At 37.5% G+C, this 227,175-nt stretch overlaps 1 protein-coding gene across 2 annotated transcripts; it reads right to left on the bottom strand.

The window, feature by feature from the left end:
* Positions 1–11,422: 11,422 nt before the first annotated feature.
* UNC79 (unc-79 homolog, NALCN channel complex subunit) lies at positions 11,423–185,381 on the bottom strand. Of its 2 annotated transcripts, XM_031679353.2 has the most exons (50): positions 185,241–185,381; positions 181,540–181,710; positions 171,993–172,085; positions 166,580–166,635; positions 165,785–165,914; positions 142,164–142,228; positions 138,366–138,454; positions 137,709–137,749; positions 135,236–135,264; positions 129,968–130,197; positions 127,746–127,917; positions 126,213–126,443; positions 114,949–115,139; positions 114,248–114,371; positions 112,166–112,306; positions 110,616–110,837; positions 108,439–108,666; positions 104,064–104,205; positions 100,779–100,858; positions 100,546–100,694; positions 97,649–97,806; positions 94,400–94,581; positions 92,471–92,672; positions 91,641–91,820; positions 90,132–90,197; positions 82,168–82,454; positions 79,887–80,069; positions 79,137–79,299; positions 76,508–76,657; positions 74,716–75,933; positions 68,523–68,630; positions 65,124–65,240; positions 62,492–62,575; positions 59,679–59,781; positions 57,406–57,546; positions 54,525–54,563; positions 52,963–53,075; positions 52,789–52,874; positions 51,810–51,983; positions 48,810–48,878; positions 45,759–45,869; positions 40,850–40,954; positions 34,829–34,906; positions 29,730–29,819; positions 27,955–28,130; positions 26,815–27,001; positions 25,153–25,350; positions 23,224–23,301; positions 13,587–13,628; positions 11,423–11,983 (listed from the first exon to the last, which is right to left on the bottom strand). In XM_031679353.2, exons 2-50 carry the CDS (start codon positions 181,625–181,627, stop codon positions 11,783–11,785), a joined length of 7,590 nt encoding a protein of 2,529 aa, XP_031535213.2. In that variant the 5' UTR covers positions 181,628–181,710; positions 185,241–185,381; the 3' UTR covers positions 11,423–11,782. The 2 variants fall into 2 exon arrangements, with proteins under 2 accessions (XP_031535213.2, XP_072820083.1); XM_072963982.1 differs by lacking the exon at positions 90,132–90,197.
* Positions 185,382–227,175: the final 41,794 nt, after the last annotated feature.

Below are 227,175 nucleotides of genomic sequence, written 5' to 3'. Positions count from 1 at the left end.
CCCTCAGGCCACCTCTCCTTCCCATCCTCTACTGGAGAGCAGCTCTCCTGATTGTGCATCCTTGGGCTCCTGACATCAGCTGTTAATCATGTGTTCGTTCATTCATTCATTCTCCAAATACTTAACAGAGCATTTCCTACATGCCAGGCAGCACACTAAACACTGGGGTTCAGCTTTCCCGACATTTGAGGTCCCAGTTCCTCCCTATCCTCAAATCTGGTGGGTCATGCCTTGGCCCTGCAATCCTCTCTCCAGTCCCGCCTCCACTCTCCCAACCTTCTGGTCTCTCTCTCCACCTCCCCTAAGCTCTCCCTCATTCCATCCAACCTCCGTCTGCCCACAGGTGCTTCCTCAATCCCACCCCATTGGTCACTATGGACCCCTCCTTGGCCACAGTCTTTCACCTGGCTACCCTCTCCCACGCCATTCCACACGGCTCCTCCCCACCCACCCCAGTGCACCCCGACTGTCCAGCAAATAGGACTGTCTGTAGGCCTCAGGCTCCCCATTCCCACCCCTTGGCTTGGCTTCTCTGTGCTCACCCGGCCTGCCTCTCCCTCCTGCTTCTACGTGGCCACATCTTATCCTCTGTGTGGATCTTTTCAGAGGCTGCCTCCTCCGTGACCACACGGACCATAATCCCAGTCGTGCACAAGCCTGGGCGACTTTCGCCTTCTCTGGATGGTGCAGACGGCTCTGCAGGGGAACTTTCATGTCTGCCCTCTCTCAGGAATACTTCGTCTCTCTTGTCTGAACCTGTTAGCCCCTGGAGAGCCTGTGTTCGCTCCTACCCTAGGTGTCGACCATGCTGTGTCCTGGGGATTCAGAGACACGGGATGGGGCCTGGCCCAAGAGTGGTTTGGCGGCAGTGATGCACAGGGATGGTGACACCAGTGTGGAGATGGAGGGATACCTGGGGTCGACTTCCCAGCACTTCACATACATTATCTCTTTCAACGCTTCCTGCAAGGCTAGGAGGCAAGAAGATCATCCCCATTTCACAGAAGAGTAAACTGAGGTTCAGAGAGGTTAAGTGGCTTACCAAGGGGTAAAAAAGTAGTAAGTGACAGAGCTGAAATTCAGACCTAGTTCTGTGTGGCTGCAAGTTCTAGGCCCTTCCAACCCAGACAGGCCCTTGGATTTCAAATGGTCCATCCCAGCTAGATTTATACCCAGTTATCTTCCCAGCCGTGGGAAGCAAACAAGACACTCAGCCTCCTCTGCCCCCAGAAGCCGGAGTCAGGGATTCGTGGATCTAACATGAATCAATTAATATGTGACTTCTGGCAAGTCCCCCTTCCTCTCAGAGCCTCAGTTTTCTCATCTGTAAAACAGGAGGAATAACCTCTGGCCAACTGCTTTCCCAGGATGCGCACACGGATGGGACTGGAACGGTCCCAGCATCACCAGATTGCGGCCAGAACACTTGGGTCCTCACACCCAGCCTGCAGGAGCCTGAAGCTCTCCTGTCTTCTCTTCACGTCCCTTGGGGGCTTACATCTGGCTCCGGACTTCAGACCCCTCAGGCTGTCCCCGCTCTGCACCAAGCCAGTCATCACAAGAATACAGCCCCTGCTTCCTGGGTCTCCCCAGAAGATCCTCCAAGTCCTATGAGACATCCTCATGTGGGACAAGTTAAGGGGAGCTTTGTGCAGGTGGGTAAGGGGGAAATTGACTTCTCATTCAACACTGGCACCTGTGTTCTGAGGCTAGTCCCAGCCCCCGGGATGGAACCAGAGATGGGCCTGAGACACAGGCGGCCCCTCTTCTCACACTTCAAGGAGGCCTCACCACGGCCATGTTGACCACAGACCCGGGGAGCCCCTCCACCCAAAGTGAGGAGCCCTCATCAGGCCCCAGAGGGGCAGTAGGGTTCCCCAAAAACAGAGGGGCCTGCAGGGCTGCCCCAGAACAATGCATGTAAGTGGGAGCCCTGGGCCTCTCGCCTCCCATTGCCCCGATGCACACGGCCTGCTCCCCCCCGGCCCCGTCCACTGCCCGTTGTTGGGCACAGTGGCCTGAAGCACCCTCGGGACCCAAGTGCCTGACTGGGGGCCTCACACTTGGTGTCTCTCTGTGGGTGGGCATGTGGCATCAAGCAAGTCTTCCTGGGATGGCTTCCTAGGGAACAGGAGGCAGAATCCTGCCCCCACAGGGCTGTGCTCTCATCATCCCAGCCCCCACATGCACATCGTTGCCACTGACTCGGCTGCAAGGCTGGCCATTCAGAGTCATTCTCTCAACACAGTCCTTGGTCTTTGGCCTCAGCCCTGTGCTCCTGGCCCCTTGCCACATCCCTATTTCTTTCAGCACGTTTTCTCAGGGGGATGGGGTTCCCTTCCTGGGGGCTAACCTCAGCCAAGAGGCATCTTGAGCAAACAGAGTTCTTCTCATGGTGAATCCAGAAGGGGTGGGGTCCAGGCTCAATCTCTCTTCTCCCAGGAGCTTCTTGAGTGAAACCACCCTCCTTTTTTTTTTTTTTTTTGCCAAGGCAAACACAAGCCACCCTTTCCCAAAGGCAGTGAGTATCTGCTGACTCCCAGTTAAGAGGGGCCCTCCCGCACTCCTCCCGGAGCAAAGGTCTGCTCTGGGGTGACTTCTGTCTCCACCAACAGAACAAGAAGCAGCCAGGAACTTCTGCTGGTTTTCCCTCACGTCCCCACCTTACTTACACCCGTTCATTTTTTTCAAATGCCCTCCTTTCCAGACTCACCGATACAGGGGGTAATGCAGTTATGCAAAGGGTGTCGTGGAGGTGCCCTGTCCTCAAGTAACAGGCGCCCTGATGATGGGCGTGCAGGTCGGGGGAAATCGGGCACCACGCCCCTGATGCGAGCCCAGCCCGAGGAAGTCCAGTCCCTGCCCGGGAAGACAGGGGGGCCCACAGGGCGGTGACAACGCAGCCAGCCAGGTGAACAGCAATCAGTGAGGCCACTCTGAACCTGTCCTGGAAGAGCAGGGCTGAGGAAGTTCTGGTAGACGGGGCCCTTGTTCTGGGGGATCCCAGGAGATGCTGACTGACTTTTACCTGGAGGTTTGCCATTAACATTTCAAATGGGACGTATTCTCAGGGGTTCGTATGTTCTCTGTGAGAACTTAATTTTCTATTTCATTTTTATGTCAAACTTAAAAAAAGAATATAATAAGGATGTCTGGATCATAGGAACACACGCTGAGATTTCACACCCGCGTTTGTGTTCACTGCCCAGGGCTGACAAACAGCACCATTTTAATCACCGTGGGTGATGCAGAAGGAAACCTGCCACCCCGCTCCCGGCATCCGTGCCCAGGTCCTGCCTTGAGCAGTCTCGCTCCTCTGTCTGCCACACTCTCCCAGGAAGCTCATCCAGTCCCAGGGTTTCTCTTCCCATCAAAGGTGCAGGACTCCCAAGTTCGTACCTCCAGTCCCAACGTCCCCGCCACCTCCGGACTTGAGTGTATCTGATGGCACACTCACTGTAAACAGGCAGGTCGTCACAGCCCAGGAAGACTCTCAGCTCTCCCCCATGCCCTCTCGTCACCCCGTCCTCCTCATCTCCACGCATGGCCTCTTCCACCACCACTGTTTCTCAGCCCAAACCCTAATAGTCATCCTTTATTTGTCTTTGTCTTTCAGGTGGGACATGTTCTCAGGAGTGAATATTTGCTGTGGCCAATAACCCAGCAAGTCCTGTCAATTCGGTCTCTAAAATACTTAAATCCATCTGCTTCACTTGGCCCCCACCCCCACCCCAGTCCCAGCCACCATCACTTCCCGCCTGTCGCGATGACAGTCCCTGCCTAGGCTCTCTGCTCCCATGTCTGCCGCCCCCATGGTTGTTCCCGCAAAAGCCAGAGGGATCTTTGTAAAACATGTCAGAACATATATGAGATAAAAACCTACCCACGACTTTTTTCAAACTTAAAATAAAAGCCACACTCCTTGCCCCTGCTCACAGAGCCCTTCTGACCTGGCCCCTGCTTCCCCCAGCACCCCCTTCCCCTGGTCTTCCTGGCCACCCCGAGCTCCTCGCATATGCAGCCCCTCCCGTGTTAGGTCTTCGCAGCCACTCTTTCCCGGGTTATCACCTGTGGCTTTCTTCAAACACCCCTAGGCATTCTCAGTCTGGTCTATTGCCTTAGGTTGATTGCAGCGCAGTATTTCTTGCCACTAAGAGCCCTTGTCAACCGTGTATGCATTTGCTGTCTTTCTCCTCCCACATCAACATACAGTGCATGAGAACAAGGGTCTCTTCCACTTTGGGTCTTACTCATTGCCAAATCTCCAGCCCCTTAACCTGACTGGGGCCAGAAATATTTGTAGAATTAATTAACTGATTAATTAATTGTGGGTTACAAACTCAACACCATACACACAGCATAAAGAAAAGGATACAGCATTTTATTTCACATACTATTCAGGGTCCCCACCTCACTGGGTGTAGAGGGTTGAGAGGGTAGAAAAACATAATTTGCAAATTGATGGGGTTTGGGCCCCTTCCATTTTCACTAGTCTCTTCTGGATGACTGTGTCTCTTGGACAGATGCTCAAGCTGTGAGCTGTCTCCCCAGGCCTGTTCCCCTCTGGGAGGCACCCAGGTGTGCCCCTGAGCAGGTGCCTGTGGTCTCTGGTGCAGGTAGAGCCAGCTGCAGACCACGTGGTGTCTTCCGGGTCCTGGCAGTTCTCGTGGCCTGCCTGGGCTGCTTCCCGGACAGGTGACTGCAGGGCTATGCCTGGGCCCTTCCAGTCCCTGAGAGTGGCCAGCTGGCCTCCATGCCTCCAGCTGCAAATGTCCTCCCTGTGGCAGTCACTGTCTGCTGACTACAGGCCCTGCTCATCTTCCTGCTCTCTCAGCACCAGCCATGGGGACTCGGGAATCTGCACACTCACGCAAGCCGGGAGAGGGCCGCTGGGGCCATGTGCAAGTTCCTATCCACAGTGCCCAGGGCTGCAGGCTTTTCTCCTGGAGGTTTGTGTGCCACGCTGTGGGGCTCCCAGGTGCGTTTCCATCTAGGCATTTCTACAGCCTTCTCACCCCCCGCCCCACCTCAAGAGAGAAGGCGCAGATATGCCCACCTGGCCTCTTGGCCCTGCTTTACATTTGTCTCTTTTTCTTTGGCCTGCAGTCCACTCGGGCCCAGAAGAGGTGGGCTCTCTGTTCCTTCGTCCTGTATGACTAGAACTTTCCCTACATCTGAACCTCCTCCTGTCCCATGCCATCCATGGACCTAGGCTGGGGAATGTGTTTTCCTGGAGAAGAACAAAAAACATATTCATTTATTATTTTCAAAATATTATCCCCGTTACAAACACAAGGATGAGTTCACACATATGAAGTCCAAATGATGACAGACGCGCCATATGGGGGAGGATTTCCCAGTTGCTCATTCAAACAGAAACGCGGGGGAGCCTTGAGTCACCACACGAAGCACAGCAGCGTAGGAACGCCGCACTCCAAAGAATGGGAGCTAGATTCCCACTGCAAGCTGTGATTTCATTTCAGCAAAACACCAGCTGTCACACAGCAGTACAGTTTGGGAAGAAATGGCTGCATGAATGTCAGGTGCTTAGCGCAGAGCCCAGCATGCCTAGGAGTAGTGAGTGCTCCTTAAAGGTTAGCTGTTAGGCCTGTTTAGGACTTTCTTTCTGTGCTAAGTACCTGACAGGTTCCATTTCATATACTCTCTGCAAAAACGTTGGGAAAGAGGAATTACTGTCTCCATTTTGCGGTTGATGAAACTGAGCCTTAGTGAGATGAGGGGACTTGCTGGTGGTCAGAGAGCAGGTGGCCAGGAGCGTCCCCAGCTGACCCGGCTGCAGAGCCTGTGTCTGTGTCCCCGCCATCTGCCCACCCCCACCACCCCAGCCCTCAGCCCAGCACTGGGCTCTCTGAGCTGAAGGCTGTGGGCACACCCTGCTGTCTGAGACTGGCCCAGTCCCGGTCTCCGGCGCCCTCCCGCCCGCCATCCCCGCCATACCCCAACCTGAGCAGCCTGATTGTCCTCACCTGGAGTGTTTCTGTCCTTCATGCTTGATTACTTGCTGGCTCTTTTCTTTTCCGAGTGGCCACTTGAAGGAGAGAAATCAGGGCGTCTGCCAGGCAGCCCCGGGAGGCTCCCCTCTCCACCGGCTGCAGGCGGGGGCCTATCTGGACTGCATGATTAAAAAGCCTGTTCTTTGTTTTGACCAAATCTATGGCTTCCGCCAATGTCCTGTGCACCCTGCAGGGAAGAGCTGCTACCAGGGGTGTACCCCCCACCTGCTCCCCTACTCACTATTTCACCAGGGGTGCCCCCCCCCACCTGCTCCCCTACTCACTATTTCCCAGAAGTAGGAGAAAGCAAGATACTGGTAGGCTGGAGAGAACAGCTCTGACCTGAAATGAGGTCAAACTGATGGGTGGGGGTGCGGAGGGACAGGGCCACTGCCCACGGCCATGCAGATGGGGGAGGAGAGACACCAGGGAGAGGTGGGCCACTCTAGGGCTGAGAGCATGGCCCCAAGTCCTGCTTGGCCGTTGACTTGCTGAGTGACACTGGGTAAATCCCACCCCGTCCCAGGCCCGTAAAAGGAGAGGGTCAGTCTAAACCTGGACAGCAAACTCACAGGCCTGCAGGGCCGGGCAGGGGAACGAGGGAAATCCCAGTCCCGAGGCATTGGGATTTCTGCCCAGAGGCTGTGGGGTTTTCCTGCTTGGGAGGCAGAGGTCAGTGGAGTGGGAACTGTACGAAACTGGAGGCTGCATGCTCTACTGGAAGTATTCAAACCAAGCAAAAGGAGAACTGAAAGTTGAAGCTCATCAAACAAATATATGCTGCGGGCCATGGTGAGCCGGCAGGCTGCCGGTTGGCGACTTCTGGTCTACATGATTCTAGGTTATCTTGTTGGCCAGGTGAGTAACAAAGGACTCCACCTATCATCCAACGACCAGAATTATGTCCTAGAAAGAGCCAAGGCTGTGGAGGCAGACATGCCTACATTCAAATTTTGCTCTGCATCTTACTGAGTGACTCCTGTAAGTATTGCCTCTCGGTGCCTGTTTCCTCATCTGCAATATGGAGTTAATAGCAGAAGTGCCTATAACTGAGGTTACTGTATCTAAAGTGCCTGGCATGCAGTAAGCCCTCACGCAGAGTAACTATGCTTATCACGAATTAGGGGTATGTCTCAATAGGTCTAAGTGAACCCTTAACAGACCCCTAATCTAATAGAGTTCAGCATCACAATCTTTAATTCATAAAATTTTATTCTTTACCATAAAACTATTAAGTGGGAAACTAAATGTGATTTAATTTGTGAGTTATAATTTTTTTTTCAAATAAATGAATTCCCAAAGTAAAGCAGAAAATGCCTTTGTCAGATAAAGTGACACTGGCTTGATGGAAATTTATTATAGATGATTAATAAACAGAGACACCAACAAGACGGAGCTGCCTCAAAAAGAGCCCTCAGGTTTTTTATCCCGTGCTCTTGGCACATTTTAGCCAAAAGAGCCCAGAGCCAAAATAGGGGGGAAGAGAAATGGACATTTACGGGGTGAAGCTCTGACTTGGAGTCAGATGGCCTTCTGCTACTACTGCTAGCTGCATGGCCTTGGATAAGTCATTTATCTTCTGGGTCTCAGCTGCCTCACCTGCCAACTGGGAACAACAATACACCTATCTCGCGGGGAAGAGAAGGCTGAGAGGAGAAAAGATGATGTATGTGAAGTGTTTAGTACCAAGTAGATGCTCAATAAACGGTGGCTCGTGTGGTTTCTCATGAATCCCCTTCACAAGAGGCTCACTGCTTGCTGCTCCCGTCAGTGGAAGGAACTGGCCAGACTCTTAGTAATAACATGTCCTCTCCCAAAGAGTTCAGCTTTCCTAAAACCATAGTTCAGTTCTATTCCATTGAGTTCCAACCACTCCCTTCATTCTTCTTAAGACCATTACTGTCAAAACACCCAATGTGCCCAAAATATGTATTTGCAAATTAATTCTATTAAAGAGGTATGTAAAATGATCTGCATTGTCCAGTTAATGCCAGAAGCCCTTGAGTCCCAGCTCACGAAAGAGTCTTGGTGGATAACCCATCTTCTCTGATCCAATCCAATCTGATCTGGCCTGCTGTAGCTTTTAATGGAGATAAAGTTGCTTCAACCACTTGGCCTCAGATGAGACTCTTAGGGAAGAGAGCTGCTGAAAGTAGTCCACTGTCAGTCAGAATGACATGCTTGTAGAAATTGCATACAATGAAGACTGGACACCCTTGGTTAATGACTGCATTTCAGCTCCCATGCGTCTTGCAAGTCTTGCTTCTGAGGGACTGGTTGAAGGAAAAACCAAGTGAGCCTGCAGCTGTGAGCTGTCCCCTCGTGCAGTCTTCATAAGGTGGCGCAGGTCTTCCTGGAGGTCTGTAGAATCTGGTACAGTCTCCCAGGCACACCTCAGTCCTCCACTCATTTGCATTTTCCATCACCCTAGGGAGATGGTAGATTGCTCCACTTTACAGATAAGGCAAAACAGAGGTCCAGAGAGGTTTAATAACTTGTCTAAGGTCATTCAACTAGTAAGAGGCAAACAATCACGGAATCTATGCATTTGCAGATTTTGGCCCTTTCCACCCTTGGGAATCTCAGAACGTTCTGTTCACACTCTGGAACCAGTAGGATTCCAAGAGAAGGAAAACTGAATCTATTCCTGGCCCTTCTCCAAGTCAATAATCAGTACTGGCCAAATGTGGGTGAGATAAAATTTGTTGCAGTCGCTCTGCCCTATGCGCCGCTGTACGAGCCATCGCCTGGGGCTGGAGTGTGGTGTGGCAAGGTCAGTGTGGGCAGTGGTTGAGGGCACAGGCCATGGGGTCAGACAATCTGGAGCCAAGTTCTCACTCTGCCTCTTACTAGCTGGAAGACCTTGGGCAAGTAGCTTTACTTCTCTAGGCTTTAACATGAGAATAAAAACAATAACCAAATATGAATGTTTACCATGTACCAGGCATTGCTCTAAGCTCCTTCCTTGCATTCCTTATTTTATCATCTCAACAACCCTATGAGGTAGAATGTGTATCACTGTCCACATTTTACAGATGAGGAAACACTAATAATGAAATTTCAAAAACCCTGAGGTGGTAGGGAAAATACACCCATGCAAGGGTTCAACTCAGTGCTCCTCAGCTGCCTTTGCCTAGGCCAGGAGTCAGCAGACTTCTGTAAAGGGCCAGGGGGTGAATATTTTAGACTTTCTGGACCATACGGTCTCTTTCACAGCTCTTCAGCTCTGCCACTGTAGCACACACACAGGTATAGACAAAACGAAAATGGTGGGCGTGGTTGTGTTCTAACAGATTTTTTACAAAAACAGGTCATGGACTGTAGCTGTCTGACCCCTGACCTAGGCAAATGTCTTCTCCTCCTGCTTGTGAGGGCCAGTCCTGCTAAACTGCCACCTGTCTCTTCTTTTCCTGGCTTTTTCCTTCTAAGTGTCCCAGCTCCGCTTGCTGGGGAGGCTAACACAAGGACGTAACAAAAGAAGATGAAGACACTGGGTAATGAAGTGGGGAGGTGGGGAGTGTAAGCCAGAAAAGCCGGCTGGTCTCTACCAGCCAGTGAAGTGGCAGGCTCCTAGCAGGGACAGTATTTGGGTCAGGCTGACAGGAAAACTGGTTAACAGTTCAGAGGGGCGAGGAAGGAGACCTGCCTGGATGGCACCAAGACCTCAGGTGGTGACTGGGATAAAGGAAACAGCTCCGGACAGCAGGAAGCATTAGACGGGTCCCAGTCAAGGGGCTGAGTTAAGGGCTCATCTCCAGCCCTTGGTGGGATGCAAATACAAATGGAAATTGAGGCAGTCCACTCAAGGAACTGGCAAAGAAGATGGCGCTGGAGAAGAAGCTGTGGATGACTCTGGACCTTGTCTCCCGGTAAAATAGAGCCACCAAGATGCTGGCCTCCTGCAGCAGGGCGGCCTCAGGACCAGTGAAGAGCTGGGCCTACAGCTGAGCCTGGATGGGGAAGTCAGTTAACCCCCCACAGGGAAAGCAGCCAGGGCCTCCTGCTCCAGCTTGTTTCTGTAACCCCTTCTAGGAATCCCTGCACAAAGAAAGAATGTCACAATTTAGCCCTTGCTGAGCCCACTGGGTAGCTCAAGGAAGCCCTGCTGCTTAATCAAATCCATTCAATTCAGTAGACATTAATTAGACATGTACTACGGGCCAGACTCTGGGGATACAGAGACAGGACATATCCTCAAAGCGGTCACGGTTTACAAGTGAGATAAATACATGCACGACTTTTTACAATACAAGACAAAATGTGCACAGAAGCATAACCAAGCACGACTGGGACAGAGGGGGACTGACTAGGGGGGGACTTTCCAAAGAGCTCGTTAGCAAAATATGAAGAATGATCATTTCTGTACCATTACTATAGGGACCTACTGGTTCCCCGCAAGTTGTCATAAGAACGGAGATCAGCCACCCTGTCTTTCTAGAATCACATGAAATACTTAAACATTGGAGGACTTTGTTTTCCCCTGAGAAGCATTAAGATATCAGACTTCCCAGAAGAAAAGAGAAGCCTCTTAATAACCAACATTAAAAAAAAAAGTCTCATGCCCTCAAAGCCCCTTCTGGGGAACGGACTTCAAATAAACCGAGTATTTCTCTCACTAAGTGATCTGAAAGAAAGCCTTTTCCTCTTAAATCTGCACTTTAGTTTTAAGAGAAGTTAGAAGTTGTAAAAGTTTAGGAGAAATGGTTGTCAGGAACTAAACTCTAGCTCTATAAACTGATTTTAAAAAACCCCAGGCTCACAAAGATAATAAAAAATGCATTTAATGGCATGTCAATATACAGCTTAAATGTATATTAAGTCTTTTTTTAGTCAGTGCATTACAGGGATAGAGAAGAGAAATACCATTTGTGAATGCACAGTCAAATGCTAGGTGTAAGTGCTGATAAATCTTGGTGCTCTTCCGCTATTAAAATTCTGTTTTATGAAACATAGCTCCAGGTGCAGTGCTCTGTGCCAGCGTGGGGAATCGTCTGGTCCAGTATGCAATCTACAGTTTTAAATTGAATTGTATACAAGTATTAACAAAAGAATAAAATTTATTATTCACAAAACTAAAGTGGTTATCATAAAGCTTACAAGAAAGTACAGCCTAGAACTGATGAGTTGAAAAACTAGTTTTAAAAATAATAAAACTTACTGGACAGTTCTGGAAAATGATACTACAAAACAAAGAAAACAATTGGCACAGTTTAACCACCTAATTTCTAAGTGCACTTTGTAATGGTCCTTGCAAGCTGCCACTTTTCCCAGGATAATGACAAAAAGCTTCAGTCAAGTGTCACTGGCTTATGGTGACGGGTTTTTTGTTTTGTTTTGTTTTTTGTTTTTTGTTTTTTATTGCATTGCCAAGAGTGGATTTTAAGAAAAAACACTACAAAGGTTTCAAAAACCCTATTTATTCTCTATCATCAAAAATAGCAACAGGGGGACTTATACAACTTTTCTGTGAGTACCCACCAGTCTATTTTTTTTCTTAAAAAAAATAGAAGTTAGTTAAAGAAAAATGATTTGGTTTTTAAAAAATAATGTAAGGAAACACTTAATCAGATAGCCCAAGGAGTCATCAGAAATATGTGTAGCAAGAAAGCTTCATTTTGGCCCTCTCCGGCCTTTGCACGTCGTTTACTAAACTAGAAAGAGAATGTACAGTACCAATATGTTCCCCAACCTGCTTGGATCAAATTGTTTTGTTTTTAAACCCATTATTGCTAAACCAGAGTGTTGACACTGAGAGCCGAGAAGTCCGCTCATAGAGGATAAAACTGAGAGGCTGCCTCTGAGGACTGGATCTCCACCTGCGCCATTTTGAACTGGGTGCACTGCAGCCACTTGCGCAGGGCCGCCAGGCCGGCGCTGCTCTGGGCTGAGCCCGGCAGCGACCTGAGGCTGTGGTGGTTCACGTTGTTCTGAATGGCCTGGAGGCGAAGCTGGAGTCCCGCCGATAAGTGCTGTCAAGAAAGGGCGAGACAAGAGGGCAGTTTAGTTTCTTCCCTCCCAATGTTCACCGTCATCCCAGGGAGCGCCGGCCTGGACTTCTGCAGGCACAGCTTAACACGTGGCAAGGGGGCTGTCTGGCCTGAAGAAGGCTGACTCTCAAATTCGGCAGTGTGTGGGCCGGCAGCATGTCTCTAGAGCCAACCTGGCCCAAATCCATCCAAATAACGTCCTTCCCGTCTTGACTCATTCATTGCAATACCCGTGTGGCACACGTACTAGTCCCCCAGGAGCTGGTCACCATGTGGGCCTCGTTTGGCAGGCCCTGCTGCCAGGCTCCCTGGGTTCAAATCCTGGCTCGTCTGTAAAGGGAACAAGGTTCTTCAGTCCGTCTTTGGATTTTCTCATGGACAAAATGGGGACTGGGTCATTGTAAGGATAAATGGGCTAACAGAGGGTTTAGAACAGAACTCGGCACAGAGGAAGCGCATGTGACATATTATTCATGATTATAACCTCTCTGTTCTCATGTCAGTGCACACGAAGAAGCTAGGTTGTAAGCTTTTCTAATTCTTCTTAGCTTTTCAAGTTCCACTGGTCTCTTAGCACTCTGTGCAATGTCAGATCGCCACAGACGGCCATCAAGCAGCGGAAGGGGCAGTTTGGGATGCCTCGAGGTAGAAGCACAAGCAGTTTTCACAATAGAAGCTAGTAGTGCTGCAATGAGGTTTTTGGCGGAGCCATCGGCCCCATCAGTGGCCACAAACAGCACCAATGCCACAAACTGGTACTCAAAGCAAGCCTGTGGTCACCACTGACAGCTGTTTTTCTCCCTTGGTGTCTGGGTCCTTTGAAGTCACTTCCCTTCCTCCCACTAGCATCCCTCCCCAACTGTGAGAGGAAATCCAGCAAGAAGGTTTTCATCTTCTCTGCCCCCCATCCTCCTCCTGATTCTCCCAGTGTCTCAGATGGAACCCCGCTTTGCATGGAGCAGGTGGCTAGCTTTGCCATCTTAATGTCAAGCCCCAGTAAGTACACTTACAGCCATGGAGAATGTCTGGCCCTACAGTGATATTGTGTCAGGGACTGGTGGTGAGAAATACATTCCGTCTTCCCCTTCCTGGCTGTGGGGTGTTCAAGTTACTCTTCCTTCTGATCCTATGTTTCCTCTTATGTAAAATGGGGGGTAGGGGGTGGGCGGGTCCCTTCTAGCTCAATTCTGTCATTCACTCAATGCTATCCTTTCTTAATAGAATTCTTTGCATAACAAATAAATCTGTCTTAGTGGCCAGAAAATAGCACTGGCCATGTCAGGACCGGCTCCCACAGGTATCCTCTGAAGGTAGTGGAGATTTTCGGCCTGTATTCTAGTCAGTAACTGAGCCTCTGCCAGACTCTGGGATCCTGTCCCTTCTTCTTCATCAACAATGAGCCGTGGGACGGCGGCTCTTGCTGCCACCTCGGCCCGCAGGCCCCTCACCTGGCCCACAGGGTCTCCTGCATCATCAGCCCCTAGAGACCAGGGGCAGACAGTCGGTGGAGCATCGTGCAGCCCTATGAATGTGACGAGCTTCTCTGGAGGGAACTGAGCTTCCAGTCCGCCCAGGGGTGACTTACCTTGATATTTGACTGAATCATTGGCAACCACATGGGTATGAGCTGCATGGAGAAACACAGAAGCCTCGTTATTCCTGTTCTCCATTCTCCCCCACAAGCTTCGCCTACAGCGAGGCAAAGCAGGACACACTGAATCCCTTTAACATCACAAAAGGATGTGGCCCCTGCTGCGGAGTTACCGCTATCAGGAAAAGTCTCTCTGAAGCCAAACCCTGCTGAGCTGGTGGCATTTGGAGGTTAATAAGCGCCCCATGAGTGCCTGAAACACACACTTTAGAGTAAATGACTGATTGTCTCTTGAAAGCTACCAAGCACGGGAAATTAAATGTGTATTTATTCAATTAAATCCTGACTTTCTTGAAATAGAATTTCCTCCATGGGATCTTTAGAACTGAGTCTCCAAGGAGCGTGGTGACTCTATCTGCCTGCAGTCGTTAAGAAAATATCACTGGGAGGAGGTTAAAATGCTTAAGTGATAGAAAAAGACGAGCCCTGAAGTTGCCTGGCTGTAACTTGGAAGGTGAGACACAGCAAGAGTGAGTTGGGGTGGGGGCTTGGGTACACACGCAGGAGAGCAGCGGGTCCCTGCACTGGCCGAGGGTAAGGCTCTCAAATCCCAGGCACCTGGGCTGCTCTGACCCTCTGCCACCTGATTCCCCCTGAGCCCCTCTGCTCCGGGCACAGGTACCCCACCCGAGGGCCCCAGTGGCAGCTCTCTTCTGTCTGCTTTGGTCTCTCACCACACTCCAGCCCTTCCCAACACAAGTGAACATGCATGGCCTCAAAAATCCAGAAGTCAGGGACAGAATACAAGGGCTCCCAAAATGGGTTCCACAGAACTCTAGTTTGGTGGAATCTGAATGGGGAAGGAGGGCTAGGATCTGAAAAGTTTGGACATGCTAGTTCCTTTCAGGGCTGCTCAGATCTTTAATTTGCTCCTGTGCATAACATCATTTCACTCCCTGCTCCTTCTCACCCTCCACTCCGATAGAAGAGTTGTTACAGACTGAATGTGTGCCCTCATATAGATGTTCTAGTCTTTGCCCACACAGCCTCAGATATGACCTTATTTGGAAATGGGGTCATTGAAGATGTAATGAGTTAAGATGAGGTCATTCTGGAGTAGGGTAGACCCCTGATCCAATATGACTGGTGCTCTTATAAAAAGGTGGAAATTTGGACACAGATACACACACAGGGTGAATGTCACGTGAAGATGAAGCAGAGATCTACAGCCAAGGAGCACCAAATAAGGCCAGCAAACCCCCAGAAGCTAGGGGAGAGGCCTGGGACAGATCCCCCTCACAGCCTCCGAAGGAAGCAACTCCGCCACCACCTTTATCTCATAACCTCTAGCCTCCAGAACCATGAGACAATAAATTTCTGTTGTTTAAGCCACCCAATGGGTAGTACTGAGCAGCCTAGTAAACTAATACAAGGGCACTCAAGGAAGCAAAGACCGGGAATGCGCAGAGAGGTGAGGAAGCAGTAGGGGTTCGTGTGATGCTGAAAGGTGAGGTTCTTAGGAGAGGGTCGTGAAGAGCAAGTTTAGAGAAGCAGAGTGAGGCCTCTCATCATTCACTCACAGATGATCTGGGGTGCCTATGGCACCGGATTTTACTCCCAATATGATACAATTTCTGAAGAGGGATGCCCCCTTCACCACGAGGAAAGATCACTGTGGCAGCAGCGTGGAGATGAGGATGAGGAAGGACATGGAGAATGGAGGCAGGGGCCCAGTGTGGAGGCTGCCTCCATGGCCCAGGTAAGACTGGGGAGAACACCTGCGATGGAGAGGGGTGCTGCCTTGTGGAGACAACCTGTGGGCTCTGAGGACCAGTTTGCTCTTTGGAGGAAGGAAAAGGTTCAAAGTTAGCCTGGGCCAACTGGAGGACAGCAATGCGACGAATAAAATGAGAAAATAGGGAAGAGAGCCTGCTGGGATGGAGGACAGCACATAAATGACCTCTCTGTTCAGTAGTTATGGCCATAGGCTGCTGGTCTCATTTAATTCATCTAGTCATTAAAAAAAAAAGAAAGATCCTGGCAAAGTGATCAATTATATTTCCTCTCTACGCTTTTGCTCCCAAGGCTAAATCTGGCTGTTGTTCTGCTTTCAACAATCTGTTGGTACATAACGATTTGCTAATTTGACTCCATTGATGTGTATTCCTAAACATGGTGTTTATATTGCAGCCACTGAATACTCTGTCTCTAACATAAGCATTGTGTTTAGAAATGGAGTATGGCGTGTCCCGTAAGACATGGTTGGACTTAAACTCGAACTATCAGAAAATGACGCCCTCTCCTGCCTCTCCTGCCACCAACTCTCATAACAAAACTGTGGGATTACAAAGGTTGGTTCCAGATCAAGCTGCACTCTCTGGTTCTTAAGAAGGCATTCTGAACAAGGGGATGGGGGCGGGGTGGGGTGTGCGGAAGCAAACTAGTCTAAAACAAGCCTTGAGGGTCCTAATCGACTGTCGACAGATTTTGTTGAGTTTCATCCTTTTAATATGGAAGCAGGCCCATATGCCTCTTGATATTTGGGAAATACCTGAACTAACCTCTTGTTAGGAACCCTGAGAAACTAAGGAGGGTGGGAACCAGGGAACGCTGAGTACTCTGCCCCTGGGTGGACACCTTTCCCAGGGCTGTCCCTGGAGCTAAGGGCTTGTGTGTGGCAATCAAGGGAAATACTGAGGCTGATATTAGAAGTGTTTTTGTTATTTCCCCATTGATGTAACATGTAACCATAAGACTCTAAATATACCTGCAAGGCGCCCTCAGGTTTGTGATTTACAGACCGCACAACTGAAGGCATCAGGTTAAATTTACTGTTACGGACAGCACTGTATAATCCAGCAGTCATCCTATTTCAGGAATGCCAATTTGACTCACAGAATAATGTTTATTTCAGTATCCATTTGTTAGTGGCTCCTACAAAGCTGTCAGTAAGAATTAGATGTAATTTATTTTGGGCTCTGTAATGTTATAATAAAATCAGTTGCGATTTTTTTTTATTCTCCTGAAACAATATCCAGAAAACTGAAGGACGTTTAAAAAAATAGGTTGTTTTTCACCAAAATTAAAGTGATACTTTTCCTCTTCTTTTGGTTTATGCTACAGGATAAACTGAAGACTTCCTACTTGGTTAGACTATATTCATTTCACTCCATGCTTGTTCCAGCCCTCAAAATAAAATTAGTTGCGAAACTTTCTCTTTCAGCCAAGATAGAGTAACACAGACCAGATTCACCCTCCTGCCTAAAACAAAACAAAATTCCAGATGAAATATATGAAACAATGGTTTTCAGACATTAAGCGTCAGCAGTGCAGAGCAGTGATCACTGAGGGAGAGGAAACAAACAAGGTGGGCCGTACAGTTATCCTAGCTCACTGCCTAGAAGGAGTTTTCAGGCAGTAACACAGGGTGGAGGGACCCGGGAAGAGTCTGGCAGTTTTCCTGAGGTGAAGAGATGGAGCTGGGAGTCTAGGGAGGCCACAGTAACTAGAGTTTGTAAGGCAGAGTAGTGGAAAGGAGAGAGCCGTACAGAGACAGAGACAGAAACAGACAACTCTCGGAAGATCTGTAAAGGGTTCCCCATGATTCTTCAGTTGAATACTGACCAGTACACACATGTGAGAAAACTATCCAAGGCTGAAGAAAAAATAACCTAAAAAGATTAGAGGGAAAAATCCCTGGTGATCACACAGCAGTAGTATTTGTTTCCACTAGTAAGACTGGAAAAATCTTGTAAATCATAGAACACCAGGTAGAGTGCTCAGAAAGATATTGCCTTGGTATTGAAGAAATAGCAGCCCTAGACAAAACGCTGCTTTGATCCCACCTAACAAAGCTTAACATCAAGTCTCAAAGGCATAAAACTGTGTCAAATTTAACTAAGTCATAGAATACAGTTCAAGAATATTTATAGGAATTAAAAATATCTAGCATCCAAAAAAGTCAAATTCAAAGTGTCAAGAATCCAATAAAAAAAAATCACCAGAAAGCAAAAACAGATAAGAATGACAAAGACTTCTTGTCAGAAACAATGGAAGCAAGAAGACAGTGAGTGAATAACATCTTTAAAATACTAGGAGGAAAAAAAACTTTGAATCTAGAATTCAATAACCATGAAAATATCTTTCAAAAATGAAGGCAAATTAAAGGCTTTCTGAGTCATACAGAAGCTAAAGGAATTAAGCTTCAGCAGACCTACATAAGAAATAGTAAAGAAAGTCCTTTGGGCAGAAGGAAGATGGGAGTTTAGATCTATAGAGAGGAATGAAGTATATTGGAAAATGTAAATAAGAGCAAATATAAATATTAAATTGCTTTCAGAGGTAATTGGCTGTTTGAAGCAAAAAAAAAAGTATGGTTTGGTTTATAACAGATGTAGGAGTAAAATGGATGACAATAATAGCACAAAGCTTGGAAATGGAAGTATTCTGTTGTACATTCTTATACCATACATGAAGTAGTATATTATTACTTGAAGGCAGACTGTGTTAAGTTAAAAATGCAGACTATAAACTCTAAGTCAACCACTAAACCAAAAACTAAGACATACAGCTAATAAGATAACTAAAAAACACATTTAAATAACCCATGGGTCAAGGAAGTCAAAAGAGAAATTAGAAAGTATTTTGAACTGAATGGAAATGAGAACATATCAAAATTCAGAGGAATATAGCTTAAGCAGTACTTAGGAGGAATTTTAGCGCACTAAACACTGATGACTGAACAGAAAAAGATTCTCAAATTAATGACTTCTGCTTACATCTTAAGAAACTAGACCAAAAAGAAATTATATCCAAAATTAAATCATTAAAAAATTCGATTAGTCAAAAAGAACATAGAAAAAAAGAGAGAATAAAGGACAAAGAACAGATGGGAAATACAGAAAACAAATAGCAAGATAATATTTTGAGCCCAATAATATCACAAAACACATTAAATGAAAATAGTTTAAAAAACATAATTAAAAGGGATGGTCAGATTGAATTTTTTTAAAAAGAGCATCATCCAATTACATGCTGCCTATAAGAAATACACTTTAAATATAAATGCACAAATAGGTTGAATGTAAAAGTATAGAAAAGATATACCATCTTAACACTAGTCAAAAGAAAGCTGGACTGTCTTTATTAATATCAAATTAACTTTTGAACCAAAGAATATTATTGAAGATAAAAAGGAACCATTTCATAATTTCAATTCATTAAGAAGATATAACAATCCTAAACATTTATGCACCTAATAACAGCTTCATAATATGTGAAACAAAAACTGGTAGACCTGAAAAGATAAATTAGGAAAATATTTCAATACCACTTTCTCAACAATTGATAGACTAAGTGGACAGAAAAAGAAGGAAGGACATGAAATATTTGAGTAACACTATCAATAAGCTTGAACCAACGGACTTGGAAAGCTATACTCAACAACAGTAGAAGACATATTCTTTTCTAGTACACACAGATCATTTACCATGATAGACAATATTCTGGGCCATAAAACAAGCCTCAATAAATTTCAAATAAGTCAAATAATGCAGGGTATGTTCTCTGACTACAATGGAATTAAATTAAAAATCCATAACAGAAAATCTCTAGAAAATCCTCAAATATTTGGAAACTACTTATTTGGAAACAAATTATATACTTCTAAATGACCGAAGGGTCAAAAAGGAAAGCAAAAGGGAATATAGAAAGTATTTTGAACTGAATGAAAATGAGAACACAACCACCAAATTGTAGGATATAGCTAAACCAGTGCTTAGATGGAAATTTATAGCACTAATCACTTATGTTACAAAAGAAAAAATATGAAATCAGTAAATTCCACTTCCACCTTAAGAAATGAGAAAGGAAGAGCAAATTACATTTAAAATCAACAGAAGAAAGAAAATAATGAAAACAGACACCAGTGAAACAAAAACTATAGAGAAAATCGATAAAAATCAACCAAAAGCTGATTGCTTCAGTTGTCATTTTAGATCAAAAGCTCACTAAAACTGATAAACCTTTATCCAGACTGAACAGAGGAAAAAAAGTGAGATTACAAATCACCAATATTAGGGATGAAAAAGGTGGCATAACTACTGATCCTACAGATATTAAAAGTATAATAAGGGAATATTATGAATAATTTCATGCCACTAACATCAACTTCTTTGATGAAATGGACAAAGTCTTTGAAAGACACACAGTACCAAAAATCACTCAAGAATAAACAGATGATTTAAACATCCTACAGACATTGAATCTGTAGTTTAACACCCTCCTGCAAAGAAAATTCTAAGTCCATGCAATTCCACTGGTGAATTCAACCAAATATTTAAGGAATAAAATAATACCAAACCTACACAGATACACAGACTTCTTCAGAAAACAAAAGAGAAAGGAATACTTCCTAATCCACTCTATAAGGCCATCCTTATCCTGATACCAAAACCAAAAATAATTATTGTAAGAAAATTACAGTCTAATAGCCCTCATAAACATTGATGCAAAAATTATTTTTTTTAATGTTAGCAAACAGAATTCAGCAACGTATTTAAAAGAATAATACACCAAGACCAAATGTGGTTTGTCCCAGAAATACAAGGTTGGTTTAACACTCAAAAGTCAGTCCATGAAATTCACTCTGTTATCAGTCAAAAAAGAAAAACCAAATGACCATCTCAATAAATGTAGAAAAAGCACTTGAAAAATTCTACATCTATTTCTGACAAAAAATTCTTAGCAGCTTGGGACTAAAAGAAACCCTCACTCAACCTGACAAAGGGTATCTATGAAAAACTAACAGCTAACACTCATATTTAATGAATGCTTTCTTCCTAAGATCAGAAACAAGACAATGTTTCCCACTCTTACAACTTCTATTCAACTTGTAGCAGAGCAACGAGACAAGAAAAAGAAAAAAGTATACAAATTCAATAGAAAGAAAACTGCTCCTATTGGCAAATTACATAATTGTCTATACAGAAAATCTAGTAAAACCCCTAAGAAAGATACTAGAACTAACAAGTGAGTTTAACAAGTTGCAGGGTATAAGATCAATAAAACCAGTTATATTTCTAAATATCAGGAATGAAATACCAAAAATAAAAATGTAAAAACTGTACTATTTATAAAATTATAAAATTATTATATACTTCGGGATAAATTTGACAAAATATGTTATCCCTGTATATGGAAAACTACAAAATATTGCTGAGAAAAGTTAACAAAGACATAAAAAATGGAGTGATATGCTGTGTTCACAGAATGGAAGACTCAATACTGTTGAGTCCAATGCCCAATTCTCCTTAAAGTGATCTATACATTCAATGCAACCCAAATTCCCAGCAGGGTTTTTACAGTAATCGACAAGTTGATTTTAAAATGTATCTAGAAATGCAAAGGAACTAGAATAGTCAAAACAACTTTGAAACAGATGTAGAAATTTAGAGGACTAACACCACATGATTTCTAGGCATACTAGAAAGTTACAGTAATCTAAACAGTGTGATAAAGAGATAGACAAACATCAATAGAATAGAATTGAGTATCCAGAAATAGAACCATGTATAAATGGTCTATTGAGTTTTGACAAAAGTGCAAAAGCAATTCAATGGATAGAATTTTTAACAAATGATCCTAGAATAATTGGATATCCATACACATAAAAAGTGCCTCAATTCATACCACATACATATGGATCATATCTCAAAATGGATCATAGATATAAGCTAATATCTCGAAGAAAACTCTTTGTGATTTTGGACCAGGCAAAGATTTCCTTAAATACAACACCAGAAGCATGATTCATAAAAGAAAAAAGATTGATTAATAGTACTTCATCAAAATTAAGACCTTCTGCTTATTTCAAGATACTACTAAGACAATGAAAAGACAAACCACAGAAAAAATCTTTGCAAATCACATTATCTGATAAGTGACTTGCATCTCAAAATTCAATAATAAGGAAAAACCCCAACTTGATTTTAAAAATGGGCAAATAATTTTAACAGACTCTTCACCATGCAGATATATGGATAGCAAATAAGCATATGAAAAGATGCGGAAATCATTTGTCGACAGGAAAATGCAATTTAAAACTACAATGAGACAACAGTACACAATTCTTAGAAAGACTAAAATCAAAGGTTAACTGCACTGTGTAGATGAAGATGTGTAGGCACGGGAATGCATATGGCTGGCGTGAATGTAACAGGGTATAATCACTTTGGGACTGATGAACTACTGATGGATTAATTGATGGATGGATAAACAAAATGTGGTGTAGCCATACAATAGATACTACTCAGAAATAAGAAGAAATACTCTACTGACACATGTAACATGGATTAATCACAATATAATTCTTCTGAGTGAAGAAAGGCAGAAAGAAGCATAACACTATGTAAGTCTATTTATATGAAATCCTAGAAAATGCAAATTACCCTATTATGACAGAAAGCAGATCAGTAGGTACCTGGAGATGGGGAGGGGGTACAGGAAGAGGTGGAATAGAGACTAATAAATGTGTATGAGAAAACTTTAGAGGGGTGAGGACTACATTCATTATCTTGATTGTGGTGATGGTTTCATGGGTATAAGTGAAGACATTAAATTGTACTTTTTACATATGCACAGTTTACTGTACATAAATTACACTTCAATAAAGCTGTAAAGAATAAAATCAGATATGATCATACAAGCATCAGTCATATAGTTTCTCTCATAGGTTGACTTTTGCTATTGACTATTAGGCTAGATAAGCTGTATCTATCTCATTTGAACCAACTACTTTGCAGTTTTCTGGTAACAGTCAAGTTATCCCTGCAGATACGTTGCTTTTCTTCAGCACTGTGAATTAACTTGACATGTGTCCTTTATTGAAGGGAATTAACCAAGGAGTGAAAAATCAAGTTACAAGGTTCTAAACTGATGTACTCTGTGGTGGTGATGGTGATGGTGATGGTGGCTGAGAAGGAAGTGGTACAAGATAAGGAAGGACAAAGAATCAGTGAGACAAAGAGGTGGAATGATGGGAAGGAAAGGGAAAAGAAGGGAAATAAAAGGAGAAAATGAGTGAGAAACCAAATTTTCCCTTATTCTTTTATCTTTTTATCACACTACTTTGTTTCTGATGTGCCTGGATAGATAACAAATGCTTAAATTACTTTCATACACTGCCCAATGATTTAGAATAGTAATATTAGAAGCTAAATTAACTTATCTTAGAAAAAAGTACCAGCTACCAAGCCAAACAATTACAGACTATTTTCCTTGGTTTTCTGGATATCTTGCAAGGTGAGGCACCACCAACCTATTTATATTACTACAGAGTCATTTTCCGATCAATGTTCTGTAGCAATATTTTAATTACTCTGTTTCCATGCAATCATGGTGCTACATATTTAATCCAGCTAGAGTTGGTCACAGTGGTGAGGCAAGACCAAAAATTACATATTAACTATTTGGTGAAGGGTTGTTACACAGTAAGTCTAAATCCTCTAGCCCCAGCTCTGAATGTTAAAATTAAATCAGTTTTATTTTCCTCTTCAGAAGGTACATTCACAATAAATTCACATTTGATTTTAGAAGCACAAAAAGGTCTATAAAAATCATAAGACTTTCCTACCTTGACAAAAATTGTTGAATTGCATTCTTGCAATGCCTCCATTAAACTAATCACATGGAGACACACCATTTCTACCATCTGAAACAACAAACATGAAAATCAATTCCACTCCCAGTGATACGGAAACAGTCTGCAGCCCCAGAGAACCCATGCCCTGTGCCCATGAAGACATTCTGCACAATGACCGCAGGGGACCACAAGGCGTGGTATTTATTCACCTGTAAAACTTCAACCAGAAACTGAATTTTATAAGCTGCAGAGGTTTTACAATTGTCATGCCTTCTCCCTCTAACTCGGAGCTGCCAGTGGAATTCAAGTATTGATCTCACTAATTCGCGCTGCACTGTGATTCACACCAGAGGATAAATGGCTTCTGCGTCCTTCATTTCCAAACGCAGAACTCTTGGGCTTAGGTCCTTTTCTCCATCTTGATCCTTTCTCCACAGTTTCTTCACTTCAAGAGGCTGTTTAATTTATTGCACATCTATGTTTGAGGCTTTGTTCTCCACGGAACAAGGCAGCCGTATTCACGGGAGTTTAAAAATACAATAGAGATGATGTCTCTCATCAGAAATTCCTACGGCTGGGTTTTAAACACTCCAGGGGGATTATACCAGACTGGCTTATATGGTTTAACAAAATTTTCAGAATAAAATTAACTCAAATTCATTTGTAGCATTATTTGTATACAATTCATTTGTAACAAATTCTTTTCTAACATTTGAATATTGAGAAATTGGAGAAGAGGCATTAATGGTATTCAAAAACTAGCAACAATAGAAGGAAACTTTGAATCTCTAGTTTAAATTTAAGGTCTCAGTTTCATTGTTAGCAAAAGAACAGAATGGAATACTTGGTCTTCAAGTGCTTCTTCAGTCCCAGAGTCTATGATCTAATAAATGTAATTATCTATGAGGTGGTCACAACAGTTTGCACACCCTTAAGTTTTCACATAAATTTTCTTTAAGCTGAATTAAAACACCTCTCTCCATACAGAACTGCCTTATACCATCTGCTTCTCTAAAGAAAGTGCTACCCTAAAGTAAAAATATAATCCCCTTTCCAATTATGAAATGTTTCTTAGACTAAAAGAAAATGTTTCTTAGACTAATATCCAATCAATCAAAAATCATTCCAGAACGCCTTTTGTAGCCAGTGTATGCTGGGTCTCTGGGCACGTTGGAATTATCATTACGGCGTTCCTCCAGGTCCCTTGCCCCTCTCAGATAAGAATTCTACTGATGAATCCCTACCACCAAGATACTGGATGCTGCTTTCCTAGCTGAGAATCTTCCTCCAAAGCAGCAAACAGAACCAAAGGACTCTTTTGTACATTCCTTCTATGCACCTTCCAATCTTGACTCCACAGGAGCAATCCAAGCTTGTTCAATGAAATGGCCTCGTGCTAATCACACCTCACAGATTTTCCAACAAGGTGAGCCATCCACATTAAAATAGAACTGAATTTGAAGACCGAGAAGCCTAGGTCCTCAGAGGGCAACTCAAAAAGGTGAGACTGTTTTAAGGTTTTGAGCCCAAAACCTTATGGTCAGTCTGCTTGTAACCACCACAAAAAGATGACCTGATTGTGGTTTTTCCAAATTGCTGTAGAATCCAAAAATAATATAAATCTCCCTCCTAACTCTCTGACTTACAGCACAAAACAACTCTTAAAGGTAGACGTTTCATATACATTTCCTTTGGTACTAGGCAGAGAAAACAAATTGTTTTTACTGAATATATTTGTTTGCTTTGTTTTTTCATCAAAATTACTATGCAAGTAGAACATCTCGTTTATAATGTAAACATTCACCAATCCATTTATATACTGTTACAACTGAGGTCTTTGAAAAACAGGTAACATGAGGACTGAGAGCCGTTTACACACATTTTGAGATTCTAAGAGGGGAAACCCGTTCGTGAACTCACCACTTTGTTATGGGCCATCAGCTGAAGGATGCTGGGTGTCACCCTACTCCAAAACTCTAGTGCCGTCAGTATCGCTGTGAAGCTGAACTCATTCTGACTTTGGACATTTGTAGCTACGGCACTTTGTTCACAATATACGGTCCAGAGCTGAGCAAAGATAAACGCATGGAAAAGGGAACACATGTGCAGCACGGAGGTCTGAAAAGGCAGAAAACGGGGAACCATTACATTCTAGCAGGCTGTGGTGCTCCAAGGAGCCCTCCCCGCACGGCTTCAGCCTTCCAAGGAGTACAGCCCAAGTACATGTAATTCAAGTGATGCGAGGCTGGAGGAGTTACCTCCAAGTTACAAATTCATGATTCATCACCTTCAGACAATCTGCTCTTTACTCAGTCAGTGGGAGTGCGCTTAGAGACCAAGCATCTTATCAGAAAGCAGGCACCTTAGTTTGCAGAATAAATCTATCCACCCCCTTGCCCTTTAATGAAACTGATATTCCCATCCCTAAACTAGATTAGGAAGAACAATCATTCGACCCCTGTAGGGTGTTTCATCATCTGTAACATGGGGATAATGGTACCCTCCTCAAAGAGTCGCGGTTAGGAGTAAATGAATGCACTGCCCAGCACTTACTAATTATACTACTACTAGTAGTAGTGACAGCAGCAGCAGCAAAGACGGTGTCCCTAACTAGCAGTAAGCACTGATCGAGTGAGCATCTACAATGTCCTCGACACTGTGCTAAAGACTTTTCAGAGATCACCTCCGTAATTCTCAAACATCTCATCTGATTCACAGAAGGAAAACTGGAGCTCAGAGAGGCTGAGCAACTTTTTCGATGTCACAGAATTACAAAGTGCTGTCCTTAGGAATCAAACACAGAGTGGGTTGAGATATTAGGAACTGACTGCCTAATTCCTTCTGCAAACATCATTCAGGTCACTTGGATGGCTACTCTATTTTATTGTAGGTCAGCATGCCCCTGCCTAAGCCTCAGTCATTCCCAAATGCTCCATGACCTCTCAGAATTTGCCTCAGTTCTGTGAAAGGACCTTGGTTCCTCATAGCTGACTGGTACCAATGTGTCTAGTTTGCTTGTATAGGCTCATGACTGACGCCTGCTTTGGGTTTACTTTATTCCCTTAAGCACATCATCTGTCTCTACAGTTTATAAATTCCTCTGTGTAGGTGATTCCAACATATATTTTGGTGAGTTCCCTCCTGGCCTTCTTATTTTCATTTCATACCTTCATATATCTATAGAGATTTGAGTTGAAAAGATACTGCATGAAAAATTAGAGTATAAATTTTCCTTCACTTCATACTTGGTTCTAAAAACTGATCTCAGAATTTTTATTATATTTCTAGGCTTTTATTTCTCATCATTATTTTGAGGCAGAAGTGCCTAGGAAGCTAACTCTCGCTTGCCTCCATAGTTTATCTTCGTAAAAGTAAATTGAAAAACAATTTAGGGGGAAGGAAAGATAGTCTGGGAATTTAAACAACGTTAAATAAGGCATTAGCTCAAAGTTGCTCTCCTAACATCCACAGGAGGGCAAGTGATAAGATGCATTTTCTTCTCAGAAGAAACATAATTGGCTGATAAGGGTTTCCATTAGCAATTTTGATGCATATGGTTTTAATCTTGCAGAAATCACTTACCTTTGATTGCTCTGGGAATCCAATCAGGATAACAATAAGATGGTCGGCAATGTGGGAACCTGCATCCAGAGGTATGGGCAGGCATGGAGAGGAGGCGTTTGGACACACTGCATTATGAGTGAGGGAACCCAGAAGCAGCCAGGACAACAGACGGATGTGGGAGACACACTCGATGAATTCTTTCGGACTGTTAGGGAGAAAGGCTGTGTTAGAGATGTTTCTGTGTTTTCTGTTTCGTTTGGTGCTTATAAAAACGCATATTGATGGAAGGGCTTAAAAATGTCGTCTTGTAGGCAATTACATAAAATAAAACACCAAAGCAACAAAGTGCCAACAAAATGATAAATCTGCTTTTCTGGTTTCCCCACTCTAATCCTGGATCTTAGTGTCTTGAGCAAAGAGCAGCCTTTGGTGACTCAGGATTAAACATTATTCTTCCACAAACCTGGCTGCCTTTCTAACTTCTCTTTCTAAACACTTTCTTTTCTTCTCATTAGAAAGTTCTTAGACATCCCCATCAGAAGGGAAGGAATAGAAGAGGAGAAAAAATACACAGTCACTCATTTTCCTATTCTCCAATAATTTTCTCCCTCTGTCTCCCTCACCCCTCTGCTCCAAATCCTTTCTCTAGCCAGGAAGCTGATCATGCAAGGTGGCAGGTCAGGCCTGCTCTGAGTTCCCAAATAAACCCATGGGCACCTCTCTTCTCAGCCCTCCTTACGTGTGGGATCAGAGGCTCGCACCTCCTTGCACTCTGTTTCACCTCTGCTGTTCCAGATACAGTCTAACCTCCTTGAAGGCAGAAGCTAAGCGCTCAATAAACACCTATCGATTTACTTAACTAATTGAAATTAAGAGTTAAAGTAGTAGTTCTAAGCTCCAAGTTTTCATCATCCATTAGGATGACTGAGGTTTTTGTATGAGGGCAAGTTTCTTTAATTGGCAGCATGTCGTGGAAATACTTGTGTTCCAAAATGCTTTCGGGTCAGCAAATAAGTATGGAGATTGGTCTCTATTCCCACCTTCCCAACCAATCACATTCCACTCCCAAAGATCTTCAATGCATTCACCAGCTGGTACTGGGCCCCAGAAAACTCAAGGGTGTTTCCTGCCTCACTGCAGGAATAATAAGGGTCTTACCCTTGTTGCATTGCAGAAGGGGGATGGTAGAGCCAAGGCAGATAGCGAATCACAGCTTTGTTATCTCTGTGGTTGCCCCGTGAGATTTCCATGGCTGCAATCTGAGCCAGTCCCACTTTGAGATGTCCACCAAAGGTGTCCTCATGCAGAGGCTGGGAACATGTCTTCATGTGGCTCTACAAAACCAAGTGGTATTTTGTGACTTTTGGCAGAGTATCTAGGGACATTCCAGGCCACTCTTTTAAAAGATCAGACTGTCACTTCTATCACCACTGCCAAGCATATAACCCATTTAAACTTCTTCAGTGGTCCCCACTGTTCTTAGGATAAAGGGAGACAAAAGTCCCTTAGCATGGCCTGAACAACCTGGGATGATCTGGATACTGCAGACCTCTGCATTTACCCCTTCTGCCTCGTGGTCCCAGCTAAACTGTCTCTGCATGTTCCCTCCCATTACTGGCCTTCGTTCATGTGGTTTTCTCTGACGGAGATACTGTTTCTGCCTCTCTTCACCTAACTAACCCTATTCAGTGTTCAGATTTTATTTCAAGTGTCACCTCCTCCAGAAAGCCTTCCCTGACCACCTCCAGGAGCCTTCCTAACCTTCCTGGCTAGATCACAGCACCCTATGAGAAGTTTTTATGCCACTGTCTACCTCTTATTCATAGCAATTGTGAAAGTCACAATTTTACTTTAGTTAGTATGAAATTTTTATTAAAATTGGTCTCTACTGCCAAACTATCAATTAAATGAGGGCAGTCTGTTTTTGTTCATTACTGATTCCCTAAATGCCTAGAACCGTGTCAAGCATGCTACTGGTTCTCAATGCATATTGGTAGAATTGACTCAGAAAAATTTCTGTGCTTAGTGTGCTTAGTAGAAAGAGCTCTGAACCAGGAGTAGAGACCTAGGTTCTAGACCCAGTTCTGTCCCAATCAGTCACATGCCCATGGGGCCCTTTCTTGATCCTCTTCTGCCCTTTGTCCTGGGTCTTTCTCAAACCTCTCAGACTATCAATCTTTTAGCTCCCTAGTTGACTTACCAGAGGGAAGTTGACCTGCATCAGCGATTCATTCTACCCCGCAAAACAATCAGGAACCTCAACAGCCTCACTGGGACTATGTCCCGTGCAAACTAAATGTCATTTTGTCTTGAATTATTTTCATTTTGGAGATAGCTTCAAAGCAAATAAAAACCACAAACAGCTTATGTTTGTATAATATGTACACTTTCCATACAAACTAAAGTTTACAAAAGCCTCTTCACACCAAACCTCGTGATGGTCGGCAAAGGTAGGTTTATTTAGGTAGGTTCATTAGACTTGTTTTGCAAATGGGGAAACTGAGGCTTAAGGCAGCGCTGGGTGGCCTAGTGAAAAGAGAATGGATCGAGGGTCACTACAGTCTTGGGTCACCCCTGACCCCACCACTTGTCAGTAGTGTGACCTTGAGCAAATGACTGCACCACCTCAGATCTCAGTGTCTACATTTGTAAAATGGGAATAATTTTACAATAGGGACATTGTGAGAATTGAATAAATGGCAAAAGTCAAGGTAGGCACAGAGCTGACAGCGAGTAAATATCCTTTCCTTTCTCCTTTCCCTCTTTGCAGAGGCAGAATTCAGTTCTTCAGAAGCCCAGGACATGGGCTCATCCAACAGTGCCATAGCTGCCTCTCCAGGTAATGATAAATTCCCATGCGGTCTGCATAATTCCCTAAAAATGACTCTCTTGTCTTGCTAAGCTGAGAGATGCGTGGACGGAGGCCCTCTTACCTTCAGCTTGGTCAGCGTGTGCATGTCTGCCATGAAATCTAGCACTTCGCTGATGTACTGTCGCACACACTCCATCGCCGCCGTCCCGCACTGAAACACAAAGACACGGCGGGGTGCGCCCTGTGAGTCACAGCTGGCATTTCTGCCCCGACTGTGGAGATTGTCTCGCTCTGATTGCATGCTGTTTACTAAGGAGTTGTTGCGTTTTCTGGATTTCCGACTCACTCTGTTACTCTCAGCATAGTCTGTGATTGTCTGCCCACAGTTTGGATAAAAATTGATAAAAGGTTTGTGGTAGAGAGCAAAGAAACAGGGACAGCCTATAGGAGACAGTGTTTACATGCTTTTTTTTTTTCCCACTGGATGATTTAACTGATTTTTGTTTGCTGGTATATAAAGTTTTAGCCTATATAAAGCCATTAGTATCAGTCTTTATGACGTGAATAGCCCTAAACTGCAGTAACATTTGCCCACTCTAGGGGGTCTTAGATACACATAAATATGTGCTGCCAGATTTTTACCACCATAATCTTTTTTGTCAATTTTTTACTTTCTTTCTATTTTTTAAATTATTTCTCCTCTAATTTTTTTTTTTTATAACAGAGGTACTGGGGATTAAACCCAGGACTTTGTGCATGCTAAGCATGAGCTCTATCACTGAGCCATACCCACCCCCTACCACCTTAAATCTTTATCAGAAGAAAAAGCACATAAACAAATACCATGTTTGGTGAAAGAGGCAAAAATTCCAATACTCAAGCTCTTAACAACTTAACTTCGCATACACAGTAGGTACACTATCAAATAGATAAATGTATAATTGTTGAATTCTTGCTAGGGATAATTCAAGAAAGAAACGAAACAGTCATCTTCCCCACATGCTAGCAGCGTGTTTGAGAAGTTTAAAGAAAAAAAATATATAGTTGTGTTTCAGGTTTTCAAATGGCATAAATCTGCTCTCTCTGGCTGTGCAATGAATTTAGGACTATCAGCAAAGCAAAGGAGAATGGACAGACAGGCTGCTACATCAAAGCTGTATGAGAGAACCCACACGTGAGACGGGGTATAATGTGGATGAAAAGCAAGCCTTCTTTGAAGCATCTGAATACTACGCTTAAGGCCTTTCTTAGCTTTCTTTAGGAAAATCTGGAACATTATATACTTAACTAACTCACCCAGTGGCTCCCCTTTTCCCATATTCATGTAAATCTGCACAGCACTGAACTACAGCACCTTTTATCTCTTCTAGAATGTTATGCCTGTCAATTCCTCTGACAGGATAACAAACAGTAAGATAAGGTCACTGGCAGCTCTGTCAGAGTGTTTTCCAAGCATTTCATACGTTCTAAGGTTTTCTTCTTTTAATTTAAATCAACTGAAGGAATTATAAAAGGTTATTGTGTTTCTGCTTTGGGAATATTAATCCTTTAGTGCAAGAAAGGATTTCCCCCCAATTTATTCCATTTTCTCTGACCTTTCACATGTCATGCAAATAAGAGCATATACTCTGCTCTCGAATTTCTTGAAAGGGATTTATTTCTTTCATAGGCAATATTTCATACCATTTCAACTAGGCAAATGTCACAGAAAATAATTACTTGGAGCATTATTCACTATTTGCCTTTTAAGCTTGAATTTCAAAAAATGAGAGGAAAAAAAATTACTATTAACAGTTACTTTTGCTCCAGAGATAGTAACCACATCTAACAAAAGCCTTAAAAACACTTTATCGTCAGGGTATAACCTCAGAGCCATTTAATTTCCAATTCTCGCCACCACCACCCCCTGTTTTTTCCACTTTGCAAAATGTAAGTATAACCTTAGGTGGGTTATTTTTGAAAACCCTGGAAAACATAAAGAGTCAAGCTCAACTTGTTTCAGAAAAACCTATATTTATTTCAATGGGAAAATTGATGGTAAAAGAGTTGAAAACATACTCTAACCTCAAAAACATGAACTGAAGTGAATCACATCCAGTTCTTCCTCAAAACTTCTATCTGATTTTAAAGTTTTGTTTCTTAGATTATAAAGGTATTACATGTTCAACACAAAAAACTTGGAAAATACAAATTAAAATAAAAAGAAAAATCACCATAATTCTAATTTCTGCTCTCCACCTCTGAGACGGCCACTGTTAATATTTCCTTGCAAAATTTTTGAATGCATATAACACACACACCTACATAATTTTTATAAGATTGTGATTATTTTTCCATAAACTACTTTTTAATTAAATCTATAATAAGCATTTTCCAATTATTTAAATATTCTTTGAAAATTTGATTTGGTCCATATAATAGTCTATCTTATAGATGTACCTTATTTTATTAATTTATTAATTTTGTTTCCATATTTTTGCTGTCTTAAATGCTTTAATAAACGTACTCGTAGATAATCTTAATGTGCATATTTAATTATTTTTTCAAATACATTCCTAGAAGTGTTCTTCAGCAAGACTGACTACCACCAGCAGCTTATAAGAATTCATTTCATTATCAGTAAGTTTCATTGTTAATTGTTAAGAAAAATCTGCTGCTTTGCTAGCTGATTTATAATTTTTATATTTTTAAATATTTTTATATTTTATATTGATTTATAGTTCATCAACTGTTAGTGAGAGTAAAAGGTTTATTTTGAATGGCTTATTGCTCATTGGAAAGGGTTCTTAAGTAGATCCTGTAACTGTTGCTTTTTTGTTATTATTGGAATATTTGTCTTTTACTTGTTGATTTCAAGAAACCTTTATATATATAAAGATACTAATTTTTACCTATCACATAGGTAGCAAATATTGAGTCTTAAAGAATTAAATAAGGAAACCAGTGAGTGTTGGGCAGAGACTGGTTAGCTACTCACAGAACCATTTCTCTTCTTCCCTCGCATGCAACTAGACCACATTTCCCATCGCCTTTTGCAGTTAGGTGAGGCCATGTGACTGAGTTCTTGACAACTGAATGTGAGAAGAAATATGCACTACTTTTAAACCTGGTTCACGAAGACCTTTCATGTACCATATTCTCATCTCTTTCCCCAACCACCAGCTGATTGCAGAGGACTGCACATGACAGAAGAAACCTGATCCCTAACCTCATGGGGAACCTTTGCTAATCAGGACACCCATTTAAACTTCACACGAGCAAACGATAAATTTTTTGAGCTAAGTTGCTGAGAACTGAAATTTTATCTCAGCACCTTCCATTACCTCAACTATTATCAAGAACCTTAACAAAAAAAAAGAGTCTAGTAATTTTGTTCCCAGAAATAATAAGGAAATAGTCTAAAATATGAATAGAGATGTTTATCACATGTTAGTTATAACTGAAGAATACTGAAAATAACTAAAATATTCAACAATAAGTAGTGTTTGTTAACAGTATTTTAAACTTTAAGCTGTATTTTATTTTTATCGACATATATTTGACATATAACTGTAATTTTAAGGTGTACAACATGCTAATTTGATACCTTTATATATAGTAATATGATTGGCATTGTAGCGATAATTAGCACCTGTTTCACATTACATAATTAACCTTTATAGTAGTTGGAATAATTTTTAGTCTCTTAGCAAGTTTGATGATCATAGCACAATACTGTTGTCTGTATTCACTGTACTGCATTACATTTCTAGGGCTTATTTACTGCTCATTGTAAGTTTGTATCCTTAAACATCACCTGTCCTGTCCCCCCACCTCCGTTAATGTTATTTTTACTAGTTAGTGTTTACTCTGCACTTACTGTATGTTTAGCACCACGCTAATGTGCTTTACACACATTATCTCATTCAGTCCTCAGCCTAGACCTTAGGCCCTGTTACATCCCATTCTACAGATAATACAAATCAGAAAATCTTGGGTTAAGTAACTTTCCAGATCACACAGCTAGTAAATGTCAGGCTTCAAACTCTGGTGTGAATCTAAAACCCACATTGTTAACCACTATTATATGGTGCATTCACATGAAGTAATGTCACTTTGGGGAAAATGTTTATGACACATGAAGCCAAAGCTGCATCTATATTATGGTTTCAACAATGTTTAAACAAATACACATAGAAAAACAGGAAAGAAAATACATTAATACGTTAGCAGTAAAATTATGTCTGGGCTGAATGATTGTTACTTTTCCTCTCTCATAATATTTCTCCACATCAGAAATAATTGCAATAATGTTTAGTGTGCTGTGGGTAAAACTGGTATACTTCTAAATGTAAATTAGTAAAACCTTCTTGGAAAACAACATGGGAATACATACTGTGAAGATATTCCTACTTATTTACGAAGGAACTTATCCCAAGGATATCATTCAAAATAAGCATGAAGAGAACCTCTGTATATATGCTATATACTACGCCATTCTATTCTAGCAAAGAAGCCACATAAATTTCCAACAACATGGGAATAAGCAAATTGGGATACTGAATAGATCAAAACATGGAAAAATTTTCTAAAACACAGAGTTCTTATTTTAGGGCAGAACGATTACAAGAGGCATTTTTCCTTGTTAAAATTTTTCTCTACCGAATATATAAATAACTTTTTTCTATTAATAATTTATATCTCTAAAGTTTCTGAGTTTGTTGCAATCAGTAAGTTATTGCTATCAATAAGTTATTGTGATTTCTCATATTCAAGCCTATCTATGAGAACCTTAACTTATTTTACCAAATAGTTCACTAGTTGATGACAATAGAAGGTTTTTAAATTTTCAGAGGAAATGTTATAAAGGAAAACGAGGTATCACAATGCTTATTTCTTTCTGGCAGTAGTTAAATCAAATTGGCTAACGGGAGCCAGTATAAGAAAAATTGACTCTGGAAAAACTGAACTTTAATCAAATCTGTTCTGTATGTCTGGTAATTTCTTTCCTCTCCTCAACTGGCTGCTTCAATTTTATTCATGTTTCCTGGAATTAAAAGTTTCCAGGGGCAGAGATTAATTTCACTCATGTTCTTTTAAACAAGATGCTAATATGTTTTCAATTTTACAGTGTTCGTTCCAGCAAAAGTGAGCCAGGACACAGGCCAAAGATACCTTTTTGTTAAATGAGGAAATAAGAAGAAATAGAAAATGCAGGTAATTAATTCGGTCAGGACTTACTCCAGGTACAGAGGCAATCATCTGCTTGCTCAGGATCGTTGACTCGGCTAGTTTGGTTCCAGCATCTGCACAAATAAACTAATAAGAAATTGAAAGGATAATTATTCTTAAGAGCACTTGGACAGTAATAAGTAATTTGTAATTGTATTAACTTGGCTTCAATTCATTAGTGTTTACTTTGGTGACAATCTGCCCTGGACATATGGGAATTGCTAGTCATGAAAGTTCATTGTTATCCGAAATTCAGAATCATAATACTGGGCTTAACACAGAGATTCTTACTTTACCCAGACTGCTAAGTGGCACTGAAATGGTACGTTCAATCAAAGAAGACAGGGAAGATGTCAGCATTTTGTCAGATTTATTCTGAAGTCATGCTATTTATTCTTTAGCACTTTGGACAGTTACTGAATTTTGACAGTTATCTCTATTATTACATCATACATTTAGAATGAAAATAGAAAAACAATCAACCTCAGAGTGAGTACTGTACTTGTTTCTTCCCCTCCAAGGTCCCTCAGTATCTGGTCTTTCTCCTCCCACTTCATTCACTCCTATCCTCTGTGCTGATAATGACCCACTCCTGCTCTGTGTCCCCACAGGACTTTCCACACACTTCCAGCATAACAGTCATCATATCAAGTTGCAGTGGTCTACAAATCTATTTCTTAGCCTGTTATAAGCTCCTCGAGACCACAGACTTGATGCACCTCACTCCCAGCACGAGCTTCATGCCTGACATCGTGGAGGGGCTCAGCAAGAGTTTGTGAAATGAAATGATTAATCAAGTGTGACTCAAGATTACAGTGAGGATGGATTTTCCAGATTACAATTTAATTTGCTTCATTACAGATTTTTACAGGTGTTTCCTACTTACTGCAGTACTCAACCACTTATTAATGGTTTGGGGAGGAAAAGTTAAACATGAATTCTTTAGAGTTTGCTATCAGCAATTAGCTCCTGGTTAGTTTCTCTTTACTGCTCTCTGGCCAGTGGCCCCAGTGACTTTGAGATCCCAAGCTGCTGCTATACAGAGCTCAGGGACTCTGAGAGAAGCTCTGACACTGACAGCTCTTCCTTCTAATTCACTTCACTCTCATACTGAAAGAACACAGAAAACTTAGGTAGGTCAGCCAGGCAGGTGTGGTCCCTGTTGAACTTGGGAGAAGCAATATGAGTTGAAGTAGCAGAGAAAATCTCAAGGTGGCTTGATGAGGAACACAATTCAGCATACTCTCAGGCTGGCCAGAGATCAGTATCTAAATGTCATTAATAAGCAGCAGATTTTGGCCAATAAGGCAGAGCTCTAAGCCAGAGACTTTCTGAGTTAGGAGCCTGTAGGCTTCTTGTTCAGGACCACAAGCTGGTCTTCACAGGAGGGAGAGGTGGCCCTCCATGAAAGGTATTTCAGGACAGGTGACTGAGCTGGAGGTGAGAGGACAGTAAGCAAAGCTGTCCCTGAAAGCCGCATGGCAGGAGTGGACACCAATCTCCATGCTCATTTCCATTTGCCTCACATACAGTTACAGAAAGCTGAGCAATCTCTTGTCTAATAACTCTGAAAGTACCAGCTAGTAACATCCAGGGAATGCCTGAACTTTTCTATTATTTTATTCAGGAGTGCTTATGTCTGCTCTCCTAACTTGAATTCATTTCTAATAGAAGAAAAGTAAATAAATCAGGATTAAAAAATAATAATGAAGCCTATAACCTTGGCCAAAACCTCTAAGTACAAAAGCTAAATGTTCGATAGGAGCACATGGTGAAAAGAAGGAACGCTCTCCCTCACCTCATCCTGGCGTATACTGCATGTTTCCATAAAATGTATTTTCAAAAGCGATCTAAGTCTGCAATCTAAGACAAACTACTTATAACTAAGTTCCAAAACTTCTGTCAGGACTCCAACATTTTAATTAATTTCTTTACAACAGAACCAAGAGACTGCACAGCTAAGAGAGGCCAGAAGAAGAGAGCCAGCCACATCTAAGGGTGAGGGAAGGGAGGAGGAGTCCCCTGCAGTATCCTGTGTAAGGAAGATGCAAACCCCGACACCTAAAGGATGCTCGCAAGCCTGGCCGTGCCCCTGAAGGCAAGGTCAGATTTGTGAAGAAGTGAAACTTTCAAGTGTCTGCGTCTCCCTCAGCAGAAGCCTTTCTCATCTACCATACTCAGCAAAGTGAAATGAGCAGCAAAATGTAAGTGGGTTCTCAGCCATGTGATGTCAACATTTAGGACCAAATTCAAATATCTGATTTGTGAGAGCTAATAGATAACTTCAGAAGTATGAATTAATTTTTGAAAATCACTCTAAAAATTATGGAGGTGTCTCAGAGGGTCTGATGTACTAAAGGGCATAAAAGTGCATAAGCCTCTATAATCATCTACTATTTTTCTTATCAATGCCTTTTAATCCAGTGTAATTTTGCATAGTATGTACAGCTAAGACCTTAATAAACCCTTTTGTCTTCATTTTACATAGTTGCCAACTGTGAGCTGAAAAACTCCATTATAATTTTATAGAGTTGCTCAAAATATAAAGATATAACTAAAAGCAGAGCGGGAAAGGATGACGGCTATAGAAGGAAGAATTCTACACTTTCAGATAGAACTATGCTACTGAAATATGCACTCCCGCATGCATACAAAAGAATACAAAAGAAATGAAATACCCATTAAGTGTCATTACTAAATTTCCATCATCAAAATGATACTCAAAATAGTATCTCCACCTCTCCCATCCCAGAGAGTGATCAGATTATTACTAACTCGACTAGTATTAATAACCTCACATCAATAGTAATGGAGTTGACAACAGCCGTACCTCTGCCATTTCTTTGTCCTCCAGCCCACAATTAATCTATCTTTAAAAGAAAACCTTTCACCCACACGATTTCTCACAGCGTGAACATGCAGGTATATCCCACACAGTGGGAGTGTTCCATGCAAATCAGCAGAATGTCTACTCTTGACACATCACAGGAGCTGAGGAAATTCTTTCTGATTTGAGCCTGTATAGATTTTATGGTGGCTTTTAATGAGTTATCACTCTATTAGGAAAACTCTATTTTAATCCATCTTGAGAACAATGATAATAACCTGTTACACATAAAGTACCTGCAGCCCACCAGCAGAAGAGAAAATGTTACACGTGAGAGCAAAAATGTCAATAGATCTGAACTAAAACAAGACAGGGCATCCGTCCAAAGTGTGAAAGGAGAACTATACCTTGGTGGTCGGCATTATTAGCTTCTGAAGAACACATGTATTTTTTTCTATTTGGAAAATGCTTTCCTCTCCATGCCTCTTTTGCTATTTAAAAAAACCCACTTGAACATTTAAGGCCATCTGATTTTATATGCAAGTTATAGTGAATACTAGGAGTCATGGCAGGACAAACATTATATAGAAGGCTGGGAGATGTCCCATGGTACCAGGCCCCTAGGAAGAAGTTCTACAAATTGAAAACCAGATTGGTACCTGTCACTTCCTTGAAATGTTTAGAACTTGAATGACTGTGCATCCCTTGGGTAAGGGTTCCATTGTCCTTTAAAGGGACTCTCTTACTGCCAGAGTATTTGGTAAGCAGCAAAAGTATGGTTTACCCATGAAAAGAATTATAAACAGCCCCATCTCTGTGAACTCATCTATCTACCAAGTTATTAGAGAAGTGGTAGAAGAAATGCCCCAGTGGTTCCCTGTGGGATGAAAGAATGAATGATAAATCCAAACTTTGAGCAATTGCCTCTCTCCTCACTAACGGGGCCAGTGTCACTCAGGATGGGTCCCCAGGGCAGTTCTTCTTTCTAATTGTTAGTTTCTTTTTTTTTTTTCCCCAAGTTGCATTTTCAGTTAAACAAAGACACCTCCAGTGCCCTGAAATGATGGTCATGATATCCAAGAAAGAAGTCACTGTTTTCCACAGACACATTATCTCTCCATACTGTGAGTCGGGTCTTCCAGGTCGAACTGACACTGACCATCAGTGAAGGGGACAGCGCCTCTTTGACTCCCCGCTAGATTCTCTGACTTAAGAGAAGCTACCAGAGAGCAGGCTATCACCTCTGCTATCCTCTTGAACATTTGTCAAGGGCAAGAGAAAAAGGAACTGGGAAACCCTACAGAAAGATGCACCACTTTCTACTGAAAGACAGAAGGTGCTTCTCCGTCATCCTATAAGTGGTCCCGTGGAAAACTTTTCTCCATGACTTAGCCAGGAACCATAGGGGTAAAAGGGAGCTACTTTTGTTTTTGTTTTTGTTTTTTTAAGGTATGTCTCACTTCTGTTTCTCTCAGGAATGAGAATGGCTCATCCTAGGAGTTTATAGAACAAAGATATGTTACTTCAAAATGACATGGCGTTTCACACTTTTTTGTTGGAGAAGGTTGAAATATTATTCATTAGGCTGTTCTCTATGGGCAGATCTCAAAATGCCCTCCAAAATATTTCTCTGACCTAAATAATTTTACAACTTGACTTTTAAATTTAACTTAATGACTCAAAGACAAGTACCTAATTGTTTTTAAAGATGAAAATGTTACACATCTGAAATGGCATAAGAGAATCCAAAATACAAAAAGAATTTACATTTTGCCTTCTTTTTTCCTAAAGCTAATTTGTTTTTGTTATTTATTCACCTAGCTGTGATGCAATAATCACTGTTTTCATGATTTCCTTAAGCACTGAGCAATTTAAACTGTCAGTGTTTTTTCGCTGTATTGTGACAAGTGCTCATTATGGTTGGCTAACGCACTTCATAGAAAGCCAGCCCCCAGCTGCAGTCACAGAGTAGGATGCTGGAACCCAAGATCAGCCACACAGATCTGCTCTGCTCAAGATTGAGGGCAGTCAAGGGAATGGCCTCTGATGCCCGCAGGAAAGCACCTTCATGGCCCGGTCCCCAATCTAAACACTATCAGAAGCTAGTAACTTCCAGACAATGTCAACCCGCTAGCCTTAAACCTCTCGTGGGCTATTTCACTAGGCTGGTTCACCTGCCCTCTCCTCCAAATCAGTGTTGGTTCTATTAATCTTTATGGTCTGTTTGTGTCAAAGTTGCTTGTACTCAAAAGTGGTGGTGCCACTGCTGTGTGGCCAGGCAGGAGTGGCCAACGGCAGTTCACTGGAAGAGATTCAGTATCTGTCTCTCCTTAGGAACACAGATGTTTCCTGGCCGTGATCTGCTTCTGTTTTCCTCCTGGGCTGTCTAGCAGCTTGGTACAACGGGAGCCATTTCATTCTGACTATATCGTGCCCAACACCCACTGCTGCCATTTTCTAGCCATCACTCTTCTCAGAAAGCATCACTGTGCCTGGGAAAGCTCTTTAAAAATGACATTTTTCACTGAAAATACACCAACTTCTTATTAAATCTCAAGCCTCTGATAAAAACTACTAATCCTAAGGATTATAAGGTAGGGGAGGAAGGAGACCAGGTAGTGGACATTAAATGGTTAACGACACGGTTGTTCCTCCTCTTCTCCTGGGTAAACCCCTAGACTCTGGTACATCCTTCAAAGTCCATTTGGTCCCTTTTCTACACTACCTTCTCCCTTCGTACATGCTTCTGCTACTGTACCCATTACACTGTGGTGGAAATTTTTGTTTAGATGTCATCTTCACCTACCAGACAGTAAACGCCTGGGAGGAAGGGGCCATGGCTTATTCATCTCTGTTTCCCCAGCATCTGCCAGGTCAGGGCTCATATGGCTTAGGGAGCCTTCCTCCATCTCTACTGGACTATAAATTTCTTGAGGACAGACATTATTGTTCCATTCTTCTTTTTTGTCTTTCACAGAACTAGTTCCACAGTAGGAACAAATTCCCCCCTTTTTGGGTCTATTTTAGCCAGTGAAAGTGTCAAGTGCATAATAATAGCTCATAGCTCATAGCTCATATAAGATATATTATTTCTCTTTTCTGAGTAGAGACATTTAATTTATTCATATGCCCCACACCTTCCTTAATTTTTCCAAACATAGGTGAATTTCATGAAAAGTATTATAAATGAGGCATAAGCCTACCTGGACAAGCAGAAGGAGGTTTGTATCTGGTAAAGGAGATTTGAGCTTCAGTGCCTGAAGGAGTTCTAGAACAACACTACGAGACAGGTAGAATTTATCCCGCTCCTAAATAAAACAAAAAAAGAAAAAGGTAAGTGATTTCTAAAAACTCAATTAGAATAGATCTATGTCAAAAGAGCTTCCAAAAGATTCACAGATCTGAAAAAAAAAAACCAGTATTTAAAACTGCATAATGAACTGTCCTTAAGAAATAAACCCAAAAAGAAAAAAGAAAAACAGCAGTTTCTGTTTGTAATGAGTTTAGTGAAGCACTAAGAACACATAATTTAATGGATAAGACAGGCTATCTCTTAAATACTGAAACTATGGAATTTGATTCTTATTTATAGGAGATAGGTTCCAAGAACTGCAGAAACTAAACAAATCTAAAATGATTTTTTTAATAGAGATGAGTTAGAGAGAAAACATGTAACACTGTTTAAAGGGTCTTATATTCTCTATAAAGGAACTTACTTTTTAAGTGGACTATTTCAAGCATACAGAAAAAGAGACAGATGGAATGTATCATGTATCTGTCATGCATCTTTGTCAAATTACAGCATTTCGCTTTATTTGATTTAATAATTTTTATCATAAATCAAACATCACAGAAATAGTTGAAGCTACCTACACAGTGCTCTTTTCTTTCTCCCTCCCTTAAAATAGCCACTATTTTGAATGTGGTGCTTATTATTTCATGTATGTTTTTATATTTTTACCACACACGTATGCCCCCATTATAATGCTTAATACTATTTTTGCATGTTTTTAATTTTCTATAATGGTTTCTTACAGTGCATATCTCACTGCAACTTATAATTTTTCACTACATTGTATTTTTTAAATTAACCCCTATGATACATATAGTTCTCATTCTTTCAGCTGAACAGCTTAATGATATTTTATTGAAGGAATGTAGCAAAATGCATTGATCTGTCCTCATTAATGGAATACTAGATTATTTTCAATTTTGTAAGCCTTTCTTATTGTCAAGTATAGCAGATATGCGGAAAAGTACATAAAATATAAGTGAACAGATTAATGGATTAGTATAGATTGAACATTTATGTAATCAGCACCCAGGTCAACAGCACATCGCAAGCACCTTAAAAGATCCCTGCGTGTCCTTCCTTGATCATAACCAAGTTGCCAGAGACCTTATGGGTCTAAATCCACTGTGTTTTCTTTCCATACTTATTTGCTCATGGTGTCTTGCCTCCTCATATGTCTGGATATCTTTGCATGTTGGATGCTTTATTTTTAACTTTTTTTAGAAATAATTTGAGGCCTGAAATGTTACCTTCCTCCAAAGAGCTTTCTGTTTGTTTTTTTCACCAGGTACCAGAGGCACCAGTGGTCCAGATTTGCCTTCATACACATACAGGCCTTAAATATCTTACTTGGGTCACCAAAGGTCTTGACACTGATCTGTGTCCACGTGGGGACAAGTTTACTTCTGGGCTATCTTTACTTTGTGGTCCTTGCCAAAAGGTAGGGGAGGTGCAGTGTTAGAGTCCTCACTCTTGGTAGGTCCTGGATTCTGACTTTTCCCCTCAGCCTCCTGGATCTTCCAGAATTGTCACATCTTTCAAGGGGGGAGGGTATAGCTCAAGTGGTAGAGAGCATATTTAGCATGCATGAGGTCCTGGGTTCAATCCCCAGTACCTTCTCTAAGAATAAATAAATAAATAAATCCTAATTACCTCCATCCACCAAAAAATAACAAAAAGAATTGTCATATCTTTCAGATGGGCAAACACCCCCAGGGCCAAAAAGGCCTTCAGTGCTAGGCCCACATCTCTGCATTTTTGTGAATCTCAAATTTTAGCCTGATACAGCATTTGGATAATTTTTTAAAGTATTCAGAAAATACTTTGTTTGCTCCTTTTTAATCTTTTTAAATTAAGTGAGAGGATAGGTTCAAAATATCTAGTCCATCATTATCAGGAGAGAAAGTCTGGGATTTTTACTGGAATTATACTAAATTTATAGGTTATTTTGTGAGAATTAGCTGTCCTTATTATGCTGGGACCTCATCCATGAACAGGAGATCTGTCTCCATTTATTTAATGTTGTTTAATACAATTTTCTGGTTATCTCCATAAAGTTCTTGCATAATTTGTGTTGGATTTATTTTTCATTGCCACAAAAAATGACATTTTTAAAGTATATTTTATAATCATTCATAGCTGAATATTAAAGGTAAAGTATTTCTGGATATTCACTTGTATCCAGCATCCTTGCTGAACTCTCTTATAAAAGTTATAAAAAGGTGTCTATAAATAAATTCTCTTCAATTCATTTGTAATCACATCATTTATGAAAAGTGAGTTTTTATTTTTCCTTTCCAATTCTTATACTTTGATTTATTCTTCCTGTCTTACTGAACGGGGTAGGCCCTCCAAGACCAGAACAAATAGAAGCACTGATAATGGACATTCTTGTCTTATTTACGATTTTAAAGGCACTATTTTTGCCATTTCACCATTAAGTATAACGTTTCCTAGAGATTTCTAGTAGATATCTTTTATCAAGTGAAGGAAGTTCCCTTCTACTCTTAGTTTCATAAGATTTATCATAAAAGGATGTTGAATCATATAGAATTTCCTGAGGTACTCCTGAGATAATGATAAAAGTTTTTCCTCCTTTAATCTGGTAACATGGTTACATAAATAGATGTTCTAATATTTAAACCAATTTTATATTTCAAGAAAATCTTTACTTTCACTCATTCATACACACTCTCAGTGACACACAGGTACACACTCTATACACATCTTGTCCCTGCAGATAACGTGACTGTGTCAGGGTCAGAATCTGGACCCTTAGATGTCAGGACTTAGATGCTGGAGAAGATGCAACAGTCAAGAGAAAAATCTCAGACTCCTGGAGAGCATGTATTCTTGTAGGTTACCAGCGGGGACAGGGAGGGGGAGGGGCAATACAGAGTTAGAGGATTAAGAGGTACAAACTACTATATAAAAAATAAGCTACTAGGATAAATTATACAAGTCAGGGAACAGAGCCAATTTTTATAATAACTATAAATGAAATATAACATTTAAAATTGTGAATCACTATATTGTACACCTGTAACATATATTATACATCAACTATACTTCAATTAAAAAAAAACTCAAGCCACTAAGTTACCAAAACAATCAATTCCCCCACCTCAAGACTGGTACAGTATCAGTTTATATGCTTATCACTCTGGTTCTCAAGTTTCTCTTCATTTTTGTCCATTTCATTCTTATAAAATTATCTATACATTTAAAATCATGTGTATTACATTTCACCCAGCACCTCTAGCATTTTAAGTCCTGGGATACTTTTCAAGTTATCTGGACTGCCCACTTGCCAAGAAGTCTCCAAAGCTCTTTCCTTTCCATGCCTTTTCTTTTGATCAAATAAGGAAGAAGGCTCAATTAGATACTGCTATTTCTTTAAAAATTTCTCATAGTTTCTCACTAGTTACAAAGAATGTGGGAACACCCTAGATCAAAGTTTTCTATGAGTAATAGTCATTCTGAGCTGCAGAATGAGGAAGGGTAGATGACTACAGGGAGTGAGAGGTCACTGAAGTTATGATAGGTTATGAGGAGATATAATGTATAATGAATATTCAAAACCAAGAATATCTTCAATTCAAAATAGTGGAAGGTCCCCTGTAATCAATACTTACAGTACACAACATAGAAGATACAAACTCCTTATGGTTCTTCTTCTAAAAAATGTGTAATTTAAACAAATCCAACATAAAGAATATTAAGAAACAAAATGACTTCTAAAAATGGAATATCTTTTCATCCTATTGGGGGCTGTGTCTCACAGATCTATTTTTTTAAATGAAAAAGAAAAAGAAGTTATTTCCAGGAAAGATTTTAAAGAAGAAAAAAATATTGGTTATTTGGTAGTTAGAAAATATATTGTTTCAGGCAGAGTAATAAATAGTTTATAAGCAGAAAGATTAAAGAGAAGATTATCATGGAACATTTAACATGGCAGGATGACACAGATGGTAAGAAAGGGGACAAGAGTGTTTTAAATAGAATGAAAGCTTTGATATAAAATTAGATTTCTATGAGAAAATAAAGAGCTTGTAGAAGTGGACAACATGAATAAAGAACTATTCTGAATGTTTAAGAAAGAACAACAGAAACAGAAACTCCATTGAAAGTAAACTTGGAAAACTTGGAAACTGGAAAAGGAATAGTTGCACATTCTTCTTAAGGACAGAAATGCTCTCAATTTGCCCTGCCTTCTGCTTTCCTGTGAGGACAGTGTCTACCAGCACCAGCAAGGCTGCTATATGCACCGGGCAAGCAGTACTTTTCCACTTCCTCAGCAGTGGGGCAGGGGATACTAAAGATAATGCAATAGAGGAACCATTATCAAAGCAAGATGACAAAAGATGAGATTACAATCTCAGAGGCCGAGAATCCAGAACTGGGGAGACAGACAAATGATGAGAATTAAGGCGCTCTCCACAGGCTTTCACAAATGACAATGTGAAAATTTTCCACTTTGAGTATAAAACTGATATGTACTGATGGCTTGCCCACGAATCATGGGGTGGTGAACTTGAAAAGGCCGCTAGAGGTCATTCAGACCATTATCTCATTTCGTTCAAAGAATCTCTTCTCTTCTAAACCATTTGACCCTCAATTCTCTAAATTTGCATATTTAACACATACGTTATATATCTGTGTGTGCAAAGTGTCTCCTTCTAATGATTTTTATTAGATCTCAGTAAAAGTATTCATTTTTAACTATACTGAGGCAGTTAACAGGGATTTGACACTGATTTGAAAGAATACATTTCTCCCAGTTTTCAGTGTCCAGGAAACACACACATGTGCAACCTTACCTTAGTGAAAGCTCGGTAACACAAGCCACACACCTCCACCAGGTAGGCCAAAGTGAAGACGGCATTCTGAATTACAAAGCTGAGCAGTTTTGAAAACGGTTCCAACAAACTCTGCAATGAGATTGGGGCCAAATAAAATCAACTGCTGATATTTTCATTAAAAAAAAAGTATTCAAGTCTTATGATACTTTAACTAATAGAATCATTCCTTTTTTATTTAAAATTTGTTGACAGGTGCTTACTATAGCAACCCTGTTGGTCTAACAAGAACAGAAATGGCTCAAAGAGCACTCATTTTGTTGCTCAAATATAAATATATGAAAATATATCCATTTTTCCAGGTGGCATCATTTATAAAGCTACCTAACTCCAATCTCATCCTCATGTCCACCCCCAGCAATCAAGACTCTGCAAGGTTTGCATTAGGATCTCCCACTCTATTTCTCTGAATCTTTAGGCACGTATGAGTTCATCAGATCCAGCTCCTCTGGAAGCCTGTCACCTCTGTTAAATAGCACAGACCACCCTTGCATGTAAGTACCAAAGCACTGTTAGCTTAGATAAAACTCGTCAGGACCCAGCCTCCTGCCAGTGTTATCAGGAAGGCATTGTCAGTTTGGGTTTCTCCATCTGAAACCCATCCACAAGAGGTCAGTTTTAGATTCATATACTTTCTTAAGTCATTTAGAAACATTTATTGAGCACGTACTAAGTATTAGGCAGAGTTAGATGCTTTTATATTGTTTATCTCATTCAAATTTCTTATAACAAGCCTGGGGAGACAATATGTCATAATAGTTAATACATAATCTCTAGAATTTCACACCAGTGTCTTCAAATTTAGCTCTCTGTGACCCTGAATAAGTGATTTAACCTCCCTGGACTTAATTCTCTCCTCTGTACAATCAGGATAATAAAGGCCTCCATCTCAGTATTGTTGTGGAGAGAATGAAAGAAGGCGAGCACTTGGAGACACAAAGCTTTCAATCACTGTTAGTATGATCTGTGTCATAACTCTCTGAAGTTTTCATATCCTCATTCTGCAGCTGAGGCAGTTAAGTAGGCAGGAAACTTGCCTAAGGCCATACAGCTATTGAATGGAACTCAGACTCAAACTCCAGGGCAATTTTCCAGAGGCAGAATTGCTCTGAAGGGGAGGCAGGGCTCCAAAAGACCTCCACGCGGTGATTTCCACTATTTCCCAAACTCTACGGTTCTACCTGTCTGGATTATAAAAGTAACACATGCTCAGTGTGCAAGTGCAGGGTCTGTAGAAAAGCACAGATATGGAAATAAAAGTCACCCACAATCCCACCACCCAGTGATAACTTTTTGATATATTTCTCTTCTTCCTCGCAGTTTACTTAGTTGAAATCTTACGCACATACAATACTGCATTTTGTTAATATAGTAACATTAGAAATTCCCAATGCTACTTAATTCTTCATGATCATCTATTTTAATCTGACAAAACTCGGATTTATTGTAACACCTCAATAAATATGTTTTTGCATGAAGTTGGCATTTGCGTTTTTCTCCTTAGAATAGATTCCCAGAAAAGGAATAACGAAATCAAAGGATACGTGCATTTTTGAGATCCTCTATCCTTACTGATACAAAAATGAATCCATTACATGTTAGCTGCCCCTAAGGATAGGAATTATGTCTGCTGTTTGTTTATATCTCCCACAGAAACCATGCAATGCTCTCCATACAGAAAATCTTAAAGACACTCTTTCAAAGTGATGTTGAGCCAGTATTCTTCGCTCTTTATAAATGTTGTTGCCTTGAAACACTGATGATGGATGAATGGGAACAGGAATATGTCTCTAGTTGATATATAACACATCCTTATTGATAAAAAAAAAGGAAAAAAAGAAATCTGAATTCAAATCTATATAGAAATTTGCTCTTTTATCTAGCAAAGCAGCATGGTGATGGGGCAATATGGCATAAACAGACAAATCAAAACATGAAGGCAAAGGACCTGGCTTCAGGTCTCAGATCTTCCACTAACCAGCTATGTGACCTTGGCCAAGACACTGCATCTCTCTGTGCCTGTTTCCTTATCTGTAAATGAGCAGACTAGACCATATGATCTCTTTGCAATTTTTCAGCATAAACCATGAATTTATGAAAGCACAGTCAAGGTGAAAAGTTACAAAGGATGTGCTTTCTTGTTATATTAACTAGGAGTTACAAGCCATTGCAATACAATACAAACCAATGCGTATAATGCAGCCCAAACAAAAGTGAATGAGACATAATGCTGGACTTCAAAAAGCTCACAGACTCACTGGGGAGACTTCACTATAATATAACTGCTAATACAGAGAGCTCTACCAAGTATTGTGGGACCTGATGTAGGAGGAAGTGGCTACAGAGAATATGAGCCTTTTAAAAATTTGAATGGAATTCAAATTCTCATCTGGAAGAATAAGAAGGAATTCACTCACCAACAAGGATAGAAAGCATTTCAGGCAACGGAAACGGTCTAAGCAAAGGCAAGGAAGTGTGAAACTAAATAAGATTATACATGTATAGCACTTAGCACAACGCCTGCCATATGGTAAGTGCTCAAAAAATAGGAGTTGTTGCTTTGATGATGATAATGATGATGATTCTGAAAGTATGCAGGAAGCATGAGGATGCAGCAAGCAGCCAAGGACTAAACTGGAAAAGTAGGCTGGCCAGTTAATGAGGTATTTTCTTGTATGCTATATTAAGGAATTTGGATATTATCTTAAAATAAATGAGAAATTATCAAAGATTTTTAAGCAAGGCAGCGATGCAATGAGATCTGTGTTTGGAAGGATCACCGAGTTCATAGTACTGAGGATGGACTAGCAGAATGGCTCAGGACTAAGAGCACCTATGATAAAAAAAATTTGTGATTATTAGAGCTCTTCCTATCAGGCACTTTCAAGGAGGCTGAAAGTGAAGCATTCAGTATGTGGTAACTATTTCTTCATTAGTGCTACATGCCTGTCTTTTTAGGTTAAAAAATTTACTGAATAACCAATTGGCTATGTTTTTCTGAAACATACATACCCTTGTGGCATTGGTAGAGGGTATCTTCAAGAGGCAAATCATAATTCTCAAACTGGAATCTAAAGAACACTGTGAACAACAACAAAAAAAGTAAAAGTCAGTACTCGTCTTAATGTATCTTGTGCTTGATATATTTCCTATACGCATTTATTTTAGGGAAAAAAAGATCTTCAATACAGCTGCCTCCATAGTTTTCCATGCCCTATATTCATGTTGAAAAAAAATTCTCAGCTGTAGAAAATTTAATTAAGCCATTAATTAAACAATGTTAAACAATTAAATAATATTAACTGATATTAAATGTGTTCAACTCTAAAGAGATACACTAATTTGTGAAAGGCCATGCTGGGATAAGGAAACCTACTTAGATCAATTTAAAACCAATAGGCTTATTAGTCCAGTTAAGAATGAGTTTCATCTGCCCTTTCTCTGCTACAAAAAGACATATCAGAAACCTGGGGTAAAGCAGTAAAATTTCTACAAGAGAAAATCATGCCTCAAGAATCAAGTAGGTTGCATTTTGGCAAGATGCCACATCAAAATGTACTTTTTAAATAACGTGTACTGGGATCGGGGGAACATATTACAGCAAGACTGAGCAATGCTATTATTTAACATTGTTAAATACATCACAATAGCAGGCTACAGCAAAATGTCTGCAGCTATATACAATATTCAGCTGTTTGAGACAGTACAGATCAATATCTTGTAGTAAACTACAATGGAAAAGAAAACAAAATACATATGGATAACTGAATCACTATGCTGTACACTGGAGACTAATGCAACATTGTAAATTGACTATACTTCAATTAGAAAAAAAAAGATAGTACAAACTAAGCCAGTGGTTCTCCAAGTATGACCCTTGGACCAGCAGTACTTCGATTACCTAGAAACTTACTGGAAGGCAAATCCTCAGGTCGCCCCCTACTGAACCAGAAATTTTCAAAATAAGGCCCAGGAATCGGTTTTTAGTAAGTCCTTCAGGGACACTGCTGTACACTGAAGTTTGAAATCTACTTCTCTAAACTGATGAGAACAAACTGCAGAAGGCCTTTCAATGGCTTAATATTTTCCCCAGGGATTAAAACCAAAGCATAGGATGATCAGAGGCAGTGTCAGATAGGATCCAACAGGGCAAGTTTTCAGATAAATTCTGAAAGCATTTCACAAGTACTTTCTAAAGGAACCACTGGTCTATTTAATCTGCTCAAAACCCAGAGGAGTTGATGTGATGTTTACATTACTTTAAACCAGGGGCTGAAAACCAGCTGTTCATCAGGTCCCAATAGTGTTTTTAAAGTCAGGAAATATCATCTTGGAAAATATGGAACGATCAACAACACGAGACTGCATTCCCAGAGAACAGGTGGCCAGAGTGGAGCAGAAGGGACCAGTGCTTTCCAGTTCTCAAGGGTCTCAGTTCTCATCATCTTGTCTCTCTCCGCTCCACTCATTAACTTTGTCGTCAGGGTCCCTTTGGGCAGGGCTGATTAGACAAACTAGGCTTACCAACTGTTTGCAGCTGGTGATACTTCCAACTAATCAGTGTTCAAGTTAAATATTTTGAGTATCACATTAACCTATAGGCATCTGAATTTGCCATGCCTGCCCCACTCCTCTTATTAAAGTGTGTGGCTCTTCAGCAATGAACGGCCCTGACTGGCTCTCTGGCCCTAGGGAGGGTCCACGTGGTCGTGTTAACATGCATGCACTTGATTTCCAAAGTGTGTGTGTACAATAGCTATATACATATGTGGTTTCAAAGTACTAATCCTCTTTGCTTGGATTTATTCAACTACTATCCAGATTGGTGGATAGATAAGGATCAGAGGGTGTGAGAGATATAAAGTTCTCAGTACTGCTTTTCACAGTAATTTCAAACTCAAAAAGCACATACCAAGCTAAGGGTCCCTGAACTCTCATCCTTACAGAACTTATTTAGGGGTCATATTTTCCAAATCTGCCAATTTGAAAAAAGGTATTAGCAGAGGTGGCTGGTCTTTTAAAGACATTTTACATATATGTAATATTCATGTCAGAAGTGATGCTGCCAATATGTAACCTTCACTTGTCAGATCAACAAGTGATTCATCTTATTGCAGGTTGAATATTTTTATCTGTGATCTGGATAAAGCACAAAAAACTTGTGGAACCAATGCAGTTCAAAGACAGCAATGGCCACTACCAGCTACCTCCTTTCCCCCTGCTACACAGACCTGAATGCCTTCAATTCACCCTTGCTCTAGAAGGACGCTAGGAGTCTTTTAGTGGAGAGGACACTGAATTAGGAGTCAGAAGACTTGAGTTCTAGTCCTTACGCTGCCACTATCTCTCTGAATTTATAGTTCTCTACCTGGAAAATAGGGGCATTGAAAAGAATGCTTTTTACAGGTCTCTTCCAGTTTTAACAGTATAGGATTTCGTTTTTGCATTTAATGGCTCATGTTGAAAATATTCTGTAGGCTATCAGATTTACAGCCAGGTAATTGTGTGTGCATTCTTGGAGGGTGGTATGGTGTTTGGGTTGAGGGTGGCGGACAGGGTGGTGGTGGTAAAGCAGTCAAAATAGAAATACCATCTTGGCCTTGCAAATACTTTATTCATGAACACAAAAGCATTCACTTCCCTTTAGATAATTCTCTAAAATTGAAGCCTTACATTATATGTCTGGTCTCCTTTTAGAAGAAACTATTCATTTACTTATGCATTTATTTAATATCCACTTGAGGAAAATTTCTAGATAAACACAATCTACTTATGTCTTCCTGACCTTTTTTATTTCTTAATCAACTGGAAACTTGAAAGCACTAACTCAAAATGCCCACGGCATCTTACTGTCCTTCTGAAACATTTGAAGACAAACCCTAAAACAGCACTCTCCACTCCGTAGCTAACAGATTCCTTTTCGCCCTTTAGGCAACATTAAATCACGCAAGACCCAGATGGTCTGCAAGTGGTAGGAAAGTAATTTAAAACAAAATCCTGGGTGAAGCTTACCTTCAGAGGCAAAACACAAGGCAGCTTGGCAAAAAACGTCTGAAACTGGTTGCTGATTGTGGTCCAGAGGCTACTAGGAGAATCCATGGGCAAAGCTTCCATGAAGGTAGCAATGTTTTCCAAACAGCGTATCATAGCACCCCCTGCTGGTAAATTCTTTTTGTTATTTAGACCCTAAAAACACAAAAGCATAGGCAATCAACTGCTGAAGGAAGCATGGGAATTCATATAGCTACTTGGTGAAGGTCAGTTCTCGAAAAAATCACATATTCATACTATATTCGTGTGCATCTACAAGATACAGGCTAATCACTGTAATTGGCAGGAGCACAGAGAAAAATGGACAAACCTACACAAACTTAGGAGGGGAAAATTGTGATCTTCGATTCAGGGAGTAAAAGCGAAATGTGAGCAGGAAATTAGAAACATCTTTTAAGGATCTACAATTGGTATGGTTCGGTGTTAAAAAAGAGACAGTGAATGATGCTTGTTGGAAACTCCACTGGCCAAAGACTGAAGTGACTACACAGAACAGCAAAGTCCCTGAGACAATCTGCCAACCCCCAAGTTAACTAAAGAGCTAATAAGCAGAAGATGGGAGACAGGACTCCAAGTATCGTGATACAACTAACAAGCCTTGGAGGTAAGAACTGACTTCAAGTCTCGAGATACAACAAACCAGCTGTGAAGCTGAAATCTGAATCCAAATCTGTGATACAGTGCACACTGTGAGTGCTCAATGGCTTAGCAGAGGGGGTCCAGAGCTTTAAGTAAGTAATAAATCACCACGAAATAGCAGCACCCAACTGACAATATGCTATGCATTGGCAATTTTTATTTTTCAAATTAATTTTTAAATTTTAAGTTATTTAACATTTAATTTGGCACTTTAAATTTAATATTTAAATTAAAGGACTTTGAATTTCTTCCTCAGCAGTGATTTTGGCAGGGGCTGGGAGTGCCGACAAAGCAAACCTACCTCCAAGAGCTGACTGAGAGCAGCAACAGAGCTCAGCTCATTGAAGTCCATCAGAGACGTGGCCAAGGTCCGTAAAAAAGTCCCATCTGGAAAGCCAACAATCAGGTTTAGTAGAGCTTGGGCTCCAGCGCCTCGCCACGCATGTGGTGTCTGGATGCCCCATGGATGAGTTACCTTTGATAGTGCTCTGGAACAGCTGCGGGAGGATGCCGTTGGGAGCCAGCTGGTGGAAGATACAGCGCAGGAACTGCTTGGCCACCCCTGCTGCGTTGCCGGGGACCATCATGCTGGGGTTGAACGGGGAGAGGAAAGACAAGGAAATCTTGGAGCAACAAGCGTGAGTTTAGGTATTTATTTACTTCTGTATTCAGAGTTCACGTACACATCTGTCCTCTTATGGAATATCCCATTGTCACCTGCGTTAGTAAGAGGAAATAGTCTAGCTGTAGGGAATCCCTGTTAACAATAAGTTTCTAGAAAGCGGGAACCAGGTAATGCTGGAGTTGGTCTCAGACTGATTCCAGCCACCCCAGTGTACCCACGAGGGTTCCGAGGCTCAGAGAGAAAGGGCGACCTGGCCACAAAGTCTAGCGAATGGCAGTGTCAGGACTAGAACCCAGGTAAGGACTAGAACCCAGGATGGGGACTGTCAGCAAGATCCTCCCAGAAAGTGTCACTGGCTAAGAGAGAGAGCACCTCTGAGGGAAAATGCAGGGAGGGAGTTGCTCATTCTTCTTGGAAATTTTCTCGGGGCATCTGAGCTGGTACTTGTAACAAGGTTGGGACTTTGATATGTGCAGTCTCCCCCTTTACCCTCTGCACCACCTCTGCATGTCAAGATCGTGAGCCAAGAGATGATTATGTGGCCTTTCCCCTTAGACCAAAGTATCAGAGAGGATGTTCCCAGAGGTGACTGTGTTACCTCCACATTCATTCTGCCCCAGCATCCTTAGCTTTGTTCCCCAAACAGACTAGGCATCTTCCTGACTTAAGGCTTTTGCATTTGCTACTTCCTCTGCCTGAACATCCTTTCTACAAATTACTGTGTGGATCACTCTTTCCTCCTTTTCAGGGTTTGTTAAAAAATCACTTCCTCAGAGAGGCTATTATATCTAAAATGCCACTTCCAGTCGCTCTCTATCTTCTGGGCTTTCTTGATTACTTTTCATAGCATTTAGCACTAAGTGATATTAAACTATCAGTTTTCATTTTTTGTTAATTAGCTTGTTGTCACCCCCTCAACTAGAATGTAAGTTCCATGAGAGCCAGGATTTGCTGTTTTGTTAACTGCCGAAGTATCCTTAGTTCCTGGTCACTGCATAAACACTTGGTGAATAAATGAAGGTAATTCAAGTCTTACCGTATTTTTCATTCATAGCACTTAGCACTGTTTACAATTATAAACACGTGCAAATATTTTATTCATGCTTGCCTCCCAGAAAGACTTTAAGCCCCTCAAAGGGCAGGAATCCTGTCAGCTTTGCCCCCAGTTGGAACAAAAGTGTCTAGCACAGTGCCTGATACAGAGTGGGCTTACAAATATTCGTTGACTGAAACGAATGAATGCATGAATGAATCAATGAAGGCGTGAACAGAAAATGAACAGGTGCTCTCTGCAGCTGCAGCTGAACCTAACAACATTCCTTCCATGGTAGACGCACTAGTGTCTTAGAAATGGATGAACATGCATGGGGAACAAAAAGAAGGTGAGATTTGGGCTCACTTCAAGACCTTACCTTTCTGCTTGGTTAGAAAAAGTTGTGCTGGATGCCAATCTAGGAAATAAAGTGAGAAGAGTCACATGAATATCTTAGGTTTTCATGATAGAATGCATGAGTACTTCGGTAGGACCCATTACAGCTCCCATTTAGTTGGGAAATGTAAAATGTTGAGAATTCCCTTGATCAGGGACAGAGGACCCACTCAGTGGTCAGTCTTCTGGGTTCAGCTTAACCAAGTTTCTGAAATCTACTTTCTGCATCAAAGCAGGTATTTCCAGATATAGCGAAGATGCATACAGTTGAGTTAGTTGAATATCACCCAGCCAATCTACAAAAACATCCTTTACAACCAAGATAAACAGATATCTGAACAGCATCTGACCCAGTCCATCCCCATATTAACTCAACTCAAAATTCATTTCTTTGTGTACAACCTCTGAAACCTAACCACAAACTGTGAAAGCCTCTATAAGATAGTAAAAATAGGTAATAAGGGTATTTGTCAGAAAATATCATATTGAAAAGAGCAATGTATTAGACTAAATAATCAATATATAACAAGTAAATTTTGAAAAGTATAATTACACGGTCCTATATGCATGGAAATATTCTGTATGTATAGAAAGAAAAAGAATGTACTACATTGATGAGTTTAGAAAAACATTGTCTTGATCAGTAAGATATTGAAGAACAAATAAGGAGAATGTTAAAAATGTATTTACTTAACACCACAAGAGTGAATTCAGCCAAGAATGCATTTGGAGAGGAATAGAAGGTCCAGCAACCAGTAACACCAGAGACCATTCCCAGTTGCTTTGGTTATGGGCCCTCTCATGCTAATGACACTACAATGAATAGATAACATTGGCCAATGAAATAAATAGTAATTAAGGGTGCATCAAATGTGATCTTGAAGGCTGTATCTAGATAAAGGAGGGTGGGTAAATTTTAAGAGGGACCCAAGCAGAGAGCAGAAGTACATAATCATATGGAAAGGCTCGGGTGACAAATGACACAGATATGCTGAACTTACACACTCTCCGAACATGCTGGAAATAGTTCCTGTGGGACCAGGATAAACTAAGTGTTCATAAATTCACATTGCCTCCTCTGAAATTGAGGCATGCTAGGAAACCCTGAATTAGGTGACCGCTGAATCTGCTTTCTTGGTAGGTTCGGTTGCTAAGAATTTGGCAGCTTGCTTTAATGCTCACCCTGTCTCTGCTAGTCTCCCCAGAAGAGGCAGAGATTTAAAGATTTATATATGTTAAGTATGCAAAAATGTATGTGCTACTGTTTTTCCTTTGCTTTTCTTCAAAGCTTATGTGTTTCCATCTTAACAGCTGGCAATACTTGAACATGGCTTATTCTCCCTTATGTTAAAACAAAAACAAAATAAAACCCCTCTATGTATATCGGCTATTTCAAGGAGGTGGTAACAGACCAGAACAATAATTCTGTCTGTTCTAAAACTGAAAAGTATTGATAGTAGGAATTGTGACCTTGCATTACTAAAATTTTTTAGTTTCATAAGGATTGCTGATAATTGGTATAATATTTATTCTACATTTATTATGACTAGGTTAAAATCAAGAGCATAAGTGAAATAATTCGTCTTTTCTTCTCTCTCCACCTCCCTGTGTCCATCTCTTACTTTGCACATCAGCTGTGTCTGAGTATTAGCGGTGGAATAGTTACAGCATCTCTGACTACATACTCCTAAGGATTTACACTCCTAAGGATTCTACAGAAAAATCTGGGGACGGGGGATAAGAGAGTCACATACTTTGGGGGTTGAGAGGTTTTTAATGCTTCCCTGTTTGTCTTTAACTTGAAATCATCATTTTTTTTCATTAAAAAGATTAAGTTTTAGCTCCATTAAGAGTCATTCTCTCCCCTCCATTAAATACCAGGAATTTGCAGAATCCACTTTTTTGCCCAACCTCCTCCATAGAGACCTTCCCTAAGAAATCATTTCCATCCTGAACTTCCATAGCACTTACCACATACACCACTCGTTACAGCTCTTAATCATGTCCCAGCTTGCATGGCTACTCAGTTATTCCACACATTACTGTCCTCCTCCACAACTAAGCCACAAAGCACTTGAGGGCGGAGCTAGGTCTAATGCCTGCAGCCTAAAGCACCTAGCTCTGTGCTAGCACAGACTGGGAACTTAATACATTCCTGGTGCATTTAATTCCGAGCTCTCCTGTAAATTGTGTATGCTAGGACTGTAATTTGTGACTGAATTTGAACTTTACTTATACCATGAAATACATCACTTTTCTTCTAATGTCCTATCTACTAAATGGAATTTTCTTAACAGGAAATTCTCAAGGCAGCTAAGTTTAATCTTCCCTCAATCAGGCTGAAGTCTTTGTTCCTAAATGTGTGCCTCCTTCCTTTTTCTGAGCAGGAAGTGTGAAACTGCTATACTTCCATGTAACCCTTCACGTGACAAGGCGCCAAGCTGCAAAATTAAGTGAGCCACCCCAAGATTACAAAATGCCTAGAGAATCCACTTTAAAACAGTCGAAGAGACATAATAATGATGATAATAGTATCTAAAACTTACCGTTTAGTGTGATATGCACAGTTCTATGCACTGTAATATACATTAGCTCACATAGTAACAGAAAACACCAAACAGAATTTTCTTCGTGCACTTTCCTCCAGCTCCACTATGACACTGTGACTTACAACACTACACAGCTGCAGAATTTAACCAAAAGTTTGGTCCATTAAGTTTGTAAAGTTAGTCTGAGTTGATCCCACAGGTATCAGGCATTGTAAAGGCTGCTAGGTGTTTCACCTTTGAACTGGCAGCTTTTATTTCAGGATTTAGATCGAGTAGGGCTCTTCCCTACCAAACAAAACAGAATCTGACCCTCACCTTCCCACGGACTGCATGATATCCAGCAACAGCGGGGCTGCCAAGTCTGGGCTTAGGTGAATGAATGTGGAGAGGACCACAATGGCCAGCCCAAGGGTTTCCTCATCGTATTCCTCAAGAATGGCCCCACAGTCATGGCATCTGCAAAGGAAACAGAAGAATGCTTCCCATGAAAGCCAACAATGGTTTCAAGATATAAGTACATACAGGCAGTTTTGGTGAGTCTTTGAAAAGTCCCCAAAAGGAAGTCAGTGGTCCTACCCCAACAATAAGTAGGAATCCCCTGTGCCACCCTTACCTTAGACACAGACACAGCACAGACCGCAGAGAGCAGGAAGGTTCCTCTGACCACTGAAAATGTTCGTTCAACTCTTATCTGGACTAGACACGAGTTATTGGTTCCTTTTACAATGAGCGCCACCTGGACTAACAGTTTGAAGCTTCTGGTTCAGGGATTTTATGCACATGAAATTATTGCTAGGGACAGTCCATAACTCAATTTTTTTTTCATTTGCTGAAATTAAGAGTGAAAAATGTCTTGACACAAATGGAAGCTTTCCTAAGCTTTCAGATTTTAAAATGTCCCATTTGTGGGCGAGAGACAGAAGCACCCTGTCACTAAAACACTATGGAAAGCCTGGGGAGCCTGGACTGCAGTCTCTGCTCTACCCGTCACCCAGAACAGCTTTATGAACTCTCCACACCTGCAGAGTGTAGTATGTAAAAACACAATGGCCCCTGCTCTTAAGCAACTTCCAGCTTATTGCTCTCTGTAGTATCTTTCGCAGCTTCAATCCCCTTCCTCTCGGCCAAAGCCAGAGCTCTTCTTTTCAGCCACAGCTGGGCAGCTTTATAAAGTGAAGGGAGGGTCTATTGGGAAGAGCAAGGGAGACAGAGCTAACATTGCTCCTGTGAGCTTTCCATCAGAAAACTTCCTAATAGATAAATTATGCATATATACTGTATATCGTTCCTTACAGATTGACTTTAAAAAAATAGGATTCACATTTGTAACTAAAAAAAGATAAATGGAGTGCACACAAAGGCAACCAGGAAGTTGTTCCTAGGAAAGACTGAGACATGGAGGGGACACAAAATGAGGAATTACACCAGAGAAGGAGCTGAGAAGAGCCCTCTACAGGCAGCTAGGTGCTCCTCACGTGGACAGTCTAAGGCAGCTGTTCAAGACGGACCCTTCATTTCTTCAGTAACGATGGCCAGCTGTGGCCAGCTGCATGGGTCCTCATACCAGCCCCTTCCACCTCACCTTCCTTTCCTTTTATGACAAGCCTACTCAATTTGTCACTTGGGTCACCTTTACCAGGAAGCCTCCCTGGCCCAAGGATATTTCCTAACTTGAAATCCTGCAAGTCTCATTCTTAATCATACTCACTGAACAGCATTTATGTGCCAGGCAATGTGTAGGGAGTTGAGTATAAAACACAGAATAAAGGCTCTCAGTTCCTAAGGAACTCACAATCTCTTACAGAACATGTATGTATAAACAACTAAATAATTAAAATACAACATGATAAGAGATAGAACAGAGAGATGGATCAAACGCTATGGAAACTTGGAGAATGGCATGATGTATTCTGCCTTGCAAACTCAGGGAAACTTTGCCTTAAGCTGGGTCTTGATGCATGAATAGGAGTTCACCAGGTAGGGAAAGTACAGAGAGAAGGGCACCTATGAAATTACAGAGAAGAAAACATATCAGGCATGCTCTGGAGAAGATGAGGGGGCCAGGGAAGAAGCTCCTGGTTAGGAGTGGTAAATCCATATACCTTCATAATCAAAAGGGCCTTTTATAATAAGTTCAAGAATTTGGACTTTACTCCACAAGAAATCTGGGGATATTGAAGGCTGACAATCCTGAAGGCAACATAACCAATTCGACATTCCGAGAATGGATTCTGCTGGCAGGATGGGACTAAGAATCAAGTCTTCAATTTAGTCCCACCTTAACAATCTGAAGCTTCTGCTTGAGGGATTTTATTTGTGTGAAATTATTGCTAGGAATAATCAGTAGTAGACACTATTTGCAGTCATCCAAATTAAAAAAGAGAAATGCCTTGGCATAAACAGAAATTGCCTATACAATACTTCACCTCTAAAATAACAAATGCACACCAACACCTATGGCTACAACCATTTGAAGAACAAATTATGACTTAAAAGCATAGCATGCTTCCTCTGACATTTTTCCACAACCATGGTGAGCAAACTCTCAAATTCTGCAAATGCAGTGAAGAAAACAACCATGTGCTTACTTGTCTGTCATCACCGTCGGCTGCTCGTCTGTGAATTCTTCGGGCGCTGGCACAAACATACTCACGATGCTGGGTGCTGACAGCAGGCTGGATTTAGTGGCGCCTGGGTAAGCAGCAGAGAGACAACTGGTGAATAAATATCTGTATCTGGGGGCCAGGAAAAGCCCCGTTCTCCTCTTATAAATCCACCAGAGAGCACATTCACAGGGATGTGACGGAGACAGCCCCAGTGCATTGTGAAAAACCATCAAGAGTGAAATGAGTTCAAGAAAAGACTGTGATGTGTTTCTGCTTGTGTCATTTTAAGAGCTAAACTCCTATGGTTTCCTTTGCTTCCTGACTTTGAAAAAAATCAGGGAGAGTTCAGACGTGCCAGCAGGGCACTAAGAGAGAAGAAAAGAAGGTAGAGGGACTCTATCCAAGAGTACCCTTAAGTGAGTTACAATCTTCAGTGGCTGGGTGCAGAGGGAAGCGGCTCATATAATACTGTATTTCTAAAATCACCAATGCACGCCAGCACTAAAGCGCTGCTAATATGGAAAAGGAATAAGATCCCAGCTCTCTACGTACCTAAGCAAGGGGAGAAGTTTGAGCTAAGAAACATCAGGGCAGTTTTCTACTTGGGAAATTAATACCATAAGCTGCAAAGCAAAAGACTTCATTTTTCAAACTGAAGCCTTCATGAATGAAAAATGAAGCATTTTGAATGAACCAACCAGCGACTTCAGTCAATCAATATCACAGAGTTTAAAACTTTGGGTTTTGATGACGTCAAAGAAATCTGAGGCAGGAATCTAGTGCTCTAGTGATGAGTAATTCTGGAGATCCAGGAGACTGTTCTCCATTAAGAAAACCACCAGTGCTGAACAGATTCTCCAGGAATTATGGAAATAAGACATTCCAAGAAGAAACTCAAAGTGACAATTCAGAATAATGCCATGTTCTACAAAGCAATAACTGAGACTTTGATTTCTTCAAACAGGAAGCCAGAAAAACCAGAATCCAGAAGCCAGAAAAACCCAATGGTCATTAAAGAATCTGTTTTTTATCAAGGAATTGGTAGCTTTGTGCTGAAAAACAAAACAAAGCTGCATGATCTTTCCTTAAATAGGGGAAACAAAATGAGTCAGAGAATTGGTTTCTAAAATAATCAATGTAAAAATTTTAGAAATCTAGCCAAGTGGGCAATGTGTTTCAATCTGAGGGAGAAAAAAATGGTATTGAATGAAGCCTTGGGAGAGTGAAGATGCTTCCACACTATACAGACTCCCCTGTCTGATCAAAAGCTACAGAACCTATTTATAAGGAGACCTTCAGACCCAAGTGACAAAGAAAATTATCTGAAAATATCTTACGTCACTTCCAAAGATTCCAGATGGGAATACAAATTTTACTACTGTATTTATCAGCTGTATCTGTGATAACACTCTTTCTGAAGTGTACCCAAGTGTATCATTAACAAAGATCTCCAGTTGTTTCATAAAAATGGTGCTTTAAATGGAAGCAGCATATTTATGACAAGCAAAAGTATGAATCAATTGATAACAGAAAATGCAAGAACTGGGCCAAGATAAAAGCCAGCATGATTGATTATTAAATAGTAAAGTAAACAACATGACATTGCTTCAAGAAACCAAAACACAGAAAGTTTAAATCCAATACTTCACATTTCTTAACACACCACGTCTACCAGATGCCAAAATTCCTGTGCTAAGTGAAAAAAATTCAGCCCATAAGATACATGGTGAGATACACACACACACACACACACACACACATATATATATATGTACAGTCTTACTTGAAACATAAGAAACTGATTTTTTTAAAAACCAACAACTCTGAGTCAAGGCTTTCAGAAGATTCTCACCAATTACTACTATGTACATCATGTTCCCATCATTTCCTTCCATTTTTGCTTCTGCTGCCTGAGTCACTAGGTCACAGACAAGCACCAGAGTTTGTTTTCTGACTTCTGCTCATAAAAGCTTTCCCTCGGCCAGTAAATGAGAAGAGTCTCATCTCATTGTATATAGGGGCTAAAACTGCTGCTCATTGCCAAATAAATGTTAGCAAAAGCTGGAGGTAAATATCTCCTCATTCCTAAGAGAGATTAGAAGCGATAGGGTCTAGAATAATAAGTCTGCTTAATTTACAAGACTAGCTAAGAGATGTGGTCACAATTCATTTTGGGGTTTTTACAAATGACGAGTTAAGCTGCTTTCTAAATGAAAACAAGAACAAAAGTAATGATCAGCTAGCCATAAGATGAATTTTGAAAATACATATTCTGATGACCTTAGCACAGATTTATTCTCAGCTTGCTCCTATGATCAGCATAAAGTGAAGTGTATATTTTGTTCAACTTCAGGTAGCTGAAAGGAAGCTATTCATCTATGATCTCAATAATCCAGAAGGAACACAGATAAACTGGACCATGTTTAGAGTAGGTACAGGATGATATGGAAAACTGATATGTCTCAGGGGGAATACCAAAGGACCCAGGAATGTGTGGTCTAGAAAAGACTGAGGAAGTAAGCAATGGGTGGCATTTTCCAAATGTTTAAAAAATTACGTGAGAGAATCTAGACTTGCTTTATGTGGCTCCAAGGGTTAAAAATTCACCATAAGGAAGAAATTTTTGACAGTTATTTTCAAAGATGAGATGTCATACATTCACAGTTCCTGGAGGTGTCTGAGCAAAGGTTGAATCCACCTCATGCAGCTGCTGAAGAAGAGATTTCAGCACCTGCTGGGTGACTAGATGATTGACATATTTGGATTCCTTCACTCTTACAGTCTGGGGTTCTCACCTCTCATTCTCAACGGCTGTCCCTCCAGGTCAGGGTTTAGGCACACTGGCACATTACACTGGCGTTTCCCCGGCTGTATCTGTTCTGTGGATAAACAGAGCATTTCAGCCTTCAATGTGGTCAATCGTGTACAATTCACAATACAAAGAATTTAACCAATAATCTCTTTGGGATGTTTTTGGTGACTGTTATTGCTGATTATTAACCTTTACAGGAAGCATCCTAGATTTTAGGGTAGAGTTGCTTGGGGTTTCACTACAAACCTGCCATTCAGGTATATGAAATGCAACTGAAAGCAGGAGAGCATCTAAAACCATTCCCCCGAAGTCCAGATTCTCTAATCCCCCCCTCAGAAAGCTCAAATCCCATATCTCTTGATATGAAATGAAAAAAATGAAAGGCTAATGTCACAGCCAGGAAAGAAATGTTTTATGCAAATCAGTAAATGCATAAGTGATCATTTGGGGCAATGGCCAGATAGATCATACAGAAAACACATGGAACTGGTAGCAAGGAAATGACAGGCATTTGACTGAGGGCTGAGAAACAGGAATACGGGGACAGGGGCAGAAATGGAGGAGGAGTGCTTCAGGAACATTTATTTCCTATGAAAGATGAGGCAAAGAAGCATTAGATGTGCATGGGTGGAGAAGAGGCAGGTATTTGGTGAGCGAGCAGGTGCATGCTGAGATGAGTTGATCATGACCTATGCTTTAGGCTGCCTTTGTCGTTGTGTCTACATGACCAGATTTGTTCTTTTGGAGACTAGTGAGTTACTGAGTCAACAGATGTGGTATAAAGTGACATGCCACCTAACATTAAACTACACATTCATCGACTCTCCTCTGGCCTTGAATTTGGGGAGAACTTTTTATGGCACTAATAAGAACAAGAATATTAAGATGAAGCTCTAGTAGGACTTGGTGACTAGAGAAGCAACTTGGAGGATGGAAAACAAGCCTGGGAAAACTCAGAAGAAAAAAATTCAGACAGCATGTAAATGGCAAGTATTAAATGAGAAACCAGAGTGACATGAACAAGGCTGAGGTTTGGTTGAAAAGTGAAAAACTCAGTTAAATGGGTTATTTGGCATCATGTAGATTTCTTTAGATTAAAATTTGCATTCGAAAATGAGATCTATTTTTACAACTCTACAGAGTCAATCAAACTAGGTTGCAATTGTAGTCAGAATCCAAAATGGTTAGCTTAGGCTGTGGAAAAATAATCTGCAGAGCCCCCAGGCCAAATTAACAAAAGATGGGCGTTTAATTATCAGAGAACAAACCTAGCAAAAGCTTCTGTTTTTGGTTCTGTACATAGCATCATTTCAGTAAAGAAACAAAGTCCTCTTTGCTGTGAACAAAAATGCTTCACCCAAACCCAGTAAACTCTCAAGGCTGGTTATCCAAGATCTTTCTCCCGGTCTCTCTTGCCTATTGGCTATTGGCCATTTCATTATTCAGTATCACTTATCACTAAAAGGAAGGTAAAACATTAAACCTTTAAAATGTTAAGAACCTTTATAAAGGCCAAGAGAGTTGAAAGTATCGACTAAATGTAGGATTGGACATGGTATGTGGGATATAGTTATCTAGACTAGCTCCCTTTTTTTTAAGAACAGTGGGGGGAAATAAGATGAAATAGATGTAAATATCACGGTTATGAAAAATTAACAGTATCTCAATATTTTGGTTTTGTGGACATTATAATTCCTGGTCATAAGGAAGGCTACTAAAATAATTTCATATAACTGTAGCCATAAAGTACTAACCAAGATTTGAAAACAGTCTTAACCAAGTGTTGGCCCCCAGAGCATCTCACAGTAATAAACTCTGACATTTTCATAGTTCACGCATCTTGCAAAAGGCTTTCACGTGTATAATCTTGTAACACAAATGACCCATTTAATTAAAAAAGAAAAAAAGGAAAGGCAGGCACTCAAAAGAGCAGAATTGCGGCAGTACTACTGGCTTCAGAAAGTAGTACATGTGCACAACGTGGTAACAAGGTTTAGAAAATGCAGAGTGATCATGTTTAAAATAGACATGTCATGGCAGTCGATTCTTACTTTAAAATTGAGGTTAGATGCAGTTCCATCGTATGAGCATGAGGGTGTGCGGCTGCAACCTGGTGACCCTGCTGACTAAAACACAGAACTCATATTCCCAAACCTACCGGCAGATCACGACGTCACTAAGCTGACATTTGTTATTACTGTTATTATTACTAATAATAGTCCCTTATTTTTGGTACTTCATAGTTTATAAAACAGAGAATATTGATAATCCGGTGTTTAGTTTTGTTTTTTAATTTGCATCATGAAATCATAGTTCCAGTCCCTCCTTTATGCATTTACATCATTTAATCCCCAAATAGATAACCTAACATCTGGAATCTGGGTCTTAGAGAGAAAAAAAAAAAAGAATTGGACCAGCCTAGATGGAAAAAGAAGTGGCTCCAGAGCACGTGGAAAGCTTAAATAGACTTACTAGTTACTTTAGGCTTTTAAAAAATTGTTTGAACCACAGAATACAAGAGAAAATCTATTCCTTAACAAGGAAGCAGAGGGGACACAGAGAAAGGGGCATTAGCTAATCTGAGAGGTAAAACAAGAAGAAAAAGCTTGACCCACCAGTGTCCCAGTTGCTGATGTTATGGGGGGCGCTAGACTGATGTTCCAGCTGTCGCTTCATTAACTGGCTCATTGTCAGAGCTCCCAGGGATCCCCTTTTCATCTGCCTATACTGAGCTATATGGAGGAAATTAGGAGATGATTACTAGGGGGAATAAATTTGCACAGCACACAAAGGCTCTACACATCCATATAGACTCTTAATTGAACTTTCATTGGCTATTAATAATTGTTTAGTAAGCTGTATGCTCCTGTCCGGATGAAAGACTAAGGCACTATGCTATTTCTGGTACCTTTCTTCACTCAATAAAGAAACAGTGCCTGTGAGCACTTATCTGTAGCCTGTAAGTAGTTACCCCAGTTACAACAACAAGACATTTTTATTTACTGTTTAATTTGTGTACTCTGTCTTATTCCAAAAAGGATTCAAGATAGATAAAGAAAGCTTAACTTTCTTTAATAGAGCTTGTGCATATATTTTTTCGGTCTCCATTATAACCCTCTGAGGACCCATGCATGTGTGCGTGTCTGTGTATGTACATATTTATTTTGGAGTAGGATGACACATATCAACCCCAATTTTTAGAGAGAAACTGAAGCAAATGAAATTATGTTACTTGGAACCAACCAGCAGATGACGTGGTCGTAAAACCAAAACATGCTGACTCCGAAGTCAATGCGGTTTTCAATCTCTATGTGAGCCTCTGCTACTGTTTGAAAATGTGAATAACATTCCACAGGTATATTCTAGTACACATCTTTGTCTTTAAAAAATTAGTGGTAACATTTTAATCTTGCAGTTAGGCACTGACAAATATCCCACAATTGATATGTCAAATTACAAGCATTTCCAAACCCGAAAAACAATAAAAAGCACTTCTGTCAATAGTGAGAAAGCAATCTGCCTCTGAGTGGTCCCACCAATTCCCGCCACCAGCCCAGAGAGGACGGAAGAGCATCGCTGACAGGCCTTTTCTACATGATCCCAAACAACTGGATATTTGAAAACTTGTGGTTATTCACTCTCTTACAAGGACAATTTCAGAAACTGAAGCTCTAAAATAGTCTAGAAGGGGATGGTACAAACAGAGATGTCTGAATGGCCCTAGAAAGCCTTAAATGTTACATACAGGCTTTGCAATCATGGTACCAAGGCAGCAATTTGATGTGATGTAAAATCAATTAAAACATTATTTTTAATGGAAATTAGCATGCTGTTTGATTCATGGTGGTCATGGCATGTTCCACTACAAAACAATCAGAGCAAAAGAGAGGGGTATGATAGGAATTCTTGTGTCTTGGAGTCCATGTTAACTGAATTCATGGAAATGACTATGCAAACTAATAAGAAGAATCTGATTCTTGTGGCTGATTGGTAAATTTTATAATTTTATGGTTCACATGAAAGTGCAGCTTCAGGTAAAATTCAAAACCATAAAATTTTCAGCAAATTTAACAAATTTCAAGTAAAATTCAAAAGCAGAAATCTTTTAGAAGATAACAAATTTAAAATTTGCAGCATCTATCAGACAAAATCAAAAAAAGGATTTAAAATCTTTGGTGATCGAATAATCTCTCAATTGGTTTTAAAGATAGAAGAATTCCTTGAGAGTAAAAACCCTTAGTGTTTAGCTCAGTGTGTAAAGCACCTGGTGTTATGCCTCCAAGAACACACCATCAAGAGCTATTCAATACATGCTTTTAATGGAGAGGAGGAGGGAGGTGGAAATCTAATGATGCACTATGCTAAATACAAATTCAGTCATGACACTGAGACCTTGATTCACTTGATACATTTATTTTATGATACATTTAACTAGCAATGAAGTCATCCTATCTCAAATTATACCCAACTTGGAATTCTAACTATAATTATTATCTTTTTTTTTAAAAGACTCATGCGTATTAATAGGAGAAGGTACACTTTCGTGATTTTGGTATGTGGACTTAAAAGTGGGCATTTTATCATGTTGTAAAACAGATTTTTTTGCAATAAAAGAAGAACAATTAGATACAGAACCAGCCATTCTTCTTTGCTACCAAAAGGGCAAGTAACTGTTACTTGGAAATATTTTCTTAGAATTTCTATAATTGCTATTGTAACTGAATGTGGATTATTCTAAGGCAGTATGGTATACTAAAAAAAATCATGGGCTTGAAAGTCAAACAGACCTAGCATCAATTGCTGTCTCTATTGCTTAATGGCTGTGTGACTTTAGGCAGGTCACTCAGCCTCTCTGAACCTGTTTCCTAATCTATAAGACTAGGTCAATAATATCTGCTGTGTAATGCGAAGTTGAGGATTTAATAAGATAACAATATGTATAAACCATTTATCACTGTGCCTGGAACATGGTAAGTGTCAAACACTTGGTAGATACTATCACTATTATGTCTATAAATGCCTACAGAACAAGGGGTGTCTTTTTTATTCACCTTTGATCCCCAGTGCCAAGCACAGTGCCCGGCACCCAGCAGATATGTAATAAATAGTTGCTGAATGAATAAATGCATGAATAAATGAATGATGAAGATGATGATGCTGTTCCATACTACCAGTCCACCATTTAAGATCTTTATCTGGTTTTCAGGATCATCTTCATTACAAAAGATGGTCAAATGAAAATTCACTAGCTCTTGAGGCAGCGTCCACATTGAACACAAAATATACCAGCACATATGACAATGGTCTGCAGAAGCTGCACCTCTGTTTATATTTCTGATTCCTGCTTAGAATTTCCCAAGCTAAAGTCGCTTAATTGACTCCATTGAGCCAGGTGGACACCCTTATTTTCACCTCCATGGAACTCATGCTCCTCATGGGCAAAATCTGAAACCCAATAACAGAAGGCAGTTTCAAAACAGCTGCCTCCTGGACATTCAGTAAAATTTCATGCCATTGTAATTTTCTCATCTAAAGGGGCTAGATTCAATCATGCCTTTGGGATCATGATATATTTGATACATTTATTTGATGATAACCCAGATAAAAACTTTGTTAATGATGGAGGTGATTCAAATTAAACAAAGGTGTTTCATGTAAAATTCTGTCACAGTGTTTTTCACTTATCCCAAAATCAGTTCCATGTTGAGTTTAGGCTAGTTGTATATAATTCTTATTTTATTGAATTATGAAATACAGTGATTATTCCTTAACAAATTAATAAGATTCTTGGCCTATCAGTAACCATACCGATTTATCAAATACTTGAGATGCTGACAAAAATGGGCCTATGCCTCAGGGTCTCTGAGAACATACAACATAGTATCACCTAGGTAGTTAACACAACGTGAAAAAAAGAAGAAAACAATATCAAGAGTGTGAAAATTGAAAACAATGCAGCAGGTAACGTTCCACAATCAATGAACAGGTGACATGATCACCAAAGGGTATCTTACTTGATATTGAGGAATGGCTACTTGTTTCTGGCACACCTGCTTCTAACGTAGGGGCAGATGAGGATTCCCGTGGCATTTCCAACGTCGAAAGTCCTTTAGTAGTGGGATCTACAAGTGGAAATATTATTTAAAACTCAGGACATCGATTAAAAGCAAGTTCAAGAACCTTTTCCATATATTTTCCTCTCTTGCCCAGTACTCCCATTCAAATCATTATACACTTTCTTTAATGGAACTGCATACACATTGGTTTCTACCTACTAATTTCTTTAATGCAACTGCACACACATTGGTTTCAAAGTTCCACAAAAAGCTGCTTCCACATTATACTCTGCATGTGTAGCTGCGCCTCTCAGACACTAATGATAGCATGGTTGCGATGCTAGAGCTCGGCATGCTCACGTCGCATGTCCTTGCACCTTTTCAGAACAGAATTTCTTTTCATCTCATACTTAAAGACACTTACAGTTGACCCACCTATATCACCCCACCAATCCATCTTTGTCTGGCAACTTCCTACTCATCATTTACATGACAAATTATATATACAATTCGTCTTCCAGAAAGGCATCCAGGACCCACACCCCCAAATTTAAACAAAAAACTGGATCGCGTGACCCTCTTATGTAATCCCAGAGCACCCTGTCTTAACTTTTACCAAAATTAACACACTATAATGTAACGGTCTATTTATTTGTCTATAACCTCAGTTAAATCATAAGTAAATTTAAGAGCAGGGACTGTATCTAACCTGGAATAATTACATACTAATAACTAAGACTTTCTGTTTTATTAGTTGAGCAAGAAACAGACTGTATCATTTGCTTCAACTTCTACAAATGTATCTAAGGTGAAATATTTTCTGCATATATTGTCTTATTAATCTATCAATAATGGGAAACAAGCTGCCCCGCATTATCCTAGGTAAAGACTACCTTTTAAAGCTCTTTGAAAAATTTAATGGTTTATCATGGCAAACCCCTAAAACTCTTTACAGACCTCCCTGCCATCGTACTCAGTGCTCTATACTGAACCCATTGAGCGACCTGGAATTACCACTGTGGGCTTCCATGATTATAACATGCCCACCCTAAACGGCCTCTAGTTCTTAAGCTTCGTATTTCCGTCTGCTCCTTTTCATGTTATCAATTGCTTCTCCTTGCCACAGAGCAAGTCACCATACATTCGTACATATATACAATGTAAGTATACAGATGCTATTCTATCATTGGTGATCACTAAACTTACTAAACTGTCAGAAATAAGAGTAAAATAGATCCTAGGTGAGGGCCTGGGAGAAAAGCTTTTAAGCATCAATCCTGCAACATCTGTTTTTGATTCTCAGATTCTCAGAGGTCTTTCTGAATAGTTATGGCTGCCAGATTAATAATTTCTTGATAACAAAAAATATATAACTGTTAGAATATTTCCTAAACTCTCCTAATAAAGCATAAAATAACTACTCATTTTAACTTATCTTAGTCATTAAGATATTACACACTAAATTATTTTTTTCTCTTAGGCATTTTCCCCAAACCACTAGTTAAAAATATGCACAATTACTTCTCTTACCCTTATCTGCCTCTGTTTTATGTTTGCTGCTACTATGGCTTAATAATCCCATCAATAATGTAGAAAAAGAAAGCTTAAAACTAACTTTGAAGAGTTCTTTGAAAGATTATTGAGACTTTTAGAGTTTGGATTTGCTTATTAAAATCCTTGGTATGTTTAATTTTAAAGAAATGTCATTACTATAAGACAGTTATTAATAATCATTAACGTACAAGATTCTTTAAGCCAGGCAATTTTTGCTCAGTCCTAAATAATTTTATGAAACCTTCCATTTGTATATCGTTTAAGACAACAAATACTTGAATTGAGCTATACAGAAATTTTTTCTATTCAATTTTTTATACTGATGTGAAGAAAATGTCGTATTATTGATTCATTCATTCCTTAAATATTTGCCAACAATCTACTAGGCACATGGAATACAATCAGAGAACAAACCAGAGAAAATTCCTTGCATTTAGGAACTTTCATTTTAATGAGGACCAACAAACAATAATTAACATAAACAAGAGTAAATAAATTATTGTATGTTAGTAGAGTAATTCTTTGTAGAAGAGAAACAGAAGAGAAAGTGATTCTAAGAAGCCAGGTGGGATGGAAGGGTGGGGTTTGGTCCAGGCCTCATTGGAAAATTGATGTCTGATCAGAGAATTTAAAGAAATGAGAAAGTGAGCTAGGCAGATAACGGGGGAAGACAGTTTCAGGCTGACGGACCAGCTGGTAGAGGCCCTAAGGTAGGAAAATGTAAGGAGTGTTCAAGAAATGGCAGAAGGCCACTGTGGCTGAATAGAAGAAAGGTGGAGAGAACTGTGCAAAATGTAGCCAGAGAACTAGTGGGAATCAGGACCATGGGAAAGCATTTCAGGAATTTAAAGGACTTTAGCTTTTACTAGTTAAGAAATGGGAGCCAATAGAGGGTTTTAAGCAGAGTAATGGTATAATCTCATATTTTAAAGGATCACTCTGGCTACTGTGCTAGGGAAATACAAAGGCAATTAAGGGTAGAAGGTAGAATGTGACTTAAAAGTTCCTCCCACTAAAGAAGGAGAGTGTATTTCTCCTCTTGACTTTGAGTTTAGCGGGTGATTTGCTTTGGCTCATGGAATATTTGCAGGCATAGCATGACCAAAGGCTTGAAAAGCTCCTGTGCAATTGGGCTTGCTCTCCTGTTCCTCTTTCACCACCATAGGAGAAATATTTCCAGGCTTCCTTAGTCCCAGGATGAGGCTGGCCACCCAGCCCAGCCTAGATTAGCTGATCTGCAGATAAATTACAAACTTTGAGTTAAATAAATGCTTATCGTTGTATGCTGCTGAGATTTTTACGCTTATTTGTTACACAGTATTATTCCAGCAATAGGTACCTGTTACCTGCCCCTTTTCCATCTGATCACTTTTGGTGGGACAATTAGATGCCTGAAGGCTTTTCTTAATGATGATGATGGCATGCTCAAGCCAAAGATACATTAGAAAGAAAACAACTACGAGAGGAGCAAAAGGGGAGAACTTCTGGGTCTTACACCCTTAAGTAAGAGAAATGGAATCATATCCACATGTGGAAAGGCTGGCTTCAGATAGGAACACAGCTTACTTGTAGCCCTAGCCAAGAAAGCCAGGTGTACAACTGCAGACAAAGGAAGGGAGGCAGATGACGGGGTCGGGGGATGTGGAATTCTGATTATGTCAAATAGGAAGTTTTTTCATTGGAAGGTTGGAAAGAAAAGTAGCTATGAAATAGTCACTTAGGAGAATGGAAATGTGAATGGACCAGGGAAATATGGTAAGATTGGCAGGTGAGGACCCAGCTGAGGTCCACGGTCATGAATTTAGAATAAGACCAGTCAGTACTGTTATGTGTTTTTCTCCAGTCACATTCATCTCATAGGTACAGGTGTTGGTAGATGGAAAGGTAAATTTGATGATAGTTGTGTTTAGCCATGCAAATCTGAAAAAGCAAAGGTCAAGGGTGATGTAGGCAATCAATTATAATGATTGACTTGAGTAAGGAAAAGAAGGGAAGACATCAAGTAGGGGAGGGATATTGAAGGCAACAAGATCAATACAGTGCTATCGAGGGGGAGAAGAAATGGTCATCAGAGAAGGGGAGACATGGACTGACATCATGGAAAGGTTGCAGTTATTGATAACAACAAGGTCTGTGATATGATCATGGGAATGAGTAACTGAGCTAGGGTGGAAGATTTAACAAAAAGTCTCTGGAGAAGATGAATTCAAGGAAGCCAGAGTGTCAGAAAAGTCCTCTCTACTAATATTGAAATCAGTAAGAATTAAAAGCAGAAATAATTTAGGAAAGAGTAAAAAGAACCAGGAATCAAAACTGTCAATAAATGAGGAAGTTAGAGATAAGCAACATGAGATTCAGAGCTGGGTGTGTTTAGAGGCAAGGTGGGAACAGGCTGAAGGCGGCAATGATGGGCCAGGAAGATGCCCACACCCCAGCCCTAGCCCAGGGACACAGTGTCCTCGGGGAAGAGCTGGGTTTCCATTAGACTAAGAAGGTAAAGGAAACAGTCAGAGGAGAGAGCATACAATGTTCCATGAAGGACCATGAATTTCTGACCAAGGAAAAGTTTCAGGCGTTTGAATAAAGTGGAAGAAAGGTTTTGGACAGGAGATGTGCAAGGCCTTATGGAAATTAGAGTGAGGGAGATGAAGAGTGATCTGGCGCTTCTTGCAGGGACTGACATGAACAGAAGGAAAGTACACAATGCCATTAGACCTGGTAGACACAAGGCAATGAGCAGTGGCAAGGCTGTGAGTTTGGAAGGATTAGGAAGTGCAGATGTCTGGGCCTCCCTTGACTCCAACTGACAGAGGCAAGAAGGTCTAGGGAAGCCTTACTCTGAGCACGTGGGCCTCCTTCCAACAGCCAGCAAGGAAGGGTAGATCTGTATGTCTGTGGCAGGACACTGTACAGATATAAAATTATTACGACAGCATAACATGTATTATAAAGATTTTAAAATACATGTCCTCATAATTGTCAGATACCTTCCTTTTCATTCTGGTAACAAATACATTAATATAAAACCAGTCTCCTCCCTAGTAGCCAGGGGAACAATCTGACATAAGGATGAATAAAGAAGGCAACACACAGACACACTAGACACACATACTAAAAACTATGTATCATATATAGCCACCCTATAGACCTCATATAGTTTCTTATATACGCATCTATAGATCTCTGTAGTTTCTAGGTCAATGCTTTCCTCCATCATTTTTCAAAAATTTTCTTGGCTCCAAATAATAAAAAGGTGTCCCACTTTTCCCTAGAAAACTTCTCAAACTTTCTTGTTATTACCAGGATCTTTTTCTTCCCTCTGCCTGGCTGGAGGATGACCTTTTCCAAATAAATTAATGTTCATTCAACAGATTTTTACAGAGCACCTTTGAGATACAGAGCTCTGTCCTGTGAGGTAGAGAACAGCCGGATACCTCAGGAAATGCCCAGGGCAAACAAAAGAGCTGAGGCTGTCCTCTTAGGAGCTGCTCCTGTTGTGGAGTAGGGGGAGAAGTGATACCAGGACTGCTCCCGCCTGGCTGTCTGACCTGAGGCGAGGCACATCACCCCCTCAGGGTGTCAGTATCCTCTCACAGAAAATGAGAGGTTATACTAGAGATCCTCAAGAAGCAGCTGTAGACCCCAAATGATTACACAGTCAATTCTTAATCATTCCAAGCACCCTTTGCTTTATTTTATTTAGTCCTTTCTGTTCTGTTCCTCCATCAACTGTCGTCTATGAATCTACTGAAATAATCATCCCTGACCAATCCCATTTTTTTTCCCTGAAGATTCACATTCTTTTTTAAGATATGAGCTGAGAGACGAGGAAACATTCTGATCAGTGTAACAATAATATAGCAGAAGACTGTGTTTTAGGATGAGGTGGACTTATTGGCTTGTCACTTTTTCAAGCTAATCTTTCTTAGAAACAGTGCCTCCAGGGAAATATAAGAAATGGCATGTGAGGCAGGAAATACTTGTGCTATGACAACGTCATCATCAGTGGTGTCCACAGACTAGAGGCTAGGTTGTAACTGGGCTCTTTTTGGTTCCTGAGGGCACACAACGTTTGCCGGACTCCTGATATTTGGTCGAAATATGTAATCAGCTGTAGACCCTAAATGATTACACAGTCAATTCTTATCAGTCTAAGCACTCTTTGCTTTATTTCAGCCCTTCATGCTTGTTCCTCCTTTGAACTGTATCATAATTCACTAAAATAGAGTAGGGGAAAAAAAAGAAAGTAAAAAGGGTTTAATTAATGACTTTTGTTGTTGGAGGAAAGCGAAAATGATATTTGGAATATTCTGATATGAAATAACCATTGCCTTTTATTGCCAAAGATGATCAAAAATTGACTGTAGAGTTTAGAAACAACCAATGCAGAAACATTTACAGAGCCAACAGAACCACATCTGAATCCAACCCACTCCAGTAAGCAGGAAGGGTTCAGAGTGATTATGAAGCAATTATAATGTCACTCCTTGACATTATAAGATTGAAAGTTTGATGCATACCCAGTGCCAAGACCCTAAACAAGTAAGATGCACAAACTTGAATGTGAGGCTGGGAGGAAGAAGAGAAACGCGCTCACCTGGGTCTTTCTGATCTCCCAGTTTGTCTAGAATGTTGAAGGAAATGTCGAGGTACTCTCTCTGGATGGCACTGACAGCGATCTTCCTCTGCTTCCGCTGCCTGGGAACAATCTGAATCTTAAATTCAGATCCCTCAGCTCCCTCCTCTTCTGCCTTCTTCTCGGGGTTCTGTTCCACGTCTGAGTCAGCACTGGTGTCAGGCTTCTCACTTTCCATTGGATTCTCAGAATCTTCAGGGACTTTGAGGAGGACAGTTTTTGCCCCTGAACTTGGTATTAGCCCATCTGACTTCTCTTCCTCGATGCTGGGCTCGGGGTTATCATCCAGTGACATGTCGGGGAGAGCAAACGACTTCTGAAGGAGGTCTCGTTTCTGTTTAAGCGTGAGCGGGCTGCCATAGGAAAGCTCTTGCAGCAACTCCGGCTTGGACAGTTCTTCAGAGTCTGTGGGGTCTTCCAGGGCTATGAGAGAGGAGTCCTTGTCACCTGCTGAATGGTTATTTCCTGAGTCCTTAGAAGAAAAGTCTTTGGAACAATCCTCCACACTTACTTGCACAAGGGGAGTGGTACTTAGGCTGAGGACAGAGGGGTGGCTGGGGATGGAGGGAGAGGAAGCAGCGTTTTTACCAGAGGCACCATCGTTTCCTTGGTCCATGGTCTCCTCTTCATCACTCTCTACTATTCGGAGAGGGGGAAGAGGTTCGAACACAAGAGAGTCGCTGTCCGATGTTGAGAGCATGGAGTGTTTCTCAGGCCCAGATGTTGAATCTGAGGACAAATCTATCAGATCCAAATCCTCTTTGGGAGCAGGCTTTATTGGAGAATCAACTTTCACCTCAAATGTCTCCATGCAGTTTAACCTGACTTCTGGTATGACAGGCCTTCGAGTTTCTTGAAAGCTTTCCATCGCCAGGTTCTCAGGGATTTCAGCATTGTCAGGCTTCGTAGCAGAGTTCTGTCTAGAACGTCCATGATCATGCTGTCTTTGCATGATGTGAGCAGCCTGGACAGCAGGCTTATCTAGGTCACACCGGTCTATGCAGGACTTCCTGCGATGCTCGTCTAGCGTAAACAAGAGGGAGTCTGCATTCCCTATATCAAGAGATTTTTGTTTTAAAGAGCGCAGCTTTTTTTTCTGAATGCTTTCTTCTCTCACACAGTGTAGAATGCTGTCTTGTAATGCACCCGTTTCTCTATATTCAGCCAGTTCTATTTCACCTGATTAAAACAAAAAAAGCTAGCACTATTTTACTTGGAGATTTCACCTTTTTTCCCCCCTCATACTTGGGCATACAACTGGCACAAATCATAATCACAATCCCAGCTCCACCAGAAGGTAAAACTCACTTTCTGGCCAAGTTTTCATAAGGTTCATTCTAATTTCAAAAACCAGAAAACTCTGGAATGAAAGAACCCAAAATGGCAGATCTTATTTCCAAAATCAGGTTTGGGTTAATTCCTCAGCTCTATTTGTTTGTGGACAGGAGAGGGGATCGCTTTTGGCTGAGGCAGATCTGGGGAACTCTATTCAAATTGTGTGGAAGAGAAGCAAACATTTTGCAACAAATCAAATCAAGCAATGGCCCTCTAAGACAATCATGACGTTAATGATGTATCTGTCAATTCACGTATATATATAAGTGTATATATATATATACTGGTTGTGCATACATATATATAAAATCAACAGTATTAAAATGTGTAGTAACATAATAAAATTAAGATTTCACCCCAAACAAACAGTAGAGTACAACATTTCTGCATAAAATTACTAAGAGGAAAAAATTCATACTTCTCTGAACATTCATCTCAACCGGCTGATATTTCACCATTTTGCTGCCGCCTATCCTTTTCAATCTTGCAAAAAAAGTTTGAGACTCTTTATTGCAGGGTCCAGTAGGTGTATCATGAATATCAGATTCATCAAAAACACTATCTTCTTCTAATTGGGGAGAGAAAGTCAAAATTACACTTAAGAGGTTATTCTCTCTTAGGCTGTATCTACACAAGCATTTCAGGGAAAGCATTGTGGAACATGACGTCTAGGGAAGTTTCTACACCAGCCCAAGTCTAGCCGTGGCTTGGTATTTCATTCAGGTGTCAAATTATTCATATGTTGGACAGAGCAACTGGTTACAAGGTCGCCCCTCATTTTCCATGTCACAATTGGCAGCATTTTCAAGAGAGGTATCTCAGTATTCCAAAAGGTCCTTTAAACAGGGGAAACTTTTCCAAAGCACTTAAAACTGGATAATATGTACACGTCAGGAATCTGGGACACACCTGTGTCTGCTTTTGGTGAATTTTCAGGCTATTTTGGCAAAAGAATATTAAGCAAAATGAGTGGACCTTGCCCTTCCTAGGATTTGAGAACTGGCATAGACACAGCCTAACAGTACATGCACCTTATACTTTGTGAATGCAAAATACTGTACTCTACATTTGGTAATGAAACACACAACACACAGAAAAAGCTTAGAAAAGCCACCAGTCATCTCAAAAGCTCCACAAATGATTATGGACTGAAAGAGTAAACAAAGGAAAAAAAAAAACAGAAAATAACACTTCTCCTATTAAAGTAAGACTCCTCTGAAGAGTTCGCCATGGGTGGCTATTATGAATCCCAGAAGGAATCTTTGACTCTTAGGATTCTGAGGCTCATAAACAACCTGGTCGCTTAGAGTCCTATCAAGCTCGTGAGGTCCTTGTTACGTCTAAGTCCTCTTATATCCCCATTTGGCCACTTTTAAATCGAAGATAAGCCCAGAAACGCATTAGTGAGGAAAGGGTTGCTATGTTGCAACCCATGATGTTCACTTCTTCTTCTTTCATCCTTTGGCAAAGCCAAAGCCAAGGTGCAAAGCAGCAAGAGAAAATGCTACAAAAATGCACTTAATACCACAGTAAATGGAATTAATCTCTATTCAAGTTGAACATCACTGAAATCATAGTGTTTGGCCTATATTTATATCTACCTAAATGACCAAATGGGGTTCAGGTGTGATTATGATTATTTAAGATTTCTCGCGTATAAGAGGAGTAAGGGCATAAAATTAACTTTTAAGGACCAATCCTATCCTAAAACACAAGATTCTACAAGTGAATGAAATTTGAAGCAGTAGATGTTAGACAAAATAATCACACTAATCTTTTTGGTCAAATAAAAGAAATAAGTGTTAATGATCAAAATGGATACAAAACTCTCAGTGAACTTCTACAATGCTGGGGATACCTATCAACACAGTGATCTGTTTTATTTATTTCCTTTTTACAAAGTCTCCTTTGAAAAATAGAAGTTTTTGAAGAAATAGATATGTAACTTCCAATACATAACTTTGAAATAATTCTCAAAATGTACTGAATGAGAGAGACAGAAAGACTTCAGGATGGCTCCTCTCATCCAGAAAGGTTCACCAGGGATTAGCCCAAATGCTAAGCCCACGCTGAGGACATCTACAGTTTAACTGAGTCTGTCCAGTTTCCCAGAAACTAGGACCTACGCTGGTAAACAAGATAGTCTTCAGGAGGGATCTGAATGGCACCAGAACTTACATAACTTAGTTCTCACAGTTTCAACTGTGGCCAGCCTAGACTCTTGTACCTTTTGGTAATAAAGGAAACACTGGCTCCAATCTGTCCTACTCAGATATTTCCAGAACAGTCCTACCAAAAACTATCTATTAACACCACAAAGCGTCATGGGGCACTTGGCTTTCTCCCAGGACTAGATGAGACGATGTCACCTTTTACAAGTCCAGTTACCCTGTGACATGCACTAAAGATACACCTTGTCCCTTCAACTCTCACCTGAAAACACCCAGGCTGAAATTTTACTCTAAAGTTTCCTTCTACTGCCTCCTCTGCAGAAAGCTATCAGTATTAGAAGTGTCGATACTGGAAATAATTTAAATCTTTGTAGCAAAAATGTTTCATTTCAGTTGCCTTCAGTTAATTGTTATTGAATAAGGAGGCAAAAAGCACTTCAGCAAATTTAGACTCCATTCAAATCTATGAGCACAAGGTCAGGAGCAAACTAGAGATGGACAAGGTTATGGCTCCACAGAGCACCAACCACGGAGCACCAACTAAGATTCACGAGACGGCCCAAAGCAAGATGTTTCTAACATGTAGGAAAAGGTTTACAGAGGCTCCTTAACCAAAAAGCAGACATTTTTTTACAAAGCATTATTTCTTCTGAAAGGGGCTTTAGAAGCATATCAGTTACTTCCCTTGGGTGCTCATTTAAAAATTTAAAGCAGCAACATTGATGGGAACATTGGAAAATTGATGAAACGGTCAGTAATGTTTTGACTCCAGAATGGTATCGGGGGATGCTCCTCTATTATCTAAGAAAAACATCATCCAGAAATGTATTTCGTATTCAAGCTAGGTTTGGGATAGAATTGAGATATGTAAAGTACCTTTTTCTTTTTCGCTGTATCTGCTTATGTTACTGCTGTCACTGTACAAAGGTCCTGCCGTGGCATGGGGCTTGCAGCTATGATACTGTGCATTGAGTGTATTGACTGTTATGTGAATCAGATGCAGCAGGACCTTGCTGATATCACAGTCTCGGTATGGATACTGCTCAATAAAATGGAAGGAGAAAAATACAAATGGTTATTTTGAAGGGTAAGTTTTCCACTTGATCTTGCTAGACATTTTTCTCAGTCTCTTTCGGGTATAACACAAAGAAAAACACAGAAAAGCAGAAACGTAAAGTCTTTTCACGGCCTTATTTTGACAAGGAGCTGTATTCCCCTCTTCTTCCACCAAATCATGGATGGCAACGCACGCTGGTTCGTAGGTACAATTCCTTTCAAGAAAATTATCTGGCATAAACACTTGGTGTAGGAATACAATCTTAAATAGTTTTCTTGCTTTTCCTACATAATAATTAATACACAGATAAAATATGAGATTCTGAGCATAAACAGAGGTTGTTAATCAATATCCTACAATTCATCTTATTTTGTTTTAAACATTTCGGCATGTACACTGGCATGGTCTACATTGCTGTTTTCATTCCAATGGCTCTTCTCTTCTAATTGTACATCATGAATCTTCCTCTGAAAGTCGACTTACTATCCTACAAAATTTTCCACTTAGGTCTCTTAAATGTTCTAAGAGAATCATTCCACCCAAGAGAAGGAGCGACTACAGCAACTCACCTTGTAAAGGATGACAAGCAAGGCCTTCAACCACATCTGCCGGATGTGAGGTTTTAGGGACCAGAGGGAACAACGAGGTGGCTGTTGGAAATAATGCCGTAGTTGAGGGCAAGAGCAGTATTTGAGCACCTGAACCACCAAGGGGAGAAGGTGTTTTCCCAAATTAATGTTATAGTCCATAACCTGAAATAGGAAAAGAATTAATAACTGAAGGAAAACTATAAAGAACCATTTATAAGCCAAAAGGAAAATTCTGAACCATCAAAACCCTGGCAAAATATTTAACAGGTATCTCACAAAATATTAATAGTAATGTACCCATACAAGGAGGAAAAGCCCTCTCACAAGAAATTTTAAAAGTTGTAACTTAAATAGTTTTAGTCTACTTAATTATCTCATTATTTAATATACTTATCTGTTGAAAATAAATTTTACCTATTAAAACATCCTATTAAACAATTAGGTAGAATTAAGCTAGAGCCAAAGAAAACACCAAGGACTGGTAATCATGTGGGGAAACGGGCATTCTTAGACTCTGCTGGCAAGAGGATTTCTCAATACATTGTTTTAGGAGAGCAATTTAGCAACACGTACTCAGGAGCAGGAAAAAGCACACAGCCTCTGATACATCCTAAGGAAATAAGACAGGTGTTCCAAGATGTATGCATAAAGATATCCAGCATTATGGCCACCTCAAATTGAAAGCAATCTCCATGTTCAACAATATGAAATAAGTTAAATAAAAGATGATTTGTATGACAACAAAATACTGTACAGCTATTAAATGGGTATGGTAAAATTTATTTACATGATATGAACTTCATAATAAAGTTTAGGCTTAAAAAGGTACATATATATTTACATCAGGTGGTACACATTTATCAGTATGTATGTATAAATGATCCCATTATTGTAAAAAGTGTGCACATACACACACATATGTAAGAATACATGCATATATGAATGTTACGTATATTTGGAGTCAGCAATCAACGCCAAAATGTTAGTAAGTTATTTTTGTCACGAGTTTTCTGGAGATTTGCATTTTATTTTTTTGCTTATATTTCTAAAATAAATATGCATAACATGAATACAGAGAGAGAAGCGTGAGGGAGGAAGGGAGGGGAAATCTGGTACTGAAATGGTGTGTTCTCTCTTCATCACAGACAGCTGAGTATTAGTGATGTATTAGTAATTAGTATTAGTAATTAGTATTAGTAATCATTCTAGTTATCAGCACCAGCAAGAGACAATTGCATACATATTGCTCCCCCTTTGTTTTTCTGGGTTCATTATATGATAATCTACTTGAACTAACTGATAACAGCTCCCATCATTGAGTTCCTACCATAGATAGGCAGTGATAAAGGTGCTTTGCAATATATTGTCTCTCACCATTCCAAAACAACAAAAACAATCTGTTACCAATGAGCAAACAAGCAGGGATGCCTCTGAGGCCATAAGAGTTAATAACAGGGCAGAGCTGAAATTCATATCCATGTCTCTCTAGCCCCAAGTTCTACACCCTTTACAGATTGGGGCAGTCATTCTAGAGAGTGAGATTTGCAGCTCTGGTCAAATTAGACACACAGATAGACCCAATGATCTGCTAATTCTGCTCCTGGATCCATATTCCAAAGGAGTTCTTCACATTGGTGAATAAGGTGTATGTACAGAATGTTCAGTGCTGATTTGTACAGGGTAGTGAGGAGCTGGAAGCAACATGAGTGTCCATCACTGGGGAAATGGATAGTTAAATCACAGGAAATGCACACCATGGTGTACAATATAACAGTCAGGAGTCGCAGAGAAACATGGAAAAAGCCAATGATGATAATGTGACATGAAGTTGGACGATTAACTCAACTCTCCACTTCAAGGCAAAAAAGAAACAGCATTAAAAAAAAAACCTACAAACAAAAACTCCACACTCTGTTATTGTTTAATGGATAGAGTTTCAGTTTAGGGTGATGAAAACGTTCTAGAGATGCACAGCGCTGATGGTTATATAACAATCTGAATATACGTGACGCCACTGAATTGCACACTTAGAAAGGATTAAAACACTAAGTTTTATGTTATGTGTATTTTACCAAAAAAAAAAAAAAACCAAGCTCTAACTCCCTTTATGATATCAGGCTGCTGCTGTCCTCTGCACAACCCTGCCTAATAAAGCAACTTGCGCAAAGCTTCACACTTGACCAATGTTGGCTAAGTGGAATTTTATGACTTGTTTCTACTAAAAGCCTAATGGTGTGACTCCTGAAAAGCTTACACTTACTTGGGCAATTCCTGCAATAAACGCATTAAAGCAAGTTGACAGGCGCATTTTTTGAGGCGCGATCATGAAGCAACCTTCCTGCTGGTCGTAGCCGAGTAAGACGTACAGGTGCCGCTTGACCGTGTTGAAGGCCTTGGCGCTGCTGATGTCTGACTCGGCGCTGCTCTCGTCCTTGGCCATGAACTTCATGAGCACTGTAATCAGCTGGTGCACCGTCTGGTGGTCGATCCCAGCATCTTCTGGGAGGAGGTCCTTGATGGTGTTGTCATTCTCAGGGGATTGTTGTCCTGTCAGTGTAAGAAAGGTCCTCAGTGGGTGGCTCCCCCACAAGGAAGTTTACACTAAAATCTCACTTACTGATAAAGCACCATTCTTTCTACCGCCTCTAAATATTTAAAGGTCTACTCTAGACAAACTTAAAGGCACAAGTTGGCCTACTATGCAAAGCACTGGTCCACTGGGTGGAAGTTACTGTGTTCATTAACAATCAAGTAATTTGGGAATAATAAGAGACTAGAAATACAAATAGGAGACTATAAAGCAAGGTTACCTTCAAACAGCAAGACAAACACCTATGTAAACTTTGCATTTAGTGAATTTTTTAATATCTTGGCAAAGTTTTATCCTCATTAATAAAGAGAAGTTTCCCTTTCAGCTTTGTAAAATGAGTATGTAAGAAGAACCACAAAAATAATATTCCTAAAATCCACTGAGCAACTAAAACATTCACTGGGTTATTTCGTTTAAATTATTATTTCAATTCAGCTATGTTCAAAAATCAGCTGATGCCAAAAAAAAAAGTTTTCTTCTCCATATCCTGAAATACTAGCAGCATGTACTCTTTGAATGATAGGCAAAATTAGAAATAGCAAATTATAAGCCCTGTTGTGTGGAATGAGAAACATACAAGGGGTGGGGGGCAGGCACAGACAGAAAGAAGCAGGAACTTTTAAAACACAGAGAAAAACACAACATGAAGGTGAACTGAAAGTTCACGTGGAAAGAAAAAAAAATCCTTAGCTCTTGACTGCTCTTAACCTAACAAATAATTACCTCTGAGCAGGTCCCTTCATTGACTTTGCTGATATTTCTTAAAATCCGAAACTATGCCCTGCCTCCCCTTATTCTCTGCCTTTTCTGATTTGGTTTAGTTTAGGACTTTGAGGGAAGGTAGAATGAGATTCGTTCGTCTGTATTTATGTTCTGGGCCTTGTTCAAAATACTCTCTGCATTCTTGTCCTTCCTTTGACAAGCAATATCAGAATTTCTAAATTGGACACAAAGTTTTTGCCTGGTGGGTTAGATCAGCACACCAGCATTCTTATCTAGGAGACGTTCTAAATGATGACAAGCTTTGGTTACAAACCTTTGTAAACCAAACTTTGTACCCATCCAGTATGGTATACTGGATACAACAAAGAGCTAGGTAGTAATTTATAACCACTAACCCCTCAACTAATTTGGCAAAATCTCAATCTTCCAGGACACAGCCAAGGGAAGCAAGATAGGAGAAATGTTTTTTCTCAGGACTACGGAAATGAGCTGTCTCAAGCCAAAGGACCTTCTCTGAAGCAGTGGCCTGAAGGTAATGCCAAATTCAGAACTGGCTAGTTTAGAAATGCACAGAAGGTGACATGCTTGGTTGTCTAGTTTTCCCCAAACAATCAGAAGAATGTTGGTCTGTTCAAAAGTGATACACTGAGATGGGATAGTTGACAGCGAGGGAAGAGGCAGCAGAATCAACCAAGTCTAAGCTTCAACAGGACTCTCAGGCATTAACATTTTCTGTCATAGAGTCTGTTCATGAAGGAAAAAATGTGTGCAATGTATTTTAAAGATGTTTTTACCAAAAATTATTCAAATAAAACCTAAGGATTTGTTGCACTATGATGTTTCACATGCAGGGAGCGATCAATAAGTTGTTAATATTATCATTATTTATTAGGCACATGTGAGCTATCAGAAAAAAAAAAACTTACGTGGAACATCCTATTTCACTGAAAGGTCAGAAATGTGAAGCCTTGCTGTATATTATAATTAAATTAAATGTTTGAAATAGAAGATCAGGCCAAAAGCAATAGCTCTGTAAATCCTCATTAAAAAAGAAAGTTTAGAGAACTATTTTTTCAGCACTGAAAAATATTTAATCTTGATTTTTTTTTCCTTCAGAGTATTACCTTACACCTAGAAGGAGGTTATTGCTTTGGGCAACCTTGGGCCAAGCATGTGACAAGTGTGAGGATCTGGGTTCCCTGCAGGGTTCAGTGTTACCGCAGCAGCAAGTGATGGCTGTTACGATGGTATAGCTTCATTCCTCAATTCGTTTTAGCTCTGGGGGGCAAGGTTTAAGAGAGCATTATCACTCAGTCCTGCTCGGCCACCTCCAAGTCCAGACAGGCTTGACTCCAAAGTCCCAAAGTTAAAAATGGAACTGGGGAGTGTTTGAAAGACAGGCACCTTTGTTTGACAGCACTGACAGTCTAGGGAACACAAACAGAAGAAAGGGAGCTCCCAATAAGGCCCAGCTAGGTCACCGGCGCCCACATTTCCTTCCATCTCAGTTGAAGTCTAGACAATAAACCATCAGACTTCACCTTTAAATATGTCAAGTCTCTTCTCTCTATTGCAAGTAGATTTTTTTTTAAATTGTGTAACTTTAACTTTTCCCATCATATTTTCCTAATGACTAATTATCACTTCACAAATGCCCTGTCCTCATTTTGGGTTCATTTTTATTGATCTTCAGTGCTGAGCTTTGAGCCTGCTGCTCTTTGCTTTCCCTGAATAGCCAGTAACGAGTGATCTTTTAACAAGCCACTAAATGTACTGAAAAAAAGAGCTAGTTAATGGAGCATTTCGCATAAAGCAAAAAGACAAAACAAAACAAAAAAACGTCTGGTGTGGACTTTGCAAGTCTGTGCTTTGTGTATTGCCTGTCTTTAAAAATAGTAAAAGCATATGACTGGCACCACTCTTCATTAAGTAAAACTACCTTAATCAAATCCCTGTGAAAAATGCACCTAGGAAAGCTGAAATTTTCTTTATTGATAAAGACAGTATTACTATCTTTGTTATATATAAAGGATATAAAATTTCCATTTTAAAAGTAAGTGCCTATAATATTTTTCTAAGGTGCAGCAATTAAAACTTACTTTTGAATTCTAGTCTTGAATTCTATGAAATTCAAGTAAGTCTATGAAATTCCTATATCTGTTTTAGCTACAGAGACTTAACATGTTAAGAGATTTGATTTTATCATTTTTCTAAAGAAAAATGTAAAGATTGTTATCATCACGGAGGCAGAGCTATTCCTACCACAACTGTAACACGGATTGGGTCCACCCCAATCTGTCCACAGAGTGGCACAACTGATTGAAGCTCCATAGTACAATATAATTTTATTTATTCAGACAATTTGAAACCAGGCAGGATCAGAAGCTGCTTTTCCAGACTTATCTCCTATTGCTCCCACCCCAAATGCTCAGCATTCTTAGACCCTGGGCTACTCCTGGATCTCAGAATGGAGCTGCCATTTTCCCAGCTTGGGGTCTTTGCTCTTGGTGCTCTCTTCACCTTGCAAGATGGTCCTCCACCCCCACCCCCAATTTTGTCCTATGGATCTGTCCCCAGAAGCCATTCTTATTAATATGTCCACCTTCCTCTCAGCAATTGTGACCCCTAAATTCTGTAAATCTCCAAAAGCAACAAAGGAGGGAAGGTGAGTGGGAGAAAGGGAAGAATGCAGGAAGATTTCCTTCAGCATTTCCCAACTCTCATGTGGCAAATAGCTATTAGGCAAGGCAGGACTTTCCATCTATTCTTTTGCTGTATTTCTGCTGTAAGAACAAAGACTCTTTGAGGGCAAGTGCTATGTCCTATCCAATCTTACATCCCTCACAGAATATGGGGCGTACAATAGATGCTTACCATCTGTAAATGTTTAAGTGCACTGAATTCAAATAAATATTTCTTATCTTGTCTTCTGCATGGGAGAAAAATGAAGTTCCCAAACAACAAGGAAGTGGGTAGGGAAATAGGGAACATTCATCTGTGTAAGTCTGACCTCCCTGGCAGGTTGACAAGTGATAATTAGGTAGGGGAAAGAAGTCTCCATGAGTTTACTCTGCATTTGGTCCAGAGAAGCCAATGATCAAGCACTATAAACGAGGCTGCATTATGCTGGTAGTTCTAACTACACTGCCTCATAGATCTCCCTAACTCACTGACTCAACTCAAAGCTTCGTTTACAGCAATTCTCTTGTGTATGCACACAGCCACAAAAGGGCTATAAACCTGGGGTTTACTAACTGCATAGCCCCCTACCTTTGCCTCTTCCTGTCCCACATCTTATTGCCATGTGTTTACATCCTACCCACCCTGTTTAGGTCTGGCTGAGAAGTCATCTGTCCACAAGACCTCCCTGCCGCCTCCAACTCTCCTCCCAATGCATCTGACATGTACGATCCTGTAGTACCTGTCACTTTCACTCTAGATGAGAGTTTACTATGTTCATACTTTATCTCCCTTACTTGACTATAAGCAAGTTGAGAGTGTAAACATTTCTGAAGTATCTTTATATTCTTCGTATTTCTTAGTACAGCAGGTGCCCAAAAAGTGCTCAACAGAAACTGTCATTTCCCAAACCTATCATTTCAGATAAGAGCATTCCTATAAAAACAACTGAACTCTTTGATTCATTGGGTCTTAGTGACCAATAGGCATTCTGCATGTATTGTAAGACATGACAAGACATGACTTGTCAACCACCTCTAGAAAGAAAGAGAGAGCCCAAAGAGAAATATTTTGGAATTCCATGCTGGACACTAAGAGGGAGGCAGGAAATACAGGAGTTTTACCAATACCACCCAGTATTGAGCACCTTCTCTTGTTGATGCAAAATCAGATCTCAAGGTTTCGCTGCAGCCTGGAGTAGAACTGAAAGTATCCACTGTCCCTTTAGGGATTAGGATAGCTCTAGACCAATCTGTGAGTCCTAATCGGGAAAGTCCTTTGGTCTGGATACTCATGGACTTAAGTCACACTGTAGCAGGTCTGACTGCCCAGGTGAGCTCCCTAACAAGACTGGTGTCCTCAAGTCCCCCAGGGCAGGAATACCCTGAGACCAATTCACTGAGAAGTAGCTGTAGTGGAAAGAAAGCAAACCAAGTCTCCTGGACTCAAGTATTTCTAATGAGTTATGTGTGATATTGAGCAAATCATGTAAGCAGAATTACTTAGTCCCTCAGGACATCAGTTTCCCTGTCTATATATGAAGTAGGAAAAAATACTACTCTATGTATATGCAAAATTGTTGTGAAATTGAAATTAGATGATTTGCATTAAAAACACTCTTTATAAAGAGGTATTATACATATATAAGGTTTTATTGTTATTATTATAATTATATACATACTATTATTTAATTATTCACTCCAGGGGATGAGAAACAAGATATAGGTAAGTGTCCCATGATCACATGGGGTTGATACCAATTTTTCAGTATTGTGCTATTATAACCTACCATAACTGCTGTATTATATTCAATTAATATTCAGCAAGTATTCTGAATCACCAAAAAAAAAAAAAAGAATTCCTGGTTCTCATGGCATCAGTGAAAAAACAGCTTATATCCAATTATATCAACTTCAGATTAGCAGATGAAATTATGTATTTCATCAATTAGGGTTAAATGAAGGTTCTGAGCTCCTGCTAGCTTTACCACACATGCCTTGCAAGAGATAAAGACATCTGGGCTTGAGACCCAGATCTGTCACCAACAAGCTTGTGAAACTTATTACTTTCTGGGAGCCTCCGTTTCCTCTTTCGTAAAATGAGAATGTTAACATATCTCTAATGTTTCAGTGGTGATAGCTTATGAATTTTAACTCATATGCACAAAGGCCTTTGATCTGACTGATATAAGGCACAGAGGAAAGGAAATTCAGTGGCCTTGCAGAGTTTACCTTCTATATAAGTGTGTTTCTGTTGCTAAATTTGCTGTGGGAAATATGTAAAAGCTAAGATCAGAGAGCCATAAATTGTAAATCTAATGTCAAAAAGTTCAGCCTAAACAGCAACTAAAATTATCTTGCTGCATAATTAAAGGACATCTGCTTTATTTCAGGTCTGTTCAATAAGAGGTCTTGCACAGAGGAGCTCATTACTGCACCAAACAAAAGCATGTTCGTTAAGTAGCAAGTTCTTCAGTTTCCACATAATTACTATCTTAAACAACCCTGTACAATCTTACGATTACCCTGGCATGTCTTTGCTTCCAAGTTAAAACAGTGTCCAGCAAACAATAATGCAAAATGAAAAACTAGTTTGAAGTTGCCTTATAAGCTGAGCCATCTGTTTCCAAAGCTAAGCAAGTTTTGCTTATGGTAGTGTCATGTAATTATCTTTCCAGAAGCTTTAGCTTTATATTTAATTTCAGCAGGGCTGTTATCCGCCCTTTTTCCATCTGATCACTTTTGGTGGGACAATTAGATGCCTGAAGGCTTTTCTTAATGTCAAGAAACATATGTACATATTTTTCCAAAGAGATGTGAGAGGACTCCTGTGGTTGGAGTGTTAAAATGAATAATAATTAAAGACTAGCTTTCCAACTAAGCCTTGAGACAAAAAGAAAAGATAGGGTAAGATAAAGAGAATTTACGAAATTGCATAAGACCAATCTCAGAAAGACATAACTGAAGGGGAAATGGATGCTTTTCACATTTTTAATGAAGCTCAGGATCAGAAGTTCTTATTTTTATCCTTTATTAAGAAAATCTCAGCACAGTTGAGGCCTGAGTGATACTCAAAACAAGGCAGAGGGACTCTGCCAAGTGTTTACTGTTTCTATTTTCTCATCAATTTTAAAAGAGAGAATACACTTTGACCAACATCTGACATCTGTATTCATAACATTTGGAGCTCTCTCTCTTCTCCTCCTCTCCCACCACTAACTGCTTCTCTTTCTAGCATCCTTTTTTTGGGAGAGGGAGAGGAGAGGAGGTAATTAGGTGTATTTACTTATTTATTTTAATGGAGGCTCTGGGGATTGAACCCAGGACCTCATGCATGCTAAGCACATGCTCTACCACTGAGTTATACCCTCCCCCTGTCAAGCACCCTTTTCATAACACATAACACAGACATTCTTGAAAGTCTCCTTACTTGAAATTTTCCTTCTAAAAGTGTCGATACCATTCTGAAAAGTTTATTTTAAAACTATTCTTAGATGAAAAAGCAAATGTTTTGTAGCATAACACACAGGTAGTAGTTACCAGGTTTGTTCTGGACAAAAAAGCAGGTATTTGGAAAATTCACAATTTTCCCAGGAAGTTATGGCATCTTTCGTGTAGATAACATTTAGTCTGTAATAACCTTGCCAGTGTTCCTTCAATCCTTAAGATACTTTAAGATAAACTGTAATCTATCATGAACATCAAAGGATAGTTACACTGTACCAAGCTGAATATGATACTATGGTCCTCTAAACAATGGAAATCCTCCTTTCTCTGAGAGACAGAAATGCAGGTAAGAGTTGCAAAGAATCAGTAATGGCTAAGGGATGAGTGAATGATGGTGGTTCAAATCTACGTCTTAAAATGTAAATGAAATGTTTTTCCTAAAGCGGAGATATATCAATATAATATTTCTATGTGTAAATACACACACCAATATAAGTACTACGTATAGTTCTAGTCATATTGGCTCTCAGGGGAAAAGTGCATACTCAGGTAACATGATGCTTCTTACTGGACCATAATTTAACAGGATTAAAAGTCATCTACCAATTTTAAGATGGAAAGAGTTGCCATGTGAGGGGCTCAAACACTTGAGCATCTGGGGTAAGACCCTTCAAGCTTTCAAATAGTAAGTATATCACTCTGGTCCAGTTAGAGACACCACATTCTTTACCTTGTCTACCTGTGATAGATACTTGCACACGGCCCTTCAACGTCAGAAGTACCCACCTGGTGTCTGTTCGGGTGTCCCACCGAGAGCTGGAGCAGACTGCTCATGCCTGGTCAACCTCACAGCTTAAAAATCAACAACAACTCTATTTAAATAAACATTAAAAACAACTTGAGCCTAGAAAATATACTCAGTGCTAAATGCACTGGATAGCAGGAGCAAGTTTAGTTTTCTTATTTGCAATTAACATCACATATAAGATGTTCACATTACAAAAGTTTTGTGGTTTTATTTAAATCTAAAGAACATCCTTTGATGTTACTTCAATTCTTATTCTTCAAAATTGTCATGTGAACCAATTAACAAGAAATAATGATAAATAAAATTTATATCCCAAGCTGATTGGTTAGGTTATAAAAGAGCTAGGAAATTCATATATAAACAGTAACTTATTTTAAATCTAGGCATTGGTTTCTAGGGTCTACTTCAGTTTTCACCTGGCCTAGCACTGCTAGAGGTTATTCTTAAATGGCCATCTGTTATTATCTTTGCTCCCTGAAAAACTGGTTATTAATTGCTTAAAGGGCTTTCATTGACTCTTCCAAAGTTCAAAATACCACATTTCCATAGCTTGTCATAAAATAGAGAAAAATGCAATAAATAAAATGAAATCATATTTATGATTAAAAATGGTTATGTTACATATAGCTGTCTTCCAAGAAATGCCAATGAAAAAGCAAACATTTCAGCTTCTGACATAAAAAATATGTTTTATGGTGTTGTTAACTTCACAGCAGTTCTTTAAAAATTAAATCATTTAGTAAATCTTACCAGTTAGTAGTATATTTAATGTACTCATTCACTAATACAGTGACTTAGTTATGAATTTTTAATTATTTGTCATTCATAAGCCATTGCTAATCATTAGAATTCATCTAGTCATTTGGTAGTTTTTTTGTTTTCTTTAAACTTGCAATATAAAGAAAGACCTTTAGAAAACAAGTATGTGCAGTCTTTTTTTTTTAGTTGGCAATGACGTTTGTTCTTATTTATAAATTATCTGGTGAAGCTGGGCAGAAATTTAACTTCTCAGTCTGACTTTTCTTTTTTGAAAACATCATTATCATTGGTTTGTCTGGGAGCTTCTTGGCTGCCTCTGTCATGCATGAAAAGACAACGTATTTCAAAATTTCCACTCTGCTCTGTTAGTTGCCATGGCCCTTGTCAAAGTCGCATCCAGGAAGCTCTTAGGTTATAATACTGGTGGTGGAAACCTTCATAGTCTAGGACTTAGGAGCAAACGCCGCCTCTGAGTTCCATGCCGAGCATCAGTGGATTTGCTGCTTCTACATTTCCAAACAATCTACTGCTGGATCAGGGCTTTGCTTCACCAGCAACAGGGAAAAGCCACCCAGGGCCCTGACACACCTGGGGTGACCCTCCAGGGAATGGAGCAGAAGGCACTCAGTTTGCTAAATACACTACTCTCTGTGAACATTCAACAAGACATGTCAGCCTCAGAAAGACATCAAACAGATTTAAAGGAAGGACAGAAGAAGATACTCAACGGATTTTGGAGGTTAGGGTCTCAGGGAGGGAGAGCGCCCTCTTGGATTCTGCGGGCCCCTTCACGCTGTCTCTTAGGGAACGCACACTCTTCTGGCGGTTCCTTGCAAAACGAGCCCTCTTGATCTTCCACAGTGCTGCATCGCTGAGGTTAGCGACATTGGTCCTCACAGCAGTGATAGCTTTGCAAAAGGAAATCAGAGGCTGTCATTTTCCTTAACCAGCTATGTTATATAATTAGTTTGTATCTCTGTATATATTCAATACTACAAACCATCTTCCAGGGATACATTCCTCATTCATCTATCTCCCTCTATGATAAGCCTTATATTAAAAATCTATGGCTATTATCTATTTTAACTATCACTTATCATTTTTCTGTTTAGACTATAAGATTAAATTATCTAATGTTGTTATCACTGGATAAATGGTTGAGTGACCACAGTCTTTCCCCCATCTATTTAGAGCTGCAGTTAACTGATTAATCAGCATGGATGAGTAAATTTACAAAAGGGCAAAAATATCTCACAAAATTGCTCATGAACATCGTAAACAATGATGACTGAAAAATATTTAAGGAACACAGAGTCACAAATGGTTCTCATCCAACCTCAAATAAATGAGAAGAATTTTGATTTTGGAACGCCGGAAAATTGTTAATCTGCAGATTACCACAGCAGATACTCAATAAACATTTGATGAATTATGTACATGAAGTCAAGATATCCTCCATAATGGGAAATTAAACTACATGCAGAGTATCTTCTGTTTATCTAGCAAGCACAAGAATAGGAACTGTGACTGTTTAAAGCAAGATTTTCATTTTGCTTACTCGTAGGAAAAGGAAATTCTTTGTTACAATCCAAATGTAGCTGCGCTTCCAAAGAAAGTGTTTCAAATCTGTTGACAAAAAACTCCCAGCTCAAAGCAGGAATGTCTTGCTTAAGAAAATGCAAGAGTAACAGCTTGCTCAGTATCGTGGGTCGATCTTTAACCACAGTATCAAACTGGAAGTCAAGACAAAGACACAGACCCTGGGAAAAAGGTAAAAAAAAAAAAAAAAAAAAAAAAGAAAGGAAGAAAGAAAAAGAAAAGAGAAAATAAAGAAAAATCAGTTGTAAATACACTAAGCAAAGTCAATGAAACAAGGCAACCTCCTCAATTCATAATGTAGAATGAATCAATTTAAATCTTCTTCAATTGTATCTTTGGTAGGGGAAAAAAAAAGCAGAAGAGAGGTTTCTCCTAATTGTTGACTGTCTCTTGAATTTTGACTCAGAAATCTGAACTAAACGTATATTACTGATTTTTCTGATGCATTAAATAACTTAATCCAAATACTCGCAAAGCAATGTTTACTTTTTTAATATCTATAGTTTCTATTAAAAGAAGCATACTTCCAAAACTACATTTTAGAATAGAAGACAGTCTTTAAATTCCCTTTCAATGCTAAATTCCATGATTTTAAAAGAAAGTAATGTCATCTCATTTTCTTCAAATGTGAGTAGAACACAGAATCTTAAGACATCAAAGTTAGAATGGACTGAGCATCCATTTCTCTAGTGCATGAGTGTACCATTCCCCCTTTTTTTAGCTGAATGAAATTTAAAAACTGTAATTCCTCCAACCATTCTATTAATTTTTTCAACTCTTATTTAATGAGTGCCTCCTATGTTCCAGGTCCTGAGCAGGAGTTAGACATACAACCACTTTATCTTATTAAGACCAACATAGAAGGACTATCCAGAAGACAAAGAAGAATTTCTACATGGGGAGGTGTGGGTCCACAAGCTGCATAACTCTGTAATTTTTTAGATCCTGTATAATTTGCCCTTTCTTCTTAGTTTTTTTTTTAACAGGAAGAACTCTTACACTGGTTTAGGAGAAACTGTACACACACACACACACACACACACACAATTAAGAACATGGATATTATGAGAGTCAGACCTCAGTTTGCTCTGCAGCTTACTAGTCGTGTGACTGAAAAAAGTTACCTAACCTTCCTAACCCTCTGCCTCTCTATCTGTAAAATGGTTATTGTGAGGTTTAAAAGAGGTAATGCATGATGGGACACTCTTAATATACTGTCTCAGAAACACAATACCTATTTAACAATTGTTAGCTCTTGTCATTACTATTACTTTTAATAATAACAATACAATAATAAATCAGGTGCCAATGTGGAAAAACAGTAGATCAGGACTTTGGAGGTTCTAGTCTTGGTTCTCCCATGAATTCCCATGTGTCCTTTGATAAGTCACATTATCTCTCCAAGACTCAGTTTCTTCAAGTACAAAATGAAGGTGCCAAATAAGATAAACAACTCTCTCTAGGTCTCATATTTCCTGTGTCTTTGGTTTTAATTTGTGCTGTTTCATTTTGGTAGCATATTTACCTTCTCTTGTTTGGCTATGATTTGTATTATAATTCATCTGATTTCTTTTAGCATCTAGCTTCAGTGACAAAGGCTTCCAGCCCAGAAGCCATCTGCATGGTTTAAGACAAACCAGCCTACTTTAAAAAATCTGTCACACACACAATAATGACATCTGTCAGAAGTAATATTAGCAACAGGGACAAAGACTGAAAAGAATCAACAAATGAAAACAAAGGGTCTGTTAATATGGTGTGGTTCTGTTATGTTTTTCCCAATTAAAAAATTTCCATTGCTGTCACCAATACCAGTATTACATGTGTTTATGTGACAAATAACTAATGAATTAGTAGAGCAGAGAAGGTAATGCACATTTGATGTCACCTGCAACGCTGGCCTCTTTATGGTGTCAAGCAGGAGGCCGGCCCTCGTAGCCACTGCTGGGTTGACGTCCTCCACAGCTGTCAGAAAGCAGCAGAAGGCATGTGCCAGGGAGTACTTCAGCAGGTGGTTTTTGGTCACTGAGTGGATATCCAGAAACCTACAAATGACAGCCACTTTTTCCACTGCAGTGTAAAAAGCAGAGGACAAAAAAAAATTGACATTTATTTAGACAGTCTGAGAACTGAGCCCCCAGAGAAAAAGTTAACTCTGGACCCCCTCACACTGATTTTTAATACCAAAAGGAAACTCTAACGGCGCCTTCTCAAGTGTTCCATTTTATCTGTGCAGCACTGCATATTTCTACTCAGTGCAGTATTTTTCTGCCAGGCAGTCTTGATTTAGTTCTGGGTTTTCTTTTCTTTTTTTTTTTTTATGGTCTTTCCTTTTGTTTAACACCCAGCCACATTTCAAACTCTTCAAAATGCCTCCATGCTAGTTTCTCTGTCCGTTCTATAAAGGTTCTACAGATCACACAGGTAGGTGGGGAGGTGCCCCCCAAGGCCTGGCTCAAGGTCCTTAGCGTGTCATGAAGTGACACGACAATCAGTCTTCCTAGGGATATAGAAGCCACATATTCCTTCCACGAAATACATGCACCCTTACTTGATAGATTTCTAATTATTCTGCAAATCTATGTTAAATTATTCCAGCCACTTTTAAAACATCGTTTTATAAAAAGTTACAGTAGCTAGTGAAGCAGTATCGTTTCATGCAAAGACATTTCAGTACTTCACTGCCTTTCCAGCAGCCTAGAACATTCTTTCTTTTTCTGCTTACTGACACTTTATCACCCTTAAAGAATCTGCTGCTGAAATTCCACTATTCTGGAAAGTCCACTCTGACTTCCTAGAGTGCCCTTCCCATCCCATGAACTCCTGCAAAAATACTATTCATCTACATTTGGCATTCGTGTGTTCATATATATAGCTTTTTGACATAGCTTCTTTTGTGATCTTGAATTATATTTATACCTTTATAGTTTCCTAACCTCGTACATGGTTGTATTTGGTCTCACCAATTAAATTAGGAGCTTCTTGAGAGCAGGAGTCTGCTCTTACACTCTTTTTATTGCTCCCATCATATCTAGCACATATGTATTTATTTAATAAAGTCACTGATACACTTATTTTAAAAATATATATTAAGCACATTATATATAACCAAGAAATCATCCTAGGTACTTGAGGGTTATGGAAGTAAATGGAGAAACAAATTGTTACGGGCTGAACATTTGTGACCTCTTCCAAAATTGATATGTTGAAGACTTAACCTTCAATGTGATGACATTTGGAGGTGGGACCTTGGGAGTAATTAGGCTTAGATGAGGTTATCAGTGTAGGGTCTCCATTATGGGATTCAGGTGCTTATAATAACAGGAAGGGAGATCAGAGCTGTCTCCCTCTCCACCACGTAAGGATACAGGTGAGAACACAAGCATCTACAAGCCGGGAGGAGAGCCCTCAGCGAGGAGCCAAACAGGCTGCAGCCTTGGTCTTGGACTTCCCAGCCTCCAGAACCATGAGAAATAAGTTCCTGTTGTTTAAGAGCCCAAGCAGACTAACATGTGAACCATTCACAGGTCTTGACTTCAAAGTCAAGTCAACCAAAACAGATAAGACAGGTACGACTACAACTGAAATGTAATACAAAAGGCTAAATGCCACAACTGAGGTAAAAACAAAATGCTATGGGAGATCAGGGGATAAAGAAATGACCTTCCACTGAGGGAGCCGAGAAAGTGGAACTCAGTGGGGGCATCTGAAGGTGGACCATGTGGAGGTGGCATTTGAATGGGACCTTATAGGGAGGAGGATTTGAGATGGAGAACGCAGAATGGCCGGTACATGGATGAAGAGAAGTAGGAAGCAGTGGAGAAACAGCAATGGTACACGTAGGAAGAAAAGTTGGATATGAGGCTGTGAACACATGCAGTCAGACCCTGGGAAGCTTTGACTGGCAGTTTAAAGAGTCTGAACTTTACTCTTTAGGCATTAAAAACCCATCAAAAATTTTTGAGTAGAAAAAATAAATATGCAGTATACTGTGTGTACGTATTTACGTGCAATATAAAGTGCATGTGCAGTTGAACTGTAATCATTCTGCCTAATAAAACTGAAAAAGGAGAAAAAAATTTTTTGAGTAGAAAAGCAACATAATCAGAGCTATGATTCAGAAGATTAATTTGGCAATAATCTAATCCTTAAATTGTAATGAAAGAGCAATGTTAAATACTTCATATGCTTTATTTGTATTCAAATGCCTATAAAATGTTGCCAATACCATTTTGGTTTTTGCTAGAAAATTTTACTCTAATTTCCTACAACATCATGTGTTACCATATAAATGAACCAGCCCCTTGGATTCATAGGATATTAAAAGTAAGGACTCTTTGAGGTAATCAGATATTAGGGAACTGAAATCAAAGGATAATAGTTAACTCATCTGATGGAACTTCTATTTCTTTGCCAAATTTTTGACACGCTAAAATATGTAGGACCATTCTGATAAGGCACACTGTGGTATGCCAACCCTGCCTGCTGCCCCCTGAGGATGGGAGTACCGGTAGATAACCAGCAGTGACAGCGAGGCCCACAGCGGTAAGGCTAAGAGAACACATCCAGGCTCCTGCCTTCCCATGTCCTCTAAGCAGTAGGAATTATACCCATCACTGCAGCAGACTTGGTCCCTGATACTTCAATGGTAAGAGTAAAACAGTTTCTCAAACTTCCTTGAATTGCCTGAAGAACTTGTTAGACATGTAGATTCCTGGCCTCACCTCCTGAGATTCTGACTCAGTAGGTCGAGGATAGGGCCCGATAATCTGCATTTCCAACAAACATCCCAACGCATGTACTCCAATGCAAGGAACCTATTAGGCTGACTATATGATTCATCATTCAAGCCTGGATCCATCTGAGAGTAAACAAGGGCGAAAATAGTAAGTACCCCTGGACAACAGGCATAAACCGGGACTGCCCCAGAAAAACCTGGTCAGGGTCAACCTACCAAACTGCGAAAGTCTATTATCAAAGAAACTGTACTAGGTAGAGTCACCAGAAAACACCAGCAAGCAGGACAGCGCCTTCTAGAAAGAAGGGAGGAAAAATGAAGGCCAGAGAGAGATGTCGTGACTAGACATCTGGTTTACCTTGAGACCCAGAGAGAATTTTTAAGCTAAGGCAGAGGTACCTGCTTCAAACCTCATCTTCCAGTCTTTGCTGTTGAAATTGCCATTTATGATTGTCCAAAAGATGTCAGCACCATGAGGAAGTGACAGAGCATGAAGGAGGAGAGGAACTGCCAATGAAGATAGCTGAGAGAATTCAGATTTAACGACTCTCCACAGGCTGGGGAATCAAGAAGAGGCAGACCGGTTACAGTTATTATAAACTTTCTAGAGAAAAAAAATCCTATTATCTTAATTTATGGGAAATGTAGTTAACAGATGGCTAGTAGGGATGCTTTTGGTGAAATTCCACTCATTCACAAGACTATATTCCTCTGATAAACTGCTCCTATGCTCTTTTTCTATGTCAAGTTTTTAAAGAAATTACTTCTACGTAGTAACATAGGAAAATACTACCAATTAGCATTACATTTTTAACATAAAATTTTTAAACTGTATATTATAAATTCAGGTATATAAATGAATAATGACTGTTAAATAACAACTGATACTAGTTATGTTAAGATGATGAGGTAATAGGTGATTTTTTAAAATCTTCTTATAGTGAATATCTGGAGAATTTTGTTGCTTTTGTCTACCCAGCAGCCTTTTCCTCTTATCCTAGCAAAGAACAACTCTTTTTCTGTTAAGAACAGCCTCTCTACTAATTGGCAGGGCTGTCAATCAAGTTCCCCCACCTTCCCTATCATGAAAGTGAACACAAAACTCAAGCTGATCAAAATACTTCAATGCCATTAACAGAGTGATTAGTCCAGGGGTGGGCATGTGACCCAAGCATGGGAATGCTACCATCCTTTTTCCAGGTTTTGATATGTACTCTGAAATCTCAAGAACAAAGTGTAACGTCTGCCTAGAGCTGCCAGCAACCCTCTCTCTTTCCCACCTCACAGGGACAGCCTGCTGAGAAGAAGCAAACACAGCTGGAGCTAGGCCAAGTGATGGGGAGCAAGGGAGAAAGGGGAGGGGGAAGAGAGAGAGGAAAAAAAAACAGATATATAGAGAGAGATCTCTGGTAACATATTATGAGCACTTGCCATTCCTAAAACCAGATCACTACTGGTCAAAAACGTATCTTAGCAAGTTTAAGCCAAGTCCCTATCAATTTATATCAGAATAATTCTGAATATATATTTTTAGTAATAATGTTTTCAGAATGTTTATTCAATTATTTGAAGTATGACTTTTGCTTGTTTTTGTTTTGTTTTGTTTTCTTATTTGAGTCCCGAGTTAATATGAGAATCAAAACTACGTTCAACTTTAAAAAATTCGTAATACAGCACTAAGGGATGGGAGGAGTTACACACATTATCTCTGTGTTACAGAGAACATATTGAGGTAGATGTCACTAGAGAGCCTTGTTTCTGAGAAGACATATGACAGCTACGGAATGAAAAGGAGTAATTTTCAAAACACTGTGTGCTTCATCTTAATAGTAGAAATCAGACAAACATGGACCTAAATCCCAACCCTCCCACTAATTAGCTGTGTTATCAAGTGTAAATTTCCTAACTTCTCTGAACTTTTGTCTCCTCCAAAGTTGACTGTATTAAATGAGATAATGCACAGCACTTGACACATAGTAGGTACTCAAAAAGCTCGAGCTTCTGTTATCACTGCAACATGAAGGATGATGGTGCTTCCTAAGCACAGTAGGTCCTATGAAGAACGCAAAGGAGGCCCTCATGGAACTTGCAATTTCGTTGGAGGCAAACCATACATATGCAGGACTAGTAGAAAGCTATCTCAGTGACAAAAAATCCTAGATTTGGTCAGTACCATCTGTCTTTCCCACTCCTCTAAGGCAGCCTTGTTTGAAAAAAGGAAGAGTGTCCCTTCCCCAGGTCCCTTCAGTGTCCATCGTGGCTTTTGTGTCATGCCGGGGTGGTACTTTGAGGAAAAAACCTGGGCTATGGAGCCCAAAGACTGAGCAGATACCCCATGGCATCAATAATCCAAATGGCCTTGGTACACATCTGGGAGAGGTTGCTCTAACAACAAAAGATGGCCCACCTAGTACTCCCCCTCCCTTGAATAAATGGAGCCCCTGCCTAACTCTGGACCTGCTTCCTTCACTGCTTTTGCCTGGACTTGCTGCTCATCTCATCCATCACACAGATCCTTCCAGATCATCCCTACTCTTCCTTGACATCTAGGTCAGCCACACCTACCCTTGCACTGACTTTTCCCATTGCACTTGTAGAATTTCCATTTTACAATAAGGAAACTTCTTTAGACCCTCTGCCTTTCCTATAGTGTGCTTCTGCCCTGGCCTGAATATTCTGTCACCAAGTTAACCTGAACCAAACTTTTTTTAATCATCTCATTTTCTTAAATACAAATGAGGATAATATTTTTCTTACTTATTTCCAGGAAGTAACAGTTATTTTAATATTCTCAGGAAGAAAAACGCTATGTAAATCCAGGGCGATATTTTATTATTTTTCTCAAAATACTTCAGCAGTCTCTAAAAAAAACACCTTCTCAGAGATTTTATGGAGAGATTTTAGATGTCTATTAACAATTCTAGTTCAAATAAGATATTGAGTTAAATCTTACTCAGTTGTACCAGGTAAACATTAACTTAGCACCTGTTGTTATTTTTCTAATGTACACTATATTCTTAAGCCATCTAACAACTGAAAGGCATCAAATAATCCTTATTTTGCCTTCTTCTATTTCTACAGTATCTAGCAAAGAAAATTACTATTCCACATATTGACATAGTTAAAACTCAGACTACATAAAAGAAATAAAAGTAGTTCCCATAGGCAATTAGTCTGTCTTGGCTAAGAGAAATAACCCAATGAGTTGGTAAGTCTTGTTTGAACATCGACTTTTCACAGCTAAAGTCTAAAATATAAGCAAACAAACAAACAAACAAAATATTAGGAAGACATACCTTGCAATCAACATATGATCCTGAATGTAGGCTAAAAATTGAGGATGATCCTTCCTAGCAATGTATAAACACTCTCCATGTAGACAGAGGATCTTCAGACAATTGAGCATATTAAAAAGAATGTCTGGCTCTTCAAACTTAGCCATTTCCTATGCAAAAAACCACACATTTACTGAGCTATCTAAAATAGCAATACTACCAAATCAAATATGCAAATTTTTTTAAAAAGATACCTGGAAAATGGTGTATATTAGTCTCAAAGTAACTGGAAGCTGTTGGTAGCAAAATTTTCTTTCAGTATCATTCTTTATTGCTGAGAAGAAATAATTACACAAAGGTTAGCATCATTCCTTTCCTCCACTGCTCATGAATTTATCAAGACCACAAAAGAGGAGTAAGAATAGAAGAGAATATATTAAAAAGTATTCATGTAATGTTTTTATTTGCTCTCTAAGTTAGCACATATCCTTTCCAAGATGCAAGTGCAGGAAACCTCTTAGATTTAGGGTCCTCGGCTTCCTCTTCTCGCTGCATATTCAGACATCTTTGATTCCCCGAAGCAACTGTGCTCCTATGGGAAGCTAGTTCAGCTGCTACCTGGAGGGGCCTGGGGCCTGGCGAGGTGTGCCTTCCTAACTGAAAGGGAGATAAGCAGGTATGAAAGAGAGGTATTCAAGTTGTATTAGCACCTAAGGCGGGATTTATCCCAGGACTCACATGTACAGTACTCCCATGTGCACAGGACTCATGGGTGCAAAAAGGGAGCATTTTAAAGAAGCTGGGCTTATTCAAATCAGAATTATTCATGGTTTTATCTTCTTGGGAGGATCTCTAAAAAGATCTTTGCCTCTCCAGTGGAGGAGGGCGGTGACGTATACTGTACATGAGGCATGCTACAGAAAAGAACTCACAAGTTATCCAAATGTAGAAACTAGTGTAAAATGTTTTCAAATCACCAATATAAGTTTTGGCCATTTCTAGGATCAGAGACAGTGGGAGTCAAACCCTCTTGGCATATATACTAGTTTACTGCAGATCTTCTACCTCAATGTATTTTACATACTTGTTATCAGCACTTGATTCTATTGTCAAGTATGAAAAATTTTTAAATATGTTTAGTGGCGGCCATATCAGACTGCTATAAGAAAGAGGTGCCAGGCCATAAAATGCAAAAAGTAGGAAGCACTCTAGAAAGAGGGGGAAACCAGAGAACATATCAATAGAATGTCTTCTCTGACGGAGGCGCTCAAGACCACCGCCTGAAGACCCACAAAGCAGAAGCAGGATCAGGGCGCTTAGCAGCAGGGAAGGCTCGTCTTGGAAGAAAATTAATGGAGGCTTCCCTGAGAAGACAAGTTATAACTGTGTCCTGCAAAACAACAGAGGGTAAAAGAAGGAAAAGAGACCAGAAGCTGTGATCAGAGCCTGAAGTAGTATTTGGGGAAGATGTACAAATGTTTAAACAAGTGGAGTTCATAACAATTAAGCAAGGGAAAAAGTAATTTATATAAACATATTGCTTAATTTTAACCATTAGTCAAATAAAATGTTACATATGAATTAAAATGGCAGTTAATTGATTTGTGTGCTATGACAGGTTTAAAAGATACATTTACATAAAAAGAGTACAAAAAAAAAAAAGAGTACAGGTTATTGGATTGTAAATTAAATCCTTGCTTCCCTTAGGCATTAATGCTGGATAGAAACACAACCTTGGGCTTGGGCCTCAGCAAATAATTAATAGATTTAACTAAGCCAGGAGACTTGGGTTCTAGTCTCAATTTTGCCACTAACTAGTTGTATAATATTTGGATTTCCAATTCCCAGTCCTCAACCCCAGATACACCCAGAATTGGGGGTGAGTGGGTAGAGCTCAGTCATTTTGTTTGTGTTTCAAGTCCTCAGATGGTCCTGATACCCCCTTACAGTTTTGGAAGCATGTTAAGCATAAAATATAAATCGGGGGTGGGGAGGGTTAGCTCAGTGGCAGAGTGCGTGCTTAGCATGCACAAGGTCCTGAGTTCAATCCCCAGTACCTGCATGAAAAAAAAAATAAATAAATAAATCTAATTACCTCCCCCTCAAAAAATAAAAAATAAAAATAAAAAATATTTAAAAAAATATATATATATCAGGAATGAATGATACGAGCTGCATGGCAGTGGGAAAGCTGTTTAACTCATCTGGGATGTATTTTCCTCATCTACAAAGTGAGAAGGCTGAACTAGGTCAGCAGCTTTCAAACTTCTTTCTATGAAACACGTTGTTGAAAGAAAATCTCACTTAGAACTCCAACACAGGAAACAGTTCAAGTCAGAGCACTTCGCTGAAGCAGGGTGGGGAAGCCTGCTCTTTATCATTTGTCCACATCTTCTCACCAACTGCCACCCAAATTAAGGGCGGTCAAAAGGAAACAACAGAGATTCACAACCCCAAGTACATGCTGAAAACCAGTGAAGTGAGTTATCCCAAGGGTTCCCTCAAATTCTAAGTTTCAATGGTTCTAAATAGTGTGAACCAACATATGCATCCTCAACTGACCATTTATACGATTCATGCTGAAGCAGTTAGTTCCAACCAAGCATTTTGTGCTAATGATGGAGCTACCTTGGTCTAATAAGACACCCCATAAGCTGCAATGAGCCCCACAAAACAGTCACTTAATAATTTGTCTGCTGCTCACTGAAGGAGTGATCGAAAGCCCGTGCTTCCCAAACTTCGGCTCTGGGGAGTAGTGTCTCCCAGGGGCCGGCTAGTCTAACAGTTCAGGATAGTGGATGATAAAAAGCTACTCAAATTTGCTACAGGTCCTGTACAAATTCCAAGAGTGCCATAAGGTAGATCCAGAAATCAGGCTTTCCCTGTGGCACATGGCGTCACATTCTAAATTCCTGAAACTCTTTCAGAGTTTGAGGAGCTGGGGATGATTCCAGGCCTGCCTACCATCTTACTGTTCTCACTTAGCCCAGGCAGAGCCTTTAAACCAACTAGAAAGAGGTCATCCTTCCTCCCAGCTCTGAGCAGAGCCCACTAACCTTAGAATATGGCTTGTACATCTATTCACAGTGAGCCCAACCACGGTCCCAGCCAAGCTCTTGGGGCGCAGAAGCTACATGACCTCAATTGAGCCAACTCTACCCAAGAACTGTGCCTTGGCCAAGCACCCTCAGGGGCTATCAAGAGTGCTGACACTCTCCACTTGGGCCTTTCACAGCTGGTTCACAGCTACCTCTCCACGGGGACCATGATTCACTGTCCTTAGAGGTGACACTTTCACTGGAAGGGCATTTCTTTGCTGATAACAAGCTCCTGCTGCCAGGAATATGCTCAGTGACCTCTGCTCTACTGGAAGCACATCCTGGATCCGTTCACTTCATAACTTCATTTGCACAAGTTTGTACTGAGGAGTCTGAACTTGCCCAAGGCGATGGTAATCTAAGAAACCAGGGTTTTGAATGGTAGGCCTGTGCAAAGTGGGATGTGCGCATGGCTCTCCCCATCGGCCAGAGTCCACCTACCAGCATGTTCCATGGGCTCAGTGTGATTGCCTGGGTTCTCCTCATGCTTGGTTGCTGGATTCTCCTCCTCTTCACCTTCAGGGCCTATAATAAACTCTGGTCTGGAAGAAAGGAGGCTATCCTCAAGGCTGTCTGTAGGCTCCTGAAACAAATATGACAAGCAGCCAGATGAGCAGCCCTTCGGGGATATAAAGAACGGCTTAGTCCGACATAGATGGCTGAACATCTGCTGTGTCCCAGGCCCTGTGCTGAGCCCTGGAGGGCAAAGGCACCTGCCTCTGGAGAGACTTGAGCTTATTGCCATAATGGTTAAAGGAAATTTGGATCAGCTGTTTTCTGAAACGACTTCATTCCCTTAAAATAAAAAAGGGGGGAAATATCTCAAAAACATTGTTTAATCTTCCTACACCTGCTTTCCCATCTCTGCTTTAATCCCTGTGAGCATGTCTCACTCACCAAGTGATACCAATCCATGCTCATTTTGTTCAGTAATAGCACTTAATCAGCAGAGAATAATAAGGACTTAACAGCAACATACTTAGATGCAAATGCCGGTTGTCAAGGGAGTCAAAATTTTAGGAGCAAGAATTTTCTATAATACATGCATTAAAGAGAGCGAGGTACGGCAACCCAAGTGTCCATCAACAGGTAACAGACAGACAAAATGTAATGAATGCATATAATGGAGTATCATTCAACCTTGAAAAGGAAGGAAATTCTGACACATGCTACAATATGAATGAACCTTGAGGATATTATGCTAAGTGAATAATCCAGGCACAAAAGGACAAATATGGTATGATTCCACTTACACGAGGTATCTATAGCAGTCAAACTCACAGAAACAGAAAGTAACGTGGTGGTTTTCAGGGTTTAAGGAGCGGGAGAAATGGGTCATTATTATTTAATGGGTATAGAGTTTCCATTTTGCAAGGTGAAAATATTCTAAAGATTGGTTGTACAACAATGTGAATATACTTAACACCATATATATACATATATATGAAATAAGCTGCAAAATGGGTGAAAAAGAGAAGATTAAAGAGAGAGAATGAGAGAGAGACAGAGAGAGTTAGGTATGACTACCACTTAAAATATCCATCTCTAGAGGCGAGGGTGTAACTCAGTGGTAGAGTGACTGCTTAGCATGCATGAGGTCCTGGGTTCAATCTCCATTAAAATAAACAGATAAAAAAATTAAACCTAATTATCCCCCCAAAATAAAATACCCATCTCTAGCTAGCCTCCTATTCTAGCTTTATTCTTCCTTTCAAATTCTACCTTCAAATATCCTCTTCCAAAATCATCCTCTTTTAGTTAATACTTTGGCCAGTTATTACTTCAACCAGTAATCTCAAGAATTATTTGACAGCCAGCCCAAAGCAAGAAGGAGGTAAAGACCGATGGGATACACAAAGGACACCAAGAAGAAAGAACCCAGGGCTAAAACGGTGTCTGAAAAGGTTCTGAAGAATATCTTTGCCCACTTCACAGTTTTGCTGTTCCTAGGTCACCCATGAGCAAGAAACTAAATCAAGTTATAAACTGAGTTTCATAAAATTTGATATGGTGGCAAGTTTCCTGCTGCATATTGACTCTTCTGCAGACACCCAGTAACTCACATTTCTGATATTCTCCAAGAAGCAAGGACTGTCTTCCATATTAGCCCAAGCTGCCTGCCAGCCCATCCTTCACCTGTCCTAGGGGGAGAATTAAAGAGCTAAGGTGGCTAATGCCTGCAGTGGAGACCACGTGTTCAAAGGCATATCAATGGGCATCTCTCCCCTAAAACTTCGAGAGAGGAAAACGTATGCACATGGGGGACTGTTTTGATGGCTCAGTTCCCCCACATTTACGCTTACTTCTCCTTGTTTCATGAGATAGTGTTGTAAAAACTGATGCAATACATAAAGCCTGCAGATCCAAACTATTATATATAAAATAAATAAGCAACAAAGATATCTTGTACAGCACAGGGAAATACAGCCATTATTTTGTTATAACTTTGAGTTTAACCTATAAAAATATCGAATCACTGTTGTACACCTGAGCTAATATAATACAGTAAATCAATTACACATCAATAAAGAAATACATAATTTTAAAAAAATACAGAAAATCTGCTAGGGACAGGGTAGGAGCTCAGGACATCTGCCTCCTTCCTCTTCACTCTCTCCTTCCTTTCCTGAAGGAGAGGTCTGTACCTCAGGGAGCCGCTTCCTCAGCTGATTCTGTTCTTACACCATGAACTACTACCATCCTCAAGAGCACAAAGGACTCCTAATTTCAGAATCCCCTGGAGACACATTATTTTTCCTTTCTTGAAAATTTGACCTGATCGACTATATCCTCCTTTTCTAAACTATCTCCTGCTGTGGTTTTAGAGTTCTTGCTCTCCCTCCACTTTCCTCTTGTATCTCTAGTCTCTTCTCAATTTATTTCTGGTCTTTTCTTTCCTTTTTTTCCTCTCTGAAGGGTTGATACTTCCCAGACTTCTACCCTCAGCTCTTCTCCCATTCCATTCCACACATCCTACCACAATATGCTGGTGATGCAAACTCCTATCTACTTCTGATTTTCTCTTAAGAACCAGATCCACATATCTGATGGTGAGTGACATCCCACCTGGATGCCTAAAAGGCATCTCAATCCACTCTGTCTGAATGTGGCTGCATCTTAGCCCACTCCTGCCAGAAAAATTACTTCTGCCATCATCACAGCAACAATTTTCTGTAAATGGCAACATCATCAGCTCCCAAGCCAGAAAATATGGATTTGTCCTCAGCTCTTCCATCCCTAAATGTCAACTGAACACCAAATGCTGTTGGTTCTCTTTCCTAAAAATCTGTCAAGCCCACCCTTCTCTTCATCACCACCATCACTGCATTAGTTCAGGCTCCCCTCTTTCTTCCCTGAGAGGCTGCATTAACCTTCTGACTAGATTCCCGTCCCCAGTGTCCAAATCCTCTAATCTCTCTCCTTCACTGGCAGAATTTCTTGAATTCATCAAATTGTATCACCATCCTGATTAAAATGCTTCAGGATTCATCCACTGTCGCCAAAACAAAATCCATACTTCTTAGTTTGGCAGACAGAGCCCTTAATAAATGTGACTATAAAACTGAGTCTGTCTTTCTCAACTCAACTTTCACTACTTTGCCATCCTCACTGCTGTGGCAACAGTGAACTATTCATAGTTTCCTGAGTGTGTCTTCACCCCCTTTCCTCTGCATCATTTCAACAGAGAGTTTTCTGGGTCTCAACAGTCCTTCTCTCCTACCATCTTCATTTCATTAACTCCACTCTTCCTTCAAATATAAGCTCAGCACCCATCTCCTTGGGGAAGACCCTCCAGATCCCTACCTCACCTCTAAGCTAGACTGGTCCCTCTCTGCCCTCCCACAGCTACCTTGCTAGTACTTCTCTCATTATGCTCATCACTGTCTTACGGCTTTTCATTTACTTAAATAGCTTCCTAATTAGACTCTAGCTAGACACTGTTTTCAAATCATCCATTACTGTGATTGTTTCAGAGTGTATACCCAATGACAATGTTAAAAGACCACACTACAGGGATATTATATTGTGGCAGGTAGAATAACGAGTTAAGTGGACTGAAAGGTGTTTTAAAACTGAAGAAACGCTTTACTGCGTGTATGCTATACCTCAAAAAATTTTTTTGTTAAGAAGTCACTTTCTACCTAGACAAACACTTGGGGAAAGAAAAAGAGAAGATGGTGGACACTGGCTCAAATGATTCAGGTTCACCTACCTATGATGGTATGAGGGCATTTTGGTGATGTGTGTACCTTAGACAGAAAACAGGCTAAACAGGGAATAACTAATATATGGAGTATCTAATTTATGGCATATATTAGCTGTTTCCTATTTAAACAATTTTCTTAGGAAGCAGAAAATGAAGTGAAAGTTTTACTGGCTGTTGGTAAAGTCAATGGGTTTTATAAACTGAGGTTATCCAGAAATTTTCAGTGTCCATAACCAATCTACTTACTCAATATACATATTGTAGTACTCACTGTTATCTAAGCTTTGTTACATAACTTGGTGATAAAAGTTAATTCAAAAATACCAGTAATCCTTTGTATTTATGAAAATTGTATGGATGGATATACTACAACCCTAGCGCAAGAGTCAAGGATTCTAACTCAAGAATTCTGTGTAATGTAGTTCCATCTCCTATCTCTTTCTAGGAGCCTGAGTTGGTGGAAAGAACAGGGAAACTTTCTTTTAAGGTAATCTCACGTGTAACCCAGCATGGAGCAAAAGATAACACTGGAGTAAGACTCCGTTACACCATCTACTGCAGTCTTTATTACTGTTAGACACAGGTTATCCTGTTTCTTCAACTGCTTACCACCAGCCGGCTTTCTTCTTTGGGAGCCAGTCTCTCCAGGAGTTCACAAGCAAGCTGATAGCAGAGAATACTAGACTGACATAAGTTACACTCAATTGCTTTTTCGTCCTTCTGGCAGGTGTGAGAGCCCCCCCAGGGGGCTTGGAAGACATTGTTTATAATGGAAATAATGTCCTTTGATAAGCTGTGCTCTAAACCCATTGTGATTCCATCATCTTGTAACTCCATCTGAAAGACACCAACAAAAGGTCGAAAAAAAAAAAAAGGAAGAAGAAGAAGAAGGAGTTTGTTCCTTTTGTCCAATATTCTATTGGCACACTAATTGAGGATAATTTTCACTAACTCTTGACAATATTAAATTACTTAAAGATGATAAGGCTTATAGACCATGAATATACACTGCTTTCCATGGACTCTTCTTAAAGGAATATAAACACAAGACAAAGTAATGGGAATTATTTTTTAAATCATATAGGATATTTAAAAGAGAGTTATTCTTTATTTTTTAAACCCATCACTTTGTGAGATTTCACACATTTAAAAAAATGCTGTTTCTCATCTAGTGTCCAGATCTTGGTTTCTAAATATCATTATCAACTAAAGGAACCAGGACTCCTTGGAGAAATGGCTGATTTCAGGGTTGGGACTAAGAAAATATAAAATGAGCCTGGAACACCTTGTCACACAGCAATTAGGAAGTATTCAAAAAATGATGGGAATGTGTCAAAAGAACACAGACGCCATCTTGGAGGGATTCCCATTGGCCAAATATGGGATGATATGAACATCAAAATAAGTAATCATAGGAACAGATTTTAACCCACTGGATAAAATAAGAATCCATGAGTACATTTGGTTATAAGTAAATTAAACCAGTAAATATATAAATGGGAGAGAAAGGGAAACTGTTCCTTCAGCAGAAAGCCAGCTAATAAATTAAAAGAAATAATGGAATTAGAAAATTGTCATTTGGTAACCATCAAAATAATAACTGATTCAGGCATGACTCATTCATGGATGCTAAAACTAGAAAGTGAAAGTTTGGTGAGGAACAGGGAATTTGTTTCAAATTAGCTCCCTGCAAGTTACTTATTAACTACAAAGAGGAAAATAATAACTTTGTAGTAGAGAAATCTGGCAGAAATCACCTTAGCCAAGTTACCACCACCAGCAATGGGACATTATCATGTCATGTGCCTTCTGATATCAATGCACTGGAAAGAACACAACATCACATCTGTGGTATGACTGCCAAAAATGCTTAACCCAAATTGATTCATAAGGAAACATCAAACTCAAATTGAGAAATTTCCATAAAATAACTGGACTGTACTCTTCAGAAATGTCAAAAACATGAAAGATAAACACAGACTGAGAACTGTCCTGAATTACAGAATGCTCATGGGACAGGACAAATAATTGCAGTAAGTGATGCTGCATTGTGTCCTTGATCAAAAATAACGTTTTTTCTTTTGCTATAAAGATGGTATTATTACATCAATTTAAAAAATGAATAATTTCTGTAAGTTAGATCATTGTATTATAACAGTATCAATTTCTTGATTTTGATAACTATACTTGGTTATGTAAGAGAATGCCATTTTTTAGAAAATACACTAAAGTGTTTAAGGATAATGGGACATCCTGTTTTTAACTTACTCTCAAATGGTTCTTTTAAAAATTCTACAATTCATATATCTGTGCACAGGTTAAGGGGAGGGTGGGGGAAATACTTGGGAATTCTTTGTACTATTCTTGTAATTTATCTGTGAGTCTGAAATTATTTCAAAATAAAAAGTTAAGAAGAAATGTTCTCCTGACCAAAGCCTTTTTTAAACTTCTCTTTTAAAATTAACCTCAAAAATCAATCTATCAAATATTTTAAAATCAGCCCATCACTATAGAGTTGTACCTTGTTTTTCCCAACAATAGCCATTACCCAGTTTGTTTGCCAAATTTGTTGAACAGAATCAATTTTAATGATGCTAAGATGTTTGCAGATATACAAATATTTTTCAGGACCTTTAGGAAATACCCATAGTAGTTTGTGAAATGTCTTGAGTGACACTGCATCATTTAAGTAAGTGTGAAGATGCTCAGCACATAGAAAGAACCACTATACAGTACTTTCCCTCATTCTTCACCTCTGAACTAAAGGAAGTTCATGCTTCAGCTACCTGCTTCAGGAGAAGATCAAACATGAGGATGAAACAATTTAGATTCATTTCATCATCTTCACAATCAAAGTCAATAGTCCTTCCTCCTTGGTGTCCAAAATTCTTGAAAGGACTACGAAATGGACTACGCATAGGACTCCGAAATGGACTCTGAAAAGGACTATGAAATGGACTCAGCATATTGTGCTGAACTCGTCGGCCAGGATCAGAGGCAACACTCACCTAGAAAAAAGAGCATTAACACACATAAGTGAACTTACTTACAGAAGCTCAAATGACTGTATAAAATATTTGAGGACAAGGTAGAAGGTTATTTCTAGCTGTCACACTGATTTCCTTCCTTAGCCAATGGCATCAGTACCTCCGAATCCAATGAATCTTCTCAAAATATAAAGTAAGAAATAAAATCACCCAAACTTTCTGACTAATCATCAGGTGAATGAAACTTCAGCACCCTGAAGAATGAAGGCAGCTGTCTTTGCCATTTTCCATCCCACCAAACACTTCCAATTAAGTTGAATTGTCTACACCTACCTAAAACCATAACCTGAAAAATGACAACTTACAGAAGTAAAGCATTGCAAGATCAGTTTCATAATCATTAGTACAGAATCTCAGATTGAAATGACTGGTTAAGAGAAGAACGGTCTCTGGGTAATAAAATTATTAAATTATCCTGGGAAAACAATATATGTCAAGTCTGTTGTACTGGTTATTCTGTTTGCCAGCCCATGCTTTTCCTGCAAAAGACCGTCACTGGCCTTTCCTGCCCTGTTCTATGCCTAACAATGCCAGAGACTGAGACTCTCCTGGCCCTCTTGCTGGCTGGCTTCCAGCTAGGTTCAGTCAATGAGAGGCACCAGCAAAAGACCTGAAGCTGGAGGAGAGAGAGGAGTATTTCTCCCCACCCCCTGCCTCCTTTGATGCTATATCTCTGGCAGTATCTCCATCCTCTAAAGTTCCTCCAGCCTTGTAACTTCATCTCCCAAAAGGCCCAGGAATATTTTCCCTCGTTCCCTCAGCCTTAGGGGTATAAAGTCTTCCTACTGAACTACTTCTGGTCCTTGGGTGCCTCACCAATCCTGGGCTCAGTTAGTTCACAGTGACAGCATCACTCACAGTGTACACAATAGTTGATCATATTTTCCCAAAACACAATAAAAAAAATATATCCAAACTCTTCATTCCCAGAGTGAAGCACTGATCTGCCCAGCAGTTGGTAGAGAATTTTTATTCACCAGAAAAAAAAATGAAATAGCATCCAAAAAGCTAGTTTTGGGTTAGCAAAGGTGACAGATGGCTAACAGAGAAGTGTAGGAGATAAAACTCAAAGGAAAATGAAAACTTGATAACTTACTGATAATAGATGATACCAAACATATCTTAGATCAATGTTTTCTGTTTTTAATGTGCTTAAAAGATTAACAGAGATAGGACGAAAAAGCATTTTCAGAGAAGTTTATTATGATGCTACTTTAAGGCCCACATAATTGACAAGAATTTTCAAAATCTTAACAAGTTAAGACAAAAACAATTGTGGCAATAATTACCCTTCGAGCTGCAAGGTTCCCTGCCAGTTCACTGACTCTTGATTTTCTTTGATTTGCCAGTTCTTTGACAGAATTAACTCCATCAGAAAACATACTTATTAATAGTTGAAGTGGAACCATGATGTCTAACTCCGATAATACCTGGGGAAAAAAGGCATATATCCCCCCAAGATATAAACTTTAAAACTCAAAAAAAGCTACATTTAACATTTTTTTTCTAAAGTGAACTATTAAACATAAGGATATTTCACCTTACGCATAGTCTATCAGCAGTCATCCTCAATTTTCAATACTAAGAAATTCAAAGTTATCACTGAACCCTCTCTTCTACTCCCCAAATCCAATAAATAACCATGTTCTTTCTATAAAAACTTCTTTCTAAGTGTCTCCTGACGCTGTCCCCTCCTTTCCAAACCACTGCTGTTGCCTTGGGTCATCACCTTTCTCCTGGACTAGTATAATCTGCAAGCAATCTTCCCCCAGTGCATCCCCACTCTGGCCGAAGGCCCCCTCCACTCTTGCTCTCTGGTACAAGTTCAGGTACTCTTCTGCCAAAATCAAGTTACTTTCTCTGCAATGAATTTTCTGGAAATAGATGCCTCCTTCCTTCAGACAGGATGAATCCATCCCTCTTTTCTGCATTCTTAAAACTTTGTACATATCTTTACTACAGCAATTATCATTTTTTAATTACATTATTTTGATTTGATTATTTGATACTTTCTCCCCCACTGTGAGCTCCTTGAAGAAAGGACATACGAGGAAAGGATCATTTCTTATCCTGTTTTTATCCTAGTGCCTGTGACTGTGCCTGGCACTGAGGGGATTTATAAAGGTTGCTATAATGAATGTCAACTCCAGTCACTGTATTGTTTACTCTATTTCCTAAATGGTTAGACCAATGGTTTAAAACTTCCTTCAACTGCAGCACTCTGTCTTCAAACCGAAACTATGTCAAAGGCCAGTCCATAAAACATGCAAGCTGTGATTGCTCTAGCTATGGAGAACCTTATGTTCCAGAGGTTTACACCCACAGATGGCACAGCTACAGGGTGTGTAACTGGATAACTGAGGCAACATCTAGCCATCTGTAGAAGGACTGGCTTTCCCAAGATGGAAATTATCTTATGGAGATCTACTTGGGGATGAAAAGTTAAAATTCTGGGTCCCAAAGATGACTTTTTTTTTTTAACGGCAGTTATGAAAAATATTGTTCCTTAGTTTAGAACTCAGAAAAGCATCTCCACAACTTGAAAAGCCTTTGGGATCACATCCTTCCACGATACGTAAATGTATCTGCACCTATAGCTAATCCAAACATTGATTCTGTCCTTTTTAAAACTGCCCAAATTTTATATCAGGTATTCAACTCAATTTAATAAATTTTTAAGAACATCCACGAAATACAACGCATGTACCAGATGCTGAGAGGAAAGGATGAGGAAGTTATAAATTCAAAAATGAAAAAGACTTGGTCCCTGGCATTTGCAATCAGGGGAAGAGACAAAAACTAACTATAATGTTAAAAAGAAATAGAGTTTACACCTGTATGAATACTTGGGGAAGGAATAATGAATTGTAATGAGAAGATAGGGGTTGGATGTAGCAGAAAAGTCCATAAATAATTTTGGAGCTGAATTTTAAAGGATAGGCTGAAGTTCACATATGGAGACAGGAAAGAAAGTCATTCCAGGCTGAGAGAACAGCATGAACTACTCCCTAAATCCGTAGCTCTCAACCTTTCCAAGTAAAGGACCTATTTAACATCAAAAGATTTATCAGAATCCCACAAGACTGCTATTAGACTTTAGTAACTATTGATAAAAAACACATATAAGAACCAAAAGCTATTATAAATTCAGTAATAGTACGGCACAAATTTGTATTTTATTAACCACAATTATAGCTAATATATTTGAAATACAATTATTTGTCTATGCATATGAGTTATTAGTCTACAATCCTCAGCAAAATACAGATTTATGGATTTTTTGCAATAACTCCCTGCCCTTCTACCAGAGGATCGAAAGTTCACAGGCTAAGAATTATTGCCCAAAATGATCAAAAATATCATTTACTTACATGAAGCCACAGTAAAGCTTGTTCCTGCACAGAGGAAGGGTATCCTGTGAACCGACAACTAATAAAGCCAAACATTTCTTCCATTGAAAAAGGTAGAGGACAAAGTTCAATGTCAAACATTTTGCTGGAAAGCAGAGCAACAAAAGTAAATGACCAACGGGGATATATTAGGGTTTGCTGTTGCATTTTCAACTACATCTTATCTGGGGAGCCAAACACTTTAGTCTGTGTTCTGAACTGTTATTAGCATGATTCATTTTACTGTAACAGCTTACATCATTGGAATAGATATAAATAATTCATATGGTTGTTAATAACATTAGTGTTCATACTCATATTAGGTTTAACAGAAGGAACTGCATTTCTAAGGAATTAAAGATGCTCCCCAGCATCTAAACACATTGTCCTGTTGTACTTTTCCAACTTTATTCAAATCATAATTATATTTGAAAATAAACAAACAATACGATATACCCATTTATTATTCTGTAAGAACAAAATCCTTTCTGAACAATTCCAAATCATTTTAGCACAATTTATTGCAGCTATTTCATTCTGGACCTTCAGATTTCTCTACAGAACCATTAGAAAGTAAATAAGATTACAGAAAATACTTAACACAGTGCCTGGCACACAGTATATGCTCAATAAATGTTAGATATCATTATAATTACAGTGACTTCATTAAACTACTTACCCACCTTAATACTTCCCTGAATTCTTTTAACTGATTATCTGGGACCTCTGTTCTGATGGCTTCCAGCCACTCTGGCATGATACACTCCCACACGGACTGACTGATCACATTGTAGGGGATCAGGCAGAGGATTCGGTTGAGACCTTCTTTCAACTGAGTCACTGTGCTACAGGACTTATCCCAGTACCCGCCAACCTGATGGCGTTTCCACAGCCACAGGGGAAAAGAACAAAATGCACATGTTACAATTACAATCAAGGATTTCCTAAAGGAAATGGATACAGAGAAAAACCAAATCCATTACATCTGAATCCTGGGCCAAATATCTTCAGAGTGAGATTTGTTAAAAAACAAACAAACAAAAAAACCCAACAACTACAAACCACCAGGATCCCTCAGTTATAAGAAAAGAAACCATAGTTACAGGCACGTACAAATATTAGTCATAGACTGAATTTGAATTACTCTACTGCAGACTTTGCAGATCACACATGAATTAAAATCCCAAAGATTTATTCCTAATAGGATAAACATGCTATTGAAGCACTATTTCTAAGATTTGACAAACCCTTACAAAGATGTGCAGTTATACCTGTGCTTCAAAGGAACATAGATTTCTACTGCTGCACACTTCATATTGAAGATTTTTCACTATGGAAAATGAAGTGGCAGACACTACTCTTTTTCCCTATGCTGTATATTCTGCCACAATTTTTTTCTCTAAGAATGCGCTAAGGCTGGTTGAACCCATGAATTTTTTATCAATTAAGATAGTATATTAATTTTCTAATGCAGACAAACTTAAAGTCACAAATTGAGGTTCTGTTTACAATTCTGATTTTAGATAAAGATCCTATATTCTTATTATATTTATCAAAGTAAAAAAAGGTTGACTGGTCCTAAATCTTTACCATGTAACACAAGATTTGTGGAAAACTGCAATATTTTTTTCTTCTAGTTTTATTGAGTTATAATTGACATACAGCATTGTATAAGTTTAAAGTATACAGCAAAATGATTTGACTTTCATACATCATGAAACAATTGCCAAAATAAGTTCAGTGAACATCCTTCACCTCATATAGATACAATATTAAAGAAACAGAAAGATATTTTTCCCTTGTGATGAGCACTCTTAAAATTTATTCTCTTAACAAGTTTCATACATAACATACAGCAATGTCAATTATATTTATCATGTTTTACATTATATTCCTGGTATTTATTTATCTTATAACCGGAAGTTTGTATCTTTCGACCACCTTCATCTAATTCTTTCTCCCACCCCCTTACCTCTGGTAACCACAAATCTGATCTCTTTTGCTATAAGTTTATTTGTTTGTTAATTTTTGAAGTATAAATACCTATAGCACTATGTTAGCTCCTGTTGTATAACATAGTGATTTGATATTTCTATACATTTCAAAATGATCACCACAGTATGTCTAGTTACCATCTGTCACCACATAAAGATATTACATAATTATTGATTAGATTCCTCACACAGTACATTTCATAGCTGTGACTTATTTATTTTGCAACTGGAAGTTTGTACCTCTTAATATCCCTCACCTATTTCTCTCCTCCCCCACCCCTACCCCTGGGAACCACTTGTTTGTTCTTCATATCTACAACTCTGTTTTGTTATGTTTATTCATTTGTTTTTTAGATTCCACGTATAAGTGAAATCACATGGTATTTATCTTTGTCTGACATTTCATCTAGCATAATATCCTCTAGGTTCACCCACGTTGTTGCAAATGGCAAGATTTCACCTTTTTATGGCTGAGTAATAGTCCATATATTCCATTTTCATACCACATCTTCTGTATCCATTTGCCTATTGATGGGCACCTAGGTTGCTTCCATATCTTGGCTATTATAAACAATGCTGCAATGAACATAGGAAGGCATATATCTTTTCAAATTAGTGTTTTTGTTTTCTTTGGATAAATACCCAAGAGGGGAGTTGCTGGATCATATGGTAGTTCTATTTTTAATTTTTCTGAAGACTCTCCATACTGTTTTCCATTGTGGCTGTATCAATTTACACTTCCACCAGCAATACATGAGGGTTCCCTTTTCTCCATATCCTCATCAACATTTGCTATTTGTTTTCTTTTTGATAACAGCCATTCTGACAGGTGTGAAGTGATATCTCATAGTGGTTTTGATTTGCATTTCCCTGATGATTAGCGGTATTGAGTACTTTTTGACTACCTTCATTTAATGCACTTTTCATGTGCTTGTTGGCCATCTGTATGTCTTCCTTGGAAAAATGTTCAGGTCCTCTGACCAATTCTAATTGGATTGTTTGTTTGTTTGTTTGTTTTGATATTGAGTTGTATGTGTTCTTTCTATATTTTTGTTATTAACCCTTTATAAGCTATATCATTTGTAAATATCTTCTCCCATTCAGTAGGTGGCCTTTGCCCTTTGTTGAAAGTTTCTTTCACTGTACTAAAGTTTTAGTTTGATGTGGTCCCATTTGTTCATTTTTGCTATTGTCTCCCTTGCTTGATGGGGATATATCAAAAAAATATTGCTTAGACTGATGTCAAAAAGCATACTGCCTATGTCTTCTTCTAGAAATTTTATGGTTTTGGGTCTTTCATTTAAGTCTTTAATCCATTTTGAATTTTTTTTTATATAGTATGGAGCAAGTAGCCCAGTTTGATTCTCTTGTATGTAGCTGTCCAGTTTTCTCAACACCATTTATTGAAGAGGCTGTCTTTATCCCACTGTATATTCTTGCCTCCTCTGTCATAGATTAATTGCCCAAAGTATCTTATTTTAAATAAGTCCAATTTTAAATGTTTAATTATTATATCTAGAATTTCACATTATTCAAAACAATCAAGTCAACTCTACTTAAAGTTCAAATATCTATTCGGTATCGTATCAGCCAACGTCCTAAATGATTGACTAGATATTTTCAGAAAGTGACTGTATTTCTGGGATTGTTGTTGCTGTTAGTTACACAGACTCGGCAGAGCTAACACTGACAATGTCAAGATTGTGGAATGGATCATTACTGAGGTCCCTCTGGCTATTTAATTTACAGTTAAGCCATATAAAGACTTACTGGTTTTGAGTCACATTTTGGAATAGGTATCCCTATGGAGATACCAAATTGTCAGTGGCCAGAGAAGGGATCTTTTGATTTGGAGAAGTTTTTATATTTAAAGGGATTTTTTAGAGAGTTCTCACCCTAAATTAACGTCCTTTTATCAATATGGAAGAATCAAGTTGACAGAAGCACACATAAAAAAGGATCACAGTTAGCCTAAAAGATTCCCTTAACAAAATTCAAGAACAGAAAACAGATTAAGAAATATTAAAATCCACATCCACCATAAATCCCCCTCCACCATCTCCCTCCTACAAATAACTCAGTTGGAGGCTAACATTCAGAGCCTGCTAAGAGCCATTATAGAGGCCTTCCCTCAGAAGTTTATTAGAGCTAAAATGAAATGATATACTCAGAGGAAAGGAATCATCCTCAAACCTTTGTCATACGATTTATAAAAAACATTGCAAAGGCACACAGCTCTAAATCTACAAGTTTCAGATCATAGGAGTCTTTTGTTTTCCACTTTATTTGGAAATCTCTCTGATATAAAGAAGTTAACTTGAAGTAATGTCATCAGATGACCAGGCCAGCTCCTTAATATTATTGAGGCTGCCATCTAATTCTTTGAAGAATTAAAAATATGTGTCCTTGCCTTATTCATTGAGTGTTTACAAAAACATAACTGTGACTATAGAAGAATCTCAAAGCCCACTCATCTTTCTTATCAGTCCCAAAGCCTCCTCTATTCATCTCATGATGCAGATACTATAAAAAGTCAGGACATTGGAAAAGGGATTGTCTTGCAGTTAAGAAGAAGAAACATTTAAATAGTAATTGTCTTAGGCTTCAGCCTCCTCAGTCAGGCTCTTTTGAGCCCTCTTCTCAAATACAGCCTCAATATGAACCTATTAAAAACTTCAACAACCTATGGAATGGAAGAAAATATTTGCAAAAGATGAGACTGACAAGGGCTTAATTTCCAGAATATATAAACAGCTCATACAACTTAATAGGAAAAAACAAACAACCAAATCCAAAAATGGGCAGAAGACCTAAACAAGCAATTCTTTCTCTGATGAAGACATACAAATGGCCAATAGGCAATTGAAAAAATGCTCAATGTTGCTAATTATCAGAGAACTGCAAATCAAAACTACAATGAGGTACCACCTCACACAAGTCAGAATGGCCATCACTAAAAAGTTCACAATATTGTAAAATGACTATAACTCAGTTAAAAAAAATCTAAAAAAAAAAGTTCACAAATAATAAATGCTGGAGAGGGTGTGGAGAAAAGGAAGCCCCTCTACACTGTTGTATAGGGAATGTAGTTTGGTGCAGCTATTAAGGAAAACAGTATGGAGATTCCTCAAAAGACTGAAAATAGACTTACCATACGATTCAGCAATCCCATTCCTGGGTATATATCCAGAGGGAATTTTAATTCAAAAATGTGCATGCACCCAGTGTTCATAGCAGCACTATTTACAATAGCCAAGACATGGATACAACCTAAATGTCCATCAACAGATGACTGGGTAAAGAAGCTGTGGTATATTTATACAATGGAATACTACTCAGCCATTAAAAATAACACACTAATGTCATTTGCAGCAACATAGATAGTCATTCTAAGTGAAGTAAGCCAGAAAGAGAAAGAAAAATATCATATGATATCACATATATGGAGTCTAAAAAAAAAGACAAATGAATTTATTCACAAAACAGAAACAGACTCACTGAGATAGAAAACAAACTTATGGTTACCAGTTTGGAAGGGGGTGGAAAGGGATAAACTTGGAGTTCGAGATTTGCAGATACTAACTACTATATATAAAATAGATAAACAACAAGTTTATACTGTATAGCACAGGGAATATATTCAATATCTTGTAGTAACCTATAATGAAAAAGAATATGAAAATGAACATATGTATGTATTATATGACTGAAACATTATTTTGTACACCAGAAATTGACACAACATTGTATGCTGACTACACTTCAATTTAAAAAATAAATACAAAATCAGTTAAAACATTTTTTTAGAAACTTCAGACTATCAACACAAATAATTCCGTCTACCTCCCATGTTCCTTCTCCCTTAAAATGCCTGCTTGTAAAAAGCTCAAGAATTTATTGTTTGTCCCAAGTCAAAACCTATTAATAGATGAATATGCCATTGAAAATTCTCCTAGATTGTTACTTTAAAGTCTTGCATCTTTTCTCTTTCTCTTTGAGATTTAAATCTTCTACCCCCAGCATTATCTTCTCAAGGACTTGAGAACCATCTTTTTGTTTGTTTTGTTTTGTTTTAAACTCCATCTTTTTTTGTAAGTTTTTTAAAAATTTATTTATTTATTATTTTTTACTTACTTTTTTAATGGAGGTACTGAGGATTGAACCCAGGATCTTGTGCATGCTAAGCATTTGTTCTACCACTGAGCTATTACCCTGACCCTAAGAACCATCTCTTTAAAATGCAAACATTCAAGGAAATACATGTGGCTCTCAGCCTAAGGGGTGCCTTGCTTTTACTTGTACTATTGCCTCTGGTCATAAAATAGGAGAAATTTATTTCTCCTCCTGATAAGCACCAGTTAATACATCCCTTAACAAACCTCCAATGTTTTCTTCCTTAGCACACCCCAGCCTTTAAAAAGTAACTTCTTAGTCAACTAAAACAACTATCTGAGGCTGAACCACAGCCTCCATGAGATCACCTATCAAGGCAAATAAAAAGCTCTTAAGGGTCTCTCCAACAAATATTGATTAAAAGCTTTAGCCCTCATATTGAACAGATTAACAACTTGTTCCTAGGAACATAATTTGAATAAAAGTAAGGCAAAGATGAAAACCAACTCTTATATAAAGTAGTGATTTTGTATTATTATGCCAGTCTCTGCTATAAGGTCTGTATTTGCATCTGCCTCTAAGTTTATATATGTATGGTATGTATATGTGGTATTTTCTTACTTCTGGATGGTTTTGCCAAACTAATTTACAAAATTGCTTTAAAAAATCTCTATTCTAAATTTAAAAAATAAGAGCTTATAGAAATTAAATATTCCTAAAACTCTCAAAAATATATAGGAAGTAACCCAAATGTTCAAGTTCATGTGACTTATGCTCTCCTGAATGCACACTATGCCTTGCCTAACCTGTTGTTTGTTTTCCTAGATAAAAAGAAGCAACAATGAAGAATTAAGCAGTTAAAGAATGATTATCTCTTTACCCCCAACTCCCCCTTAGCAATCTTGCCAGCAGATCATGTGGGCAAGATAACATCTGAAGAGTCAGCCAGTCTGCATGCAATGGAGAATGATGCAGAACTCAACTTCCTGCCTCAGTGATTCACTAAAATTCCTCATTGCCTTATTTTTCCCTTTAAAAACTGTCACGGCTGAGCAGGATCTTCAGAATTGGTCTCTGGACATGAGTCCACCTTCTTACCAGATTACCGGCTTCTCTAATTGAATCAACTTTCCTTTCTACTGACACTTGCCTCTCAAATTATTGGCTTTTGAGTGGGAAGCAGCTGAATCTGAGTTCAGTAACAATGGCATTGCTTAAGTAACTTTGAGACCATATCACTGGACTGAGTAAGGATTCCATAAATCTAGTAGAGAAGCCAATGGGCTCATAAAACTGCTAACCAAAGATCAAGCAGAATAAAAATTAATTACAAAAAATTAATTACATGGGACTGAGTGAACTGATGAAGGAAGATGATTTTTATGGGCTTTTTGTTTTAAAGATTGCTGGTTCATTAATGGTGTATTTTCTGGATATAAGGTTTCTCTTAAGCTATCTATAACTCACAACAATTTAGTGGATTATACCTTTGTAAACAAAAACATTTGTCTCTTTCTCCCTTCCAGAATTCAGAAATTCTTATTGAATAATCTTATTTAGAAGGCAATACAGTTATTTACACAAGTCCAAAAAGAATCTATTCTCCTTGTAACAGGACATATTGGAAAAAATGGTTCTATTACCAAGGCTTTGACTGGGATGTCGTATTTGAGAGAGATACGCATGGAATCAAATAGGACCAAACAGCTTTAAGGAAATAAGATTAACATTATGGAGTTCACGTCTATAAAGCCCTCTTGAAAAAACCAGCCTGGTAGCTGGTGTATGGTGCTCCCAGCCTAGAGGCAAATAAGAAAAGTCACTTCCTGGCAGGCCCAGGAGCCTTAGAGTATTCTGGGGACCTCAAGAAGAAATAAATTCAACCAAGTCTGTAAGTACTGCAGATAAGTATGATGAGAAGTCCTTGGCTTGGCTTTCTAGCCTCAAGAGGCTCTCAAAGTCCAACCTGAGATTCTTTATAAAAACTTTCAGCAAAGCAAACCTTTATAGGTCTGTGTGGTCAAACACCATTTTTTGCTGCACGTATGTAAATAATCAGGCCAAATAATTAGACTAGACATTTTGTGAACAAGAGTAACCTTACTTTGATTATCTTTGATCAAAACGAAGGTAACTGAAAGAGAAATTATATGTTTCAAAGGAAAACTATAACCCACTCTTGTGAGTTATCCGCGTCTGGTCCTGTTCTTTGTCTTTGAGTTATTTTTCACCTCTGTATAAACTGGAGCCTGATGTCTTACACACTTCATCAGTAATTATTGTTTCCGTACTTTCTCCTACCCTCCTGACTTGGTGTCACTAAGAACTAAAATCTGACTGCCTAGATCCTTATTGAGACCCTCGGTTGTCTTGTCCCCAAAGCCCTGCAAACTGAAGCAGGACAACTTAATATAAACTTCAAAGGACTTCTTGCTGCAACAGTTTAGGCCACTCAGGAAGTTCACCAAACATCTGCATCTTCCATGCTCTGCTCTAGAAAATAACCACAACTGTGACACTGATGGTCTCACTCATCATCTAAAGATGCTTCGAGCACAACATCTAGAAATCTTATTGACTGGCTGCCCCCTGGACTCATGAAAGAGTGGGAAACTAACAAGACTGCTACTGAGGTGTTCACGCTTATGCTTTTAGCTAAACTGACCCTGTGACTAACAGGCTCCCCTCTCTGCGCACTCTCTTCTTAGAATAACTTAATTCTTTTTCACCCTAGAGGTCCTGAAAGAAGGCCATGAATTGAACCTCAAGAAAATGGGCAGTCTCTCCTAAATTCCTCCAAGACAACAGCAAGTTCTTAGCAAGATGAAAAGAATGTAACACCTTGTAAAACGCCCTGATTGTTATCACCCGTTCTGTTCCAGCCAGTGTTTCTTTAAAACCTCAAGTCCTCACCCCCAAGATGGATTCAGTCTCTAAAGCATTAGCTTTCTGTGACTCCCCTTTGCTCAGCAGAGCAATAAAACTGCTCTTCCCTTTGCTCCCAAAACTCTGCCTCCGAGTTTGAATCCGCTTTTCGGGGTGCAGAGGTCGATTTTTCAGTAACACTCAGAAACTACTTTTATCATCTATCCTAACCACTAATCTTCATTTTCTTTTTATTTCCTTGTTCTAATCTATGCTCTTTTCCTCCTCAGCAGATGGCTCACCTAGCAGTTTCTAAACCAAATCATCTCTTCAAGGCAGTCAACCTAGCTTCCATCTTGCGTGAAACTTTAAGGGAAGTTTCAGATGGGTGAAATGTGGGGACTCACTCACACCCCCTGAGTTGTTATAAAGATTATTTTTAAACACAAAAATTTGAACTAAAAAAGATGCAGAGAGAAATCTTACCTGAAATTCCCTATCTGACTAAAGCAGAGCCTCCAGAAAATATGGCTGCCATTAACCCTCTCCAAAGGGAGTTTCCTGTGAATTTAGCTGCCTTGGAGACAAGGCTGCCCTTTCCATAAGCATCAAACACCCAAAAGAACTTTCCATATTTTCCCTTTCAAGCCCCTTCCATATCCCTCTCTCAAATTTGGTATATAATCTTTTTATCTCTGGCTATTGAAGGATTACCTGTCACTGAGTACTCCTGTAATGTCAGTAAACTTTGTGTAAATGTAAATAAACTTTGTCTCTTGCTAATTTGTCTCTTGGCAATTAATATGCAGGCTCCTGCTGGACTCAAGTGGGAAAAGGAAAAGTCTTCCTTCAAATATAATCATTTCTTCTTATACTCCAGAATCAGATCACACCAATCCTTTACTATTCCAAAAGAAACAATAATAGAAAACATATCAACACAGTCAAAGAATGCCAGGAAATAGGGAATTTCCATTATGCAAAAATCCAATTTTATATGTGAGTCAGTAGGTGGCACCAAAGAAGAAAGAAGTGTTGTCTTGATAAATGCATAGAACTCTCTGAATCTTGGAAATCTAATAAAACCTACACTTTAGAAGATCTGTTTTGTTTTACCTTTAAATGTCTTACTTAAACTGAAAACTGCCTCAACACTTCACTGAAAGTAAATAAAAATAAATCACAAAAATCACAAATAAAAATAAAACTTAGAAAATACCTTGAAAAAAATTTCATGTATTGCTGCCAGAAACTGGTATCTTGCTGAGTTAGACACAACTTATATTGTATTCGATAAAAATGAGATCTTACCAACTGTGTATCTGAAGCCTGTGATCCACTCAGGCAGAAGCAAAAAGATAAGCACAGAGAAACTTGACCTCTAAGCCAGAGGAAAGGGAGCATTTTGGCAGTTCCTAAATCTCTTGGGCATTCCAAATGAGAGGGCAGGGACCATTCATCTCTAGAAATATATGTGAAACCGCAGAAATTGCCTCTAGTCAAATATTAGCCTTTCCACAGACTACAGACCAGAAAAGGACTGAACTCCAGCAACCTCATGGAAAGATTTTTTTTTCCTCCTGTTTCTTAATAAAACTATTCATGCATTTCAGGAAAGAATATTCCCTTAAATTCTTTACAGATATCTCACACATTGATCTTGCCATTTGTCCCCAACATCAAAGTAGCACATCACCTAAAACGTAGTTACTAAGCTAAGTTCACTCAGTTATATGGACTAAGTGAACAGAGATGTTCATCTTCTACACACTCTAATGGCTAAAGAAGTGTATGCAGATAGGGTAGGGGGTCCCCAGAGAAAGAGAATCAGGCATGGCTTTCTTAACATAAGAGAAGCTATTTTGGCCAGAGTCATTTTTGTGGTCTAAGCTTGACCACAATGCTTGCCTTTGAACAGGTCTCAGGAATTAATGACTTTTAAGGGCAGGAACAAAGGAGAAGCAGTCACGAAACAATAGTTTAGCAATAAAACAGAGTCCTAGTTCCTCTTCAAGGAATATACCTCACAATCTGATACATATTTTTGAGTTCTGCAGGAACGAAGGCCCCCACCCAGGTGGTAGGTGGTAACTACATCCTGAGACCCCCAGACTGGTTAGAACCCAAGGAATGATGAAACTGACCTTTTCTGACCCTCATGACTTCAATCAACTAAAGCGTGGACTCTGTCTACCTCTGCCCCAGTTCTCTGCTGCATTCTCCTCTGCTCAGGCCCCTTCATGAATATGCATACACCACCCAAGCCCCTTCACAGATATGCATGTACTCTTAGCTTAAAACTTCTCCAACTCTGCTGTTTGGAGAGATGCTGCTTTGGGAAAGGTCCCTGGTGTTCTCTTTACTTGCTGCAAGTAATAAATCCTTCCTTCTTCTGCTCTTTGCCTTGGGAGTGGCTTTTGGCTCAACACCCACCAAGAGGCAAACCTAGTTTTTCAGGTGACAGTAGGGCTTCTCCACAAATCCTCCTCTCCAATAAGGTCCAAACTGTAAGCCTTGATGAAATAAAATTCATATCGTATAGCAAGAGAGAAAAAACTTAAGCAAAAAAATTTTCTCTGCCCATTTGAGTGTCCTCCCTCCCCTTTAGTGTGTGTTGTGCAACTGCATTGACCAGAGCTCCTTAGGAGATAACCTTCCTTCTTAATCTCCTAAAGGGTCACAACGCCTTAGAAAATAACCTTCCTTCTTAATCTCGTACAGGGTCATGATGATCCACAACTCACGGTGTATTGCAGATCTGGATTGTGTAAACTGTCAATAATATGTCATTAATAATCCTTTGTCTCAAAAACTTATATAACTGTGCTTTGACCTCTAACTGGCAGAACAGTCCTCAAATCTTTCTAAAAGAATGTCTCCGGGGTTACAATCCTCAGGTTGGCTTGAATAAAATTTTCCACTTATTTTTTAGATTAATCATTGATTAATTTTTTTCCTCGACAGCCTCTACTTACCCTGGCAAATTCCATTGGTTTGGGAAGAAGGCACATGACCATGACATCAAAGCGAACATCACATACTGTCTTCAACCACTTGGTGACAAACTGAGGCTTCAGTTTTTCTACCAAACTTCCGACTTCATCATCCATCATATATGCTGTGGAATGAAACCACTGAAACACCATGGCCACCAGCCTGGCCAAGCTTTCCGTAGGCGTGTTCTCACTGGGTGTGCAGAGGCTCACCTGGAAATAGGCAGATTAGACTCTCCTTCAGCCTCCTTACATAATTATCACATGTTTGTTTAAAGGCAAAAAACGTCCCAAATAATTTGAAATAGGCAGTTTTATAAATAATGGAGGACCACTTTTCCTGAAAACTGTGTTATTCTCTACAGGGAGAGATGGATTGCAAGAATTTCCCCTCAAGATTGCACCTCCCAGTAAGATTTTTTTCCCCATAAGAAATCTATTATATAATCTATACTAGCTAAGCATTTTTAAAAAGTTAAGTCTACAAAGTGAAACTTTATAAATATCTTTAGTGAAAAAATAATCTATATACATTTCAGTTCTAAAATAATCAGATTTAGCTAAGAATTTCCTATCAGTAATAATTCTAAAAATGTAGAGCTCCCCCCCAATTCACCACATTATAAAGAGACTTTTTAAAACTGCTCATCATCCATTCATTCATTCATCCTGAAATAATCTTTTATTGAGCATTGAAGTAGGGTTCAGGAATATAAAAAATAAATAAAACACTATCTTTGCCTTAAAGAGTTCACAATACTAGTCAATAGGTCATACGATAGTAAGTTCTAGGAGCAAGATGTGAAATCAACAATGAAATCCCAATTTGGTGTAAATCAAAAACAAAAACATGTGAAAGCATAAAAGCGATGTATCACTATAGAGACTTTTATCCATGTCTCCAATGGACAAAATAAATGTCTGCTTCTCTGCAGAACCGGCAAATTCAGCATGCTCAGAACTTTGGATCTGTATGTTTGATCTTTACTGAATGAATGTTCAGTCGAATTAGTCAACAGTCATCAAATTCCTTGTGTTGGTTGGCTACAATCTTCCTGGCTGTATGCAGACTTGCCATAAATACACAGAAAGTCCACAGAGGCTGAACTTTCAAGAAAAATTTCACATCGATGGGATGTGAATGATGTAAATTATATTGAATCCAATATTTCACAATATACCCTAGCAACTTGCCCATTTGTTTCTGGTCAAAATGTGCATTTCCAATAGTTTAGGGCCTAGCGCCTGGCTATTCGTTAGAATCAACTAGGGAGATTTTTACAAGTCCCCAGGATTCTGGGGTGCAATCTGGGCAATGACGTTTTTTAAAAGCCTTCCCAGGTAAATGCAATATGCAGTCCAGGGTTGAAAGCCACTGTCCTAGAGTACAGAGTCCCAGTGCTAAGGTTCACTTTTCACTATATACTATTTACTTCTTTTGAACAGAAGAAATTCCTCATCAGTGCGATGTTACAAAGAAAAATAAAGCAGAGAACAGTTAACTTCTTTTCTTACTAAGAACCATATTCCAAATTGACTGAGTAGCCGCTGGTCGTGTTTATCATCATCCTTGTTATCAAAGTCAGCATTATCCAGGGAATGGTGGGAAGAGGAGAGGCCCAGCTGCCGCCGGCGATTCAGCTCGTATTCCCGCTGCTCAGCATGGAACTCCGCTTCTTTCAATAAGCTGCCAGAGAGGAGAGATTTCAAGTTCGACTGTCGAAATACACATTCTAGATCATGACCTATTCAGAGCAATTACTTCATGGGTACCCAAGCATCACTGATTGCTCTCCTTTAGGTAGGAGCCTAATTTCCTTACTATATCCTACTCCATCCCAATTTCAAAGATGAACAAATTGAGGCACAAAGAGGCTACTTCCTCCAATTAATTGAAATCAAGCAGAACTGATGCCTTCAGTAGCCATCCCACTAGAAGCCAAAGCTTCTCCTATGAATAATGTGCAGCTATGCAGACATCAAATGCATGATACAAGGAGACACTGAGGAACTGGTACTTAAATAGAAAAATATTTAATATATAGTATTCAAAGACCTGACAGTGAGCAACAAAGGTTTCTTTTTCAATTTGCTAAGCAAATAATTTTTTAAAAATAATACCCAGTGTTGGCAAGGGTGTAGCAAAACCAGCAATTTCATATAGTGCTGTATGAAATTCATATACACATTTTGAAAATCAGTTTGGTAATGTATCAAGCATGATTTAAATATTCATACCCTTTCTCCCAGTCCACATCTGCTCATCTACCCTAAGAAAATAAAAAATATAGGAACAGCACTATATACAAAAATAGTTATCAGAGCTATTTACAGCAGTAAAAAAAAATATGGAAGAGACAGAAACATCCAACGGTGAAAGAAAATAATCTAGGTAAATATTATGTATCCACTAAAAATGATAAATGTGCGAAATACACAACAACATGGAAAAGAGCTAATGGTATAATGTTATATCAAAAAGAATGTGGATACATGTGGAGTCTAAAAAAATAAAATAAAATAAAAATAAATAAATAAATAAAAAAGAAGACAAATGAACTTAAATATAAAACAGAAACAGACTCATAGACAGAATAGAAACTTGTGGTCGCTGGGGGGAGGGGGTGGGAAGGGACAGTCTGGGAGTGCGAAATTTGTAGATACTGACAGGTATATATAGAATAGATAAACAAGTTTATACTGTACAGCACAGAGAAATATATACAAGACCTTGTGGTAGCTCACAGTGAAAAAGAATGTGACAATAAATAAATGTATGTTCATGTATGACTGAACAATTGTGCTCTACACTGGAAATTGACACAACATTGTAAACTGAATATAACTCAATAAAACGAATTTTTAAAAAATCAAATGGGATAAGAAAAAAAGAATGTGGATACACTGTGATTACAGTTATATAAATAAAACGTGCACTTGCATAAAACTAGAAGGACAAGTGTAAAACTGATGATGATTACAACAGCAGTGTGGTTGATTTTTTATTTCCAAAACTTTTGTAATGTTTTACTTAGCAAACATTTACTGTACTTCTACATGCGTCAGCCTCTGGGATAAGAGAAACAGAAAGACCTGGTCCCTAGCCTTAAAACTTACATTCTAATATTGTTTCTAATTTTTAAAGACACTGCCTCAGGGAACATTATACAAAAAGAGAACAAGTCTAGGGGTCATCACTTCTAAAGCTCCTTTTTGTGTGTGTGATAGAAGGAGAAAAAGCCAGCAGCCCACAGGATCAGGCCCCGGTCTTACTCCACAGCCCTCGGATTTGCTCCAGTACCGAATTACCTAGAGCTCACCCACCCTCTGCTGCTATCAGTCAAGCCTCGGACACCCCTCTCCCCACTCCTCACTCTGCTTGGTGCCTCCACTTCGTTCCCCTAGGACTCCCTGCTCTGTGCTGTCACACTCACCATACTGGACTGCAATTTCGTGCTTCTGTTTTTACAGTCCCTACGTGGGTGGCTTGAGGGCAGATGCTACACATTACTCTCTTCTGTCTTCCAAGTGCCTAACACATCCCTGGCACATAACTAGCATTCGATAAAGTACTTGTTGAATAAATGAATTGAAACATCATCACTGCCACATCATGGAAGGTGAGCTGTTTGGCTGAGGGCACTTGAAAGTGAACTGAATTTGCACATCGCAATGTGAAAAAGGTGGCCCAAAGCAAAGGCCATGTTTTCAGGATAAGCCTCCTGTGAAGCTGTTACCTAATCACGGCCTCCACGGCGCAGACAAGCTCCTCGGCGCCACACTCCCGAGTGTTGATGGGTGGAGGGGAGGTCTGATAGAGGTGGGTCTCCGCGGAGGCCCCCACTTCGTTACTGTGATGATTCGAGTGGCATCTTTTGCAGTACCGAACAGGCCTGTTTCCGTGACGACCACAGCACCCCGCTGAAAAGCAGGTGACAACAGCCCTTCTAACATGGGAACTGCAATTCTAGAAGCAAAACAGTGAAATCAGTTAAAATTCATCGCTGAGGTATATTTGGCTAATATTTGGAACAAATGGAAACTGAAAGGGGCACCGGAAGTGACAGTGCTTTTCAGAAGTGCCACTGGTTTCCAAAATGCGGCCCCTCTCTAGCCAGTTAGACCCCAGAGAGGACCTGAAATCTGGTCCTCTTAAAAAGTTAAAAATAAAGGTGAGAAGTGGTTTCTATTAGTATGAGTGGCAGAAATGTTCTAAATATGAGTGAAACTGTTGAAAGTGTCCTATAAAATGACCTCATTCATGGGGCATGGGGTGTTTCAAGAGTTCTCTGCAGAAATATGAAAAAAATAAATAAAACTGTGGTCCAGACAGAGTGCATCACAAAACATCAGAATAGGAGAGGAACAATTTTAACCCCTAAAATAAACTTTCAAAATTATTTCATCCACCACCCAGAGCAGACTTCCATTGCAACTCATCTGTCCCTAGTGCATTCAAGGTCAGACAGGGAGCTGTGCTGCGCGGAGCTGATGGCCCAAAAGCAGGCCTGTCCACCCCTACCAGCACTCTTTCTACCAAGACCTAAGGAATATGTCAGCTGACACCAAGGGAACATCAAAACCCAGCAAGAACCATTCACAGAATCAGCCGTTGAAGGAATCAACAGATGAAGGGATGGAAGTGAGGAAAGGAGTGCAGCATGAGAGAGATTCTAAAGTTCAGGGGGGCCTATTGTCAGAGCTGCCCTGAGAAGCAGAGCAGCAAGCAGCACCCCCAGGAAGCAGTTTGAGAAGCAATCAGGAAATATCTGTGACCTCTGCAAAACACTGCACCCCAAGCCTGTTAGAGATGCCACCACCACATTTTCTGTGTCTTGTGTCAGGAGAGCTCTTCAGTCTTTCGCTAGCACTTATCAAAATGGAATATATTAGGGCAAATGATACCCTAAGCCACCATGAACTCAGGGCCTAGGGAAGATTTGAGAACCCTCCATGACAGATGCCCTGGGGAGACAGAAGGTGGAAGACGGCAAACACAAAACCTGTATCCAGACATTAACAATGTGTGGAATTGCCTGTCAGAACAACCACTTCAAAGTAAGGCTTGTTCCGCTTCGATTTTAGCACAAGCCTTTGGATACTAGTGCCAGGAAATCTCATTTTCTGAACAAGACTAAGACCAATAAATCATAAAGCAAGTTTAAATTTTCATAATCCTTTTCCCTTCTATTTATACATTTAAAAAAATTGCTTGTTAAAGTAAAATGGGTTTTCTTCTGTGTCCAAAGCCCAAGTCTTCAGCATCCAAGTCAGCCCTGACATCCCCAAGTGAGGTATTTTTCCTGCTTTGTGCCCTTTCTTTCTCTTTCACATACAAAATTTCATTCTGGAAGCACATGAATCCTTGCTGGTTTGGAGCTTCTCCTGCTCACTCACCAAACCAAACCACATCACTAGCAGTGTGGTATATATCAGGGTATATTGTTAGTGTTTATTTCTTCTTTTCGGTTATAATTAGTCTTTGTTCCTCTGAGATTCCCACTGTTACGTAAACAATAGGATGTGAATATGGGATTAGTGGGTAGTTATTAACTATAATAAAGTCCTGACGTTTAAGGCCTGCAATTTCCCATCCTATTTTCTGGTCACAAATTACTTACATTCTTCCCACATGCAAATTCCTGGCTGGAGGTCCAAGGTCTTTTCATCTAAATTAAGTCCAGCTGTGGGTGAGGCTCTTTGGTTTTGATTCCTCAGATATGCTTCCAATTGCTTTGAATTTAGATGGGTTTGTGGCTGCTTCAACCAAAAGAGCATGGCAGAAGGGATACGCATATGACTCCCAAGACAGGTTCTAAAAAGACATGTAGCTCCCACCTTGCTGTCTTGGAACATTCTCTCTTCAGAAACCTGGGCATCAGGATGCTTTTGTCAGGGCTCTGCCATGGCCGAGGCACGTGGAGAGGCAATGTCTAAGTCTCTACTCAACAGTGCTGGCTAAACCCTGCCTTCAAGTCACGCCATCCCAGAGCCCAAACCTATGATCTGGATAATTCCAGCCCCTAGCTATTCAAGTCTTCCCAGATGAAGCCCCAACCATCATTAAGCAGAGATGTTTTGTGGACAGGCCGTGGACTGTGCCCTGTCCAAACCCCTGACCCACAGAATCTGTCAGCATAATTCAATGGTTGCTGTTTTATACTGCTATGTTTTGAGTGCTTTCTTAGGCAGTATCTGATATGCTGCATACATTAGCATCTGGAATATCAACTAAAAATCAACCTGCTTTATCATTATGTGCCATCAATTCTAAATAACACAGCAATAAAATACTTTGCCCCAAAATAAACTTTGGTTGGCCAAAGTTCTAAACAATTGCTGTGGTTCCTGCTAAGTTTCAATCATATATTTCCAAGCCATAGTCAGTCCTCAACCCTGTGGACTCAGCTACACACATTCATTTCAAAAATAAACTAGAGAGATTTCCCTTAGATTCAGATTCAACTAGGAATGTTTTCAAATGTTCACTCCAGCCACTCTGTTTCACTGTTTTGAATTTTAAACATAAATAAATAACCACACGTGGTCTCACAGAATGACAGAATTGAAATACAGCAAGGTCTGCCTCCTGATGTTTATTTCATACAATCTTGATGCTTATTTCAAACCTATTATTCAAATGTAGAAATACATAGTACTGAAAGAGGTAAAGATACAACTGCCCAAAGCAAGCTCAAACAATTCTGATCTATTATGAATTTAACAGTTCTCCAAATTAACTTTTCCTATAAAACACAACATTTATTAAAGTGTAAGTAATAAAAACATGCTAATTTGAAGCTTATTACTGAAAATAATTTTATCATATAAAGGAGAAGAGTATTAAAAAGTGATCTACCCTAGGTGTCAATATGTTGGATATACCACCAGAGCCAGGACATGCCGATTTAGAAAATTAAACTGCTTCTCATCTTAGTCTCTCCAGCTTATAAAAGATTTTCAAAGTAGGAAATAGCCTCAAAATAAAAATCAAATCAAAAGGATGCCAAATTACTTTGTCAAAACTTCAGAAAGATATAAGGTGATGCCCAGTTGAGCCTCTCAGCTAGAGGAGGGCTTCTAATAATTTTAAGGGTAGACTAAAACTCTCAAAGTATAGAAGGAACTATCTCAAAGAAAAATTATAGATGTGGCTTTGAGGGCGCTGAACTCCAATGAGATTCACTGAAAATCCACAACGTTTTTCATACTATAAAAGCACCATCAGCAGACTAAATGGGACAGACATAGATGAACATGAAAAGAGGTTTCTAGAACCCCAACTTCTACATAAAAGGAAGCAGACTGAGAGAGCTACTCAGCTGCAACATGGGCCGTTTCTTATTGAAAGGAAAGATTTCTCAGAGAGTGGAGCAAAGAGCCCAGGACAGAAATGAATTAGGACACTACTCTCAGAGAGCAAAATCAGATCCTAACCAAGGCACATTCACTATGCTTGGTGACAGAGAACTGTTGACACGTTCATGGCTGGAGCTGCTACAGACCAGTAACAGCTATTTGATTCCCCGCCCTCTTTCTGAACAGAGGTCTACTGCTGTTATCTTATCCCTGTCTCACCATTTTGTGTTGGGTGTGTAGGGGGCAAATCACTTGCCTTTTTAGTTCAAGAGAATTTGTACCCTAGAGTTTCATCAGTGACCAGACCAGATGCAGATCACAAGACAATGGACTTCAAGCCTGAAGCCATAGGTGGGTAAGACTTTTGGAGGTCTTATAAGGTGGTGAGAGTATTCTGCACGTGGAAAGAATGTAAGTAATTATATCCAGCGGGTGGATTGTGGTAGATTAAATATGACCACAAAACTCTTGCTGCTCCTTCTATGAAGAGTTCATTTTCCCACTCCTTGAAACGGGGCTGTCCTTGGGACTTGCTTTGACCAGTGGAATCAGCAGAAGTGATGCTGTGTGACTTCGGAGCTTCTGTCTCAAAAGCGTTACAACCTCTTCTCCCATTTTCTCAGAACATTGCTATCTAGCATCCTGGAAAATGAGATACCTAATGAAAAGAGGGAGGGCCGGACACCCCAGTCATCCCAACCATTCCAGCCATCCCAGCTGAGGCCCCGGACATGGGAGTAAAGTTATGTGGGACCAGCCAACTGCCAGACTACCTACTAGCTGACCACAAATACATGAGTGAGCCTAGAGGAGTTTATCAAGAGAACTATTTAGGTGAGCACAGGCAAAATTGCCAATCCACAGAATTGTGGTTTTATAAACGTTTACTGTTCTAAGCCAATACATTTTAAGATGGTTTCCTAACTGGCAATAAATAACTGAAACAGCCTTCCAAAGGTAGCCACTCATAACTAACTCCCAAAAAGTTTAAATGACTTGTAAGTGGTCTCCAGATAGATAGGTGGGAATAGAGCTGGCTAGTACCCGAGGATCTCAAACAACTAGCCCAAAGTTCTTAGTAGATGACACCATACTACCTTCTCTTGTACTTTTCAAGAACTAGAACCAGAAAAGAAGATGGAAGTAGCTTAAGGAAACTGTCACAAACAGTGGCTATTTGAAGGTGGACTCTTTTGCTAGAGATACTTAACTTAGACATAAATGAGTATTTTCCATATATAATTGGTCTGGGTATGTTTTATGACATACGTATACTGGATTTTTGCATGCCACTTCCAAACAGTAAAGATTTTTAACAAACGAGATCATCCTTTACCAGAGCTCAGTTGCACGTATTGCATCGTCATTCAAACCTTTTTGTATTTAGACTTCCATCCCATAGCTACACAAATGATTTTATTTCAAAAACATTGTACATACAATGGGTGAGCAAAAGCAGAAATGGAAATAGAGACCATTCAGATGTAGCAGTCTTGCATGCTGAATTATTTCCTTTCCCCCTTCATGAATACAGTAGCATGTACATACTGGGAAACCATGGTGCAGAAATGAGACAGATGTCAATGAATGAATTTACATACAAACACAGCAAATCATGCCCCACCACACAGATGGTTTGCTCTTACCTTCTTCTGACATATAGCAGATATTTCAGCTGTAAGGGGAAGGTACACAAAATATCAACAAAGAAAGAGAGCCCATTTGAAATAAGGGCAGCCACCAAGGGGAGTAAAAACAACCTTAGTAACATAACCTCCAGACTTGGGCAAAACGGCTTCTCACTTGACTCATAAACTGTCATCTACTTCTGTATAATGAGGTTAAAAATACCTGTATGCTCCAAATACTTCACCTATTCTTAGAAGTAATTCAATCTTCTCAGATATGACTTAGAATTCAAATCAAATAACTTTATTTTTTAATTAAAAACAAAATTTTTAATGGTGGTACTGGAGATTGAATCCAGGACCTCATGGGAGGATAACAGCACTTTACCACTGAGCTATTTACACCCCCTCCCCTCAGATAAAGTAACTGTAATCTCACCACCAGCACCCCTCCCCCATTTAACAGAGAACAAAACTGAGGGTTACATGACTTCTTCAGGATCACACAGGCTCTCAGTGGTGGAGGCCGATCTAAAGCGAACATCTCTGGATTCCCTATTTGCTGCTCTTCCATTATGCTACGACACTGACTTGATGTGATATACTTAGAGTTTCACCATAGACAATTTGCTATATCAGAACTGTAGAAAAAGCTTCCTAACTTGGATGAATTAGACCTGAACTATCAAATCACATCAGTCCTTAACTAGTGCAAAACCAGCTGCAGACTTATTTAAGAGAAAGCAATTTTCAAACCCGTGGATTGGCCAGTTGGAGTAAGACTGTCTAACTAATTTCTACTTCAGGATTGACTTTAATAAGTGGATAAAAACTCTTTTTAGTGGGCATGCCAATTATGTCCATGAAAATTGACGTTTGAGAGTATTTGAAAATAATTTTTCCAAGAATCTGTTAACATTTCCCCTGAAATAGTAAGTGCTCAAAAATAAGTTAAATCATTACTAGTAGTTTATGCTCCAATTTATTTAAAAGATCAAAGGTAAATATCTCCCAAACTCTGTCTGGAAATTATGAATTAGTGGATGCCAAATCAATGAAATTAACAACTCAGTTTTAAAAACTGATTTTGTATAACTAGTATCTTGGAGTTTATCTTAACTTGAGGTTAGTGACACATCTCTGGATAAATAATGAAAAGTTATTATCAATTTTCTTCCACAGATGATTATCATCCAGAATCTAGCAACATATCTGATATTTAAAATGTAGTTTAGAATCTGACTATGGATTTCACCTCCGAGCACTGGAAGTTCACCAATAAGGTAGCCTAATTTAAGGGGGGAAAAAGTTATTTTTACCCATACAAGCCCAAAACTTTTTACAGATATTCTTATATAAATATTTTAAATGTCTCTCTGAAGGATTTAGAGGTTGATATTACTAATCTATTTTACGGACAGAGAGCACTCACTAAACAATTTCTTAAGGCTGAGATAACCTAATATTAAAAGTTAGACTACAGCAGGGAGGGTATAGGTCAGTGGTATAGAGTGCATGCTCAGCGTGCACAAGGTCCTGGGTTCAATCCCCAGTACCTCCGTTAAAAAATAAGTAAATAAATGAAATAAACCTAATTATCTCCCCAGCTAAAAAAAAAAAGTTAGGCTACAAAGAAATAGTGTAATTATCATCAAGCAAAAGCCTTAAGTTTTTTAAAAATGCTCACTGAATTTAGTTAGCATCAGGTTTTTACATTTACATTTTAAAATTTCTTTTTAAATGAGGCCTTTCATATAAACTCTTCCATTATCCACCTCTACCTCTGAAGTTATATATCAAGTTCCTCCTGTGTGCCTCAATATGCTCCCAGCTTTTTCCCACCTGTCATCTTTCCTCTGCTTTCCTGAGTACTTTTCCTGAGTACATTTCAGCCTCCAATTAGGTGGCTGGAATACCTCCTTCCCCATGTGCAGAGGAATGTCCTATCTGCCACCTGCCAACTTACCAGGCATAGCTTTCAGAACGCTAACAAACTGCAAGCATTACAATCTTGTCTCTTCACTGAGATGGGTCAGATATACTTTATCCCCCTTTTACTGAAGGGGAAACTGACTCTCAGAGCAATTAAGTGATTTTCCCTAAAAACAAAGAGCTAGTAATAGTGTCAAGAGAAAGACTCGTTATTCAGTGCTCTTCTCACTGATGTTCCTTATTCCTTTTCTGACCTCGTACAGCAAACATAACATTGGCAGCACCTGTCACATACACAGAAAATCCCTTAATGCAGAATCCAGCTTTGGTCATACAGAATTCCAACATCTACCCTTAGAGGTGATACCTCTTCCTACATTAATAAATGTGTGTATGTTATAAGCAAGACATTGATACAATACTTCATATCAATGAATAGTCAGAGAAAATAATACTTCAGTTACTGTCTTTGTAAAATAAAACAGTACAAAAGGAGACAAATCAACTGTGCCATTAGTCATGATTACTCATTATTCCTCCTTTCTGAAGTAAACCATACCTTGAGGCAGAAGAACATCAATCAACCATTCACTGTGGTCCCTATAAAGAAAAGCAAAATTCACTTCTGAGCTTTTTTGCAATGTTACACTTCCATATGAATGTTTATAAGCTGCACGCCATTGCTGAGGCTTTTAATAGAAAGGAAGTGTAATTAAGAGCACTATCATAATAAACTTTTTAAACGTCAACGCGTTCCAGCTAAATTATAAATTATAGGCATTTCATCATATTCAGTTATCTTTAAATGATACTTTCCAGATGCTAATTAAGCCAACCAAAATACAGCATCATTTGTACAAAGCTGAGTGTGAGCCTATGAAACTAACAAGCACAGAAAACCCATATGAATTACATGTCCTGTTTGAAACCACGGTTTTCTTTTTTTTTTCTCTGTAGCCTTTTTAACAGGGTCACTTGAAAATTGGAGCTGCTTTATTAAGTGGAATTGCTTTCTCTTGTCACATAGAGAGAAATACCACAACTTTTCAAAGCTGATTTTTTTTCAAATGAAAGTTTGCTGTATTTTAAATATCTGACAAACTAACCTTTAAAAAACAGAGAGGCTAGCGGGAAACGTGGGTAATGTAATCAATTTAAGTCGAAGTGATTGTTCTTCGCTTGTCATTGTCACCCTGTTTCCTTTTCTAATACCTACCCTGCGATCCTCTGGCTGCATTCTTCACAGAGATACAATGGGGGTGGTTTATCACCCAAAGCTACTGACAGGGAGGGGTCTATACACATCTGAAACACAAGAAAAGATAGAATGAACTCTCCTGTCTTAATTATCATGTTCCCTGTATCAAGAGCACAAACGTTTCAATAATAGATTTTTGAAAGCAAAGTAGAAGAAATACTTTTAGTAAAATCCATTCAATCTATAACTGTTTTTCCACACTGGAGATTTAAATGTGGCAACTGTGGTTTTTCATTTCTCCTGTTATTTGCAATTCAAGTAACAAATAGTGTCAAGAAATCCACCTTCATTCTACACAGATAAAAAAATCATCTTGTTCAGTGGCTGCTCAGATTGCTTCTACATTACTCGTACAGTAATTCCTTCTTTAATGTAGTAAACACAGTAATCTCTCTTCAGGAAAAAGAAAATATATCAAGATTAACAGTTGGAGGAACAAGAGTTAGAATTCCTGAATTTAAATAATTATATCATCAAAATCTGTAAATTGTATATTCCCCGATGCTAAAAGGTCCAGCGTGAAAAGTTTCCTTAGGTAAGATTCATGCTTCCTTTGATGCAATGAATAACTACTTTTTGATGTGTTAAATCAGGGATTGGCAAACTTTCTGTAAATGGCCAGAGAGCAAATATTTCAGGCTTTGTGGGTCATAAGTTCTCTTCACAACTACTCAACCCTGCTGTTGCAGCATAAAAGCAGCCAGAAACACTGTGTAAGCAAATGAGTATAGCTGTGTCCCAATAAAACTTTATTTGCAAAAACAGGCAGCAGGCCAGATATGCCTGCGGGCCACAGTTTGCTGACTCTTGTGTTAGATAATCATCTGAGCTTCAAAGTATTTCATAAACCGATTTTCAAACAGAACCAAGTAAAACCAAAAAGCAGAGTGTGATATAATGAACTATGAGTTGCAACATACTGTCATTTTGAATCCTATCATAACTTTTGGCTTTGGCCTAAAAAGTAATTTTTGTCAAGATAAATCCATTTTCCCTGAGTTTTTCCCATGCACCCCATGTAGACCTCTTCTTCAATATAGTTACTTTATTCTCACTTCTAACGAGTCATTGATATCTCTGTCAGATAAACATATTTTTTCATTTCACTTCAAAGGAAAAACTCCTAGGATGTTAGAACTATAAGGAGTCCTTAGAGATTAGCTAGTTGACCTCTGACATGTTAAATGCATCAATTAACATGACCTATCAGAATTGTGGCTAATAGTGTCAATCCCGTTCTACTCTGAACAGGTCAGTTTACATCCATATTAATATCTCTATATTTGAATGTTATATTTAAAAGTAGTTACTTTCTGTTCATAAATATAATACAAGCACAAGATAGAGGCTTCAGAAAATGAAGACAAGGAAAGAAGAAAATCTAAATAATTTGTTGATCTTCCATCTCAATGCAATCACTGGTAACATTCAGGTGAGCATTACTGGTTGTTTTTCACTATGAATATCAATATAAAATACATATATGTCATTTTTAAACTAAATTTGCATCATACTGTACAATTTCATAATTTCCTTTTCATTTAACATTATTCTATAAGTATTTGGATGTTGGATACCCTTGCTCTGTATGTCATGTGATCATATTTACATGAGTTTGGGGAGTGCTTACATCGTAAAGAAAGAACAACTCTGAGTCAGACTTATTGTCACGCAGAAATAGCCCCAGCACAGGAAGTATTAACAAGAATATCTTTCTGGGAAGTGTAGCATGAAAATGCAAAAAGGCAGCTCTTTTGGAAAACTGGGGTTCAGAAAGTAAAATTTGGGGGGCAATAAAAATATTGCAGAACTAGATAGAGGTGGTGGTTGCATGACATTACGAATGTGGTAAATGCCACTGAATTGCTCACTTTCAAATTGTTAGTTTTATGTCGTGTGAATTTTACCTCAATTAAAAAGTAACAGCGGGGAGGGTATAGCTCAAGCAATGGAGTGCATGCTTAGTATGCATGAGGTCCTGAGTTCAATCCCCACTACCTCCGCCAGATATAAATAAATAAAACCAATTACTTCCCCCTCATTAAAAAAAAAAAAGTAACAGAGAGTAGGATGGTTTGGCTTATTTTGGAGGACTGGCTATAGGGAACAACCTGTGAGAAAAGTGAGGCTGGGCCAGAAGAGTAAACTGGGCTGTTTGCCTAAAAGAGAGGGAGAAAATCTAATTCATGATGATTTCTGTGGGTAGGAAGCCAGAAATCATTACTAATTAGGAACTCTGAGGGCTCCTGAGAAAGCAGTCTGACATGAAATCAAGGAAAAAACAACTGGAAAAATTGGAGACATTTTCAGCACGTCCTTTCTGTTGATGTCTTGGTGAACCAAAAGAAGGCACTGCACCTTGGGCAGGAAGAAGAAAGGACAGATATAGAAACAAGGGGAACCCTGAAAGTCTCACCACTGGGAAGGATTAAGCTGAACTCCATGAATAATATCTGAACTCACACCTGTGTTTAGCTCAAAATGTCCTCACACCAAAGAAAAGTAACTTTGAACCCAAATGTCTATGGAAATTCAGAGGAAGGGTGCACATAGTAGAATGGGAGAGGACTATGCCTCCATTGGTGGATTACCCTCATCTGCTCTTTCTCAGCACAAATTCATTCAATTTGCTTTCATCCAAAACAGAGATGAAACAAAATAATACAAGGATGTCCTTTGTTGGTAAGATAAATCTAGATGACAATTCTATAACTGGCACTTCTCTGCCACTTTTGGTATATGAAACACATGTTTTATGCCATTTATATTTCTTTTTGGTTCCATTTATATTTATATTTTTAATCTTATTTTACCTCTTCTATTTTATTTCTATGAAATGGCAGTATTATTTTTCTATTATTTTGTAATCTTTACAGTCTACTTATCTATAGAACAAGAGAGGCAAACTCCCATGACAAAAGGTTCTAAAAAGTAACTTGAATTCTAATCACTTGACCTAGGTCCTATTCCTCATAATATAAAAATTAACCTTTGCAAATCCAGACCCAGATTTCTCCAGCCAAGTGTTGTACTCAACAAATATAACATAAGTAATTTTGTTAAGGGATGTGATTATTTTTCTTAATATTCAACCTCAAAGATTCAGGGTTATAACAGTACAGAACCAATTTGATGTGGTAGAAAATTAATAAGGCTGAGAGTCAAGGTGCCTGGTGACCTTAGGAGAGTGACTTGACCTCTCTAAACCACTGTTCCCTTACTGCTAATGTAATTTTCCATATGTTTGCTGTCCAACTACCTCTCAGTCATTTCTTAAGTCACATCCGTGATCTGAGCTAAGACTTAACAATTTTATCCATTTTTGTCCTATGACTCTTGAATTCAGATAGTCACACATTAGACCACTCATAATTTGTAGCACACACATGGAAACAGGGCCAAAGGACATTTCCCTGAATTTTTTAACCCAGATAGAAATCAGTCAAGGACTATGTAAGTGCTTCACCAGAATTATTCTCATAACTAGCCCATGGCGCCACAGTACTTGACTATGAACTCACAGCCAAATCTGCAAGCACCACTGTTCCTTGTTCTGTCTTGAACCAATCCACCAAAGTACAGTCAGGTCAAAGTATAGCAAAGTATACTCCGAGTATCTCAAAGTATAATCACAGATTACCACAGAGTACAGGCTTCTGCTTTACAGAGAGGGATGAAATCTCCATTTAATTCAGCAATTTGTTCCTGAAAATTTGACCACTGACATACAAAATGGCATTAGGTGTAAAAAAATACCTTCACAGCTGGTTTGTTAATTGCGTTGTGGCATTCAATGTGCTGGCAGTGGATGGGATTCCAAGCTGTAAAGCAAAGCATAGCAGATAAATATTTCTCATGGAAATGATTTGTGCCCTAGCAAAAACACAGCAGATACTTCATTAGTTGTTTTGTTTGCTTGTTTTTTGCTGGAGGTACTGGGGATTGAACCCAGGACCTCATGTGTGCTAAGCACATTCTCTACCACTGAGCTATACCCTTCCCCCTAGTCTTCTTTCTCCTAAATAGAACCATCATCAGAAGGCTTCCTAAAATAATTATTTTTAAAAAATCTATGAATATTTTTAAGTTAAGCAAAGATATCACAACCCCATCTATTTACCCATGGGGAGAGACAAGCTACTTACTATAAGGTGGCATACCCAGTACCATAATATTACTTCACAGTAATATACCATTAGTAAGTTCTTAAAAGTTTTTACATCTATAGTTTCACTTGATCCTCCCAACAACTCTGTGGGATAGGTGCAGCAGATTATTAACCTCATTTAATATTTGAGTAATTAAAATTTAAAAGGTTAAGTAGCTTGCTATGGTCACAGAGTAAGTAAATGACAAGATGGGACTAGAAAATGTATCTCTTGGTTCTAAACACCCTGCTTTTCTCACTGTGGTATACTATGCTAAACATCCTAGATTTCTGGCACCAGGAAGTGTTTCAAATTAATAATAACTGAAATGAATGGTAAGGCAACCTCCACTATACCATTTACCACTCCATCCCCATCAACTGTGGAGACTGAAAAGATGAGTTTCTTGTCCAAATTTCTTGTATCTCTCTCGCATATATTACCCATAGTCTAAACCTCTGCTAGTTTGCTAATATCTAACTCCTTAACACAGTATACACACAGAATATGAGGACAAGAACCAAGTGATCTGAGACAGATTAGAATGAGAATTACAACAGGTAATTATCATCATCCAGATGAACCTGTAGTCCAAAGCACTTAGCTAATATTTCATCAGAAAAGAATATAACAGGATCATATGTTTGAAAGTAGGTCATTTTTCTAAATTGCCATATTCTAATCTTGTAAGACCATGGTTGGCCCAATATATAAAAATTTGCAGATGAGAAAATATTCTTAGTAACATGTCCAATTATAATTTTAAAATATTTGTTATTGTTACTAATGATTTAACCATAATTTATGCTCTAAAAATTTTATAAAATTTTCTAAGAATGTTCCAGTTTGAATTCTTCTATCCTACTCTTAGACCAGGTATAAGATTATGTGTCTGACTTGGAATTCAGGAGAATATGGTCAACAGAATCGATGACCTTAAAAAGTACACAGTGGGCCTATTTATTTAAAAAGAAGGCAAGAAGTGCAGACTAGAAGCCACTATTCTAATAACACAATATCATATTGATTATATCTCTGGTGAGAAAGAGGAAATGAATGAGTAAGGAATGGATGAATGAAGAAATTATTTCAATATAGGCATTCCATAACTGTAAGATTTGTTTCCTACATGTAGAAAAGTCAAGATAAAAAGTCAAGAGAAAGCAGCAACAAGTTTTCTTGAGTAATTAGAGAAATCTAGAGGAAAAGACTGCCTTTACCCAGTACAGAAGTTACAAATACATGGGACGTGTGCACCATTCCTCCAATCCCAAGCTCATGACAGATACCACTAATCCATAAGAGCATTCCTTCCTGCTGAGTCCAGAACTGGCATTACAAACTTTCTCAACAGTGAGCTCCAGGAAGTCACCACTAATCAAAACAGAGTTGGTACACAAGATGAAATCTGCTAATCACCTCTGAATTTGTGTATTATGAGAATAGTTGCAGGTCAGTTTATAAATATTAAGAAAAAGTTCTTCTTATTTTTAGATGGAATATTCAAAATATATAATAACTTTTATGGCACAGGTATAAACAAATCAGAATGTGAAATAGCCTCAGCACTTGATCAGACCTCCAAAGACTCATGCTCTGCCAGAAATTAATGCTTTATATATGGATGGTGGAGATATCCAGGAGCTCTTATTCCTCTAACTTTTTGTTCTATTTTTACAGGATGTCACTGACTTAAGCACAGGTTGCAGGATACCTCCTTTAAGTTCACCAAAGTCACACTACATTTAAGCTTACTAGAACAGTGATTATTGGCCTTTGTTATGTATCAAAAATTATCAGTTAAGGTTTTTAAAATATGATGCTTGGAACCCATGTTAGATCTACTGAATCAAAATCTCAGAGCATAGGTATTTGTAATTGGAAAAAAACAAAACAATTCATTCTGATATTAGGACTATCTACATACCTTACCATATGGCAAAATAGTCATGATAGATCTCCCTTCATTCGAAAATAAAAATGAAAAATATAGCATAAAAACATGGCAGACAAGAATTCTGCTTCCAACCATGACGGAGTAACTGGTATAAGATTTGCCCTTCCACCATAAACTAGAAAACTGGAAAAATATATGAAACAGCTGTTTTAAGAAATTGGGTACAGGTAGTACAAGACAATGACCCTTGAGAGAAGACATAATGATGTTGAGTCCTGCAATCACCCTTGATTTCTTCCTGGAAGCAATTTCCAGGTCCTCGCCCAGAGGTGGGAAGATAATGCACAGTAGGGTGGTTTTTTTGAGTTGAGGGGACAAAAAACAGAGTTTAGAGAGGCAAAGTTGCTTAAATTTGATAGGTAGAGTACCAAAGAACAAGGGCTAGGCAAGAAACAGCTCCAGATATCTGACTGGAAGTCCTTTTGGGTCTTTGAATTTACATAAAAGCTGAGCATATATAAAGCAAAACTCCATTAAGCTGCATAGAAAACAACTATGGGGGATCTGTAAACTAAGTAATTCCTACATCTCATACAGGGCTGGGTGATATTTGAGTTCCAACCAGCCAGAGTGGAAGGAACTCATGAAAACCTGGGACATTCAATTGAGACTCTGGAGGTCATACCTTAGTAGTAGGGCTAACCTAACGTTAGGGAAATGGCTACTCCAGGTTTCACCCTAAGAAAGAATATGAACAAGGCTTGAAAGGGTCAAGCTGATCCACCAGTAAGTCGGCTGCCAAAACAAACTTCAACACACTGTAATGGAAGAAAACAAAATCCAGGCACTCAATAATGTAATATTCATGAAGTCCAACAACCAGTCAAAAATTACCTGATATGTGAAAAGGGAGGAAAATGTTACCACAATTAGAAGAAAAAAATTGCCAACAGAAACAAACCCAGAAATTACAGAACTGAGGTAGTCAGCAAACAAAGACTTTAAAATAGCTATTATAAATATATTCAAAGTAAAACATTAATACAATGACAACAGAGATAAAAGATATAATACAAGAACCAAATGGAATTTCTAATAATTAAAAATACAATATCAGAAATTAAAATTCACTGAATGGGCTTAATAGAAGATCAGATAATTCAGAAAAAAAGATCAGTGAATTAGAAGATATAACAATAGAAACTATCCAAACTGAAGACTGGAAGGAAAATAAATAGAGCTTCAGTGAGCTGTGGGGAAATATCAGGCAATATAAAGCACATGTGGCTTAAAGCCCAAAAGAAGCACAGCTAGGGGGAGGGATGAATACTTGAACAATGGCCAAATTTTTTCAAGTTTGATGAAAACTATAAACCCACAGATCCAAGAAGCTCAATGAATCTTAGAGAAATAAAAGTAAAGAAAATCACACCAAAGCTCATTATAATCAAATTGATGAAAACCAACAATAAAGAGAAAACTCTTAAAAGCAGCCAGGAAAAAAAAGACACATTACTTACAGAGGAACAAAGACAAGAATGATCGCTGATTTCTGGTCAGAAACAATGCAAGCCAGAAGACAATGGAAGGACACCTTTAATAGGCTGAAAGAAAAAAACTGTCAACCTAGAATTCTACACCCAGTGAAAATACCCTTCAAAAATGAATATGAAATAAAGACTCCCTGAAGACAAACACAAGATAAGAGAATTCATTGCCACCTGAGCTCCACTATAAGAAAAGCTAAAGGAAGGTCTTCAGGCTAAAGGAAAATGATCCCAGATGGAAGCCAGGGCCTACACAAAGGCATAAAGAGTTCTGGACATGATAAATATGGTGAATAGCTACAAAAGACTTTCTACTTGTATTAACATGTTAAAAGGTAATTCACTATTTAAAATAAAAATAATAGCCATATATTGTGAAACCAACAATATATAGAGAATTAAAATATTTGATAACAAGAATAAAAAGGATGTGAAGGGTAAAATGAAAGTGCACAGGGTTCTTCCATCATATGTAAACTAGTATATTATTTGAAGGTATACTATAAAGTTAAAGGTGCATATTATAATTGTAGAATTGTAGAGCAATTCTTTTTTTTTGAGAACAGGTATAGCTAACAATTCAGAGAAAAAATGGAATACTAAAAGTTAACACAAAAGAAGGCAAGATATTAAAAAGAAAAGGAACAAGAATTGATGGGACAAAAAGAAAACAAGGACAAGATGGTAGACTTAAGCCCAACCGTATCTGCAATTACATCAAGTGTAAATAACCTAAATAATAAATACATCACATGTAAATGGTCTGAAAGACAAAGACTGACAAATACGATTTAAGTTTTTCAAAAAGCATGACCCAAATATATGCTGCCTGAGAGAAATATACTTGAAATATAAAGATAGATAAGTTAATAGGTAGAAAAACTTATATCATGCAAATGGTAATCATAAGAAAGCTGGAGTGTCTTTATAAATATCAGATAAGTAGACTACAAGACAAAGAATATCTCTGGTAATTAAGAGGGATATTTCACAATGATGAAAATGTCAGTTCATCAAGATAACATAACATCATAAATATGTGTATATATAATATTCATGAAGCTATAATATTCATTTATATATTATGATATATAAATATTATAAAATAATGACAGAGTTTCAAATTATATGAAGCAAAACTGATAGAACTAAAAGGAGAAATAAATCCATAATTAGTGTTGTAAATTTCAACAATCCTTTCTCACTAATTGATAAAACAAGCAGACAAAAAACCAGTAAAAATAGAATGCTGAACAACATTTCAACAACTTGACTTCATTGATAATAACAGAATTCTCCACTCAATCACTATGGAATATGCAATGTCTAGGCAACATTTACTAAGGACACAGGCAAAACTGACTAAGATAGATAGTAATCTGGTCCATAAAATAAGCCTTAAAAATTAAGATGGCCTGACAGCAGAATGTATGTTTTCCAACCACAATAGAATTAAAACAGAAGAAAACAAAAAAAAAAGATATCTAGAAAATCACCAAATATTTGTACACTAAAAATATACTTCTAGTCAGTTCATAAATCAAAAAAGAAATTACAAGAAATATTAGAAAATATCCTGTTCTGAAATACAGTGAAACCACAGAATACCAAATTTGTAGAACACAGCTAAAACAATGCTTTAAAAGAAATTTATACTTTAATTTCTTATTTTGGAAAATATGAAAGGTACAAAATAAATGATTCATGCTTCTACTTAATAAGATAGAAAAAGAATAAATTAAATTCAACATTAGTAGAAGGAAGAAAATAATCAGGAGAGAAGCAGAAATCAATAAAATTGAAAACATCAAACCAAAAGAGAAAATCATAAAATCAAATACTGGGGTTTTTTTTTTTTTGAAAATTCAACAAGATCAATAAGCCCCCTAGCTAGCCTGATGAATAAAAAAATCGAGAAGAAATAAATTATCAGTATCACTACTGAAAGGTAAGACATTACTGCAGATACTACAGACATGTCAATAAACTGGACAAGTTGGAAGAAATGCCCACATTCATTAAAAAAATTACAAAATTATATAATTCAACTCAATAAAACTAGAAAGTTAAATGTCCCATAACTATTAAATTGAGTTCATAATGTAAAATCTTCCTACACAGAAAACTCCAAGTCCAGGTGGATTTACCAGATGGATTCACTATTAACTAATAAAAGAATAAATAATATAACTCCTGCATAAGCTCTTTCAGAAAACAGAAGAGGAGGAAACACTTGTCAACCCATTTTATGAGGTCAGCATTACTCTCTAAACAAAACCAGATAAAAATATTACAATTAAAAAAAAAACCAGATCAATATTCCTCATAAATGCAGGAGCAAGAGCACTTAAAAAATTAGCAAACTGAATCTGGCAATATAATACAGCTGACCATGTGGAATTTATCCCATGAATAGAATGCTGGTTTAATATTGCAAGGTAAATCAATGTAATTCACCTTATTAATGAAATTAGGTGGAGAATTCATATGATCATCTCAATAGGAGAAAACACATTTGACCAAAATTGGCATTCACTCATGATAAAAACTCTCAAGCAAGCTAAGAATAGACAGGGACTTCCTCAGTATGATTAAAAGCATCTGTGAAAAACCTACAGCAAACATCATGTTTAATGGTGAAAGCCTGCATACTTTCCCCCTACAGACAAAGGAGGGAAAAAAGATATCAACTCATAGCACTTCTACTTAACAATTAACTGGAGCTATGAGCCAGTGCAATGAGAAAAAGAAAAGGAGAAAGGAAGGAGGGAAGGAGGGAAGGGAGGGAGGAAGATAGAGAGAGAGGGAGAGAGGCAGGCAGGAAGACAGGTAAACAGGCAGACAAACATACAAATTAGAAGAAAAAAGTTTTAATTACTTTTATTTGCTAGAGAGCATAATTATGTATACAGAAAATCTCAGGAAACAAATAAGCTCCAAAAATTAATAAATGAATTTAGCAAGGTTGTAAGACATAAAGTCAATATACAAAATCAACTATATTTCTATATAATGGCAATAACTAAGTAGAATATTAAATTTTAAAACACTATTTACAATAGCATCCCAAACCATAAAATATTTAGGAATACCTTTAACTGAAAATTAGCAAATATTGTTGAGAGATATTAAAGAAGACAAATAAATGGCTAGACATGCCACATTTATGGATCAGATGGCTCAATATTGAGTCTTTTCTCAGGATGTCAATTCTTCCCCAAATTAAATCATATATTCAATGTAATCACAATCAAAATGCAAGCAGACTGTTTTCATAAATTGATTAGCTAATAGTAAAATTTCTATGAAAATGCAAAGGTCTTAAAATAGTCAAAACAATTTTGAAAAAGAACAAATCTGGAGGATTTACATTACATAACTTCAAGATTCACTATAAAACTCAGTAACCAGGATAGTCTGATGTTGGTGTGAGGATAGACAATGAAATAAAATATAGAGTCTAGAAGTAGATCCATACATGTGGTCAACCAATTTTCAATAAAATAGTCAAGGTAATTCAATGTGGAAAGAGTAATTTTTTCAACAAGTTGAACTGGAACAACTGGATATCCTTATGGGAAAAAGTCAACCCGTACCTCCCACCATATACAAAAATTAATTCTAAACGGATAATATACTTGAACGTAAAAATTTAAACTATAAAACTTCTAGAATAAAATATAGGAGAATTTCCTTAAAATCTTAGGGGAGATGAAGAACTATAAAAGAAAAAAATTGATACTTTGAAATTTATCAAAATTTGAAACTTCTGCTCTTTGGAATACCTTAAAAGGAAATCCCCTGACTGAAAGAACACATATAATATATACCTATCTGATAAAAGTCTTCCATTTTGAAAATGTAATAGACAAACAACCCAATTTTAAAATGAACAAAAAGTTCATTGATAACTTTACAAAAAAAAGGATAAAAAAAGCCAATAAGCACCTGTAAAGATGTTCATTATCACTAGTCATCAGAGAAATGCAAACTAAACAACAGAGTGATATTATTACTTGGCTATCAGAATGTCTAATATTAAAAAGGCCAACAATCCCAAGTGTTGATAGTAATAAAGAATTGGAACTCATATACCTCTGGAGGGAGTATAAAATGGTACAACCACTTTTGAAGAACTCTTTGGACATTTCTTATAAAGTTAAACATATATTTACGATATGATCCAGCATTTTCACTGCCAGGAATTTATCAAGAGAAATAAATGTATATCTTCCTAAAACATGTTTATATAAATGTTTATAGCTTTATTCATAATAGGTAAAAATGTTCATTAAGAAGTGAATGAATAAACTAATTGTGATATATCCATACAATGTGCACTACTCAATATTTTAAAAAATGAACTACTGATATACCAACATGGATAGATCTAAAAAACATTATGTTGAGTGAAATAAACAGACACAAAAATGGTACATACCATATGATTCTATTCATATGAAATCCTAGGATAGGCAAAACAAGTCTATAATGACAAAAAGCAGATCAGAAGTTGTCTATGGTGAAGGGGTGGATTGACTAAAAAAGAACTAAGATATCTGAAGGGTGATGGAAATGTTCACTATGGTGATTACAGCTTTGGTTACATTATTGTATACATGTATCAAAAATCATCAAACTATGTTTTAAATGGGTCATTTTACTGCATGAAAATTATACCTCAACAAAACTGATTTTACAAAGAAAAAAAAAGTGAAGGACCAACCAAATACATACTTCAAAGGAGAGGATATATCACATTGAAACCTAAGAGAAAACATTTGCCTGAAAAATTATCTAGTCAATGAATCAACAGATTTTAGGAACAGATTTTAGGAAAGTGTGTGGCATCTGCAATGTGATGCAAGAACACATGGCATCTATAAAAACAGGAGTAGAAAGTCACAGAAATTTAAGGTGACACAGGACACTAACAGAATGAGATAAACAAGAAAACAGAAATAACAATATAATCAGAATCTTGAGAGATCCACAATATTATCAGAAAAAGACTTTAAAATAACGTTGCTTAGTATATTCTATAAAGTAAAAGACAAGTTAGAAAACATCATCAGATAATTGGGATATTTTTTAAAGCACCAAATGGAAATTCTAGAACTTAAAAATATAATTAACAAAATTAAGAATACCTTTTGAGAGGCTAAACAATTAATGAAAAGGAAGACAAGTCACACAAAAAGATTTAGCATGAAGCATAGAAAGAGTAAATGGGAGAGAAGAATACAAAAAAAATTGTAAGAGACATGGGGGAAAAGGTTTAACGTATGTGTCACTGGAATTCTAGAAAGAAGGATGAGATACGGTATAAGCCATTGCTGAAGAAATAAGGGAACTTCCAGTTACAGCCATGATATATAAAGGATGGATTGGACTTATCTTGCAACTGGACAAAATGTATGGATCAACTCATTTCTGACATTAGGCATAGATTTTTTTTAAAGGCATAGATTTTAACACAAGGTTGTAATCCTTTGAAAAAGGCAGAGCATACAAATTAAGTTCTACATTTACCTTGGCTTTCTGCCTGGGAACACTTCCAAACTTAGACAAAGAGAGGTGGGGACCAATAAGTAATTAGTATTTTCAGTAGTTAGAGGGAAAATCAGAATGAAGAATTGCTAGAGCAGCTGAAATTAGTGAGCCAAGGTACCGAACAGCAGGAAGTGGCAGAGAAGAGGTTCCACAAATCTGCCTAATCCTAAACTGCTGTGTCACAGCAAAACTCTCCAAAGAAAAAAGAGATCATATGCTTCACGGCTGAAAGCTGAACAGAGATTTTAGAGGTCACATAAATGCTAGAGATGGATTCTACTTCCAATGTGGCCAAAGTAAGAAACTTTGGTGAACACACCAGAATTCAGGAGACCATAGACAGGTCATACCTTAGCAATGAACACCATGTTCCAGGCCTCATAAAATGAGTCAGGAGAGAAATGAAAACTAAAAAATAAACAAAAGAAAATTCTAGAACTAAATATATATACATATGAAATTAATAGATCATTGGATATACCTTTTTTTAAATATTGGACAAAGCAGAAGAAAGGATTAGTAAACTTGAGACAGGTTAACATAATTCAAACTAAAGCATAGATAAACAATTTTTTTCAAAAAAGAAAAAAAAGGAATGGTGTACAAGAGACTTCTGGAACAATACCAAATAGTTTTTAAAGTCCCAAAATGAGAGGGCAAAAAGAAAAAGTTAGAATAATTATCTAGACAGGGTAACACCTAACATTTTTCCAAACTGATAAAGAACACGAAACCAGAGTCAAGAAGCTCAGCAAACCTCAACCAGATAAATACAAAGACCACTACACTTAAGCAGACCATAATGAAATTACTAAATACTAAGAATAAGGAGCAAATCTTTACATTATGATATTACAATCATAAAAACGGTGTCTAATTTCTTATCAGGAACAATAAAATGACATCTTTGAAGCACTGAATAAGAAAAATAGTCACTGATTACAATGGAATTATAGTATAAATCAAAACAAAGGTTACTAGAACCCAAAAATTTGGAAATTAAACAACTTCTCCTAAATAACACATAGGCCTAGGAACATCTAGCAATGAAAATTTTAAAATGTTTTTAAATGAATGATAGTAAAATCACAACATATCAAAATCTGTCAGATACAGCTAATATAAAACTTAAGAGGGAAATTGGTAACTCTAGATGAATAATTAGAAAATATTTTAATGCTGAAATCAACAATCTAAGCTTTCACTCAAGAAATTAGGAAATAAAGAAGAGAAAATTAAAGAGAAGAAAGAAAGTAGTAAAAAAAAAAGGCAGAAAGCAATGAAATACATAAAGAAGAATATGACTTTTATCATTTTCTTCTCTGTTTTTGTTTCAATTTAAGTATTTGATAAAATTTAACATCTATTCAGGATAAAAGCTCTCAGTCAACTGGAAATAAAATGAAACTTCCTCAAACTGACATAAAAGATATCTGCAAACCCTACAGCTGACACAATACTTAATGGCGAAGTATTCCCTAAAGTTTAAGAACAAAGCAATGACACCCATTATTACCACTTCTATTCAACATTTATCTGAAAGTTGTAGGCAGTGGAGCAAAGAAAAACTACAGCAATAAATGGTATAAAAATTGGAAAGAAAATAGCAAATGTCTTTATTTACAGATGACATCATTGTCTATATAGAAAATCCAACAAACTGTTAGAACTAATCATTGAATTTAACAAAACCATAGGATAAAAGATGAATACAGAAAAATCAAATAAGTTTCTTAATACTGTCAATATACAAATAGAAATTAAATTTTATAATAATGCTATTTACAACAGCATCAAAAATCAAATACCTAGAAATTAATTTAACAAAAGAAATGCAAGAATTCTATACTGAAAACTACAGACCACTATTGAGAGAAATTTTAAAAGACCTAAATAATGCAATTTTTTTTGGTGGGAGAGGTAATTAAGTTTATTTATTTATTTTAACAGAATTTCTTGGGATTGAACCCTGGACCTCATGCATGCTAAGCATGCACTCTACCACTGGGCCATATCCTCCCCCTAAATAATGTAAAGTTACATTATGTCCATGGATTAGAAAACTCAACATTTTTACAACCCTAATTCTTTCCAAATGGAACTCTAGACATAAGACAATTAAGATCAAAATCCCAGCAGGATTATTTTTGTGGAAATGAAAGCTGATACTGAAATGCATATGGAAATGCAAAAGACCTTAAATAACCAAGATGATCAAAGAAGAACAAAGTTAGAGACTTTCACTGTCTGATTTCAAGACTACAAAAACAAAGTATTTAAGACAGTTTGTATTGGTACAATTAACGAAACAGAATGGAGTCCAGAAATACACCTACATATATATGACCAAGGGGCTAATACAATTCAAAGGAGGAAGGGAAGTATTTTTTTCAACAAAGGGTGCTAGAACAATCTTTAAGGAAATAAACCATACCCATCACATGCAAAAATTAAACTTCAATGCATCATAGACCTAAATGAGCAAACTAAACTATAACATTTCTGGAAGAAAATATGGGAGACTCTCCTTACAACGTTAGAAAAGGGAAAGATTTCCTGGGCATGAACGGCATTTACCATAAATTTTAAAATGATAAACTTTAGTTTTTAAACATTAAAAACACATGCTCATCAAAAGATACTGTTAGGAAAGTAAAATAGCACTCCCATACTGGAAGAAAATACTTGCAATATATAAATCCAATAAATTACTCACACCAGACTACATTAAAAAACTATGTAACAATAATGAAATAGACAAACAACCCAATTAATGATTATGCAAAAGACTTTATCACGTACTTCATAAAATATCTAGATGCCTAATAAGCCTATTAAAAGGTATTCAACATTAGTCATCAAGAAAACACAAAATAACAATGAGATATACACCCACCAGAATGGCTAATATTCAAAACACTGATAGTTTCAAGGGTTAGCAAGGGTGTATAACAACTGAAACTTCTATACATTGTTAGATGACATGTAAAATGGCAAAAGCCCTTTACACTGTTATTTAGAATTGTCTGATAAATTCTATGACCCAGCAATTCCACTCCTAAATATAAACCCAAGAGAAATGAATGAACAATCCCACAAAAGACTTGAATCAGAAGATGTTCATAGCAGCTTCATGTATATCAGCCAAAAACTTGAAACAACCCAAATGTATATCAATGGCAGGGTTGAAAAATCAAAAAAAGGGTTGTTAAATTCATGCAATGGAATACTTACTTAGCAATAAAAAAAAAAAAACCTACTAATAGCCTCAACAACAGAGATTAATCTCAGTAACATACTGAGTGAATGAAGACAGACACAAAGGAATACATACTGTTTGATCCCCATTCATATGAATCCCTCAATTATATGAATGTATGAATTATATAGAAACAGTAGTAGTGACTGCCTCAGTTAGAAGGAAGAAGGGGCACTACTGGAAAGGAGCATGACAGTACTTTCTGGGGTGACTGAAACATTCTATTGTCTTTATCTGGGTGAAGGTTAAATGAGCATCATATATTTGTCAAAACTGATACGGCCATACACTTGATAATTGTGTATCTTACTGTATATAAAATATGCCTTAATAAAGTACTGTTTTCACTAATAAAAGAGAGATACGCCTAAAAATTTTCCAAAACTGGCAAGAGACATCAAGCCAAGAATTCCTATGAATTCCCCCAAAACAAATATAAATAATATCATAACTAGATATATCATAGTAATGCTGCTGAAAAGGAAAAAAAGAAAACCCACTCTTAATAATGGATAGATTATTCAGACAGAGAATCAATAAGAAAACAGAAGATTTGACCAACATTTTAGGCTAAATGGGCTTATCAGACATATACAGAACATTCTATCCACCAACAGGAGAATACACACTCTTTTCAAGAGCACATGGGACATTTTCTAAGATAGATCATGTCAGGTCAAAAAACAAGTCTTAGCAAATTCAAGAAGATTCAGATCACACCAAGTACCTTCTCTGATCACAACAGCGTGAAATTAGACATCAATAACAAAAGGAAAACTGAAAAATTCATGAACACATGGAAATTAAACAACACTCTCCTGAACAACCAACAAATCAAAGAAGAGTTACAAAGAAAAATTTAAAACTTTCTTCAGACAAAGAAAAATGGAAACACAGCATATCAGAAATATGGGATGCAACAAAAGCAGTTCTAAGAAGAGTTCATAGCAATAAATGCTTACATTAAGAAACAAGAAGGATCTCACATATACAACTTAATTCTATGCCTTGAGGAACTAAAGAAAGAAGAACAAACTAAGTCCAAAGTTGGGGCAAGAAAGGAAATAATAAAGATTAGAGCAGAAGTAAATGGAATAGAAAACAGAGAAACAATAGAAAAGATTAATCAAACTAAGAATTGATTCTTTGAAGAGATAAACAAAATTGACAAACTCTTAGCTAAACAAAGAAAAGAGAGAGAGAAAGTTAAAAATGAAAGAGGAGATATTTCACCTGATACCACAGAAATACAAAGGATCATAAGAGGACACTATGAACAACTACACACTAACAAACTGGACAAGCTAGAAGAAGCGAAAATTTTCTCAAAAACATCCTCTTACCAAGACTGATTAGGAAGAAATAGGAAGTCTGAATTACCAGTAAAGAGATTGAATCAGTATGCAAAAATTTCCCACTGAAGAAAAGCCCAGGACCAGCTGGCTTCGCTGGTGAATTTTATCAAACATTTAAAGAAAAATTAATACCGATCCTTCTCATACTCTTCTAAAAAGTTGAAGAGGAAGGAACATTCTCAAATCCATTTTATAAAGCCAGCATTATCCTGAAACCAAAACCAGAAAAGGACACTACTAGAAACCTACAGGCCAATATTCCTGATGAATATAGATTTTAAAATTCTCAATAAAATACCAGCAAACTGAATTCAGCAGCACATGAATGAAAAGGATCATTCATCATGATCAAGCAGGATTTATCCCTGGGATGCAAAGATGATTCAAATGCAAATCAATATGATACATCACATTAGCAGAATGAAAGAAAAGAATCATATGATTACTTCAACAGGAGCTAAAAAAACCCTCTGACAAAATTCAATATCCATTCATGATAAAAGCTCTTAACAAATTAGGCATAGAAGGAAAATATTTCAACATGATAATAATATATAACAAGTCCAGAGATAACACCATACTTGATGGTAAAAGGTTGAAAGCTTTTCCTCTAAGATCAGGAACAAGAGTGCCCATTCTCACCACTACTCAACATAGTACTGAAAGTCCCAGTTGGAGCAATCAAGCAAGAAAAAGAAACAAATGGTATGAGAATTGGAAAATAAGAAGTAAAGTTGTCTATTTGCAGATGACTTTATTTCATATATAGAAAACCCTAAGACTCAACTAGAAAACTGTTAGATGTAATCAATGAATTCAGTAAAGCTGCAGGATACAAAATTAAGATACGCAAATCAGTAGTGTTTCTATACACTAACAAAGCATTTTATGAAAAAGAAATAAATAAGCCAATTGCATTTACAATAGCACTGAAAACAATAAAATACTTAGGAATAAACTTAACCAAGGAGGTGAAAATAAACTACAAGGCATTAATGAGAGAAATTAAAGATGACACAAATAAACAGAAGGGTATCCCATGTTGATGAATTAGAAGAATTAATATTGCTAAAATTGTTAAAATTTCAATACTACCAAAAGCCATCTATAGATTCAATAATTTCTATCAATATTACAATGACATCTTTTACAAATGTGAAAAACATGCCTAAAATTTATATGAAACCACAAAAGACCCCAAATAGCTAAAGAAATCCTGAGAAAGAACAAAGCAGGAGGCATCACATTCCCTGATTTCAAGTTATACTATAAAGCAACAGTAATCAAGACAGTATGGTACTGGCATAGAAACAGACACACAGACTAATGGAACAGACCTGAGAGCCCAGAATAAATCCAAGCATATACAGCCAACTAATATTTGACAAGAAACCTAAAAACACTCAATGGAGAAAAGATCATTTCATCAATAAATAGTGCTGGGATAAGTGGATATTCACATGTAAAAGAATGAAACTGGACCCCTATCTTACACTAGTCATACAAACTAACTCAAAATGGATTAAAAACTTAAATGTAAGGCCTGAAATCATGGAACTTCTAGAAGAAAACACAGGAATAAAGCCCCTTAACATGGGTCTTGGTAATCATTTTTGGGTTATAACATCTAAACACAAACAACAAAATAAAAAATGAACAAGTAGAACTACACCAAAGAAGCTTAAAAGGCTCTGTACAGCATAAGAAACCTTTAACAAAGTGAAAAACAACTTATGGAATGAATATTTGTAAACCATATATCCAATAAGGACTTAATATCCAAAATATATTTTTAAAAACTTATACAACTCAATAGCAAAAATGAAGAAAAAAAAACCTAAAAATGGGCAAAGGACCTAAATAAAGATTTTTCCAAAGGAGATATACAGAAGGTCAACATGTACATGAAAAGATGCTCAACATCACTAGTCACTGGGGAAATGCAAACTAAAATCAAAATGAGATACTATCTCACACCTGTTAGAATGACCATCATCAAAAAGACAAGAGATGACAAATGCTGGCATGGACATGGAGAAAAGGGAACCCTTGTGCACTGTAAATGGTAGAGCCGTTATGGAAAACAGCAAGAAGGACCCTCAAAAATTTAAAAATAGAACTACCATATGATCCATCAATTCCACTACTGGAAATATATCTAAAGGAAACAAAAATACTAACTCAAAAAGATATCCGTGCCCCTGTGTTCACAGCAGCATTATTTACAATAGCAAAAGCATGGAAGCAACCAAAGTATTCATCAATGGATGAATGGATACAGAGTTGTGAATACAAATTTCCAGTTATAAGATAAATAAGTACTAGGAATGTAATGTACAACATGATGATTATAGTTAACACTATAATAATTATATTTTGTGTAATAATAAAAAATAGAGATAGCATAAAGGTATAGCATGGAGGTCGGGAGAGGGCAAAAAAAGTTAAAATATTCTGACATTTTACAGGAGAAGATAAAAGTACTATTTTTTACTTGACGCTGATAAGGCAAGAATGCATGGTATACAGTAGTCCTCCCTGAACCCCATCCATGGGGGATATGTTCTAAGAGCCCCAGTGGATGCCTGAAACCATGGATACTGCCAAACTCTATACATAATATGACCTTTCCTATACATACATGTCTGTGATAAAGTTTAACTTATAAAATAAGCACCTAAGAGGTTAACAATAATAACTAATAAAATAAAACAATCATAACAATATACTCTAATAAAATTTATATGAATGTGATCTCTCTTTCAAAATATCTTACTATATTGTACTCACCCTTTTTCTTAAGATAATGTGAGACAATAAAATGTCTACACAATGAGATGGAGTGGGGTGAATGATGAAGGCATTGTGTGTAGCATTAGACCACTATTGACCTTCTGACAATAAGTCAGAAGATGGATCTTCTGCTTGGTGTGATCCTGGATCATCAAGCCATGATGATGTCGATGATCAGATATCAGGAGCATATGATGTCGATGTTTGAGGAACCCAGGTGGCACAATGTATGATGGCATGAGATTTCCTCACACCATTCAGCACAGCCCACAATTTAAAACTTAGCAATTATTTCTGAAATTTTCTATTTAATATATTCAGACTATTGTTGACCACGGGTAACTGAAACCATGGAAAGCAAAACCACGGATAAGAAGGGACTATTGTAATCTCTAGGGTAATGTTTAAAAGAACACAAAAGACCGAATAACTCAGTAAGATAAAGATGCAGTTTTTAAATATACTTAATCAATGCAAAAGAGGCAAAAGGAGAGAAAAAAGAGAATACAGAAAAGGCAGGAGAAATAGAAAAATGGTGGATTTTAAATCAAATATACTAGTAATTACACTACATATATGGGGACTAAGTGCTTCAATTAAAAGGCAAAGGTCATGAAAATTGAGTTTAAAAAACATAACCATATGCTACTTACAAGACACATATGAAATATAAAAATATTAAAAAGCTGAAAACAAACGAGTGGGAAAAGTCATACTACACAAACACTCATGAAAGGGGTGCAGCTATATTATAATAAGACAAAGCAGATTTTGACCCCAAAAAGCATTACTAGAAATAAAGATATGCATTTCATAATGGTCAAACTTTTAATTCACCAGGAAGATATTGTATTTTAAATTTATAGAATAATAATAATGTAGCCTCCAAATTTACACAGCAAATACTGACAGAACTACAGGGAGGAATACACAAATCCATACTCATCAGTGGGAGATTTTGACATTCTACTCTTGGTAACTGATAAAAGAAATAGACAAAAATGCAATAAGGATATAGAATATTTGAACTACACAATTAACGAATTTTATTTAATTGACATATATAGAACCCAGTATCAAACAACTACCAAATACAAGTTATTTTTAAGTACATAGGCATGTTTACCAAAATGACCATAAGCTCAGCCCTAAAGAAAGTTTTTAAATTGTCAAAAGACTAAAATAATACAAAGTATGTTGGGTCAAAGAAGAAACCTTGAAGAAACTTAGAATTCAGCATGTCACAGGAAATTTTAGCCAGTACAATAAAACAAGAGACGTAAGAGGCTTAAGGACTGAAAAGGAGACATTAACCTATTATCATTCAACAATAATATAATTGTGCACATACATTTTTTTAAAAAACAAAACTACAAATACATTATTAGAATCAAAAACTAATTTAGCAAGGTTGCTGGATATAAGATCAATATACTAGAATTAACTGCATGTCTGCATAATAGCAAATAGCTAGAAAATTTCTAAAAGATCTATCAGTGACAATAACATCAAAAATTACATAAATATCTAGGGACACACTGCATGAGATATAGGCAAGACATCTACACAGAAAACTACAAAACAGCATTAAGGGAAACGAAAAGCCTGAGTAAATGAGGGTAAATACTATGTAAGTGGATTTTAAGATTCAATATTACAAAGATGCAGTTCCCCAAATTGATCCATAGATTCAAGGCAATTATCAATCAAAATCCTAATTGTTCATTTATGTGTCTATGTGTGTTTAGCTTGACAAACTCTTCAACTTAGGAAATAGCTAGGAATAACCTTGAAGGAGGAAGAAAATAAGGAAGAAAGAACAGGAAGAGAAATCAAGTGGAGACAAGGAAGAGATCAACAATTACAACAAGGTAGAATGACTTGCACTGAAAGACATAAAATATTATTACTAATTTACATTAATTCAGACAGTATAGTATTGGGAAAAGGAAAAATACACAAATAGAACTAAATAAAGAATCCACAATCTGAGCCATCCTTAAATAGACACTTGATTTATGCCAAAGAGCAGTAAGAAAAGGATAATATTTTTGTTAAATGATGTTGAGTCAAGTGGCTATCCATGAGGGGGAAAAAAAGCTGACCCTTACCTCATACCATACAGGAAAGTTAATCCCAGATACATCTAAATGTACAATGTGAAAAACAAATATTCTAGAAGATTACAAAGAATACTGTCATAATTTTGAAGTAGGGAAAGATTTTCTTAGGATATAAAAAACACTTTATATAAGGAAAAAGATTGCTAATTTGTTACATTAAAAGTAAGAACCTCAGTTAATCAAAAGTCATCATTAAATGAGAGAAAAAACAAGAAAAAGATATTCACAATATATATAATTGTCAAAGATTATATCAAGAGGCTATCCAAATGGCCAATAAATACATGAAAAAGTGTTCAACTTCACTGGTAATCAGGGAAATGCAAATTACAATTACAGTAAGATACTTACATGAACCCTCAAAAATGACTAAAATTTGAAAAACAAAATTAAGTATTGTTCAAGATGTGAAATATGGACAAAAGAACTCTCATACACTACAAATGGTAGTACAAATTAGTATAACCCTTTTGGAAAACTGCCATTATCCATTAAAATTGAATAGATTCACATCTTTTATTGATCCAGTAATTCCACCCAAGGCATATATCTAACAGAAATTTGTGCATATGTACCAAAAGATATGTACAAGGATATTCATATTTTTGTGCATCATTTTAATAGCCAAAAAGTAGGAACAACCTAAAAATCCATTAATAGTAAAATGGATACATAAACTGTGGTATATACATTTGGTTAAAAAATATATATATATATAGCAATAAAAAGGAACAAAGCACAGTTATGCTCAACCCATGGACAAACCTCACACACACACAAACGCAAATAAATAATGTGTGATTCCATTTATATAAAACTCAAAAATAGGCAAAAATAATCTCTGATGTTGGAAGTCAGGCTAGTGGTACCCACAGGACAGGAAGAGAAGTAATCACGGTAGTAAACATGGTGGGAGGTGTTCCACATACAGTTAAAATTTGTGTTTTTTTACACGTGTGTAATGCACCAATAAAAAAGATTTAAAACACTTTTTAATTACGTGGAGATGAAGTCAAGATAATAAACAGATAAATAAGAACTAATGAAGGGGGGAGTTATGACATAAAAGGACTGGTAGATCTTCTTGTACTTTTAATTTGTGTACAACTCAAGAATCCAACTGTCTAATGTAGGGTTAGATACGTGGTAGGCTAGACCAAAGTTTAACCTTTCTTTAGTTATTTTCTGCTTTTGCCACAATCTCGGTCTTAGAAATGTATTACCTTGTGCCACATTTTTGTCCCATGATTCAGATGGAAACAACACAAGAACTTGTACTCATCTTTGCAAACAAAGGCTAAATATGTACTAGTTGGGACACCGCAGGAAGAAAATTGCTAAATAATTTCTTTCTCCCCAACAAGAGAGCTTTATTTAACACTATAGTGCTATTTTATTGCCAAGAAACTTGTAAATTTTGCATCTTTAAGACTTATATTTAATGACCAAAATGACTGGGGTAGTTTTTGCTGTTGATAAGTACTAATAAACCCAAAAGAAGCAAACATTGTAGATTACCAAATCCTCACTATTCGATCTTCTTCATATGAGCTGTAAATATTCCCGTTACCATGCTTAAAAGCAAAAAATACATTATATACATGTATACGTGTACTTAAAATTCCTGCGAATCACTAACAATTATTAAATCTAGGTGGATTTAATGTGTGTTTATAGTGTTATTCCTTAAACTTTTCTGTATTTGAAAAATGTCATAATGAAATGTGGGAGCAGGCAACTTTGTATAATTATATATAATATGATCTCTATTTTATTTTAAAATGTGCATCAGAAAAACTGAAGAGAAATATACCAAAATGTCAACACTGGTCACTTCTGGGTGGAGGTTTTTTTTTTTTCATATTTCTATAATTTTTTTAGGCAAATTTTCCTTTTCTTAAAAAATAATTGACTCTTTAAAAAGGAAATAAATCACTGGAAAAACATACAAAGTCCCTAAGAAAGTATTTCATCTTTGAGCTTCCAGGCCCATAAAATTCTATCTCTATTCTATTTATTCTAATAAAATAATGTTTATTATTGCAAATATTTAGGGTTGTAGTGCCATCTAAATACTGATTATACCCTTTAATGCATCTTTCATTGCAGGAAGCATTACAGAAAATTTCGAATGCTCCAGCTAAAGTTTAATTACAGAACTGAGTTGACAGAAGTGATGTCACACTGTTAGAACAGAAAAATGTAGGTTTTCAATTAAGATGACCCAGGATCAAATTCAAGTTGTGTTTCTTTATTATTTGTGTGAATTTAGGGATGTTACTTAAATTCTGTGTCCCGCTCTTCAGCTGTAACACTGAAATTAGAAAACCTTCTCAAGATTTTTGTGAGGATTAACTGAGAAAATGTGTATAAAACCCAATATGGTTCTTGTCCATAAAATATGTTCAATTAAGAGAAGGCTAAAATATTAAATGAGATATTAAGCAGCTAGAACAATGCACGACAGCCAGTGCTGGATAAATAGTAATACATTGATCAGAATGATTAATTTTTTTCCATGATCTCTTGTTTCCGGCACAGAATACCATGGTCCACTAGCATGGGAGTTCCAAGAGAGCTGTTTCCCAGGGCCTTGGACAGGGCTAGGCAGGCAGCAGGCACAAAATGACACTGCAAGGATGGGAGTGTTTGGACGTATAATTACAAGAAAGGAATGATGAATGAATGCCTGCAGACAGAGACATCTTGTTCAGATAGGCCAAGAGAAGATGAGAGAGTCGCTCTGACCTTAGTAAGCTGAGCTATTCTGGGGAGACAGGTTTGGCTGGCTCTTCCAAAGGGTATGGTCTCTCGAGTAAATGGAAGTGGCTGTCAGTTTGCCAGGCTTCTCAGGTGCTCTGAACAGGCAAATCTCATCATGTGGCTTCTCCATTTAAAACCTGCCCATGGTTTCTCTTTGCTGTCAGGATAAAACCCAAACTCCTTCATAGGCCCTGTCAGGCTTTCTGCCTCCTTCTGGCTATTCTCCCCCTGACTGTCCACTGTCTGTCTGCATACGACTTTTTCCAGTTCCTACATACAATCATGCTGTCTTTAGCCTCCAAGTCTGACTTGCAGTCCCTTAGGCCTCAAACTCACATTTTATCCATTCATGATTCTCTCCCCTTATGACTCTATCATGTGCATATTTTTCAGGTTTCCGTTTACATGTCACTCACTCAAGACCCTTCCTTAACAACTTATCCCTCCCCAAATTTGGCCACCATAAGAGTGAGGTCAGAGACCCCTCCTGTGTGCTCTACTTTAGTGCTTATTATACTGTAAGGTGGTTTCCCAGTCTTTCCCCCAGAACTGGAATGTTCAAGCCAAGATATTAGTGATTTTAGTCTGCTTTTTAATCACTGTGCCACCAATAACTAGAATAACATCTGGCTAATAGTAGATGCTTCATAAAAACTTGCTGAATAAAGGAATGGCTTTCCATATAGACTGCATGAGGCTCCATGAGGTCTCGTTTTATGTGGGTTCTTGCATCATCAACAAAAATTATAGTGCCTGGCACACACTTGCTCTTTCACATAGTAATTTTTCAAATATTTCTCAAATAAACTTCATCACATAAATGCTTGTTTCATGGATATACTGAGAAGGGATTGGTGTCAAATATTTCAGTTATTTCACTTTTTATTTTATTAATGCTGCTAACTGTTTTCTTGTTTTTATGATCATGTTATCCACTCAGCAATACTTAATATTCTCTACTACCAATGACATAAAGCAGCAATGATATCAATTTCCATTTTTTAAATTTACTTACTATCTACTTTCATCATTTAATTAGTACTATTGTTACCATTAAGACCAATATTATTTGTTCAGAGTTTCGAATAAGTTCACCAAGGGCCATCAATATCTCTAACACTTGGCTTTAATCAGGAACATAAAACAGACACTGGAATTAAGTTAAATCCCTTTTGAACCACCTCAAATCACCTTTGGAAAGATGAGTAATGCCAGTAAAGTAGTACATTCTCAGAACATCAGTATACAATCCTACAATAACTTGAAAAAAAAAACTATGCCAAAATAACCACTTCTTCCATTTCCAGAAAAAAATGTATACAGTTAAGTAGGGGGAGAGAGTAGTCAGGGGCATCAGAAATGCCATTAGCCATGGGTTACTTCTTTGATTTTATAATACGTAAACAACATACAGGCTAGTTTGTTTGTTTTCTGGTAAATACATGTCTTTATAATAAACTCAATGTTTACTGTTGGTTATTAATTACACCAATATTCATCAGTGTTGACTCTTCATGTCCATCTAGGATATCAGGGTCATTTAATTTTTATTTAGTGCATGAACTGGTAATGTTGAAAGCATTCCAAGTCTTCTTACCAGAGCAGAAATAGCCACTTGGGATTTTGCTAAATCTGAGCAAATCTGCAGCATTATTAACTGCTCACACTTTCGAGTGATTAATGTTAGCAATATTAAGACCACAGGCCAGGTGTATAGCAAGTGGGACTGGGACTTAACGCAGTTTGCTATGATGTCATAAATGTTTTTGAAATTTATTTAATTCATTTTTATACCACCTCATTTCAGAAAGGATTTATGACACTATCTAAAGGCACAGTAAATATAATTCAGCAAGATAAAAAAAAATACAAGTAGGTGTGGGAGACATGGCACAGGAGAAATAAAGACAGGGCATCACAGAAGCTAGTCTCCCCTTACCTGTGTACTGCAAGCCTCTGTACTCGCTTATTGCCCCAGGAGGTTTTAAATTGGGCCAGTAATGGAACAGCATTTGCACAGCTGGAGGCTTTACTTGTGAAGGCCCATAGGCTATCACATACAAAAGATCCTAAAGGAAGCAGGAAGCGTATGTTCACTTAGCACCATCAAATAAAAAATAAAGGCAGCACATTCAGTATTACCAAAGCAGTGAAAGTTCCAGTGAAGGGGCTGAGGTGGTTAACTGTCCTGGAATCTCATCATCCAGGTAAGCTTTGCAGATTAGATCATATTATAACATTATTTTTTATTATTTATTTATGGGTTCTGTAAATAAGCCCCCCAGATGGTATTCAAATATACACTATCTTCTCTACTTAAAATAGCATGAAAGAAAGATTTTAGAATAGCATAAAGTCAGTTTGCCAAACACTGCATTTTTAAAAACATTTTCCTAAAACATTTAACAGTTCATATCTCCTATATGAAAGAAGACAGGTTCCTAAGCAATCTTTCAAATTAATTAAAACTGTCATATAATTTGGTATTTGCTAAATTCTAAGAATAAGATATAGCCAATGAATTTTTCTGTCAAGCCACTACGTTCTTAAAGTATCTTTTCGGCTCTAAATGATAAATATTAACCAGAAAGGAAAGAATTATAAGTTTTGCCATACCAAAATAATAAGACATCAATAAGTTTGACCTAAACAATAGTTTTAATACGCAAACGATTTTTACTATATTATATAAATTAAGTTTGTAACTAAGAGTCTAATGTGGCCCAAAACTTACTTTCCAAACTTCTTGTTTATATTTCATGAGGCATTCCAATAATTGACAATGATACACTGTAAGGAAGAAAATATAATTTGAACATTAAATGTAAATATCAACAAAAAAAATCATTTGAAATATATAAAGTATATTAGTATGACTTTTCACTCCAATCATTAAGTTAGAAATTACTTACTTTCATATATTCACAGCTTTCAAAAATCAAATAAGCCCTTGACTTTATCAAGCTTTATTCCGAGATCCTTGGGAAGTATTTCATTTATCTTATTAACAAAGGAAATATTAAGAAAATTCCCTAGTAATTATGCTTTTATAACATAAACTTGTATCAGTGTAATCAAGAACTATATAGGGAAAAAATCACCTAATAGGATCATAATAAAAGCTCACATTTACTGAGCGTTCATTACATGCCAGGTTATTATGCTAAGACCTTTAATATATTATATACGTCATAACCATCACGTTGCAATTAGGAAAGTGAGATTTAGTTTCCTGTTTTGCCCAAGATTGGACAGATAACAAGTGAGAGGCTGAAGGATTAGTCTTTAACACCAACTCCATCTTGAGGAATTCTTAAGAGCTACAGAACAGCAAGCTTCTTTCATTTGACTATGTTTACTTGAGGAAAAAAGATACTTTCACCCTAGTTAGATACCCATTTTATTCTTTCTCTAATCTATCTTTCAACCCTATCATAGCACTGAACCAGGTCTCCCTTAGTCACCAGTGACCTCTGTGTCATTCAATTCAAGGGACGTTTTTCAGTCTGCCTCTCACTTGACCTTCAGCAGCCTCCAGTATTCCTGATCACTCCTTGACTTCATGACTTACCCTCTCCTGTTACCAGTGGCAGACACTGCTGTTGCTAATCCACTGCTGTCAATAACCTTTTCTTCCTTGTTCATCTCCCAGTACACAGACTACAAAGCGAGACAATTCCCAGATTCCATCGCAGCTGGGGATGGATGCCCATGCAACTCAGTTCCGGCCAGCAAGACCAAAGAGAGAATCTGCTGGGAGCTTCTGAGACTCATTTTTCCTCTTTGACAAAAGGAAAGAGGCTCACCAGGAGAACTTTCTCTAATTACTCTGACTGACTCTATTTTTAATAGGACTTTAATAGGACTTCTTTTTTCTTTTTTCTTTTTTCTTTTTCTCTTTTTTTGAGAGGGGAGGTAATTAGGTTTATTTATTTATTTATTTTTAGACGACATACTGGGGATTGAACCCAGGACCTCATGCAGGCTAAGCATGCACTCTACCACTTGAGCTATAACATTCCCCGGATGTACTTTTTTTGTTTTGTTTTGTTTGGGGTTTTTTCGAAACCTCTTCTTAGATGTGTCTGTGTAAGAATATAATGCTCTCCACTGTGGCTTATCTTGCAAACCATGAGAAGACGTTTAAGAGAAACATAGAGACGGCATCTCAGGCCCCTGATAATGAGGAACTATCACTGAGATCTCCTAGTAAGTATACAACACAAATTTTTATAGTTTAAAGCCTCTGTTAGTCAGCCAAACATCTCTCTGTCTCCTTGGCAAGCTCATCCTCTCCCACTGGGCCATTATCTGTTGGAGTTTCTGAAGGCCTAGTCATAAACCAAACCTACTTTTCACTCTGTGCTCTCCAGTAAGCAATGTCACACTCAGATACAGTAATACCTCAGACATATTGCAGGTTCCATCCCAGACCACAGTAACAAAGCAAATATTGCAATAATGTGAAAATAATGTGAATCACATAATTTTTTTGGTTTCCCAATGCATCCAAAAGTTATGTTTGCACTACAGTGTAGTCTATTATGTGTCTAGTAGCATTATGTCTAAAAAAATACATACTTCAATTGAAAAACACTTCATTACTAAAAAATGCTAACCATCATCTGACAATGCAGTGTTGCCACAAAACTTCAATTTGTTAAAAAAAAAAAAAACAGTGTCTGTGAAGCGCAATAAAGCAAAGCACAGTAAAAGGAGGTGTGCCTGTACAACTCGTTACCATTTATAAGCAATTCAATGAATCTCACTGGACATGTAACACGTAGGCTCAAAGTTCATTACTTCTAGCCCAGAACTCAGTTCTGAGTTCAAGATTCTTAATACAACTTCCTAATTACTATTACTTCTTTTTTTTCTGAAGGAAAATGATTCATTTGCATTTTTCTATTTTAGACATATGAGAATTATTACTGAGGTTATGTATGGGTTCTTTCCCCAGTTTTATTGAGATATAATTGACATATAACATTGTATTAGTCTAAGATGCATCGTCTCCTCTCAAATGTCTCAAAGACACTTTGAACATACCATGTCCAAAATAGATCTCACGATCTGCCCTCAGAAGCCTGGTCATTTTCTTCTAATATCTTCTTTCTCAATGAATAGAACCACCATGCACCTAGTTATGAAGCTAAAACCCCACCATATCCAATATGTCACCAAGTCCTATCAATTTTACTTCCTACATAGCTCTCAGATATATCCACTTTTCTCAGTCTCAATGCAACAGCCCCCTCATAGGTCAATCTACATCCACTCTGGCTCCTTTTTAATCCATTCTCAACTGCAACTAGCGTTACACAGACACAACCATTCAAAGCCCTTCAGTGCCTTTCCATTGGACTTGGGATAAACACAAGACTCCCAAACAGAGCCTACAACATCCTGCGTGTGCCGGCCCACAGAATTCTACAGTTTTATCTCACAGCAGGCTGCCCTCATTCTGAGCTCCACCTACACTGATCTTTCAGTCCCACCTGCTTGCCAGGCTCCTTTCTGACACATGATATTCCTCTGCCTGGAAACCTCCACCCCCTTACAGGCCTTGTTAAAGCTACTCATCCATCAGTCCTAAGACCAAAGATTACGTTCCCAGAAGAGCCCTCCCCGACCTCTTGAAATTAAGAAAAATCCCCTTTTATAGGGTCTCATCATACACAACGTACATCTTTCACAGCACTTACCACACTGAAACTTTATACTTGCTTTTATAATTATATGATTAACGTCTTCTCCCTTCCTCCCTTTTTTTAGATTTGCTTTGTTTTGTTTTGTTTTAACGGCTGCATTTCAAAGAACCGTTTCTTAACTAAGATAAGCTTCGTGAAGAGAGAGAAGGGGTCAGTTCTATTTTGCTAACCACAGTGTGCCCAGTGTCTAGCACACTGCGGATAGTCAGTACCTGTTTGCTGAGTACATAGACGATCCTCTAGAATTGGAATTTTGTTAAGCTGCGACTGAGTTCTCAGGTACAGATGCTCCAGGCTGCTTTCTTTTGCACGGTGTCTGCTATTTTCCATGTGTCTGCTACACGAATCTTTGTTCAGAGAAGTCCTCTGACTATCCGTGAACAGACCTAGAGACTCCCTTTATTTAAATTGCTTCCCCTACCAGAACACCCCACTTACTCTATCAAAATTCTACCCACATTTTAAGACCCATACTTTGCTCAAGTGGCACAAAGCCTTTTCTGATCATTTCAACCCATAGAGTTCTCTCCTATGATGAGTTAATATTGTCTATAGTATTTATTTGATACTTTTCACATATTACTTTACATTGTAAGTTAATGATTTATGTGAATATGCCTAATCTTTCCAATTAGACATAAACTCCATAGCACCATATCTTACATTTCAGGGCGGTTTTCACAATGCCAAGCACAGAGCCATGTACACAGGAGTTACTCAATGAATTCCTGTTACCTGAGTAAGTACCTGTGTTCTATTCTTATACACAATCAACTACAAGGACCAAGCTGCCGCTTGCTATCTCCCCCAATAAAAGTTTAAAGGATAATGATGCCCTACCACTTGGTCTCAGAGAGCCCCCTGGTGGATAGCACCTCACTTCTTAACAGTTTCCCCCATCACAAGACTAATTTTGGGTCCCAGATGGAATTCTTAGTGTAGAATAGCTGGCTACAAACATTCCCCTATGGGCAGATGAAGATACAGATTTAGAAATAACAAGCATAACTCTATCTGATCACAGTGGTTCACTCCCCAGTGAACCGTTCAACCCCAAGAAGACAATGGCAGATTATAGAGATATGACGTGCCAAGTCACTATGCTAAGTAAGCACTTAACACATACTTAACTCATTAAATCCCCACAACAACATTTTAAGGTATGGCAGGAAAAATTATTCCCATTTTATAGATGAGATAAGTTCAAACTTCGGGAAGTTAAAGAACTTGCTCAAGGTTATACTAATTGGCAATGTGTGCTAAGCTCAGATGTGAACCCACATACCTCTAACCTCAAAGCACATAATTCTACCTGACCTGTGACTGCCTCCTAACTTAGAAATTAGAACCAAAGCCAAGGATGAGACTTTAGTTAACTAACTAGATTCTAAGTGAAGGTTTTTTTTTTCAGGATATAATATATAATAAATATAAATGATATTATGAGGATATTTTAAGTCAGAGTGAGATATGAGATATAGCTTCCCCTAAAATATACATTTTAATTAAACTCATATAATAATCATAAGAGATCTCATATTTAAAGGATGATACTCTAGACTAAGGAACAGTAAGATTTGGAAATTTTAAAAACTGTTTTCCTCATCCTGCATCAAAAACTCAAGTATTATTCATTATATAATTAAATAGAAGATTGAACACAGTGCCACTAAATTTGTTCACTTTCCAAGTGAATACTAAATAAATGTAAAAACTGAGTTCATATCTTAGCATATGACTCCAACAGTCAGCCCACTTTTAGGTCAGTTTCCCAAAGTTCATCTGCAATTGCACTGATGAATGAAAATCAAACAGAGTATATCAGATTAAACCTGTCTGATATTACTAGTAATTGAAGAAACACAAATCAAAATAAGATGTTATTGTTCATCTGTCCATTTGTATAGAAATGCTACAATATTCAATGACAGGTTATAATGTACTTTCATATATAATTAGTGGGAATATTGACTTTTCTTCAAGCTCTTAACTCATTAATCCCTCTTTTATGAATTTATTCTAAGGAAATAGAAATGTAGTAAAAGATGTATGTGCAAGGATATTCATGTGGCATTAGAGTATGAAATTCACAAACTATTCACAGTGGTTATCTTTAGTTGATAGAACAGCAGGTGATTTTTGTATTTCTAATTTAATTATTTCTATATAGTTATATTCAAGCAATTTATAGTCAGTGTTCTAAAATTGTGCTCTCAAATATTCTAAAAGTATAACTAGCCAGCAAAATTACTGCTGATATAATAGCAAAAGGGAAGGAAAATTTATTTCAATTTGAAGGTCTGTTTTCTAACACATCTCCAGTTGTCGATTCATCAAGAAAAGTACTTCTCACATGAGAACTTATAGCTTGCTTATTTGATGTCTTGTTTAATTATTGGTTTTGGAATTAGCGAAGCCACCCAAATTTCCACTTACCTGGATTGGATGTGTACTGCATTGCAATCATTAGCATGGATGATGCAGAGAGATTAACATGGGCAGGAACGCCTTCTCTCCTTGAGGAACCCACTGAAACCAAAAATTTTTTGATTAGACACAGTTTATTTATTTATATGCCTTTAGCTGCTACTTTGCATAGAGCATAAGAGCTAAGAAAAAACTTGAAAAAAACAATCCCAACCAAACCAATGGAAGCTTTGCATAAATAAAACCGTAACATTTGTCCTAGCATACAAACGCTACAGTAGTCATAATCAATAGCCAGCATTTAGTGAGAATCTTCAAGAAGTAGAAATAATGCCAGAATGTAATGGAATGGTATTGTCAGAACTGCACCTAAATGTGATCTCTGTTTCCAAGCTTATTATATCTCAGGGAACAAGAAAAAACAATCTCCCATGTACCCAAATACAAAGGCATGTTGAAGTTTATCCAATAAGAAGGTTAAAAAAAAAAGGTTTTTGAACACTACTTCAATGTATTAATGTTAAGAGATGTAAATGAAATAGTCTACTGATACTGGATACCATATTCATTTAGTTACAAACACAAATTCTAAATCATGTATTATAAAAAATAGTATATCAATTTTAAATTATTTTCAACTTCCACCTATCATTAAACAATTTTACTCAAACCTTCATGTGTAACTTCATCATCAGCATCTTCATCACCATGACAACCACTTTTTAAGTTTTCCAGAGCTTTACCATCTTCATATCCATCTGAGTTGTTTGAAATAAACAACTTTTTGAATCTGTGAATAATGCTGTTGCTGGACATTTTATCCTGTCCCGCAGTATTTAATCATACAGCCAATTGGTTTCTTCCAAATTCATCTTATAGCAGCATAATCATTCTCCATGTGATAACAACTCACATACTGCTTTTAGGACATTTTTAAGTGGCTTGTTTACAATGACATCCAACACTGTATTAAATTTCTTTCTCTCTCTTTTTTTCACAGAGTGTTATCAGGTAACCTCTATAAGCATTCAAAACTAGCACTGAGGGAGGTCATTCGGGGTAATATGTTATCTCCAGAGTACTTTATTATTCTAAACACAGTAATTGAGAGAGAGCCTACAATAGCAGAAACTTTATAAGGACTCCGATATAAAGTGAATTTCTTTTCTCAGGATAATTGCAGAAATAGCAGAAACCTCCCCTTATAGTTGGGCTTCTGTGGCAAATTATCAAGAAAGCATGAACAGAACAGTATACAGTGAAGAGAGCACCCTCAAAAAGTCAACTCTCAATTTCTGACACTTAATGCAGAAGACCATCAACATGGACAACAAGAAAAGAGCAGACAACCTTAAAATCTGCTTTACTTTAAAGCATTAAAGTGCAATGTATGAGAATAATATCTCACCTACAACCAAAAAGAATAAGGCAAGTCATAATAAAACATATGTATAAAAGAAGCACTGAAACACTAATAAAAGGTTTGTCATATAATAAAGTAGAGAAGACAAAGAAAATCTAACATGATTTTTTTTAACATAAAAAACTCTGAGCACCACAATGGATGGTGGCCTTTACAACAGCTTTACAGAAATAAATAAAACAGATCTATAATTAAGTCCTGTTTACCTGAGTTTGCCTTTATTAAACATTTGCTGCTGGGCTGCTGCTAAAGTACCAAGCAGGTGATATTCAGGTATATTCATTAATTTGGATATACAATATAAATAAATATTAATATTTATGTAAAGATGTGGGGGTCAGTTCACTGCTCTTAGATGTTAAAGTTGATTAAACAAGGGAAAAAAATCTTTGAGGCAAATCCTAAAGAACAAGATTGAGTTGCTGTCAGACTTTAGCCAGGGAACTTGTTCAAATTCAGCTTCTGGGGGCCTGTAACTAGAGGGTCTAACTCAGTCGGTTTGGAAGCAGTAAAGTCACACGTTTAATAAGGACATCAATTGATTCTGATCCAAGCAGGCCTTGGAGCTGTATTTACGTACTACTAGAGGAATGAGAACAAGAAAGAAAATACTCAGTAAAGGGTCCAGGTGTGGGAGGAACAATTGCATGCCCCTGTGTCCTTTGTATAAGGGTGAAAAACAAAAGAAAGTGTAATCTTCAATATAATCAATATACTCTATCCTTTCTTTTTTGGGACAAATGTTTTCACCTTTGTTTAAATTCATTTCAAACTTTTAAATTGTAATTGCTTTTAAAAAAAATGAAAACTGCTATTAAGGGAGGCTGAGAATCACTGTGCCTGGAGGCCTTTAAAAATGGGAGACATGCCCAAATGTCTAGGACGATTTAGATGAAGTTTATTTGGAGAACAGCCCAAATAGCTCAGTGACCTTTGAGCGTCCTCTCTACCCCTACAAATCTATGCTCTCCCCCAAGAACAGTCCACCGCAAAGCCAAGAGTGCTCCCCTGGCTCAAGTCCTCAGAAATTGGCTCCAGTACAGTAAACAGACGGTGCTTTGCAATTTCTTAGCCATCTAACAGACTGCACGAAATCACCACAATTCTAATTTAATAAACATGCAGAGGTACACATCATTTATTGAATCTTGTTAAAAAGGCATGATGTAAACAGATGTGCAGCTTGTCCCCATGAGGGTGTATAAAGCCAAAGCTACATACTATGGAAGAAAGCAGAGAATTAATCAAAACAAGAAAATTTTACATTTAATATTGTGCTCAGGAAATACAATTAAGCTTTAAGACCTATCCCTGATCCTCCTAGCACCACCAAAACAGCTATGACCACCATCCCCTCCCTCTATAAACAATAACAATTCCTGCATCTGTTCCTGCACCTTATAGTTCTTAATATGCTATCATATACAGCTTTTATATGATTCTCATCCCAAAAAAAGTATACAGGAAAGCCATTTTTATAAAAGAGAAATCATATTTTGCATGAGAACACCAGCCTAATTATTAGGACTACAGTCTAAGTCACTTGACTTCATAGCTAATGCTCTAGTCACTTACTCATTCACAGAGTATTTTTTCAGTGTCTCCTATGTTTCAGGCATTGTTCTAGGCCCTGGAGACAGAGTCATAAGCAAGATAGACAGTCTTTGTCCTTATGGAGCTTAAATGCTAGAGCTGTGCTGTCCAATATGGTAGCCACATGTGGCTATTTAAATTTAAATTAATTAAAAGTAAACTAAATTAAAAATTCAGTTCCTCTCTCTCACTAGATATACTTCAAGTGCTTAGTTGCCACATGTGGCTACTGGACAGCACAGAATTTTATATAACATTTCCATCATTGCAGAAAGTTCTATGGACAGCACTATTCTAGAGGAACAGGCAGATACCTGTGAAGAAATACAAAGCAGGTCAAGGGAATAGGTAGAAAGTGATGGAAGGTTTTATTTTATCTTGAGGTTAAGGAAGAGGCTCTGGGAAGATGTGATAATTGAGCTGAGACCTAAAGAGAATGAGAAAGCAAATCACATGACCATTTGCAAGAAAAGCTTTTGGGACAGAGGAAAAAGCCTGGAGCAAAAGCAAATGTTTGGTGCCTTTATGAAACTGTAGAAAGGCCAATGTGGACATAGCAGAGGCAGTGATGAAGTAGCAAGAGAGGCAGGGACCAGATCACACAGCAGAAGGCCCCGTGGGCCACAGAAGGATGCTGAATTTGATCTGTAGGAGTGATTGGAAGCTACTGGATGGTTTTGAGGAGACGTGATCTGATTCACGTTTGGAGGATAGCTCTGGCTTTTTGGTGGAGAGCAGGCTGTAGGAAGGCTAAGCGTAGAAGCACAGAGACCAGCTCAGAAGCTACTGAACTGGTCCAGATGAGAAACAGTGGTAAGAAGTGGTCTGAATTGAAATATATTTAAATAAACCCCTCTAGCCTTATGCTTGTTTAAGGGGTAAAGGTAAGGGAATCATCTGGGGAGAAGAAAAACCAGTTCTGCCATATGACAGAACCATTTCCTGTGCTTTGCCAAACTGTACTGCCTGGATTAAGACCTCTGTTTGTGGAAGCAGAGGTAACTGTGTTCCATGAGATAGGGTTTACTTATAAGACATCTGTGCTGTCAGAAGATCATATCAGTTCAACACAAAGAGAGGACTAAGACACCAGGGCTCTGAAGTCTATGCAGCATTAAAATATGTACAGATTGGTAGATGAATAAAAAGTCATAGAGACAGAATTGCCCATCACTACTGCAAGAGTGTTCTGTCAGGTTCTATGAGATCAAAACCTGTTGTAACAATTACTGTTACTATACAACCTACCTAATGGAAAAAAATCCCAAGCCCCAGCATATGGCCCCTTATTTCAAGCAATATTTAAGATGACAAAATTTCAGGACAACATGTGATTTTGAGCAGAATATTCGAATTAGTTGCAGTAGTTGGGATTTGACATGTCTGTCACTTGACCGTGTGTTGGGTCTGCTATCCACTGATATAACAACAGACAATATTCAAAGCTCATTCTCATGTGTTGTCCCATGGTCTTCACAACAATGTAGGATAAAGACAAAGGAAGTTGTGATTATTCAGAAATTCACAGCTAAAGGAAGCAAAGCTTGATAAGGTTAAGAGATTTGCCAGCAGTCAAAGATTACAATCTAGCCCTTTGGAGTCCTATTCCAAAACATTTCCCACAATTCAACAATAAGGCTCTTAAAGTACAGTAAGATCTACTTTACCAAAACAAATGTTAGCTGGTGGTGGGAGGGTATAGCTCACTGGTAGAGTGTACACCTAGCATGCATGAAGTCCTGGGCTCAATCCCCTGTACCTCCATCAAATAAATAAATAAATAAACCTAATTACCTCCCCTCCTCCAAAAAAACCCAATTGTTAGCTAATAAAATAGATTTTACATATAAAATGTTATTTAAATATCATCAACATTGTACTGTCTTTTTTCTATTATATTTATTTATTAGCTTTTGAAAGATCATAGAACATTACACACATCCTCTATAGTAGCAGTAGAACAAAAAGTGATACAGGGCCAACAAAATTGGAAGTAGATATTCAATTAAATCATATAATTGCTTTTAATTCAATGCAAAGATCTAAATGAACCTTTTTTTTTCCTGAGGATAAGTGACTTTTGAGGAAATTGAAGTCAGAAAAGAAACTAGATGAGACTGCAGAGTTCAGGATACCAAGGTACCACTAGAAGGGTCTTTCACTGATATAATTGTTCAGCTTTATTATTATCTTTAAAATAATGTAGCCTACATCAATGAATGTTCATTTGGAACTTGCTTTTTCTCTTCTCAACCAAAGTATCATATTCTCAATATGCGTATTTCAATTTGGCCCACACATCATAGAACCTTTGTGGGGAAAACAAGCGGTTTCCATGGTGAAATGCAAATGACCCTTTCAATTCTTAGTAATTCCTTTAAATATATATATACATATATAAACAAAGCCTACTGCACACATTTGGAATAAAAGCAAATGTGTCTATATATGGAAGGAGTTAAGAAGAAAAGGTTATATCAAAGGAAACTTTAATAATAAATTGCAGTTTGCTCTGTAGCACCTCAAAGGAGTTTTTAAAATAAGAGCACAGTACTTGGTTTATTGACAAAAATGACATAAAGGACAAAACTGATATATATGCAGGGCCCTTAAAGTGAAGGAGCTGCAATATCTCTTTAGGTCCACTTGAGAGCTCAGAACTTCATCTTCTAGATCCTTAATGATATAATCATTTAACACTTGAAAAACTATTCATGTTTTACATTTGACCTTGTGAACCCCATACCAAAGAGAAAAAAGCCTTTTGGTCTTAAAGGTTTTATCAAATACTCAGAAAATGCAACATCCTTATTTCAGGCCTGAAATAAAGATATTGTAGAAGAAGTTAAATGCTCGCCTCTTATTTTGGTCAGAATTTCTAGACACTGAAACAACTTCCAAAAATAAAACCAACATGGATGCAAGCAACAGACACATTCTCACGTCAATTCAGTTTGATGTGATTAATCTGGAACCCAGTTCCCTCCATCTTTGGATCTGTGTCTATTTTATGAAGGAATAAGTACAAAAGAAATACTTGGATTGCTTAGAATTTGGCTTTAAGGGTTAGTACCACAATTTATTTTGAAAGATTCAAAGATGACAGATTGGCTACTACTGAAGCACAGGAATGGTGATGGGAGACGAAAGTCAGAACAAAGAGACTAAAACCAGAGCAACAAAATAAATGAATCAGATCAACAATGGAGGAAGATATGTGCCTCTTACGTAAAATATGATTGATGTTCTTTAACCTAGAATTATTAAGAGAGAAATAATCTGAGAGATGGACTTTTTTCCCAAACCCCTCCTTTACAGTTAAAAAAAAAAAAAGGAGTCTTGGGACTTATAAGAGACTTGCCCATACTTTTAAACAAACACCAAGTTACTCTACTAATAAGCACTAAAATTCACACAAATTTTGTAAACTCAACTATTTTGTTCTCCTCAGTTCCCAAGATTCACACATTTAAATAAGCAAAGATTCCAATGTGACTACAAGGCATGTTTTGAGGTCTGTTTCTAATTAAGTAGAAATTAATAATCAAGGGTGAAGAGACAAATTGCCAGCTGTCACATGCTTGTTTGATTTTAAGTATAATTTAAAAGGCCTGATACATGCACTACCTTTTCCAAAATTATTGACTTACTTCTAAGAAAGGATATGGTGAGTTAAACTCATTATTTAAAAGATGCAGCCTCACCTGCTATTCTTGAAAAATTTTTCTATGCCTAAGTTTAACAGTTAACATACTTATAAAAAAAATACAACTATACAGTTCTAAGGCTGTATCCATAAACAAGTACTAGTCAGTAAGATTACACAGAACCAAGAAAGAAAATGATCAAATATTCTATTACTTGAACAGTATAATCAGTGTGCTAATTTTTTTAATCATTACACAATTTAGGTAGAAGTCAGACTCTTTGGTTAAAAGACATGAAAATTATAATTCCATAGCTAAAATTAAACTCAATTGTAAAATAAGTAAATGTGGCTCACATGTAAATCAGTGAAGTTAGAACACGCCCTCACACTATACACAAAAATAAACTCAGAATGGCTTAAAGACGTAAATATAAGACAAGGCACTATACAAGACACTATAAACTTCTTAGAAGAAAACATAGGCAAAACATTCTCTGGCATAAATTGTAGCAATGTTTTCTTAGGACAATCTCTGAAAGCAATAGAAATAAAAGCAAAAATAAATAAATGGGACCTAATCAAACTTATAAGCTTTTGCACAGCAAAGGAAACCATAAACAAAATGAAAAGACAACCTACAGAATGGGAGAAAATACCTGCAAATGATGTGACTGACAAGGGCCTAATTTCCAAAATATACAGACAGTTTATACAACTCAATAACAAAAAAAACCCAAACAACCTAATCAAAAAACAGCCAGAAGACCTCAATAGACATTTCTCTAAAGAAGACATACATATGGCCAATAGGCACATGAAAAGATACTCAACTTTGCTAATTATCAGAGAAATTCAAATGAAGACTACAGTCAGGTGTCACCTCACACAGGTCAGAATGGCCATCATTAAAAAGTCCACAAACAATAAATGTTGGTAAGGGTGTGGAGAAAGGGGAACCCTCCTACACTGCTGGTGGGAATGTAAACTGGTGCAGCTTCTATGGAAAACAGCATGGAAAGTCTTGGAAAGTCCTCAAAAAACTAAAAATACACTTACCATATGATCCAGCAATCCCACTCCTGGGCATATATCCAGAAAAAAACTCTTAATTCCAAAAGATACATGCACCCAATGTTCACAGCAGCACTATTTACAATAGCCAAGACATGGAAGCAACCTAAATGTTCATCAATAGACAACTGTATAAAGAAGATGTGGTATATATATATGCAATGGAATACTACTCAGCCATAAAAAGAGAATGAAATAATGCCATTTGCAGCAACATGGATGGACCTAGAGATTATCATACTAAATGAAGTAAATCAGACAGAGAAAGTAAGTTAGACAGAGCAAGGCAAATATCATATGATATCACTTATATGTGGAATCTAAAATATGATACAAATTAACTTATTTACAAAACAGAAACACTCACATAGACAGAAAACAAACTGATGGTTGTCAAAGGGAGGGATAAATTAGGAGTTTGGGATCACAGATACAAACTACTACGTATAAGATAGATAAGCCACAAGGTCCTACTGTATAGCACAGGGAACTATATTCAGTATCTTGTAATAACCTACAATGAAAAGGAATACGAGAAAGAATGTATATATATATATAACTGACTTATTTTGCTGTACACCAAAAACTAACACAACATTGTAAATTAACTGTACTTCAATGAAAAAAGAAAACTAATACAATAAAAAAATTAATGTGGCTCAAAAATATGTATGTTTACCAATTGTTATTACAGAGCAACAACTTTAATAAGATCATTAGTACATACCATTAAATGGTGAAAAATGATCTCTACGAGTTGAATACAGGTATTATAAAATAGGAGTTGAGGGAAGGAGAGAAGTAAACTAACACTTATTGAACACTAGGCATTGTGCTGGCACCCTACCAATGTTCCAGTTAATCTTCTCAATTATAACAACTTTATGAGGCAGCTATTATCATTCTTCTCATTTTACAAGTAAGAAACAGAAAGGTTAGGTAACTTGCCTAAGGTCCCACAGTTAGTTGGTAGCAGAGCTATGATTTGAATCTAGATCTTATTGACTCCTAAACCCATAATCTTTTCAGATTATCCACTGAAATATAGATGAATTAATAATCTGTATCTTTAAAAATACTTTAGAGGGATTTTGATCATAAAAAAACACAATCCAACATTTTCCTCTCTGTTATCACGTCTGGAAAGCCTGTAGTAGTAAGTTCATAAAAGTGACATAGAATTCAAATCAGCTCCATGTTTATAACAGTTCCTTGCACGTGAGTCGCAAGCTTTAACTTTTTTCAAAGCGTTGTCATAAATTTTGACTCACTCTATCATCCTAACACCCCTGAGAGGGAAAGCTGATACTATCATCACTCTGGAGATGAGGTTTCAGCTGTGTGAGCCACCCGACATCACACAGCAGATGACAGACAGAACTGAGACCAAGGAGAGCTGCATATCCTGACTCCAGCCATTGGTTCTCTCGTCACACCCTACTGCCTTCACATGCAAAATGTAAGAATTTATATGTCTGAAGCAACACTTCTCTCCACCTTTTTTTCTAAAGTGGCAAAAAAAAAACCCATAATTTATATGTAGGAAATATAAACATATATTTTTGGCCTTGACATGTTCTTTCTTTCTATCCTGTAAGATCAAGCTATGTGAATAAAACAATTCTAAGGTGTAACTGTCTTTCATTTCCTTTATTTTCACCATAATATTCATGCAGAAATGACTGAATTTAAATCAAAGCATATGTATATAGCAAATGATTCCATTATAATCTTAAAAATCTACAGCAGAAAACAGCAAAAGCAATTGCCATTCATACAACACATAAAAATAATCTAGTGTTAGGTAAGACTGAACTTACGTATAGCCATTGGTAGAAAAGATGTGCTAAGATATTCAATAATATCCTTGTGCAGAAACGGAGGAAAGGTAGCTAAGGTTGATATCATCGTGTAGGGCAAAGTACTCAGAATATCATCATTGAGAAAAGGGAGCAAACACGTGGTTGTATAAAATATTGACTGTCCAAGATCTGCAAAACAAAATCAAGCAATTAGTCACTGAATATTTTGCCATTTAACAAAAAATGCTAATTTTACATTTTAAGTGTTTATGAACTGGTGTAAATTGTAAGTGACCACTACGCCCTTCCTATTAAGAGTCCTGAAACATACTGCTCAGTACAGTGCGGACACAGTATTTGGTGAATGACTGCATTAAGAAATATAAATACAGTTGACTCTTGAACAACACAGGTTTGAATTGCATGGGTCCACTCATCTATGAGATTTTTTCAATAAATATAATCCCTGTATCTTCATTTTACTCATTTTATTCATCTAATTCTTTGAATTAACTAAGTGTGAGGAAATATTTGTGTCTGGTTGGAGATCACAGTATATGGAATCAAAAGAATGAGGGTTTGAATCCTGATTTTGTCCAAACTGTTTCAGCTCTCTGCCCCTGTGTAAGTCATCTATCAATCCTTTGTTTTTGAGGCAGAGACAGCAGAAGAGACTGCAGATTTTCAACTGTATGGGGGAGGGGGTCGGAGACCCACCGAGTTGTTCAAGGGTCAAATGTATCTATTATGTGAGCTTTTCCTCAACACTTTATCCATCTTCAGTCATAGTTGTTATTTACATTCGTCCTTGATTTCATAAATTAAAAGCACTTTCCGTGTAATAATAAATCCTGAAATTCCTCCAGCATTCTTACCTCCATGACATTTTACACAAACGTGGCACAAAAGATGTGAAATTATTTTCCCATGGGAAGTTTTTGAAAATTCAAGGGCAGGACTGAAAATAAAACCAGGTTATTTCTGCTTCCCCAACCAAACCACAGAATTCCTACATCTGGAGTCTTGGGCAAAGAGGTAATTTGCACCTTCCAGCACATAAGCAGCTTCGGCATGAACCAAAGAAAGGAAGCCATAAACTGATACCATATGACCCTGTGAGTTTAGTTATCAGTTATCACGGAAGGAAGTGCTACCTAGTAATAATCTTTCTATCAAGATCTTTTAAATGGTGACAGGAACAGTACCTACCTGACTTCATTAGGTACCATTGTTAGGAGGTTTAAATGAGAAAAAAGTAAAGTGCTTAACACAGCGCATAATGTGTGCTCCACAAATATTAGCCATTATGATGAATGTTAATATTGTTACTATTATTATTACCTGCACGAGGAGTAAAAGTAGAGGACATTCAAAAAACTATAACTATTTAGCTTTAGAATGCACGGAAGCCAAATCCCATCACACTGCATGCATATTTTGATATTTCTGAACCTCCCAAAATACAGGTCATCAGCCAAGACTTGACAATGAAGACTTTGATCATTCTCATATTCATTATAAAAGAAAATTATTAGACTTGTTTGCTTTGTAGCAGATTTACCTCAGTGCCATTTGTATGCCTAATGTTATTTCTGATTATCATTAGAATTATGCCAATTCAACAAGCACATCAACTGACAGCAGAGAGGATGTAACCACATTGCACACTGGGGAGTGAAGGTCAAAATGATGGAGCAGAAAATTCACAGGTGTTTTACTGAGAACCAAGAACTGGCTGAACATGAAGGACACCTCAGCTGCATGTTAGCCTAGTTACAAAATATTAGCACTGAAAGGAGCCTGAAGCCCATCTGGAACACACTTCACATGAGGAAACTGAGGCCTGGAGAAGAAAAGTGACTGCCCAAGATCACCTGAGAGTTAGTAGCTGAACTACCACAAGAATGCTGCTCTCCTGGGTGCACCACACTGCCCCACATAAGGACACAGATCTAGCCCTAGTGCAGTAATTCTCAAACTCTGTATACAGAAGAATCACCCAGAGAGTTGGTTAAAAATTCAGATTCTCGGGACCTACACCTCAGTCTTTCTTATTCAGAAGTTCTGGCTTGGGAGGCAGAATTCCATGTTCCAAGCTCCCTCAGAAATTCTGATGCTGTCCAGATCACACTTAGAGAAGCAGTGTTGGATTGTTTTTTAACCTCTAAGGGATGGTCTGGTGAGGTTTTTTTCCTATCTTCTAAGTTCTGTTATGCAGAACAAGAACACAGGATAGATAATAGTAAAAAAAAGAAAGCCACAAAATAGCTTTGGCTATAAAAGTAAAAATACAAATCATCCCCCCCACCAAATTGTCGCAATTTACACATTAATTGCAGTTGCGTGGGCCTTGAGTTACCAAACTGAATGTTTTTATCTTAATCAAAGACTGTTAGACAGTGACCCATCCCAGGACCAGGAAAGCAGTCACAAAGTAGTCACAGTGCACTAAGAAGTTCACCACCATGGTAAGTAAGCTCCAGCAATCTTACATTCAGAGTCATCTTCTTTAAGTTCTGAGCTAGGATAGGATCACAATGAAAGTAACTAGGCTACAAAACTACACAATAAGCAAACTCACAAATTTCCACATTTTTTATATTCACTGTAATACAGTATGGTAAATATAAGAAAAAACAAAATAATCATCATTATTTCATCATCTCTATGAAAGTAGGTTTTTTAAGTTAGGAACACATCTTACTAAATAAACCATTAAGCATTCTCTTAGGAGAGTTAGCCATAACAAAAAAGCAAAATAACCCCCACTACCCACCCATGTCTCAAATTCCAATTTTTCTGTACAGTGAAACTTTGGTTATCATATCTCCATGAACCAAATTATCAGTGCTTTAAAGTTAAGACAACTGATGCATTAAAAGCTCATTTTCTGCAAAAATCCCTTTTCTTACTGTACGGTTTTTCATTTGATTTTCCCAAATATAACATCGAATACTTAAGCAATAGGCATTATCGTTCTCCCTTTTATAGGTTAGAAGCAGTGCTGGATTGTTTTTTAACCTCTAAGGTTATTTGGTAAGCAAGCAAGATAATGAACTCGACTAGAGACATAGTAGAAAAAGGAAGAGTTAAAAAAAGAAGCATGCCTTTAGGCTTCTGTCCTAAAGCACCACTAACACTGTCTAGTATACACCATACACGGCATACATATACTACACACGGCATATAGCTCCCCCATACACTATTCCACTTGGCCAACATTTTAATTGTTAGTTAAATTCGGAAGAGTTCTTAGAGATTTCTTCTTGTCTAACCTCCTGGGTTTAAAGACAGATAAAAATGAGTCCCAGAGAAATTCTGTGATATGCTCCCCAAAAAAGTCGGTAGATTCAACCTGCCCTCCAAGCTCCACCTCCTACAGTTTCTTGGAGGAGGGGAGAGTTCTTAAAATTTAGCCCCCAAATCATAATTTCAACCAGAGTCTCCATGATAAGCAGATCAGAGGAGAATAGGTGAGTTCCTTTTATAGTCTTCCTCCTCTCTCAAGCTCATTCTTCCCAATGCAGGCTTGGATAACACCCCTCTGGCCATAAAACAGCAAAAAATGATAGGAAGGGAAACACCATAATTAAGTTTCAGTGTAAGAAAGGCAATGGCCACACAAAGACCTTTCAAGCAATTTATTACAATAACAATAACAGTTTCTAGCATCCATAAACATACATATACATTTTCAAAGGTTTCGATTAAATGCTCACCGTGTTGGCCATGCTGTAGTAAAGGAACTAGATCCAGGAGAGTCACCAAAGTCACGTAGAGGCCTTGATAGTCCAAAGAAGGGTAGTCTGACAAGTGAGCATCACGACTTTGCAGGCCACGTTCAGAGGGAGCATCTCGCAGGACGCTGTAAAGGAGGGAGCGAGTAACAGTAGGGTTGATGGAACTGACCTGCGGTCTTAGAGATGGGGTGAGTGGGAATGGCACAGGAAAAAGACACATGGTCATGGGCACTGTCAAATTGGAGGCATCTTGGTTTTCCTTCTTCCCTGTGCGGGACAAAATGCTGTTGGGGGGACAAAGAAAAAAAAGAGACAACAAAGACACAAAGAACAGCACATTACATTGAAATGACACTCTAAAACAAATAATAAAACACCAGATACATCCCACATAAGATGCAATTGCCACACCAGCAACATCTACAAATCTACTATGGATCGCATGGCTTCATGCTCAGAGCTACCAATAACATAAGGTTTATTTTGTGGAAGTTGCATTGCATCTCATGTGTTATCTGGTTAGTAAGGAGCAAAAATATAAAAATGCATGTTTCAGTGCCAAACCCATGTTTTACAGTTTATCAAATCGGTGAAGGAAAGGTTTCCTGGAAGGAAAAATGTTGACTTTTCTAATGAGTTGGGGCTTTTATTCCTAATTAAAATGAACTTTCAAAGCAAAGGAATTTTGCAGCAAGACTGTCTTAATCAGGTAAATAAAAACTTGCAAAATATAGGTATGGCACTTGCAGAAACATGTTTTAGCAAAGAATAAACATGTGTGTTTATTAAGAAAGTCTTAAAAATCACATGTTTATTGCATCAAAATAATGTCTATATGTATATTATGATACTGTTTCATGACATTCTGTCAGTATCATTTGAGATAATGAAGTTTAAACAGGCATATGAATTTAGAAATAATACATATTTCTAAAATGTTAGCTAAACTACATTGGAAAAGCTATAAAATAATATAGAGTAGATGGTCCGTAGCATATGTTTGTGAACTAATGATAATGGTTATTTATGTGTGTTTTTAAAATTTTGCATGTTGGGGAGGAAACATTTTATTTTATGAATACAAACAGTGGTTTATTAAATAGTTACCTTCAAAATTCTAAAGACTAAGCAAGCAGTATCTGTCATATAGCTGCACGTCATACAATAAGATCTCATGTATTACTGCTGCTACTTACGTTATTATTCAACAAAACTCACTAAAAACTAAAGGAAAGATAATTTACAAAGTTAAAAGAAGTTTAATGGGAATAAAAATAAATTCTTAAAAATAAATTGGCTTTCTTTTAGCATTAATTTTTAAATAAAAACCTTTTAGTAAAAGCGATAAAGCAGAAAAGTTGTTAATTTAAAGACAGAAGAAATGACTGCTTAGCCAAATGTTTAGGTTTTTAAAAATTAGGTTATACTATTTAATCATTAAAGACAATAGCTCTACATTATAATAATATCCACTGCACTTACAAAGTGCTTTTATATAGTACACTTCTGTGTTAAGTAAAATAGATAACAATTTATAAATGTTTCATTACATAAAAATAATCTTATTTTACACTTATTCTATGTGCATCAAACATTACTAAGTTCTTAGTTAATGATATTACACTTACAATTTTACAGTGGTGTGAAGATTGGTTAGTGTCAAGCATGCTCGCTATTTCAAATTTACATTTATTTTTATTTACTCTTAGTGCAAAATATGTTACAATGTAAGAAAAATAACTACATGCTTTTTATCTTCCATGTGCCTAATTTACCTCGATTTCCTTTGTCTTCTGTTACCCAATGTCCAGGGGAAAACAATTAATAATAATAAAAATAATTTCAGAATAGTTATGTAATACTTCTTAGCAATAAAGAACTTAAGGTTTAGTGTAATTTTTTTTTACTTTTAAAGGGATTTAATTTACTTTTTTGTGTGTAATGTATTTAACTTTGTAAGTTTATACTTTACCATGGGATAATATCAACATTTCAGTTACCCCTGCCTGCCTACATCTATTAAAAATACCATCAGATTTTCCATCAGACTTTATACTTTCCTCATATAACTCAATTACTCCTAAAAGTACCACCTTTAAATGTTATATTCTTGATATGCCCACTCACCAAAAATCTGTTTTAATCCTGTAGGATTTTATCCCACTGAAAATTCCTTTAGAATCACAATGGATATAAGTCAGAAATATTACTTCCCAAACTTCAGCCCTAAATTAGCCTACAACCAGCATCCTTCCAAAATTACAAGATGTGGCTCTTATACAAGTGGCACAGAAAGATAACAGTTTGCCTTAGAGAATAAAATTGGCTGTACAGCACACATTTCTCTTTTTCTTTAGATTAAGTACATTGTTCTCATCGAATCTTTCCTTGGTGGGGGAAATAGAGCACATTATTTTTTTCAAATATACATTAATATTTTTCCAAAGTTTGACAGAATTTAGCAAATACTAGTCAAATCATCTTTGGAGGCTCTACATTGATATTTTTCCCTTCCTGCATATGCATGGTTCCCAAACGAAAGCAGCCACAACTCCAAATATGCAGGGAGGGAAGAATGTCCTCATTGAAACAGTAAACTCTCTCACTGCCTTTAGATTTAGTAAGTAGGTGAAGTTGAGAAAAAATGGCTGAAGATGAGTTATCCATGATACCAGTTTTAAATTACCATTCATGTTTCAATGTAAGGAAATGTTTTCATTTGTGGAAAAACTTAAGAAGGGCTCATGAATAAATGTACAATGCATTGTGATTTCATGATGTTTTGTGAAGTTTATTCAGAAAAAAAAAACTTATTTCCCCAACCAAACTGTCTAACTTGGGAATGATAAAAACATCTTCCCCATCTGAGATTCTTTCCCAGAGGTCTGTACACCCAACCAAAAAGAATATTAAGAATGCCCTGCTCAGAAGAGTTTGACCCAGCAGACAACTTTTCACCTTTCCTCTTCACTCCTGAGATCCTCTTTATCAAGCATTTACTTCCAATATCAAGAAAAACCAAGAGAAGAACTCTGTGGGTGTAGGGAAAGATGAGAAGTTGCCCTGAGGTATTTATAGCACAGAAAATTAATATGTCAAGTAAACTTTCCATAAGATTATGAATTTTGACTTTTGAATAGGATCTATGCACTACACAAAATTTACCTGCTCTGAAGCTACTCTGTGGGCTACAAATCAATCATTTGAGGGTCTGTATGTTCTTCGTAAGCAATTAGAAATTATGATTCAGTTAGGATTATTGAACTGAGACTAGAATCCCTTTTAAAAACATATTAAACATTTTCTAAAGAGTTAGCAGCAAGGAGCTTCCCCCAAACTTAATGATTTTTAAAAAGATTGTACGTGCTAGAGTTTGAATGGAACCAGAAGAGTGATCTGGGGGAAGGAATTCCAAAAGAATGTTTGAAGTAGGAAGACTAGAAGGAAGCCTTTAAAAATGTTCTGCTAGGTAAAAGGCAAGATCCCTAAAGAAGTCCTTAGATGTTTGAAATATAGTCCCAGAATGCTTTTAATACAAAATGGACAGATTCCTCTGTAGCCATGAGGCAGGATTAAATTAGATGGTCTTCATAGTCGCTTCTAATGCTAAAAGCAAACAAAAAACTAAACTCTGAAGTTGTGTATAAACTCTGTGTGCATTGCCACACTTAGATCCCTACTAAGTTACAGCTAAGCACTGAAACAAAAATTCTGCTGAGGACCCCAGGTCACTGCTAGATTAAGTAAACGTTCTAGAAGAGTTCCTGTGATAGACGAAATTTGGACTGAAGTCAATTCGATTTAACAAATACTTATTGATCTCTTTCTAAGGACTGAATATTGCTCTAAGCTCAAGGGCTAGCAAGCTGAGTAACACAGAAGACTTGCTTTTTACTAACCTGGTGTATGGGGAACCTCTATGAAACCCAGTGTGAGTCCAGTTAGTCATGAAGTAAATAGACCTATGCGGACTATTCAACTGCTGATAGAGACAATTACAGTCTCTACATTTCTCTGCACATCATCTCTCCTCTCCTATGGATTAAATTAATTAAAGTTGAACGCCTCGCCTAATCTCTGCCTTTGAAAATATGTACAAAAGTCAAATCAGTGAGAGTTGTGTGTATGCATGAGTACCAACAGACTATCACTCTAAAACTGCAATTCTGGCTTAAATGATGCTGCCAGAACATCAAGTTGCACATTTTAACCAAAATAATAATTTTAACTTCATTGAGAATACCAAAAAGGAAAGACAGAGGGTTACTCTGTGAGTATTCATCTTAAATGCTTTCTTCTCATTTCTCTCCAAGAACTTGAATTCTGAAAGCAAGAAGTGCTTCTGAATATATGTAATAAATGATATGAAATGCAAAGGAAACCATCTTATTTGTAAGTAGAAAACATTACTGTCAATAATATTGGACACCAACTACTTAGACCATCTTATTTGTCTTGAACTTCTTAATAGCATAAATAAAATGAAGGCTTATAAATATGATTATTATGGATGAATAAAACCAACACTGAAAATGATCATAACCTGGTCTAATACATAGGAAAATAGTTGTTAGTTCTGTATTACTGGAATTGTTGGAAAGTAAACAAAAGAAGTGAAAAAAGTGTTTAATTGAGGTAGGCAAAGAGAAGAAAGAAAATGCAGTGGGTTCAGCCCAAGAACCTGTAAGTATTAATGTCCAACCAGTGGTATGTTACATTATTCAGTGTCTTCTTTCTTCCTCCATTTAATGTGTGTCATATAGGCTGTCAACTCTACTCAAGCCTACAAGCCTCGATTATTTGCTGAGTGGGAGACAGAGCTAAGACAGAAAGGAGAAGCAGCATAGCCTAATTGCTCAGAGCATGTACTGTGGATTAGGATTGCCAGGGTCAAATCCTGGTTCTAACACTTACCAGATATGTAACTTTGAGCAATTTATTTAACCACTCTGTGCTTTAATTTCATTATATGTAAAATGAGTATAATAGTATACTTATTTCATAGAATTATTATGAGGGATTACATGGGATGACACATGTAAAGTGCTTAGATCAGTGCTTGACATATAATTACTATTATGCATTATAATAATAACATTACTATGATAATGACAGCTTTGTTAGTATTACCATTAGTAGTAGTTGTTGATGTTGTCTCCCTTTGAAAATGGACTCAACTCAATTGCATCGAATCTTTTCCAACAGCCACTTCAATAAACTACTTTAACACTAGCTACACCATTAAAATGCTATCACCCATGATCATATTCTAATGATCCACTGCTCAAGAAAATGGAATCTTCATGTCTTGCAAGCATGACTTCAGCACCCTAAATTTCTTAACTTTCTGGCACCATTACTAAGACATAAGCAGCAAGCTTCCAAGTGCCAACTAGGATGTAACAGTTTCCTTGCAAATGGAATTCTGAATTTGCTTCCTGCTGAAAAGTGTCTCTCACTTAGAGAGCATTCGGAATTTGTGATAAAGAAAAGTGTCTCCTGTTGAGAACCCTGATCTCAAAGACAAAAGGAGCATTCAAGAGGACAGCTTTAGATGTCTTGGTGTGTAACCTTATCTGATTATTACTGTGAAAACTGAGCTAATTATTCTACTGACATTGGAAAAGAAGAGAAATGTCCTATGACAAGGTCCTAAACTTACTATGCAAGTATGAAATCCATGAAGCTGAAAAACAGAATCCCTTTAACATAGAACAGGGCCACTAAGGGTTCTAAAGAAAAGATATTCCAAAGAATAAGAACATAGAGGCAAAAGGACTAAAGACTAGTAGCTGACTTGACCTGGTGAAGAGGCTTGTTTCTACAAAGCATTCAGTCTGCTCAGGGCAAAGCCTTAGACCTCTGGGAACTCCAGTGCCACTGTTGTTATTCTGAGCTGATGTTCTTTCCCTAATGCTTATCTCGCAAAACATTTGTTGTTACAGAGGCAAAAGAAACAGGTTTCTAAACTCAGACTTGAAGCAAGAAGATCATGATAACGGAAGAGAACAAGCCTTAAAATTTAATGGAAAATGAAGTGTACTCTCATTTCTTCGATGTTATTTCCCCAACAGTTGAGTCTCTACCTGAAAGGCTCACCTCTGTCTGCCTGTTTTTCCTAATGAAAACTGTAAGGCAGATAGGTCTCTCTTCTCTGCACCTTATCATGAAGGCAGACAGCGTAAAAAGTGCTGCCATGTTTTTGTCCATTGTCCTCCATAGAATTTTCTTATCGACTGTAAAGTATATTGAACACTTCAAGCTCAAGATTAAAAATAATTATTATCATAAATTATACTTTGAGAAATAGGAAACACTACCGATGAACCTAAAATGCTGCATAATTCTGATTTTCTTTAAGACCATAAATGCTTCCTGTTCTTAATTTTAAGCAATGTAGGTTCTCCTTTTAATTCCGCTCTACATGAGTGTCAAACATAAAACTTTCATCACTACGTAAATCTCTTGAAAACACATTCAACTGAGGAAAGCAGGCAGTAGCCACACAAAATTTTTATCAGTTAGGCCTCTGACCTCATCTGCTATATACACCCAGAAAGCTTGAGTCCAGACCCTTCTGGCAGAGCACTAGAAAACATAAGGCCCTTCAAAACTTTCAGTTCAATAAAAATTTAGGTCCCAATCTTCAGCAGAACTACCTAATAATTCTCTCAAAGTAGAGGCTATTTTAAAGCTTACCTTAACAAGGTCTGAGAAAAGTATTTCAGGGTGTTTGCAATATCTGTTCCTGAAGGTACAGGATAAATGTTGTGGAGAACCCGGTTATGATACTCCTGTAAGTACCGGATCTTGGAAGCAACTAGATAAAAGCAAAACAAACAAACAAAAAAAAAACAAGAAGAAGAAGAATCATCTTGTAATATATATTAGGCATACAGTTTTGTTTTTGAATGACTAGATACAGGAATTTAAACAGTATTTTAAAGAACATATGTAAATTTTACTGGAATTCCCTGATGGAAACAATTACAAAAGGCCATTAATTACTTATAATTGTATTCAACACACAAAATTATTTTTAGTTATCTGGCTTAATATCCTATTCACAAATTATCCATTACTTTTTATCACTAAGAAAGGCAGTACTCCACATCATCTTATAATCACCCCAAGTTAGCTTATTATTAGCAAAATAATAATAGATACGTATCTCTGCCACTAGGGAATTATACTTAATACTGCTTAACTAAAACTGGAGAAAATTCAAAGGTCTTTCAAGGACACTAAAAAATCCTAAAATATAGGGAGTCCGTTGCACAGTAGCATCAATCAAAACCAGTTTTTTAACTCTATAAGTGGTCATAAAAGTGTGTTTAGCCAATGTTTGAACTGTGAGACTATGTTAAACCACATTAACTTGGTGTGTATTAAGTAAGAATACAATGACTAGGCCATAATAAAATACAAAAACTGAACGTCACATTTTTCTTCCAAGGAATTTCATAAAATAGGAGACTTCCTAATTGCTTTCTGAGCTTGGCTGCCCAGATCTTCTCAAGATTCAGGAGGGACTAAATAGATTTATTTACCCTCCTAGACCTACCTGGAGTCACCAGCATTGTCCACATTCCTGACCTGACCTTTGACCTGGCTGCAGGGAATGGCCCAGTGCTAGTCATTCCTCTTTGCAAATCCCAAGGGGCCATGATGATCAACGTCTCTCAGGTCTCCTCTTCCACAGAGCTCTCAACACTGTCCATTTGTCCTTTCAATCTTTAAGGCTACCAAAGGAGCCTTTTACGTGGTGTGGCTCACTGTTAGCGGTTAACAGAAGACATATCAAGTCCTGGAGAAGCAAGGCCTTGCTGTTCCCAACAGCCCATGGAAATAAGCTCCTGGATGCACTCTAACTGAAATGCTGGCTTAAGCAACTTGAAGGAAGTCAAAATGCTTTTGATAGGCATGGCATGTAGAATCACAGAATGATGAAATACCAGAACTAGAAGGACCTTAGAGACCTTTTTGCATAACTGACTCATTTTAAAGACGGGGAAAATGAGGCACATATGTAGTCACTGGCAGAGCTAGAGTAGAACTTAGAAACCTTGACTCCCGTTCAGTGCTCTTTCCACTATGAGACACTCTATTACACGATCTGAAATGAAGTCAATATGCAGATAGTGGGTGTTCATTGCATAACATCAAAGCAATCTTCAGCTATTAGGTTAATCATTGATTCTAAAGCCCACATATACCATTTATCAGATTTGCCTTTTCTCCCTCCTACTACCTACACTATTTCCATAATATGGTTAGCATTTTCCTACAAAAATAAGTCTACAGATAATAACACCTTGAGTTTACACTGCATATCACCTCTGAAAAAAGCAACAACTTTAAATCCATTGTCTCAATTAACCCTGTAAGTATTTGGTTATAAATAACTTTTTTCCAGAGATAAGGTAAAGATAGAGGATAGTCGAAAATGCTTCAATTACATAATATACATTTTGTCATCTTCATACAAAATCCATTTCCTTCTCAGTGTTTTTGATCCACTGTTCATCATATTTTTTAAAATTACATTACAGGGAATCCCTACATTAATACATAGCTCTGAGTTCCAAGAATCTGAGATATGTGCTAGGCCAGCATGTGCTTTCTGGGAACCCACCATCACAATAACATTTTGTTACTGTGACACTTCTCAAGCTTTAACATTCAGCAGGTTTCTGTATTTCAGGAATACCATTAATCATTCTACTACCTTGAAAAGGTGTTGATAGTGCAGGTTTTGGACAATAAGCTCAAATGGTGACAAAAGTCATTGATCCCCTGACTTGAAGTTTCCTCATGATTCAAGAACTACAAAACTCGCTACACAATGATAGCAGGCATTCAGAAATGTTTATGAAATGAATGAATGTGCCTTTTATAACTCTTCTCACTAAAATGCAGCAATGACTCCTTTCAATGGGTATCCAAACATGCAAGGGAAAGCGGAGACCAGAGTCACTCCCTTTTTTGCGATCTTTTAACATTTTACAAACGTTACTTGTATTGTCTTTGTTTACTTACCTGTTTATTTTTTTATGCCAGGTTTTTAATTTCTTGAAGGAAGAAACTGTATCTTACTTACATCTATATCCCAAGCCTAACACATTGCCTGGCACTCAGGCACTTAGTATATTTGCAGGATAAGTGAACAAATGAATTATTACTTTAATAATAGCACTATAACTTGGGTGGAGGTTTTTTTGCATATATACCTGTCTCCCACACTACATTGTGGACTCTTTTTATCTCTAGTGCCAGACATCTAGTAGGTGCTCAATAAATAACTGATGAGTGAAGACAGGGGAAAAAGGAAAGAAATGGGGAGAGAAAGAACAAAAATAGTGATGAGTAACCATGAAAGACAATTTATAGAACCAGTTGGAAAAATGTTCAATCTGATTTGTGCATTGGTGAATGCAACGAAATTCTAATAAACCATAGATTTATTTAACTTTCATGTTTTCAAGTATTTGAGAACAGCCAGAAAGGTCCCTAACATACAGTTATTTGTAATTGTGCCAAGGTTGTGAATGAAACTCATTTACACTTCAACTTTGCACATAAGAGATGGTCATTTGGCTGAGCACCCAGCAGCTTTGCAGCAGTACAGATTTCACGTACTTTAATCTACCCATATACATAAATACTGCTGCAGAAACTCAGATAATTGGATTGGTTGGAGGAAAACAAATCATCTCCAAACTCAGCTGACTATAAGGCTACTCTTCCCATCCTCTTCAATTGCTGTTTCATCCCACTCCACTGTTTTCAAAATGACCCCCATGGCCATTCTTTTCCTTGTACTTTAAGAAAATAGAAGCCATGTGTTATAGACTGAATTCTTCCCCCAAAATTCATATGTTGAAGTCCTAATCTCAAAATGTGGCTTTATTTGAAAACAAGGCCTTTAAAGAGGTGATTAGGTTAAAATGAGGCCCTTAGAGTGGGCTCTCATCCAGTCTGACTGATGTCCTTTTAAGTAGAGGAGATTAGAGCTCAGCAGAAACACCAGGGATGCGAGTGCACAGAGAAAAGGCCATATGAGGACATGGCGAAAAGGCAGCCGTCTGCAAGCCAAGGAGACGGTCCTCAGGAGAAACTAAACCTGCCGACACCTTGATCTTGGACTTCCGGCCTCCAGGACAGCAAGAAAATTAATTTCTGTTGTGTATGCCATCCTGTCTGTGATACTGTGTCATGGCAGCACTCTCAAAGTGACCAAAACACAATGTTAGAGTAAATCTTAAATCCTTTAAGAGTATATACTAAGTAAAAGCTAAGAGCCTGAGCTCTGAAATAAAACAGTTCTGGATTAAGAATTTGGCTCTAACATGGAGCTATATTCAATTTCTTACAATAGCATACAATGGAAAAGAATCTGAGAAGAAAATATATATATGCATGTATATGTATAGCTGAACTGCTTTGCTGTACACCTGAAACACTGTAAATCAACAACACTTCAATAAAAAATAAAATTAAAAAAAAAAAGAACCTGGTTCTATCTCTTCTTAATCCCAGTTTCCTCATCTGTAAAATGGGGATAATCATACCAACTTCATGGGGCTACTGTGAGTAATAAATCATTTACTGTGCCAATAACTTAGCATAGTACCTAGCAATCAATATACAGTAAATACCAAACATCAGTCCCATCGTGAGTGCCCTCCATCCATCAGTTGTCTCTCCTACATCATTAATTTCTCCTTCCCTACTAAATCATTTCCATAAGCATCCAAATAAACTCTAGAATCTCCCTTGTCAAGGGAAAACAAAAAATTCTCCCTTGACTTGACATTTCCTTCCAGCTATTGACCTTCAGAGCCAAGATTTTAAAGAGCTGTGTACACTCTCTCATCTCTCTATTACTTCCTACTCTTACTTCCACTCCAGCCTGGCTTCCAACTCTACCACTGCACTGAATCTGCTTTTTCCACCATCATCTAGAGCCTCCATATTGCCAAATCCAATGGGCACTTTTGAGTCCTTTTACTAGACCTTTCAGCACATTCCATAAGGCCAATCCCTCCTTCCTTGAAACTCTCTCATTGCTTCCCTGACACCACATTCTTGTAGTCTTTCTCCTGCCTCTCTAATGTATCCCTCCCAACACACTTTGTTATCTCCCCTATTACTTGGTGTTTAAATGTTGGAAATGCTCAGGACTCAGCCTTTGATTCTCTGTTCCTCTCTCAATATTCTCTCCACAATTTCATCCATCCACGGGGCTTGAAGCACTATCTGTAACAACTACTCTTAAATGTATACCTCTATCCCATATGGGCTGCTTTTCTGAGTAGCAGATCTCATCTATTCAAATTCTCTTACAGATATCACACAGTAAACACACAGCCCAACACTGAACCCCTGTCTCTTCCCTCACCACCACCCATGTAATCTGCCAACTCACCCCAGCAAAGTATCCTTGACAGCTCCTATTCCCTCTCCCCAACTCCCTAAACCTATCTGTCACTAAGTCCTCTCAATGTTACCACCAAAATATGCCTCCAACTGTCTTCTGTTCTTTATCTTCACCATCATTACTGGGCACCAGCATCTCCCAATCAATTCTAAAAGCCTCCTTACTCAACTTCCTGTGTCTTTCTTGCCTTTCTCTAGTTCTTTCTCCCAAGAGCAACCAGAGATTTTTTTAAAAATATAAACTGTTTCATGCAAATCTCTCAGTGGCTGCCCACTGCTCTCAGAATAAAATTCAAAATCCTTAACATATATAGCATACCAGGTCCCTGCCTACCTTCCAAACTCATGTCTTACCACTGAAGGTCAGACACATTGGCTCTTGCCCCAGTTTTTTGAACACACGAAGTTATTTTTTTGCCTAAAACCCTTTATATGTGCTTGCCTCTCTTCCTGGTATGCTTTTCCTTCCACATTTTGTGTGGCTAACCCTTTTCATGCTTCAAGGCTGACTTTAAATGTCATTCCACATGGAAGTTTTATGTCTAAATTGATTCCCTCTCCTCCACTGCCATTTTCCTCTCTCACAACACTCCATTTCTTTTTTTTTCAGAGTAGTTATCACAATTCTTAATTATATATTTATTTGGGTGATTATTGATTGTCTCTCCCAAGAGGACAGAAGGCTTCAAGGACTATGTCCCTTGTTCACCATTGTATATACCCAGTGACCAGTGACCAGTGACCAGTGACCAGTGAGTGCTGAATTTGCCAGGCCCTAATAAGAATGGAAGGAAGAGCAGGAGGAAAGTGACTTTTTGCAGTGTTAAACGGGTTAAACTTCATTTCTTTATGAAAACAGCCAAGGAAGTCAGTCAATAGTTAAAGCTATGATGAAAATGAAGAAAATATGAAAGGGAGGGTCTAAGAAAGTGATGATTTTTATCCAGGCAAACACCAGCCTAATCTCTGCTTTCAGCTTCTTCACTATTTACCCTATCCCCATCATTTCTTGGAAACTTTGCTACATTTTGAGAGAAAGAGACACAAAAGCAAAATTCAGTCATTCATTTTAGGCATAGATATAAATACATAAGAATACTTTAACAAAAATAAAGTAATAAATTGTTTTTCTTTCCATCTTAAGCATTTTTCCATGTCACTAAATACTTAAACAGCGACCCATTCCTAATTTAAAATTTTTAATTTTCTATGTTTATTACCATGAAAGTGAAAAATTGGGGTAAGTGCAACAGAGAAAATAAAAAGTACCTGAAGGCTCACTATTCAGAGACAACCACAGGTAACATTTTGGTGTATTATCCTTGCAGAAAATTTTCTCTGTATAAATATACATTTACAAAAATGGAATTATACTGTAAATGGTTTTAGAACCTGCTTTCCTCACTTTCCATATCAGAAATAAACTTCTATATCATCATTTTAGTAGCTTTATAACTTCTTTCATGTAAGTAAAATCATAATTTATTTCACCAATCATCTACCTGTGAAATCTGGGGTTATGAATTTTCACTATTATATTCAATGCTGCAAAGAAAATCCTTTAAATATATGCATACGTCATTATTCCTTAGAATAAAATTTTAACTGTGGAATTGCTGAGTCAAACAGGAAATACTCACTTAAAAACTTTTTTTTTGGTAAGAATTGAGACATTTCCCTTCTGAAAGACAGTATCTTTTTACATACCAGTAGTATACGTATGACAAATAATGAATAATAATGTTTCTTGAACGTCTTACTATTTATCTCTATATACATTATGTTTAATCCTCACAATAACTTCAAAATGGTTATTATCACTTCCATTTAAGTTGAATAAACCAAATCTCAAAAAGAGTGACTTGCCCAAAAGCACAAAGCTAGTAAGCGGTAGAATGGATAGTTTAACCGGTTACAAGCCAGGCTTGTATTGTTCCTTAATTATTTTTACTAGTTTAATAATATTTAATTGTATGATATAGCGTGAAATATTGACACTTCCCCTATTCTATTGTTTGACATTTAGGTTGTTTCCCATATTTCATTAAGTAACATTGTGGTGGAGAGATGAAATATTCAACAAAATCTGTTTACTTTTTTAGAAAATACAAAATGAAACACCTTTACTTCACTAGTCACACACTTTTCTTCTTGAAAAATGAAATCCCTTTGATCCTTGAAGGCCCATCTTAAGAGTCACACCATTCATGGAGCCTTCTAACTCTAGACACTGATCACTATCTCCCTTTTCTGACTCATCAAAGCACTTACTATCTGCCTCAAAAATTTTGTCACTTCATTACATTAATTTATCACTGATAATAAACTGGTGTGGATGGTTCTAAATTTGTTTTTTTATGTCTGAAAATCTAGTATCCTTTACAACATTTTAAGATCTTTGAGGACAGATCTCTCTTATATATTATTTCTAACTCCCTTAGAACTTGTCACAATGTTAGGTACATAACAGATGGTCATCTTAACACAGTGGTTGAAATGAATTGAATGTTTAAACATCAGCTTATATTTTTATTAATGTTTTCTAAATAAATTATTTAAAATTCTAATATCATTCACACAAACAAGTAATTTCCAGATAAAATTTGTTTGCATAACATGTAAATAATACAGAACCCTTTTTCATCTCTCATTCAATGAAACTCCAAATAATCATTTCACTTTATATATTCTGAAGATTTTTTATAGGTTCTTCATTAGTTTTAGCAGTATTTACTCATTTTTTTTTCTTTATATAGGCCACGTATTTTCCTTTTCATGACTTAGACCCTAAACATGCTGGGTAAAAGTCATCACAATGTCCTGCAGAGAGCTCTGGGATACAGTGAGTTTCCACCTACAGCTATGTGTGACCTCAAGCAAATCATTTAATATCTCTGAGCCTCAGGGGTTCTTATTTGTTTGCTTGTTTTGCTGTGTTCTATTTTTTGCTAAATAAGAAGCTAAAATAATACTTCCTCCACAGTTTTTGCAAATGTTGATTATTAATGTTGTAGAATTGAAAGTATATATCTTAATTCCGTCTTATTTTTTGTTAAATTTCTCTGCCACTACACAGTCTAAGACTTTATGGATTTCTGTCATTGCCTCCTTTTAAACCATTCATCTTCTTTTCAGTCTAACATTTCATTGAGATAAATAGAGTATCTGGACATACTTCACAAATTTGAATTGTGACAAATATTCACCTCAATGGTTAAAGCAGAAAATATCCCTGGTTCCTTTTCCATTTTTTGCTTGATTAGAAGATCAATAAGGAATCAGACATCCTCCCTCCTTAATCACCCTTCATATCTGTCTTAACTCACTATTTTTGTGTCTCTCAAAGTGCTTCTCATGTCCAATAGATTCTACTCCTTGGCCCAAATGGTTCTATCTAGAAACAATCTCTAAAATCCACTCTTTTCCATCTGTACTTACATCACCTTAATTCAAGCCTGCATGTTCTTTCCTAAATTATTGCTGTCATATCCAGACCAATTCCGTTCTGATCCCTTTTTTATATGACACCAATATGTACAATCGTCCTCATTTCCTGCTAGTTGAAATCCAAATAATTAACTTAGCCTATAGAGTCCAGCATGAATAGATCCTGCTCATCTGTCAAGCTTCATCCTGTATCACACTTCAGCCACACTGACTTGCAAAAACCTCAACTCACGATGCCCTCACCCTTCCATGGTTTTGCATGTCCTGTTCTGTCTACAGGAATGCAACCCATACTTCTCTGCCTGGCCACTTCATAAGAATTTTTCAAAGTTCAGCTATCACCCTTTGCACTGTAGATAACTAACCCTCCCTACATTAAATGCAATAAACACTGCATTAAATGCATCTCATTAGCACTTTCACAGCACACGGGGCTTCCCTCTCTCATAGCACTTATCACTATGTGCTATAATTATTAAGTCACCCACTGCCTTCTCCACTAGCTATCAGATCCTTGAAATCAGAAACTGTCTCTTTTATTTTTGTATATCCAGAATTTAATAAGCATCTGGTCCTAAATGTTAGATGAATTCATTCATTCATTCATTCACTCATCAGTCACATGATTCTTGGTACAACAAAGAAGTTCAGAATTTGTATTTCTTTCATGGGCCGGTTTTGGATCTTGAATATGACACTAAAGTTACCTCTACCTTTTCTTCCTACTACTTGTAGGAAGAACAATTTGTATCATAAGAATTACTTGCATCACTTTCTTCCAAACTCATACTTCCAAGGGGGAGGGTATAGCTCAAATGGTAGTGCACATGCTTAGCATGCATGAGGTCCTAGATTCAATCCCCACTACTTCCTCTAAACATAATCACCTCACCCCCAAAACAAAAAACAAAATAAAACAAAAGTCAACCTAGAATTCTATATCAAGTGAAAAAATATCTTCAAAAAAACAAAAATCAAAGTCCCACTTCCACCACTAGCCATTTTGGGGTGTGGAGCTGATTTGACTGAAAGCTGATTGAAGGGCTGAAGATGGGTTTGTGTCTGCAAGGATGGAAAGAGAGCAAAGAATACCTATTCCAAGAGTCAGAGGGTCAGACAAAGAGCCCCACTCTGAGGAACTAACTACAATGGAAGCTAGGCATGGCCTTATGATCATAGGATGACATGTGTCCCACTCTTACCTGACCAGCTCAGGGAACAGACTCAGAGAAAAGATTATAAAGAGTCCTCACCCTCTGAGTCAGTGTTGACTGAGGATTAGAGTTACGTGCCTCTAGGTGTAGGAAAGTGAAACACTCTTCATGGAGGCATACCTCTAGAAGGATATTTTGTGAAAAATAATTATAGGAGAAGCAGGACCACAGAGAAGAACCTCTGAGGGCAGAAGGTGCCCAGACTACCCCATTTGAGGACATAAAATGAACCCCTGATACTGTTAAAGAAATCAAGCTGAGGGAACTTTAGTGGAGGGATAATGTTATAGAAAAAGACCAGAAACTGGAGTCCTGCCTGATACCCATTGAGCCTTAAATTCAAGTTGTTCACATCCTTTAAGCCTCTTGCATTTGAAAGTCCTCATTAGTACAACTACCTCTTTTTTGCTTATCCTATATTTTCATATGGAACATTTAGGGGCAGGGGAGATGGTTTTGATTTATTTGTTTACTTCTTATTATGGAAATTTTAAACACATACAAGTAGAGAGAAAATTAAAATGAAGCCCGTGTACTCAACTTCTCTACTCACCATCTATTCTCCTTCAAAAATTTCTTTTTGCTTGAGTATTAAAGCAAATCCTATTCACCAAGATCAATCCACTCATAAATACTTTAGTATTATTTCTAATACAGATGTTAATAACATAGTCACAATACCACTCTCACACCCAATAAAATTAACAAATCACTTAGTATCAGTAGCCGACCAGGTCTGGAAAGGGGCATTTTACAAATTCCATATGCACCCCTTCCTAATTCTCTTCCAAAGTCACAACCATAACTTGCACTCACCAGGCTCCTAGGGCAAGCCATGAGAACACGAGGAGTATGAGCCTGTGGTCTCTTTATTTCCACTCTGCCCCTTCATTCCAGGTTCTCGAAGCCTTTTACCATTTATTTCATTATACATCTATAATTTTCTGTACCTACAGCAAGAGTCGCCTCAATCCCCCTCCTCACTCCACCCCCCAAAAACTGGAGCTTTCCACACACATACAGATTCCATTTTACAGATGGTAAAATAAAGGAACCAGGAATTCAAAGCATATACAAAATTAGAGTCAACTAAAACTAAAACCTGTGTGTCATTTAAAATCAGACTCTTCTACTTACTAGTTATGAGAACTTGGGTAAAGTAATGAACAGCTCTAAGTGTTAATTTCCTATCCTATTAAAATGAGGATAATGATATCTATCTCATAGGGTTGCTGTAGGATTAAATTGCTACTAAAATTAGCAGTTACATGTGAGACCCTTCTCCTTCCCCCTTCCCAGTCCAATACTCTGTCCCTCAAAATGGAATAACTTGTAGAGTAAGGAAAGCACAACAGTGACCTTTCATCAACAAAACCAAACATAATCCCCTACACACACACACACACACACACATACACACAAACATGATAATATTGCATTTGGTACTCAAATCCAGTTCTATTTTCAGTGGCGTCTTTTTTAAAGAATAAAAAATAAGTATAGCTAATAATAAAGATGTTCAGAAGTGGAGGCGTGGGGAGAACAATGCATTGCTTGGGAGTTCTAACGAGGAACCAGAGTTCTTTGCAAACTCTTGATCCAAGAATGATCCTCCTTCTTTGAGGAAGATCATCCTCTTTAACCGAAAGCAAAGCCTCATAAAGGAAACAAATGAAGGGTGACAGGAAAGGATATACAAATTTAGAGAGCTAAAACAATCAAATCTCCCCTCATAAGCAAAAGGATGTCACATGTCACAAATTTCATCATTAATTCTTCCGAATAGTCTTATACTTACGTATATATTCTTCAGTCAGTTTTAGTTCCAGGTGGCAAACTTTATCTGGCACGTGCAGCAGACAGGAGAGGTCAGCGAACACTCCCATTCTTGGGCATGTGATTTCAACACCATCATCATCAATCACATTTGCATAGCCATTTACATTTTTCAAAGCATTTCCACATACATTATTCATCACATTTTTGAGCAGTTAACTTGTGAAAACAATACGTTAGGAGTTCTGGGAAATTTTAGACATTAAGCGAAAGTTAAACAGCAAAGGTGAAGAGAAAGATGTTAGTGTTCTTATTTATTCATCAGATATTGTTGATTGAACACTCACTGTGTGCTAGGAACTCAGAAAAATGTGTAATTCAACAATAAAAAAGACATAATCCTCATCCTCTGGGTCACAATCACAATAATAATTCTAAATCCTGAATATTTATTCTGTGCCAGTAAACATAAAGATAATAGTTCTTTTGTTACTATTATTATTCCTTAAGACCAACGAGAAAAACAAGGCTTAGAGAGGTTAAGTAACTTGCCCAAGGTCATGTAAGAGATAAATGTTACAGCACTTTCTGACATGTCACCTATAAAGAGAAACAACTGAATAAGTTGTGGTCCACCATATATTTTTAGCACATTAAAAAACACACATACACATAGATACATAAAACCATCCAATGCTTTCAAGCATGAATAGTGCCACTTGCCAACTGGAAACCTTCTTAACATGGAAACATCTCATTTGCCAGAGATGGGGCACTTACAGTAAAGAAAGGGGGGGAAAGCAATTTATTCAAGTACAAAAGAGTAGATTGCTGTTTGGTTCCTACTGCACTGTTGGTTGGTCAGGAGAACTTGTGCTAGGAACTGTGAAAGTCAGATTCATTTCACATTGCGATACAGAGGGATGAAGGTGGTGAACCTTCTTCAAGTTGAGTGTTTGCTGGATATTAGTAATAATTTGAAATGGAATGTGTATCTCTATTTTATTTTAATACAATTAGGTTACAGAAGCTTGTTTTTAAAAGTTTACTGGGCAGCTTCCTCAGATCAAGATTTTGAAATTGAAAAATCTAAGAGGCCACATTTTAAGTACCTCCCACCCCATCCAAAGAGTAACTTACAAGCTAGTACTTTCTAATGTGATGAGACATCTGAATACTGTACTTGAAACTGCAAGGATGCGGGGGAACAAGAGTATTACTGATTTGTTCAAGGAAATATTAATCTAGACCTATGGATTTAATAAATAAAAACTAGAGAATATTTTAACTCTCATTGCTCAACTGGACTGAGCTCTCTATAATCACAGATTTTTAAGGAACTAAGAAGCTATTTGATGGAAATTAAAGAATTTCAGAGATATGCAAAGGCTGATAACTATGAATCATTCTTTAAGTGTCTACATCTAAGTGCAATACCCAAGACATACCTGACTATCAACCATCTAGCTAATCAATGTGGCTCCATTTCAAAAGAAAATGATTGTACTGAAAATAAATTGTACTCCTTAAGAAGAAGATATCCCAGAATTGCCTAAAGGAGCATGAATTATAGATAACACTGTCTTGAAATTTAAGTGTTTGGTTACATGGAAAAACTCAAAAATATTTGGGATCCTATTTTCCCATTAAAGTACGTCCTCTTCCATGACAGTGCTACAGTCCAAATTGAGATTCATGATCAACCTGGAGTTAAAATTCAGATGTGCTGTGACTCAGAACATATTACACAATACTCAAGAATAATTCAGTCCATCATACAACAACATTTTCTCAAACTTGATCAAAATTGAACAACAATATAAAATTATAACTCCGTGGAGACTCTTTTTAAGACTTTTAAAGATACAACATTCCCTTAGTATTTACTATGTGCAAAGCACTGCTCCAAGTACTTCATCCATTTAATTCTTGTAAGCTTCACAACAATCCAATGAGCTATTTTATTCCCCTGCCTTTCTTTTTTCACATTTGAAAAAACTGAGGACATTGCTATCAAGTTTAAAAATGCATGGCTACATATAAATTGTTCTCCTTACTCATCCAGCAAATATTTACTGAAGGTCAACTATATGCCAAACACTGGAAATATAACAGTGCGTGAGATAGCTGCATGCCCTATTGAGATCATGTTGCTTGTGGTAAAGTGTAAAAGATGAATAGAAAGGACAAAAAATTTGTTTTAAAAGTATATAAGGAAACCTACAGAGAGCTAAAATAGAGAATAAAGAAGGGGATAGGGAATGCCTCCTTTACACAGGGTGGTTTGGGAAGGCCTCCCAGAAGAGGTCATATTTAAGACATGAAGAATGAGCACACGCTAGACATGAAAAAGTGGGAGAAAGTTTCTGGGGTAAGACTACAAAAATGAACACGCCTGAAATGCTACCAAATTACAGTAAAATAAGTTTTTAAGACAAGAGGAAAGGGACAGTAGGCAAGAAGACACACAGCAACATAATTTTGGAAGCTTGAGAGCCAACAGACAAGTAGCAACTGACTTGGCAGATCAGAGAAAGTTGAATCCCAGGCCAGCAGTGAGGAAAGCTGAGAAACAATGATGTGTATCTTGGAATTCTCATAAGGCATGGAACTGGAAGCACTGGATAGCTTTGGAACTAAAGGTATGGAGCAGGAATAGAAACTTTAAAAAAGAAAGGTTGATTGAAAGTTGTCTAAGAAGAAACTGGATCCCTAAATTCTTTCCCTACCTCACATCTGTAAAGGAGTACCTCTCCCCAACTCAGCAGATCTGAAGTTTATTGTCTAAATAGAACGTACACCAGAGGGTCTCTAGAATGTAAGAAACCAAACACAGTTGAAGACCAGGGTAACCTACTTAAACAAAGGGAATTAGTAGCTATACGAAGTGTGAATACTGAATAGAGAGCAAGCCAATCTCTGCCCTCTCCCCACACACACACACCCAGCAGCCAGACCCTTACTCTTCAAGCTGGAGGCTAGAAGCCTGTTTTTTTTTCTCCTTTCTTCTGTGAATCTGACCAGCCAAAGAGGAAAGACCTAAAGACAGACAGTGACATCAGGGGTTCCCCCAATTAATGGCCCACCAACATACTCAAGTCAGCTCCACAGCCCCAACCTGTAATCATAAGTCGATAGCAAAGGATGGCCAGCCATCCAAAGAAAGCCTCTAACATGGAACACAGACCCAAGGAACAAAAAATTACCATGGAGGAAAAAAATCTATGTAGGAGAAGAAAACTTTAAAAGAAAAAAAAACTGGCATTAAAATGAGAAATATGAGAGAGTCTACCCATGCACAAATGCTGAGGTGATATAAAAAAGCAACATACAGAGAACAAAACACAAAAAGAGCTCTTACAAATTAAAAACATGATGCCAGAAATAAATAATCAATAATCAATAGAAGGGCAAGAAGACATAGTTGAAGAAATTGAAGAAAGTATAGCAAAACAGTCAAAGAGACAAAATAAGAGAGAAATGACCAATCCAGGAGATCCAACATGAGAGTAAAATGAGTTTCAGAAAAAAAGCAATAGAAAAACCATAAGGGTTAAAATCATTAACAAAATTAGTTTAAAAAATTAGAAAATGGCAGATTTAAAAGATCCACCAAGATGAGTAAAAAGACACAAGGCACATCTTTGTGAAATGTCAAAAACTGGTGACAAACAAAAGATTCCACATCCTTCTAGAGATTTTTCTAAAATTTACATCACTTAAGAAACATTAGGAATTTTGGACTTCTCAAAAGCAACACTGGAAGCAAGACAATGATGAAGCAATGTCTTCAAAACCCTGAGGGAAAAATGGTTCTCAAAGTAGAATTTTATATTCAGGCAAACCATAAATCAAGTTAAAGACATGTTTAGACATTCATGGTTTCAAAAAATTTATTTCCCATCCATCCTTTTTCCTGGGAAAGACCCAGTTGTGTATCCAGCATAGAGGACATCCAATCAAGACCAGGGCACTGTGGTCCAAGACAGGCCACTGAAAGCAATCACCACAAAGAGCCCCACACTGTATATACTGGGTTTTTAACCCAAGGCAGAAGGCCTGTGTGAGTGTGCCCCATATTCTTATTTGTTCTTGAGTCAGCGAAGTTCCTACTCTCTTCCACAGTCTCCTGGAACAGCTAAAAATCCTCATTTTACTCCCAAAGAAGTGTTCTTTGACCTACTTCTAAGAGTTATGGGTAGGTCATGTTCAGTTTAAGCAGAAAATACAGAGTAACCCACTACTCAAGCATATTCTTGTCAGAGGTCCAGTACTTGACTCACATTTCTGCATCCACCAATAGCCCCAACTGTGGTGAATCCTGCTTTTTTTGGACTCATTCCTAACCTTGCTCAGTGATGTCCCCAGAAGGGACTCTTAAGGATACTGAATTCAGACTGTGTCTCAGAGATTCTATTTAACTAATCTTCATGTTATGAAAGAGGACATAAAATAATGTAAACGGGTTCAAATATAATATTAAATGTATACTCACATACCCACTACCTAGATTAAAAGACAGAACATTTCTGGTATCTTATGTGTATTTTCTACTTTCATGTTCCTCGCTCACCATAAAGGTAAATGCTTTTCTAACTTTTCTCAATCATTCCCTTGCTTTTCTTTATAGTTTCAATCTCAAGCATGTATTATTAAACACTGTATTATTCTATTTCAGAAAACTGAAGAGCAAGCCCAAAACCAGTGGAAGCCAGAAGGCTCCCATATTTACAAGTTTTGATCAACTCTTCTTAATGGCAACAGGAAAAAAGAAAGGACTAAAGGAGCTCCTGTGACCTCATATTAACCCAGATGTAGAAAGTGGGTGAGTAGTCACAGGCCTGGTTCTAAAGACAGCAGCCATTTATTCAAGAAATGGATCTTAAACACCAGTGAATAAGGTTTTTAAAAGTCAAGTTAAATACACTAAAAGAAGAGGAAGAGGCAATGGCAGCAGGATAGTTTTTGAATCAACCCAAGTCCCCCCATTAAAAACGGACAGGTCAATGAGGATGACAAACTCAAAGACTGGCCGACAATATCTACAACAAAACTAAGTGACAAGGTAGCCCCATGAACCAATTACAACTGGATGGGGACAAACTTCAGCAGCTACACACTCACACAATATCAGCATACATGTTGGAAGACACACAGGGAAGACAGTTTGGCCTCTGATGGTCCTCTAGTCAGGAGAACTTCCAAATGGTCTGTAGGTACTCATTGAAAACTGTGTTGTCCCAATGGGAGAACAGAAGTCAATGCAAGAAGGGGGTTCTTCAGATAGTAAGATCTGATAGTTATGGAGCAGACTCTTACCTCTAAAATCTAACAAACCAAGGTTACCTTCAAGATAAAGCTCTGTGCTCAGAAGAAACTGCTGGGAATAGAATCCCAACTGAACAGTGTAAGGATATTAGATGAAAAGGAGGAAGAAAGTTCAAATAAAAGTAGGGAAGAAGGGGGAGGGTACAACTCAAGTGGTGAAGCTCATGCTTAGCATACACAAAGTCCTGGGTTCGATCCTCAGTACATCTTCTAAAAATAAATAAGTAAGTAAAAATAATTACCTCCCCCCAAAAAACAACAAAAAAAAGTGGGGAAGAAATCAAAGAAAGCAAGTATCAGAAAGTACATGAATATATTTTTTATCACTTTGCACAAAAAATAAAAAGAAAAATAGAAGAGGAACCCTAAAGTTATCCTGACCCATCCTTCTGTCCTAAAGTTATAGAAAAATCTATTTCACCTAAAAACTGAGCAACAGAAAATCCCATATGAATTTATCATAGGAGAAAGACAATAAGAAGCAGAGACACAAGCACTAAGCAGATGAAAACTGTAACCTAATATTTCAAAACAAGCTAAAAGAAATTAAGAAAGTGATTGAAGCTGTGTTATTAACACACTGAAACTAGGTGACTAGAGAAAAGAGAGATTTTGAAAAGCAAGGTGAAAGAACTCTGGAGAGAATTAGAAATAAAAGAATATTTTTTAAATGAACCAGTAGAATCATAGGAGTAAATAAATACAACAGATAGTGCTTAAGAAAATTAAAACACAGAAAGGAGAAATTCTTAAAAATAAAAAAGAAATAGATAAAGAAGATGTGGTGTATATATATAAATAGAATATTACTCAGCCATAAAAAAGAATGAAATAATGCCATTTGCAGCAACATGGATGAACCTTGAGATTATCATATTAACTGAAGCAAGTCAGGCAGAGAAAGACAAATCACATATAGTGGAATCTAAAAATACAAGTTTTATTCACAAACCAGAAGTAGACCCACAAACATAGAAAACAAACTGTGGTTACCAAGAGGGAAAATTTGAGGAGGGATAGATTAGGAGTTAGGGATTAACAGATACATATTACTATATATAAAATAGATTTTAAAAAAAACAAGGACCGGCTGTATAGCATAGAGAACTATATATATTCAATTTCTTATAATGAGCCATAATGGAAAAGAAACTGAAAAAATATATATGTATGTGTGTATGTATATGTGTAATTGAATCACTTTGCTATACACCTGAAACTAACATTGCAAACTGACTACACTTCAATAAAAAATAAGAATAAAAAAAATGAAGAGGCTTTTGGTTATGACAAAATAAATCTCTACCAACAATCCCTCTTTCTCTCACAGAAAGCAACTACAAAACCTGGACATAATGAAAAAGCAACTGCCTGAAGGTACAGGAGAATGGGCAGAAGCAGATGGGCTCAGCTAAGGGAATTGCGGCTACCAAGCCGGAGGGAAGACAAGCAGCTATACCAGCAAGTTCCCATCTCCATGGGCCTGGGGCTAAGTGCAGCCCATGAAGTGTGCACAGTGGTGAGAGCAGACATAGAATAACCCACAAGCTTTCTGGTCTGGGGAAACAGAAAAGGAAAACTGGCAAACCATGAATGTTAAAGAGAGTGAGGGAATCCACCTCTCTGACTGACCCCTCAAAGCAGCCCAACGAAAGGCAAAAGATCTGAACAGGGTCAGAAGTTATTGCATAAGAAACAGAATTTATAGTTCAAACCCAGCCAAGAAAATGACCTACTAAAACAAAGGAAACACTATTCACCAGTGAGAAATAACAGAATTCAAAGTCTCCACAACTTAATATTCATAATGTTCAGGACACAATCCAAAATTATCCAACACATGAAGAATCAAGAAGGTGAAACACATTCTCAGAAGAAGAGAAAATTAGTCTAGTTCTATCATGAAACGAAACAGAGGTTGGAACTAAGAGACAAGATATATGCAACTACGATAACTATCCTCAATGAAGTAAAACAAAACACACTTTCAGTGCATGAAACTTTCACCAGAGAAATGAGAAGTTTCAGCAGAAAAATAAAAATAATAGACTAAGATGGAAATTCTAGAACTGAAAAATATAATTTCTGGAAAAAAAATTCACTTGATGGACTTCATAGTCAAATGGACATAACAGAGGAAAGAGTATGTGAACTTGAAAAAGGAGCAATAGAAAGTATCCAAGGTGAAGAACAGAGGGGAAAAAAAAGATTGGAAGAAAAAGTGAACAGAGTCCAGAGACCTGTTAGATAACATCAAACAGTAAAATTAAGGATATGTAATTGGAATATCAAAAAAAGAAGACGGAAATTATGGGGTAGAAAAAGTATTTCAAGAAATAATAGTCAAAGATTTCCCCAAATTTGATAAAAGACAGAAATTTCAGACACAAAATGATAAGCAAACATCAAACAGAGTAACATCTAGCAGCCTATGCCAATAGAAGCCCATATGATACTCAAACTATTGAAGTCAAAGATAAGCAGTATATCTTGAAAGCAGCAAGAGAAAAACAATATATTACATGCATGTTATGGGCATAATACAACTGATGGCTGAATTCTCCTCTGAAGCCATGAAGGCCAGATGGAATAATATCTTTAAAGTACTGAAAGAAAATGAAAAGCTGTTAAAGCAGAATTCTACCTATACTCAGCAAAAATATTATTCAAGAATAAAAGCAAAATAAAGACATTTTCAGGCAAAACAAACTAAGAAATTTGGTCATAAGCAGAACTGCACTACAAAAACAGGCTAAAGGAAGTTTTTGGGCTGAAGAGATATAATACCAGCTAGAAATCTGGATCCTTAGAAAATCAAAAATAGAAAGTTTCTTGGTACATACAAGAGAGTATTTTCTCTTCTTCCTCTTAATTTCCTTATTAACCATACAACTTTAAAATTAAAGTCATAACATTGTTTTGTGGGATATGTAACATATGTCTATGTATTACATATAAATATAAAACAAAGAGAGATATGAGATGATATGGTTGAAAAGTTTCTATATTTAAACAAAGTAGTCCATTATTAACTGTAAGTTAACTGTGAAAATTAAGGATGTTTGAAAGGAAATGGATAGAAAATGCACGCACACAAACAGTAAGCAAAAGCAGGCTAGAGCAGCATTATTAGTATTAGATAAAACAGATTCCAACAAACTACATTAACAAGGATAGAGAAGACACTTCATAATGACAAAATGGATGATACAACAAGAAAATATAACAATCATAAATAAGCATGAACCCAACATGAGACCTTCAAAACACAAGAAGCAAAAAAAAAAAAGACACTATTAATGGGAAAAATAAACAGTTCCATAATCATAGTTAGAAACTGCAATATGCTTTTATCAGCAACTGACAGAAAAACCAGACAAAAAACAGCAAGGACATAGAGGATTTGAACACATCAAACAACTGCAGAATACAGATTCTTTTCAAATGCTTATGGAATGTTCATCAATATAGACCATATTTTCGGCCATAAAACAAGTCTCAATTAATGTCAGAATATTGAATCATACAGAACATATTCTCTAACAAAAAATGGAATTAAGTTAGAAATCAAAAACAATAAGATAATCAGACAAAATGCCAAACATTTGGAAATTAAGCAACACACTTCTAAAGAAACTTTGGGTCAATGAAAAACATTACAAGATAAATTATAGTATATTTTGAACTGAACAATAATGAAATGAACGATATCAAAATTTGTGAAGTACAACTAAACCAGGGCTTACAAAGAAATTCACTTTTTAAAGCAAAAGTGACTATGTTCAAAAACAAGAAATGTCTCAAATCAATAACTTTCACTCTAATAAGACAGAAAAAGAAGAGCAAATCAAACCCAAAGCAAACCAAAAGAAGGAAATAGTACAAATAGGGGAAGAAATCAATAAAACAGGGAAAAAAAACAATAAAGAAAATAATCAAAATAGAATGCCGGTTCTTTGAGAAGATCAACAAAATTGATAAACCTCTAACCAGATGGATCAAGGAAAAAAAAAGAGACACATAAAATGCCATATCAGAAATATCAAATTAAAGAGAAACACAGTAACAGATTCTACAGATATAAAAAGGATAATAAGGGATTATTACAAACAACTCTATAACAATAAATGGACAAGTGGACAGATTTGTCAAATGGTCAAAATGGACAAATTCCTTGAAAGACACAAATAACAAAACTGACCAAGAATAAACAAAAGCAACAACAAAAAAATTTCAAAGAGTTCTCTATCAGTTAGAAAAACTGAATTTAAAAATTTAAAACTTTTTTAAAGAAAAAAAAAACTTTTCAGGGCCTGATGGCTTCAAAGGTCAATCAGTTTTATCAAATACTTAAGGGAACATTAATATCAATGGTATACAAACTCTTTGAGAAAATGTAGAAAAGGGGAACACTTCCCAATTCATTTTATAAGGCCAGTTTTACCCTGATTCCAAAACCAGACAAAGACATTACAAGAAAATGAGACTACAGACCCTCAAGAACATAGACACAAAAATCCTTAACAAAATATTAGCAAGTGGAATCCAACAGAATTTTAAAAGGATACACATTATGACTAAATGTGATTTATTTCAGGAATGCAAGGTTGCTTTGATATTGTGAAAGGCTCAAAGCTTTCTACCTAAGACTAAGAACAAGGTCAAGATGTTCACTCAGACCACTTTTAGTTAACATTATTAGGAGGTCCTACTCAGTGCAATAAAACAATAAAAAGAAATAAAATGCATAAAGATTTGAAAAGTAGATGTAAAACAATCTTTATTCACAGATGTCATGATGGTGTGCTGAAAACCTTAAAAATCCCCAAGAAAGCTACTAGACTAGTAAGTGAACATTTTAAGTGGTGCAGAATGTAAGATCAACATATGAAAATCTATTGTATTTCTCTTTACTAATGCCAAATAATTAGAAAACGAAATTTGAAAAAACTTCATCCACAAAAAGACTTAGGAATAAATTTAATGAATGATGTGACAACTACAAAACATTACAAAGGGGAATTAAACAAGACCTAAATAAGTGTACATACATATCATTCCAAGGATTAGAAGACTATGTTGTTAAGAGAGTAATTCTCCCCAAATTGATCTATAGACCAAAATCCAAATAAGCTTCTTTTTAAAAAAATGAAAAGTTGATTATAAAATTTATATAAGAAAATAAAGGACCTAAAATAGCTAAGATAATTTTGAAAAATAACAGTAAAGTTGGAGGACGTACACCACTTAATTTCAAGGCTTACTATAAACTTACAAAATATAGATAGTATGTCACTGTCATAAGGATAGATGAACAGAATGGAGTCCAGAGATAGATCCACATTTATATGGTCAATTGATGTTCAACAAAGGTACCAAAGTAATTCAATGGAGACAAGATAGTTTTTATAACAAATAGTGCTGGGGCAACTGGGTATTGTATATAGAAATAGTGAACTTCAAGTCTTACCTCATACCATACATAAAAAGTGACTCAAAAATGTTCATTGACCTAAATGTTAGAGATAAAACTATTGCATTTCTAAAAGAAACACTGGAAAAAAATCTTTATGATTTTCAGTTAGGCAAAGATATCTTAAACAGGAGAGCAAAAGCACAAATGATAAAAGAAAAAAAATGATAAAATAGACTTCATGGTTTAAAAGTTTCACTTCTCAAAAGTCACAGTTAAGAAAAGACAAAGGTAAGCCGCAGACCAGAAGCAAAACTTTTAAAAACCAAGGGCTTCTATTCAAAATACATAAAGAAGTCTTGCAGCTCAGTAAGAAGACTAACCAAAAAAGCTAATAAAAATGGATACATTATTAGAACAAACATTTCCCAAAAGAAGACATACAAATGGCCAATAAACACATGAAAATATGTTAAACCAGTCCTCAGAGAAATGCTAATTAAAACCACAATGAAATACAACTACACACACACTAGAATAACTAAAGTTAAAAAGACTGTCAATACCAAGTGTTGATGTGGTTGGTGAGGATGGGATGTGGAGCAGCTGGAAATTTCTCCTACACTGTTGGTGGAAATGCAAAATGTTACAGCCACTTTGCAAAACAATATGGCAATAACTTATAATATTAAATTTTCATTTACCATATTGTCAAGCAATTCCATTCCTAGGTAGTCACCCTACAGAAATAAAAACATGCCATCATGAAAACATGGATGCAGATATTTTAGAAGCATCATTCATAATGGCCAAAAACTGGAAACAACCCAAATAAAACACGCATACCACGGAATACTACAGAGCAATAAAAAGGAACAAAATATTAATACATATAACAACATGAACGAATCTCAAAACCATTAAATAAAAGTAGTCAAACAGAAAAGACTATGTACTGAATGTTCTATTTTTATTAAATTCTAGAAAAGGCAAACTACAGTGACAGAAAGCAGATCAATGTCTGCCTAGGGCTGGGCAGAGGAAGGAGATCAAGAGCAAAGGGGCACAAAGAATCTTCTTAAGAGGGCTATTTCATATACTTGTTAAGGTGGTGGTTACATGACTATCTGCTTAGCAAAATTCATTAAACTGTGCTTTAAAAATGGGTGACTTTTATTATATGTGACTATTTCTATAATGAAAAAAGAGGAGAAAATAACATGAACTCTAATGCGTAGGTACTTGGGCATGTCTACACTAGAAGACAGAATGATGTAGTCAGATGCTTGTACTTACTTATAATGAATGAATTCGGATTTATGAGAAATAAGGTAATATTCAACTGAATAGTGTCAATTTTATTTATATTTGACATCTCAAGTTAAGAACTAAATATATATATACATGTGGAATCACCATGAATTGAATAGTTCATACATAGACTAATAAAAGTATACTGCATGGGTGACTCTTAAATAACTCAAAAGAAATGCAGAAAGAGATTTGAAAATCATTCAATAGAAAGTGATCCACACAGAAGATAAGCAAAAAAGACCCAACATACATATGATAGGGATTACAAAAAAGAATGTCAAACAATGGACCAAAATAAATATTAAAACTATAATTCTAGAATAATTTCTGAAAAATTTTTTTAAAATCTTGAAATACATATTGAAAGGATACAACACAACCATTTCAGCATGACCAACACTGAATCATATTACTGTTAAAACTACTTTAAAGGTAAAATCAAAATAGTATTTGAAGGCAACTTAATTTTTTTAACCTTCTTATAATGAAGACTACCTCAAAATTGTTCTGCTAAGCAGGAGACTTTATGTTCAGAAAAAATATACAATAAAATATTACAATGGAAGATCAAAAAAAACTACTTTAAAAAGAAAATAAAACATCATTTGGGCAACCAGGCAAAAAGACCACAATACTAATAAGGAAAAGAAAACAAGATTGCCCCCAGACTTTACAACCAATTCCTAATGCCCAAAGAACATGGCGGAACAAATTTAAGACACTCAAAGAAGGGAAATATGAATCGAGGATTTTATACCTACCCAAACTGACCTCCAAGTGAAAAGCTGCAAACAAACTATTATAAACTTCCCAAAACTTAAGGTACATTGATTCTCTGTGAGCCCTTCCTAAGGAATTTATTAGAAAAGAATATTCAGACAACAAAAGAGACTGAGAGACCATAATATAAGAATCATTGGTAAGCATTAAATATAAATATACCTATAGAACAAAGATAAACTATGGTTATAAAGGAGAGAATGTAGTAGATACAGAATAATTATCAAAAATTGGGTTCGGGGGAATACAGAGTGTATATAGATATGATTGTCCAATAGATGTTAATTGGAATTGATAAGATATTACTTTAGATTGGATACTGGGATAGAAGTAGCAAGGGAGAAGAGGTTACCAGCTAATTTCAATATTGTTCAATGTAGGAAAACAGTAAGTCCAAAACAAAAAAAGTGAACTAATGGTATTATAGAAAAGTATTAGTATGAAGTTAACAAACAAGCTGATAAAATCAACTGTATAATGAAAAAGTGTAGATACAAAAGACACAAAAGTAAAACAATATGATAGAACTGAGGCCAAATATATTAATCATATCATAGATGTAAATGAGCTTAACTCACCTATTGAAAGAAAAGGATTTTCAGATTGGCTAATAAATCAAAATCCAACACTATGCAGAATACAAGAGACATACCTAAAACAAAGAGATTCAAAAAAGTTAAAAATAAAAGGATGGAGAAAGATATATCAGGCAAACACAAATAAAAAGAAAACAGGGGTCTTAATCTTGATATCTGACAAGGTGGAATTGAGACCAAAAAGCATTACAATATATTAAAAAGGCCACTTCGTAATGCTTGAGGCTAAAACTCACAATGAAGATACTACAGTTATTAATATTTATGCAACCAATAACACAGCAATAATTTTCATTAAGAAGAAACCTACAGGAGATGCAAGGAGAAACAGACAGAAACACACTATTAATAGGAAATTTAACATACCTCTCACAATCTAAGATCAAGCTGACTAAAAATTAATAAAGGTATAGAAGACCAAAACAACAAATAACGTGGATCTTTTAGATCTATATCAAAACTCTGAACTCCAATAATAGAGATTACAATTTCTTTTCAAGCATATGTGGAACATTCAGAAGAACTGACCTAATCTTAGCCATAGAGAAAAGCTCAATAATTTCCAGAGAATAGAAATAATGCAAATATCATCCTCCAACTATAACACAGTAAAACTAGAAATCAGTAACAAAAAGATATTACCTAGACTTACTGTGGTAACCATTTCACAATACACACAAATACTAAATTATATTGTACACCTTAAACTAACATTATATATGAATTATACCTCAATTAAAAAAGGAAATGGAAACACACACAAAATAATAAAATAAAAAAGAAAAGTGCCCTTCCACATGGAAATTTACAAGCACACTTTCAAACAACACTTGGGCCAAAGGCAAAATACAAAATTAAATTGCAGAACTTTGTGAAAATAATAATAAAAACCTGACATTATCAGAATCTGTAGGATACAGTTAAAGGAAGTGTCAAAGAAAACATATTGCATGAAATGTTTATACCAAAAATATTAAAGCAAATAAACACCCAACTCAAAAAGCTAGAAAAAGAACATCAAATTTTTTTTTAATCTGGGGAAAAGGGAAATAATAATAAAAGTAGAAATTAATTTAGAAACAAACAAAAAAATTAATAAATAAATCCAAAACTGTTTCCTCAGAAAAGAAATTAACAAAATAGACAAACCACTAACTAAATTTTTTAAAAAGGAGATGGGGATGAGAAGAGAAAACACAAATACACAACATTAGAAATAACAAGGCGGAAAAAAAGAATAAAAACAAATTTCTTCTGTATAGCACAGGAAACTATATTCAATATCTTATAATAACCTTTAATGAAAAAGAATATGAAAATGAATGAATGTATGTATATATATATGTATGGCTGGGACACTGTGATATGCACTAGCAACTGACACATTATAACTGAATATACTTCAATCAAAAAAAAAAGAAATGACAAGGAGAAAATAAACATCAAAAATATGGGAAATTTTAAATTTTCTAAAAGATTTTCATAATTCTATACAAATAAATTTGAAAACTCAGATGAAAAGAAAAAATAATTACAGAAATAAAACTTACCAAAATTGACCCCAGTAGAAACAGAAAGTCTAATAGAACAAGAGACATAGAGGAAATAGAGAAAGAAGTTAAAAAGTTCCACTACAAAAAAACACCAGGCCAGATGGTTTCACAGAGGAACCCTAACAAACTTTTAAAGATTAGAAAACCTCAATGTTACTTTAATTATTCCAGAGCATAGAAAAAGAAGAAAATCTTCCATATTCGTTTTATGTAGTGAGCATAACATTGTTCCCAGAACCTGACTAGAATTACTCCCCATAACCCACCTGAAAACAGACAAACAAACAATGGGCCAATCTAACTTGGGGATGAGTATCAATGCTGCAAAAATTATTAAATAAAACATGACAAAATCCAATCCAGCATATTAATAATGTTAAGAGAAGTCATATGTTCTCCATAGATACAGAAAATGAACTTAAAATTCAACACCATTCAAGTTTTTTTAACTGAATGAAATAAGAATTGGTGGATATTTCCTTAGTATATTACCTCAGCCCAAAAGAATATTTTACTTAATAGAGAAATACAAGAGATTTTCCTATTAAAATTCAAAACAAGATTCACTGTCTATGCTATATTTAACATTGTGTTGGAGCTATTTGCCAATGCAATTAGAAAAGAAAAAATAATAAGAGATACAAGAATTGGATAGAAAAAATTAAATTATTTTCTATTTGCCAATTATATAATTATATATCTTGAAAATGCAAAGAACAGATAGAAGAAAACTACCCAAAGAAAATAATTTAGTAAAGTAAGGTTATAAAATTGACATAAAAATCAATAACCTTCATGTATAAAAACAAAAATATAGAAGACAACTCAATCCCAATTATGACAGAAAAAAAAAATTTTTAAATACTAAGCATAAGCTTAACAAGAAATTCCAAAGGCACCCCTGAAAAGGCACAAAAAGACTTAAAAACAAATGGAAAGACATAGAATGTTCTGAAACAGTAAGATTCAATATCCTGAAGATGTCAATTCTCCCTAAGTTATTTTATACATATAATGTGATACTCAAAAATATCATTAAGTTTCTTTCTGGAGCTATTTAAACTTTATTTTAAAATTAGCTTGGAAGAAGGAAAAAGAATAGCCAAAAAAAAAAAAAAACCTGGAAAATAAGAACAATGTCAAATGGGGGAGAGGGGATTCCAATAAAATTCTTTACAAAAAATTTAAGCTTACAGTAAAAGGAAAAACAAAATGAGAGAGAGAGTGCAATGATGGTCATAAGGAGCAAGTACTGGCTCTCTGTGAATAAATCATGCCAAGTTCACTTCAATTTCCTATTTCTTTGAAGTATCTGGACACAAGTAACAAAGGAAAGCCCAAGATAGAGTATATACATCTCAACAAAGTGGAATGCCCTTGGGGACTCAACTATAAGCTCCTCTAGCCTGACACATCACAGACACCCAACAAATTTATTGAATAAGAGAATGGACAAGTTGATGAAGTATGGATTAGGTAGTATCACATTAGGATGGATTTGTAGGTTGTGAAACTGTCATATCCAAAATGTATTGAATGTATCTCAACATAATAAAAACTATTTATAACAAACCCAACAGCCTTCATAATTCTTAATGGTGAAAAGTTGAAAGGCTTCCCACTAAAATATAGAACAAGACAAGATGCCCACTCTCACAACTATTCAAAACAGTATTGAAAGTGCTAGCCATAGCAACCAGACAAGAAGAAGAAATAAAAATGATTCAAGTTGAAAGAGAAGAGGTAAAAGTATCAATATATGTAGATGATATGATCCTATTTATAGAAAATGCTAAAGACTCCACACAAAAACTATTAGAGCTTACAAACAAATTCAGCAAGGTAGCAGGATACAAGATTAACATACAGAGATCTGTTGTATTTCTTACATACATTAACAGTGAAATATCAGAAAAGGAAAATTTTCTAAATATCTTTTAAAATCATATCGAAAAAAATAAAATAAAATACTTAGGAATAAACCTGACCAAGGTGGTGAAAGGCTTATACACAGAGAACTATAAAACATTGTTTAAGAAAATTTAAGATGATTTGAAGAAATGGAAAGATATCCCATGCTCTTAGATTGGAAGAATTAATATTGTTAAAATGGTCATACTACCCAAAGCAATTACAGATTTAATGCAATCTCTATCAAATTACCCAGGACATTTTTCACAGATTTAGAACAATTCTAAATTTTATATGGAACTACAAAAGACCCAGAATCACCAAAGCAATACTGAAGAAAAAGAACAAAGCCGGAGGAATAACCCTCCCAGACTTCAGACAATACTACAGAGCTACAGTAATCAAAACAGCATGGTATTGGCACAAAAACAGACATATGGATCCATGCAAAAGAACAGAGAGCCCAGAAATAAACCCATACAATTATGGTCAATTAAATCTTTGACAAAGCCAGCAAGAATATACAATGAAAAAAAGACAGCCTCTTCAGCAAGTGATGGTGGGAAAGCTGGACAGCCACATGTAAATCAATGAAGTTAGAACACTCCCTCACACGATATATAAAAATAAACTCAAAATGGCTTAAAGACTTAAATGTAAGACAAGACACTAAATCTCCTAGAAGAAAATACAGGCATAACATTCTCTGACATAAATTGTAGCAGTGTTTTCTTAGGTGAGTCTAAGGCAATAGAAAAAAAAGCAAAAATAAACAAATGGGACCAAATCAAACTTATAAACTTTTGCACAGCAAAGGAAACTATAAACAAAATGAAAACACAACCTATGGAATGAGAGAAAATACTTGCAAATGATGCAACTGACAAGGGCTTAATTTCCAGAATATACAAACAGCCCATATAACTCAGTAACAAAAAAACAAACAACTCAATCAAAAAATGGGCAAAAGACCTAAACAAACATTTCTCCAATGAAGACATATGAATCAGAAATTGATACAAAATTGTAAACTGACTATAACTCAATTTTAAAAAAAGGAAAAAAAAAGAAAAAGACATATGAATGGTCAATGGGCACATGAAAAAAAGCTCAATATCGCTAATTATCAGAGAAATGCAAATCAGAACTGAGGTATCACCTCACACAAGTCAGAACGGCCATGATTTAAAAGTCCACAAACAATAAATTATGGAGAGGATGTGGAGAAAAGGGAAGCCTCCTACACTGTTGGTGGGAATGTAGTTTGGTGCAGCCATTATGGAAAATAGTACAGGGATTCCTTAAAAAACTAAAAATAGAGTTACTATATGACCCAGCAATCCCACTCCTGGGCATATATCCACAGGGGACATTAATTCAAAAAGATATATGCACTCCAATGTTCATAGTGGCACTATTTGCAATAGTCAAGACACGGAAGCAACCTAAATGTCCACCGACAGATGACTGGATAAAGAAGTTGTGGTATATACACACAATGGAATACTACTCAGCCATAAAATAGAATAAAATAATATCATTTGCAGCAACATGAATGGACCTGGAGATTGTCATACTAAGTGAAGTAAGCCAGAAAGAGAAAGAAAAACATCATATGATATCACTTATATGTGGAATTTTTTAAATGACGCAAATGAACTTATTTACAAAACAGATACAGACTCACAGACATAGAAAACAAACTTATGGTTACCAGGGGGGAAGCAGGGGTGGAGGGATAAATTGGGAGTTCAGGATTTGCAGATACTACTATATAGCAAATAGATAAACAACAAGGTCTTACTGTGTAGCACAGGGAAATATTTAATATCTTGTAATAGCCTATAATGAGAAAGAATATGAAAATGAATCTATATATATATACGTATAACTGAATCACTATGCAGTACATCAGAAATTAACACAATATTGTATACCAACTATACAATTTTTTAAAAAGTATCGATTGTTCAAAATTTGCACCTCTTAGGGAGTGATGGAAATGTTAGGTATCTTGATTGTGGTGATGGTTTCATAGGTGTATACATCTATCAAAATTCATCAAATTGTAAATCTGAAATATGCATAATTTACTGTACAAAAATTATACCACAATAAAGTTGTTTTTAAAAAAGTATTGATTAATGGCTCAAAGACACTTGAAACAAGGTATTTAATGGCATGTCGTGTGGTTTTTTTTTTAAAACCTCTTTTCTCCTGATCAACATTTTTATTTTAGGTATTTCATATAAGAATGTATATCATTTTGGTAGTTGATGCAAAACCAATGGAGGAATGGTTATTATGTTTAATGTTAAAATCACGCATAACAATGAAATAACACTAAAAAGATGAAATTTATTAGTTGGTAGTAAGTGAAGAGTGTCCTCCAAAAAGATATGTTCAAGTCCTAAACCCTGGTACCCACGAATGTAACTTAATGTGGAAATAGGGTCTTTGTAGATATAATCAGATTAAAGTGAGGTCATATGCCTGGATTGGGGTGGGCCCTAAATTCAATGACTGGAGTGTTTATAAGAGAAAGTAGAGAGAGATTTGGATACAGAGACATAGAGGAGACAGGCCATGTGAAGACAAGCGGAGGAACACCGCAGATCCCCAGCAACCACCAGGTGCCAGGAGAGAGGCAAGGAAGGCCTGAAGAGGAAATAAGAACTTGCCAACACCTTGATTTTGGACTTTCAGCCTCCAGAACTGTGAGAAATAAATTTCTGTTGTTTTAATGAATCCAGTTTGTGGTGATTTGTTACAGCAGCCCAGGAAACTAATACAGCGTTAAGCAAAGCTCCACACCTTCCACTGCACAGGTGGAGAAAGGAGGAAAACAGGCTTAACAGGTATTCTTATGGAACAAATCTGGCAGTTTCAACAGACCAGAGGCTCGACATTATAATACCAAGAGCTAAAGGAATCTTTACACTTCTAAATATAGATTCCTGTACTCTGCACTAGCAAAGGTATATATAAGGTATTAAGTCCTTTTGCAAGTGCCACATTTAAGGGAGGACATAAAAAAGGACCTGGAATGCATTTTAAAGTGTGATGTAAAAAGTGCCTCAAAATTAAATCATGTTATCATCCAACATTGATGAGCAACTACTCTACATTTATAGTATATAGTCTAACATCTAGGAAGAGCTCACTCAACTCCCAAAGAGGGAGAGCTCTAACATGGGACAAAGGTGATAGGAAGTAACTGAAGGGTTTTAAAGAAGAGAATGATATGATAGCCTCTGTATTCATGTTGGGTCACTAAGAGGACTATGTGAGGATAGATTTGATGGAGACAAAAGCAGATACAGGGAGATAAACTAAAAGGCTGTTATAATAGAGAAATGACATATTCCATAATTAGGATAGTGATGATAAGAATAAAGAGGAAGTGAGATCCGAGGAATATTTAAGACATAAAACCATCTATGACTGAAACATTATGCTGTACACCAGAAATTAATACAACACTGTAAACTGACTATACATCAATTTTTTAAAAGACATAAAACCACCATACTAATACAATAATCCTTGACTCTCAAAACTATTACAAGAATGAATTAAGCTAATATATGTCAAAGGGCTCACCACATGATAGGCACAAGCAATGGATCTCTAAACTCTCCTTTCTAGAGATCTTATGTTTCAAACACATATAACTCCATCATGTTAAGTTGGTTATATAATTAGGAGTTACCTATTTTCACTTCTGAGGCAAGCTCATTTCTTCTCAAAATGAAAATAGCATTATATATATCTATATGTATATAAACACACATGTGCATATAAACATAAATATATATATATACACACACACACCCTTTCAATTTTGTCTTAATGTCAAAGTTTGTGAGACCAATGATGATGAAATACAACCTTAAATGCTGAATATCTCTCCCACTTTAATTCCACATCAAACACTAAATGAGACTCACATGATAAACTATTTTTGTTTAGAAGCATTGTTCTTGAAAGGTCCAAAAGGAGACAAAAACAAGACAGAAAGAGAACATACAGATTGAAAAAAACTAAAAATTCTAAATGAAACAGTTAAGCTTTCCACACTACAGGAAGCAAGCTTATTGATAAGAATACATTTTTGCTTAACGTACTTTTTGATGCAGTAAACATTTCATTTCTAACCAATATGTGTTCATTTATGCAGAGCTACCCATATCTTTTCAGAACATAAGAAATGAATGCTAATACAGCAAAATGAAAATCCCAACTTAAAGCCTATTTATTGGTTGAGTAATCAATACATAAAACTTGAACAGATATATTATCAAAGGAGCCAAGTTAAGCTACAGCATGAGGAGTCCCTGGCTTCAGATGTATTGTCACTTTCTCTTAAAAACAAAACAAAACAAACAACAACAAAAAAAAACCAGCTGGCTGTGGCTAAGATTGTCTACTAATTAGGAATCATAATTATTATGCTGAATATACCAAGAGAAAGTTTTAAATAATGAAAAAGAACAGAAATACAATGAACATTCAGGAAAAGTGTACATTGTTATAGAAATACTATAAAATTTGATTTAGCAAATATGTTTTAAGTAGTTCTGACAACTACATTTTTATTTACCTATAAATCCATTTGAAAAGCATATGAACACTGTATAGAATACAGAACTTCACATTAATAAAAATGTGAAATCTTCAAATTAATGATATTCAAAAATGTAATTATGTAATCCTTCTTTATAAAAGACATTTACTTCACCCTCAATCATTTTTACTTATTCAAGAAATAGTTTTTGTGCCAACACTGTGCCCTAGACAATGATTTGCATGCTGAAGACACAGAGATGAATATAATACAGTCTACACACAAATGAGGGCAACTAACAAGAAAACTAACTACTGCAGTACAGTAGGAGCACATGGCTAGGGCATAGAGGGGAAGACTGGCAACCACTCAGGGCTTCCATGCTAAATCCTGAACAATAAGTAAACATTAGGAAGGCAAAGAAGAGGGCAAAGGATAAAGAAAGCATATCAGGTCAAAAGAACATGGTGCATTGGAAAAACTGGAAAAAAATAGTTCAATGTAACTAGATCAAGGAGTTAGTTCAGGGATTTAGGTGTATGGGCTAGAATCAATAGAGCATGGTGATTACTTAATAGTAATAGTAGAGAGTAGGAAAAGTTTGGGAAGACTCAATTTTTTGACTTGGGTGAATGGGTAGATCATGGTACCATTCACTGAAATGAATACTATAAAAAAAAAAAAAGAAGTACAAATCTGACAGAAGACAATGAGTTTGAGTTTGGTTGCCTATAGGATGCCTGGATAGGGATAGAGGTCTATAGTTCAAGAGATACATTTAGACTAGAAAATTGAATTTGGGTGTCATCCACGTAGAGGTGATAACTGATACCACAAGAGTGAATGAGAGTAAGAGTTTACAGGATTAAAAAAAAAAAGAGGACTAATAACAGAATCCTGTTTTTAAGTATAGAAAAAAAAAAGTAGCCCTAAAAAAATCTGAGTAGGAACAGCCAGCAAAGAAAGAAGAAAAAGAGACTTTAAATAAGGAATGGAGCAGCCAGTGTCAAGTCATGCAGAGAAATCAGGTAAGAGAACAGCTAAAAACCATATGCTCTTTTTGTTATCACAAATCCAGTTAACAGCCACTCTCTAATTTTTACACATGTGAATAAAACCAGAGTTTCCTCCACAAGAAGTTAGCAATGCTGCTGTACAAAGATTTCTAAACAGCTACAGGTTGCAATGTTAGTCAAAGGAGAAATGCTTTTCCATGTTAGTCATATTACCAAATAATGTACATTAAAATAAATAAAACTATCTATTGATTTCTCCAAACATGGCAGGGGAGAGGGACAAGTTCAACTTCAAATCATAGTGCTAATCAGCTATACACTTTAAAGTGTTCGTTTTAATGTAATCAAAAGATTTTTAGTTACTGAGATAAAGATGTTGAGTAGGGTAAAGACATTTAAAAATGGCACACATGCCCATTTCTATAGCTATATTGAGCTTCTACCCAAATTATCAGCAGATTAATTTCCAAATTTGACATTTTGAGGGATACTTATATAAATAATTTATGTTTACCAGCTGCTACACTGTCATCAGAACACAAAAGATGATGAATAGGCAGTTCATGCCCTAGAAATGGACTGTTTATGTGATCAGCTAGTTTCCTGCTAGATATATCAACTCAGGGACATGCCATGCAGTGATCCCCTGACACCCAAAATGGGTTAGGCTGATTGCTGTGGAAGAGACCTGGAGACAAGGAAAGGAGAATAAAAAATAGTCCAACAGCCCATGTCTAATTTAAACAATATTGTGGCTACTTTTTTTCTGCTACACTCTGGAGGGCTAAATCCAAACTTTATAAGTATCCCTATTTTAGTAGTAAGCACAAGGTTTTATACTTGATGATGAAGATAATAATAATAGCTGACATTTATCAACTCTTTCAGTATGTGCCAGGATTCTATGCTATGCACTTTTCATGGATCACCTCATTTTGTCTTCACAACAACTACAACTATCCTTATTTTACAAATAATGAAACTGATGCTTAAAGAGGTTGAGTTAACTTGTCCAAGGTCACAGAGAATGCAAGAAGCAGAGCCAGGATTGAAACCCAGGCAACAGTCTGATTCTAGAACCCTGATTCTTAACTTATGTTATTATCAAAAGCAAGCTTCTTTTGAAAGACCATACCTGAAGTACCCTAGATTAGTCAATTTAACTCTTAAGAGATAGGGAAAACTGGGGCGGGGGGGTGCTCTTTCTCCTCTTCATAATCCCAAATAAAATAACTATAAATTCAAATTTTTATCATTCTATATCAGCTACATAAACATTTTTACTACAGTGAACTTGGACTTTAAGGGAAAAAAGCATTTAGAAGAAAAAATTTTAACTCTTGTGCGATCGCCTGAGAAATAGCTAGGAAGCTTTCACCTTCTGTTATGATGTTCTGCACAAAGCACAGGAAAAAGACTGAATGTATAAAAATAGGCTCCAAACTATATCTTAACTAAACCTAGCCTCTCTTTCTTCATTATTACTTATTTTATTAAACAAAACGCTACTACATAAAAATAAAATAATCTTTCACGTATCTGTGATATGTTACATTTCAA

The sequence above is a fragment of the Vicugna pacos genome, chromosome 6, assembly GCF_048564905.1.
Source record: "Vicugna pacos chromosome 6, VicPac4, whole genome shotgun sequence".
Taxonomy (NCBI): Eukaryota; Metazoa; Chordata; class Mammalia; order Artiodactyla; family Camelidae; genus Vicugna; species Vicugna pacos.
The sequence above is the reverse complement of the archived record's forward strand: the minus strand, read 5'-3'. Positions and strand labels throughout refer to the sequence as shown.

Bases quoted from the DNA above. Each gene is read 5' to 3' on its own strand.
- UNC79 (XM_031679353.2), bottom strand. From the start codon at position 181,627: ATGATATCAACCTTAGCTACCTTTCCTCCGTTTCTGCACAAGGATATT. The intron at 100,695-100,778 runs GTATCTTTTTAA...TTTTTTGCATAG, and splicing joins TAATATACACCATTTTCCAG to GAAATGGCTAAGTTTGAAGA. The intron at 27,002-27,954 runs GTAAGACCCTTA...TCTCCCTAACAG, and splicing joins CCTTCTGCAATGCAACAAGG to TCCGAAAGAATTCATCGAGT.